Source organism: Vulpes lagopus, chromosome 4 (assembly GCF_018345385.1).
Source record: "Vulpes lagopus strain Blue_001 chromosome 4, ASM1834538v1, whole genome shotgun sequence".
Taxonomy (NCBI): domain Eukaryota; kingdom Metazoa; phylum Chordata; class Mammalia; order Carnivora; family Canidae; genus Vulpes; species Vulpes lagopus.
This window is the reverse complement of record NC_054827.1, coordinates 31,013,229-31,301,586: the sequence shown is the minus strand read 5'-3', so window position 1 is coordinate 31,301,586 and position 288,358 is coordinate 31,013,229. Positions and strand designations below refer to the sequence as shown.

At 38.0% G+C, this 288,358-nt stretch overlaps 1 protein-coding gene and 1 pseudogene across 1 annotated transcript; both read right to left on the bottom strand.

The window, feature by feature from the left end:
- Positions 1-58,761: 58,761 nt before the first annotated feature.
- LOC121488695 lies at positions 58,762-60,868 on the bottom strand (annotated as a pseudogene).
- Positions 60,869-76,924: 16,056 nt separating this feature from the next.
- Positions 76,925-219,079, bottom strand: KCNU1 (potassium calcium-activated channel subfamily U member 1). Its single transcript, XM_041751038.1, is given in 28 exon segments — positions 76,925-77,450; positions 79,844-79,977; positions 81,729-81,920; positions 90,071-90,210; positions 93,103-93,174; positions 99,331-99,517; positions 100,902-101,126; positions 104,534-104,630; positions 146,150-146,264; positions 163,608-163,705; positions 163,831-163,920; positions 167,219-167,231; positions 167,919-167,980; positions 168,336-168,448; positions 172,488-172,640; positions 176,160-176,229; positions 177,351-177,433; positions 178,919-179,024; positions 186,401-186,511; positions 188,339-188,430; positions 189,340-189,510; positions 194,527-194,602; positions 195,777-195,852; positions 196,834-196,945; positions 198,096-198,186; positions 199,272-199,333; positions 216,121-216,240; positions 218,933-219,079. Coding segments are annotated over 28 exon segments (3,222 nt in total). The 3' UTR covers positions 76,925-77,236.
- Between the last annotated feature and the right edge of the window lie 69,279 nt (positions 219,080-288,358).

Genomic DNA, 288,358 nt, shown 5'->3' with positions numbered 1-288,358 from the left:
CTGCCCTGAGGATTGCATGTTGAAGTTTGAAGCTGGCTATTTTAGACATGGCAGCATGATTCCCCTGTCTGGTATGAACAGTTGCTTCATAAACAAAGGGAAGATCAGAGAACTTGTCTTCAATGTCTTAACTTTAAAGTAAATCAACTAATATTGATGGGTCTCAGTTTCTTCATTGGTAACATGGAGATGATCATATTTTCTTTAGAGGGTCATTAAATCACAGATATTATGTGGAAAGTGCCCAGCCTAGCACAGTGCTTAGAGTATAGGGTATTCAAAAAGAGATCTATTATTATGGCCATAGTCTGGCTCTCAGAAAGAGGTCTGCCCAAATGGACTGGGCATTGACCCAAGGAAAGAATCTATATGTAGGATAGATTGTGTCCCCAACCTCAAGTGTCCTTTAGGAAAAACCTACTTAAATAGATTTGCTTCTCCATATTTTTCCTTCAATTGAATATTTAAGTATACTGGAAGTTTTAGCCATTCTTGACAAGGATGATTAGAAGAAGAGGAGACTGAAGGCTGGGCAGAGACAAAGGACATGAGGTAGAAGAAGTAATAGAAAGAATGGGTATAGGGATTTCTACATACTGCTTTAAGAGAGGGAAAGAAAATGTAGATGAACTAAACCTGACCTTTGGAGCATGTTCTTGTCTTCAAGATGGATTTGAAACTCGGAAGAGAGGATGGGCAGAGGTAGGTGGTCAGGATGTCCTTCCATGTTCTTGTGTGACACCCTTTGTGCTCTCCTGTGAAGTTAGCAAGGGTGGAACAACACTGTGTTGGGGAGCAAGGAGGAGGATTGATAAAGCCTCACTTTTTCCAGTGTAGGAGCCCAAGTTCCTCTTCATCTCTAGACCTGTGGTGGGATCTAGGAAGAGAGTCAACAGCTGAGTCATTATAGATGAGACCTTTAACATCTAGATGGAGGAGCAGCCATCCTGTTGGTATCCATATTATCTGTGACTAATTAAAAGACATTGATATGCATCCCGGTGAAACTCAGAGCCTGAAAATATTCCAGCATGCGGGTAAGTGGTAGAGTAACTAACCTGAAATCAACTGTAAAGTAGCCTGTTGTAATAATTAAACATCTGGAAATTTTTTTTGATAGTTTCTTTTTTTTTTTTGATAGTTTCTTTAGTGTATTGTTTTCATTATTTTAGCAAATCTAAAAATACTGTTTAAAAAGGCTTCCATTGTCCTCCTACAGGTATTTTAAGATTTTAAGGCTTGGAGAGGAAAAAACTACAGACATCTGCCCTATTATTTTTCTGGGCGAGGGGTAGATGGTTAACTTTCTGCTGAATAGGTCATGCAACTGCTAATGGAATGGCAGATCTGTCACCAGTCATTCTGAATCTTCTCTGGACTAGTCCTCTGACCTAAATCCAATCATTTAACTCACCATCCCTTCCCCTGCACCCTGCCCAGACCTCAAGCTTTGGTCATGTATTTTAAAATCTTGATATACTGCTTTCATAGACTGTTGAAAAATGCATGCAAATTTCTTAGCACAGTGTCTGGCTCTTCCTAGAAATGCTTTCTATTCTTATTATCACATTCCTATGACAGCAGTCATCAAGCACAAATGGATAAGTGCTCCATTTCCACAAATGGAAAGTCTAGAGCTGATATGTTTTACTTGAGGGAGAGTGAGGGAAGAGCCATGTAGAACTGGACGATGAGGCAAACAATTTCAGGAAGGTCTACTACCATAATTTATTTCCATCCAACAGTTCGCTGGTGCCAGGGATGTAGAGGTGAAAAAATTTAGTCCTTGCCCTCGTGGTCCAGTGGTGGAAATAAACATACAAATGCACAACCTCTATGGATATAGCTACACAAGAATAAAGGGATCTTCAAAGGAGCACTGCCTATAAAGCCTCCGGGGCCTGTTAGCTGGCCCCAGCAGCCTTCTCTTTGCTCTTTGGATGCTAGGAGTGGTATGGTCATTTATTTGCTACCTGGAAAAAGGAGCTCTTTCTTGTTTTCAGCCTAGAAGTTCTAAGTCCTCAGTATCCTCCCAGGACAAATCTCTATTAGGCAGGCAGTTTGCTTCTGGGTCCCTAAAGTTCATTCGGTGGACTCAGCTGTTTGTGAAACCCAAGGGAGTTATTCATTAACGTCAGTAAGAAATGCTTGACTAACATCTGGTTTGTTGGGGGCTGGGCTTGGTTAATTCTACTTGGAACAACACCAATATTAGTTCTGCTTGGATTAACACCAGCACTAATGATGACATAAGACTCTTACTTCATTAGCCTGATGAAGGGAAAATCTTGCATGTTCAGCCTGAGCCAAAGAATAGAGCCCAGGTCCAAGACTGGGGAGCTGAGCCTAATGAGTGAATCAAGTTAACTGGACAGAAGAAATGACCCAAGCATAGAGGGAGGCACAGCAGTGTGTTACAAGGGATACTCTGAGTCCAGACAGATGTGCTGGGAACACCTAAGTGTCTTAGAAGTTATAGGGATTGAAGAAGGCATACTGACCAAGTCTCATTTTTTTAAAGTATAGTTATAGCCAGCCAGAGAGCTGGTATAGTTTTTATATCTCAAATGTTCAAATGCTCACTGATACAGGGACAGTGCTCAGGAAAGAAAAGCATCAGCAATTTGGTTTGGAGTCCTTCTCTTCTCCTCTAGAATCTCTCTCCCCACCATTGGGCTCAAACACCTATCTACTTATACACACAGTTTTCCCACTTTCCACTCAGACTGCAGGTATTTAATAGGCATATGTCATAAGTCTTGTGAAGTGCCAGAGCTTTAGAGACAGATGAGGCAGACATACACCCATTTGTGGAACTCAGACTGGAGCTAGGGGCATCCTGACAAGTAAGCAGAACACTAAGGATATTGAGGTCCTACTAATGGAATTAGCACTTCTCTCAGACCTGGGCAGGGCAAGGAGTGGGTGAAGGGAAGCCCTAAGGCTGGAATGAATAGGAGTTACTCAGAAGGATGTTCTGGCAGAGAAGACAGGTACCAAAGACCCTTCAGAAGAGGGAGCCTGGGAGCTGCAGAGGCAGACACCACTCTAGTGAGTTCTGTACCAGAGCTGGGAGTACTGAGAGCAGAGTGGAGAAACTTGCAGGATCTAATCATAACCTGCCAGTTGTATTGAAGAATTTGTCAACAGCTTCATCTCAGATGACATTTTTGAGACTTTTCAACCTAGAAGCATGGTCAGAAAATCACTTCAGGCAACTGTAAAGTCCTACCAGCCAGCATGTTTCTACTACTGTTTCTCAGATTTCAGATATTTAGGAAGGTCGTGGCTTTGTGGTGTGAGTTCAGATTCTGATATACTTCTTTCTTTGTCCCAACCTGGAAATGATAAATGTTGAAGGCAATGTTTGTGGTCCTGCTGCCACTCTGACCCAGACCAATGGCTGCCAGTCCAAGAAGGCTGCCAGCCTCGAGAGCATTCTTGGGCTAGGAGTTCCCCTTGGGGACAAGAAGCCCCTTCCTTGGGGTTTGGCCTCCTTCACCTGATTCTCAGCTGTCCAGAGTTACTTAATGCTCAGCTCCAACTTAATAAAAAACTTTTAAAAAGATTTTATTTATTTATTTGAGAGAGAGAGAGAGAGAGAGCAGAGGGAGGCACAGAGGGACTGGGAGAGAGAGAATCTCAGGCAGACTCCTGCTCTGCATAGAAGCTACATGAGCTAGATCCTAGGACCTTGAGATCATGACCTGAGCAGAAATCAAGAGTCCAATGATTAACTGAGTCCCCCTGACACCTCCCAATTTAATCAAATTCATTCATCACTGCTTACAGAACACTTACACTCTCCTATTCATGTTTATGCAAAGATAACACGCCATTGTTTTAAGTGATGGAGTCAACAAACTTGCTGTGACCATTTTATCTGCTACCATTAATTGCTTCCAATTCTCAGAAAATATTTCCCCTTTTGTTTGCATACTGAGTTGAGTCACTAGTGGCAGATGAATCCAAAAGCCCCACAGGCTCAGCCTCAGCTCCAGATCCATAGCAGCCAGCAGAATTCATGAGTGTCGTGAGAGGCTGCGGTCTGATTCCAAAACCAAATATCTAGTGATGGCAGGATTTGAAGAATACAGCTTAATCCCCCTGAACAAACAGGAAACAGTTTGCTAGTAAAACTGAGTTGAGTTTATTACAGTTGACAATATTAAAATTAAAAGAAAAAATTGTTTATGCTGGCTTCACTTTTCATTGACCTGACGAAATGCAAATGTACAGTAGGCAAAAGCTGGTGACTTTGTTGTGTTTTTGTCTCTGTGGCAGAGAGCTGAGGTCTGAGGCTTTTGCTGGTTCCCTTGGCTGCCACAGGGCTGGGATAGGGTGAGGCTGGGAGCACACACATGGTGGATTCTGGGTGCTGAGTTCTCTTGCTTTTTTGTCCCTGATTTGCCGATGGTTCCTGAACAGGAGGTTTCCACTGCCCTGTGGCAATCCCTGGTAATAAAAGGAAATGGCTATAAATGATGAGTGGGTTATCTGCAAATGTAAAACTTAATGAAGACATCAAATGAAGAAATAGAAAGTCCAGTTTTAAATGTGAGTTTTCTTGGCAGTAAGAACATCTGTTCCTCATAAGGTCTGGCTTGAGAGGTGAAGGGATCAGTTTAGATTTGGAACAAGGAGCTAGAGCTTTGAAGGAGTTAATCACCATTGATGAAGAAGAGAGAGGTCAATTCTGAGTTCCCCGTTTATAGAAGGCCATCTCCGATATTACTTGGGTCTATGAGATGTTGAAGCTAATATTACTTTCCAGAGGATCTAATGTTGATTGATTATATATGTGAAGTGAATTATATACATTACTTATTTAGTTCTGAAACTGTGTGAAGTAGACACTGGCCCTTCTTACAGAGGAGAAGAGTTGGGTCCAGAGAGATGAAGCCACAGAGTGAAGTATTGGAGCTGGGACTTCATTTGTCTGATTCAATACTTACTCTTTCTTCACTATTCTTCCCAAAGGGTATGGAGAAATGTGATAGATTTTAATAAATACTTTACTTCATGTAGCTTTAATGTTATTTTACTGTAACTGCCCTTTTTGATGGTGTTTTCTAGGGAGAGAAATTGGAAGGACCAACCATATGGAATGTCCCACTGGATTGTCCTTTATGAGTAGGTGCCCCTCCCCCCACTCTATCCCATAGGCTCTGGAGCAGTTAACCCTGTCTCTGTTCCAGATACTGCCTTTGCCACCCCTTTCTGCAAAGGGAATGCATGCATGTACACATGCACAAACACACAGATACACACAACTCTGAGTTACATTTCTTTTTTTTTTTTTGAAGATTTAAAAAAATTTTATCTATTAATGGGAGACAGAGACACAGAGACAGAGAGAGAGAGGTAGAGACACAGGCCGAGGGAGAAGCAGGCTCCATGCAGGTATCCCGACATGGGACTCGATCCCGGGTCCCCAGGATCAGGCCCTGGCCTGAAGGTGGCATTAAACCACTGAGCCACCCCGGCTGCCCTGAATTACATTTCAAAATCATTTGCCACTCATCTGACTTGTCCCTTGTCCCTGGATTTCTCCCCTGGCTGCAGGAAAGAATATCAAAGTGGGTGTGCCTTCAAGGTGGGTTGTAGAGATCATAATCACATGATGTTTATAACCAGTTACTCACTGGTTTATGAACCGTCCCCAGCCTCCAAAGTACCCATATTCTAGTTCCCATGCTCTGCTTTCATTCTAGTATCAAAGTACAAGTCAATTTGGAATTATTTTCTGAGCCAATTAGCTTAAGTATAACATATTTTGGCCTCACGTATTGGATGCTCTCATGAAATCCATGTTCTGGATGCAGTTAAGGGTTAGTCCCCACTTCCCTCTCTGCAGACTTCTGGTACTTGACTCACATACTAATAGAACAGATCCGTATGACTTCCCTAGAGCCACTGAAAAAATTAGTGCAAGCTTGGTGACTTAAAGCCTAAATAGAAATTTATTTTCTTCCAGTTCTGGAGGCCTGAAGTCTGAAACCAAGGTATAGGCAGGGCCATACTTCCACCAGAGGCTATAGGGGAGAAACTATTCCTTGCCTCTTCTGGCTCCTGGTGGTCATTGGCAGTCCTTGAATTGTGCAGCATCTCTCTTTGCTCCATCTTCACCCTCTTCTCTCTGCATCCGTCTTAGAACTTCTTCTACCTCTCACCTATGAGGATATTTGTGATCATATTTAGGGCCTATTCCCTCCAAAACAGGAAACCAAGGCTTTTCTTCTAAAGATCCTTAAATGTAATTGGATCTTTTGCCATGTAAGGAAATATTCTCAGGTTCCAAGGATGAGGAGACTGTGGGAACCACCATTCAGCCCACTACACCCTCTCTGCTTCTTGGATTATCCCCACCATCAATCCTTGTAGTGTGGCATGTCTGCTCCTTCTTGAGCCACAGTGCTGATTGATTTATGGTCTTCTCTTCCAAGGGGCAGTGGAGCACACGTGTGCCTGATAGTGGTGGCCACCCTCGCTCTCATAGTCTGTTTGTTTTTTCTTTCCCATCAATCAGCTGTTGCATTTCACCTTATGGTCCCACACCCAAGGGACTGTGATGTGATGTATCTCCCCTTCACTGATCCAACCCATCCTTTGCCCTGCCAGAGCAATGACTACTTCCCACAGTAACACCATCTAGGCAATATCAAATACTGCAGTACTCAACTCAAATTTCCTTGGCCCTGGATGAGAAACATAAAGAAAGATTAAGAAAAGAAGCAACTAGTATATTAAAGATGATTTTTATCTTCCATAAAACTATTGATTTCCCCTGAACTAAAATGCATTAGATAAAACATGAGGAAAATGTCCAGTTCATGCAGAGCTGTCAGGTCCTAGAAAGTAAAACCCTGGCTGGTGATGAATTCTTATTCTAAGCAAGAAGTTTTCTAAGATCAGAGATTGAAAAGAAACATAATCCAGCAACAGTTAATTTAGACCCAGAGTCAGGAAATGTGGATTTTTTTCATCTTAATTCTCTTACCGACAAATTAGAGACCTGGGAAAGTTACTGCATCTCTCTCTGGACCTTAGGTTATTCATCTGTAAAATGGGATTAATGCTGTCAGCCTTGGGGCACCTGGGTGGCTCAGTTGGTTAAGCACCTACCTCTTGATTTCAGCTCAGGTCATGATCTCAGAGTTGTGAGATTGAGCCCTGAATCTGGGCTGATTCAACCCCTGAGCACTTCATGCTCAGCAAACAGTCTGCCTGAGATTTTTTCTCCCTTTCTCCCTCTGCCCCTCACCCATTGCACGCACCTTTTCTCTCACACATAAATAAATCTTAAAAAAATAGTGTCAGCCTTGTGTGCCCCACAGGGTTATTGTGAGGCTCAAATGACAGCTTTGGAAACACCACATACAATGTGTGTCTTTCTTCCAGCAAGCAGACAAGAAGGAGATTGAGCTTGCGTCATATAGACCAACCTCAACCTTGGCTTTGGGATGCCTGCTGTCTCTTACCTACCTTCTCCTCAGCAAGTCATTGGATTTGGAGTCTGCTGAAATGGATAGGAGTCATTTATTTGCATTTGATGTGTATGTGAGGTTGCAGGTAAATATTACTATATTTGAATCGCAGCTTCCTCTTCAGTAGAATGGGGATTCTCACCCCTATTCAGTGTAATCACATAAAATCATATAGTGAGAAAGGCATTTTTGAAATTACAAAGTACTATACAGATTGAAGTTCATGTTATTAAGATGACCAAATGCCCACTGCCCTTCTCTTTGCATGCTCAAACAATCAGGATAAGCCATGGGATGTAGATCTCTCACCTCCTGTGACCCCAGGAACTCATGGTTGTTTCCATCATCCTCCTTTATACATATGACAGTGGAGATGGCATGGGAGCCAAAGGGCACATTTCAGATTTGCTTTCTTTTGCGTGTTGCAGCAACTAAAGGGTATTTTAGGACAAGGTAACTGCTGTAACAAACAACAAATCTCTATTGGCATAATAGAACAAAGGACTATTTCTTTCTTTTTAAAATTATTTATTTATTTATTTATTTATTTATTTATTTATTTATTGGGCTATTTCTTTCTTGTGTTACAGTCTGAAGTAGGGTGGGGAGCGAGGGCAGGTGGCTGTGACTGCTTCCATCCTATGACTCTGCCATCCCCTTAGGCCTCTGAATCTTCCACTTCATTCAATGCATCCAACCTGTTGATGAGAGAAAGGAGAGAGTCTAGAGGACTATATGGGAGAGTTTAGAGATCAGTCCTAGAGGTGGTGTACATCACTTCTACCTACACTCCACAGGCCAGAACTCAAGCACATGACCTCACCTAACTTTAAGGCAAATGGGAAATGTAGCCCAGTGGTGTACTCAGTAGGAAAGAGAGAAATACATATATTGCTAAACCCTAGCAATCTCTGCCAAAGTGGAATATTTTAGAATGATTTAGAGATATTTAAATATGTATCAATTTTCCTTGGTACATAGCCAGAGACAATAGACTAAATCTACATGATATTAGGCATTTTTTCAAAGCAAGTTTATGTGTGTGTACACATACATGCATGTATTCCATACCTAATGGATGAGTCACGTTCTTCAGATTTATACAATAAGTCAGTTGTTTAAAACTTAAACACATTTTTTTATAAAACCAAAGGAAATTGGAGGGTATATCAGTTAAGGTATAAGACTTGGGGTCTGATAGCCTGGATGCAAATCCCAAATCACCATTAGCTAGCCAAAAAGCCTTGATAAAGTTACTTAATCTAGTGGCTTTCAAACACTTTTTAAAAAAGATTTATTTATTTTAGAGAGGAGGGAAGGACAGAGGGAGAGAGAATCTTAAGCAGATTCTGCACTGAGCATGGAGCCCAATACAGAGTTCAATATCATGACCTGAGATCATGACCTGAGCTGAAACCAAGAGTCATATGCTTAACAGACTTGAGCCACCCAGGTGCCCCTCAAACACTTTTGAATATACATACACACGTACATATATACACATACTGTATATGTAATTAATACACATGTATATGTGCATGTATATGAGTATATATGTGTGTATATATATGTATATTTTTATTATTTATTTATTTATTTATTTATTTATTTATTTATTTACTGGACTATTTCTTGTCTTACAGTCTGAAGTAGGGTGTGGAGCTTATATATATGTATATATGTGTATATATATGTATGTATATGTGTGTGTGTGTATATATATATATATACACACACACACATTTAGGCTGAGAATCAACCTCATTGATTTTGTACCTAGTGGTGGGTCATGACCTTCATTTGAAACTATTGACTTAACCTCTTATTAGTCTCAGTTTCCTCAATTGAAAAATGGGCTTGTTGCATCAAACAAACTAATGCTCATAAAGGATTTCACAAAGTGAGCATTTAATACACGTCAGCAATTGTTGTTGTTATTATTATTGTGTGATATTTATGATAGCTTGCCAAAATTCACACAACTAGTGAGAGGTAAAGACCAAATTCAAGCAAGGGATTGTTGTCCCCTTTCCATGTTAGCACAGTAGGATCATTTAATTCTTCCTTTTCTCCTCTCTTCATTTGGTCAAACATGAAATACTTATTTAGTGCAAAACATGCACCAGACACTGTGATAGCATGGGGAATGGAAGAAGGAAGAAAGCATGGTTGTTGTTCTTATGCAGCTTGGATATCTAGAAGCGTGCTGTGTATGACAGTGGCCACTCACCATATGTGGTTATATTTGTATTTACATTTCAATTAATTAAAATGAAATAAAATTAAAAATCCATCCCCTCAGTCACTCCTAGTCACATTTCAAGTGTTCAACTGCCATATGTGGCTAAATGGCTGCCATACGTGACAGTGGAGGTATGGAACACCTCCACCATCACAGAATGTTCCAAAGTATAAATAAAGTGCCCTGATAGAATGGACATCTATTCTTCAAATTTGGAGGATGAAGAGAAAAAGAACTCACATGAAATGACCTTCATCCTCTGAGGAGACTTCAGGGTTTCCCAACCATTTTAGAATGGCACTCATGGATCTAGCTCTGCTACTCTCAGTTTACCCTGTTACCCTGGGCAGGTACCTTTGCTGCTCATGACTCTTCTGCTCTTTGCTAAGGGTGGTATCCCTCACAATATCTAAGCAGCTGTACCTGGATCAGGAAATAGAACCCTATGCCTGAGGAAACAAAAAGGACATGCCTGATGTGGATGTTGGTCCCAGTTGGAGCCACTACTTGTGCAGCCTTGCCCCTGAGGCTGAATATAATAAATCCCTTTCTTTGAAGCCAGGGAAAGCCAGACCTCATGTCTCCCTGGGAGCATCTTGTCCACTGGAGACATGGTTGAGGGAGTGGTTGCAGGTGAACCTCACCCTGGAGGCCTGATGAACATGGGACTATCACTCTGTGTTGACACAATGACTGAATCCTGGTTCCTGTGGGAAGTGGATCTTGCCTGTTCAGCTAGTGGCCTTGATTGCCATCTGATGACTACCATCCCCCATCTTCAAGCATCAGATCACTGGATATTTACCAGCCAAACCCCACATCATCTTGGAAAATTTTCCCTAAACATGTGATCCTGGCAGCTCCCTGATGCATAAACCTACCAAAGCCCAGAAGCATCTATCCTGATATTCTCTCCCCACCTTAAGAGAATATCCATGCCAGGAACTTCCAGGAAGCAGAAATGAGTCTTATTGGGGCATGATGACTTGGTGTGGATGAGATCCACTGTATTTGATGTAATGGGAAGAGTGAGAACTTTGGAAACAGGGTGGGGTTCGAAATCGTAATTATTTAAGAATTGAAGTTCTTAATAAGTTACCCATTTACTCCCACTGTTAGGCTCTTTGTTCTACAAAGCAAGGATGAAACTGGACATGCAAGCTAAGATTTATTGTCTAGGAGGTAAACAGGTGGAAAGGGACTTACACATAACTGATGGAGCTTTCTTTTCCCCTTCTCTTCCACTTCCTCTCCTAGAGGCTTACCTATCCTGGCTTTGGCTGATTCTCCCCTTGAACCAGTTCTTCTCATGTGCTCTGTTCCCCAGTCCCTAACCTTCAGAGAATAAAGGGGACCCTCCAAAAGTAGAGTGTTGCAAAACCTTATCTAAGTGAGGGCTTGTGTTTCATTCTTTCGTGCAGTGGGGTGAAACTCAGATCTGGACTAGGACCCCCAGTGGGGTGGTTTTTTGTCTTTTATGCTAAAGGGTAAGAGCCTTTCACTTCTGAAGGCAAATTCATGTGGGACCATGGAGCTTATGAATCAGGAAAGCAGATTATGAGAAAGAAACAGTTATTTGCTTATACAAACAGTCTGTTTATTTGGAACTCTGCAGAAAACAGAACTTTCATATGAAACTGAGAAACATAAATGAACTCCCCAATAGGAGGAAATATGAAAGGTTTGACAGATGCATTACTGAGGTCACAATGGTCCTTGTTTAGATCTTTAAACACCCAAGCTCTTTTCTACCATATGATCCTCACATATGCGCTGACTCCTTCTGCCAGGAATGCTCCTCTCTCTCCCAATCGGTTTTTGGCCAAACCCTATTTGACATTCATTTCTCAACTATCAGTGTGACCACTACAGAAACTCCAATAAAAACCATGCCACCTGCCTATCCTACCTCATACCACATGCCTTATTCATAATGCTTATAAAAATATCAAATTACCATATGTGTTCATTTGCATGATTATATAATTTATATCTCTTAAACTGGACTATAAGCTCCATGGGAACATGGAAACCTGCTCCAAGCATGAGATCATGCTAGACCTTTTCCCTTCTGTATATAAAGTAGCATTGTCCTTGGTCTAATGGCATGTGAGTCCTTGATAGTGAGAAGGCTGTGGTCCAGGTGTACACTGGTCTTCTTTATCCACTTTCGTTCTGAACTCTGAGTTTAGATATAAAAAAGGTAGAAGGGGTGAGCTGAGATTGAGGAGTGAGTGGGTGTAGGCATTGGTAGGCAAATTGGGAGAAAGAGGATTTCATGGGATATAGAATTTCATGGATCTTCAAATAATGACTAAGGAGGGAATCCACAATCTCAATTAGCAATTAGGAGGAGCAGTGTAATAGCACATCAGTGAGACTGTGTGGGAAGCAATATGCTAAGGGACCTGCTCAGTTTGCCTGAATTTATTAGTGGGAGAAACACATTCGTCTTGTCCATGTCCTCTTAAACTTATGAATGAGAGTGTGCTTGGCCCAATGGACATCTGTTGAATGAACAGTAGAGTTCAAATGGCTTTGAACTAAACTAAAAATAAATAAAATTATATATATATATATATATATATATATATATATTTATATGTCCCAAGAAAATAAAAATAAAGACAGAATAGGGGGTTCATGCAATTTGATGTAGCTGGGAGCATCTAACCTTGCCCTACCAGCTGGCTTTTGAGGAAGTTTTGGACTGATGCTTTCTGAATTTTTTTCCAGTCAAGTCCTTTCTAACTGTATCTTAATGTCATTATAAACATTGCGTCAGTGAGAAAGGGATTCGGAGTCTCAACTGAGGAAACTAGAGCACATTCCCTTCCTGTAGATTAGAGGAATTGATGGAGGCTTCTTCCAGGAGGAGTAGAGGCTGCATTTGTACATTTCCTGGCCAAGTTATCTCCAGTGTATTTTGAGGGATAAATACTGATTTCTCTGGGGGTTGAGGAAGGGTGTAGGTGGGAGTTAAGGGGGTGGCTCCAAAGATATACTTTGACTTCTTTCTTCAAGAGTCATTTATTTGGTGTCTATACATCTGGGTATGTGTCTCCAAAGAGTGCCATGGAAGTGCTGGCATTTCATATTCTTAACTGACTTGCTGCCCATCAAGCTCCATCTGGGACCCAAGGAAGCAAAATTCTCCATCATCCTTTGAGATCCAGTTCAATTCACTGGGTCTTCTTCCATGATTGCTCATCCCAGCACTTCCCCACACAAGGTGTCCTTTCTCTCCTCTGACATCTGACATCTTAGCATTTGCTCCGACTCTTGTCCTTTCACTATATCTTCATCACATACAATCTTGTGGCAGCATTTGTCTGGTTGAACTATATTGGCCAAGGAGTCTATCCACTGAGGACTCTGCAGTAGACAGAGGGTGGCTGCCTCTAATGTCCTTCTCCTCTTCTCTGGAACTGGTGGGTTTGTTACCTCACATGGCAGAAGGTCTTTGTGGGTATGATTATATTAAAGATATAGAGATGGTGAGATTATCCTGGCTGGCTTATCTGTGTGGGTTCCATGTAGTCACAGAACTCTTTCTAAGAGGGAGCAAAGGCATGAAGTCAGGAGAGAAGATGTGACAAAGAAGGAGAAGTGAAGAGCTGTAAGGATGGAGGAAAAAGGTGGGGACCCAGGGACACAGGTACCTCTGGAAGGTAGGAAAGGCAAAGAATCAGATTTTCTAGACCTCCAGAAGGAATGTTGCTCTGCTGATACTTTAATTTCAGTCCATAAGGTCCATTTTGGACTTCTGACCTCCTAAAGCATAAGATAAAAAATGTGTGTTGTTTTAAGTAATTAAGTGTGTGGCAATTCACTACAGCAGCAATAGGAGACAAATGTATACATTCTCCGCAAACACTTGTCTGCCTGGATTAAAGCCTTATGGGATAACCTGCAGGCTGATATACTTCTGAACTTACTTGGAAAGCAATGAAAAGGATGTAAAATTTTCATGTAACCTATAAGGAAAGGGTGGTTATATATGGGAAGCCCTAGAGGCCTAGCCTGCTCTACACTAAAAAGGCTGCAGGCCTTAGCTCTGCCCCTGGCTCCGGCGGCCCTTCACAGTTTACAAAGAGAGTCTATGTCGCTGCCACAGAACTGGGAAGAGGATATAGTTCATAATTTAGCTCAAAGTGGGCAAAGCCTCTGCCACTGACATCGTGTGGCCTGTCCTGGCCAAATGAGGCAGCCTCTCCTTTCCTGCTGGATGCTCTCCAGGGCTTTGGTGGAGGCAACACTGTTATCCCAGTGGAAGTCAAAAGCCAAACTGCAACAGGGTTGAAGGAATCCAGTTCTATCTGGCTCCCAAGTGAGATGGTGGTAGTTAAGCAGATTTCCTCCAAGCCAGAGAAGCACAACTCTGCCAGGGAAATCAAATTAAAACAGGAAGGTGGAGAAATGATCTTCATTAAAAGCATACCTGCCACACTATTTCTCCAAGCCAATTTGGCACAGAACTTGCCTCTACTGCTTTTAATAGGTGTGAACTGATGTTTTATTTAACTGTCCACCTTCTCTTGGCTCCTGATGCTGCCTAGAAAAATAAAGGTTTTAAAATTTATTTCTGATTTAGCTGGCCATGAGTCCAGGCTATTCCCTGGGCTACAGCCTCAGGAACACATTAGAGAAAATACTCTTTTTTTTTTTTTCAGAATTAGTTATTTCATTCAAAAACTACTGAGCTCCTACGAATCACATTTGGAACCATCTGAGCTCAGTCTTTTTTCTTTTTTTTTTTTTTTTTAAGGATGTGCGTTGTTATTTCTGTTTTTGCAATACTTTTGATTTTCTCCCCCGTGGTTATTAATCAATTTAAATGTTCTTGCTTTTTGGAGCTAATTTGTGTAATTTACATTTTTCAGTAAAATCTTTATTTTTATTCATTTTTCAATTTTACTATTGAATTAAGGGTTTAAAAAATTCTTCTAATTTCCATGAAATCTGTGAATATACACCCTTTATCTTGTCTGCTATTGTATACTTGTGTTTTCGTTTTTATTTCTTGATAGACAAGTTAGTAGATTCAATTACATAGATTTTACAAAACCCTAATTCATTGAGTTTTGGTTTTATCCATGTGAATTTATTTCATATAATTCCTTGAGATTTATTTACTTATTCTTCTAAGGTTTTGAAGAAATACTGATTATTTATATTGGTTTTTGTTAAGTAATGATGTTGTTTCAGGCTATAAATCTTTCTCTGAGTACAATTTTGTGTGTGTTCAGTAAGTTTGAATGTGAAGGTTTCCTTTACTGTTACTTAATGTTTTAATTAAGATGCTGATGTTCCCTTTGACCAGAGGTTTTTTTTAGAGTTAAAATATTTCACTTTGTGAATTATCTGTACTTCTGTTATTTATTTCTCTTCTTGGAGCCTTGTGGTCAAAGAGGGTGCGGAGTTCTTTGATATCTATTTAAAATTTCTTCATATTTTATATGATCAACTTAAAAAAAAGTTGCTAGCATTTGCACATAAAAGATAGATATATTTTTATTTATCAGATATGAAGTTTGATATATAGAATTTGAAATGATATACATCATTACTTTATGGATTATACCATTCAGAATAGGTATGTACTATTGAAAACACTGAAGGCTTTTTGCATTTGACATGAAACAGTATTAAAGTTTCCTACTCCTAGTGAGTTTCAGTAAAATTTTCATTGCATTTTAAACTGATTTTTGTTTTATATAGTTTAAATTTATTCTCCCTGACATACATTCATTGTGTGTTATGTCTTCATCATTAAAACAGGTTTCTCTTTGCCTTGTTTAATCGTTGAATTTTGAATTCCACTTTGCAAGATATTACTCTTAAACTTCTGACTCCTTCTGTTTTAGTTGTACATGTTTTTATTTCACTTTTCACTTACCTGCTATGCATTTGCACACCATTTTAGTTTTGGCCTTAATGAATATCTGCTTTCTAGACATATTTTTTGTGGACTGAAATTATGTTTTTTTAACCCCAATCTGGGATTTTTTTCCCTTGAATAGCTCTTCCTTCCTTCTTTCTTTCCTTTCTTCTTTCCTTCCATCCTTTCTATTTAGAAATATTTTTCCTATTGCCCATGATTTGCATTTGCATATATATCTTTTGCTCTATGTTCATGATCCTTGTTGGGTCAGTTTTTTGAGAACTGTATGTTGTTTCTTCTAGTTGGGGATATTTTTGTATTTAACTAATGTGCCAAAACTTATAATTATCACTTAATGAAATTGAAAAAGTAAATAAAATTGATTTTTTTTCTATTAAAGATATAGAAATTAGGTGATTTAGACTTCACTCTCCGGGTTTTGTTGTTATATCCCTGTGTGATTCTCTTAGCAAAATTATTATTACTACATTAAATTATTAAATTATATTTCAGTCCTTATTTTCTCTATTGCATATCTTGTCTTTGGAGAATTATTTACCCATGATATTTTCCTTCAACAGAGTTAACAAAATGACTTGGGCCCAACTCTGTGTTTCCATATGTTAGATGTCCAACATTAGCTTTTCCCAAATATTCTTTATTCACAACCTCTTGATTTTGATCAATCTCTTAGTTGGTTAGACTCTATCCTCAAGAAGGTTTTTCAGGATGTGCTGTGCTTCAGTCTTTGAGTTTTTCTTTCTGTTGTCAACACACATGAATAGAAATTTGGCTAAGTGTAAACATTCTTGGTTTCCTTTAAAACTCTACAAATATTGTGCCATCTCCTTCTGGAATATTTTGTTTTTGAGGTTTTGCTTTGTGGTCAGTCTGATTGTTTTCCTTTGTAAGTTATTTTTTCCTGGATTTTTGTAGCATTCCTTTATTTATTTTTGAAATATGAAAGATTCTCTAGACTATGTCTTGAAGCTTATTGATAATTTCAATAAATTATGATAAATTCTTTCAGTCTGTAGGTTGAAATCTCCATGAACTCTAGGAATGTTTTCTTCTGCTATGTCTTTGTCTCATTTCTTCTTCAAGCCCATTTATCACCTGCATGATTATTTCCATTTTCCCTATATACTACTGTTTTTTATTGTTTTATGATTTTCCTCTATAGTTTAGGTGCTTGCTTTTTGCTTTTTTTTTTTTTTCAGGCCTACCCTCCATATCCCTGATTCCATTGCTGTTTTATTAATTTTTAGCTTTCCTGGACTTTATGCCATTTAACTGCAATGGCATTATAATATTACATTTTATTATTTCTAGTAATGGTCTCTTTAAAAACTCAGGATACTGATTATTCCTCTCTTTTAGTTTGTTACATTGTTTTCTTTAATTTCCTTGTACATCAATGTTGTCTATATTATTCTTACATCTTATTATTTTATCCTGGAGGATATATTTCATTTAAAGTTTATGACATATTCATTTTCACTTTTGGGATGCTCATTTATCATTGCAGGATTTTTACATGGATCTTACATGTGTTTGGTTGTTTGATTTGTTTTCCTGGTTGTCATTTGTTAACATGAGAAACTCTTTCTGGCCTTGCTATTTGCCCAACTGATGTGAGTTTTTCTTGTTTCCATTTTCAGTTTACTTGTACACCATTTTGATCTTCCCTTTAATTTTTATCTGAAGTCTTCTATGATGGATTGAAATGTTAGGTTCAGCTATTCAGTAATCTGTGGAAGAGGAGATCAAACCATGGGCAGCTAAAGAGGCTGGTGTGCAAATTTAGTCTGTGGCAGCCAAAACAACTGTTTCAGGGCTGTTTCTGCTTCAAACTGTGTGTCTCCATATTAGTAAGGTTTGTCTATGTTGCAAAGTTAGCCTAGGAGTCATGTTAGAGAGAAAAACATGTGGCATGACTGTGCAATCTTCTAACCTAACTGTTGGATTATGGAGTACATTTGACCTCAGTTGGAAAAGAAAAGGAGAGCAGGGTGTTTGCTTTTTTTTTTTTTTTTTTTTTTTTTTGCCTATGGCTAGTTCAAACTTCATTTTAATAAATTGAGGATTAAGTCTTTAAAAAATTATTATATAGAATTTCTTCATCTTCCCACAACACTTCATAGATCTCTTGGGAAGGGGGGTGGGTTGTCAGCCTCTGATGACTCATTTCAATTTGGACCAGATTGTATCTAACAGATTTCTCAGGGCTTCATAATACAAAGTAGGGATCATTTCCTCAGTGTAGCAGTTAATAAAGTATTTTTCTCTACTTTGCTTCTTTTGGGGTTTTTTGGACAGTGTATATAAGGAGGTTTTGTGAACATTCATTTACATTATTGTCTTTGCCAAAAATTCTCCTTGCCATTCTGCTCATGACTTTGCTAAGCAGCTATTAACACGGTACTCTCTAGTGCCTTCTCTCTTCTCTTACCTAATCTCATGCCTTTTCCTTTTCCTGGAATAACAACCACCTCCTTTCTGTCTCTCCAAGTTTCACATAACACACAAGACTCTAATAGGGTCTCACTCACTATGTGAAATCTTTCTTGAACACCACATCTTGTGTTCATTTCCCCGTCCAACATTTTACATTAATGTTGTGTGTGCCTGGAACATACAAAGATACAATATTTTTCTGGGTGTTCTATACCTTCTCCTAGCTATATTTTAATTCCCCAACATAATGCTTTGCATGTCATAGGCAGCAATAAATTCTTGATGCCTCATGACAAATAGCTTTTGAGCAGGTAAAAGAAAAAAATTATCTTTTCAGATCCCTCCCCAATAATGACCCCGGCCCAACCCTTCCTAGTCTGACCACCTGGATTAGTTTAGAGTCTACAAAATAGTCTTCATTACTCTAAAGTTTATTTGGTTTTAAAATTTTCTCTGAAATCTTAATTTAAAGGGTTATCCACAGGTCAACTGTTTAAATATCTCCACCAGCAATGTAAACAGTGAATCAAATTACCTATTCACTCAGGAGCCCTTTAATTTCTTCTATCCCTTCATCACTCCTTTGCTTTTTATTGTTCTCACTCATTTTGTCCCTATGGCAAGAAAAATTAAATGAGACTGAAAAAATGCAGCTGATTAGGGCAGATGAACAGAGCTCAGGGAACTATCTTCCTAGGCCTCATCAAGTCTTTACAACAGATCAATTTTATTTTCCATAGACAGCCTGGCACCTGAGGTATGGATGACTTTAAAACCTCATATGTTTTTGCTTTCTGGCTGAGCTTCAGGTTTCTTATGCCAAATAGAGTAACAGGGAAGAATAAGGAAGAAGCAACTTTTAAGAGGATTAATCCTTTCCTGATTTCTTAAACCTCACTCAAAGACCTCTCAATAAATCATTTCTAGGGATTTTTCAATGTGGTGGCACTGTGAAGGAGCTGATGATTCATAGCAAGATCAGTCACAGAGGGAATCAAGCTGGTGAATCTAATTCTATATTCTATTTGCAACACACACACATATACACACAGAATTACAGTGTAAACCAACTTTTCACGGAATGCTCACTCACCCAATGGATCAGGATCAATCCTTGGATTGCTGCTGCTGCCTTTGGAATACCTTTGGTAGCAGGCAGGCACTTGCTATTTCTCCTGCACAGAAAATCTTTAGGAATTTACATTCTGCCCCTCTTATCTCTGTCTGTCTCTGCCAAAAGCCTGCGTTAGGCTCTGGCACTCTTTCAGAAGTTGCATGTCTAGTATTGTTGTTGTTGTTTTTAAATATTTATTTATTTATTTATTTATTTATTTATTTATTTATTTATTTATATTAAAGAGAGAGATCGAAAGAGCATGAGTAGGAGGGACAGAGGGAAAGAGAGAGAGAATCTCAAGCAGACTCTGCTGAGTGCAAAGCCCGACATGGGGCTCCATCTCATGACTCTAAGATCATGACCTTAGCCAAAACCAAGAGTCAGATGCTAAACTGACTGAGCCATCTAGGTGCCCCCTATGCCCAGTGTTTTGAGCACTACCTTTTCTTAGATGAGGGAGAGAGTGAATGAGACCACAAACTGATGGTGTTCACATGTGGAAGTATGGCCTGGAGCTTCTAACAGGGCAGCCAGCAGAGAATCTAAAAGCCCCATTGACCAATGGCACACAGGAGAACCAGGCTTGGTGTCGACCATTTAACATTTACCAGATTGCCTAGATGTCAGGCACTATGCTGAAGCTTCAGGTGCTCACACTGTCTGGAGGAGAGAGGATATACAAAAACAATTGGTGCATGCAAATAGCACATGCAGAGTAAGGTCTCATCATATGTACGTGTATGTAGTCATGAGTAAAATTATGTTCTGAGAAAGAAAATATACAAGATGGATAGAAAAACAAGTCCCTAATGATGATGTAAGATGCCCCACCTAACCAGAAAATGTTGTCCTTCCTGATGAGTAGCTAGGAGTTTCTGACTTCATATCCCTGGCAGCTCCACAAATGGAAATGGTCACAGCTGGGGGGCTCTGGACAGATGACAGGGAAAGAAGGAACTTCCAGGTGACTGGTTTCCTCTGTGGGAGAGGGGAAGCTGATGACGCTGATGATGGCTGTTTCAATGTTAGCATTCTATCCTTCCAGGGGAGACTTGAGTCAACCATCCCAGGAAGGTCAGAGGTCCCAAATTCCAACAGGGCTGATGATATGTCAGAAGTAAGGAAGAAATCAGATTTCAACAATTGGGGCAATTTATTTGTGGCCTCTGCTAAAATAGGCAGATAAAACAGGTCATGGCATTTACATCCAGGATCTCTGGAGCAACAGTGTAACAGCAAGTTATGTTATATGCTCAAAGGTCCTGGAACACTAGAACCTTTTTGAGGCTCAGTAGGTGGGTTAGAGGTGCTGCCACATGGTATTCTCATCTTCAAAGCTCACTGTTCTTATTATTTATCATTTCTCTGCTCTATTGCTCACTCCATAATTAATAATCATTATTTCTTGCTTTCTCATTTTTTCCGTTTGTTTCTGCTTTGTACATTTGACTAGAGTGGTAATTCTCAAGCATGGTTTCCAGACCAGCAGCATCAGCATCACCTGGGAACTCATTAAAATGCAAATTATCTGGCCCCACTTCAGACTTACTGAATAAGAAACTCTGGGGCTGGGTCACAGCAGTCTGTGTCTTAATAAATCCTCCAGGTGGCTCAGATGCCTGCTAAAGTTTGAAAACCACTGGCTTGAAATTGGGGTTATCCTAGGCAAAAGATGTCAGAAAAGAAAGGCTGCCTGAAGGAGATGTCAATGAATATTTATCAATGGTCTTCTTGATGCTCCCTGTGGTAGAGACTGCTAGTTGCCTTCCAAATATTTGTCTTAATTTCCCCTCTCATTTCCCTAATTTCTCAAAGAAAATTTGACTTTTAGCTAGGGACATTATCTCCTGACTGAAGACTACATTTCCTGGCCTCCCTTGTAGCAAAGAGTGGCCATCTCAGTTTTGACCAATGGGTGGCAAGTGGACTGGTCATGAGGACAAGGGCATGCTTTTCCAACTCTCTTTGTCTACCCTGCTACTTGGAAATGAATGTGATGGCTGGAACCATGACAACTGTCTTAGACAAGTGGACAAAGACTATATTCAGGGTTTTGGAGGAATTATAAGTAGGAGGGATGTTGATTCCATTTAGGCAATTTTGGAACTACTGGATGAGTCTTGGACTTCTTTACCTCCAACTTCTCTTACATGACAGAGAAGTAAACTCCTACCTTATTTGAATTACTCTTTTCTGGGTCCCTGCTACTGACAGACAAATCCAATTTTAAACAATGTGCTTCTTACTTAATCTGCAAGAAAATACTCCCCCCCCCTTTTTAAGATTATTTTTTTATTCATGAGAAACACACAAAGAGAGGCAGAGACATAAGGAGAGGGAGAAGCAGGCTCCCTGTGGGGAGCCCGATGCAGGACTGATCCCAGGACCCCAGGATCATGACCTGAGCCAAAGGTAGACACTCCATCACTGAGCCACCCAGGTGCCCCAACAATACCTACCCCTTCTTGTACTTATACTTCCTCAATCCTTAAAAAAGAGGAAGTGATTTCATATTACTCTGCTAGTCGTCTCACAGGAATGCAGAGCATTTGGCAGAAAATTGCCTAATTCATCCCCATAGTTTAGGTTTAGCTTATTGACTGTTAAATGAAGCAGTGTATAGAAGGTAAAAATAATTTCCTCATAGGTTACTTTTCATTCTGCAATGCAGCACAGGTTGCCTTGACACTGATGGGAATATTTAGTTTCTCAAAAAGGTTGAGGATTGTTCTGTCTGATTAATAGATGGACAAATTGAATGTGAGGACATTTAAGTCACTTTTTTTAGATCATATAATTGTGCTATGAGCTCCTTGAGAAGAATTGTGTCTTCCGCATGCCTATAAAAAATATTTGGGACATAGTAAGTCTTCAATAAATTTTATTAAATAAATTCATCAACTAAGAGAAAACTAGGACCAAATTCCATTGCTTAGTCCCTCAATGGATCTATTTCAGTCAGATAAATCAAGGGGAGATGAGTTGTGGATCTTCTTCAGTCATTTTCCTTTTCTTTTTTTTTTTAAGATTTTATTTATCTATTCATGACACACACACACACACACACACACACAGAGAGAGAGAGAAAGAGAGAGAGAGAGAGAGAGAGAGAGGCAGAGACACAGGCAGAGGGAGAAGTAGGCTCTGTGCAGGAAGCCCAATGTGGCACTGGATCCCGGGACTCCAAGATCACGCCCTGAGCTGACGGCAGACGCTGAACCACTGAGCCACCCAGGCATCCCCAGTCATTTTCTAAATTGAGTTTTAGTCCTAACTTAATCTTAAGTTAAAGTAATGGGGAAGGGAGAAAAGAATAACAGGAAGTGTAGAATTTCCAAGATGGTGGACATGGTAATTTTATTATCATGACAGTGGAGGATCTCTTTATAGTCTTAGTTATGCCTACAGTAAATTCTGGTAATTGAGATGATTCTAGAATAGTTGGTCTAAATTTATTTGTTTAGCCAGACTCTACTCTTTGATCATTTTAATTGTGGATTGTCTCAAGAAGAAGCAGAATTTTGACATTATTAGTCTCAAGCTTAACCCCAAGTCTGCCCTATTGTGGAGCTCTGTCATTAGCCCATTTCTCCCTCCATCCTTCTCTAGGGTAAATTTCCCTTCATTTGAAGACTCCATCATTGACAGGACTCTGTGCCAAGCTTGGGAGCCCAAGTCTTTAGTTCTAACTGGTAGGCTAGTTGAGAGGTATCTGGTTTTAAATGCTGGCTTTATTTATTTAACCTCCCTGGGTCTCATTCTCCTCATCTTTTTTTAAACTTTAATTTATTTTTTATTTTTAAAATATTTTATTTAAATTCAATTTGCCAACACATCATAGAATACCCAGTGTTCATCTCATCATGTGTCCTCCTCAGTGCCTGTCACCCAGTTACCCCCCACCACCCCTCCCCTTCTGCTATCTTTGTTTGTTTCCCAGAGTTAGGAGTCTCCCATGGTTGGTCTTCCTCTCTAATTTTTCCCCACTCCGTTCCCCTCCTTTTCCTTAATAGTCTTTTTTTCACTATTTCTTATATTCCACATATGAGTGAAACCATATGATAATTGCCTTTTTCTGATTGACTTATTTCACTCAGCATAATACCCTCCAGTTCCATCCACTTCAAAATAAATGATAGGTATTCATCCTTTCTAATGACTGAGTAATATTCCATTGTATATAAATAACACATCTTTTTTATCCATTCATTTATTGAGGGACATCTTGGCTCCTTCCAGTTTTATCAAACTCAACTCCCAAGAAACAAACAATCCAGTCATGAAATGGGAAGAAGACATGAACAGACATTTCTCCGAAGAAAACCTATACATGGCCAAGAAGCACATGTGAAGAAATGCTCCACATTACTTGCCATCAGGGAAATACAAATCAAAACACAATGAGATACCACTTTACACCAGTGGGAATGGTTAAAATGAGTAAGACAGGAAACAACAGATGTTGGTGAGGATGTGGAGAAAGGGGAATCCTTGTACACTGTTGATGGGAATGCAAGCTGGTGTAGTCACTCTGGAAAACAGGGTGGAGGTTCCTCAAGAAGTTAAAAACAGAGCTATCCAATGACCCAGCAATTGCACTCCTGGGTATTTACCCCAAAGATACAGATGTGGTGAAACAATATTCATAGCAGCAATGTCCACAATAGTCACTCTCCTCCTCTTTAATGTACAAATGATGATACACATTCACAGGGTTGATGTAAATAGAAACTAAAAACATATTTGAGTTACCCATTAAGGAATTTTTTTCAGCTTTCTTAATGCAAGCAAACCCAGAGACTCCATGTTTGACAACATTTTTGACTCTGGATATTTATTTTCTTCTTGAGGATTCATTACTAATTTCTACTCCTACCACCACTGCTCACTTTTAATTAATGATTAAGCATAAACTCACAGGCCATAATATTTTTAAATAACCACATAAAACAAGAGGAGTGGAGAAGATAGCATAAAGAATGTTGTGCTATTAGCTTGTATGGTCTAGCTCATTTATCTTCATACATATGTCCATACTTGTTCAAGTGTCCACTAGTTGCCAGACACTGTGTAAGCCCTTGGCTGTTGAACCTCATGGAAGTGTAAAACTTTGATCTTATGGAGCTTACACTCTGATTTTTCTCCTTACCTCATTTCCAACCTGTCTTTTGTGGGAGTGATCATCTTTTTCCCTACTTTCTAGAAACACGTTAAAAGTAGACTTAAGAGAATGAGTATCAGGGAAAGGAAGTTGCTTTCTTGGTAGTTTCACACAGGTTCCTGTTTGCTTTCTAAAACCACCTCTTCCACCGATACTTGACATTAAGGAAGTCTATGTGATTCAGGTAGAGATCCCACCCTCAACCGAAGGCTACTCCCTATATTTTATAGTTGTCATGTCAGAACACAGCCAAAAGTAGAACCACAGGTTATTTCCATTATGTCTTGTCCTGAACTCACCACATAACCCATATAATATATTTTAGTTCTATTTCTCATAAGAGATTGGAATCCAAATAACTGTGCTTTGGAGTCCTTGTCTTCCACCATCTGGTCCAACATTATATCTCATTATTTCTCTACTTGAACTCTCTGTGTTAGCCAAACTGGTCTACTTATTGTTCCTAAATAAAACTTTTTTTTTTAATCTTTAATCTTTAAATAAGATTTTATTTATTTATTTGAGAGGCAGAGAGAGACAACAGGAGTGGGGGAAGCAGCAGAGGGAGAGTAAAAAGCAGGTTCCCCACTGAGCAGGGGATCCCAAGACCTTGAGATCATGACCTGAGCTGAAGGCAAATTCTTAACTGACTGAGCCACCCAGGTGCCCTCAAACTGTTATTTTTGTTCACATATTTATTTCCTTACCTCCAATTCTCTCATTTTAGAAATCTATTTCTTTCTTTCTCATTCAAGATCAGCTCAATTTTTACTATCTCTAGGAAGACTTCCTAAATTGTAACCTGTTAAGACCTCTTCCTTCTCAGCATTTATTTTCATATCACTTGGCCAATACTTATTCAAGTTGTTACATGCTGATGCTTATCCGTTATGGTTATAGCTTCTTTGTATAAATGGACTGTGTCCTTCCTGAAGGCAGATGACAAGTTATAGGGCTATAAGAGCAGTATGTTCTAAATGAAATTTACAGATGTTGAAAATAAATTCTTAGAGTTTTGTATGATGACAGTAGCTACACTTGTGGTGAGCACAGCATAGTGTATAGAGCTGTAGAATCATTATGTTGTACACCTGAAACTAATGTTAACACATATCAATTATACTTCAAAAAATTATAATTACCCTCCCCCAGAAAAACGACATAACTAGAGATGGTCCAAATGCCCATCACAATTAATTGACTTATCTTACAATAGATATTATATCCAGAGAAATGAATAAACTAGAACTTCACACAAGACAGTGGATGAATCTTAGAATGAAAAATTAAAATCATAGGTTACCTACAATTTGCAACCATTTTTATGAAGTTCAAAAACAAGCAGAAGCCAACAATATACTGTTTGGAGAACATATATGTAATAAAGATGTACTGAAAATAATGTTAGATAACCTTTTAAGGACAATGGTTGCTTCTAGGGTAGGGACACTAGGAGTATGGGAAAGAAAGGAGCACACAGGTCGAGGCAACAGTCTTAGTAATGTTCTTAACTTGGGTGATTAGTTCATGATGTTCATTTTGTTCGTGTGCATTAGTATGTTAATGTTATTTATGACATATATTCTTTGTATAAAACAAAAGATAATACATATTTTTTAGAAGAAAAAAATCCACTGGTGAGACTTAACAACAAATTGGAGATGGTGTCAGTAAAGTTAAAGATAGAGAAATAGGAAATATCCACCTGAATAAATGAGAAAAACCAAACCAAAACAGGAGTGCGTGGGTGGTTCAGTTGGTTAAGTGTCTGACTTGATTTCGGCTCAGGTCATGATCTCATGGTCATGAGACTGAACCCCGCATCAGGCTCTGTGCTCAGCTTGTAGTCTGCTTGAGATTCCCTCTCTCTGCTTCTGTCTCCACTCATGCTCTCTCTCTCTCAAAATACATAAATAAAGAATCTTAACAAAACAGCAACAAAACAATCTTCCTCCCAAACAGAAACCTGGTGTTGTGAACAAACACAGTATCAAAAGGTCTAACAAAAGTGAGATGCCATAAGAAGTGTAGAGAGATAATGGGGCAGGGAAAAAAAATATTTGAAGAAATAATGGTAAAAATTTGCCGAGTTTGGTGAAAGACCAACTTTATTGATTAGTGAACTCCAAGCTGGATAAACACCAAATCAAACTAAGCAAAAATAGCCACATATTATAGTCAAAATGCTGAAAATTAAAGGAAAAGAGAAACTTCTGTTAAAGAAGTGACATTATTTGTCTGTATCAGCACATTACTTTTTGGAAACTCAGAATTTGGGAATTGGAGTTGAGGAGAGGGAGGGTGAACACAGTTGCTAAGTACATGGGTGCAGCTGTGTCTCTCTTGGTGCTCCCTTGCTTCTATGTTGCTGCTTCTATGTTCTCCAGTTTACAATATGGCTCTGAGACAAAGTTAATTTGCTACAGAGCAGTAGGTATTCTATGTCCTCATCAAGTAACAAAGTAGGGGAAGAAAATATTAGAATTCGGAGACTGAAGTCTCCTCTGTCTGTGATCTCTTTGGTAAGAACAAGGTTAATATCCAGGTGTTTCACAGGATCCCTGGAAATCCTCAATTTATCATGAGGCTTTCATCTGGACCCTAGGAATTCAGGGAGTGTCTGTCAAATTAACCTCTTGTGAAAAGAACCAGGAACTATGTGCTCTGGCCATGCTCAACCTTTCTGCGAATCCTAAACCACAATGACATCATAAATCTTGCTCTGCCTCACCTTGTATTCTTCATCACTCCAGGCCTTTCATTCTCCAAATGCTTTATAATTCTAGCAACTCTTTTCCTTCCCATGTGACTCTAGGATACATAATGGACGATAATGAGTGGGCTGAGAAGGCCCTAAGGGGCAGGATGGGGTCCGGTGGTTGGGAGGACCATGGTGGGGTGTAGCATAGCTGGGGATGGAAACCAGGGGGTGAGAAAGAAACAGAAACCAGCCTCCTCACCAGATGCTCGCAGCACAAGGAGGAATATCTGACTTTGCCTAAGCCTTCGTATCAGCATTGGTATTAGGTCCAAAGCTCTAATTCTCTGAATATGTAAATTTTGAATTCTATCCCTCATTCCTGTAATGACAGATTTGTCAGCTTCTGTGAATGTTGGCAGGCGGGGCATGTAAAGGTGAGGAGAACCTTCATCATGAGGGCACACCCTGGGAAGCTTATACTCACTTCCCCTCACCTAAACCTTCCCAGCAGTAACACTTTCTTCTCTTCTCTACCTTGTCAACCACTCCCCTCCTCTGCCCAATGGCTCACCTCCATTACCCTGAGTGAATGCTTCTTTCAGCAAGGGGATTTTTCCACCTGGTTGACTTGATGAAAGCTTTATGAGTTGACATTATGTGAAAAAAGAACAAAGTGAAGTCTGTGTGTGTATGTGTGTGTGTGTGCAGGGGCAGAGGTTGAAGCAGCTAGAAAGAGCTGCTGAAAACTTTATTACAAACTAAGAGACGTTAGAAGCAATAAATCACTCATGTGTCTGCCATGAGGCAACAGAAAACAGGGCTGGCTTTCAGGAAGAATTGGACATGCATGTACCCTCTCTGCTAACAGTGAGGGGTCCCATTTCCCCTTGAAGCTGGCCTGGGCATTGTTGTGGACCTTTCCCTTTTTCTATTTCTTACACTTTTCTTAACCTAAAGAATACATAAAATCAGCAGAAAAGTGTGGAACAAAAGAAAAAGCCATTAGCTGCCTGGGATGTGGGGCTTTTAGTTTTCCCCTGCCTGCTGTGGGAAGGCTAAGAAATTAGGCATTAGACAAGCTTCCTCAATCGGCTTTATGTTTTTCAATTTGTTTGCATGTGCAAGCACACATGCGTGTGAGCATCTTGTTCTTGAGTCTTCTTCATTTTTTTCTTAATGGGGAAGACAAAAATACTTTGCCTTTAAATCATCGCACGTCCCTTCCAAAGAACACCAGTCTTCCTCATGACCCTCACACACACTGAAGGGAAGAGATGGGGCTATGTTAAGGGATGAGAGGATGAGTAGGAGAATAATACATGCGGCACTCTCTATCACTTCTGTGGATTGTTTCGAAGTCTGGGCCCTGTATGTTAACTAATCCACCTGTTTAATTAAACAAGGAGGCCATTAGACTGAGGTGGCTCTCATGCCTTAGGAGCCCACATGAGAAAACCAAACCCTAAGCCTGAAATGCCTCAAGGTTAAGAAATTGAAACCTAAAGACAACCAATCACAAATAGCCAACCAGACTTTCCAAATAAGGCAAATGCTTAAGTTATAAGGAATCAAATAATTTCCTTGCTTTGTTTCCACATCTTCCTTATAAAATCTTTCCCCTAGTTCCTGTCAGTGGAATATGCCTAACCATTTGCACTTTGGCATTGCCCAATTCAAATTGATTTTTGCTCAAATAAACAATTAAAATGTTTAATATGCCTCAGTTTATCCCCTAATACACCTCCAGCTTTTACTCTTCTCAATCCCTTTAAATCCTTTCCTAGTGTGTTTGTCATAAGGAAACTGGTATATGTTTAGACTCTTCTCTGATTTCTTCAATTTCCTGTTCTAGCTGAAGACTGGCTGCCCACAGGACACTGACCCCTACTATGCTCCTAAGTGGGGGTTGTTTTTTTCTCTCTCAGCAGAGTCTTAGGGTGGACTACTGCCCACCTTTCCCACCTTTGCAGTTTCCAAGGCTTTTGTCTTTAACCCGCCCTTTGAAGCACACACCATCCTCCATTCAGTTATAAACTGTGCTCCTGGGGTTTCCACTTACATTCCTGAAATCTTAGCATGCCCCTCCCCCACTTGCACTACGGGGTCCCCTCCCCCGCTACTCTCGCTACTCTCGTTTTCATTCTTGGTGGCTTCAACATTAAAGTATGAAAATCCATCTAAAACCCTGTCCTCTCAGTTCCCTAACATTCTTCTCGATATGGATACATCTCTACTCCATTTTAGCCACACACCACTCCCTTGGTCATGGCTTAGTCTTTATCATTATTAATGACTTTCAGCATCCCACCCTTTGATCACCACTTCCTACCATTTTCCCTCATTTCTTCAAAGCTCCAACAAATCTTTGGGTTAATGAGGATTGCCAATTTATTGACCCTAGTGCTTTTTTTCTCTATTCTTTATAACCCCACCACCCACAATAACCTCATGTTATTCTTATCAGCTTAAATTCTGTGGTCTATGACTATAGTTACAGTCTTGTATACACCCTCAATACCCTTGCCTTTTCTTCGTTTATAATATTAACCCAGCAAAACTCCAATCCTGAGCCAATTCCACTCTACCTAATTTTGTAGCTGATTTTACTTTGACATAAAATGAACCTCCTACCTTTTGGTTCAGGATCTGTAAAGGGGAAATACAAATCTATTATGGGTTCTGGAAGAAGTGAGTGGCCCTCTCAACTGGCATCTCCCAGATACCTTTAAGGAAGTGGAAGTCTCAGGGAAAGACTCTCCTTTGGATTAAAGGAGCAACAAAGCCTATCAGTTAAACAAGAGATGTAATTGAGAGAAGAGCCTATTCTTGGCCAAGACACTGGCCTATCTCAAGAACTACGGACAATTTTGATCTTGTTTTTTGTAATTCAAAAGAAAAATACATGCTCATTGAAGAAAACTTAGAAAAAAATATGTATAAGGCCAAAATTCTTCCAAAATCCCATTACCTAGGATTCCCATTATGTTTCTACGAAATGTATTTATATAAGACCATAACACTTGCAAATATCATACTTATACCTATGCTACAATTGAAATCATTTTTGTCATGGCCTAATAAAAGACCGATCTATTTGTTTCACCTTATTTCCAATGACCTTTGGAGACATTAAAGAATGGTAAATGAATCCCTTGGTGGTCCAGGGTGAGTGATCCCTCACTGGACAATTTAAAGGCTGTGATGGAGTTGGGTTCAGAACTTCGGCTTCTGAGGATGCCATTTGTAGCTCTTGTGACCAGCACCTTATTGACCCAACTAACTCCATGGAGAGGGAACTTCAAGGAGAAAATTCTTCAGGTCAAGAATAAAGCTGAAGGTGCTGGAGAATGTAGTTCCTTCTCCTTTTGAAAGGAAATTTATTATTATTACCAAATCATTCTGTAATTGTTATCACAATTATAACTTCTATTCTGCTTTAAAGTGAGGGAAATCATGATGGTTAGTTACAAGGTCTCAGTAAGTGCCAAGTGCAAAGCTAAATCTAAGACAGTTCTTTTTGTTTTGCTTTGTTTGTTTTGTTTATAGAGCCAGTGCTTCTTCTGCTATACATCTGCCTCACTGGATTAACATATGACAACTTTCAAATTGCATTTGTCCATTTTGTCTAATTTAATTCATATAGAAGTTCTTTAAATTATGCACTACTTATCCTGGCTTCTGTCTGATAGGATTGTCTGAGCAGACCTGCTACACTAAATCTAAGGGTTAGTGCCCTTCCATTTCATGTCAAGGAAAGCTCCCTTCCTGCATTATAAAACAAAACAAAACAACCCCCCCAAAACAATAAAAAACAAAACAACACACATATGACATATAGATTATCTCCTAAAACTTACTTCGAAGTTTACCCTTGGCTCTCTGCCAGCTTTCCCACTTCTCCAACAGAGCCAAGTTACCCCTGGAACAGTTCTCTTAACCAAAATGTCCATCATCATCTCTTCACTCCCAACTTCCCATGCCCTGTAATTATCAACATAGCCAAATTGCCAAGCAACGCTTTCTACAACACAACACACACCCAAGCCCTCCACAGTTCCCCCACCCAGTCAGGCTGCTGTGCTCCACATTAGCTGCGCCTGCCTTCATCCTGTTCCTGGTCTCTGGGGCGCTACTCTCTGAGATGCATTTTGCAACATAAGCTATTCTCCTGCTCTGTGAAGCAAAGCAAAGAATTAAAGACAAGCCTGAAATTAGAGCTACCACAGCACTGGGATTCAGAGATTCATAAAATCATACAATTTTTCTGGTTGGAAGGGACTACAGAGATCTTTTCAACCTGCTGATTTTACAGAATGGGGAAATGGAAGACTTACAAGAAAGAGATTGTGCAGGGAATCTTAGAACCAGAAATGTTCAAAAAAAAAAAAAAAAAGAACCAGAAATGTTCAGGCCTAGTGATGATGTTAAATTATGGGCCATGAGTGGGTGACCAGTGTGGGAAGGATAAAGGTAAACATGCCAAGTGTAGCAATTGTCTAGCTAAATCTGAGCCCATAGTTGTTCCTGAAAGTTTTGTGATGGAACGTGCTCAACATTTTAGACCTAGAGGCTGGGTCACTCTGGTCCTTGCCCGCCACACCTTACTTCCATTTAAAGTAAGATAGTCAAATGCTTTCATCCCTTAGATATGGGTAGAAAAGGGAATTTTTCCTGAATATCATAGCATATTGTTTGGCTCATTTATTTGTGTTTTTAAGCAAAGCTGGAAAAGTAAGGAGGATTCTCTGAGGGGGTATTCTGATGTCTGCAAAGTTATTTTTAAAAATCCAAGAATTAATTTTTTTCTGCTAAAACAAGGGACTGAAGTTATTTCAGGGAATGTTAGTTAAAGTCAGAGTAGCTTCCTTTCTTCCCAGATTTTAACTCTTCCAAAAACTTATCTCCACAGAAATGTCTCATTACCATCTGAAGATTTTATTCTCTTTCTCTTTCTGCCTCATGAAAAACCAAGTCATCAACCAAGTTTCCATAAGGCTTCAGAACAGTAAGAATCCATAGGTAGGTCATTTTGAGGCCCTAAGTGATTTGTAAACTTCTATGTGTTCACACATTTTCCCAGAGATTCAATTAGCTTCCAGCATCTTCTCAAAGGGGCTAAAAGAACTCTAGCTCAGACCTCCTTGTATTAGTTTGCTAGGGGCTACTATTTTGGATTCTGGATCCAATTCCAATGCGTGGAAGAGGGGTCTCTCCACACATGCAACCAAGCCATGCTTAGGACACCAGCTGTGTGTCCTACAACTAGCTCAGTTCTGGTGCTATCTACCCAGAGACAGCATCAGATGCCCACAAGACTGGCCCTACTTCAGATGCCAGTGGTAAGCCCAGGTTGTAATCTGTGCTTTTGACCAACTGGCTATAAATCAGAAGTTCTCATGACCCCCTCCTTTGGTTCAATTAATTTGCTAGAGCAGTTCACAAAACTCAGGAAACCCATTCCCTCACTACATTACTGGTTTATTACAAAGGATACTAAAGGATACAAATCAACAGCCAGATGAAGAGACAGACACATAGGGTGATGCCCTGAACAAAGGAGCCTCTGTTCCTGTGGAGCTTGGGACCTGGCATGGTGGCTTCCCAACCAGGAAGGTCTCCAAACCACCTCCTTTTGGGTTTTTATGGAAGCTTCATTTCATAGACATACTTGATTAAATCATTGGCCATTGGTGAAGGAACTCAACATCCAGCCTTTCTACTATTCATTGAAATTAGGAGATGGGATTGACATACATGTTTGGTTCCTCTGGCAATCAGCCCCCATCCTAGAGGGCTTTCCCAAAGTCACCTCATTAACATAAACCCAGTTGTGGTAGAAAGGGGCTTGTTATGAATACCAAGATTCCAATTTCACTTTTATGTCTCTGAAGAGTTCAGAACTGAGGACAAGAAACCAAATATTATAACAAAAGGCACTCCCATCACTCTTATTGAGTAGGAAATTCCAAGGGTTTGGGAGCTGTGAGCCAGGAACTGAAGATGAACAATAAATATATATGAGAAAGACATTTTGGTCATTTGACCAAATATATATTTCTTATAAATCACAGTATCTCTGTAGCCATACAACATAAGCCACAGTTTGGGTGGCTTATGCAATAGAAAGTTTTGTTTTGTTTAATTCTGGAGGCTAGAATTCCAAGATCAAGATGTGGTATGGTCTGAATGTTTGTGCCTCCCCAAATTCATGTGTTGAAAATCTAACCCCTAACGTGATTTTGTTAGGAAGTGGGGCCTTTGGAAGGCATTAGGTCAGGAGGGTAGAGTTCTCATGATTAGGATTAATGCCCTCATAAAAGGTTCCAGAGAGATTCCTATCCTTTCTACCAGGTGAAGACACAAGAAGTCTACTACCCAGAAGAAGTCTCTCACCCGACTATGTTGGCACTCTGATCTTAGGTTTCCACCCTCCAGTACTATGCAAAATATATTCCCATTGTTTATAACCCACCTGGTTTATGACTTTTTTTTTTATAGTAGCATGAACAGACTAAGACAAGGTAGTGGCAGGGTTGGATTCCTCTGAAGCCTCTGTCCGTGGCTTGTAGATGGCCCTCTTCTTCTCCCTGTATCTTCACATAAGATTCCTTCTGTGCATGTCAGTGTCTTAATCTCCTCTTATAAGAACATTACATTTAACTTTATAATTAAATGACTTCATTTAATCTTAATTATTTTTTGAAGATCCTACTTCTACATACAGTCACATTCTGAAGTTCTAGGGGTTAGAACTTCAACATATGAATTTTGGGGGAACGCAATTTAGTCCATAACATTACCTAGTTCTTTCCCTCATTGTGTAGGTGGGGACACTGAATCTTGGGAAGGTTCAAGCATTGACCTTGAGCATATGGTAGAACCCAGGACAGAGCCCATGTTCCTTACTGGCCCCCACTTATCCTCAAAGCCCCTGTCTTTAAGGAGGTCAAAGTCTAATAAAGAGCAATTGACACATAGATGAACTACCAGGGCACACTGCAGATGTCATCTTGTGTGTGATGTTGAAATGGGTAAGGCCTTGCTATACAGGGAGGGACCACTTCTACCTAAGAAGGTCACAAGTCCAAAGTGCTCCTAAAAGTCATAGGCACTGGGTCGCCTTGCTCCATGGGAAGGCAGCATGTGTGATGGAAGGAGAATTGGACTGAAAAACTGAATATCCATGTTCTGGATTAAAAAAAAAAAAAACTACGATGGCACTTTCTCGATGTAGGTTGCTAAAAGTGGAAATGGACAAGAGGGCAGAGAGGGACAAACAGGCCTCAGTCACCAGCTGGGGTGGCACATTCATACTCGAAGCTTGCTGACAGGCCCCTGATCCTGTAGCCTGATTCCAGGAACTTGTTCTTGGCTTTCACTGTTCTCAGGGTAATGAGCTTCAGCCTCACACTTGCTAACACTAACAAATGAGGCCAATGGCAGCTCGGCTGTGCATCACCTTTCAATAGTGGGTTGACAAGGAGAACAATGCATTTGTTTGCGGCTGTTGAGTCTTCAGGGAGGATCTGTCATCATTGTGGTGAGTGTCAAAGGGGTTTCAGGCTTCCTGTGACTGTCAGAACAGAGCAGAGGAGAAAGGCAAGTTGGAACCTGCTGACATTTCTCGGGTGAAACTTGCAGCCACCTTTTCCTCTTCTGAGTTTCAACAGGAATAAACTTTGTTCTAGTCAAAGAGGCTTTTAATTATAACAATTTCACACTGCCAATTAGTGTTTTTATTTTTCCTGAAGGGTAGTTACGTATACAACATTTATAGATTCATGGCTACGTGATGGAGGAAGGGTAGCTGCCTTCTATATATAGAAGTATATATTCATGCCTAAATAAAGCAATTGTTCTCACCTTCATGCATCTGTTGATCTTTTCTGGGCTGGAGGTGGTCTTGTGCCTCTTGGAAGATTCAGTCTGGCTATTTGGAAGACAATAAGCAGAACAACATGCCTACTGTCAAGCCTCTGGTGAAGCTGCCCTTCTATTAGCTGGATGACCAGGTGGAAGGGCCAGCAGGGGTCTCAATTATTAGGAAATTTCCCCTGAAGTACTGGACATAACCCACTGACGTGAACAATCCTTGGCATTTGTCAAAGGACAAATGGGAACTTGACAGCATATGCAGAGCTGTACAGAGCTCCTGAGGCAGGAACCTATGCAGGTAACATTTCAACCTCTGCTGGTTTATCTATTGGCAACCCCAGTGGGAGGCATTAGAGCCTCTGCTCATAGGGTCTCTGTTTCCCTGGGATGCTCTGAGGTGACTGGTATTATTCATTAGTTGGGTATTAAGTCACAGTCGGTCCCTGCTTTCAGACCCCATTTCTGCCAGCTTCCTATATGACCCACTTTTCTGCAAACCGTTAACTTGAGTGTCTCACAATTCTATCCAGTTGGATGTGACACTTGCTTATAACTGAGGGATGCATTTAAAAAAGATGGAAATTTAGAGAAAACAGAAAAGACCCTCTAATGTTATATAAATTAACCCTACACTTTCTTTTACATCTACCTTTATGAGGTCAAAATAAGTTTTTTTTCCTCCTTCTAAATTTGATGGAAAGAAACCTCAACACCCATAAGGAAGAGATTCTGCAATCTGGAAAGGCAAAAACAAAACAAAACAAAACAAAAACATCGTGATGATCTATAAGCAAGAACTCCTAAAAGCTGAAGAGGAAGAAAAGTAATTTCAATGATCCAACTCCTGCATTAGGCTCAGGGTTCTCTTGGGTGGCACTTGACCTGCATCCCACAATTCAATCTAGAGATTATTTATCCCACAAGGAGCCTTAACAACTGAAGCTGCCATGATTCCATTCTTCCAGGCATGCAATTATCCAAAATTTCTCTCTTCTGATAGAAGGAGGGGGTTCAAACTCCTTCTCCTTTTCCTCTCTTCATCCCTCCAAAGACAGGTCTACCTCAGAAACATTTTATGTTTTAAAAAATCATAAACTATAAAACTTCCCACCTCAAGCAATGGAGACACTGGGTGAAGATTCTTTGTCTACTCTTAACGTTCTTGAAAGAGTATTCAATTAAGAAGTCTGGAGACTGGCTCTGCCACCAACTCATGATCATGAAGGTATTAAATAATTTTTAAAATCTTCTCAACACAAAAATTCCATCAATTCCCCTCTCTGATCATGGCAATCCAACCCCATTTTTCACTCATGTCCACTTCCACCTCTTCCATTAGGTTGTCCTGGGGGTGTGCCCCCACAAGTCCCCTTTGTTTTGTTTGTCCTTCCTTTTTGACATGTCCCTGTAGTATTTATGAATGTGTAGGTGCATCTGTCCTACTGGATGATCAGCCCACCAGCCACTGACAGCTGACAGCTCTGCTGAACACGTCTTTGACTGAAGGACTTCATGACTGACCCTGTGGAGACATGGTGTCAGAGGCTCTGGGGTGAGTGTTGCTGATACTCTTCACTGTCAATCTTCATCCGTTCTATCCTCCAAACAACAGCAACGTCTTTCTCTGTCTCAAGATCACCATGTTTGCTCTCACTAATAAAAATGGACTGGAAAAGGGCTTTGTAAGCTCTCTGAGATTCTAGGATAACAAGTATCTTGGTAGTACTTATTGAGGGCCACAGCCGTTTTTGAGAGGGGAGAGAAACACCCTTGTGTATAAGTCCAGGCATAGGGATGAGATAGGAATGCATGATGACTCCAAGCTGGATACAAAACTTTTTAGGATTTATGTCTTCTCTGGGGTCCCACTTATCTTTTATGGATGAAGGTAAAAATGAGAGGGCTCCAGCTACCAGGAATTCCTAGTCAACAGCCTGGAGAAGATTTGCCTTCTGGGACTGCTGCCTTCCTCTGTGTCTGAATGGCCACCAAGGGCCTGGTAGACTGCAACTCCAGCAACCTTTAGAAAAGCCTGAAACTTGCTGCTCTCAGAGTTGGGTGATTGTCACTCGGATCAGTGGATAAACTGATTTCCATGTTGTGACTCAAATATGAGTCTATATTCTTCTATAGAAAACCTTGATAGTATTTTGCTAAGTCACGACTCCTTTTCTTTTTGCAAAGTACAGTCATTTGGCTGAGAAGTCCTACAGAACAGGGGTTGGCAAACTCTTTCTGGAAAGGCCTAGACAGTAAATAATTTAGGCTTGTGGGCCACACAGTCTCTGTCACAACTACTCAACTCTGCTGTTGTAGCACAAAAGTAAGCACAGATTATATGTAGACAAATGAGTGTGACTATATTCCAGAAAATCCTTTATTCATGGACACTAGCAGTTGAACTTTGTAAAATTTCCATATGTCATAACATTTTCTTCTTTGGATATTTTTAAGCTATTTTAAAATACAAAAACCATTCCTTGCTCATTGCCTGTACAGAAATTAGGCCGCAGACCAGGTTTAGCCCATGGGCCTTAGTTTGCCCAGCCCTGCTATAAAAGAAAACCATTTACTGTGGAAATCTGTTTCTCCAAGCACTGGGTGCTTACACTAGCCTCATCCTGACAGCCAAATTAGGGTGTCTCTTCAAATCTGTGAAACTAAATAAATGAGGGCAGGCCCCTCTTACCATCTAGAATGCAGTGTGTGTACACTGGTGTTATTTCACATATCAGATTCCTGCACGGAAAACACTGTCATGCCATTAATAATCTTCTAAGGAACACCTTGAAACCTGACTCTCTGAGGACACGTTGCAAATGGGCTCTAATAGCTTTTATTTCTCATTCTTGTCACCTCAGATCTAATCAGCTATTTTGTCATTTTTAATTCCCATTTGGCAGGATTCTCCCAACTTCCCTAGCCTTTTAGATAGAGGCTCAGAGGAGAACTGGGCCCAGCAGCTCTTGGGACTGGAGAATATGTAGGGAGATGAGGGTCTGAGTAGATGGTGACCTTCAACCTCGGCTGAATCAGGAGGACCAGAAAGGAACCTAAATCTCAGAATGGCCCCCCCGTCATGCCCTTCACCTCTCTTCTCAGATTCACCCATGCCCTGAAATTGCTTTTTCTGGGGTGAAAAGATCTCTCACTCCTCAGTTAGGAACAAGGTTCAGAACTTCCATCATTCTGTGTTGGCTCAGAAGTAGATGAAGCTCTGAATCGAAGACCTCTCAAACATGTGTCTCTTTTTTACACAGAACAATTGAACTGTGGTCCAGTTCCCCAAAAGAGGAACATCCACACCCATCTGACCTTGAATAAACACCTTTGACTAGGACTCTACCTTCCTTGGAAGGCAGCGAGGAATTGTGAATAATGAAAAAGAACCCATTTGGTAAAAATAAAATTACAATTAATTATATGACAACTAAAAATAAATAAGTCAGACAGATAAAAGCTAAGTAGTTACTAGTGTTTGCATGATACTGAGCATCTTACCTATATTAGCTCATTTAATCTTTACTGTAACTCAAGAATATAACTCTTTTCATTTTGTAGGTCAGAAAAAGAAGCTCAGAAGGCAAGTAGTTTCTCATGGCCCACAGCTGGTAAGTAGCAAGACAGTTTACAAAGGCAAATATAGCTTGCTTCAGAGTCTATGATTGAAACCACCCAGGGGTGGTTGTGCATCTTTGCCAAATCAAGTCACCTCTGTGAGCCTCAGTCTTCTCGCTCCAAAATGAAGCTTAAGACAAGAAAATCTCTAACCTCACTTCCAAAGCAAAATTCTGATTCTATTCTTTTCAGCCTTTCCCTTTTAGGAGGGGAAAAAAGTTAAAGAAGTTCATGTGGTAACTTAGTTCAAACAAACAAACAAAAAAACAAGAATTAAATCTCCAGGGTATATCGAATCAATGCACTATGTACTAAAGAGTGCAACCTCCTATCCCTTCTTTCTATAAACCGATGAGACAATTAGTACTCAGCCTTTCCTAAGCTTGGTGAAGAGATAGTATAAGGGGCCTGCTCTGATCTTTGCTTGCAAGAAGCTTGTAAAACTATCTTGAAGGTAGGTATAAATCAGAGCAAAGAGCTTTTCACTCAAAAATTCAAGATTCTGAATTATTTAAAAAAGCATTATGCTTATTACACTATATTTATTAACACAGGAAAATAGTTGATAGCAAGATTTTTCAGCAAGGATGGAAGCTCTAGGCACTTTGGAGTTGAGCAGAAACTTGTTTAATCCATCGTTTCAATGAGGAGTATTTCTATTTAATTCAGAAACATAAGTAGGCAATTAACTAAGACCCCTATTTTCTGGGGTGTTCTGATATTGAGTGTCAGAGACAGATGGAAGGATCAGAGCTGCTATGATAAAACTCAAAGCCCTCTCCCGAATACCTACTGAGTAAAAGATGGAAGCAATGTCTTTCTGACCACTAAATCCAGCAATCCGGGATCTATCCCAGCAGGGACATGGGGGATCTGAGGAAAGTGATAGCCCTAAATCCAACCCAGGGATGCCAGCCAATCAGCTCATAGGGAGAAGGCACCAACCCCTCCCCATTGGGCACAAAAAAATAGCCAAGAGCATCTGACAGAAGGCAGATTTTCTCCCCTGTCTTACAGGCCCTAGCAGGGTGACCTGCTCCCGGTTTCATTTATATGCCTCATATTGGTCTTTTAAATATTGATTTTTAAAGTATTCTTCAGGAGAAAGCCCTTTGGGGACCTTTGCGCTGGGGTTCACAAATGACGCATGCCCAGATTCGTTTATTGCAGGGTGGAAATAATAGACTTTTCCCTCTCCTCCTTTCTCTCCACCTAAGTATCTCTTTATTCATTACTTTAATTACCTAATCGTAAATTTCTTTAGGGGGTTACTTAGAAAGAAAATTAGCATCAAAGCTTGGCAGTAAATTCTGGGGCTTTTGGAGACAGTCCAAGCTGTTTCACCTGTGATTAATTAGATGGATTTTTTTTTTCCTTTAAGTGCCAGAAGGCTGTTGAGGTCTTTAAGCAGTTACATGACTGCTGGCAGTGCTGCGATTATGATGGATGCGTGCGTCTGGAGTCTGGAGCTGCAGCCCGGCACTCGTTGGTATGTATGTGAGAGACAGAGACAGAGACAGAGGCAGAGACAGAGACAGACTTGGAAAGCACAGGCTTGGAAAAACTCCAAGGGTTTAAAAAACACAATGAGATGCTTCTTTAATATTCTTGCAAATGCAAATCTACAAGCTCCTGGCCAGGATCTCCTGTCAACATGCTTTGGCAATTTCAGAAATGTTGGTTTAGCAGCACTCTTCCTCACCATTAGCCACTTCGGTCCTCTGTGGCTCTTTGCGTAAGCTCTTTATGGCATGCGCTAAGGAATGCACATTTTCGACAATCCTTTTGCTATATATAAAGCAGAGCAGTCACACCTGTTTTAACATTTCACCCTGGTGAAAATCAAGAGGGGGGAGAACACAGTCTCTTTGGGTAATTCATTAGGTATAAAATTATCCCCAAACACTGGCATAAAGTCAAAGTGACATCTTGGTGTATTTGGAAGAAAGTTAATACTTCCAGTCAGAATGAATATGCTACCAACAACGCAACGGAGACATTTGGTGACTGTCTTATTACAAGCGCCGGATTATCATTTTTTTTCTTTATTCCCTGTGTGAATGAGAGAGTGGAAGGAACCTTCAAACCATTTGCCTCAGTCAAGGTAGCAGAACCTCTAAAGTTTTTGCCAACTTTTGCTGACGTGTCCGTATACACTCAGAAACTCCTAAGCTCCTGGCATTGAGATCATTGTCATCTAACATATATCGCTCCATCTGACCCTAATGTCCATGGCAATATTTAAACAGCAAATTAAATATCTGTTGCTAACCTGCCCCCCCAAGGCTGACAGAAATGTTAGTCAGGTGAGCTGAGTACAGAGACTTCTGCCTAGAGCTGGGGTCTTCCAAGTCTCCCTGTAAAGAGCCAGAGGGTAAATGCTATAGGCTTGCGGGATGTGAGGTCTCCGTTGCAACCACTCAAGCCTATTGTTGTGTGAAAGCGGCATGATCAAGAGGCAAATGAATGGACACACTGTGTTCTAATAAAATGTGTTTGCTGACCCCTGGCCTACGGCACGGCTTCTCAAACTTTAATGGGCGTACAGGACACATGGGGATCTTATTACGATGCAGATTTTAGTTCGGTGGTCAGGAGTGGGCCTGTGATCTGCAACTGTAACACCCTACCGAATGGCGATGATGCTGCCGGTCTGGACCTCACTTTGAGCAGCGCCCCACAGAGTCTCCTTGAACTATATCCAGGGTATTTCCAATAACACTGAGCTGCAGGGAGCAGGGATGGGCATTTAGTTCATTAGGAATACTGCCGTAGGACTAGTATTAGATTTATACCCTTCAAGCCTATGCTCTTCAAAGATTCTTCCAGCATTCCTCCCCTTGGAGGGCCCAGATTTCCCTCTCCTGAATGTTACCTTCCTTTTTTCACCTTTAAGATTGGTTGTTAAGGTCTCGAGTTCCCAAACGGACAGATGGCTCCGGCTGTGGTGCAGCTGCACACACAGCTCATCACAGTCATTTATGCCGTCTCTGCTGCCTAACTGCCAGCACCTTCCCGGCCTCGGCGTGGAGGGCTCTAATGGCCGAGAAAAGGGCCCTCTGGCCCCTGCCTAATTGGCTGCAATGCAAGAGCTAATGTAGGTTGAGAGACCAATTAACTGGGCTTGTTTCTACCAACATTGCATCTGAACATCAATTATGCTAAACACCACGCTATATTAAGACATTTCCCTGCCACTATCATTTGCAGTGGGACACCTCAAAGCAGGGCAGAGAGGAGCTGCCTCTCACTGCTTGCCTGAAGGATATCTCTCTCTCAGCCGTGGAGGGCTGGTGATTGGGAGCTCAGTTTCAGAACTAGAAAAACCACACCTCAGGGACATATCTGACATTAATTGGTTACCTTCTCTGGGCCCCAGTGTCTAGACCATGGCGGTTCAGGCCCAAGATGCCTGAGACATGATGCTAATCCTGCATGACCTACTGATTCCATTAAGAAATGGAAGATGTTAAGCACCGGGATACTCCTATGGTACTTTTCCTTTTTTTTTTTATTATTATTATTATTATTTTTTTATTTATTTTTAAAAAATATTTATTATTTTATTTTTATTTTTTTTAAATTTTTATTGGTGTTCAATTTACCAACATACAGAAAAACACCCAGTGCTCATCCCATCAAGTGTCCACCTCAGTGCCCGTCACCCATTCCCCTCCAACACCCGCCCTCCTCCCCTTCCACCACCCCTAGTTCGTTTCCCCGAGTTAGGAGTCTTTATGTTCTGTCTCCCTTCCTGATATTTCCCACACATTTCTTTTCCCTTCCTTTATATTCCCTTTCACTATTATTTATATTCCCCAAATGAATGAGAGCATACACTGTTTGTCCTCCGATTGATTTATTTCACTCAGCATAATACCCTCCAGTTCCATCCACGTTGAAGCAAATGGTGGGTATTTGTCGTTTCTAATGGCTGAGTAATATTCCATTGTATACATAAACCACATCTTCTTTATCCATTCATCTTTCGATGGACACCGAGGCTCCTTCCACAGTTTGGCTATTGTGGCCATTGCTGATAGAAACATCGGGGTGCAGGTGTCCCGGTGTTTCATTGCATCTGAATCTTTGGGGTAAATCCCAACAGTGCAATTGCTGGGTCGTAGGGCAGGTCTATTTTTAACTCTTTGAGGAACCTCCACACAGTTTTCCAGAGTGGCTGCACCAGTTCACATTCCCACCAACAGTGTAAGAGGGTTCCCTTTTCTCCGCATCCTCTCCAACATTTGTTGTTTCCTGCCTTGTTAATTTTCCCCATTCTCACTGGTGTAAGGTGGTATCTCATTGTGGTTTTGATTTGTATTTCCCTGATGGCAAGTGATGCAGAGCATTTTCTCATGTGCATGTTGGCCATGTCCATGTCTTCCTCTGTGAGATTTCTCTTCATGTCTTTTGCCCATTTCATGATTGGATTGTTTGCTTCTTTGGTGTTGAGTTTAATAAGTTCTTTATAGATTTTGGAAACTAGCCCTTTATCTGATATGTCATTTGCAAATATCTTCTCCCATTCTGTAGGTTGTCTTTTAGTTTTGTTGACTGTATCCTTTGCTGTGCAAAAGCTTCTTATCTTGATGAAGTCCCAATAGTTCATTTTTGCTTTTGTTTCTTTTGCCTTTGTGGATGTATCTTGCAAGAAGTTACTGTGGCCGAGCTCAAAAAGGGTGTTGCCTGTGTTCTCTTCTATGATTTTGATGGACTCTTGTCTCACATTTAGATCTCTCATCCACCTTGAGTTTATCTTTGTGTATGGTGAAAGAGAGTGGTCCAGTTTCATTCTTCTGCATGTGGATGTCCAATTTTCCCAGCACCATTTATTGAAGAGACTGTCTTTCTTCCAATGGATAGTCTTTCCTCCTTTATCGAATATTAGTTGACCATACATTTCAGGGTCCACTTCTGGGTTCTCTATTCTGTTCCATTGATCTATGTGTCTGTTTTTGTGCCAGTACCACACTGTCTTGATGACCACAGCTTTGTAGTACAGCCTGAAATCTGGCATTGTGATGCCCCCAGATATGGTTTTCTTTTTTAAAATTCCCCTGGCTATTCGGGGTCTTTTCTGATTCCACACAAATCTTAAAATAATTTGTTCTAACTCTCTGAAGAAAGTCCATGGTATTTTGATAGGGATTGCATTAAACGTGTAAATTGCCCTGGGTAACATTGACATTTTTACAATATTAATTCTGCCAATCCATGAGCATGGAATATTTTTCCATCTCTTTGTGTCTTCCTCAATTTATTTCAGAAGTGTTCTATAGTTTTTAGGGTATAGATCTTTTACCTCTTTGGTTAGGTTTATTCCTAGGTATCTTATGCTTTTGGGTGCAATTGTAAATGGGATTGACTCCTTAATTTCTCTTTCTTCAGTCTCATTGTTAGTGTATAAAAATGCCATTGATTTCTGGGCATTGATTTTGTATCCTGCCACGCTACCAAATTGCTGTATGAGTTCTAGCAATCTTGGGGTGGAGGCTTTTGGGTTTTCTATGTAGAGTATCATGTCATCGGCGAAGAGGGAGAGTTTGACTTCTTCTTTGCCAATTTGAATGCCTTTAATGTCTTTTTGTTGTCTGATTGCTGAGGCGAGGACTTCCAGAACTATGTTGAACAGCAGTGGTGAGAGTGGACATCCCTGTCTTGTTCCTGATCTTAGGGGAAAGGCTCCCAGTGCTTCCCCATTGAGAATGATATTTGCTGTGGGCTTTTCGTAAATGGCTTTTAAGATGTCGAGGAAAGTTCCCTCTATCCCAACACTCTGAAGGGTTTTGATCAGGAATGGATGCTGTATTTTGTCAAATGCTTTCTCTGCATCTAATGAGAGTATCATATGGTTCTTGGTTTTTCTCTTGCTGATATGATGAATCACATTGATGGTTTTACGAGTGTTGAACCAGCCTTGTGTCCCAGGGATAAATCCTACTTGGTCATGGTGAATAATTTTCTTAATGTGTTGTTGGATCCTATTGGCTAGTATCTTGTTGAGAATTTTTGCATCCATGTTCATCAGGGATATTGGTCTGTAATTCTCCTTTTTGGTGGGGTCTTTGGTTTCGGAATTAAGGTGATGCTGGCCTCATAGAACGAATTTGGAAGTACTCCATCTCTTTCTATCTTTCCAAACAGCTTTAGTAGAATAGGTATGATTTCTTCTTTAAACGTTTGATAGAATTCCCCTGGGAAGCCATCTGGCCCTGGACTCTTGTGTCTTGGGAGGTTTTTGATGACTGCTTCAATTTCCTCCCTGGTTATTGGCCTGTTCAGGTTTTCTATTTCTTCCTGCTTCAGTTTTGGTAGTTTGTGGCTTTCCAGGAATGCGTCCATTTCTTCTAGATTTCCTAATTTACTGGCGTACAGCTGTTCATAATATGTTTTTAAAATCGTTTGTATTTCCTTGGTGTTGGTAGTGATCTCTCCTTTCTCATTCATGATTTTATTAATTTGAGTCTTCTCTCTCTTCTTTTTAATAAGGTTCGCTAATGGTTTATCTATCTTATTAATTCTTTCAAAGAACCAACTCCTGGTTCTGTTGATCTGTTCCACAGTTCTTTTGGTCTCGATATCATTTAGTTCTGCTCGAATTTTAATTAACTGTCTTCTTCTGCTGGGGGTGGGGTCTATTTGTTGCTTTTTCTCTAGTTCCTTTATGTGTAAGGTGAGCTTTTGAATTTGAGTTCTTTCCAGTTTTTGAATGGATGCTTGTATTGCGATGTATTTCCCCCTCAGGACTGCTTTTGCTGCATCCCAAAGATTTTGAACGGTTGTATCTTCATTCTCATTAGTTTCCATGAATCTTTTTAATTCTTCCTTAATTTCCTGGTTGACCTTTTCATCTTTTAGCAGGATGGTCCTTAACCTCCACGTGTTTGTGGTCCTTCCAAACTTCTTGTTGTGATTGAGTTCTAATTTCAAGGCATTATGGTCTGAGAATATACAGGGGACTATCCCGATCTTTTGGTATCGGTTCAGACCCGATTTGTGACCCAGTATGTGGTCTATTCTGGAGAAAGTTCCATGTGCACTTGAGAAGAATGTGTATTCAGTTGAGTTTGGATGTAAAGTTCTGTAGATATCTGTGAAATCCATCTGGTCCAGTGTATCATTTAAAGCTCTCGTTTCTTTGGATATGTTGTGCTTAGAAGACCTATCTAGTATAGAGAGAGCTAGATTGAAGTCACCAAGTATAAGTGTATTATTATCAAAGTATTTCTTCAGTTTGGTTATTAATTGGTTTAAATATTTGGCAGCTCCCACATTCGGGGCATATATATTGAGGATTGTTAATTCCTCTTGTTGGATAGATCCTTTGAGTATGAGATAGTGTCCCTCTTCATCTCTCACTATAGTCTTCAGGGTAAATTTTAATTTATTTGATATAAGGATGGCAACCCCTGCTTTCTTTTGAGGACCATTTGAATGGTAAATGGTTCTCCAACCTTTTATTTTCAGGTTGTAGGTGTCCTTCTGTCTAAAATGAGTCTCTTGTAGACAGCAAATAGATGGGTCCTGCTTTTTTATCCAGTCTGAAACCCTGCGCCTTTTGATGGGGTCATTAAGCCCGTTCACGTTCAGAGTTACTATTGAGATATATGAGTTTAGTGTCATCATGATATCTATTCAGTCCTTGTTTTTGTGGATTGTTCCACTGAACTTCTTCTTAAAGGGGAATTTTAAGAGTCCCCCTTAAAATTTCTTGCAGAGCTGGTTTGGAGGTTACATATTCTTTCAGTTCCTGCCTGTCTTGGAAGCTCTTTATCTCTCTTTCCATTTTGAATGAAAGCCTTGCTGGATAAAGTATTCTTGGTTGCATGTTCTTTTCATTTAGGACCCTGAATATATCCTGCCAGCCCTTTCTGGCCTGCCAGGTCTCTGTGGAGAGGTCTGCTGTTACCCTAATATTCCTCCCCATAAAAGTCAGGGACTTTTTTTCTCTTGCTGCTTTAAGGATCTTCTCCTTATCTTTGGAATTTGCAAGCTTCACTATTAAATGTCGAGGTGTTGAACGGTTTTTGTTGATTTTAGGGGGGGAATCTATTTCCTGGATCTGAATGCCTGTTTCCCTTCCCAGATTCGGAAAGTTTTCAGCTATGATTTGTTCAAATATGTATTTTGGCCCCCTGTCCCTTTCGGCGCCCTCGGGAACCCCAATTAAATGTAGGTTTTTCTTCCTCAGGCTGTCATTTATTTCCCTTAATCTATCCTCATGGTCTTTTAATTGCCTGTCTCTTTTTTCCTCAGTTTCCCTCTTTGCCATCAACTTGTCTTCTATGTCACTCACTCGTTCTTCCACCTCGTTAAGCCTCGTCGTTAGGACTTCTAGCTTGGATTGCATCTCATTTAATTGATTTTTAATTTCTGCCTGATTGGATCTAAATTCTGCAGTCATGAAGTCTCTTGAGTCCTTTATGGTTTTTTCTAGAGCCACCAGTAGCTGTATAATAGTGCTTCTGAATTGGCTTTCTGACATTGAATTGTAATCCAGATTTTGTAACTCTGTGGGAGAGAGGGCTGTTCCTGATTCTTTTTTTTGAGGTGAGGTTTTCCTTCTAGTCATTTTGCTCAGTGCAGAGTGGCCAAAAACAAGTTGTATTGGGAAAAGGAGAAAAAGAGAGAGAAGGAAAGAAAAGAGAAAAAGAAAAAAGAGAAAGAAGAAAAAAAGGGGGGAAAAGAGAAGAAAAAGAAAGAAAAAGAAAGAAAGGAGAAAAAAGAAAAAAAAAGGGGGGGTGGGGGAAGCAATCAGATATCAAGAAGAGAGAAAAAAAAAAGCACAAAATAAAACAAAAAAAAAACAAAAACAAAAACAAACAAACAAACAAACAAAAAAAACACGGGGGAGTATCTTCCGATTCTGTATACTTTAAGTCCCTTGACTTCCCCTGGAACTGGTCCGTGTCGCTGGTCTTCTGGGGGAGGGGCCTGCTGTGCTGATTCTCAGGTGTTAGCACTTGGGGGAGCTGCTCTGCCCCTGCCTGGTGCAGGGCTCGGTGGGGGTTGTTCACCCCGTGAGGCCCCGGGAGGAAGCCACAGTGGCGGGGGCAGCTCTGGGACCCTGGAGTCAGCTCCCGCAGTAGCTCCGGGGCTCTCCGTCTGCAGGGCCTGGAGGCTCTGGGGCCGGGCCGCTGATCTGCTCAGCTCCAGGCAGGAGCGTCCTTGCTGTCCTGGGCCCTCCCGGCCTCTGCCTGTCCCTGGGGGAGGCCGGATCCTGGGCTGTGTCCCGGCGCCCTGTGCTCCGGGGCCTGCGCTGTTGGATTCGCGCTCCCGCCCCGCAGCCCCCTCCGCGGAGCCGCCGCCCGAGCCCCTCCGAGCTGTTCCCGGAGCCGCGCCGCCCCCTCCGCGGAGCTTCTTCCTCCGCCCGAGCCGCTGCCGCCGAGCTGCTCCCGGAGCCCCGCAGCCCCCTCCGCGGAGCCGCTGCCCGAGCCCCTCCGAGCTGCTCCGGGTCCCGCCGAGCGCTGCAGCCCTTAGGGAGCTCGGCGCACTCTCCGGGGCGCAGTTCCTCTGTTACTGTCCCAGGGAGCCCGAGGGCGTCCCCGCCTTTCTGGGGATCCTGCTCCAATTCCCGGGGATCCCCTTTCCCCCGGGAAGGTCGGTGCAGCTCCTGCTCCTCCGGGACGGGGCTCTCCTGTCCTGGGGACACTCGCCCCGGCCTCAGCCCGGCTCCTCGCGGGGCCCCTCCCCCTTGGAGGCCTTTTGTGTCTTTATTTCTTTTTCCCCGTCTTCCTACCTTGATAGAGGCGCGAACTCTTCTCACTGTAGCATTCCAGCTGTTCTCTCTTTAAATCTCAGGCCGAATTCGTAGATTTTCAGGATGATTTGAAGGTTTTCTAGGTAATTTGTTGAGGACAGGTGACTTGGGGACCCTACTCTTCCGCCGTCTTGCCCCCAGCCGGTACTTTTCCTAAAGCTGGAGAAAAATCAGCAACTAGAAGCTGTTAGGAGGAGGAAGGTCTATTTTCTTCTACAGATTTAGCTAGTTTTGAATTCCATCCCTCCATCATTTCATTGTGAGCTTCTCCCTTGGAATGAGCTTCTTTATTTTTACATCCACACTTTGGTCTTGAGGCAGCACAATTCCTTTTCATTTGTCTTGATTGTGCAGCTTTCATATATTGAAAATGCTGAATAATCCAACCAAATCTATGACTCAATGGAGTTTACAGTTTAGTTGGGAAGATTGGACAAATTCTGAAAACTACTCGTTTACTAAATAATTCATCCATTGAACAAATATTTGTCAATCACCCATTATATTTCAGGCACTCTGTTAGGCTAGAAGCACTAGTCCTACTCTATCTAGGTTTATTGTTACATAGGCAGATAATCAAATGAGCAAAAGTAAAGTGATGTGAGATGTGCTATTATGTCTGCCATACATGCTACAAACTGCACAAAAAAACCCTCTCAGAATATAGCTATACCTCTATATTAAAGCATTAACATGGAATGTATGCTTAAAATTCTCCATTACCCACAGCTCTTACTTCAAACTTCTACCACTCTCCTTGGAACTTAATTTTTTAAGTTTCTTTTGAAAGCAGAATATCAGATGTAAGCCCCCTCAATTTCCAGCCATTGGAAAGCTATGTTTGCATTTATTCTCAAACTCATCCTTCCGGTCTTGTGGGAAGAGATATTATTTCTCTTAAGGTCCTTCCCTCCACCTATGCTCTTGACCAGGACCTTCCTGCAGCTGTGACTTCCTTTCTTCTTCCCAAATTGGCAACTTCATCTCGATTGGTCCCTTCTGCATAGTGTGAAATTATGATCAAGTCTGTTGTCTATCTTAAAAATAAAGTCCTCCCTTGATCCTGCATCTCCTTGCCTTTTCTTACCTTCCAACCCTAGAAGTCTTGCTTCTTCACTTGTTTTCTGTTATTTCCACCTTCTGCTCACTTGTCTTTCAAACACATGCCGTCTGGCTTCCTCTGGCCCTGCATGCCCCGACACTGCTTGGGCAAAAGGCCTAAATAATCATCTCCAGCTAAACCTAATGCATTTTTCATTTGCCTTCATCTTTATCTTTGACCCCAAATTTTACATTAATGACTATCTAGTTCTCTCTTTTCCCTCTTTGCCTATGTCTTGGTTCTCCACTACTTCACTGACCAATCCTTCTCCTGTCCTCTGCTGACTCTTATTTATCTGGGTGTACCTTAAATATTGTGTCTGCCATGCATGTTTCATTCTTGGATGTTATCTCATTTCATACGATCCCTGATCATCTGCTGTCACCTGCCACCATCTGTTGACTGTCAAAACGCATTCTGGCAACTCTGTTCCTCTGAGCTTCGGCCCCCAACACCTGCCTCTCAGCCATCTCTGCTGGTTCTAAACATAAGTCGTCAACTTTCCACCAAAATCTGCTATTCTTTCTGCTTTGGTGAATGGTGAGATAATGTGGAACTTGGATGTTGCCATCTATACTTTTCTTTTTCTCACCCTGACACTTGATCAAATGATAAGCCCTATTAACTCCATTTCTCTACCATTTATTTATTTCATCTTTTCTCATCTCCATTTTCACTGCTCTTCTCTTAGTTCAGGGTTCATCATCCTTTACATGGACAAAAGGCAATTAGATTACCACCTGATTTTTTTGCCTCTGATATTATCTCTGATTTTATAGCCTTTGAGTCTACCTAGCCCAAATTGTGGCCAGGGTTTCCTTCCTAAAATACAAATCTGATTAAAAAATAAAAGCACACACAAAACCTTTTTGGCTGGCCATTGCCTACAGTGGTTGTCAAACTATACAGGAGAGGTTCAGCTGTGAAATTTGAGCACCCTCTATGAGAGGGGATAAAGAGGATAATTAAGGACTTTGAAATCCAGGCTCCTTCTTTCTGCTCCTTGCACCTCACTCCATGTTGTGCTGACAAATGTTTACCAGCCAACCCCTTAAAACAAAAGCTGCAAAAACCCTTATAAAGTTTGGTGGTTTCCATGGTACAGATAGTTCCACTATCGCCAATTTCATGTTACGAATATCACTGGAGTTTGGAAGAAATGTTCATAACTGACTCTTACAAGACCATAGCTTTTGTATAGTAGGTATTTCTATCATGGGGGGCAGGCTAAAATCTTTCAGTCAATGTCTGAAAGACACTGCCCATGTCTAGCCCGTTGTCAGGGGAAGCTTCTGACAAGCATCACCTGGAGTCAGCACAGTCCTAGATGGGCCTGGGCCTTCCTGCAGACTGTTCTGGAATCAGGGAGAAGCAATGGCATGTAGGAGCTGAATGCAAATGGATGAGATGTCTGGGCTCTGTAAACAGAAGGTGAGGTAGAGCTGATGCCAACAGCAATGCTATGCAGCTGCTCGTGAGAATGCCCACTTTTCAACCCAGAGGACAGGAAAGCTTAATAAAGGGCTGCCATTGCTCATGGACTGGCCCACCACCATGCTGATGCCCTGCAGCTGGACTGCCTGAAAGTCACCCTCCAGATGGCACTGCCCCTGTTCCCCAAAGCAGCACACATATAACTTTTTCATAACTGTGACCAAATGGATTACTCCTTTTGGTACAAGAATATATGTCATTGTCAACATCAAAAACTTCCCTGCTTTGCTCTGGCAGCACCTGCCTTATTGATTGGGTGCCTTCTGAACAAGTCATTCACATAAAGCATTTAAACCTATCTGACTTCAAACGTAAGGTAAGACAAGCCACGTTGAGTAGTATAGCACACATGTAATATGATTATTTCTCCTTTTCCTGGTGATAATAGAATTATGCAAAAGCCATCTTGACCCAGTAAGGATTTGCTCTTAATAATTAAATCTCTGCTTTCCCCAAACTCATCACTCCTCCCATTAACCCCCATCCCTCTTGCTTTCTTTTGGCATTGCAGCCCATGTTTGTGCTCCATCTTATAAATCTAAGAGTGTGTCTTTTGTTAAGTACAGCAAGCTAATGAAAAATATGGCCAGATTTATTTAGTATGTAAATGATGAAGAAGAGACATCCATCTTCATCTATTAGTTTATTCTGAAATGTTAATTATCTCCAGTGTGACTGCAGTTCGCTCAGCTACATTTAAGAAGTGAGACTTTTTACAACTTTCTCACGATTCCCCCGAGTTATTATCATCTTCGAGTTGTCTGAATCTTGGGAGGAGGTGGGCCCTGCCAGGGGCACTAGTAACAGTTGACTGATAGATGGCTAAATGGAGCCCTTGGAAGGAAGATCCAGAACAAAGCAGCTTTCAAAAACCAACCAGCTCCAGCAGGGGGCCTACACTTTACTCATGGACATGGTCCCAGAAAGAATATGCCTGTTCTTCACAAACACCCTATAAGGAAGTATTATTAGCAATCTTTCATGGGTCAAAAAATGATATTTGGAGAGGTTAGGCCACTTCTCCAAATTCATGCCTGACAAATCAGCAGATCCTGAACCGGAATGTGGTCTCTCTACCTTTAAAACTAGATTCTTTTCTTCATCTTCCATTTTACACATGACTGGTGCTCAGACTTTCTTTCACCTCAGTAGAAAGACAGTGTTTGCCTAATGAGGGTTTATTAGGTTATTTTGTTAGGTGGGTTATTAAGAAGCAAGAATAGAATGAGATTGCAGTGAAAATGGCATTTGGGAGATGTTGGAGTGACTTAAAAAAGAGGCAGGTTCTATTAACTGTGGAACTTTTAATAATCTACTCTAAATGCATGGATTAAGAAAGTACATACTTCCTGAAGAATTATTTTCGAAAAATAATTCTTTCTAGACTTTTTTGAGTACTAACTCTGTACAGCAAGATAGGAAGATTTCCTGAGTCTCAGATCATAACCCCATGTGTGTTATGTCCAGATGTCCAGGCACAGAGTATCTTTTTTTTTAAGATTTATTTATTTATTTGAGAGAGAGAGAGAGAGAGAGAGAGAGAGAGACAGAGACAGAGACAGAGAGTGAGCATGAGAGCAGAGGGTGGGAGAACAGAGGGAGAGAGAGAGAGAGAATCTCAAGCAGACTCCCCATTGAGCACAGAGCCCAACACAGGGCTCAATCTCATGACCCTGAGATCATGATCTGAGCTGAAATCAAGAGTTGGATGCTTAACTGAGTCACTCAGGTGCCCTGACACAGGATATCTTTGATAGCAATAAAACAATGAGCTGACATTCTTCTGAACTGCTTTTGTTAATGTCTTTAGTGGTTCAAACTTCAAGATTCATGTTCTGACAACAAATTATAAATTATTTGTGAATTAAGTAAGATTTTGTAAAACTCTAAAAGTTATTCCTTTGTTATAAAATCTCATGTTAATTCTTAATTTAGTCATCTAATATCCATTCAGCACCTAATGTGTAGGAAGCACTATTCTAAGTGTTGAGAATATAGTAGTGGATGGGGCAATGAGTCTTTTAAAAAAAATCTCACTTAAAGCAAACTGATTTAAAATAAGATCTCTTGGGAGCCCAGGAAACAGTCCCATTGCAAAGTGGTGAACTAGAGGGGAACTAGGTGGTAGCAATAGAGGGGAAATGAGTATATGAAACCAAGATATGTTTTAGAAGTAGAAGTGACAGAAATTGCTAATGGATTGGATATAGACTGGAAGATAGGAGAGGATAGGTCATTCCTCCTTTGGTCTGAACAACTGGATATATGTGGGTGGAGATAACTGAGGTACAGTTCCATGGAGGAGGAAAGGATTTGGGGCCAAGGGAATGGTGGTATCCTTTTGGCCATATTAAATTTCACATGCTATCAAATATACTGGTGTTGAAACTAATATATGCCCAGAACTCAGGGATTATATAAGGGCTGAAAATATGAATTTTAAAGTGATCAGAAGATCTTTAAAGTTATGGATTTGAATGAGGTCAGTAAGGAAGGCAATAAACAAAGGAGATGAAGCCGCTTAGGTCTGAGCTCTGGAACTTTCCAACATTAAGGAGTAGATAACGGGATCTATTCAAAATGCCTGGAAGGAATGATCAGTGAAAAAGGAAGAAAGCCCAGAGACTAAAGTATCATGAAAGTGAAGTGAAGAAGGGGTTTTCAGAAAGAGACAATGATAATCCATGTAAGATCCATGATTTTAAATGCCAGTAGCAGTTAACTAAGAATTGCTAATTTTGTAAAAGGACAAGTCTGTTTCAGTGTAGGTTACTTGTGGATGCTCTCAGTGGAGAGTTTTAAATCAAAGCTCTAACTACACAGCTTCACAAGCTTCATAAGAGTCAGAGATTTTCCTCTTCCCCTGAACAAGTGTCTGGTTCCTTCAGGAAAGTCCAGGATCATTGGGCATATGTTTTCTAGCTTTTCTAAGTAAAAGTTATTTCAAGTCCAGTATCCAAGACAACAAAAATTCAAAATAATGGAACAGTTCCTGTGATGGTAGATAAAGCTAGATATAGGGTGACACATGAGCTTAGCCTCATTCTGATTGCGAAGGTACTAGTTTGCTCTTCCAATACCAAACCCACTCAAATCATGGTAGAGAGACCAACAATGTGGAAGGTCCCAGAGGAGATCCATGTAGTAGGAATAGGAAGTCTGGTTTCTTTTGTTCTGTAATAGATTACCTTTTAAGAAAGACAAAAGAAGGGCACAACAATGTGAGAGTTACATATAGAGAGAGCTATAGATGCAAATAAACAATTTTATGATATAAGCTGTATGTGTTCCCTCTATACAGTCAACATCTAATCTGATTTGTTAAGTCACTATGCCACTATCTTTTCTGCAAAAGCCTTCCATAAGAATGTTCATGTAGATGGCAAGGGTGCTTTCCCAAACTGTCACTCCTCATAATGCCATAAATGTTTGAAATTCAAGAATAATTGAATTCATTGGCCTCTACATGTCATGCTTTCACCTGGCCCCTACACAGCTCTACTTTTGGCCAGAGTTTATCAGAGTTATTCATTAAAACATTCCATTTGCTTTCTAGCCAAAATAAACTAGAACTTTTTCTTTTGTCTTTATAGTTGACAGTCATTCTAGAAGGGCCCCTTCATTGCAAAATAAATACACTTTGCATAGGAAATGTGCTTTGAGGCACTGCTGGCTACATAAGGGGTAGAGGAATTTTCTATAGACCACACCTTAAAACATACAAATAAACAAAAATCTATATGCTATGTTCAGGGATGCAGCAGTTTATTGGGCCCAAGCATGTGACATAGGCATATGGTAGATATAAGGTTACTATCAGGAGGTAGAAAGTTGAGCTTGGAATCACCCATTGAATGTAGGGTGTATATGTGTGTATGTGTGTGTGTATGTGTGTGTGCTGGGAGAATGGCAGTGGTAGTATTGAAGTGATTCCAGTCAGTGGTGCCATCTGAATAGTGGCAACAGTAGAAGCAAATCCTTTCTGGAAGAGTTTCACAATTAGATCCAAATAATTCCATGGACTAAGGTCAATAAGCTTGAATGAAATATCAGCAAACCCAGAGACATCAGATAATGACGAAAGTCAGCAGAAACAACAAAAAAACAAAAATTAGATTTCAAAGGACTGAAATGTTGGGAGTTGTTAAGCATGTCATACATAAAATGTTAACCAAAAATTAAAGGATACAAGCACACATACACACATAAAAAAGATACTGTCAAAATTAAATGCACAGAATTGAAAAAGAATACAAATGAAGTGTTTAGAAATTAAACATTTAATAGCTGGATTTTTAAAAATCTAAGTAGAAGAATTAAACGGGGATTATTAATAGCTGAAGAGACAATCAGTAAAGTGAACAATATAGTCAAAGAATTGCAGTCTGCACAGAATGATAAAAATGGACATTATAAAACATACATTATAATATATAGAAGATATGTCTAAGTATAGCAGTCAGAGTAGCAGAAGTAAGTAAACATGAAGAGGGATAATATCTAAAGAAATAATGGCTCTAAATTTCCTATTACAAACAAAAATCCCATTAGTACAATGTATTCGAGGCAATTCATATCTGGGGCCATAATAGGATAAACAAAGACAAATAAAGGTTTTAAGACAGACATTAAGAGTAGACATTTGGAATTACATCATACTCCTTAAAAATAATAGTGTAAGCCAGAAGACAATGGAATAATAACTTCAAGGTGTTCAGAGAAAATAACTTTTTAAAAAAATGATTTTACTTATTTATTAATGAGAGATACAGACAGAGGGTCAGAGACATAGGCTGAGGGAGAAGCAGGCTCCCTGCAGGAAACCCAATGTGACACATGATCCCAGAACCCCAGGATCACGACCTGAGCTGAAGGCAGACTGAGCCATCCAGGTGTCCTAGAAAATAACTTTCAACAAATAATTTTATACCTAAGAAACTGTTTTTCCATTATGATGAGCTATATCTACAGAGACATAAAAACTGAAAGTTTATCACCATACATGTGCTTAAAGAATTTAAGATGTATATCTAGAACAAGGAAAATTATTGCAGAACATTTTGATATGCAAGATAATGAGGTACAGATAACCTAGAAGAAATGGATAAATTCCTAGAAATATACAACTTACCAAGACCAAGTCATAAAGAAATAGAAAATCTGAACAGACCTAAAACTGGCAGGAAGATTGAATCAGTAATCAAAATGCTCCCAACAAAGAAAAGCCCAGGGCCAGATGGCTTCACTGGTGAATTCTCTCAAACACTTAAAGAATGAATGCCAACAACAAAAACAAAAACAAACAAAGAAAAAACAAAACAAAACAAAACAATCCAAAACCTCCCAAACAACAACAAAAAAGAAGCAAACAAAAAACAAAACAAAACAAAATTAATGCCAATCTTTCTCAATCTCTTCTAAAGAACTGAAGAGGACAGAACTCTTTCCAACTTGTTTTTTTGGGCCAGTATTACCTTGATGTCAAAGTTAGACTTAAAAAACACTATAAGAAAAGAAAACTACAGGCCGATATCTCTGATGAACAAAAAGGATACAAAATCCTCACCAAAATACTAGCAAGCCAAATTCAACAACACATTAAAAGCATCATACACCATGACTAAGTGGATTTATCTTGGGATACAAGGATGGTTTAGCACATACAAATCAATTAATATGATATACTACATTAACGTAATAAAGGATTAAAACCACATGATCATCTCAATAGATGCAGAAAAAGCATCTGACAAAAGTCAATATCCTTTCATGATAAAAATTATCAAAAAATCCCTAAGAATAGAAGAAAATTACCTCACTGTAACAAAAACTATGTATGAAAGGCCCACAACATACATCATAGCTAATGGTGAAAAACTAAAAGTTTTTCCTCTAAGATCAGATAAAGGCAAGGATGCACACTCTCACCATTTCTATTCAACATAGTATGGGAAGTCCTAGCCATATCAGCTAGGCAAATAAAAGAAATAAAAGAAAGGCATTCAAGTAGGAAAAAGAAGTAAAACTGTCTCTTTATGCAGACAACATGACCTGATATGTGAAAATCCCTAGAGACTCCACTTAAAAACTTTTAGAGCTAATAAATTCAGTAAAATTGCAGATTATAAAATCAACATGGAAAAAAATTGGTTGCATTTCTGTATATGAACAATTTAATATCTGAGAGAGAAATGAAGAAAACAATCTCATAAACAATATCATCCAAAAGTGGACTAAAAACTCTGAGACACTGATGAAAGAAATTGTAGAAGACATGAATAAATGAAGAGATAACCTGTTTTCATGGATAGAAAGAATACTGTTAAAATTTCCATACTATCCAAAACCATTTAAAGGTTCAATGCAATCCCTATCATATTTCCAATGGCATTTTTCACAGAAGTATGACAAACAATCCTAACATTTATATGGAACCATAGAAGGATGTAAATTGGTGCAGCCACTATGGAAAACAGTATGGAGGTTCCCAAAAATAGATAAATTCTATTTCAAAATAGAATACTATATGATTCAGCAATACCAATTCTGGATATATAACCAAAGGAAATAAAATCACTATCCTAATAGTGATTAGTGATTAGTAGAGAGATATTTCTACCTCCTCCCTGTTTGTTGCAGCATTATTTATGAGAGCCAAGACATGGAAACAACTTAAGTGCCTATCAACAGATAAGTGAATAAAGAAAATGTACATATAGACAATGGGATATTATTTGGCTATAAAAAAGAGAGGAAATTCTATCATTTGTAACAATGTATATGACACTTGAGGGCATTATCCTAAATGAAATAAGTCGGACAAAGACAAATACTCTATACTCTCACTCTTATGCATAAGACAAGGAGTAAACTGGTGATTGCCAAGGGCTGGGAGGTGGAGGGAAATGGATGATTGTGGTGAAAGGGTACGAAGTATAAGTAAGTTCTGGGCATCTAACGTATAGCACGGTGACTATAGTCAACAATATTGTACACGTGAAAATTGTATGTTAACCTTATCATGGTAATCATTTTTTAAAGATTTTATTTATTTATTCATGGCAGACACACAGAGAGAGGCAGAGATATATAGACAGAGGGAGAAGCAGGCTCCCTGCAGGGAGCTCCATGCAGGACTTGATCCCTTGACTGGAATCATGCTCTGAGCATGCTCTGAGCCTACGGCAGACGCTCAACCACTGAGCCACCCAGGCGTCCCATTATGGTAATCATTTTGTAATACACAAGTAAATGTATATACACTTTAAAGTTACACAATGCTATATATCAAATATATCCCAATAAAGCTGGAAAAGCTGAAAGCTATTATTTTTTAAACATTTTTTAATGGTTCGTCATTTTCTGATAACTTTCTCCATTTTGTCAATTTTTCTCTTTCTTTTCATTTTTATTTCTCTGCAGGACTTCAGCCTTGTTAATTAAGCAGCCTTGTTTAGTAAGCAGCCTTGTTTAGTAAGAGTCTTAGAAATCTTACTGTGGAAATGACCGAAGACCAAGAGGTGAATGAAGATGGGCTCTTCGCCCTCCACACACCTTCTCACTCCTGTGATAAACAATCTACCATGAGGAATTTTACTGAGAATCCTGCCTCAGAAAGGTGTTTACAACAAAAACCAGAGAGTCTGAAGAATCACAGCCAGCAGGGTTCTTGTTCTTCAAGAGGGTGTGAGCCTGGACACCTCACAAACATGCTTAGCCCTTCAAGAGATAGACATGAGGTACTGAAACATCTACTGTGACCCCTTGAGAGTCACTTTTGCTTTAATATATTCCTGAGACTGGGGATGATGAGTGCAAATAATGTACATAAAGTTGAAAACTGACAGGTTACTTGAAAAGCTATGCCATGTTCATACTAGGAACTATGATTTCCTTGAAGATGGGCATGTATTTCAGATTCACCTGCATTGGGGCCTGTTCTAGAGTCTTGATGATGGTCTGCTTTGTATTCTTCTAGGCCAGTGTCCCAGCCAGGAGCACGCCAATGTGGTCATCCCTGAAGTCTTGGTGTTGACTGATCAGAGTTGAGATGTCCAGATAGAGCAGAGGAGGGTCCGTGAGCTTAATAACTTCTGTAGGGGCAATGATAGCATTACGATGTCCACCTATATCTTCACGAAATCCAGAAGCCAGCTTCTGGAATGAGAAGTGGAGTTGCTCAGCTTCCCTGACCACCCTTTCAGCACCATCCCTGTGTTCCTTGGTGCTCCAGAATGAGATATGCTTCTGCATGCTGGCCCATAGGTACTCCACTTGCCATCCTCCTTTTTTTATATGGCTTTTGGATTTTGGCAAAATCATTAAAATATTCTTCCACAGTGAGACAGATGATGTTTACAGTGTTTGAGCCTAACAGCCACTTCTTTGTCATCAGCTCATTGAGATGTTGCTCCAGATCCAGGAAAACCTCCCCCAGCAGGCTGCGACAGCCCTCTTTTGCAATAGTGTCTGAAATCCCATCCGTTTTTGGTTGGCTCAGGGATATGCCCTCTTCCATTTCATTCAAAAAAATATATCCTTTTTAAACCAACGATAAATTCTTCAAAGCTTTGACAGTTGTTGATGGCTATCATATATTGAATATAGTGTAGGTATCATTGACTTCTCAGCTGTTCTTCATACAACCGAACTTCATCTTTGCATCTACTTAATACGAATTCATTTGCTAAAGACAGAGACTAGTTTGTGTCACAAACCTTTGTTTTTGCTTATCTGAGGAGCAACTTCAAGAATTTGTTTAACGTCTAGAAGAAAGTGTTACTTGATATCCACTTTGTTCAGCTTTAGGCTCAGCATCTTTTATCCAGTCTTTCTTGTCTGTTTCTAGTGCTTTCTGCAGCCAGATGATAATGTCTGAAGTGAGAGTTGAAAGGTACCTGTGGAGCAGATCAGGGACTACTTTAGAGAAAGTAAAGGTTGCTATCCACTTCTGGGCCAGCTCCACATCCTCTGTCATCTCTGTGCTTGTGTAGGTGTTTGACACCCATGTCCACAGGCTCATGATTTCATTTGCTTCTAGGTCTTCTAACTCAAGCTCCTGCATCCATGTTCTCAGAGCCTGGTGGTACATGTTCAGGAGGTTTCTGAAAATATCATAATAGGGAGGAAAACACTTAACCATCAGGTTTTTGGCAATGACAGGTCATCCAGGACATACTTACTTATGATTTCCAGGTGGCAGATAAATCTTATCTTGTTGGACTCCTTGGGGTCTGCCTGTGTGGCCTCAGTTCTAGTACTCATGGCTCTGTCCAAGATGGCAAACATTTTCTCCTTGCAATTCTTGGGCCTCTTGGAAGAAAACAAGCTAGTTTACTACTACCCCTACTTCTTAATACTTCTTCTTCTTCTTCTTCTTCTTCTTCTTCTTCTTCTTCTTCTTCTTCTTCTTCTTCTTCTTCTTCTTCTTCTTCTTCTTCTTCTTCGGCCAGATACACATTGGCCAATCTGTCTTTCTTTTTGATGATTTTGACAACTGAGACCAGTAAGTGGGGTCACAGGAGATGACCAGCAAACTCTGCAGCACTATCCACATCTGCTTGGCTAGCTCATCTGAGAGTCCCTGCATGCTCCCAAAGTAGCCATGGATGAGGATCATGTTGTTCACGTTCCCTCTGTCTACATAGGACTGCTTATAGATCAGCCCATCTTGGGAATGAGCACTCCAGCTCCATCAGCTTCCAGTCAACCTGAAGGAATGCCCCTTGTTTAATGAAGTCCTGGGTCCCCCTCATAATCTGGGGTCCTTAATTGTCCTTGAGGGTCTCTGAAGCTGCAGTGAACTGGCTATGCCACATCACAGCATACTTCATATCCTTGACTCTCTCGATGGCACTGATGCTCTGTTTCTAGTCTTTGCTGACATCGGCAAGGGACTTCTAGATATGTCTGATGCCATTCAGTAATGTGTGGAGCTGGCTCAGGCCCATGTGGCTAACCTGTCCAATCACAAATGGATAGTGGCCATCCATCTAGCCTCTGTGGAGTGCTTTTTCCAGCCTGATGCTCTCCTTTGTCCAACTGGCCTCGGTACTGAAGTGGCCCCACTTCCCTTTGGAACACCCTTGCAATCTGTTTTCTTGGTGCCTAAACATTGGGTAAAATCCCTGCACCTGTAACACTAGAGTTACCCTTCTTCAGTAAGAAGAAGTAAGAAGGAAGTAAGGTTTGGGGGCCCATCTAGGTTGCTACAGAAAAACATAAATTAAGGCGAAGATAAAACTGACTCCAATAATTTTTATACAGTGCTGTATACTGTGTAAAAACTCTGAATAGTGCTAACTTCCAGAAGAGAGTGCTTATTTATTTTTTACTTATAGGTAGTTACAGTAGGGAATTGATCACCTTGATACAATCAGAGAATGGGAAGCATGCAAGCTGATTTCAGGCTTTGTGAGAACTATTCTATTTCTAGTTTGAAGTAATCCTAAAGTAGGACCTTTCATGAATATTAACTGAAAGCAAAGGTTGTTTACCTGGCCCATTCCCTTGCTAGGCTTTGGCCAATTTTCCCTTCCCCAGTGCTTGGAGACTGGCAAAGGCTCTGCTTAGCTTTCCAGCTTCTTAGTAAATCCTTTCTTCCTGGCTTCTCAGCCTCTTACACTGAAAATGTTAGGAATAAATAATATCCTCAGGGAAAAAAGAAGCACAGAAAGTCATGCTCACAGTTTTCCCATTCTCTTTTCTCCCAAACCTAAGCCCCTCAATTCCTAGCAGCCTAGATAACCCTCAATTCCATTTTTTTCCTTCTCCTAGCCCTAACAGAGCTCTTAGCTTTAAAATTCAACTTGACCTCCTGGTTGGTGCCAATTACTAGGGGAGAAACAGCAGAGCCTGCTGAGCTTACGTCAATGTTCTTTTCTCTTGGATCTTAGACTTTCAAGTTCTTACTGACTATGTTGCTGTATGATTATTTCAAACAGATGATTTCAAAACTTTTTTTTAAAAGATTTTATTTATTTACTCATGAGAGACACACAGAGAGAGGCAGAGACATACGCAGAGGGAGAAGCAGCCTCCCTGCAGAGAACCTGATGCAGGACTTGATCCCAGGACTCTGGGATCATGGCTTGAGCCAAAGGCAGAAGCTCAACCACTGAGCCACCCAATGCTCCTCAAAACATTTTTATCCACTTTTAAATTTTTTCCCTTAGAGTGTTGGTCTGCTACAACTACCATAACTATATTATCATAACTATAAAAAATATATGGTATTTTTAAAAAAAGATTTTATTTATTTATTCATGAGAGAGACACAGGCAGAGGGAGAAGCAGGCTCCAGGGAGCCCGACGTGGGACTCAATCCCGGGTCTCCAGATCAGGCCCTGGGCTGAAGGCGGCGCTATACCGCTGAGCCACCCTTGCTGCCCTTATAGCATTTTTAATAAAGATTTTATTTATTTGAGAGAGACTGAGCCAAAGAGAAAGCATGAGTGGGGCAAGGGGCAGAGGGAGAAGCAGACTCCCCCATGAACAGAGACCCTGATGCGGGGCTCAATCCCAGGACCCCAGGATCATGACCGGAGCCAAAGGCAGATGCTTAGCCAACTGAGCCTCCCAGGCACCCCAAAAGCATAATATTTTTATGTAAAAAATAAAATTCTCAATTTCTCAAAAAATATTTGGCAAAATGAGGCCCACATTCTTGTATGGAAATAATGGCTTGAGGTAAGTAGCTCCTGTTCTTTTAATTTCAGGTATACGCTTTCCAGTTTTAATTATCTGGATTACTCAGTGATCCTCGAGAGTAAAAAAAGAAGGAGATCCATAATCAAGCTTTGAATAATACCTAATTGTGCTAATACCTAATTGTGTTGTATAAAAGGAGAGCTGAAGGCGACATGAGAATGCATATTCAAAAAAAGGAAAAGGAAAATTAGAAGACTGTTGTATCATGGAAGTCAAGGGAAGACAATGTTTCAGGACGGAAGGCAAGAAGACTGTGCCGATTAACTGTTCTAATTCTATATTGAGTGACTGAAGTGTAATTAGTGATTTTGAAAGAGTATTTTTATAGAATAATGGAGATGACAGCCAGGTTGGGGTGGCTTAAGTAGTCAATAAGATATGTGGAAACAAAGTAGTGAGTGTAGAGGGCTAGTGAAAAAGAGTCTGTCTGTGACAGGAGGGCAAGAGAAAAGATGTTTCAGGGGAAAGATGGGGTTGAGTAATAAATTTCAGACAAGAGTGGCCTTTCTTTACTGTCTTCTTCCCAGTGCCATCAGCCAGCTTTTTCTTGCTTCCTTGCAAGATGAAACGCTGCTAAGATATTTTCTTGAAGGCGAGAGACAGCGAAAGGTGGTCAGCATTTTCATCTCTCAAACAAGAAAGAAACAAGGCTCGCCAGGCCATCTGGAGCCTGATTTAGGTTACAACCGAAAAAAGTAAATTAAGGCAGTGAGAGGCTGACTTCAACCATCCCCCTGACCTGAGGAGCCACCGCATCCTCAGAAGTTACCCCGCTTTCCTGCCTTTACCAGAAATAGTCGAGAGACAGCAGCACAAAAGCTGCCTTTTTTCCTTTGGAAAAGCAAGAGGAGCGCTGAGACATTTCCCCCCTAGCTTCAGGGATCTGTTAATTGGCTCCCCAGTAAAATTACAGAAGCAGCCTGCCTGATAATGATTGTAAATGACAGAGACGATCAGGTTTACCTTGTGATGTCCCCGGGGGACTTGCAGTTAGTTTAGTCTGAACTTAGCATCAGCTGCTCAGGTACCTTGCTTCCCAGCACGCAGTGGCTGGACTCATCCTGTATTCTTTCAAGCCTCATTAGTGTTCCAGCCTTCTCTCCCTCTCCCTCCCATCCCCAGCAGCCTCCTGCCTCTCGCTGTCCCCCTCCTCCTTCTCAATTTCCAGGACTCCCAAAGCATGCCAATGGAGAAACTGAAGTCAGATTCCTTGCAGAGGTTGGGTTCTTTTGTCTTCTGGCCTGGAAGAAACAACCAACTCATGGCTTTGAGCTGCGGGTTATTATCCCTCCAGGAAACTATACACCAACTTCACTGAACTCCAACCTCTATTAACTCCTTTACAGTTCGAAGGTACTCAGCTCGAGGATTTTATAGTTCATTAGAGGTGTTTGGAATGTACCATGGGTCTTAAAGAGAAGTTAATATGCCAAATAGCTAAATGGTGAAGGAGGCAGTTTTCATTAAAACCAAATCTCCAGTCTTTTAATTTTCCAGAAGCCACCGTGTATGTGGATGTAGTTACATATATCTGCGTATGTATGTATGTGTGGGAATATGAGGATGTTTAATAGATGTTACATACATATTACATATACGTATATAATACATGCAATCTATGTGTACATATACAGTATGCGTGTGTATGTATGCATATGTAATATGTATCTGTAATATATCACATATACATACATATTAAAACAAAGTTTAATGCATAGATCACTTATGGACCTTGTTAAAATGCAGAATCTCATCTAGATCTGGGAAGAAGCCCACTCTCAGGTAACATAGATGTTGCTTTTGGGGACCATGTTTTGAACAACATATCTTTTTTTGTTTTGAACAGCAAATCTTAAAGAGGTCTTTGCTTATTCCCCCCAAGCTTTTTCATCCTAACCTATCTGCCCTACTCCTCAATTATCCACTTGACAGAGGGCTTTTTTGTCATTTCTCAAAATAACAAATACTTAGCTACTGAGGAAAGCAGACTCTGGTTTCCTGGTGTTCTGGTTTCCTGTTCCAGAAAGTATACTGGGAAATACCAAAGATAATGTGAAATCTTTTAAGATTTTTATGAGTTTACTATTATTTCTTTAATTTGCTAAGTTGAGCAATTACCTAACGAATTTCTAATTAATCTTATCCGTTTCCACATATGCGTACAAGGTTATAAATTCACATTTTGTTCTTATTTAGATGTATACCACATTTTTTAAATTGTGGCCAAAAACAAAATTTACCATCGTAACCATTTTTAAGTGTACAATAGAGTACATATAGTGTTAACTATAAGCACATTGTTGTACAACAGATTTCTGGAACTTTTTCATCTCGCACAACTGAAACTTTGTCCATTGATCAGCAACTCCCTTTTTTCTCTCCTCCAGCTCCTGGCAATTATTATTCTCCTTTTTGTTTCTAAGAATATGACTACTATAGATAACCTATGTAAATGGAATATTCAGTATCAGTCTTTTTGTGACTAGCCTGTTTCACTTACCATAATGTTCTCAAGGTTCATCCATGTTGTAACATATGACAGAATTTCCTTCTTTTTTAAGGCTAAATAATATTTCATTATACGTATATGCCACATGTTCTTTATCCATTCATTCACTGGTGGGCATTTGGTTTGCTTCCACCTCTTGTCTCTTGTGAGTAATGCTGCAGTGAACATGGGTGTGCAAATATCTCTTCAAGTTCCTGTTTTCAATTTGGAGGGGGGATATACACTCAAAAATGGGACTGTTGGATCTTATGGTAATTCTATTTTTAATTTTTTAAGGAACCTACTTTCCCATAGCAGCTGCACCATTTGATATTCCTAACAACAATGTGCAAATTTCCAACTCCTCTAGATCCTCACTAATGTGTATTTTTTTTTCTTTTTTGATAGTGGCCATCCTAGTGATTGTAAGTTGGTATCTCATTATGGTTTTGATTTGCATTTCCCTGATTAGTGATACTGAGCATCTCTTCATGTGCCTATTGGCTATCTGTAATGTCTTTAGAAAAGTGTCTATTGAGGTCCTTGCTCATTGTTAAATTGGATTGCTTAGGTTTCTTGCTGCTGAGCTGCAGAAGTTCTTTAAATATTTTGGATATTAACCCCTTATGGTAAGCCATATGGTTTGCAAATATTATATCCCATTCCATAGGTTGCCTTTTCATTCTGCTGATTTTTTCCAGTGCTATGCAAAAGTTTTTAGGTTTGATGTAGTACCCTTCTCTATTTTTGTTTTTGTTGTCTGTGCTTTTGGTGTCATTTCCTTTTTTTTTTTTTTTTTTTTTGGTGTCATTTCCATGAAACCATTGCCAAATCCAATGTCATGAAGCTTTTCTCTTATTTTTTATTCTAGAAGTTTTATAGTTTCAGGATTTATGTTTAGGTCTTTAATCTATTTTTTAATAATAAATTTATTTTTTATTGGTGTTCAATTTGCCAACATATAGAATAACACCCAGTGCTCATCCCATCAAGTGCCCCCTCAGTGCCCGTCACCCATTCACCCCCACCCCCCGCCCTCCTCCCCTTCCACCACCCCTAATTCGTTTCCCAGAGTTAGGAGTCTTCATGTTCTGTCTCCCTTTCTGATATTTCCTACCCATTTCTTCTCCCTTCCCTTCTTTTCTTTTTTTTTTTTTTCTCTCCCTTCCCTTCTATTCCCTTTCACTATTTTTTATATTCCCCAAATGAATGAGACCATATAATGTTTGTCCTTCTCCGACTGACTTGCTTCACTCAGCATAATACCCTCCAGTTCCATCCACGTCGAAGCAAATGGTGGGTATTTGTCATTTCTAATGGCTGAGTAATATTCCATTGTATACATAGACCACATCTTCTTTATCCATTCATCTTTCGATGGACACCGAGGCTCCTTCCACAGTTTGGCTATTGTGGACATTGCTGCTACAAACATTGGGGTGCAGGTGTGCCGGCGTTTCATTGCATCTGCATCTTTGGGGCAAATCCCCAGCAGTGCAATTGCTGGGTCAGGGCAGGTCTATTTTTAACTCTTTGAGGAACCTCCACACAGTTTTCCAGAGTGGCTGCACCAGTTCACATTCCCACCAACAGCGCAAGAGGGTTCCCTTTTCTCCGCATCCTCTCTAACATTTGTTGTTTCCCGCCTTGTTAATTTTCCCCATTCTCACTGGTGTGAGGTGGTATCTCATTGTGGTTTTGATTTGTATTTCCTTGATGGCAAGTGATGCAGAGCATTTTCTCATGTGCGTGTTGGCCATGTCTATGTCTTCCTCTGTGAGATTTCTGTTCATGTCCTTTGCCCATTTCATTATTGGATTGTTTGTTTCTATTTATTTATTCATGAGAGACACACACAGAGAGAGGCAGAGACATAGGCAGAGGGAGAAGCAGGTTCCATGCAGGGAGCCTGATGTGAGACTCTGGGATCATGCCCTGAGCTGAAGGCAGACGGTCAACTGCTGAGCCACTCAGGTGTCCCTGAGTTAGTTTTGGTATATGGTGTAAGGTAAAGGTAATGGTCCCACTTCATTCTTTGTAGTTGCATGTGTAATCCTGTTTTCCTATCACCATTTGTTGGAGGAGCATATCACAAATTCTAAAATATAGTCTTTCAATGATCATTTAGATATCAAAAGTTTGTAATATCCATTATGAAATTTTAAATTTGACCCATGGTTGATTTAGATTTTTTTGTTGTTGTCTTATTTCCAAATATGTTGGTAAATTTTATTTGTTGGGGTCTGGGTATTTGTTACGAATTTTGAATTTTATTGCAATGTGGTTGTTATTATCACTGGTTCAGAGAGACTAGCCTTGTGAATGACTCCATAGGAAATTAAAGCATATAATACGTGTGTTGGAAAAGAATGTCCATTTGTTACTCATTAGATTATCTATCATCTATCTATCATCTATCTACCTCCCATTCAATCAAGCTAGTTAACTAGTTTACATTATTCTATGTAAGTACTAATTATTTTTCTGCTTTATCTATCATTTAAGAAAAGTGTGTTAAAATTCTTCCCTATGATTATTGATTTCTCAATTTTCTTTATAATTTTGTCAGTTTTAGTTTTATATATTTTAAGGTCATCTTTATGCATGAATTTCAGAATTGTTATATTATTTGGTGGTTGAAGATTAGTATTATGGTTACAAAATGAAATTTTTTTCTTCAGTAATGCTTTTTGACTTAAGGTATACATTATCTGATACTAATAGTACTTGTTTGGTCCATATTTTTCTAGTATATCCCTTTATTTTTTTTTCAGCTTCATATTTTCCGAATCATTACATTTTATGCTATAAACAACATGTAACTTAAAAATCTAATCTGAAAAGCTTTATCCTTTACATAACAAGATTAGTCCATTTTCATTTATTTATTATCAGATATTTGTATTTATTACTAACCTTTCTTTTTGTTTTTTTTTTCCTACACGCTATTCTTTTAATTTGCTTTTCTAAAAAAAATGCTGGTTTCTCATGAATTGAGAAACAGTCACAATTGATTTGGAAGTCATGTATTCTTCCCTTTGTCTTTAAAGTTAATTCTCCAAATTTTTGACATGCTAAAGATTTAACAAATTCTAAAGTTAATAATTATCTTTGCCCTCCTCCTGAACAATGATATGATGTTACAATAATTTTGCTTAATCACACCTCTTTCATATCCCCTATTATTTCTATTTAGTTATTTTAGTTTCAACTTGTTTTACCCCTTCTAAAACTATTATTAGTAGTACTACAATTGACATGTATTTATATTTACCTTAAAAATTTCTGTTTATTTTCTTATCATTGGTCCTTATATATTTCTCCATCATTTGGAGTTTATTCTTTTCTTTCTGAAGTATATCGTTTACTAGCTCTTTCAATAAAGATTTCTAGGTGTTATGTTGTCTGTCTTTGTTTATCTACAATTGCCTTTATGTTTGCCCTCCCCCTTTGAATGGTAATCTAGATAGTATAAGCATGTACATTTTTACCACTTTTGTTATTTTTGCCTTTGAATGGTAATCTAGATAGTATAAGCATGTACATTTTTTACCACTTTTATTATTTTTGCCCTCAGCATTTTGATGTTATTGGTCGATTACCTTTCCTTTCCTCAATTTCTTAGGGGTAATCGCTTTGTAGGGAATTTGCTTTCCTGTCCAAGTATAGATATGTCTATATGTAGAATCATTTTAATTTTCCCTTTCATGACTCACTGGACTTCTTATATCTCAGGATTCCTATATTTTATCAATTCTAAAAGATTTTTTCTTTCTCTTTCTCTTCTTTCTTTCTTTCTTTCTTTCTTTCTTTCTTTCTTTCTTTCTTCTTTCTTTCTTTTTCTTTCTTTTTTTTTTTTTTGGCATCATCCATGTTATCTCTCTATCCAGAAATTGAATTATTTCTATATTAGACTTCTTCATTCTCTCCTCCATGTCTCCTCACTTCTCTTTCATATTTTCCATTTTTATCTTTTTGTTTTACATTTTATGTAAATTATTCAGATTTATCTGTATCTGACATTGCTTCCATTGACATTGAATTTTATGTAATCGGCTATTTCTAGAAGTTCTAATTTTTTTTTAACTCTCGCTGCTCATTTTTTCACAGTTCCTTTTCTTTATGATTTATAATCATATCTTTTTAACCTTCTTTATCATTTTAAATGTATCAATTATATAGTCTTTTTTCAGATTGTTCTAATCTCCAAAGTCTGGGGTCATGCTAACCCTCTTGTTTGATTTGTTTGCTGACACTGATTTATGAAGACAATTTCCTCATTTCAATTCTAATTTTTTTTTTTTTTAAAATTTTTTTTTTTAATTTTTTTTTATTTATTTATGATAGTCACAGAGAGATAGAGAGAGGCAGAGACACAGGCAGAGGGAGAAGCAGGCTCCATGCACCGGGAGCCCGACGTGGGATTCGATCCCAGGTCTCCAGGATCGCGCCCTGGGCCAAAGGCAGGCGCCAAACCGCTGCGCCACCCAGGGATCCCCTCAATTCTAATTTTTTTATTGCAGGCATATTGTAGGTTTTTAGAAAAATTTGAATTCATTACCACCCCACCCATACCAGTGGAGTCCTGTTTGTTCTGAGTTGTAAAATTCTTTCCTGCAAAGCATTATTAATTTCTTTCTACAGTTATCTCGAGAACATTGCTTGTTTGGAACCAGATTTTATTTTTCCCATTAACTTTCCCAGTTGTAAATTCCTGCCACACAGCGTATAAATTTGGATACTACCCTTACACATAATATGAACTTGAGGCTTCAATTTCTCATGATAGGTGTTTTTCATACCAATATCCCTAAGCAGAGATAAGCTTTCTTGTGCCTTTTTTGGGCCAGAATGAAGAACCTGTTTATTGCCTCTTAACAGATAAGCTGATCTTTCACGGGTGGTGGTTACCTTGGATCTCAGTTCTTATCTGTATTTCCTAGCTCCAGGTGGCATTACAATTCCAGCCACTAACTAAACAGTCCCACATATGAGTCTTATATCTCTCACAGGCATTCTCTCTATGACCTCTTGCTTCTGGCTGAAAGTTTCCACTTGTTTCAAAAACGGCTATATATTTAAAAATTCTGTTGTTATAACTTACTGAACATTTCTGAGTATTTGGAGCAGGAAGAAAATCTATTTGAATTCAATTAGTCATACTGTTGAAAACATAAGAGTCAGAGTGATCTTTCAAAATATAAATAAGAAAGCATCATTCCATTATTTAAAATCGTTAAACAGCTTCTCACTGTACTTAGAATAAAATATAATCTCTTTCTTATGGTCTAAAACTGTTTCTTAATCAGGTCCTGCCTATCTTTTAATATCATCTCATGCAACTCTTCCTGTGGTGTATTCACTATTCTCTAACCATACTGGCTTGTTTTCTTTTCTTTAACATGCCAACTTCCCTTTCCTAAGACAGTGTTTCACAGGATCCTTCCAATCCTTCACTGGTTCCTGAGTAACACATTCTCTACCACATCAATATGTTTAATTCTTTTCTATTATGAATGTGCACATAATTAATGTTCAAAATCTTTTAGTTCAACTTTTTGCTTTTATAGAATAGTAAAATGAGTTGGGAAAGGAGCTGAGAAAGTTTTAAGAACTTGCCCCAAATCCTGTGTTTAATGAGACATTTTAAACAAGTACTCACGTCTTCTGATTCCCCTGCCCTATGTCTTTCTGGTGACTACTCCAATGATTATAGAAAACCCAAATCAAGGATTTGGGAAGAGAGCAGATAGACTGCAAGGTGATCCATAACCTCCATCCATTTATATGATGAATTTTGTGGAATATATAGACACATTAATTTTCTGGGGAGGAAGGTTGTACCTTTTATCCAATTTTCAAAAGGGTCAAAACCTCATGTCTTTTGCCCATTTCATGATTGGATTGCTTGTTTCTTTGCTGATTGAGTTTAATAAGTTCTTTATAGATACTATATACTATAGTATCTATATACTATAGATACTATAGATACTATATACTATAGGGCTAGATACTAGCCCTTTATCTGATATGTCATTTGCAAATATCTTCTCCCATTCTGTAGGTTATCATTTAGTATTGTTGACTATTTCTTCTGCTGTGCAGAAGCTTTTTATCTTGATTAAGTCCCAATAATTCATTTTTGCTTTTGTTTCCCTTGCCTTCATATGTGTCTTGCAAGAAGTTGCTGTAGCCAAGTTCAAGAAGGGCATTGCCTGTGTTCTTTTCTAGGATTTTGATGGATTCTTGTCTCACATTTAGATCTTTCATCCATTTTGAGTTTCTCTTTGTGTCTGGTGTAAGAGAATGGTCTAGTTTCATTCTTCTGCGTGTGGCTGTCCAATGTTCCCAGCACCATTTATTAAAGAGACTGTCCTTTTTCCAGTGGATAGTCTTTCCTACTTTGTCAAATATTAGTTGACCATAGAGTTTAGGGAATAGACATGGCCAACAAACACATAAGAAAATGCTCTGCATCACTTGCCATCAGGGAAATACAAATAAAAACCACAATGAGATACCACCTCACACCAGTGAGAATGGGGAAAATTAACAAGGCAGGAAACAACAAATGTTGGAGAAGATGTGGAGAAAGGGGACCCTCTTGCACTGTTGGTGGGAATGTGAACTGGTGCAGCCACTCTGGAAAACTGTGTGGAGGTTCCTCAAAGAGTTAAAAATAGATCTGCCCTAAGAGTCAGCAATTGCACTGCTGGGATTTACCCCAAAGATATGCATGCAGTGAAACAGCAGACACCTGCACTCCAATGTTTATAGCAGGAATGTCCACAATAGCCAAACTGTGGAAGGAGCCTCAGTGTCCATCGAAAGATGAATGGATAAAGAAGATGTGCTCTATGTATAGAATGTAATATTACTCAGCCATTAGAAATGACGAATACCCACCATTTGCTTCAATGTGGATAGAACTGGAGGGTATTATGCTGAGTGAAGTAAGTAAATCGGAGAAGGACAATCATCATATGGTCTCATTTATTTGGGGAATATAAAAAATAGTGAAAGGGAATAAAGGGGAAAGGAGAGAAAATGAGTGGGAAATATCAGAGAGGGTGACGGAACGAGAGACTCCTAACTCTGGGAAAAGAACAAGGGGTAGTGGAAAGGGAGGTGGGGAGAGGGGTGAGGTGACTGGGTGATGGACACTGAGGGGGGCACTTGATGGGATGAGCACAGGTGTTATGCTATATGTTGGCAAATCGAACTCCAATAAAAAAATATAGAAAAAAAAGGGTCAAAGCCTCAAAAAATTCTTAGAAACTACTGGTCTACACATTGTTTATAAACTATTATGTTCCTTGCATATTTTCTCTTGTCTTCATATCAGTTTTCCTATAAATAGGAACTGAACAATCATTATGGAGGTGAAAGACCTATAGCCCCAAACTATAAAACCTTGATGAAGGAAATTAAAAGATAATACAAACAAATGGAAAGATATTCCATGCTCATGGATTCAAAGAATTAATATTGTTAAATGTCCATACTACCCAAAGCAATCTACAAATTTAATGCAATCCCTATCAAAATACCAATAGCATTTTTCTCAGAATTAGAACAAATAACACTAACATTTGTTTGGAACCACAATAGACCCTGAATAGCCATTCTTGAGAAAGAAGAACAAAGCTGGTGGTATCACAATCCAGGATTTCAAGGTACACAATTCCAGATTTGAAAGCTATAATAATCAAAACAACATGGTACTGGCAGAAAAATAAAGTTAAATCAAAGGAACAAAAGAACCCAGAAATGAACCTACACTTATATGGTCAATCTATGATAAAAAGAGGCAAGAATATACAGTGGAGTCTCTTCCATAAATGGTGCTGGTAAAACCGGACACTTACATGCAAAACAATGAAACTGAAACACCTTATTATGACATACACAAAAATAAACTCAAAATGAATTAAAGACCTATATGTGAGGTCTGGGACCATAAAACCCCTAGAAGAAAACATAGGTAGTAATGTCTCTGACATTGGTCATAGCAATAACTTTCTAGATATGTCTCTTCAGGTAAGGGAAACAAAACAAAAATAAACTATTGGGACTAGATCAAAATAAAAATCTTGGGCACAGTGAAGGAAATCATCAACAAAATGAAAAGGCAACCTACTGAATAGAAGATCTTTGCAAATGACATATCTGATAAGGAGTTAATATTCGAATTACATAAAGTATATAATTCGATATCAAAAATCCCAAATAATCCAACTAAAAAATGGGCAGAGGACCTGAATAGACATTTTTTTCCAAAGAAGACATACAGATGGCCAACACACAAGAAAAGATGCTCAACATCACTAATCATCGGGGAAATGCAAATCAAAACCACAATGATATATCCTCACACCTGTCAGAATTCTTATTATCAAAAAGACAAGAAATAACAAGTGTTAGTGAAGATATGGAGAAAAAGGAGCCCTCTTGCGCTTTTGGTAAGATTTAGTAAATTTAGTAAATCAGTGTAGCTACAGTGGAAAACAGTGTGGAGTTTCCTCAAAAAATTAAAAATAGAAATAGTATATAATCCAGGGATGTCTGGGTGACTCAGTCAGTTAAGCATCTGCCTTTGGCTCAAGTCATGATCCCAAGGTCCTGGGCTTGAGCCCACATGGGGCTCCCTGCTCACTGTGGAGCCTCCTTCTCCCTCTTCCTCTGCCCCTCCCCCCTGCTTGTGCTCGCCCTCTCTTTCTGTCAAATAAATAAATAAATTTGTTTTAAATCCCATAATCCAGTAATTCCACTACTGGATATCTACCCAACGAAAACAAAGACACTAATTCAAAAAGATACATGTATCTCTATGTTTATTGCAGCTTTATTTAAATAGCCAAAATATTTTTAAAAAGTAGGTGTCCATCAATAGTTGAATAAATAAAGAAGATGTGGTGTATGTGTACACACACACACACACACACACACACACACTGGATTATACTCAGTCACAAAAAAATATGAGATCTTGCCATTTGTGAGAAGATGGGCAGACCTAGAGGATATCATGCCATGTGAAATAAGTCAGACAAAGACAAATACCATAGGATTTCACTTATATTGGAATCTGAAAAACAAAACAAATGAAGAAAATAGAAACACACCCATAAATACAGAGAATAAACTTGTGTTTGCCAGAAAGTAGAGAGATGGGGAAAAGGAGTGAAGGGAGTGGGAGATACAGGCTTCCAGTTATGAAACGACTAAGTCATGAGGATAAGAGGTAAGCACAGGGAATATAGACAATGGTATTGTAATAGCACTGTATGGGAACAGACAGTAGCTGCATTTGTGGGTGAACATAGCATACCATATAGAGTTGCTGGATTACTGTGTGGTAGGTACACCTACAATTAATGTAATACTGTGTGTCAACCATACTTCAGTAAAATAAAGGATTGAATAATCATTATGGATTCCTTTATGAATTATGACAATATCCACTATATTGCCAAAGGATTTAGTGTTATGATTTATATTAAAATGTTGCCATTTATGAGCAAAGGATTTGCTTCTGGAGTTATGGAATCACTTTGCACATGAGTCTAAGGGTATTTTGACAATTTTATTTATGAAGACAATATAAATACAATATATATACTCACAAATATAAATACTCAAAAGTTGGCTATAGTGCATATACCTCAATATTTCTTTAGCCATATTTCTGGTCCCAATCCCCTAAAATACTGAAAAATAAAAAATTACTCATTCTGATTTCTCTGCTGTGTTGAAAATGAGATCATTTGTGGGATAAGCTTTCACTCTGGAGAACTGAGTTTGAGATGCTAAACAGCTTGATTGATATGTGTACAGCAGAGATGTGGATTTTAAATAAGCATAGGAATAATCTTTACTTTTCTTTCTCAGGAATATTTTGTTTCTACCAAATTTGCTATGTATATAAAAATGACCTGGTGGAATGATACTGCCTTTGCAGTAGATGTTTGGTAAAATGTCTTCCCAGACTATGAATCAATTTCCCTTCCTTCACTGGGGGCACTCTCCACCTCAGCCATTGATAGCTGGAGTGGAGTGGCTAAAGCTGAACCTACTACATACTTTCTTTCAGAAATTAGGATTTGAGATTCAGAGACAAGCTAGTGAAATCTTTGATGCATCTATAACTACCTATGAATGTGGAACTGCAAGAAAATAAATGTTGCATATGTAATGAAAAACAAAAAAGTCAGTCTGTAGAAAGTGAAGGACGAAGAAGACTCAGGTAAGCTTAAAAAAGAAAAAAAAATTCCTTGATCTCTGACAGCTTTCCTTACAATTACTCCTTTTTTTCCCATATAGGCTGAGTGGATTTTATTACCAACAAAGTTTAACTAATATAAAATTTTATTTCCTGTGGATTAGTGTTTTGTTTTTCTTTTGTGTGCTTAGATACAGAATGTTTGTAAGTGCTAGAGTCAACACAACCATGTTTAAATGTTGATTTGATCACTTGCTAATAAAGTATAATAATTTGGATGCAGGGACACCAGGGTGGCTCAGCGGTTGAGCCTTTGCCTTCAGCCCAGGGCATGATCCTGGGGTCCTGGAATTGAGTCCCACATCGGGCTCCCTGCAGGGAGCCTGCTTCTCCCTCTGCCAGCGTCTGTGCCTATCTCTCTGTGTCTCTCATGAATAAATAAAATCTTTAAAAAAATAATTTGGGTGCACTCATACTAAAAATTTACTTGTTATCTGAAATTCAAATTTAACTGGGTATCCTTTCTTTTATCTAGCAACCCTATTTGTGACATAGTTTTTTCCTTTGTATAATAGAGCTAATAATACTAAATCAGCAAAGATGTTGTTAAAAATGTCAAGGATATCATAAGCATTATTTAAAATAATGTATTAGAAATATGGTTTAGGGATCCCTGGGTGGCGCAGCGGTTTGGCGCCTGCCTTTGGCCCAGGGCGCGATCCTGGAGACCTGGGATCGAATCCCACATCGGGCTCCCAGTGCATGGAGCCTGCTTCTCCCTCTGCCTGTGTCTCTGCCTCTCTGTCTCTCTCTGTGTGACTATCATGAATAAATAAATAAAATCTTAAAAAAAAAATTAAAAAAAAAATAGAAATATGGTTTATTATTTTCTTTCCTCTTCCCTTTACCTGTGTTGTATCTAAAACACAAGATGTTGCTTACAAAGCTCATCATTATAAGATAACCCATTGGGAGTAAATGGTTTATTTTGGAACATAGGGAAAAGTTTTAGACCTTTTATGCAATGAGGTCTTTATCCTCAGATTAGAGAATTTGGAATCTGTCATATATTTCTGTCTACCTGACTTCACCTAGGCACCCCATTCCAGGATACTGTAATAATTCATTCTTGTGCGAGCCATATAGCTAAGTCTTACTTACAAACTGGTTTCCAATTCAAATCAACATCTCCTCATCTGATCTTTCTTACCTCCTATAGAAGAAGATGAAGAAAGAAAGAGCATGAGGAATAATGAGAAGGAGATAATATACTAGCTTACTATTTGCCTGCTTAAGGATAAAGAATGTAAGATTCTTCATTTGAGGGCTCTTTATGTCTCGTCTTCTTGGGTTCATCCCTACTGGATTCTTCATTTGAGGGCTCTTTATGTCTCGTCTTCTTGGGTTCATCCCTACTGGATGAACCCAAGAAGTACTGAAGAATCTCTTTTACATAACTCAATCTAACATGTTTTCTGCTCAAGGGACACAGAGCAATGAACTTTCCTTACAGAACATTCATCATCCATTTCTTTATTTATCACTCCAGATCCAGTGGGATTGGATCAGACTTTGGTCTCTCCCCAGTATGGGCTTGCTGATCCACCACTAGGCACTGGGCACAAAAGTGGCATGCTTCTGTTTTTATTTTCCTGTTCAAAGTCACCATCTCTGGATTTGCTTTACAAGTAGCAAGCGAGGGGCTTGTGGAGAACATCCACGGGTCTAGTTTGGTTTTGAAGAAGCAGGGGCATTCTCCTCTGGGCTTTCCTTCTTTTTTCCTCTCCCATTTTCTTTCACAGTTTCAGTTTTACCTAAATGTGTCTGGGATGATATTTTACTCCTCTGAGTCAATACAGCTTGCTTAGAATCACTAACAGAGATAGTTGCTGGCTGCAAACAATGAACGGTTGTAGTCAAAGGTTGTGTTGTAGTTGCTCAACTGGGTCAGTTGTAGGAGAATTATGTATTTTTGTACGTTTCTCTGATGTTGGCACTGTATTTGTCATTTCATATAAAGCTTTAGATGAAGTATCCATTTTGTAACAAGAAGTGCTGAAAGGGATGGCACAAAACACAAGATCCGAGGGCAGTAGCTTAAAGTCATTGTCTGGCCGGGTAATCACAAACCTGTAAGAAAAGCCAAAGATGACTCCCAAGCTTTTGCAGGCAGGACAGTGTGGCTACAGACAATGGCCCAAACAAGGAAGTCTTTCTGCTGGGCCAGAGGAGGAAATGTTTTTTTGTTGTACTTTGCTTCATTGGTTTCTGATTAAGAGTAAATATCTCTAGCAACGGAAGTCCTTGGCTAGGAATCAGAAGACTAACATTCGCTTCTGCCTCAACCCTAGTTAGGCATGGCATCTCCCTTCCCTGGGCCTTCCTTTAGTCATTATTTTAATGGGAGAGGGTTAGGGTGGAGGTATTGACTGATTGATCTCTAACAGTCTTTTTAATATCCACTACAGTAATGCATTTAGTCAGCACAATATTGAACACTTGGCCAAGCTTTATCAAAATCAGAAGATCACATATATTCAGCTATTTCTATTCTAGCTTAGGCCTACTCTAATACTTATGCCACCAACTATCACAAAAAAATGTAGTGTGGCCAGTGGGGGAAAAATATTAAACCGAAATTTTATTTGAAATTTTGACTAGTAAGCAAATAGCAAATGTCAATGAGTCTTAAAGAACTCCCAGAGCCTGGACTTGCATAAAAAGTCTTCGCAGGGAAGCAGGATACCTTAGTACTGTATCAGGCATATAGCAAATCCTCAGTAAATGTGAGTTAATTAATTAACCACCAGCATTCATGTCAACACACTGAGGCAGAATAACCTTTCATATCTTTCAACCTGTATTTCTTCATTGCTACCCCAAGTGGTCACCTCTTCTTTCCTGAACATCCAACTCAGGGCACCTCAGACCTCCTTTTACTGAATTTACCCCCCCTTTATCTTTCCTACTGAGTCCCCTACAATGTCTATAATTGTTTAAGCAAAACCTACTATAGTCACACATTCTCTTTGAAATAGAAATATCATTTCCTTCCTGGAGGTCCTCTCAAATATGGGATGCATGTTGTCCCAAATACTGAGCTCAATAGGTTTTCCAGAAGTGTTGGAGCAAAGGCATTGAGTTCAGGAAGAGAGAGAGACAGAGAAACGAGCATCATTTATGCTTCCTAGTACTGCTTCCAGAATATCACTGCTCCCCCAACGTCTTTGTGATTAATGCTCTATAGCTGCATCACCCTCCCTCTCGATTCACCGGTGTCATCTACAGATCTCCAAGCTTATTTGCTTCTGGCATTTGGGACACTTTTTCTTTCAAATTCCAGTGCCACTATCAGCTTATGTGCATGCAGTGTTTATGTGGGTTACAATTCCAACAGCCAGCGCATTTCCACTTCCCATTGATCTTACCTCCAAACCACTTTCCTAGTCATATACTAGGTGTTATCATTTCTTGATATGCCCTGCCACTAAAATTCTATGCTTCCATAAATCATTCTCTGGCTGCAACTTCCCATCATTCTTTCCCCTTTGATTCCTGAACTCTGAGTACATCTACTCTTTAACTGCATCAGGATTTTCAACACTTTTTCCTTTAAAGTCTGGTGTTGCTTCCATAAACCCTTCTTCCATTTCCTCTCAGGAGCTAATACACTTTGATTTCTTTTTCAATTCCCTGTGATACTTCCTCCATCTTTTCTCCCAGCAATGGCTATGCCTATACTTCACAGAGAAATCCTGGTATTACATACAAATTCCTATTAGCACAGCCCTCACCTATGGCTATGTTTGCCTTGGCACCCATTCTTTTCCTTCTGATGAGTAGAAAAGTCTTTCCATTTAAGACTTACCCCACTTTGAGTAACTTGGTTTCTTTCCCCTTAGAAAGGAGAACTCGTTTCCTTCAATCTTCTTCGTCTCTACTATTTTTAATTTCTCCTTCTTATACTGAATCTTGTCCATTCCCATTGTGAGGATCTTACTTTGGACCTACATTATTGTGTTGTCTGTAGACTGCACCCTTTTCTTCCCCCTCCTACCCCCCCATACATTTTCTTTATGTTCTCCTACATTGTGGTCAGATTGCTCTGACTTTCAACGGAAATCTGAACATGTCGCACCCGTAACTTATATAGAGAGATCACAGTGGGCTAGAGATGAGGCAGTCAATAAACATTTACCCAATGACTCTAGCAGAAATAAGTAAATCTTTCCAATGTGGACAGTGGCTTTCAACTTTAAAAAGTTACATAGAAATAGATGAGGGGTAATCTGAGTTTACATTTCATTTTTCACTGGGTACATGGACGTCATTCTCCTTATATGGTCAATATTAATTGGATCACCAATTCATTCATGTTAAGTTACACACATGCTTCCTTCTTCCTACACAACTGTCTACTTCCCCCGGACCCTTTTTTGTAACTACAGACCTTGAGCTCTGTACTTCTCTTTCACATTGAATAAAGCAGCTTTGGCTCTTATGCTTGGATAGATGGGTAGCACTTTCCAAGCTAGCATACTCCCCTTTTTTGTTCTGGCTTGTTCTCCTCTTCATCTATCATGCGGTATAAGCCAAGGCAGAGGATTCCAAAATTATCTAATGAGCCACAGAACACTTGCCCAAATGTCTTTCTTGGCTGGGGAGGAAAGAGAAAAACATGTGTCTGTTGGTACTTCAATTTAAGCAATAACAAGTATTTACTGGAAAGCTATTGTCGTTCCTTGAAGCAAAAATTTGGAAGACCCAAAAGCCGTTTCCTGTTATCTTTTATAGTGGCAGTGTCAAGTAGGAAATTAGGTTTATGATACGTTTTGAGCATCTAATCCCAGTGATTATTTTTATCACTGTGGTCTTTCAAGAGTATCTTGTGGGCATGGTATAGGATGTTGTTGTGCTAGTTTTTATTACTACTGCTATTTGGTAACCATTAAAGAAGTAATGATGAGTAACAGGTTGGGAAATTCAGTTTTCCAGCTATACAATGGGTTGAGATGTTAAATGACCTCCAGAGAGTAATCTTTTTATCCTACTCTACAACAGCTTACAATCCCAAACATTCCTCTTGACACTGCTCTCTGGCTATAGTCAACAAAAGCAGCATGAGTAGCAGACAACAGGGTCAAAGCAGCAGCAAATGAAGTCACATGAGAGCAGTTTGTTTCATTATGATTCCTTAGGGTAAAGAATAACGTGGGGACAGAAAATAAGTGGAGAAAGGAAAGAGAAGAGTATTGACCAGTCCACTGTCACTTCTGATACTGACAAGAAGCTGCCAGTGGCAGTTGTCCTGGACTTATAATCACTCATAAGGTAATCGTGGGTGAAGAGCCCAGGACCACAGATACGCAAAGGACCAGACTATGCTACAGGAACTTTGCACCTGGAATTCAGATGCACAGAGGTTCTCCCTTTTTGGCAGTATCTATTAAGACATACCAGGTGCAAGAAACGGAAGGGGCTGCTCCATGTGAAGGGAGCTCTGCTGATATCCTCTCAACAAACAAAAAATATTTCCTTACAATGCCCTGCCCCTGACAACTGGTAGAGCGCTAAATGTAATTTTAATCAAAGCTAAACTAAAAGACACCAATCAGTACATTACTCATCCCCAGGCTGGACTTCACTGTGATTCCCAAACACTCAGATGCCCCATTGGTTATGCCATAATTATGGCACATCTTTTCCCCTTGCCATAATCTACTGCTCACCAGCTCAGTGGGCTAAGAAAATTCAAGCATTTTCCACTGGCCAGCCCGATCAGAATCTTAGACCCAAACACAGAACTCTTCTGCCTGATTTCAGCTGACATCATCAGATTTCTTTATCAGCTCAGGTGTATAGGAAGAGTGAGCCGAACCTGGGTCAGACTGCCTTGGAGGGTCCTCTGTTTTTCCAGTGGGACACAAAGTGGTTTCAGGTAAATCCTTGTTTCTCTGAGTCTTGGTTTCTTGATCTGTTCAAGCAATTAATAAAGAATGCCCTACCAAGTAAATCTTTAGACAGATTAACTAAACAACAACTAAGCAGACAGGCACAGGGAAAGTGCTCCAGTAAATATTAGCTATTACAATTATTATTAATATCCTCACTAAGGTGCAAAGTTGTTAGACCTCTCAGATGCTTCCTGCAGACTTCGATTTTTTTTTATTTAGAAGATAAGGATAATAATAGCTGCCTTATCTACCTCTTGGAATTATTGTAAAAAATAAATAGAACATGTGAAAATGCACTTTAAATTATAAAATACTCTGTGAATACAAGATTGTATTAGTTTTTGCTATTATTTCCATGCTATGGACCATTTGGAACCCAAACAGCCTGAATCCTTTTCAGAAACCCAAAGTGGTAAGGAAGTGGGAACCCCTATTATGATAGGAGTAGACTCACTTTAATGTCTGACAAAATTGTTTGGTCCAAGGACAGAAGTCCCAGCTTACAACGCATTCTTCCAGACAAAACTGAACTGTAGCTCTGGACCATCCCACAGAAACTCTTATCCAAATGTTGTTCCAGCTGAGAACTTATCCCTCCTGTCACCAGCATCTGAAGTAATTCCAGGACATGATAATTGTAGAAGGCCTGGAAGGCAAGGGCAAACATGTGAAAAGTCAGAGGAACCAGCACAGAAACTGTGGAGGTATATTGTCTTAGGCACTTGGGGAGCATTGCTCTTTGAAATGGATCCAGTGAGGCAAAACAGGGTCTCTCATTATTATTAAAATCAGCTAAAATGTCTCCATTCAGGTAGGGCACTGGGTTAGGCAAAGTACAGAGAAAATAACACTTACTCGTTTCTTGCTCCCTCAGAGCTTACACTGTGGCAGAAGAAGAAAATGGGTAATGATGCTAACACCAAGGATGTCTTCTCTTCCAAAAATAACCAAAGGAGTATGTTTGGCCACAGATACCTTAATAATCATCACCATATATTGAAAACTGTGTATTTAATGAGACTTCTATTAATGTTTCCTTAGGGCGCTTTGACATTATTACTGTCATCAATAACTGAATCTTCTGAATGCAAATCTACTTATATTCTTTTTAAAATGACTTACTTGGGGACAGGTATTTACTTGGGTCTTATTAATATTTAGATCTCCCATAGCTCTTGTATACTACACAAATGGTAGATGTTGAATAAATTAATGGAATTTTGGAATCTCTGGCATCAAAACAATTTCTTATTTTGAAACTACTTGGAGTCTGAATAACCCTAGCTATGTTCTTGAACTACTTTCCTAAAGGATTCCTACCACATATAGTGTAAAATAGATATCGGCATACATGTAAATAGCACTGTAATATGTTACCCATTAGATTTTCCCAAAACTATTGAATACACAGTGTTTTAAATGTTCTACCTTTTTAAATCTAAATTAGATTTTTACTCTGGTTGACATGAAAATTTATATGTTTATATATTACCTATACAAAAATCAATACTTTTGTTTTTATTAAAAATAATAGGAAGGACCTTAATTGTTACTGTCATAGAAATTTTGCTATTTACTTTCTCTAAAATTCCGGGACTTGTCTTATGCAGACCGAATTATGATAGGGTCCTGTTTACTAGTCTTCCTGTCTTATTTTTCTTCTTACTAACAATCCTTGTTCAAAATGTTTCCAGAGAGATTCTCTAGGACACAAATCAAATCATGCCGTCCAGCTCCTCAAACCTGCAATGTCATACCCCGATGTACCCCAGGCTCATATCCTCCATGAATGGTGCCCTCCAGTGCACACTATGGTCTATCTATTGCTCAAGCTACATATTTATTCCTTTATGCCTTGCTTTGGAACATCTGACTGATCATTCATCAAACTCTCTGGCTGGCAAACTTTAAGCTGGTCTCCTCATCAGAAAGAAGTTTCCCTGTCTTTGTGATCCCACAAAAGCCACTGGCTTTTGTTCCATTTCATCCTTCTATATTTTATAGTTAGTAGTTTGTCTGAAACACACCTGACTTTGAATCTTGGACTGGCATGTCTTAGCTGAACACCTTTGGACAATTCATGTGTTCTTTCTCAGAAACAGTTGTATAACTTTTAACATTGATGTGATAATAACATTTTTGAGCCTTGTTTGTAGGAGGTGATGAGATATACCACATACATTACTGAACTCTGTTCCCTTCAACAGTGGTTCTTATGTATCGGGATCACCTGGAAGGATATTTGTGAGTGTAGATTTCTGGGATCCAGGATCTACGGGATCAGAATGTATGGACAGGAGCGGGAATCAGAAATTTAAAGGCCACCTCTAGTGGTTCTGTCACTGGTTGGTGCTCAGATCACTATCTGGGAAACACTTCTGTAAATGAAATGTTCTTTTGGAGGACACACTTTATCTACTCAGCATTCATGTCCTCAAAGTGCATGAAACAAGACAGGTATTCAAAAGCTATAAGAATATTGACAGCAACTGGCAGTTGATTTTTAAGAAATAAATAATGTTAATAAAATGTAAAAGCCACTGGGATAAGAGGGTGTAGGAAATTAAATATGAGCTATATGAATTAAGAGAGAATAAAAGTAAAATGTTTTAAAATAGCTTTTAGATTAAAAGATGACTTCAAATGCCTTCTCCTCCCTAATGTCCTGACTGAAGGGTTCCCCTGACTGATGGTCTCCTTCTCACATTTCTTCTTTGTTCCATTTTGCTACCACCCAGAAGGGTGCTTACAGAATCAGCTCCCTGAAATCCAGGCATGAACAGGGGATATAAATCCAGGTTGAGCCACAATCCGTTTAAGAACAAGTGGCCATCGTGTAGAGTGATCAAACATAATGCTGTTAGAATAATTCTCCACTGATTAAAGAAAAGGTACAAATTTTCAGGTTATCCTGGTGTCAAAGGCTCTAGGGAAACATGTACTTTACATATTTAACTTAGCCTTTGAATATATCATTTTTTCAGTTTTGACATCAAAAGGATTGCAATTCTATATTGGGAAAAATAAAGGGATTTATGTTACCCTTATTCCATGAGCTCATCTAGTATTCTTATAATTCAGGGTTCTATGGTATTGGTATCTTTCTTTTTTCATACCTCCTTCCCTCTTTCCTTCCCTTCCTCCTCCTATCTTTCCTCCTTTCCTTCTTTCTTTTTTCTTTTTCATGAAAATACAAAGGTTGAAATGTGCTTCAAATAGTTTAAGACCTTTAAACTTGGATAGTGTTTCTTTTTTTAATATTTTATGTATTTATTCATGAGAGACAGAGTGAGAGAGAGAGGCAGAGACACAGGCAGAGGGAGAAGCAGGCTCCATGCAGGGAGCCAAATGTGGGACTCGATCCCAGGAATCCAAGATCATGCCCTGGGCCAAAGGCAGACACTAAACCGCTGAGCCACCCAGGATCCCCTTGGATAGTGTTTCTAATATAATCATATTTACTAGAATTTGGACTTCCAGTGTTAGAAAATGTTGCAGCCCGTGGTGTTATAACTTTTAGCTACAATGAAGACAGAGGTCTCTCTTACAACTTACAATATTACTTAATAATGTAGATACTAACATCCTAGCTACTTGCTGCTCTTTATTCTGAAATCTAATCTCAAAAGACCCTAAGACCAAACATTCATTAAGAAATGCTTCTAACTGAGAATGAGTCTACATGATAGGAAAACTGCAACTAACCAGCTGAGTGACCTTAAGGGAGTCATGTAACTTCTGCGAGCCTCAATTTCCCTACAAGTAAGGAAACTTCCCTAAGTTCATGTCTGGTTCTGAAGTTCTATTGTTATAAAGCTGTACAGGAATCCTGCTTATGGACCTGAGTGTCTCTCCCTATTTTTTTATAACATTAAGCTGATAGAAGATTAAAAGTGAATCTGAATTATACTTTATAGGTATGTTTTCCCATCTGGGGCAGGAGTTCACAGCAGTGTACCAGAGGCTATTTGGAGCCCTGGTGTCAGCTGTATCAGATTTGGAGGGAAACAGTATTATTTTATCTTGAAAAAAAATTACAGGTGTATCAGGGCATAGAATGAAAAACTACATGAAATCCAAAGCAAATTTTCAGTAAAAGCAGTGATGGGTTAATAGTGTAATATTCAGGCTTTGTTCTATCCTAGGGACTTGCACATTCAATTCTTTATATTTTTTTAATTTTTATTTATTTATGATAGTTACAGAGAGAGAGAGAGAGAGAGAGAGAGAGAGAGAGAGAGAGAAAGGCAGAGACATAGGCAGAGGGAGAAGCAGGCTCCATGCACCGGAAGCCGGACGTGGGATTCGATCCCGGGTCTCCAGGATCGCGCCCTGGGCCAAAGGCAGGCGCCCAACCGCTACGCCACCCAGGGATGCCTAATTCTTTATATTTTTTTAATATAAATTTATTTTTTATTGTTGTTCAATTTGCCAACATATAGAGTAACATCCAGTGCTCATTCCGTCAAGTGCCCCCTCAGTGCCCGTCACCCAGTCACCCCTTCCACCCCCTCGCACCACCCCTAGTTTGTTTCCCAGAGTTAGGAGTCTCTCATGTTCTGTCTCCCTTTATGATATTTATTAAGGGGGAATGGAGAAAAAGGTGAAGAAGTCGGAGTCAAGACTGGTGATCTCATCTTGTTTCTGACCCAGCTGAGGTGTTAGCCTCCTTTTTTTCTGAGGGGGGTCTGTTCCGAATGCAACTATATTCCTCCTTGCACTTCTGTGTGGTATGGGTATCAGGGAAAAATAACTAGAATTCTAACCTCTGACCATGCAGCAATGGGGAACAGATCTCTTGGTGCATTGAGCTTGGCAGCAAATTGGAAGAACCATCTAGAAGGTGTTCTTTGGAGAGGAGAATTATGGGACAAAAGGCACATGCAAAATGGGGAGGGATGGTGGACTCCTGTCATTTAGGACTCTTGACTGGGAACTGGAAATCTGTCTCAAAAGAGAGGACAGGATTCTGGTCTTCTTATTTTATGCCTCCCTCTCTGTTGGCCACGTATTCTAACTTACAGGGAGTGGTTTTCCAAATCTCCTTAACAGGAATATTCCTTTACATCAAATCCTAGGCAGAAGCCACACATAGTTCTGACTGGGGGGAAGAGTGCAGGTGGTGGTGGGGGCATGATGGGGTGGGTGAGTCCCTCCTCCCTGTTTGTCTGCTCAGCAGCTCCTGAACACCCTGGGAGGCAGACTCCTTTAAGCAAAACTTGAAAATCAGTGCACTGGAAGGACACACATAATCACAGAAAGAGATGTCTGGAAAGACAAAGGACTATAACAACGAGGTCTGACTCTGTAATCATAGAAAGTGGGGTTCAAAGACTAGCTCATCATCTGTAAGTGCTGTGACATTGGCACTTGATTTGTCCCCCTTAGCTTCAGATTCTGGATCTTTAAAGTGAGGCTTATAATTGTATTCTCCTAATTGGGCTGGAAGAAGAATTAAACAAGGTTTTGCAGCAAAGATCTTGGCCCAGAGTAAGTGCTTCAGAGGTCTTATTACTATTCCTGCCACAGCTATTGTTCTGATTATTAATATTATTCCAACAGCAAAACTTATTGGAAGAAGTTACCTTGAGGTCTGTGTTGGGAAAGATCCGTAGGTGTCATCTGGAGGCAGAAAACTGTGATCATTAGTGGCCTCTGTCTTGGGAATGTGTTAGAGGGAGTGATAACCATGGAGGCCAGAACGGCCATCCTAACTTTAAGGGGAGACTGAGTTCTTTGCCTTTCTCCCCCACTTCTCAGCAAGAAGATGCTCCCACATGTATGGAGAATAAACTGGAGTGTTAATGAACATATTCTGCAGCCACCACCACAGTGTTGGCTCCCAGATGTTTTTAGTGCCAGAGGATAAATGGTCTCTTCTTCTCTGAGGCTACTGCTATCATTTCCATGAGACCAGGCACAAGATCAGAAGGCCAGCCAAGATCAGATGGTACTAGAAGACTGTAGAGGATAGAATTGGAAGCCCAGACTTGACCCGTGGGCTCCTTCTTTCTATGTGGCTGGACAATGGGAAGTCACCCCCACCCTTAGAAAGCCAAGTGGACCGAGTAGCAGCAGACAGAGATGCAAGGGAAACAAAAGTGAGTAGTATGACCTGATTATTTGCAAAGGTCTAGTTCAGCTCATCATGGCTAGAGATTTGGGGCTGGAGCTCTAAATAGTAGAAAAGTGTGTTCATTTTGTTGTGCCATGCATCATTAAGGATTCAAGAGCTTAGGCAGAAGGCCACTAGGTAGATATGCAGAAGGTTAAGACCTAAGCCAGCCCCCTTGACAGAAAGGCTTGCCCTGAAGCTCCATTGCTCTTCTCACCCTGTGTTCTGTTCACCAAGCGCTAGTCCTAAACTTGGCATTTACCAGGAGCCCTTATAAGCAAACTGGTGGTCCAGTGTGGCTTGTGACCTCATGTGACTCTCCCTTGTGTCAGACATAGTGTGTGGATTTTCTGTCTCTCACAGTCTTCAGAAAAGACTCCTGAGTTTTTTACCCAGCTTATTTCCTTCTCCAGGAGGACTAGGCTGTACTCTCCCACTGAGAAGCCCACCATCACAATATCTGAAGGCAGCCTGGCAGGCAGAGGTACTCCTCAGTGTGGTCACAGGACTGACGGCAAGTGGAGGGAGGCTGCTGGATCTCAAGTTTGAGCTTCCTATGCGGGCTGATGTTATGTGTTCATCTGTTTTTATTTCTACTCTCTTTGCCCTTCTCTGCCCATCTAGCTCTTCCCACTAGTTGTAAATGGAGTTCATGGCTTTGTTCTACCTCTGTGGACCAGAAGAGTTTAATTAAGGCTCCAGTTCAAAAAAAAAAAAAAAAAAAGGCTCCAGTTCAATTTAAGGCACAAAGCTGCCTGCCATCTAGGGATCTCTGAAGAGAACTGGGACCTTAACCCCATTTAAAATGTATCCTGCAGACAGGTCCAGTTCATCCAAAATCACCTCCTGCCTGATGCTTTAGTCATTAATTATTGGAAAGTAACTGACATATCAATGACAGACAGTGATAAAACCCTTTCCTTGTTAGAGCCACCTTACCAGAAAAGTCACCTGACTTGACTCCCAGCTCAGTCAAGGCCAAATGCTGCCTCACCCTTTAGGAAATTCATCATCTACCAACTTGTTTAATGTTGAACTATCACTGACATAGTTTTATCTCTCTGAGAGCTTGATAGGATTTATGAGATCTCCCCCTGCCCCCCAAAGCTTAGGAAAACAGAACCCAAGGTGACACAATCCCCTCAGGATCAGTGGCACTGATGCCATGAGGACAGTGCATGTGCCCCAACCATGCTCCCCTAAAAGTGCAAACTGTGCCTTTGAGGTGACCACACAGTTCAGGAATGATGCCCCTTCCCCATAGAATTACAGAAGACTGCAAGGTAATCAAACTGTGTTCAGAGCCCTGTGCGTCTGTAGGCTGATATTCAGCCCCTCTGCAGCCCTTCCCTTGGAAAATCTGGGGAAAAGGAGTCTGGGAGGTGGTAGGTAACAAGGATTTCCTTTGAAGGAGTTCTTGCACCCACGTACAAATGGCTACATACAGATTTTGTGTTTTGATTCAACTCCTTGAACATACCAAGGGCTCTTGCACCTCACTGCCTTTTCCCTTCTTCCCTGTGCCTGGAGTGTTTCTTCCTCAAAGATCAAAATGGTGGGCAGCCCCGGTGGCCCAGTGATTTAGTGCCACCTTCAGCCCCGGGTGTGATCCTGGAGACCCGGGATCGAGTCCCATGTCGGGCTCCCTGGATGGAGCCTGCTTCTCCCTCTGCCTGTGTCTCTGCTTCTCTCTCTCTCTCTCTCTCTCTCTCTCTCTCTCTCTCTCTCTCTCATAAATAAAATCTTTATAAAAAAAAAGAGAGAGAGAGATCAAAATGGTGTGTGCTTTCTTTTCCTCCAAAGCTGGACTCACATGTCACCACATCAGTGCTGCCTTCCTTCTCCAGCCACGCTATTGAAACTTCCAGCTCCTTTCCTAACCCCTATATTTCTCATCTCATATTGCCTTAGCCTTATAGCTATCTGACACACCACATGTGTTCCTTATTTATTGTGTTTCTGTTAATCTCCTCCATGAGCCCGAGCTCCACATGGGCACAGACTTTGGTCTGCTTCATCACTGCTGTGCTCCCAGCAGTTAGAACAGTGTGCCCTGCACGGAGTATGTGATCACATGGTGAATTAATTCCACTTACAGAAATACTGTAGTCGAAGCAAGGGATCCACTGAGAGGCTAAAGAGGAGCTGAGAGCTGAAATGCAACCACGAAGTCGAAAACACATCCCAGGAGCGGGGCAACTTGGAGGGAGAGCTGACCTAGCTCTGAATAAAGCTCATACTACCAAGGCTTCTCCTTGGTCCCTGTGTCCCCTTATGTCTGATTTCTGCATAAGCTGATGGGGATATTTTAGAGAGAAGAGAAAGCAGTGTCTCCTAAGCTCTGAACCAGAGCTTGATCTGCCTAGATGCACTTGAAGCTGAAAGGTAGGCATCCTGCTTTTTATGCGCTCATTCCTCCTGGTACCAAGTGTTCTGGTCCTAAGGGCCAGACATGTTTTTAATCTTGAAAATGTGAAAATTTGGCTTCCCTTGCCAAGTAGTTATATAAAGAAAGAGAGAGAGAGAGAGAGAGAGAGAGAGAGAGAGAGATGGAATAATGTATGTGAATAAGTTTTTTCAGAAAAATCAAAAAGAACTCCAAATTGTGAGGCATTCTCATCATTTTCCTAAGACTGAACCATCCTTTCTCCCTTCTGCAAGCTTCACTTAGCTGCACTTACTGTGGCCAGGAGGGAATCCAAGAAGCTGCCAGAAAAGACAGTGCCTGTGGAAAAGGACGTGCTAAGATGCAGGCTTGTTCCTGCGAAGGATTCATCCAGTCCACTCAGCTGTTCAATATAGTGGATATTGGAAGGATTTTCTGTAAGGCAAAAATGGAAAAAAAAGAAAGGCAGGCAGACAAGCTTAATACAGGAGTGCCATACATGGCAGGCCAAGGGGTGATCACTGATCAAAGAATTTGATGTCTATTCTGGGGTCAATGTGGGATCTGCCCGTACTTCAGTATGTCTATCTATCTATCTATCTATCTATCATCTATCTTTTTTATTTCCAAGTATCTTCCTCCCCTAAAGACATGTATCCTTCTTGGGTACTTTCATAATCAAGGGTATACCTTGGTACTTCAAGCCCAGCTCCTCCAAATAAGTGTCCCCAATGTCACCTTTGTATAATTTATCTCTCAAACCAGAGCACTTTTGGAAGTAAAAGGGTGTACTCTCAATAACTGCACTGACAGGGAGGCCTGGGTGGCTCAGTAGTTGAGCGTCTGCCTTCGGCTCAGGGTATGATCCTGGTCCAGGGATCGAGTCCTGCATCAGGCTCCCTGCAGGGAGCCTGCTTCTCCCTCTGCCTATGTCTCTGCCTCTCTCTGTGTCTCCTATGAAAAAATAAAAAAATCTTTTAAAAAAATAACTGCACTGCCGAAACAGGCATAAATAGGAACGTATGATCACCCCGGTTACAGACATTTTTCATAATACCATGCCATAGATACCTCGGTATTTACTTGGGTTTTTAGAGTTGTCTGGGTCCAGAATGAGTTAAAGCAGTACCTCTCAAAAGCTTAATGTGTATACGAATCGCCCAGGGATCTTGTTATAACACAGATTTTGATTAACTGGGTCTAGGGGTAAGAATGGGATTCTAGGTACCCAAGAAGCTTCCAGATGCTATTGATGCTACTGACTCTTCGACTACACTCTAAGTAGCAGGGCTTAGAGAATCCTCTGAACTGGGGCCCATGTAGCAGTAGTCAAATTAACCATTAGCACATCTTTACTTATCCCAGATTTCAACTCAGATCCCTGGAAGAAGCCTCTGAAGGGAATGGAATTGGTCATTGTTGCAAATACAAATAGAAGCACTGATTGCCTTTGTTCCAAGATTATTGTTTCAAAAATGTTTAAATTAAAAATAGTATTGGAAGATAGAGATAATATCTCTCACCAGAGCAAAGGGAATCATGCTTACTGCCCATTATAAAAGCTTCTGGTTCCTGAAGCCTGGGGTTCCTCTCCTATAAAGCAATCCATGGTGGGTACAGGTATCATTTGGCCTTTTTCATGTCATCCTGTGGGAACTGGCCTTGAGCAAGCAGCACAAAATTGATGATACTCTGGCTATGGCCATTGCTTTGAGTAATAAACTGCTTTTTAAATCTCTGGTGGAGTGGTTTTGTGTCTTCTGCCAATATCCACGAAACTGTGGCAGGTTAACTTACTGGTTTACAAGTAGCATAAGATCTTACTCACATCCTTCACAGTTCTTGACAGTCCTATTACAGATCAAACCAAATCTACTGAGCGTGATGCAGAATACATTCCTAAGACTGGATTTTTCCTAATTCTTTAAGTCACTCCATGTTTTTATAAAAGATGAGCAATAATACATGACCATATCAACCCACATTTTTTATGCACATATATTTTTTTTCTCCTTGCATTGCCAACCCTCAGCACGCACACATACCCCAAGAGCCCTTGTCCAAATCTTACTGTGTCATCTTAAAATATTGGCATCCACTTTCCTAGACATTTTCCTGCAGGCCACTGTACATTCTGTACTAAAGTGCTAGAGTTCAGACTTGCAGCTCTCATGTCATTGTGACCCTTTCCAGCCAGCCAAAGAACAAAAGCTGCATGAGCTGGCAGGTGATTTGTTAGACTAATTTGACAAGGGTTGCCTGGTGCCAGCAAGTCGTTACTTGAACAAAGCTCTAAGTCCCTGGAGAGTGACCAGATGTACTTTGGAGCTAGTGAGAAGCTGGCTGTTCCCCTCCTAAGCACTCCAACTTACATCATAGTCTTCTAATCAATGTCCTTAGTGTATATACACCTTGGCTTAAACATGATTAAAAGGACAGAAAAAAAGAAGATACAAGTAAAAATGGCTGTCTCAGGTTCTAATATGTGTTAAAGATTCCCCTTTTTCTTATCTTCCTCTTTTCTTAACAATTATTGTTAGTATTAAATCCTGGTGTCCCCTATTGCCTCCCAAACATATCCCCAAATGCACACAGACACCTTCCCTGCCTTCCGCAGCCTTTCTTCTACTCCCAGAGCTCCTCACATCTAGGAAAGTCTCATACATGTGCATTTTCCATACGGTGTTGGTGAGAGATAACAGCTTATTCTGGTATTTCTGCATGGAGTATTTCCATTTTAGAAGAGCACCACTCAGAGCCAGGATTACGATGACACAAGGGAGATATCTGGAACATAAAGTTTAAGGACCCCAGAGGTGGGTGCCTCCTTAACATCTGCATCCTGAGTGCCTCATTTGTGTCTCCCTAATCCCAGTCTTGGTATCAGTACAGGAAAGGACCTGCTTGGTTTAGAGACCCATGACTGGTAGATAAATGAGTATAGGGAGATCCTTCCTAGCAGTCCTCAAACCCAGGGCCCGTTCCATAGAAGATTTCCTCCAAACAAGGCTGAGCCAGTTGCTGGTCTCCCTCTCCTGGGTGTCAGGGTGCAGGAATAGTATCTGCCTTCTCCTCCTGATAACTGAACAGGAGGAGAAGGCAGATACTATTCCTGCACCCTGACACCCAGATATAACAGGCTCTGTTTGATGATGTCACCAGTTAGATAAAAGCCCAATGTGATGTCCAGTCAAATACTTAATGCTTCTCTTGTTCCCTCTCTAGTTCCTCAGTTCTTTGACTGTAGATTCTAAAAGGAAATCTGGGACATCGATTATGGATAACAACAATTTCTCCTTTGCATTTTGTCCTTGAAACACAACTTACTCAGTTCAGTGAGGATGGGGATTCTTCGGTATTTGGATCTCCCAGGAAATCTGAAGGTCTCTGAAGTCCCTTCTGTGGACACAGACAACAGAGATGAAAAGAGATTGATAAATGCAAACAAAGTATCTTAAAAAACTTGGCAATGACATAGAAGCACACCGTGTAACCTGGAGCTTTATCTTAACAAAGTTACTCTTATGTCCAAACCCGTTTCTTTCCTTATATTTAGGGGAAACAATTGGGGCCTCCTTAGCATCTCCTTTTGCAAAGTGATTTGTGTGTTTTAAATGGCACTTCAAGTGAATTACAAAAAAGGCAAAGCTCACCCAGTGGTTGCTTATTGACCACATAAGCAAAATATGATTCTTCTCTGTGGAGTGGTAGTGTTGGGTGATGGCTCAGGCAAGCTGTGCCTAAATCCACATCCATTTGCTTGTAGAACTTTCAGGAAACCATGAATAAATAGGTGGTGCTCCTCAACCAGTGCTTTTGGAGACACTGCAGCTGGTTTTTGGCCCCTAGTGCTTTAGGGTTCTTTGAGATGCTCTCTGGGTACTGTTCACGTCTTCTTTCTTCTTCGTTAGACCTGGCTGCCTCCCATCCCTAGTTGGCTTGCATCAATCCCCAATGCTTTGGGAGTTCCTTAAAGATGGGCAGGGTGTCACTTGGAACCTCTGAGCTTTGCTTTCAGTTTACAGACAGATTTCACTCCTGCTTGAGAATGTGAGGCCCTTCACTTTCCTCTGTGAGTCTCAACTCCACCAGACAATGATGCACAGCTCCAGCCTGACACACAGTTTTACCATGTAGGGAATTATGGACAAATTCAAAACTGGGTGAAACACCAGAGTTTTGGTCTCTAAGCCAAAAAATGTAAAGAATGAAAAGGGAAGAGAGAAATGGGGAACTAGCATCTACTTAAAAAAGAAACACACATACAATGTTCTCATCAGATGTGATGCTTTAAAACTGTTGGTTGCCTTTCTTGAACCTTCCTGAGAATGCTATATAACAGGGACACACTACTGTGAAAGGTAAAAATTCTATTTATAATTAAAATTCCCTGCTGCCTTTGAAGAGGGTCTGCTGTTTACGGCGCCAGGCACACAGGAGGGGTGGGAATGAGATGGGGAGTGAATGGAGATGAGCATGGTGGTAAGACAGGCTGATAGGCAACAGGAAGGCCACTGAGACAGGGGCAGGAGAAGAGAAACAACCCAGAGGGAAATTTTTTTCAGAGGGAATACTGCATACTACAATATTTACCAGCTCCTCCATCTCCCTGAGACTTTCAGTAAAAGAGGCACTTCTTGTTAATGCAGAGTAGAGCTGAATATATTTCTGAGAACTGCTAAAATTCTGAGTCATGCTCCAAGGTAGATTGAGGGTGAAACTCCACAGGAAGTTCCCAACCTATCTGGTTTATAGCTAGAACTGGCAAGGGCCTTAGGAATTTAGCAAACCCTCCAGCTTCAGGTGGGAAAGTGGAAGATCAGAGGGCTAACTTTGCTCACACAGCTATTTAAGAGGAAGGCTTACATCATGGTTAGAGATCAGATATTCTAACCCATTGGTAAATCTTATTTGTAATGAGATCTGAATACATTCAAACTTTTTCCCTTAAAAAAAGTCTCTGGGATTTCCATAATGCAGAAAGATTGGCGGAACTAAGATTTCCTTTATTCTCAGAACTGTGTAAGATGCTTTCTCTGCTCTCTGTACCTTTCCTTCCTTCTTCCTCTGCTAATATTTTAAAGAGAGTCTATTCCATGCTAGGACTGTGAAGAGTCCCTGCTCCAATGACATTCTATGTGCTACGAATATAAAATATTTCCAGATAGTGACGAGTAGTGTGGAAAACTAACTTTTAGGGACCAGTGATTGGTGAGGAAGGGTGACTTTAGATAAAGTCTGAAAAGAGGCCTCTCTGATGTTGGAATGGAGTCCTGAGGATTGAAAAGCCACCCAGGCAGAGGGGATGGGATAAGAAATCCAAAGAAGGAAAAAGCCAGTATAAACAGGACTAAGTAGGAGAAAATTCAAACACCCTACTGGCCTGAAAGATGCTATGTGATGTTCCTATAACTGTCACAGGTCACATAGAATTTAAAGTAGGGAAATGACATTACAAAACATTTTTAAAAGATCCCTCTGACTGCTGTGACAGTGGAAACTATAGAGATATCAGAATTTTACCACAGTCATATCAAATCTGTGAATTCAGTATATAGAGGCAGATACTTTGATATCACATGTTCTTCTTGGGTGCAAAAATATGCATATCAGCTGAAATAAATGCTTTGGACATCAGCTGAAGGACAACAATGGAATTTCTGCCTTAATTCTATCTTGTATTGTAGAGCAATAGTTAATTTGAATATATGTCAGATCATAGCCTGGGTATATTTTACTAGTGTCAATATTTTTGCTGCCTAGTAGTACACAGTATTATACCTGAAATATTCCAGTCTGGCAGGGTGCTATTACAAAAGATTGCTTAATTGTAGATTACTACTGTACATTTAAATTTCAGTAGCATATTAAGTTGTCAGACTTAATTACCGTTATATGTTTAGATTATGCCACAGATTATTTAGTTCAGTACCTAGGTTTGCCAACCTGTTCTCCTTGTGATGCGACAGGGCAGCAATTAGAGCGTCACTGGAAACCCTAAAGTTTCCCATGGAAATGTCCAGAGGGATGGCATTCTTGCTGATCTTTCAGAGAGTCCTCACTCTGCTGTCTCCAACCCCTAACATCCCATGATGCCTTGGTGGTCCATGATGGCCTTTGTACGTAAGTTTATCATGACTGTGAAATGTGGGAAAGCCCACTGATCCCACAAAAGTCTTACCAGATATTCTAGGGCAATGTTTCTGATCTTGATACTATTGACATTTTTGGCCAAAAGGTTTGTTTGTTTGTTTGTTTGTTTGTTTCTTTGTTTCTTTGTTTTAAACCTGTGGGACTGTCCTGTGCATTGTAGGATGTCTACCAGCATCTCTGGCCTCTACTCATTAGCTGTCAATAGTATGCCCTCAAGTTGTGACAACCAAAACTGTCTCCAGACTTTGTCAGATGGCCTCTGGGGGCAAAACTGCCCCTGGTTGATAACCAGTGTCCTAGGGGAAGGGAAAGTAAACTGCCCATTGGCTAGTCTGATGTCGGTGCCCAGAATGCAAGATGTTCTCTGGCTCCTAGCAGAATTTCCCAGTCCTTTATACTGACAATTCTTGGATATGTGTATTCCCATTTCCACATTTTAAGGATGGTGCAAGAGCAGTATTAACATGAAATGGGAAGAATGGTTAAGAGAACCAAACAGGCCTCTCTGAGGATTTGGAATTTCTCTATATAAACTCCAGGTAGATTCCTATAATGCCAGAGTGATTGATAAAATTCCTGAGTAATGATACTTTGCTCTTCATAAATGCTCATCTTGTAACTTTACTGAGGCTATGGCACCAGATAAGTAGACACAATGACCTTCATTAGGTGGCACAGTAGAGCTTGACTGGATCTACATTTCCTGGTTACACAAATGGGTATGATGACATCCATAAAAGAAATGGTACCAAACCTGCACAATACATTTTTCTTTAAACTTTCCCTTTTATCTTTGGGGAAAGCACCTACTCATACTTCATAATGATTGAAATACTTTGATAGTCCTTCATTTTCTTCTGCCTCCTTTCAAAACCTTTCTCCCCCTCTCCTTTACCTCCTTCTACCAATTCGTCTTTCTCCTTTGAGGGCAACCTTCCAGCCTGTAACAGGTTACATGGTGCATCATACAAAATCAATATCATTTTGTTGAATTAATGAATAAGTGAAAGGATGAAAATCACTAGATATAAAGAAAATCAGAATTATATTCACAGGTTTCTATCTTTCTAGCCTATATAATATGTGAGACTTAAATAAAGCTAATAATAGGAAGGACAAGTCACCCAGATGATTAACTAGATGGTCAGTCAGTGTCAGTTCATCCCAGACTTAGGTTACATGGGCATTTTCATTTTTTTAATAATAACATATAATTATTGAACAGCTACTTGTTGCTAGTACAATGCCTGGTGCTATGTATCATATAGAATTTTTTATTACATTTTTATTTAAATTCAATTTGCCAACATATAGTATAATATCCAGTGCTTATCCCATCAAGTGCCCTCCTCAGTGCCTGTCACCCAGTTACCCCATCCTCCCACCCACCTCCCCTTCTGCAACACTTTGTTTCCCAGAGTTAGGAATCTCTCATGGTTTGTCTCCCTCTCTAATTTTTCTTACTCAGTTCCCCTCCTTTCCCTTATTATCCCTTTCACTATTTCTTTTTTTTTAAAGATTTTATTTATCTATTCATGAGAGACACAGAGAGAAGAGGCAGAGGCATAGGCAGAAGGAGAAGCAGGTTCCTTGCAGGGAACTTGGTGTGGGATTTGATCCTGGACCCCAGGATCATGCCCTGAACTGAAGGCAGACGCTCAACCACTGAGCAACCTAGGTGTCCCACCCTTCACTATTTCTTATATTCCACATATGAGTGAAACCATATGGTGATTGTCCTTTTCCGATTGACTTATTTCACTTGTATATTGATGATATCGCCTATGAAGTGAATACTTCCTCTCTGTCTAATCACAGAGAGTTGTAAACATGGTGTACACACACACACACACACACACACACACACACAATTACTCTCACATGTACCACACACAGATCTTATGTAAATTTGAGTGATTCTAATTGCAAAGCTGAAGATTTATGTGCACAATACAACAGCATTTTTAGATTTGCTTAGCAGTGATATGGCTTACACCTCCTTAGTCTGGAATACTTTGATATTCATAAAGTGCTTGGTTACTAGTCTGCTTTGCAAAACATCCTGAAACTCTGAATGCCGAGTCAGCTTTTAATGCTTAGTGAGGGTGTCTCAAATAGGCGGTTCAGTTCACCTACCAAAGATTAGGTTAGATTATTCATTTAGTCCTTTGGCATAAGAATCTTCTATTTTTCCACCTAGCAATAGTGCTCTAGGAGTCAGAGAGCATTCTTTTAGTTTCCTAATTTGATTCTGAACATTTTTATCCACAACCATAATCACAAAAGCCTTGCCATGCCTGTAATGTCTGACTGCTCCAAGTTCCATGCACAGTAGAATAGCTGTGCTCAGCAGATGCATGGCCAGAAGACTGAGTTCTTGATACTGATACAAGAATTAACATCCTTGAGGGAAATGGCTGGGTCAAGGGGACTCCAACCATGATCTACTTTTATTTTTTGACTTGAAAATCTGTTTTAGATACAGAAAATTCTTCAGTAATAGTACTTTCATGTTAGGTTGGGTGTCTAGTAGTCAATTTTAGAAACAGATTAATAGATAAGCCTTTCCCTATTTGGGGGAGAAAGGAAACTACAGTTTTTATTGATCATTTACCTCAAATACTTGGATATGGTGAAATATATGGGAACTCTTCAAATGTATGGGAATTTACCTCAAGCACTTGGTATAATGAAATGAACTTGGACATGGTGAAATGTATGGGAAGTCCAGGTACTGACTCATTTGCTTCAATTCATTAAGTATGTGGTAAACATCTAAGTGACCATAACTGCCCTAGGCACTAAGAGGACTACAAAGGAGGAAAAGACTTGATTCCCATCCTGAGTAGCTCCTGCTTCTCATAATCTCTTTCCAATCTGAAGCTTCAATATGACATTTTTAGAATATAGAAGTTGGAAGAGAATTTAGAGATAATCTAAAATTCATAATTTGAAAACATCGTAACGGAATAAAAGAGAATTATACCTCATTCTCTCAAACATAAAACTATGAATAGTAATGGGACATCTCTAAGATCTAATGAAGACTGATAGTACTACTACTAAATATTGTTAATTATAATAATATGCCAATTTCTCTCGTAACTAATAATTAATCAATAACAAAAACATCCTTAAAATTCAGTGATTTTTCTTAAGATGGGTAAACAGTGTTACATGCATTCCACTTAGAAGGTAGAAATAGCTTTCATTTGACTTAGGATTCCCAAGGACTTAACTGTCTGTTACTTCTATTACAGAATTCTCAGAGTTGGGAGGGGCCTTCAAGGATATCTGACCCAATTTTCCTTCTCCTCATGATCAGAGTACTTCAGAGAGGAGTTAATTCTCTTTCCTTATTCCATTCTCTCTAGCCTCCTCCTATCAGGGAATTGTTCTTACGTGATTCTTCATGTGTCTGGGAAGAGCAGCTAATCCTCAATGATCCAATGTTGAGGGTAGCCATGATGGTCTCTGTGTCTACCAAAGCTGGGTTGCTTGATGCCTTGGATGAGGAGGATAAAACAGCACACATGGAACATTCCTCTATGTTGGCTGCATGGAGGTCTTCAGGAAAGAGTGCAGATCCCTAATGAGAGAAAACCCAGTAGAGGAGGGACTTCTCAGATGGAGGGATTTTTGAGTCAAAGCCTCTCCAGCCCCCACTGACTTGGTTTTAAGACTAAGTACCTGATATCTGAACATACTTAGCTTCACTGATCATTGATCATTAATCATTAATATCTTACTGTGGGTAAATTTCATAGACTCTTTCCTAACAGCAAGTCTGGATGAGCCAAAGGAGGGTAAAGAGGGAGAAGCGTACATCCATTCAGATGATTTAAGTGGAGGAAGCAAAATAGGGATAATAGTAGGGATAATAAAAAACATTCAGAGAATGAGGAAGTTATGGATCTAACTTGGACAAATGGATCAAGTTGTACAAATTTTGCATCCTCACAATTTCGCTTGCAGCTAGTCTTTCCTATACTCTCTGAATTAGCTAACATAGTGGTGGTTTCTTCTTTTCCAATTTGGTGGAGAAATAGGATTAGATCTGGTCCTGCCTTCAGGTAGTTTAGACTTGAATACTGGTAATTCCTAACACTAGCCTGATCTAGAGATTTCTGCTCCTTTTCCCAGCTTCCTTTCTATGGTCTAAAGTAAGGGTCTAGTGCAGAGTACTTTATGATGGCTTTTTAAAAAGCAAATGAAATTTGTTCCTTCAGAGAACCATTTTTGAAATTTGAACTATGTTACATATTGCAGCCATTATTTCATGAAAGAAATTATATGCTTTGGGGGCATTTCATACTGCAGATACTTTTTTTTTTAATACAGGGAAAGAGTGGCACACAATGGCACACGGGCTTATAAAGGTTCAGAGCAAATACAATTACAACCAAAATGCCACATATTCATAATGGATCCATTTCTCAGAAGTGGAAACCTAATTCCTCCTTCTTATACATCTATCGAGGACCATGTGACATTATGTTTTCCATAAATGATGTATTTTCAGAAAAGACAAGATAGAGCACAAAGGCTTGCTAGTTTAACTACAGACATTAAGTCAGAATAAGACTCAGAAAGGTGGAGAAACTCTTATTTATATATTTATTTATATAAAGACCATAAAATATGATTATAAACATAAAATGTATAAGCTCCTGGGCATGAACTCAGGACCTGCAATGGCTAGGTTTAGATATTAGTTCTGCTACTTATCTTCATGTCATTTGGACAGGTTACCTACTCTCTCCATGTCCAAAGGTCAACACCTTTAAAATCTACCCCATCAGATTCTTGTGAGGATTAAATGAGTTAAAGTTAATACATATAAAATGCATAGAAACGTTTTTGATACTAGTAAGCACTATATAGGTACAAGCCACTGTTTTATTATTATTAATGCTAGTGCCATTAGTTTTATCATCATAATAAATAATCACTATCTCGTATGTGATACTTACAGATAGAATGTATATTTGGGGAAAATTTCGGAGAAATAGCCATTCTCTCTTCAGGTATTCGAGGGACCCAATGAACACAATATCCTTCAGCTCCTGCCGCATATAGCTGCTAGCTCTCAAGGGCATTACAAAATTCCGAAGCCCTATCAGTGTTGAATGGGCATCTCCAAAGATGCATGCTATGACGTGGTTCCGAAACTCATGTTTTGACTTGTCCATTCGTTTCTAAGCATAAACATGCAGAATCTGGTCAGTTTTAGAAACAAGCTGAGAGTGTCTCAAACAGGACTCATCCTTCCCCTCATCCCAACTCTCTTCCAGGTACATCGATAGGAGGACTTTCATAAGGATAAGGAAATTCTGCAAACTGCTCATAAAGTGGAATTTATCTACCACAGGGCAATTATACTTTTTATCCTTCAGTGGAGTTCCTCCTTATTCCACTTTTAAAAGTCTTTTATCAGCCTGGAGTGCATCAATTAAAACTCAGATCAATATCATTTCTCAAGGTGTGAAACCATACAACCAAATGGGGAGCACATCTTTTATTTTATCTTGTGGTTTTGACCTTGTATGTGCTATAGTTAAGATTCAATGAAAAATTAAACATTACAAATTCCATTGCTAAATTTATGTCTTCTAGTGAGCCCTGAAAATCACATCAAGTTGTACAATATGTTGTAGTTTTTGGTGGATTTTCAAACATATGAAGATATCTATTAGTTTGGAACATATGAAGTTTTCTTTTTATTGGCCCCAAATGGTTGAATATTGGCAATTTCCTATGGTTCAAACTGACATACGAAACTCATTCAATAGATGCTTTCCAGAGTTGAGGAAGTTTGTTATACAAAGTACAGAAAAGAAATGAAAGGGTCACAAAAATTCCATTTGAACCCAAACATTCAAACATGTTGTGTACTACTATCAGCATCACCGACTATTAACATTTCCTCTCTATCTCCAAGTTGAAAATAATCATATACATGAAAAATATTTAGTTTAGCTTTCCCCCACATTCACAGAGACTCTTAAGAATGATGAATGTAACTTAAAAAAAGAGGTGATGGGATGCCTGGGTGGCTCAGTGGTTTAGCACCTTCCTTTGGCCCAGAGTGTGATCCTGGAGTCCCGGGATCGAGTCCCACATCAGGTTCCCTGCATGGAGCCTGCTTCTCTCTCTGCCTATGTCTCTGCTTCTCTCTGTGTGTCTCTCATGAATTAATAAATAAAATCTTTTTTTAAAAAAAGAGGTGATAATACTATAGGAAACTCATTTCAAGCCTTGGTCTGATTTTTTCAAGGGAATGAGTCAGTGTCTTCTGGGGTGGCTCTGGGATGGGCTAGAAAAAGCACTGGATCTGGAGGAAGACCTGATTCTGGATTGTGTTGTATGACTGTGAACAAGCTAGCTTACTCTGTGACACTCAGTTTCTTTAAGTTTAAATGATTTAAAAAATAAAAGTTAATTCTGTGGTGGAAATGAAATAATATATTGAAAGTACAGTGTTCAACTCATTAGCTGTTGTTCAATACCTATTAACCAACTCTGAATCTTATTGAATTCCTAGAGTTTCAGAGGAGGAACTCTTGGAAGCTGGTAGAGAACAAGTTAAATGCATTTAAAAGCACCTCATGTATAAGTGTGTTCTACATTCCTCGGCATATGAAGACTCAGAATACTTCAAATGGATGTATCATCCTCTCTTATGCCCATCTTTAGCTGGGTTAAATGACAAGCTTCTGTGAAACAGGGGGTGATAAAATCTAATAGAATAAATAAGTAACATCTGACTTCTCCAAAATTAGTTTGTCAAATTAGCATATACTAGGAAATACTCTCTTTTCAAAGGGAATTGCCCTGTGAGGGGAAATAAAGCTACTTGTCTGAAGAGCCTTCCTAAAGAGTGATGTGAATCGTAACCAAATCTATTAAATAATTGTCTCTAGCTAATCCGATTAGTTTTAACTTGAATAATGAAGCCTCTAACGGTATTTAATGTAACATGCCTGAAGTCCAACGATTGCTCTTCTGAGTAGAACTAAACAATTAGAAACAAGATACATGGCAAAGTGCATTAATGGGCACAGCTAGAGAGGCAATTTCTCCAAGAAAGTGTGGCACAAAACTGTCTCCCAATTGAGAAAGATGGAGGCTTTTGGAGGAAGGGGAGGATGCACTATTTGTTCAAAGTAACTTAAATCGACCACTTTCACTTGACCCTTCTGCAAACTAAACCAAATTCAAAGCCTCTCTGAATTCCACAATATGGACATTTCTCCTCTAGGGTCACAACTTTCAAAAGCCTTAGAATTTCTTAAACTAAAAGCCCTTCTAAACTTATCAAAAGACTCACTTGGTGTTCTGAACTATATTCCATATCAAGTATCATAAAGGAGATATCTATCATAGTAACCTGTCTGTGTGCTTAAGAAATATGGTATAATAAAACATCTGCTATGTCTATTTCTTGGTCTTTTGGATGCCTCCATCTGCAACCAACTTCTCAACCTTTCTAACGACTTCCCTCCCACTGAAATGTTTAGCTTCCTGCTCAATGGAGTTTATTTTGCTTAGAAGAAGACATAATTGCTAAAATGGTGAATTTCAGCAGCAACCCTAGTAGTTTTCTAGTTATTATGACAGCTCTGACAATTTTATGCTTCTGATCAAATGATTGATCATGTTTTTATAAAAACTTATATATTGTCAGGACACAAGAACCAAGCCACAAAGAGTGAGTGAGTGTGTGTGTGTATGTGCGTGTTTAGCAGAAAAAGTGAGCTGAATTACTTTTGGAAAGCAAGAAAAGACATTATTATCAATTAGTTATAGTTGAAAAAATTATGTGGGGTTCATACAACAAATTATCACTTTTATTATATTACCAACTACTGTTTGCAAGGTAAATCCTGAGATTATGCTTGAGTTGCTAACTCTGGAAAATGAGAATAGATGGGGACCCAGAAATAGGTATCAGAGTCTGGATGAGGATACAGAATTTTTACATCTTAGTTGCTGGCATTTCAGGAAATTGAGTTAGTTCATTTCCTTGAGATAACAGAGGCAGAAGCAGGATTCTCCTAATATTTATTAGGATTCATCCATGTGGTGCATCTAGGAGACACATTCTTGACTAATGTGTTAAGTATAAATATAGCCAACTTTAAGAGAAACCACTATAGAAAATCCAAACAAAACCAATAATTAGGAAAATGTTTATTTACTCAAAAAAAAAAAAAAGAGAGAGAGAGAGAGAGGAAGGTTTCAGAATTCTTGTAAATGGCTTCCCTAGTGCATTTAAATTAATTAGGTTTACTAGAAAAACGGCAAAGTGTCAAGAGAACATTATTCTAAATAACTGACTCAGCTAAACTGTTTAGGTGGGGGGGGTATAGTTGAACAATCTGATCTACTTGTTTCAAATCTCAGCATATTATCTACATAATCTTTGTCAAATGCCACATCTGTTATCCTGCATACCATTCATATGGCTGGTGAGGAAATGTGTTTTTCCTTTGAAACTCACAGTTTACAAAGAGAAATGGCAGATGCTTATAACTAGTGTAAGGATGTTATTTACCATAGCTATAGCTTTATTTCATTTGAGATTTGGTGCAACATCACCTACCAGAATCACATTGTCCAAAGGGGTTGCTCTGCACCAGTGAAACATGCCGCTGCTATCAAGCTGGTCAGAATCTTGTTCTGTTTCATACAGAAAAACCCTAAGTAGGGAGAATGGAGAGTTAGCTGAGAACATTTGTGGCACTGGTGTAACAAAACCAAGATGTCAAACTTAGAACCTTGAGCTCAAAGCTCAGAATAACACAAGGAGAATAACCTTGGGCCTACAGAATAAAGATTCATGTCTGAGGGACACCAAGAGCTCAATGTCCAGAATGTATCACAATTGAAGATATACTGAACACTTTGTGTGTGTGTGTGTGTGTGTGTGTGCACCTGCACATGTACATGTGCTTGTGTGAGCATTTAACAGACCTATCAATCTCTCCTTTTACCTTACATTATATGTGCCTTCAATGTATTTATTTTTGTTTTTTTTTTTATTTTTTTTTTTATTTTTGTTTTTAATTTTGCTACTTTGGCGATGCTACTATTGCTTGGGAGAAATCACAAAGGTGTTTTGGGCCCCTGAATATAGAATTTAAAAGTCTATGAGATTGAGTCATGAATGTATCTCTCTCCTTGGGTTGTTTTCCACCCCTCTCATTTCCATATCTTTTTGTATGAGTCCCTGTTGTAACATTCTTACTTATTACATGCATTTTGTATTCTTTGCAATTTCTATCACTGGCCTGCATTTGACTTTACTATAATCTTGGGTTAGGTCTTGGTAAAGCCCTCGACCTGAACACTGAGGTTGGGCACAATGCTTGTCACATACTATATTCAAAGCATATTCAATCACCCAAAGGATTAGATGATCTTTGGAAAAAAATCCCATCACATCTGAAGGAATGCAAATTTGCAAGATAAAGAGAAGAGAAGAAACCCTTCTAGAAGTGCAGAAAGTTTATAGTCTGAACCTATTTGGGTCAGGAGAATTAAAGCTTACTCTATAGAAACAACCTCAAAATTCCAGGGGCTGAACAGAACACAGGTTCTCTCACTCACACTACATATTTTCATCAGATGAACAGAGCCTTAGGAGTGCAGAGTCTGTACCATCTTAGAGTCACACACCTAGAACACACATCCTCCTTAGTCATTAAAGCAAGGGAAGAGCAAAGCCTGGGCTTTTAGCTGCCATGGCCAAAAGTGACACACATCATTTTTGCTCATATTTCATTGGCCAGATCTAGTCACATGGGTCCTCTTAATCTATGGGGTTGAGGAACATGGGAAGCAACTGAAATACTTAATGACCATTTCAGTCTCTGCCAGACTTTAAAGACCACTCCTTATTTTGTGGGTAAAAGTCAAAGAGCTAACAAATGGTAAAGCTGGCATTTGAATAGAATGCTAAGTTTGAGAATATTGATGCTCAGAGGATCCAATTTTCCTTTCTTTCTTTGGTAAATGGGCAGGTCAGATGGGGCCCAAGACTAGTTCTGACCAATGAAATGTGAGAAGGGATAGCTGATGAAGGGACAAGCTCCTGTGTGATTCTTCAAACACTCTCCTGACCTTCTGTAGTGATGACCAGCCTAAGAACATGAGTGCCTTCGTGTCACAGAGTGCCCTGGTCTCATTGACCTGTGTCAGACATGTAATATGAAAAAGAAATACACCTTTGTTGTGCTAAGCCACTGAGATTTCATGGTTGTTACTACAGCATAAATCCATCCTATTCTGAAAGAAATGCCTACTCTAAAACAAACATAACACATGGAATATTAGTAACTGTAGAAGTCATGAGGAAATGCTTTCTGCAGTCAAATGAAGTTTGAGAAAGATGTCCCCTCTTTGAGATTCACACTGCACTTCAGTGTTTGAAAGGTTCAGGAAAGTCTTACAAAAAAGAAATCCTTTAAAGTTTGTATAATGCAGTATTTCACACATTTACTTCACCACACAAGTTTACCAATTTACTTATTCATTTACTCACTTAAAAATATCTGTTACTATCTCTTGAAACATTCTATACAGTATCACACTGTAGGTTCAGCCCTGCTGATCAGTACATTCTGACAGCACTCTCGTGAAATTTTGCTATACATTCTGGGAAAAATACAACATATTGTGCTTTGTGCTGCAGGGTGATTTTTTAAAATTTTATATATCTTTTAATTAATACCACTTGTTATTCAACACCTGGCCCAAAGACTCAGACTCTAATATAGTATCAAGCAATTCTGATCTCTTTAAACCAAGTCAGTTTCTAAATTGCTATCTTAAGTCATAATTTTTCAGACAAAGGAATTTCAGATTGTTAGCTTAGAAGTATCAGACTTAAAGTAATGGGATAGAGAGAGGACCCAGAGAAGCTGACATGGGAGAAGGGTTTGGAAAGTTAAGAGCTTATTGCTAATGAGATTGGCTAATGCTGAAGTACAGCCCTTCATCTTCCTCCCCATTGAAGACCTGTCTGTAACCGTGGTGGATTCTAGTCATTTACCTGGCCAGAAGATGTTGTAATGTAAGCCTTAAGGTCAGTTTGACCAAAATGGGTTACGTTATTCTTTCAAATTAACATGCCTTTTGGTGGTTTAAATATCCTTAACTCATGAGCTCCCACCCCCAAATTCTAAGAGCCACAGAGGCTCTCTTAATGGTACTACATAGGACCGTGGGGATGGCTTTATACCAACCTGGTTAAATAAACTCACCAGGGAACACACCTGAGACCCAAGTCTGTTTTTTATTTTTATCAGGATCTGGAGAACTGGCTATGTTACTCATTCATAGAACCCATTTTTTCACACCATCTCTTAGATGTTCATTTAATACACCCAAGTTACCTTCAGAGAGGAAGCTTCCTGCTCTCTGCCCTCAGCACCCAAGTCTACATGACAACTGCTACTACTTTTCTTCTGGTCACTTTCTTCAGACTTTTCACTTTTACTCTCCTTCTCCCTCTTTTGCCCCTTCCTCATCCTCATAACGTATGAAGACTCTTGGTCTCTAAATTAAATGCCCTTTTGGCAAATGGAAAACAATCTTCTCCCAAGCACATTTTAGCTTGACTTGGAATACCAAATCAATCACTGTACACTTTTCTATCATAATAAAAGCATGATCTATGTACACAAGCTGTCACAGACAATGTCTTTCTTCATTCTGATGTTATGGAAAACAGATATGCCTTAGAGGAAACACCTGTTGGAGACCTGCATAAAAGAAAAGGCTGGAGGAGCCCCACTTCATCATAAAGGCATCCATCTGGTGTCCTTGCCAAGCAAAACCTGATGCAACTTATTTCACCATCCCTTAACTATAGCTCCCTTCTGCCATATGCCTTGCAAATGACATGATTCTTGCAGAAATATACCTTCCTAAAGAGAATAATAAATCATCTATGGGAATGTGCAGCACTAGCAGTCTTATTAACTAGGAAATGAGGATTCAAACATAAAGGCTGATGCTATTGGAGGAAAAAGGAGCCACAGAACACCATCCGTGTCATTCAAGGCAAAAAAAAAAGAAAAGCTATATCCCAGCCACAGGCAGAAGCCTCTTTCTTGAGTGAAGGGTCTTTCTGTGTAAGAGAGGCTGACAAGAAATATGGTAGGAGTTAGCTGAGAAGGCCCTCAGAAGGACATGCTTGGGCTGAGGGTGGGGGAGTTCACTAGTCACAAGATTGGCTTCTCCTTGCCCAAGCAAAATAGGGTACTTCCATCTGGGAGCATCCAAGAGGCATCAAACCCTGAAATGTCCCCAGAATCAGGTCTCTGATTGCCATATTTAGAGGCTGACAGGCCTAGTGTGCTGGGTGAGAATAGCTTTTGTAGCCAGTCCACTTGCAGATGTGCAGAGCAGCATGCGAATGAAGGTTCCAGCTTTCTTTGTTGATGACTGCCTTTCTCTGTGCCACTTTCATATGCATGAAGCCAACTGTCTTGTGATCTTGTGAGCACAAGCTCAAATGTGTCCCCACTAAGGAAGGCAGACTCTTTTCTCACTGATTTCTGGAACTCTGCTAAAGAGTACTTTAGCAATGACTCTTCCTTGTCCATAGCAACTTATCCTGTATGAATCCTAGTACTTAAAGGAAAATGTAAGTGAAGGACCATGTGCTTTTAGTTTCCAATGGTGGCGTCTGATGAAAGAGAGGCTCAAACCATGTAGGAAACCTTCTGTTAAGGTGGGGTGGGTTTTAGTGTCAGGTCAGGAAGCACAGTATCCAAGAGTATAAGTTTGCTGACACTATTTCCTTCAGTTTACGAACTTGACTCAGATTATTCTTGAAGATGATCTACCAATGGATGAGATTCTCCACTATTCACAATATCTATTATAAAGCTTAAAAGCAATTGACAGTTCCTTTTTCCCCCTCTCTTTTGCAGTCCTCATTTTTGGAAACTCTGGCATGTAACTATTCTATTTGAAGCCTTTTTAAAACTCCATAGGTGGCTTATAAATTCTTAGGACAGAGGTTTCTGGCCTGGATGTAGAACAATATATTTTTTTGCTCAAGACCTGAGTTAACTAAAAATAACAAGTTTCAAAGTCTTAGCATAGAAAAGACAAGTCCCTTGACCAAGTGTTGAAAAGGAGGGGGAGGCATGTGTCAGTGTGTCCAGGAGTTTCATTGCCCTTCTTTGTTCAGTTTTTGGAAAAATCCAGTGAAACTGTATCTTGAAGGTAGTGATCAAATTCCCACCGAAAATGGAGGGGAAAATCCTCTGTTCCATGATGGTGCTGCTAAAGATTTTGTATCTTGCAGGCTACAACTGCCCTCTCTCTAATGACTTCATATATAATGATGGGATTATTCAGCTTATACTTAATCTGAAACTACTAATTGATTGTCAATTCTGTCTACCACTTTTTGTGTTCTGGGAAGAAGGCAATCACCTAAAATCTGTGAATGTGAGAGCAAATTGCATAATCAGAGCTTCCCACTTTATCCTGTGCTTGTCTCTTTCTCTTTCTGTCTTGCATACATTCACACATACCCTTACATACTAAATGTGTGCTATAGTCAAATTTCAGAATATGAGTCTTTAAGGCCACATTATGATTTCATTTTTGGGAATTTTACCTGGTTGCCACATATTCATAACAAGGCATTATTTTTGCTGGGAGGAAAACTTAAGGTTTAAAAATATGGATAATTTTTTATAGTCCATTCCCCTGGGAACTTGTGTATGAACAAATGGAAAAGGATTCCTGTGAGGTCTGAGAGGTTTTCAGGATCAAGAAACCATGTAAGAATCTCAGGAAGGAGAAAAGCACAGTCCACCTTACCCATTAGAAGGATCTCTGTGATCACTTCCTTCTCCATGAGAAAGGGAAAGTGTGCACCAGGCTTTGTGCCCTGACCAGATATCATTGCTGAGACTCCTTTACCACCAGGTAAAATGCAAAAAAACTTGCCATGAAATCTCATGGGATATTCCACATGTTAACAACAGGCTGGTTATCTCTAAAGCATCATGCCCTCTTGGTTACGTGTGGGAAGCCTTTTGAAGGGAGGGGAATGGCTGCCACTCTGTGCTCAGACTGAGGGTGTCCTAAGATCAAAGACTTTCAGCCCTAAAACTGGGCACTGCACTACCAGAATGGGGAAAGGCTCCTTGGGAGGGAAGAAACAGGAAGAAAGAATAAAACACTTGAAACCCTATGCCCAGACAACCTTCCACACCTTTATGTCTGTAGGTGGGTTTGGTTGATGTTCAGTGGAAGAAAAGACAGTTGGGTGGTCAAAGGCCTGTATGTTTTAAGACATATAGGGAATTAGATCTTCCAACACCCCTCTGGTTCCTGTCTCTTGATTCTTTGAATAAGAAATCATTGTAATATTACAAACTTTAATAGTGTAGTTTGTGGGCTTGATTTTTAAAAAATCTGTAAGTGGTATTTTAAAAAGGAGACATATTAAAATTCAGGATATCACTGTATTCAGTATAATCTTATTTCAATCTACATAGGAGAATATATAAACTGTGTGCTAATGTAAACCAAATCAGCTGTGAATAGAGTGTTCTGTTTGCCTTTAAATGCTGCTTTACAGATGGAGTCCATCAAATCCATGGCCTCTGTTTTCAATGTTTACAATTTAAAATCTCAAAAGAGACATTTTTTCCAACCTTTTGCTTAGAAGTGAGAAACAAGGTCAGAGTGGTCCCAGACCAGGTGAAAGCAAGAATAGGATGGTGTTCCTTTCAGATAAACCCACATCTGAAGGCACATTTAAGCATCTCTCTGTTAAGCTTTGCTTTATTTCTGATGACTATAAACTGACAGCTTTCTGAACAGCATTTTCTATCAAAACATACATGTAGGCATCTAAGAATTTAAATGGTTACCAGACAGGAGATCAAGGAGAAAGATAAAAAAGATAGTTTCCCTCTTCCTCGCCCATTCCCTAGACAGATCCTCATTTAAATTCCTTTATATTTTATGGATATTGCATTTGGGATTTCCTACAATGTGAGGACAAATGAGGCATTACCTGAAGCAGCAGGTACCTTTAATAAGGGCTAGAGTTTGTGCCCTGGGTAGAAGAGCCTGGGGCTTGGGGCAAGGTACACATCTCAGAATAAACCTCATAGCCAATCTTTTCAGCATGAGGCTATATTTTTTAGGTGTTCTTTCCCATACCACCTAACACTTTCTACATATCAAGTGACATACCAAACAGAGAGGTTGACCTAAATGAAAAATATTTTCCATGGAGTTTGGGATATAGTTTTCTTTGTTCAGTGGACTAGGAACTGAACAATCAAGTCAGATACTGATACTTCTGATCTTAACAAATGTGAATTTCAGCCCAAAGACTTTTATTTTTTTGGTGGGATATGGAGTTGAGAAATAGGAATTTGAAATATATGAAAACTAGCTAATTTTTCATTGTACTGATACCCTTTCTAAGGTATTATGGGATTGAGCTTGAGTCAGAGATTAGTATGACAGAAACGATTTCCTTAGGCACTGGGTGAGAAGCCTGATCTGGGAAATTACCAATAATCATAACCCCTCAGAAGAAATTAGGACAGGAAAAAAGTAGCATCTGCCACACTGTTACTGGTTTGAGTGTTGTGCATGTGCTTGTATGCATGTGCTTGTGTACGTGTGTGTGTTTGTGTGAGAGAGAGAGGGAATGGGTATTAGATTGAAAGGTACACGTTGTGCAGAGGAAACAAATAATTCCAGGGTACATGAATACTACTAGGTTTTCTTTTTAAATAGGAGGTTCTTCGTGAAGCTTCCTTATCTGTATTCCTTAGTTTCTCTGACATTCCTGTTGCTAGATGTCAACATGGAGAGAGTTTATCAGTGTGCTGGGGACTACAGATTTTTGGAAGCACTGAAAGGACGTAATGATGTGTTGAGGACCACAGACTTTTAAAAATTTCCTCCCATCTGGAAACCATCACCAGGGGGTAGGCTGTTGAATAAAGGCACCCTGAGTGTTATAACATTTTACTTAGCACCAGTGACCCGTCAAGAAGCAATGGGCATAATGGAGGGGGAGGCCACTTGGGATCATTCATGACATGGGGCCCTCCTTCTGCTCAATGGCCACATGAAGGCTCTTTTTTAAAAGAAGAATGCCTTGATTAAAGGTGAAAAGTTAGAAGTAGGAGCCTCTGGTGGGAAGGAAAAGGTTGTGGCTAGTGTTCTTTAATGAGAAGAAGAAGAGATTAAAGCCATGCTGTTATTAGGGATGAAAGGTAAGAGTCAGGATTTTTTTCATGTGTGGAGGACATAGAAGAGGATCTGCAGGATGAGGTTAAGGTCACAGGCAGGAAGTTCATAAGCACTCTAACTTAGAGGTTCCCTGTGTTTTAGCTTTTTAAGTGAAAGATGAATAAGAACGAAGGAGGAAAGAAGTAGAATGTTCATCTTGTTCTGTTCACCTCTAACTTGAAATTAAGTTTCTGCAGCACATCAAGTCTTTCACTCTTCTTAGTGTGATTATGAAGATGACATTCACATCGGGATTTCCTGAAGCTGAGCGTGTTGTATCAAGAAACAATCTGGATGCTCTACCTCTTACCACTACTACTTAAGCTCCAGAAGGAACTTTCCAATGTTGTTTACTAGTTGCAGCCACTTAGAGGCAGGAGGGAAGGAGGGGAAGAGGGCGGGTGGGAAAAAAGAGAATGGTTCTACAAATTTTCTAGGAACTTTGTTATAGTATAAAAATCACCACCAAATAAAATTCCTTTGTATATCTCCCTTAAATGTGTCCTGTGCCATGGAACCACTGTGCAGGCTGATAAGTGAGTTTTGACTCGAATCTTTCTTGCCCTATTTCACAGCAAGGACAAGATAATCCCATGGTCCATCACTAGTCACCCAGCAGGCAGAGAAGTGCATGCATATCCCTCTTAGCTGCCCATGTAGACTAAATGGAAGACTAAAAATAGTGCATTGTCAAAGGTTTCAGCTAAACACTCTGCCGTTTGTACATTAGAATAAATTGGCATTTGTATAGAATTATACAGACACTTAATGCAAATAAAAATGGTATCTATCTTCCTGATGAATAGTTTCTTGACTATTTTGCAGGAATGCAAATGCTTTCCTATCATCTCTTTCTTCTCCATATCAAGATCTCCATGGGAATAGATTCCAAGTTATGTCTAAGCTCTCATCACTCTATGAAAGAATAAACAAATTACATGCTCTGCAAAATCTTCCAACCTCTTCCATTAGAGCATTTGAAAGAAATCCATCTTGTTTTAGGATGTTAGGGCAAAAGTACAACAATAGCCACACTAGATTTCAGGTATCTTAATGGTTATTTGATTCCACCTTTTGATTCTTTAATCGTCTACGTTATTTTTTTTTTTTTGTCTCAGTGGAAAGTTGAGATTATATAATTGAAGAGTCACTTTTTTTGTGGGCACTCTTTATTCACCTCTACTTTTCTAAGTTCTTCAACACACTTAATTTAAATTCAAAACTTTTGGTAATAGTTTGGGATAAAAATTAACCTCTTTGTGAAATTGTCCTAAAATTAATCTTTATCTATTCCAGACATCTGATGAGATACTAGAAAACTTCTCTATCTAGAACAGGATCAACAAGTTATTTTCTGTGAAGGGACTGAACAGATAGTAAGTATGCTAAATTTTGCAGGCCAAGAGGCAAAAGTGATTTTATGCAGTAGTTGTATAAAAAGAGAAATTAAATTTTCACAATCTCTCATTGATGATATTCAAAATACAATAATAATAGTGAGGAAGAAGAAGAAGAAATAGAAGAAGGAGGAGAAAGGGAGGAGAGAAGAGGAGGAAGGGGAGGGTGAAGGCAGAAGGGAAGAGGAGGAAGGAAGGGGGAGGAAAAGAAGGAGGAAGAGGAGAGGGAGAAGAAGGAGGAAGAGAGAAGGAAGGGGGAGTTTTTTTTAAAATTATAGGATATACTAATAAAAAGAAAGATATTTTTTAAAGGATTTTCCTTAATTGACATGCAGAGTTAGTGTTCTCTGTATTCAAAATTAATTGCAAATGTTCATATATTAATGCTGACCCTAATCAATTTTAACACATATAATCTTTGAAAATGTCTGTTTACACATATAGGTACTGCCAAATACTGATAGTACTCCAAGGGCATATGATTCTAATTGAGCATATCACTTAGAAGGCATTTATGGAATTATGTTAAACTTTTCTCTCAATATTTGTCTTTTAGTAGGTCATCATATGGCAGATTAACCACTTGCAATGGAAGATTAGGTGGGAATTCCTCAATTACAGTTAAATGAACTTAAAAATATAAATTACCTTTGCACTTGTATCGAGGTCCAAAAAATAAACAAATAAACAACATTCCTGGAACTGAGATCAGAAAATCTGTCAACTGCAAACTTGTGTGGAGTTAGTGATCTTACTTCTTGTTTTAACTTCGGACATTATAGGAAGTATATAAAGAAGTATGGCATTATTTGTGATCCAAAGAATGATAGTTGACATTGTAATGACTTTATCATAGAATAAGTTTCACATACAAGCTCTGTTTTGTTTTTTCAATTTTATGCTGATTTCTTTAAGAAACATTTTAAAACCTACAGTAAATGCTAAGTTTTGAAGCTACTTAATGTTCTATAATAGTGATCAATTGCAGTTTTCCAGAAAATTTTCAGTCTTGACCTAGAGCTCAATAAATAAATAAATAATAAATAAATATATAGATGAACAAACAAAGAAATAAATCAAAACAAAACAAAACAAGATAAAACAAATCAAAACAAAAAAACCCAAACCACTGCTAGGCTCTTGTGGTAGGGTAAGTAAAAATACTCAGTTTATATTTCTGAAAAAAATTCATAGAACTAACAAGATTAAAGTCCTTGAGAAAAAATGAAATTTACCATTGACAATATTGGCCAAATAAATATGATAAATTCAAATATTTTCCACCACAACCCTGCTGATGAATAATACAATGAATAGCTGTAGTATTTACACACCTTGAATTTCACAAATTTTGTAAATGTGTCTAAGTAAGATTTTTTTTTATCTGCTACTTGTATTTTTTTTTATCACTAGCAGTTGTAATACATCTTAGCAGGTTCCACTTCAGATTGTACTGGATTAGTGTTTTCTCAACTTATTTGAAGATATTTGTGCCACACAGACTATTCAGGTAGTTGTGCCACACAGACTATTCACAGAGGCTAATTTTTTCAGTTACTTCAAATTCAGCGTTGGCTCCCTTAATGAACAACAACTAGACACTATCAGTAAAATTTGTTGGCTCACAAGAAGCCCAGGAAAATGACTCAAAATCATTTGCCTTAATTTTTAACTAACTATTGATATTTACCCCAATGTCAACTCTTCAAGCAACTGTTTTTGCTGAAAGGCTAGTAGTATTAAATCATTTTATTTTCTCTGGACACCCTTGTGGGCTGCTGTGAAAACAATTTAATTGACTTACCATCAGTAAATGACTTTCCTTGCTTGGTTATTCATAAACTTTGGTTGCAAATTCTGCTGGGATTAAATTGTCTTTTTAAAATTTTCTAATTTTTTTAAATCAGTGCTTTAGCATAACAAGGACTACTGCTATAAGTGCCTAATTTGATAATATCAACCTATATTGCATTCTTTTAGCACAGCTATACTGCCACTGAGAATTAAGTACAATGTTTTACCATTGAAATGGCATACAAAAACAAGTGGTGGGTTGGATTTGGCCTTTAGGTCATAATTTTCTGACCCTGGATCTAAAAAACACCCTGACATAATTTTTAAAATAACATCTTCACAGACCAAAGATATCACAAAGTCCCCATGGCATTTGTTAATGGTAAAATTTGGGAGCCAAAAGTCCTTGAGAATGGGAAGTCCATGGGAGCTTTGAAAGCTTTTTTATTCATTCTAGGAATCTAGAAGGAACCACATGTGGGTACAGGGCTGTGCACACGATGCCCAAGAGACCTGAGACATCCCTAATTTCTTACTTCTGGCTGCCCTTGAGAATCTGCACTAGCAAGAAGTGAAGGCTAACACAGAGATGTAAGCTGCTAGGGTGTTGAAGGCATTCTCCAACATGCACACAGAGCTGCTGGCAAAGGCGAAGAGATGTACTGATTCAAGGCATTTAAGGAAATCTCAGTGTAATCATTAGCTAACCACAAAACTGAGTGTGTAGAGACTTGGTATCAAAACACTATGAAGAAAATGGACTTTAAAGATTGATTTCAGGACAGTTATGAAAGAAACAACAGGAACACCATCAACAGTAAACTCCGGGGTTAGCGAGGGAAATAATTTCTAGTTGCCATTTCGTATTGTTAAAAACATGTGGTTTAAACAAGACAATGAGACACAAATATCAAGGAAGTATGGCTCATACATAGCAAAAAAGTAGTCAAGAGAAACTTCCTGAGGAAGCCCAGGCCCTGGACTTACTAGGCAAAGATTTTTAAAGCAGCTGTTACAAATACAGTAAAAAACGAGGAAATCATGTCTAAAGAAATAAAGAAAATTATGAGAACAATGTTTCATCACATACAGAATATCAATGAAGAGAGAAAATAAGAACCAAATGGACATTCTGGAGTTGAAAAGTATAATGATTGAAAATACATTTTTTAAGTTTTTAAATTCCAGTTAGTTAATAGTGTTATAATAGTTTCAAGCATACAATATAGTAATCTAACACTTCTATATCACCTGGTGCTCATCATGACAGGCACACTCCTTAATCCCCATCACATATTCCACCCATCCTTTCAAAAATCTCCCCTCTGGTAACCATTAGTTTGTTCTATAGTTAAGAGTCTGTTTCTCGGTTTTGTCTCTATCTGGTTTTTCCGTTGTTTATTTGTTTTGTTTCTTAAATTCCACACATGAATGAAATTGTATGGTATTTGTCTTTCTCTGACTGGTTTCTCTTAACATTTTACTTTCTAGGTCCAACCATGCTGTTGCAAATGGCAAGATTTTTATCATTTTTATGGCTGAATAATATTCCTTCATATATATATTGCAGTAATATTTACAGTAGCCAAACACCCCACATCTTCTTCCTCCATTCATCTATTGATGGATGCTTGGGCTTCTTCCATAGTTTGGCTACTGTAAATAATACGGCAATAAACAGGGGTGCATATTTCCTTTTAAATAAATGTTTTCATATTATTTGGGTAAGTACCCCATAGTGTGATCACCAGATCATAGGATAGTTCTAGTTTTAATTTTTTGGGGAGCTTCCATACTGTTTTCCACAGTGGCTGCACCAGTTTGCATTCCTACCAACAATGTATGAGGATTCTTTTTTCTCCACATCTTCACCAACACTTGTTGTTCCTTGTGTTTTTAATTTTCACAGTTCTGACAGGTGTTAGGTGATATCTCATTATGGTTTTGATTTGCATTTTCATGGTGATGAGTAATATAGAGCATCTTTTAACGTGTCTGTTGGCCATCTGCATGTCTTCATTGGAGAAATGTCTATTCATGTCTTTTGCCCATTTTCAATTGAATTATTTGTTTTCTTGGAGTGGAAAATATTTTTACTAGAGATTTTAATTGGAAGAAAAAATCAATAAACTTGACTGTAGGTCAATGGAGTTTATCTAATATAAAAAATAGGGGGAAATGAATAAATATGAACAGAGCTTCAGAAAATTAAGACATCAAGTGTATCATCTTACCTGTAATGAGAATCTCAGAAAGAGAATAGAGCAGAAAGAATATTTGGTGGAATAATGACCAAATACTTGCCAAATTTGGTGAAAACCTTAATCTATGTGTCTAAAATGCTCAACATACTCCAAGGAGGATAATCACAAGGAGATTCAAACCTAGGTACATTATAATCAACTCTGAAGGTCAAAGACAAAGAAACAATCTTGAATGCCAGAAAAAAAAAATACTATGATTAGACACAAGACAAAAGATGTCAACTCTCACTGTTTTTATTCAGCATTATACTGAAGGTTCTAGTCAGGGCAATCAGGGAAAGAAGTAAAGAAAGAAAGAGAGAAGGGAAGAAAGGAAGGAAGAAATAAAAAGGCATCCAATTAAGACAAAGAGAAGTAAAAAGTAACAACACTGTCTGCATATGACACAATCCTATATATACATGCAAAATCCTAATGAATGAACACATAAAATCTATTAAAACTAATAAACAATGTTAGCAAGTTTGCAGGATACAGATTGATGAACAAAATATATTGTATGTTTGTATACTAGCAATGAACAATCTGATAGTAAATTGGAAAAAAAACAATTCCATTTACAACAGCATAAAAAATTAAAATACTCAGGAATAAATTTAACAAAAGACAAGCAGGAGTTTTACAGTGATCACTGCAGAATTTTGTAAAAGAAATTAAAGAAGATCCAAACAAATGGAAAGACATGCCATGTTCATGGATTGAAAAACCAAGTACTGTTAAAATAACAATACTTTCCAAATTCATCTGAAGTTTTAACTCGCTCTTTATCAAAATTCTAGCTGTATTTTTTAGGATAACCTGACAAATTGATCCTAAAATTTATATGGAAATTGAAGGAAACTCGAATAACCAAATCTAGACAAAGAAGAAAGTTGAAGAATTGCAGTTCCTGAATTAAAAATTACATTAATAAAGATATTATGTTACTGTCATAAGAATAGAATTAGCAATCCAGATATGGACGTTTTCACTAGTGGCCAATTTACTTCCAATAAGGAAACCAGCATAATTCAATGGGGGAAAGAATAGCATTTTCAAGAAATACTGCTGGGACTACTGGATATCCACAGGCAGAAGAATGAAGGTGGGCCCTTCCCCTATACTTTAGACAAAAATTAACTCAAACTGGATCAAAGACTTAAATATAAGAGCTAAAACCATAAACTCTTAGAAGAACAAAGGTGTAAATCTTCAAAGCCTTGGATTAGGCAATAGTTTCTTAGACATAACACCAAAGTGCACAGGTAATAAAAAAATATATAGACAATTTGGATGAATTAAATTAGAAATATTTGTTCGTTCAAAGGACTCCATGGAGAAAGTGAAAAGACAACCCATGAACTGTGAGATAATATATGCAAATAATAGATCTGACAAAGGACTTTATCAGGAACATATAAATAACTTTTACAATTAAACAACAAAAAACCAACCCAGTTAAAAAATGGATTAAAGGGCTTGAACAGCCATGTCTCCAAAGAAAACCTACAAATGACCATCAAGCAGATGAAAAGATTCTCAAAATTATTAGCCATCAAGGATATTCAAAATCACAATGAGATGCTTCACATGTACCAGAATGGCTATAATTAAAAAGACACATAATAACAAGTGTTAGGATGGGGAGAAATTGGAACTTTCATACACTGCTATAACCTATACTTTTAAGTGTATAATACCCAATGGAACTGAAAACATGTTTATACAAAACCCAGACACAAAGGTTTATTGCAGCACTACTCATAATAGCCAAGGAAAGAAACAACCAAATAATTATCAACTGACAAATGGATAAATGCAATATAATGTGTTGATACACTGGAATATTGTTCAGTGCTAAAAAAGAATGAAGGGTTGTTGTGCTATAAACCTTGAAAACATTATGCTGTAAACAGTAAAAGAAGCCAGATACAAAAGGCTATATATTGTATCATTCAATTTTCATGAAATGTTTATAATAGGAAAATCTATAAATGTAGAAAGTACATTAGTGATTACCAGAGGGTATGAGGAGGGGTGAATGGGAAGTGATTGCTAATGGCTGTGAAGTTTCCTTTGGGAGTGATGCCTCCATTCTGAACTTAGATACTAATGATAGTTGACAACTCTGTGACTATACTAAAAAACCACTTTAAAGGGTGAAGATTAAAGAATGTGAATTATATATCAATTAAGTTTTCAATAAAAACACAAAGTAGCCACAAGAAGAGACAAAGTATAACATTCTACAATTTATTTTGTACTATTCATTATTTTTTTAAGATTTTATTTATTTATTCATGAGAGACACACAGAGAGGCAGAGACATAGGCAGAGGTTCTCCCTCTGAGGAGCTGATATGGGACTTGATCCCAGGATCCCAGGATCACGACCTGAGCCACAGGCAGATGCTCAACCACTGAGTCACCCAGGTGTCCCTATTCATTATTTTTTAAATATATTACAGCACTACTATAGTATTCTATTTATTTTCTAGTAGAGTCAAATTCTCCTCCAATTCAATGAACTGTTACTGTGCTGTGTACCATAATACATATGATCAGTGACAGCCATAATGATAATTGAATAGCCTAGAAGTTCAATTATAGTAAATGCGTTCTTTCATAAAGAATCAGGAAAGTGCCTATGTTTCTAGGATTATTTCCAACTAAAGTTGTTAAATGATAATACTTAGATAAGTAAGTTCTAGGCAAAGCTATCCAGAATGATTCATTCCAAGAGTTCTGATTCATTGAGGTTGAAAAATCTTGTAATGAATATTTCATAACATTGAGATTTATAGAAGATGAGGTACTATTCAAATTTCCTCTCTAAGTCTTACGGAGAACCTTTTAATGTGCTATTAAGTTCCATGAGAACAGAGTTCACATGTGTGACCTGGGATCTAGCAGTGTCTTCTACAATGAAATTATTGGGGGCATTTATTAAATTTCCAATAAGTATTGGTTGGCTTAGTGTCTGGAGACTGAATTAACTAATGAAAGCCATGGACTCTATCTCCAAACTTCACCAGTTGTGTTGCCATATTTTATTGGTTTAAGAGTTATAAGTCCAGCATCCCTCCTACTACTAAGAGAGTCAAACTCAAAAATAAAACTCAACTTCCTTATAGTTTTCCTTTCCATCACGTTCCATGATGTTAGAGAAATTCATATCTATTTGTAGATACATGGTGATTACAGTGAGATGTGCCCCCCCAAAACTGTAAAATGACAGGGAAACTTTAAGTAATAAAATCTACATGGTGAATAGTATTGGATGTATTAGAGAACAAACCAAGAGATTATCTAATACCCCCAGATTCACAAGGAAAATGTTCAGGATAGCAGGTTGAATATGATAGTGATTTAGGAAATGGATCTAATAAACACCATTTTAAAAGAAATATTCTCTGAATAAACTCCCTTCAACCAAGGAAATGAAGAGCTGCTGGAACCAACATCACTGATCTAAACTTTTCCCATAGGAAACATTTCCATCACTCGTGGACTCAAACTCATTTGGCAACAGGTTGGAGAGGAAGCTCTACTTCTGACATGTAGGTGCAACAGGCTGTGATTAGCATAAGAATCATTCAATTAATTAATTAATTCTGCTCTAATTTCATTTTCTTCAAACAAATTTCAGATTATAATCTGTTTTATAATAGGTACCATGTATTGAATGAGCACACACATTTGGAAGGCACTGTGTGAGGCACTTCACGTTTATTATTGCTAATCCTGCAATGGCCTATTTCCAAAGGAGGAATTTTAGAAAGTTAGATAACTTGATTGAGATCAATGAATAAAGAGAGATCTACCGGCCAAACCAGCTTGAGTATTTACATAGTTTTATCATAAAGTAACATATGACCATTTGCTTGGTATATCCTTTCCATGAAGGCCACATCAAAGCTGATCAAACTGAAAAGCAGACTCCAATGAGTGGCAAATAACCAATATGATAAAATATCAACCTATGAGAGGGCTTGAAAGCAAGCACGTATTGCTAGGCTCTCCCACTTCAACAGCATTTACAAAGGCAAAAAGTACTGGAAATTCTTTGGGGGAAAAATGCATTTCTGCAGTGTAATGAATTCTTGGGAGAACAAATAGTACAATATGCTATGTTTCAAAACATACACAAATTTTATCTTGTTTATAGGCAACATTAGCCTGAGTTTAACCAGGTAGGTAATGGCTTTTGTTTTTATTATCATTATAGTTTTGCCTTTTCTTCCCGAATTTCATGTAATTTGAATCATAACATGTAGTCTTTTCAGACTGACTCCTTTTTTCTTAGCAATAAGCATTTAAGATTCATCCACATCTTTTTGTGACTTGATATTTTATTTTTTTTAAATTACAGAATAAAATTCCATTCTTTGAACAGCACAGTTTGTTATCTACTCGCCTAGTGAAAGACATCTTCATTGCTTGCCCTTTTTGGTGTTTATAAATAAGAGGCTATAACAGGAAGGGAGACAGAATAAAGACTCCTAACTCTGGGAAATGAACTAGGGGTGGTGGAAGGGGAGGAAGGTGGGGGGTGGGGGGGAATGGGTGATGGGCACTGAGGGGGACACTTGACGGGATGAGCACTGGGTGTTTTTCTGTATGTTGGTAAATTGAACACCAATAAAAATTAATTTATTAAAAAAAAAGAGGCTATAACATTCACATGCATAGGTTTTTGTGTGGATGTAAGTTTTCAAAGAAGTTGGGTAAATACCTAAAAGCACAATTGCTGGAATGAATAGTAAGACTGTGTTTAGTTCTGTAAGAAACTGCCAAACTGCCTTCCAAAGTGACTGCCATCTTTCATTCCCACAATAAATGAATGAGAATTTCTGTTGCTATGCCCTGTTGGGAGCAACTGGAATTTTCAGTTTTGTTGAATTTTGGCCAAATTAAAAGTTAGGTAATGGTACTTCATTGATGCTTTATTCTGTAATGACAAAATGAGTTGAGGATCTTTTCATATGTTTATTTTCCATCTTTGTATCTGTTGTTGCTGTTGTTGAGGTGTCCTTTTAGCTATTTGCCCATTTTCAATTAGATTGTTTTTCTTATTGAATTTTAGGTGTTCTTTCTTTATTTTGGATATAATAAGTCTTTTATGGGATATGTGCTTTGCAAATATTTGCTGTGGCTTATTTTTTCATTTTCTTAACAGTGTCTTTCAAAGAACAGAAGCTTTTGAGTTTAATCAATTCTAATTTATTGATCCTACAATATTTACCTTCCTAGATTATACTTTTGGTGCTCTATCTAAAAACTCATCCACAAATCCAATTCCACCTGAAAATTCTCCTATGTTTTGTTCTATAAGTTTTATAGTTTTGCATTTTACATTTAGATATACAATCCATTTTGATCCAATTTTTGTTATAGGTATAGTAGTATGCCTCTAGGTTTTGTTTGGTTTTGGTTTTGGTTTTTGCATATGGACATTGAGTGGTTCCATTACCATTGTTGAGAATACTATCCTTTTTCCATTGAATTGCCTTTGCTCCTTTGTCAAACATCAATTTATCACATTTGCATGGTCCTGGGTTTTAGTTTATTATGTTTTATATTGATTATGTGTATATTCTTTTATCAACATTATGATGTCCCAATTAATGTAGCTTCCTAGTAAGCCCTGCAATTGGGAAGCATGAGGAAGCATGGGAAGAAGAACTTTGTTCTTCTTCAATATTGTATTGGCTATTCCAGACCTTTTCCTTTCCAAATAAACTTTGCAATCAGTTTATAAATATCTACAAAATAACTCACAGGAATTTTGATTGGGATTGTGTTGCAGCTATATATCAAGTTCGGAAGAACTGATATCTTAAGAATACTAAGTCTACCAATTTATGAATATGGAATCATTTTGCATTTTTAGATCTTTAATTTCTTTTGTCAATTTTGTTTTTTTGTATATAAATCCTATACATATTTTGTGAGGTATATGTAATTTTCTTTTGATGCCATTGTAAATAGCATTTTTAAAATTTCAAATTCTAATTGTTTGTGGCTGGGATACCAGAAAACAGTTGATTTTTGTATATTAACCTTATAAGATTGCTATTCTCACATAATAGTTGCAAGTATATTTTTGTGGAATCTCTGGGATGTTTATAGACACAGTCATGTCATCTGTAAAGAAAGATACATTTACTTCTTCCTTTCCAATTTGTGTTTTATTTTCCCTTTCTTGCCTTATTTCACCTACTAGAGCATCCAATATATTGTTAAGTAGGAGTGATGAGAGGGCATATCCTTGCCTTGTATCTGATGTTAAGGGGAAAGCATCCAGTTTCTGATGATTAAGTATGATATTACCTATATGTTTTTCTTTTTTTTTTAATTAACTTTTATTGGTGTTCAATTTACCAACATACAGAAAAACACCCAGTGCTCATCCCGTCAAGTGTCCACCTCAGTGCCCGTCACCTCTGTATGTTTTTCATAGGTATTCTTTACCAAGTTGAAGTTAGCCTCTCTTTACCTAGTTGGCTGAAGTGTTTTGTTTTGTTTTCTTTTTAAATCATGAATGAATGCTGTATTTTGTCAAATGCTCTTAATGCATTGATTGAAACAGTCATATGATTTTTCTTCTTTAGTCTTCTCTAATCAGTAGGTCTTTGATTGATTTTTCAATGTTCAACCAGCCTCATATAGCTGTAATAAATCTTGCATGGTCATAATAAAAATTATTTTTATATATTATTGCATTTGAATTGCCTTTATTTTGTTGAGAATTTTTGCTTTATGTTTATGTGAGATACTGGCCTATAGTTTTCCTTTATCAAAATATCTGTTTAGTTTTGGTATTAGGATGATGCTGGCCTTGAGTTAGGTAGTATACACTCCTATTTTGTGAAAGAGATTGTGGAGAATTGGTGTCATTTTTTACAGGCTTGGTAGAATTCAACCAGTAAAAAAACTTTCGGGGGGGGGGGGGTGCAGAGGATGGGTATTAATCATTGGATATATTTATTTAATACATATAGGCCTATTCAAAGAGTTTTGTGTAAGTTTTGGTACTTTGTGGCTTTCAAGGAATTGTTCCATATCATCTATTATCAAATTCTTTGCATAGAGTTAATAGCATTCCTGAATTATCCTTTCAATGTCCATGGAATCAGTGGTCATGACTCCTCTTTTATTTGGTCTGGCTAGAAGTTTAAAAATCGTATTGATATTTCCAAAGAACTACTTTTGGGTTTTGATTTTCTCTTTTGTTTGTTTTCACTATAATTGATTTATTCTCTAATTTCATTATTACTTTTCTTCTGATTAGTCTAATTAGGCTTAAATTTTTTTTAAGATAGAAAGTTGGATTGTTAAATTCTTCTTTCCTTTCTAATTATATTCATTTATTGTAGGCACTGCTTTTTTATCCCACTAATTTTGATAATTTGTATTTTCACTTTTTTTAGCTCAAAACATTTTAAATTTCCTTTAGACTTCATCTTTCACCTATGTGATATTTAGAATTTGTTTATTTCCACGTATTTAGGAGATTTTCCAGCTCTTTCTGTAGTTGATTTCTATCTTAATTCCCATTAAGTTCCCGAGAACAGATTTTGTATGATTTTGATTCTTTTAAATTTGTTACTGTATTGGCCCAGAATACAGTCTATTTTGTGTATTTAAGAATGTGCATTTTGCTATTGTTGAAGTATTCTACAAATGTCAATTAGATCAAGTTGATTGATAATCCTGTTTAGAGCAACTATATCCTTACTGATTTTCTGCTAACTTGATCAATTACCGAAAAGGGGTCATTAAATCTCCAACTTTAAGAGTGGATTTGTTTATTTCCTCTTTCAGTTCTATCAATTTTTTATTCCATGTATTTTGATGCTCTGTTTTTAAGTACATATACATTTAGGATCATTATATCTTCTTGAAGGCTTAACCTCTTTATGTTATGTCCCTCTTTATCCATTGTTCTTGTTTTGAATATTCTTTGACTAAAATTCAAGCTTTCTTTTTCATTAGTATTAGCACAGTTTATTTTTCTCCACCTTTTCATTTTTAATATATCTGTTTTTTTGTTTTTTTATTTTAAAAAACATTTTATTTATTTATTCATGAGAGAAACAGAGGGGGGGGGGCGAGACGAGGCAGAGGGAGAAGCAGGCTTCATGCAGGAAGCCCAATGTGGGACTCGATCCTGGGACTGCAGTATCACACCCTGAGCCAAAGGCAGATGCTCAACCACTGAGCCACCCAGGCATCCCTTATTTTTAATCTATCTGAATACTTATATTTATTTAAACTGGGTTTCTTAAGATAATTATTTTTATACTTTATATAAATATTTTTATTTAAAATGGGTTTCATATTAGGTTCTGTTTCCTTATTCACTCTGACAATATGTCTTTTGGCTTCTTTTATGTATACCATTTTTATTAAAAGCAATTATTGGTAGAGTTGGATTATCTATCATGTTTATAATTTGCTATTATTGGTAGAGTTGTATTATCTATCATATTTATAATTGCTATTTGTTGCATTTGTTCTCCTTCCACGGTTTTCTTCATGCCTTCTCTGCTTTTAATTCAGTATTTTATAGTATTCCATTTTATCTCCTCTCAGCATATTTCTTGTTCTTCTTTTTTGTTTTTTAATTAGGAGTTGCCTTTTAATTTGCAACATACATTTTTGACTAATCTAAGTCCATTTTCAAAAACACTCTAATGCTTCATGTGTAGTGCTGATAGCTTATGACAGAGTATTCCCAATATCTCCATCTCCTCTCTCATGACACTGCTACTATTCACTTCATGTATATATATGTTATCATCACCAACACAATTTTACTATCATTGCTTCAAATGAGTATATTTTAGATCAACGAAGAGTAGGAAAAATATTTTACCTTCACTTATTACTTCTGTAATTCTTTTTTTAAAACATATATGTGTATTTTTATTGGAGTTTGATTTGCCAACATATAGTGTAACACCCTGTGCTCATCCCGTCAAGTGCCCCCCTCAGTGCCCATCACCAAGTCACCCCAATCCCCCGCCCACCTCTCCTTCCACTACCCCTTATTCGTTTCCAGAGTTAAGAGTCTCTCAGGTTCTGTCATCCTCTGATATTTCCCACTCATTTTCTCTCCTTTCCCCTTTAATCCGTTTCATTATTTTTTATATTCTTCGTATGAGTGAAACCATATGATGATTGTCCTTCTCTGATTAACTTACTTCACTCAGCATAATACCCTCCAGTTCCAGGGGGGGGGGGGAATACCCTCCAGTTCCATCCACGTTGAAGCAAATGGTAGGTATTCGTCATTTCTAATGGCTGAGTAATATTCAATTGTATAAAGAAGAACACATCTTCTTTATCCATTCATCTGTCGATGGACACCGAGGCTCCTTCCACTGTTTGGCTATTGTGGACATTGCTGCTATAAACATTGAGGTGCAGGTGTCTCAGCTTTTCACTGCATCTGTATCTTTGGGGTAAATCCCCAGTAGTGCAATTTCTGGGTCATACGGTATCTCTATTTTTAACTCTTTGAGGAACCTCCACAGTTTTCCAGAGTGGCTGTACCAATTCACATTCCCACCAACAGTGCAAGAGGAAAATTCCTCATTGGGTATAAAGCCTGATGCCACTGAGGTGCCCCTTTCCTTCACTTCTGAAGGAAAATTTCACTGCATATAAAATTTTAGGTTGATGGGTTCTTTTTATATCAATAGTTTAAATTTTTCATTTCACTCTCTTATTTTTAAAAATTTATTTAAATTCAATTAATTAACATAATGTATCTTTAATTTCAGAGGTAGAGTTGTTATTCATCAGTTTCATATAATACCAGTGTTCATTACATCACACACCCTCTTTAATGTCTATCACCCAATTACCCCAATACCCACCCCTCCAGCGACACTTTGATTCCTATATTTAAGAATCTTTTATGGTTTGTCTCTTTCTCTGATTTCATCTTGTTTTATTTTTTCCTCTTCCCCTATGATCCTCTGTTTTATTTCTTAAATTCCCCGTATGAATGAAATCATATAATTATCTTTCTCTGATTGACTTATTTTGCTCAGCCACATCTAGTTCTGTCCACATCATTGCAAATGATAAGATTTCTTTTCTTTTTTCTTTCTTTCTTTCTTTCTTTCTTTCTTTCTTTCTTTCTTTCTTTCTTCTTTTCTTTCTTTCTTCTTCTTCTTCTTCTTCTTCTTCTTCTTCTTCTTCTTCTTCTTCTTCTTCTTCTCTTCTTCTTCTTCTTTTTGATGGCTGAGACCCTCAACCTTATGGTCAACTAATCGATAAAAAAGACAATCTCTTCAATAAATGGAGTTGGGAAAATTGGACAGCCACATATAGAAGAATGAAACTGGACCATTTTCTTACATCATACACAAAGCACTTCATTCTCTTCTATACTACAGTCTCTGAAAATAGGAACACTGTGATTATTATTCTTGTTCCTCCATAGGTAAGCTAGCTTTTCTCCTCTGGTCTCCTTCACAAATTTCTCTGTTTTTGTTTTTAGCAGTTTGATATGGTACATATAGTTGTAAATATTTTCATATACATCATACTTTGTATTCTCTGAACTTTCTGGATCTGTGATTTGGTGTCATTAGTTTTGGAAAGTTCTCAGCCAGTGTTACTTCAAATATTTCTTCTGATCCATTCTCTCTTGTCTTCATATTCCAATAATGCATGTGCTACACAATTTGAAATTGTCCCACATTTCTTCAGTATTTTTCTAATTTTTCATTTTTTTAAATTTCATATCAGTTTGGGAAATTTCTGATGATATATCTTCAAGCTCTCTCATTTTCTCTTCTGCTTCAACCAATCTACTGGGGAGCCTATCAAGGCATTTTTTTTTTAAATTCCATTGTTATTTTTTTTATTTTTAGCAAATCCTTTTGATTCTTAGAGTTTCCATTCCTCTGTTTACATTACTCATTTGTTCTTCCATGCTACCTACTTATTTCATCAGAGCCCTTAACATATGGCTAATACTCATTTTAAATCCACTGTCTGATAATTCCAATTTGGTGAGATATCTGAGTCTTGTTCTAATACTTTGTCTTTTCAAATAGTCTTCTTTCTTGCCTTTTTATCATGTCATTTTGCTTTGTTTTGTTTTACAATGAGATATGAAGTACTAAATAATAGGCACTAAAATAGATGCGAGGGTGAAGTTTTAAGTTAATCTGGCTCGCGGTTGCACTGTGTTTAATGTTCAGTGTTGCTGAAGTTCCCAGAGGCTTCAGATTCCTCTAGTGTGCTTGCTTTTGTCTCATCTGTTTGGTTTTTTTTTTTTTTAAACTGCTTCTTGCATACTCTTCACCTTGTAGCAATTTCAAATATAATTTCACTGCCATTATATTAGAACTCTGTTGATATGGTGGTAATATATGGAAAAGGGGAAGATTACTTAATTTTGTGATTAAATCTGTTTTCAGTGGCCCTGTACATTGGAACTGTGATCTTCACAAGTGTATCTTAGCTCCATCCTGTTCCCCTCAGGTGAGAAAGAAGGCTCAAGGGGCTAAAGTGGGAGAAATGCCATTCCCTCACTTGAGATAAGCATGGTAAAATCTTTTTCCCTATGGAAAAAAGGCCTGTGTTATGGTGAATCCACAGTTGTATTTCACCATTGTTCCCATTTTGTTTCCAGAGTTACTGAGAATATTTTTCTGGCTCTTTACTGTGAGAATTTGGTAGAGTTTCTAGAGGTAAAACCTCCAAAAGTATGGAGGTCCCTGAAAGCCTGCAGCCTCAAGGAGTTTCTCACTCTTCACTCAATCCACATTTGATCTCCAGTAATTAATTAAATTTAGCATTTAAGTGTTCATACCAGTTTACAATTCCATTGGCACTCTCCTCAAGTGCGTGATCTCTGCTGTGACTTTCCAGATTTCAGGGTGATGGTTTGCTCTGCAAACCTCAGTTCTCTTATGGTTGAAGACAAATCTTTAATTTTCAGTTTTTTTCAGGTTTGTTTGTTTGTTTGTTTTTCCTTTTGTGAGAACAGGAGTGATGACTTTAAAGTTCTTTACATATTGGAGCTAAAATTGGAAATTTGGCAATGGATTTCCTTATTCTCTATAATGGAAGTTTCAGAGGCTGGTTCTTCCATGTCACAGAATCAGGCAGCTCAGTTCTCAAATATGGTTCATCCCAGCTACCTGTTTAATCTGAGAACTCCCCTATCAGTAATTAAATATACTTTCTTTATGGGTCATTATAATGTGATTTATGACATGTGTGTAATTGTCAGAATTACTGTCGGTAATTAAAATATGAAGTGAATGCTGCCAGAGGCTTCAGTCACTCTCAGTGCCCTCATTAAAAATCAGGAGCTGACCAAATTATAAATAGACTGGTTTGTACAAGTTCCCGGCAAAACCTAATTATGAAACTTATCCTTATTCTATCAGAACTCACTCCATTAGTCATGCAAATTCTGAAAATGATTAAGTTATTTTATGTGCTGGAATTGTGGAATTAATAATAAAGAGGTGAGTAGCCATAATTAGACATTACTATGAAACTTTATTATGTCAGGTCATTCTGGGTCATACTGCTTCTCTTCCTGATCCAACATCCAACACAACACAGACACAGACACAGACACACAGACACACACACACTTTTAAGATAGTTTAATGGTTTTAGTGGATTTATAAAATTATTAATGGGCTTAATGGTTTTAGTGGATTTATAAAAACTTTTTAAACGAGAGTTAAAACAAAAGAAGGATTGTTTTTCTCTGCATGAGGTATTATCTTGGAACTGGTCAGAGAAAGAGATTTGGTAATTATTATCAGAGAAATCCTTTCTACAAAAGGCAAACGATCACAGGGAGAGATCAGTTACTATGAGGATGTTTCAAGATATGGAAGCTGAACCAGGAACAAATGATAAATTAAAGTTTAAAGGAACTTTAGATGACCATGTCTAATTTACAGATGGGCGATTTAGCCTAGAGAAAATATGTGGCTGCCAGTGAATAAGAGAGTCAGGCTTTGAGCTTGGTGCCATGCTTCTCTTCCCTAACCTGCAGGAGGATGTGGACTGATGGGGAAATTGGTGAATATCAAAGTTTTCTCATAATGGGACTGAGTAAGAGTATACTGAGAGCAGGTCCACATCAGAGTATGGAAAAGGTAATTCATTGGTGCTTTAGTTTTGTGAATAATATTCTCATCTGAAATGAGAAAGTTACTATATGGGAACAGAGCCATCAAGATGCTTACTCAGAAGAGCCTGAGTACTTTGATGACTGAATCAACAGGGAAGCAAAAGTAAATAAAGTTTAAGAGGCAACAGAAAAAGAAAAGGAGGGAGGAATAAGAAAAGGAAAGAAGAGGAGGAGGAAGAAGAGAAAAAAGAAGAGCACACCTTATACACAGGTGAAAGATATAAGAGTTACATATTTATCAGTTAGATTGTAGGGGCTTCAGCATTGCCAATTCAGCGAGGCTGGGGTGGGGTTTGTGTGAATATTCCTTTGTGGGGAACAAGGAGGAAGACACAGTGTGGGTGAGGAAGAAAGAGGGGTAGTGGGAGGGAGGGAGAGGGGTACATTTCTAACAGGCGTACAGATATTTAACTCTGCATAACTAACTAACTGACTTTATAAACTCAGTAGATATTTGAAATTTATCCTTTGGAGCTCTCTCCTTGGGTTAGGGGCAGAAAACTTTCAGAGCTCTCAGATAAAAAAGGCAGGAAAGCTGTGCCCAGAATGAAGAGGTTCTTCCCTCAGCCCTATGGGTTTCAGGTATGCAAGGTGAATGTCAACAATTACACAGATATACCCAATTACACAGATGTATCCAGATGGCATCTTCATGCAAATGTGACAAATAAGCAAACATGAAAGGGCCTTGGGAAGATGACATGGAGGGAGAGATGAGGGACAAGAGAGTCAGAGGTATTGAATGAGAGAATGGGTCTGGTCTTGGGGAGGGGGCTGCTAAAGCTCACATTATGGGTCTACAAGTCACTCCTAGTAAGGTAACAGTTTTAGGAGACAGTGGAAGGAGGGTCTGACATTAAGGTGTCTTGGGATAAGGAGATGAGTGAGAGACACTGATAAACTCTAGATAATACAGAACTTTATTGGAGAGAAGGCAAGGATCCGTTAACAGCTGCAGGACCCAGTCACTTTTAATGGTGGTGTTTGTGTGTGTGTGTCTGTGTGTGTGTCTGTGTCTGTACATGCACATTGTATGATTTGACTTTTCATAGCAACACCATGAGGTAAACAGGAAAAATACTACTATCCACTTTTTATGATGATGAGAAATTGGGTGACTCACTCTAAGTCCTAAGCAACGACTTTGGATTCCCATTACTTAGACTCTATGTCTACTATGTATTCCTGTACAATATGCTGGCACTTTATAGAAATGCTCTGAATGGATGTAGTAGTAAATAGTGAAGGTAAGTGAGAAAAATTCATGTGTGCTTCCCCCTACCTTTTAAAAAGTTGGTTGACTTGGGGATCCCTGGGTGGCTCAGCAGTTTAGCTCCTGACTTTGGCCCAGGGCATGATCCTGGAGACCCGGGATCGAGTCCCACATCTGGCTCCCTGCATGGAGCCTGCTTCTCCCTCTGCCTGTGTCTCTGCCTCTCTCTCTCTCTTTCTCTCTCTCTCTGTAGTGGGTTTGTTTTCTCTCCTCTCCAATGGTGGCAGGGCCTCAGGTCTCCAAAGAGGGGTTCATGGGACAATTAGGCAGCTGTCCAGTCCCATTAGAGAAGGACAGCTAAAGACCACCAAAGTCACACCTTGCCCTCAGTGTACAAGGCCTTGCAGACCTCTATCCCTGGATCTTCCAAAAAGGGCAGAAAATCTCCCTGGGGTGACTTTCATTTCTTTTATATTGATTTTAAGGGCTCTGCTGAACAATTCAGATTGCACAGACTCCTTTGTGCACCCCTACAGGATGCACTTATATTTGTCACTTGCTCAAAGAATAGTAAATCCTTCCAATGTGTCTTTCTTCTTATTCTGTGTGTTTGTGTGTGTGTGTTTCAAATTTCTCAGCTTTTTTAGGATAAGAGTATGACACATTCACCTCCGAACGTGGAAGTGTCTCAGCAAGAGGCACTAGGAGAAAATGCATTTGAAAATGGCATTTGTTGGCTCCCTGGAGCCAAATAGAGCCACCTCATCTCTTGCTTGAAACCCAAACAGGGTGGCTGCCAGTCAGAGATTCCAACCAGCTGGTGGAATTGGCCTACAGAATTTCACAAAAGGGATCCCTTTTCCTTAACAGCAGCTTCTACACCTCTTTCTCTCTCCTTTTTTGCTTGAGAATGCACAGTTTTGCACTTGTCCTTCATACAAATAACTGGAGGGTGGGAATTATTCAAAAAGCTCATGTTCGACACCCCATCTGTTCATTTCTGACGGCAATATATAATGTAAGGCTATAAAAACTTGAAAAATAATGCAACATAAAAAGGGATTGACTCAGCTCCAAGAGGCCATAAATGGTAACAAATACCACTGGATGATTTATTTCATGCTGTAATCTTTACAGTAAGTCATCTTTCAGACATTTCCTTGTGACAGGTTTTAATAATATTAATGCCCAGAGCAATCCAAATCATCGCCAATAGACGTATTTATCAAGCTGCCAATCCGAGTAAATGAAATTCTATAAGCAATAATGTAACATGTTTAAAGGAAGCTAATAAAACAAGTCAGCAGAGAAATATTACTTCAAAGTATTCTCTCCCTGTAATCCAGTCCTGTATGTTATACAGCCAAAATGCAAATCTTTCCATACTTGATTTATTGCTCCAAAAATACCAATGACCTTTTCCCCAAGCTTCTGTATATTCACTCTCACACATTCATAAAGCCTGCAGTGCATCCTGCCAGAGTTGCTGAACACTGGAGTGCTTAGCATTTATTGTTATGTTTGTCTTGCTTTTTACCCAGGTACTTGATTGGCAGCTGCAGTGAATAACATCTAAGTTTCCAAGCCTTATTAAAATGTAACAAATATCTGAGCCATAAACCAATCTTTGCAGTACCCATTCTAGGCAGGCCTTCCAGAATATCTGAGAAAGCAACTTGAGCAAAGTCCTGATGGTTCACTAGTTGCCAGGTAAATTTCACAGGAGGGAAAACCAACTGCATTTTCCTTCGATCAGGTTTGCTTTGCTTTGCATCAATTATTTTTTATTCATGTAGCTCACACAATCCCAGCTGTTAAAGCATTTGGCATTTCAAATGCAGCTCAAGATCTGCCTCCTGCAGGAAGCCTTCCTTATTAATTTCACTAATTTTCTGATCTCTAGCACAATGACTTCTAATTAATGAATCCATAAAAGCACAATGCACCTCAAAAGCACTCACCAAATATTAGATGGAAATACAAAGATTTATTTGATCCATTCTATGATGAATGGATGCCTGCTTTTTTCTTGCATATCACTCATATGTTCCTTGAAGATAGATTTACTGTTTGATGGGCACCACAAATGCTCACTATGCCAATGTGTACCCTGCAGGGGCATGAAATTATATGTATTTTTATATATATTTATATATTAATTACATATATTCTATATTATTACACACATTAGATATATGTCCTCTGATTGAGATATTATTTAAATGTGTTTATTTATTATGATTATAGTTCCTGTGTTTATTTGGAGTAGATCCTTTGGAGTGTCTACCAAGCCCATTATCTGCACTTCTTTACTTCTTTGGGAACTGCTTCATCCCCCACTATTGGCCAAGTTTGTTCCTGATGACTCCACTTCCTGGATATGATAGGACAAGTCAGGGAACCTAATTTGAGCTGAGCCAATCAGCCACTCCTTTTCTATAATGAGGAACTGGGATATTGGGAATCTTGTCCCCTGGTTTATGGTGCCAAAGCTGGGATGTGGCTTGAGGACAGGAGTAGCCAGATTCTGCAAAGCAGAGTTACAGAAACTTCTGTGAAAAGGATGAAGCCCATGACCCAGTGGGGGTGCAACTGGTGAGCACTGCTTCAAGGCACACAGATTTCCACTTCTTGGCTCCTGTCTCACCAGAAAACATACAACACTTTCTCCCTTGTGGTTGTCCTGTTCTGTGATTCCTTATTAGGAGTTCTGTTATTTTTCTTTAGTTTAAAAGAGTTTCTGTTTCTCACAAGTGATTGGACACTAATTATAATGTTTATATTTCATTGATAAATCAGCTTTATATAAGACCACATGAGACACACTTTTGTTTGAAAGGAGTTCATTACTTACAATGAGAAGCCAGATTTTTATCGGTTGTGAATCAAATACAAAGCCCTTTGTATCTTGGTAATCCAGGATATTTTGAGTTGGGTTTTGGAGTACCCTTGGAAGAGAGTGAGATTTTATTAGGCAAGTATGAGAAAGGAAGCACATTCTTGGAATATGCACAGACCCACACCAGGAAAAGGAATATGGCACATATTTGGACAAGTAAGAATATACACCAGAGGACTTTTCTGAAAGGCAGGGACCACATGATGAAGGGCATCGTTAAGGATTCTGATCTCATTCCTACATGTACTGAAAACCACTGAAGGGAAACAATACTGTCAAATCTTCATTTTTGATACTTATCCTAAGTGTAATAGACAAATAGGTAATAAGGGACAAAAGGGGATGTGAGGAGACCAGGTAAACCACCATTTCACCAGTGGTCCAGGAAGAAAAAAGATGGTGGCCTGGACTGGAAATAGACTTGGGAGAAGGAAAGGGTAGAGAGATTCATACTATTTTTTAGGAGTAAAATAGAGAGAATAGGACAACTGATTGAATCCGAGAGAAACCTATCTCACAACTTCCTCACTTGCTACTCTTACCTCTCACCAGGACTACTAGCCCAGGCATTGGCTGCTGATAGACCTGGCTAGGTTCACCATTGGCTTTATTGTTCATGCTGCCTTTGTTTCTGCCTACCCTAGAGTTTGTTTCTAAATACAATAAACAGGCAGATTAGAAATCAGGCACTTGGGGAAAGTATTAATTTGGGGATTTTTTTGCCCATTTGGTATAGTGAAAGTGGTTCTAGAATCGTTATTTTTCCTACTTCTCCATTTCTTCTCACTTCAACTTCAGTGCTCCCATCAATGATGTCTCACCTTATACCCTGTGATTCTCAGTGTGAAAACAAGCTAGCCAGCGGTGATATTAGGATATACTTTGAAAAGGCCTCTCATTCCCTGAAAATTTTATTCTAGGCCCACACACACACATACTCATACTCCTAGGAATTACTGTTTTATTCCTTCTCTATTTTTCTGTTAGTTCCTGGCTTAGAAAAATAATATGATGAGATCTGGTGGCTGAAACAGTAAAATGAGGGAGAATAAATAAGGAGTACAGGAAGGAGAGAGAATGGGAGGCAGCTGCACAGCTTTGGAGGTGGAGCTGAGAGTATCTGCCTAAAGAGTGAGAGAGTGATGGGTTAGGAATGACGTTCCATTACTCCCACTGCCCTAAAGAAGGAAAAAGGTTCCAAGTGGGCAGGTAGACCAGGAAAGTCTCTCTGGATGGAGGAATATAATCAGAGTTGGCAGAGATAATCTGCTTATGCAGATTGCAAAATCATGTTTCTCCTGTGCTCTTCTTCCTGGTCCCAAATAACCCTTAAGATTTAGTCAGTCACCTGACATAGGCCAGTGACTTTGAAAAACAGATGAATGTAAACTCACCCAGGATGGTTTCTGGCTTTTATTCTTTAATATGTTCACCTTTCCCCTCCTACAACTAAGCTGTTAAAAAAAAAAGACACATAGAATCCATATAAAGAGGTCAGAGCCTTATGCCAGTGGGTTCATTGATTTTTTTTTCACCTTGTTCCTGGGTGAGCTTAAGGGATGCAGATGGAAATCAATTATTTGGGGTGGGGTGTGGGTGCTGAGAACTATTCCTGGAATACTGAGCTCAGGCCAAGCAGATACTTGACCTGGCCCTACAAATCCTTCCCAGTTATCTTCTCTCCTAAGCCATCTCTAAGTCTCTTAAAACTGGTTTCTGGTGTTGATCCACAAAAAGGACTTCCCAAGGATTAAAACAGAAATAAAGCAAGAAAAAAGGAAACATTACCATGGTCCTGACAGTTGAATACCTGTGTGTGAGCAAAAATTGAAACCAGGGACATTTAGAAAGGCTCAAGAATATTCAGATCAATCTCCAAAGAGTGCCAAGCCAGACACAAGGTTTGACTGACTGCAAAATCTAACAATATTTCAGGGGAAGAAAATCTAGCTAATCAGTATGAAAATGCTTTCCATAAAATGTTATTTTAAGAGCTAGAAATATTAGTGTCCTTACTTGTGCTAAAATGCAAATATAAGGTTCTTAATCCTAATAATCACATGAGTCAGGAAATAAAGATTGTGATCATTTTCATGTTGGAAGGTTATTCACATTGTTCTCAGTTACTAAGTCATACCAATGGATGAAGATGCTACTTGGAATCAAAGCCTATAAAGTTTGCTACTCCCCATTTCAGGCTCCTCTACATCTTTCTGTAAATATGTATATATGTAATGTATGTATATACATGTATGTATATATAAGTGTGTGCAAAACTAAATGGATAAAGTAAATCAAATATATGTATATATATATATATATATATGCCTAGATATATGTGATTTACTTTATTGATTGATTCTTATATAGCAACACCAGAATTTTTCCCCAAAGAGTAATTTATCCACAATATATGCACTAGTGATTCTAAAAAATATGTATTAAAAATTTCTTCCATTATCTAAACTGAACATTTTACTGGAAGTTTAAGTCTGAAAATGGCAGCTTCTTTCACAATTGTAAATTGTTTTATGATTTTTTAACTAGCTTTTCCCCACTGGTACTTTAAACACAGATGAGATATAATAATACTTACATTTTATTATAAGGAAACCAGAAAGCATAGAGGCAGTAACCTGTCTGGGTTAAAACTGGAACTGGGATTAGAATTGCAGCCTCCTGAAGAGGGGTCAGCCTTGCCTGATAGACAGAGAGGCTCCTGCAGCAGAGAAAGCCCAGCCTAGCAAAGGAAAGTAGTGGGGCTGATGCCATCCTGTCTGGGGGAAGAGCTATCTTCCCAATATGACCCTGGGAGTACAGGAAACTCTGAGTTTTAAAACAAAAATAAAGGGTTGCTTCTTGCCTTTACATAAGGGTTCTCCATAGAAACACATATAATGACCCACTCACTTAGAACATAAAATAGAATAGCATTTAGAAAAAGAAATCTGATTTCTACATATTTTAAGGAACATGATTATTGCTTAAAGACAGTTGGACTTAAATAAATAAATAAATAAATAAATAAATAAATAAATAAATAATAAATAAATAAATAAATAAAACAGTGACTACTCAGCTTGTCTTGGGGCTTTGGGGAGTTTAGAGCAGGTTTTCAAGGAGTCAGGTTATTTAGTTTACTTTTTAGCACTATCTACATTAATATTTCAGAGTGAAATAAGTAAAATATCTGTTCCTTTTCATTTGGCAGCAGCAAAGATCTTGGGGAAAAAAAATAAATAAGAAATATGTAATCCCCATGGTATAATCCCAGGGTATGGAAACTCACTTCTCTTAAATACCTCCCTCTGGCATAATTGACTTTTCATATGCATTTTAATAATGGTATTTCAGCAGGTTGCAAGGGAATTTTTTTCTTCTGTTGTTGTTGTAAATTATAGTTTGGAAAAATGTGTTATAAATCTAATTACATTTTCACTTATATTAACAAGTCAGCACAATCTTCCAACATGTTTACCAAGCAATTCCAATATTTACAGCTGACCTAATTGGTTGTGGGGTAGAAGCAATGAACAATATTTTATTGTCCTCATAGTTGCGCATGTGCTAAAGACAGCTGCAGAGGTGTGGAGACCCTGAGTTTTGCCTGACCTGTGTTTGCCTCGGTCCACCAGCTGACCAGAACAGGATGCAGGGAGGGAAAGGGAAGAAGGTCCTAGAGTGGAGAGGAGAGGAGTTTGTTAAAAATGCCTTTTCTCAATCCTCTCCTGACAAGAAAGATTGTCTCAATTATTCGGGGACTGTTGTAGACTCAGAATGAAGTTGTTCTTGGTAAGTTTGGGTGAAAAATCATAAATAATTGCATAAAAGCCAACAAGGTATTGGGTGAACATCCTTGATATTTGATGCTGAGTTGAGGACAATTATGGTCCTGTCCTTGGCTTTCACTGTCAAAGCCATCATGGTCTTTAGGAGCCCAGCATGGGGCTGACTAACATTGGCTGAATTCTAATATTTTTACGTCTTTGGGGAAAGAGCTAAAAAAGCAATCATTCCTACCAGGCAGAAATCATATTGCCCCATGGGGATTCATAAACTGGGTCTCCCTTTCCTATTACTAAAGGTGAGTACTGTGGCAGCTTTGCTGTCCCTCAGATTTAAACTGAGATGATATTTCCTCTGTCTTTCCTACTCAAACTATTGGTGGCAACGCAGATGTTGAGTGCTAATACAATTTTAGCAGAAAGTTGCATTGAGTGAATCTCCAGACCAGAGATTCAATTATGTCATACTTCCTGTGTCATGATAATTTGCTAACATTTATTGCGTGCTTACTCTTCACTAGGAAGCTGGCCCAGAGTCCCACACTTGGTCTTCTCAGCAGCCTCCTGAGATCGGTGCCACTTGTTTTACAGAAGAGGGATCTGAACCACCGTTCAGGAAGTGCTTTGCTCATGATCACATAAAATGAAGTCACAGAGCTGAGGTCTTATTCTCAACAGTGCACTTCTGGCATGTCCACCTTGCCCATAGGACTGGACAGCTTCCTTCCTTATCACTCTTGCTGCAACTTAAAAACCAGAAGGCCATAGCACACAATAGGCTTTGATTTGTGATTTTAGATGTACCCAAAAGGCCCTTATCAAATGTCTCCTAAAAAATATCTCCCCTTCTATTTGATGCCTGAAATCCTATAGTTAGGGGGATTCCATCAGCTGAAACCCTTGATCACCAATAAGAGAGAGAGGCTACCCCTGGAAAGGATAATATTTTAAACCTCTGTTTTGGTAAATAATGGTTCAAATAGTAGATGTTGATGGGGATAGTAAGTAGCTGGGAAGTATGAGTCTTGGAGGAGGGTGATGATGGGTCTCAAACAGAGCAGAGGACACAGAATGAAGTCTATGACAATTTTCCCTAGAAACACTATGAGCCACATCCTAGTCCTTGAATAGAATTTTACACAGAAACAGTGACTAAGCTTCCCATAATCTTCACCTTGTCTTGTTGAGTTAGTCTTTTATATATGACCTTAAACAAACAAGGCCTCATCCCTGCCTTTTAAGACATTATAAATGACAAGAATGAAAACACGCAAAAATGAACTACTTAATGCAAATAAATATATGCACTCAGTAAATGATCAGTTGTCCCACTGTAATTTTTATTTCCATATTAGGAGAGCTGCTTCCTCATCTTCCCATCCAGCTAAATCAATGGAAATTTCCATACCCGCAAGTCCTAGAATTTGACTTCATTTTTCTTAAGACCTGTCCACAGATTAACAAAGAGGTTTAAAAAAGGTCTTTGTTCCTCTTTAATATAGCCTTTCAAGCTAGTCAAACAGGGCAAAGAAGGAAGGATGGAAAGAATAAGTTGAATTTTCCATGGAATTCCTCTGACATTTTTCTGAAGCCTGAAGCTATTTTGTCTTCTTTTTAAATTAGTAGTAATAAAATATTATTTATTAATCTGAGTAATCCATTTATTTAATAAATATGTGATAAATCATTTTTCTCTATGTAGTACTTTGCTAGCATTGTACTTTGCTTCTCAGAAATCCAATTTTTGCTGCTAGGTACAAGACAGGAACTAGTTCTTTCCAAATTTGTATTCTTCTGCTCTTAGCCCTAACTCTTAAACCTGTTTTTGGAACTCAGGCTCATTGTGCTTAAAAATATCATTTCTACCTGTGTACATGCATGTCTATCTTGATCCTTACCCCCATACCTATCTGTACCTGTAACTATACATGATACATTTGTATTACTGTTTTCTTTGGACTTCCTATTGAGACTTGATAAGGATGCTTATCACACTTCATGGCCAACCTACACCCTTGGTAGGGATTCCTACTTATCCAAATACCATTAATTTCAACAAGGAGGACATCTTTAGAGGTTCTGTAATCTCCAAGACTACAAACATAAGTGCTGTCTGGACTCTTAGAAAAAGGTAACTCTGGAAGATCAAATGCTGTCTATCCTGTATTAAGTACATATGGGTTTCTAGAACATGATTTGAAATCCTATAGTAAGGGCAAACTCAGTATGCATGTATGAATGAAAGAATCAAAGTTTGATTTAATAGTTATGGACTATATTTTATTCAAATAAAAAAGTCTATGCATGTCCAGAGGGAAAGTCATTTTAAAAGCTTAATATGAAAAAAAAAAAAAAAAAGGAAAAGTACCCGCTCAGAAAATCTTGTATGCTCAGCTTCTGTAGGAAGCTCAGATACGATATGGAAAGAGAAGAATCACGTGTAATGATTTATACCTGACATTCTGACCCTGGGAGGGTACTGAAAACTGGTCCTCAGTAGGAGTTCAGACATTACTGAGGCTAAAAGATGGTGTTTCTCTTGCTTGGATCATCTGGGGCACAGAGTTCAGTAAGGTATGTACAACTGAGAATAAAAAGAAAGGGTGATCTGGCTTTCTTTCTCAGCTGTGTGAGTAGGGGGAGGTGTGAGGGTGCATAGCCTCTGAAAATGGGTGGTCCTTGGGGCAGATGTCTCAGGAGTCCTCCTTGAGAATAAATTATATAGGGCTGGGAGTGGGTGTGTCAGAAAAGAACCAATTCCTCCCAGTTAGATGGGTTTCCCCATGTCCTTATGGATGGCATACCTCTGATACTAACAAGCTTCTGATCTGGAAGAAGATATAAGAGTAGTCCTTCTGGATGAACTATAATTTGTTCAGAAACTGAAGACTGCCATGAAATGAGCTGTGCTGGAAGACACTGGGAAATATCCAAAGAGAAGCTGCAATTACCATGGAAAAGAGTGTTCCTGAGGGGAAACAGCAAACTATAGGCAGATGTGGGCATGGAGAAGCGATTGCACCAGTGGGAGGTTCTGATTTACAGATTTTCACTGAAAACCCTGATGGTATACTCTGTTGAGCCAATGGTCTATGGATGGATGGTGTGGGTGGCAGACAGCAAAAGAAATTTTGGAAGGTCTGAAACTTCACACCCTCTCCCTCTGAATCTGAAAGAAATTGGTTGCAAAAGCATGAAAGTCTAAGAGCCAGGAAAATAGTGGCAGAGGAGGATGGGGGAGCAGAACAACAATAGCAAGGAAGCATTTCACACTTGCTCGATTTTGACTGTGAGGTAGGCTATATACATAAGAACTTAATCTGCTTTATCTCAATTATTTGGGTTCTCATATTATGTCACAACTTACAATATTTCAATTATTTAGGTTCTAATATTATCTATATTTTGCAGAAAAGGAAACTGAAGCATAAGGGCTAAAGAGGATGGTGATTCAGGGTTCATACCTGCTATAGGAACAATGCTCATGACAGATATCTGTGGGATGCTTGACCTTCAAAGAGCTATGCTTGGGTTGGACTTTAAGAATAAGAGAAGTAATGACATTTATGGTCTCTGGTGTCTCTAAAAGAACATGGCAAGTATGAAGATGAAGTTGATATATTTACATAGGTTTCACAAAGATATATAGTGGGAAGGGCAATTATGCAGGAAAGTACAGTATTTAGATTTCAATATAGTCTGTAACAGTTGAATTAAGCAGACCCAGAGGGAGGTATTCCAGGGAAGGGCTCATATGCCCCAAGAAGACAAATCTTTCTGTTGGAAATGGTTTCCTCTCCTGGCCCAGATCTATCATAAACTGCTTGGAAATTTCTGCCTCCTCTGGTTCACTTGATTAAACATCTGTCAATATGTACTCGAGTTTATAAACACCTAATTTTAAAAAACACTGAATGGCTTAGTGTGATTATTGTGTTACTGGTCAGTCGCAACATAAAATGAACTAGTTGTGTCTAAATCTTTTCTTTGTAATATCTAATTAAAACTCAGTTTTACTGAAGAAGTAAATAACAGTGGGCAGAATTCTCTCAAGCTCACCCAAAGTCAAGTGACCATAATAAAGAAATTGGAAGTGAGGGCAGAGGGGCTCCAGGAGCAGTTGAAATGAATTTTTTATTTATCATAAAATTTTGCATATGTCTAACTGGATCATTGTGGAAAGAAGATATTCATCTTCTTTCACTTATGTTACATGATATCTTGATTTAAGGACACAGAACTCAAGTGAATAGAGCTAGTGTTTGTTTATTTATTTAATAAATACGCGTTTAACTACCATCTATTAAATAGACTTTCATGTGCTGGTCTGAGAATTTAACTGCTATTTATAACATTGCTTATTCTATGTGAGGAGAAAGAACCCAGGGATGCAATGAAATATTGGACTATAACTTTTGTATAAGTTAGGGCTGTCTGTATTGCTTCAAGTACTAAGAATAGAAGATAGTCATTTCTGAACTTACTGGAAAACCCACTGGTGGCCTGAAGATTACATCTTTAAAAGCACCAAACCCTTGTCAGCAAAACTATAAATAATATGCTGTGTTGGGTATGTGAATGTAATACTCTTAACACACCAAAAATGGATCACAAATAGCACATACCACACATTCTACATTTTTCCCTTGATAGTGCTTACTTATTAACTCTATTAAGCCATCAAGTTTATTTTACCACTCATTGTTATTACTCAGGATATATGTTTGTCTATTTGCTACCTGGAGTTATCTTAGCCCTATTGCTAAGAAAACTTTTTTTTTATGAAAAAAAAATGAAAAGCAAAAACAAAACAAACAAAAATACACCCTATTCTAATACGAAGTGGGAGCAGGATCTGTCATTGATCCTATTAACACTGAACTTAAATCAACTAAGCTAACCAACTCCGTTGATGAAATACCACAGAAATGAGCCCACAAATGGTATTAATACATACAGAAGTGTATAACATGATCACTAATCACTAGTATGACTAATTTATTTTTTAAAAACCTGTAGCTCATGTGAACACACCTTGCTTTTTAATTAAGAACTACAGATGACTTCAGCATCATCTTTAGAGATGTTCTGGATGGCTAACTTGACCTTCTGATGACCTGTGACCTTCTTTAGGGGCCTTTAAAACATATTCAGGAATTCCACAGCCATATACAGAGCTGACAGGCCCAGTTTATGGATGGACCATGCCATCTAAATCAATCCTCCTTTTAGATGCCTGTGTTGGACCATTTCCTTATTTATCATAGACATGGGGGGATTAAAGACAATGGGAAGCATACCAGTAAGTTATTGCATTTTTATAGCTGTGCTAAAGAATAGTGAGATTAAGTTTATGAAACTGAACAGCTACATGTACATTTAAGGATTTTCCATGGCTTTTGGTATCCATTACTTGCCAATCCTCTATTATCACAGAGAAGACATGGGAAAGAATAAATGAAAACACAAGCATGGTTGGAGCACTTCATGTGCTACCCCATATGCTGTCTTTATATTTTCAAAAACAATTTTTAAATGTGAACTATGCTTTTGTAACAATTTCACACTAAAATAAACCTAGCATATTCACAAATACACACAGGCACAATATCAATAGCCAATAGTGTATTCTTAAGAAATTTGAGATGTTATATCTTACAACACTTGAATGCATATTCTCGCCTCCAGTCAGACCAGCCAGTACATGGAAGGGTATGCCTTGGTCATGCCACAGCCTTCACAGAAGTTGAGATGCACACTCTATCTTACCTTTCCAAATCCTATCTACCACAGGAAACTTTCTGGAGCAACCCATCCATCCCTCATTGACCTCTTCTTCCATTGACCTCCTGCCAGAATCATTGATGTAGTACTGAAGGTGTGTTGTTTTATTTGACCTCTAATTTATTTTATATGAATTCATCTTGTTTACCAAACTAGATTGCATGGGGGTGGAAACATCATTTCTATATCTATAAACACATCAAGCAGAGTGCCTACTTAGCACATGGAGGTACACAATAAATACCTTTTATCAATCATTTGAAGAGGAAAAAAAATGCAAAATCCCAATTATAGCAAGTAGCTGTTTTTTATCACTAAGAGTGAGAAAAAAATGTGAATTCCTGAAATACCAAAGCACTTCCCCTACACAGTTCTTAACCCCTTCCCACAGATTATCTGTTTGATAAAATGTTGAAAAGAAGGCACAGAAGGGCCAAAGCTATAATTCCTAGAACTTTTATATTCCTCTTAGAATGTGTACACATGAAGAGGTGGTCAGCCTCAGCTGTGGGAGTGGTACAATAAAACTTCTGTTAACCAGACCCATCTATCCAGAATCTCCAGTTAAACAGAAACATGATCCTTATATATTAAAAGAAAGAGGTCAGTTATTAAAACAACCAAACAAACAAACAGGATCAAGGACTTATTTCAAAATTTACCTCCTTGGAAGTCTCTGTACTTGCTATATATTCAGATCAATTTTGCACACCTTCCCAGATATAACAATCGATAATTTTAATAAGGAACACCTGTGAGGACTTATTGCTGGGTAACAATTAAGCAAAGTATTTTAAATACCTAATGTCATTCAATCATTACAAAAAACCTACAAAGTATTCATGACTATTAATATAGCAAAACAGAGACACTAGAAGTAAAGCAACTTGCCCAAGATTATACAGCTCAAAGACAGCATTTGAACTTAACCCTAACCCTAAACCACACCACATTATATAATGTCAATGCACAGTGACCATGCTTTGCTGGTAATACAATATTTACCTGTAGATAAACACAATCATTAAAAATTTTCCTGGTAGTGTATACGTACTAAGCTGAAATGTTACCAACATACTATAAAGCTATTTACAATAAACTTTGAAGTGATAGAACTCTTAGATCGACTCTCTATTTAAAATCAACTGAACAGATCACCCTCTACCTTCAACTCTGCATTCAGGTTAATCAAGATTTTAATGTACTGTAGGGAAAGAGAATGAGGGAGGAAGCAATTGTTGACCTTGTTCCGCATATTCAAAAACAAAAGCAATCTCATCATCAGTTTTTTGGAAATAAAGAGATGGATTAATAATAGAAATTGGGAATAATTGAAATTTTACTCCAATCCACATATCTAGAGTGCCTGAAAGGTGATCTGAGAGAAAACTGGGTACATGACTATTGGTTATCACAGGTATAAAGTTATTTTGAGCCACGTTGCAGGGAGGTATATTAGTTTAGCTTAATGACATTGGGAAAAGCAAAGATGAATTCACATTGGTAAGGAACAATTCCACTGGTCACTATAAGGGCTGATAAAGCCAATATTCTTGTTTACATCACATTTTTATTGCCCAATGATCCTTAGACACCCTCAGGGAACCAGGGTTTTCTGACGCTTTTACCTGGTGCTGAAGCTCAAATTGCTTATCGGTGGCGGCTGTCCCCAGAGCATACGATCAGGCACAGTAGAATCAGAGAACACCCTCATGCTACTTTTCTTTACCATCACTGTTGCTCCTGCAAGAACACAGCAATCTTAATGAGTCGGCCTATCTTTCTAGAAGGTATTTTTGAACCACTCCTACTGACTGAGCCATTTCTAGGCCCTTGGCTAGGGAGAGGGTAGAGATCCTTAGCCACAGACTAAAATAAGAGGATGGATTATAGAAATCTCTTACATTTCCATCTGCAGAGTTAGAGAGTGGGTGGAAAGTGATTGTGAGGATTTCAATACCGTATGGATGCTTAAAACAAGCACCTACTGAGTTACTACTGTACCTTTCTAAGTCATTACTCCTCTGTCTTACCCCAGTGTAGCATCCACAGAGCCTTCCTGCCATGGGAAGAGTCCATAGTCACTTTTGGACTCTAAGAAAAAATCACTATACAAGTCTTCTTCTCCCTTCTGCAGATACTACTCAGGCTGCAACTTATTCTCTGTGGATACTGCCTTTTACTTTATTTTTTCTTTCAAAATATTTCTTTATTATTAATTTTAACTCTTGAAGAATCTTGATCTTACATGGGCTGGGTCTCAAAACATTTGTGAATTTCCAAGCCTGGAAATAACACAAAGGCAAATAATCTTCTCATCTACAAAATGGGGATAATATTGGGACTTCAAAGGGTAACTGTCAAGATAAATGGAAGACTGTTTGAAATTTAATAATTAAATGAGCAAAATAAAGCTGAGATGAAAAAAAAATGACATAGGAGCCATTACTTCATCCTGCCACCCATATGTTGGTATTAAATCATGCCATTGTTATTCCAGAACCCAGATTCAACCTAGGAATCCTTTCAACCCACTGGGCTAGGATGTCATTATTGGATGATAAGGATTGGCACTTAGTATTGTGTTAAGAAATTATCATTCTAAAAGATGCTGGGAAGGTAAATACTTCTCTTTCACTCTTCAAGGACCCTGCACTATGGGTTTCCCTGAACCAGATTCCTGGGTGATCAGAGATCACCAGGAACTGTCAGAGAAGAAGTTATCAAGGAGATGGACAAAGTCAAAGAGAAGCCATTACTATTATTCTTCTTCCTTGCCCGTCCAAATGGAGAGAAGAAACATGGCCTTTTCCTCCTGTCTCAATTTAAGGATCATCTGTTGACTACTCTTTTTTCATGTGGAATAAATCTTTAAACCCACATATGTAAGTGATATGTTTAGAGGTTTTAGACAATGGCCAGCAAGAAGAGCCACACAAACATCATGGTTTCCCTCTTCTTTTGATTAATGCTTTCTGACCTATTCTAATCTGTGGAAAATATCAATTGAGTGAAAACACACTTCTGGAAGAAGAGAGACCTCCTTTGGATATGTGATTTGTCAACTTTAATCAGCAGTAACTGCATCACACAGGTGTTCTAAGAGCCAGGTTTGGAATAAGACTGCTCCCTACCTGTAATCCTCAGAAGCCTTCACTTACATTTGGAGGCTTGATGGGGGTTTTCAGGTTGACTGGTGTTTCCTTATTTCCTGGTTACCTTTTGCCCTGGGGAAAATGGCTCAGGGACAGAACATCTGAAGAAAATTCTGAGTGAGAACTGGTGTATCAACTGTCAGTCTTTAAAGGCTAGCCTCTGAATACATTTGATAGAAGCTGAGCTATGGAATGCAAAAGGCAACATGCCCAAACTGGCTTAGGAACAATGGAACTTTCGGGAAGTCTCTGCTTTCTCAAAGCCTAACCCAGCAGCCGACATTTGCACGGTATTAAAAAATGGGTGGGAGGGGATAAGTGGGTAGGTGAATGCTATGTATGAATCTCTCAAAATTTTTGCTAAAGCTTTGAATCTTCCCTTGTACTATTCTTAAGAAAATCTCTTCTGAAAACACATTAAAGATCTGTAAAATTTTGGAAGCTTTCATAGTTATGGAAGTATGTACATGTGGGGGTCAGAAAGAGGAGCCTGTAGGGGCTGGGGACTCCTCTGGCCATGGGTTGACTGCCTAAAGGTGAAAGGTTAACTGGTCCTGTGACCACTCTTGATCCCTTCTAACTAATTCTATGATCTGAATGACCTTCACAAAGGGTCTAAAAGTGTTCTTTCCAGCAGGTTGCAGACAGGGCAGTTAAGAGCATCCAACAATCTCATTGCTTTGGCCCCCAGCTTCTATGCCACTTCAAGCAATTGAAGAAAATGTAAAGAATACCATAAAAATCAGAAGTCCTCAAAGCAGTCGAAAAACAACTAAATTTGTCTGATTATGTTCTAAGACACTTTGATCATTTTATTTAGTTATATTTTTATCTATCTGCAGCCAACAGCATCCATGTACTTCTTCATGCTTTAGGCAAGAAAAGAATGAAATGGAATTTTGCCTTACACTCTAGCAACACTGTTAACATCTTGTCATGGCTTTCTATGACCTCCCTATAGATATTCTGAAGGTTTCTGGATAAACCATTAGACACCAAAAAGGACATCTAAGATCTGTGAATAACTGAAAGAAAAAAGCCCCTATAAAAGGCCAACATTTTGATTATGTTTCTCTCTTCTTCAAGAAGTGATATCCTTGAAAGGTACAGGTAAGCATTTTCTTCTTTGGCATATGTGATAGGACTGCATGTGAAGACATGCTTCATATATAATTTCCATACAGATAACAGTAATTCTAACCCTTTCTTGCCTCATCAAGAATTCTTATCATAGTCCAAATAAGCCAACATGATTCCTATATTGTTTGGGTAATTCTGAATTTGCCACAATTTACTAAAAATGCAAATCATTACAATTATTTACAAAATTTAATATTTGGCAACCATTGTGACACATCTAAAAGGTGACAGTATGTATTCTGTATAAGAACCATTACCACTACTCTGGGAGATGAAGAAGAAGCAGGACAACAGATCAAGCCAATGCCTTAGTCTTACAAAAATGAAGGATAGCATTCATCTATCTTCTTATTTTCATTTATATATCCATTAGTGGTCAGAAATTTTTTTCAAGAAGTTATTATAGCCATGAAAGATGGCATGGATTGGCATAAGTGGCAGCTAGATCCAAAGAAACCAGCTTAGAAGCTATTGTAATCACTGGGATGAGATATACCGAGGACCACAGCTGAGGTGGAGATGGACACCAAGGACAGGAGAAAATGGAGCCCACTGTCAACTATAGGATTAGAATAACAACTTTCATGAATATAGGAATACAAGATAGTTGTGTATGGTCTTTGTAGTTATCAAGTTGCTTTCCTTTTTACTGAAATTTTGTGGACATGTAGTCCCTGACTCTGCTCTAGATAAGAAGAGTCACATAAGAACCCTTTCTATTCTCTGTCTTACTGAAGGCCAGTACGGGAGGAGAGCTCTGACTGGGCTTCAGAGCAGCTTGGTTAAGCCAACCCAGAGAGACCAGCTGGTAGATTGATCAGGGAAATTCTATCTCAGCTTTCTGGGTTTGGAATTCTCCTCCCTGAAAAGTAGTGGCTGAGGTGACTTTTGTCTTAAAGAGGTCAATTATTCTTGGGTATTTATGAAAAAAGTGACCCAGGGTTCAAGCTTAAAGAGAACCATGAAATGGGGTAAATTTAAGTTTGAATCATCGATCCAAACCATTTCGTATCTTGCCCCCTGGACTTGATTCGTTTCACATCCTCTGTCCATCTTCCTTTTCAAAATTCTCCTCCTTTATGTGTGACTCCACTGCAAAAACTAACATTTTAATGATGACTCTAAAACAGTGCTCAGGGGGGTGGAGATTAGGGAAATCTAGACACAACTTTCCTTGGGGCTTTTTTCTTTTTTTGTTTTGTTTTGTTTTTATTGAAGTTTGATTTGCCAACATATAGTATAATATCTGGTGTTCCCCATCAAGTGCCCTCCTCAGTGCCCTTCACCCAGTTACCCCAACCCTGTCCACCTCCCCTTTTGCAACCCTTTGTTTCCCAGAGTTAAGAGTCTCTTGTGGTTTGCCTCCCTCTCTAATTTTTCCCACTCAGTTCCCCTCCTTTTCCTTATAGTCCCTTTCACTATTTCTTATATTCCCCATAAGAGTGAAACCATATGATGATTGTCCTTCTCCAATTGACTTACTACACTCAGCATAATATCCTCCAGTTCCATCCACGTCGAAGCAAATGGTGGATATTCATCCTTTCTGACGGCTGAGTAATATTCCATTGTATATCTACACCACATAGTCTTTAGTCATTCTTATTGCCTGCTTGCTCCATCCCACTGCTCACAAGATTTGTGTAAGCTCCTCCACGCCCTGGTTAAGGACTACTACTCTGCCACCTGAGGCGTCAGAGGTTTCAGAGTGAAATAGCAGGCAGTGAACTGTATAGTTAGGGCTGAGGAACTTTCTGTCCAATAATTTATCTAACTATAGTAAACAAAAAACCAGACAACTACTCCTCCTCATCTCAAGGTTAGCCCAACTCGTCTTCCTGCTCTGAGCCCCCAAAACATCAGGAAATGGGTTAAAATGAGTATAATCCACTAGGACTTCTCTGGCAACTCTTATTTCATCTGCATTTCATTGATGAGAAAAGAAATAATGACATTCATTTTGAGCTTATGGTCCCACGGGTAATATGATAATTAACACACATATACTTACTATTTTCCAGCTACTGATCTTAATGCTTTTTATATTAATATACTCAATTTGTATACTCCTTATGTACTAATATTTTCATTTAATCTTTTGATATATGTGATATATTATCAGCATTTTATAGTAATCTGAAGCACAGTGAGAGTTTGAATAATTTGCTTAAAGTCACACAGCTAAGAGGTGACCAATGCAGAATTCATATACTTCACCACTGCACTATGCTGCCTCTTCAGATGCTAAGATTATGAATATAAGTAGAGAACCTCTGGTATGGTTTCAGTTAAGAAAAGTAGAAGTAATAAAAGGCAAGAGGGGTTATAAATCTTCGAACATCAGAATTGATAATGGCCGTCAAGATGATAAGAACTGCCCAGTTTGGAAATAACAACATTGAGACCCCAAAGAGTAGCATGTCTTCACTTAACCATAGTGAATCCGTGGCACAGTTATCCATAGCATTCAAGTCTTCTGAACTCTCAATTAGCATAGTAGGAGGAAAAAATTGGTGGGAATGAGCAAACTCAATTAGCTCAAGAAAGAAAAGGCTATCAAAGAAGAGTGGACTGGGGATACCCCACATCAGGCTCTGAAACATGAAATCTTCAGCCTGAAATTTGTAGTAATCCAAAGTCAGAAAAATTTTCTATTTTGCTACCTATTGCTAGGTTCTTAAGTTCTCTTTGAAAGTTAATTCATTGGGAGAACTTCCAGATATTATCACGACTTTTAAATCTACAAGGCCAAACAGCCCCCTTCTAGAGTGATGTGCTCTCCAGCACATTTTGACTAGAGCTCTCTCCAGATTCAAATTCCCACACAAGCATGCCAGACCCATAAGCATTTCATGGTACTCTGCTGCCATCGTCTGGCGAAATGAAGTCAAGAACAGCTGACATTACCCACTATTTCAGCATCTGGATACCAAATTAGTTGATAAGAGTTCTCCCTGACTTAAGGGACAGGCATGGCAGGAGTGGTGACTGAGGATCAGGGCCCAGCAGGAAGAAATGATTCTATTATGAGAAGAATAAAAGATTCTGAGAATTGTGATAAATATAGCGAAGCTCAAACATTAGATTATAAGTTGAAAGTTTTACTAATTTATTCTCTAGATACTATTAAATTCATATTACAGAGGTGGGTAACATTTGGCATATCTATACATATGATGGCAGAGCCTTTCTATTAATGCAAAGAATCTTTCCCTCTTTATACTAGAGCAACTTTCTACTTTAAAAAATATATATAGTAAGGGTGCCTGGGTGGCTCAGTTGATTAAATGTCTGACTTGATTTCAGCTCAGGGTTGTGAGATCAAGCTCTGTCCAGGAGGGAGCCCTCTCCCTCTTCCCCTTCTCCCATTCCCCCTCCCCACTTGTGTGCTCTCTCACTCTCAAAAAATAAAAATAAATAAGATAAAATAAGTAAAATAAAATAGTAAAAATACACTTAAAAGCTTGCTAGAAGGGGATTATTAATTTTTATAAAACATTTTTGTTTTGCAAAATGACTAACAGAATTATATGCATATAAGAGTGTATACCGAACTTGCAAAAGTTTGATTTACATTGTGTTTACAGGAATACATCTACTGTGTGAAACCATGTTAAATTTTCATTTATTATAAAGATACATGTAGTGAGATGACACTTTTAAAGGATTGATTTTTCTTTCTTCTTTTTTTTAAATGAAATATTTCTCCTATATATTTGGTCTCATCCCTTGCCTCAGGGAAGATTTATAGATTAAAGAACACAAAAAGAGTCAATGTTTAGCTTCTGAATTCCAAATAAGGTCTTAAAGCCCATTTAATTAACAATCTTCAGACTTAAGCATTCAGTGTCAATCTTATGCACAATAGATATTTCAGGTTCCCCTCATCCCAACTCACATCTAAGGCAGAGATTCTACAGTGAGAGAATCAAACCAAGAAGACCAGAGGCTACCACCACTGCCCTGTGCCCTGCTCAAAAAGCATATGTGTCATTTCAAGAGAAGTAGATCACTGTCCCGATTCTCAGCTCTGGAGCAGTGGCTCATTCTGCCCAAAGGGAGAGGCAGGTCATAGAAACAAGAGCTGAAGGTCTTCCCAAGGGAGTTGGCTTTATCTAAAAAAGTGTGGAAAAGTTCAAGCTGCTCTTGAAAACAATGGTGGTTTTGGTGGCAAACAATTAGTTGCTCCGTGAGAGCAACAAGGTAAACCATAGTAAACCAGAGTTTACTACAGTGAAATGGGAAAAGAGACAGCTAATAAGTGTTTTCTTTGGGCCTGGAAGGACCTCAAAGATTGGTCTCAAAAACTACTCCTGCAATGGAGTCCACAATTAATTGGATAATACCTTAGAACAATATATGCCTGAGGGATTGTCAAGAATAATAGAGTCTGCAGCAGACAGTTTGTCTACCCCAAGAGCTGGGTGTGATACCAACAGAGGCAGAGAGATGAACAGAAAGATCAGCAAAAGAGATAAATTTGCAAATGGAACTAAACGTGTTAAACATCTCACCTTGAAAAATTTTCCTGGATTAACCAGGTGGGCCCAATGTAATCACCGGAGTTCTTTCAATATGGAACAGGGAGGCAAAAGATCCAGAGTTAGATAAGGAAACATGATGATGGAAGCAGAGTCTGAGTGATGAGACCTGACCTGAGTGAGAAAGACCTGACCAGAAATTTCTGGCTTTGAAGACAGAGGGGGCCATGAGCCAGGAAGTACAGGCAGCCTCTGCAATCTGAGTAAGAAAGGGTATGGATTCTTGCTTGGAACTTCCATAAAGCTCCCTGCTAGGTAGGGGCAGGAATACATCTTTAGACTTTTAGACTCCTGAATGATAAAGTAATGTTAATTTATCAGTAAGCCACTAACTGAATGGTAATTTGTTATGGTAGCAGTTGCAAACTAGTGCAGTGCCCAACGACAAATTTGAACTGCCAGAAGAAAAAGATCAGCAAATGTAAGGACAGATTGATAGAGACTGCAATTAAAAAGAGCAAGAGCAAAAGAAAGAGAGAGGCATACAATGAAGAGAGAGACAAAGAGACAGAGAGAGAGGGAGAAGAAAAACAGTTCGAGAAAAATGTGGATCCCCATTAAGTGTATCATTTACATGTAAAGATAGGACCAATTAAAGGAAGAAAGATGAAGGAGAAGAAAAAATACTTAAATAAATAATGAAATAAATCTTCCCAAATTTGATGAAAAATATTCATCTACAATTATTGGCACACTTCAGAGGCATTGTGAGTTTGGTTCCAGACCACTTCAATAAAGCAGATATCAGAGTAAAGCAAGTCAATAGTATTTTTTTGATTTCCTAGTGCATATATAAGTTATGTCTATGCTATACTATAGTCTAAGTGTACAATAGCATCATGTCTAAAAAAGTACATATTTAATTTAAAAAATACTTTATTGATAAATAATGCCAATCTTTATCTGAGCTTACAGTGAATCACAATGTTTTTGCTGGTGAAGAGGCTTGCGTCAGTGCTGGTGGCTGCTGACTGATCAGAGTGGTGGCTGCTGATGGTAGGGGTGTCTGTGGCAATTTCTTAAAAATAAAACAATGAAATTTCCTGTATCAACTGACTCTTCCTTTCACTTGAACACATTGAAGCATTGTAGGGTTCTTAACTTGCCTAATTTCAATATTGTGTCTCAGGAAATAAGGAGGCCTAAGGAGAAGGAGTGGAGTAGCTGGTCAGAAGAACATACAATACACATGCAATAGTTATCAATTAAGTTATATGTATTGTATGGGCATGGTCCATGGCATCCAAAACAATTACAATAGTAACATCAAAGATCACTGATCACAGGGTCACCTGGATGGCTCAGTGGTTGAGAATCTGCCTTTGGTTCTAGTCATGATCCCAGGGTCCTGGGATCAAGTTCAGTATTGGGCTCCCTATGGGGAGCCTGCTTCTCCCTCTGACTATGTTTGTGCCTCTCTCTCCGTGTCTCTCATAAGTAAATAAATAAAATATTTTTAAAAAATCACTGATCACAGATCATAACAATTATAATAATACTAAAGTTTGAAATATCACTAGAACTACCAAAATGTTACTCAGAAACGAAGTGAGCAAATGCTGTTAGAAAAATGGTGCCAACAGACTTGCAGCTGTAGAGTTGCCAAAAACTTTAATTTGTAAAAAATGCAATACCTACAAAGCACAATAAAGTGAAGCACAATAAAATGAGGTATGTCTGTATTATTTTCCTATGAATGCTATAACATATAATTACCCAAAATGTTGGCTTAAAACAATATTCTTTTATTTTCTTCCAGTTCTGGAGTTAGGAAGTCTGAAGTAATTTTCCCTGGGCTAAAATCAAGGCATTAAATTCCCTTTAGGGATTCTAGGGGGTAATCGATTTCCTTGCCTTTTCCAGCTACCAGAGAAGCTCCCTGTATTCCTTGCCCAGTGGCCCTGTCCTCCATCTTCAAAGACAGTGACATAACATTTTGTCACTCTGAATCAGCTTCCATTTTTTTTCACCATAGCCCCTTTCTTTTGTGTACATAGATCTTCTTTTGACTCTCTTTCATAAGGATCCTTATGATTACACTTAGATTCCACATAGATAATCCAGGATAATCTGCCGATCTCAAGATCCTTCATTTAATCACATCTGAAAAGTTCTTTTGTCATATGAAAATAACATTCACAGGGTTCCAGAGGTAGGATATGGATATCTTTGGGAGCCATTACTTAGCCTATTACATTACACATACAAAGATCTCAGTGAACTTGAAATAGGATGAAAAAAAAGATATCCAGATACAGACGTATCATAGTAATAATGCAAAAAGTCAAAGACAAGAAAATCTTGAAAGCAACAGGAGACAGACAAACAAATAAAACTTGATTTACACGTAAAACCCAGTGAGATTAACAGATGACTTTTCATCAAAAAGAATGAAAGCTAGAAGGCAGTAGGATGATGTAACCAAAGTGCTGAAATAAACTGTCAAACAGAAATTTTATATCCAGTAAAACTCTCTTTCAATATTGGTACTGAGGCACACCCCAAAAAAATGATAAAGACTTCAGAAAGTTTGGCCCTCCATAAAAACAAAGAATAAACTTAAAAAAGTGGTCAGAATGATGTTTTTTCAGAATTCTGAAAACTAACTGGCAGTAACCCAAGAACAATTAGTTCAGAAAAACAAATATATCTCAATAAAAATAGCAATATTTGTGGTGTTTTAACTTATATTAGTCCTATCTCCAACTCTATAGCTAATCAATATCCTTGAAAAATAATGCCCCATATTCCTGGTGCCAGAGGGAGTAGAACAGAACTACATTTCTCTCATAGCCTTATTTCCAAAGAAGAGTCATTATTTGACTTGTGTAGTAGTTTCCTGGATGATCCTACTTGAATGGATTGTCTTTTTAAACCTTATTTGAATTTAGCTAGTTCTAAAATCCTCTACCCAGTAAGCTATACCAAATGTTTTAGCTTCACAGGTGTATTAAACAATGGATAAAAGATAGGGCAAACAATAGACTAAATAAAGTTTAAAGGGGAAACTGATAAATGACTTGTCAATAAACATTTTAAAAACCTCTGGAATACTACCGAGAACAACAACACACATCCCAGGACCCCAAGACTATGTATAGATGTGCATGCTGCAAAGGCCTTAGCTCTCACCAATTGCCTTTGGTATTCTATGCAAGCAGGAAGTGATGGCTAAAGCAGAGTTGTCAACTGCCTACCTGAATATTGAAGGCATACCTCAACAAAAACACAGAATCCCTTGACAAATACTGGGAGATTTACTGGTTGCAGGTATTTAACAAGATCTCTGTCCAATTATTAGATGGCCACTAAGCTAACACAATAGAGAATTCAGTGGCTAACAATAACAAAGATGCAGACATTATGTAGTTCATAAAAGTCACTAACATAATGGCAACTACAACAAACAGTAACAACAAAAAACACTGGGGAAGAAGGTGGGTGAAATCTAATTTCCATAATTACCACACTTACAATATTTTCAATGTCTAATTTACAACAAAAATTTATGAGACATGGAAAGAAACATGAAAATATTGTCTATACACAGGATGAAAACCTATCAATAAATACTGTCCCTGAGAGTGCCCAGACATTGCATTTACTAATCAGACTTTAAATCTATTAAAAGGTATTTTAAGTATGTTCAGAGAACTAAGGGAAATTATAGCTAAAGAACTAAGGAATATGAGAGGGGCAGCCCCAGTGGCACAGTGGTTTGGCGCTGCCTGCAGCCTGGGGTGTGATCCTGGAGACCTGGGGTTGAGTCCTTCGTTGGGCTCCCTGCATGGAACCTGCTTCTCCCTCTGCCTGTGTCTCTGCCTCTCTCTGTGTCTATGAATAAATAAATAAAATCTTAAAAAAAAAAAGAATATGAGAATGATGTCTCATAAAACAGAATAGCAATAAAGTGTTACAGTTATTAGGGGTGCCTGGCTCAGTCAGTTAAGCATCTGCCTTTGGCTCAGTCATGATCTTAGGGTCCTGGGATTGAGCCCCACATCAGGCTTCCTGCTCACTGGGAGCCTTTGCTCTCTTTCTCTTTCTCTTTCTGTGTCTCTCATGAATAAATAAAATCTTAAAAAAAAAAAACCTTTTATTTTATTTATTTATTTATTTATTTATTTATTTATTCATTCATTCATTCATTCTTTCATTCATTCATTCATGAGACACACACACACACAGAGAGAGAGAGAGAGAGAGAGGGGCAGAGACAGAGGGAGAAGCAGGCTCCACACAGGGGTCCGATGTGGGACTTGATTCCAGGACCCCAGGATCATGCCCTGGGCCAAAGGCAGGTGCTAAACTTCTGAGCCACCCAGGGATCCCCAAAACCATTTTTTTCTATCTGATTTAAAAGATGAATGTAAAAAGAAATAATTGCAAATCTATGCTGATGGCCACATATACATAAAGAATTTGTGATGATAACCTAAAGGGAGGAAATGGAACTATATAAGAACATAGTTTTTGTATACTATAGAAATTAACTTGGCATTAATCTAAACAAAACTATTATACATTGTATGTTAACATTAAATCCCAGGCCAACTACCGAGAAAATAACTAAAAAATATATATGACAATAAATGGCAACGGAATTAAAATGGTACACTAAGAAATATCTAACACAAAAGAAGTCTGTAATAAATGACTTAAGAAACAAAAAAGATATGACATATAAGAAACAGTAAAACAGCAGTTGTAAATACTAAGTTATCAGTTAATGCATTAAATGTGAATGAATTAAACTCTGTAATAAAAAAGCAAGGATTGGCAGATTGGAGAAAAAACATGATCCAACCCTATCATGCACACAAAACACATACTTTTGATTCAAAAGCACTAATAGATTGAAAGAAAAAGGATGAAAAAGATATTTCATGTAAATGGTAACCAAAAGAGGGCTGGGGTTATGCTAATTTCATGCAAAATAGAATTTAAGACAAATATATTACTAAAGACAGAGACATTTTAGAATGATAAAATGGTTAATCTAAGATATAACAGATCATAGGCACATAACAGTATAAACCCAAAGCATATAAGTCATAAAGCTAACATATTTAAATGGGGAAATAGATAATTCAACAATAATAGCCGGAACTTTAATACCCCACTTCCAATAACAGATAGAACTACCCATTGTTCTATCAGCAAAACTCAGTCAGGAAATATAAGACTTAAAAAAAAGACCTTATAAACCAACTAGACCTAACAAGCATCTATAGAACATTCCAGTCAATGACAGAAGAATAGTCTTCTCAACTATGCATTGAATATTTTCTAGGATAGATCATATAATTGTCCATAAAATAAATATGGATAAACTTAAAGGAATTTATATCATACAAAGTATGCTCTTCAACTACAACGAAATGAAATGAAAAATCAGTAAAAAGGAATTAAGGAAATTCATAAATATGTGGAAATAAAAAGAACACATGTCTAAATAACCAATGGGTCCTCCTCTTAAAAATCAGAAGTGAAATTATAAAATACTTTTAGATGAATGTGAAAATTAAAACACTACTCATCAAATACATGGCATATCCCTAAAGAGTGCTTAGAAAAACTTTTTGATTTTACACTTCTATTTATTAAAAAACTTATAAAATCACATGACCTAATGTAATATTTCATGTTAAGATATTGAGAAGAGAAAATTAACCCATGTCAAGCTTAAAGAAGGAAATACTAAAAATTAGAGTATACATAATTTAAAGATTGAACAATAGTAGATAAAAATAAATTAAAATTGGTTCTTTGAAAAACCCAGCAAAATTGACAAGCATTTTTGGCAATATTGGCCACCAAAATGAAGAAACATTCATATTACTAAAATCATAAATGAATGGGTGGATATTACTACTGATGTGACATAGATGAAAAGGATTATAAGGAATATTTATGTATACAATACTTTGTATGTCAACAAATTTGATAACAGAGATTAGATGAACAAATTTCTAGAAAGAGAAAACCATCAAAACTGTTTCAAGAAGAAACAGAAAACCTGAATAGGTCTATAAGTAAAGAGATTTAATTATATATATATATATATATATATATATATATATATATATATATATATATTTTTTTTTTTTTTTTTAATTAGGCCCATGGCTTTACTGGTAAAAATTTATCAAGTGTTTAAAGAAGAATTAACAATAATCCTTCACAAATTCCTCCAAAATCCAAAAGAAAAGAAATTCTTCTCAATTGATCCTTTGGGGCCAAATTTACCATGATGGGGAAAGCAAAGACATCACCCCCCAAAAAGGAAACTACTATCCAACATCTCTTTTGAAAATAGATGTAAAATTCCTCAACAAAATGCTAGCAAACCAATTCCAGCAGATATAAAAAGGATTTTACACTACAACTAAATAGGATGTTGGCTTAATATCTGAAAATCAATTAATGTAATATTAATAGAATAAAGGACAAAAACCACATGTTTAAAAAAAAGAAAAAAAAAACATTTGACAAAGATCAAAACCATTCATTATAAAACTAGAAAAAATAACTCAAGAATTTAGGAATAGAAGAGAATATCCTCAACCAGATAATGAGCATCTATGAAAAACTCACAGTTAACCTCATACTTAATGCTTTCTCCTTAAGGTCAGGAACAAAGCTCTTACCGCTTCTATTCAATATTGTACTGGAGGTTATTCCAGGGTAATTTTGCAAGAAAGTGAAATAAAAAGCTATAAATAAAGAATTAGAGCTAATAAAACAAGTTCAGTAAGGTTGCAGAATACAAGATCAATACACAAAAATCAACTTTATTTCTATACCTTAACCATGAATCATCTGCAAACAGAAGCAAGAAAACAATTTAAGAGGCTCTTGAATGGGTCAATCAGGTAAGCATCCCACTCTTGGTTTCAGCTCTGGTCATGATCTCAGGGTTGTGAGACTGAGCCGCATGTAGGGCTCTGTGCTCAGTGTGGAGTCTGCTTGAGATTCTCTTCCTCTCCCTCTACCTCTTCCTCTACCTTCACTCACAGTCTTGCTCTCACTCTCTGATTTAAAGGATTAAATAAAATCTTTTAAAAAAATTCATTAACAATAGTACTAAAAAGAACAAAGCACATAGGAATCAACTGAACAAAAGTAGTATAAAACCAATTATCTGAAAATTATAAAACACTGTTGAAGGAAATTAGAGATATAAATAGATATAAAGACATCGCATGTTCAAGGGTTGGAAAACTTACTATCTTCATGGCAATACTTCCAAAATTGACCTACAGATTCAACACAATGCCAATCAAAATCCCAGGTGGCTACTTTGTAGAAATTGACCTGTTTATCCTAAAATTCATAAGGAAATGAGGGACTAATCAAAAAAATCTTGAAAAAGATAACAAACTTTGAGAACTCGTATTTCCCATTTTCAAAACTTAATACAAAACTGCAGCAGTCAAGTCAATGTGGTACTGACACAATGCTACACATACAGATCAAAGAAATAAAACTGAGCCTCACAAATGTACCCACACCTTTGCAATCTATGGTTTTTTGATAAGGATACCACAAACAGTTAAACAGGGGACAATTTTTTAAAAAATGCTGCTGGGACAACTGAATAGCCACAAGGAAAAGAATGAAATTGGATCCTTTCCTTGCACCAAACATAAAAATCAACTCAAAATAGTTCACTGACCACAAGTAACAGCTGAACACATTAAATTCCTAGAAGACAATATTGGAGTAAATCTTTATGACCTCAGGTTAGCTATTCCACATACATACCATAAGCAACAAAAGATAAAATACAACACTGGACTTCATCAAAATTTAAATTTTTGTACCTCAAATTATATGAAGAAAGGAAGGAGACAAACTCCAAAATGGGAGAAAATATTGGCAGAACATACATCTGATAAAAGAAATGTATATATTCTAAGTACATAGAATATATAAAGACCATATACAACTCAATATCAGAAAGATAATAACCCAGTTTAAAAAAATGGGTAAAGGAAAAAAATTAAACAAACAAATAAATAAATAAAAATGGGTAAAGGATCTGAAAAGACATACAAATGGCCAATAAGATCCTCATAAAAATATGCTCAACTTCATTAGCCATCAGAGCAATTCAAGTTAAAACCACAATAAGATCCCAGTATACCCATTAGGATGGCTATTATTTTTTTTTTTAAGGATGTGGAGACATTGGAACTCCTGTGCATTGCTGGTGGAAATGTAAAATAATGTAACCACTGTGGAAAATTGTATAGTAGTTCCTCAAAAAATTAAACAAAGAATTAATATCTGATCCAGCAATCCTACTTATGAGCATATACACAGAAAATTGCAAGCAGGAACTCAGAATATCTGAGTGCCAATATTCATAGCAACATTATCCACAATATCAACAAGGTGAAAACAATTCAAGTGTCCATCAATAGATGAAGGAATAAACAAAATGAAGTATATCCATAGAATAAATAATGTTCAGCCATAAAAAGAAATGAGTAACTGATACATGCTACACCATGGCTAAGTGAAGGGTGCCAGACACAAGAGATCACATGCTGTCTGATTCTTATTTCTTGAAATGGCCCAAACAGGCCAATCTATATACCGAGACCGAGTAGGAGTAGCCAGGAGTGTGGACAGAAGAGAATGGGGAACAACTGCTACTGAGCATGTAGTTCCTTTCTGAGTTATGGAAATGTTCTAAAATTGTAGTGATGGTTGCACAAATCTGTTCACACACTATGACCCACTGAATTGTATGTTTTAAATGTATTTATTTCATGGTATTTAAATTATATCTTAATAAAGCTATTGAGATATAAAAATGTTAGAGCCAGGATGCCTCAAAAAGGACCCAGTCGGCTTCCCCGACACCCAATATACACAATTTGTGTTTCAGGTTGGTGAAGGGTGGCTGGAGAAGGAAAATAGGATAGCTCTGCAGTGTGCAAGGGGGAAAAATGAGAGATATGTTTCCACTTTCATATGGATTTTCACTGGTGGAGTGTGCTTAGAAGACTGGTAACACTGCAAGATGACTAGAGAGGAGACGAGGCAGTAAGTGGGCTTAAGCAGAGAGAAGGCCCACCTCCTGACACACATATATACACTCCAGGAGACTGAAAAATCCCAAACAGCCGAGGGGCCAAAATAATATATGGAATGAATTGACCAGGAATACTAGAAAAGGGGCTTTGCAGAAGTTTCTCTCTCTCCCTCTCCCTGTGCCCCTCTCCCCCATCTGTTCTCTCTCTCACAAACAAAACAAAACAAAAACCAATTATGATGTTAAGCACACTCCTGCATTTAAATAGAATACTGGAGAGAAGGAAAGGATAAGAACCTTAGAGATGAGAATAGTCCTAGTAGGAAATTCAAATTTCAAATTACGTTTAAATGGTGAAACACTGGGATTTTACCCATAGAATCTTAAAGAACCTTGAAAAGACTGTTTTAAATCTTCCCTTTAAAAAGGAAGAAGTTATTATGGATGCTTGAGATTAATTTCTCTTCTGCAGCTATTAAGTAGGAAAGGTTGTTGGTAAGCGATTGAGTTCAATTAGAGATGAGGAAAAAATTACATATCCTCATCACTGTGTCAGAATGAGTAAATTTTTAACCCCATACAATCCATTCAGGAAACAGAGTACTCACAGAATAGGTATTGTTCCCAACACTGGGAAAAATGATAATTATGTGACACAATAGAGGTGTTAACTAACACTATAATGGCAATGATACTGCAATATAAATATATCAAATCAATACTTTGCACACCTTAAATTTACACAATGTTGTTTGTCAAATAAACGTAACTCAATAAATTTTTTTTTTTTTTTTTAAAGAGTAGTCATGAGGTGGCCTGGTAGCCAAGCCAGTAGTCAGATACAGGCTGAACTTTGGGACTGAAAATGGGAAAACCACTGTGATGGAGTGAAAAGCAATGGGCTGAAAGTCAGCTGGTCCGGAATTGAGTTGGGAGGTGCCTCCAATTGGGTCTTTAACTTTGAACGTTACTGAATCTCCTTCGATACCCATTTTTCTGGCCTGTGAAGGAGTCTAACTAGACATCTAGCAAGATTTCTTCCAGCTCCGAAAGATTGATTCTCAGGCCTTGTATTCCCAGTGGGAAAATCTCTGCCACTTCTTGGCCAAATTCAAATGGGTATTTTCTTTTAAGAGACAGAACTTCCTGCCTTTCTCATCCCCAGAAGCTGGGCTGAGGGCAACCAGATATAAAGTGCAGTTACCTGGGAACTGTTCATGGATCTTGGTTTTGCAGCTACATTTTCCAATCAGCTCAGGAATAAAGATATCACTGTGACAGGAGGCACAGTAAAGGGAGGCTCTAGACAAAGAAAGCAAATCAAGAATGACTTATGTGAGGCTTAACACTTACGGAAACTCAGTCTGTCTTCCATTAACTTGCATTTGCTTTAGGACTTTCTCCCCACAAAGTAATTAAAAAATTACCTTACGACTTCCTTTGTAGATTCAGCAATAAAGAATCCTAATGTGTTCTTACGCAGCCTTACTTGTGCAGATGGATTTAGTAGCAGACCACTGGAAACAGAAAATAAAAATACAGTAATTTTCCCCTTTAATTTCTGTGGCAATGTTTGGTGTTTCATTCTGTCATTACCAATGGATTCCCTAAATCCATTAATCCAGTTAATAAGACCATCCCCTTTTACTGCCAAACACAATAGAAAAAATGCATTTGACTATATTTCTTTGATTGCTGCTAAATATCCAGAAGGGAGCCAGGTCACAACATGATTGCTGAGTTGCACACAATTGATGTAAGAGTGAGCTCCTTCCTGGACTGTGTCTTCAATCTGAAATGGTTACACCAAATCAGATGCAATGAAGCCTAGCTAATTTAGGCTATCCAATGTTGTGGCCACAGCCACATGGTTGCAAGTCTTATAGCCCTAGTAATAGTGTTTAACCAAGGCTACTTGCCTCATAAAATTAAATTATGTCTAGTTACCCAGCTGGATTCAAAAGTTCCTTTTATTTGCCTATGCAATTTTTGAACTTGCATATTTCTTTTGACTTCATTTTTTTTTCTATCCCGATTGCCAGATTTTTAAGAGCAGGAGCCACTTGAATTGTTACTACTGCTACATGAACACTTTGATTCTCTCTTTTCTTATGGTTTACATATTTGAAAATGACATCTTACAAATTTCACCCATGGTATTCATATTCCTTGGTACAGTACTACATTATGACTATTTGAATTCCTCACATATCCCCCTATGTTTATTGGGATATTCCATCCTTATTTCTTTTAATTCAGACTTCCAACACAATGAGGTCTTATAACCTTAAAACTCCCATCACTTCATTTGCACATGGTAAGAGTACTTTTTTCCTCCCTTAAAACACTCCTTTTACATTAATATTGGAAAGAAGTCAAGTCTTAATTCTGGAAAAGCTTATTTTGTTGTTAGTGTACTCCAACATAACTTTTGAGTGTAAGAGGCTTACAAAAATAAAAGGGTTGCACCACAAAAGCTCTGCCAGACTATACCAAGAGTAGAAAGATGCTGGATAGCTGTGTTGAGGCTATGTTGAGATAGTTTATTACCTGAGACATTGAACAGAATTTTCCAAATATTTACTGACTGATATTAATGAGCAGAATAAATACTTTTAACTTTGAAAAGAAAAGAACATGAAACTATGCCTCCACCCCAATAGCATCAACTGATGTTCACTAGCTAGCAAGCATAAACTTAGTTGTATCTTCATATCTCTTCTTTTTAAGGGAGCCTCCTCTGAACTCATATTAAATATTTAGTTATGAAGATACTATCACAATATCTGTGTTTGCATTTGAAATAAGAGGTGAACTCTTTTTGAAGATTTTTCCAAACTGGCTTAATATCCTCTACATGGATCATGTCCAGTTGCTCTCTTAGAGAATGTTCACTACTGGAACAAGCTTATAACATTATCTGACTGGGGTCAGATCCAGATTTACTCTTAGCAGATGACAAATTAGTCCCTAAAACAAATCCTTATGACTGTCAAAGGCTTTTCCAGGTTGTGGAGTTTTTTGTTTTTTGTTTTTTTAAGATTGATTGATTGATTTATGAGAGAGATGCAAACATGCAAGCAGGGGAAGGGGCAGAGGGAGAGGGAAAGAAGGAGAGAATCTCAGGCAGACTCCCCACTGAGCATGGAGCCTGATGCAGGGCTCCATTTCACAAGTCTGAGGTCATGACCTAAGCTGAAATCAAGAGTCAGATGCTTAACCAACTGAGCCACCCAGACATCCTAGGATTTTTCAAGTTGTCAAGTATATTCAAGTGTATGAATTAGAAGAGAAAATAAAAGGTGAGAAAAGATAGGTTTCCTCTCCAGTTTTTCCATACTCAAGTCTAAACTCTAGCTCAATTGAGATGCCCTATTTTCCTTCCACTTATGGCTGTGGTGGATTTAGTACAGCATAGTGATCAGAATCACTGCCACCAAAAAAAAAAAAAAGAATCACTGCCACCAGAGCCATGCTGAATTCAGATTCTGGCTCTGCCATTTGGAGTTGATGTGAGTTTAGGAAAATTATAACTTTTCTGGGGCTCATCTTCCTGCCCTATAAAATGGGACTAAGAATGGTACCCATTGTTGTAAAGATTCAAGAGTTTATATAAGTATCTGTAGCACTGTTGGTCATGAACTAGCAATAGTGTAAAAGACTGCTATTATCCAAATGAGGATTTAATCCCATTGATTTACCTTACTCTTTGGTGAGAAACCAAAGTTAAATCTAAGTTGGAGCAGATTCCTCTTTCATTAGGGGTACATTATGTGCTAAGTAATAAACAACACCAGGACATCTTGAACATATGTGGAAATTAGCTGCCTAATAAATGTTTGTGTTTCTGGTCTGTGATGTCCCACAGTCATTCTAATAAAGTTTAAAGAAATCTAGGATGCTAAAATTTGGTTCAGTAGTTTACAAATACCAGTGAAAAATTTGACTATATCATGGGAACTTTAAAAAAATCTGTGGCCCCACCCTTGAAGATTTTGATTTTATAAAGTTCAGAGTGGGATTTTGGAATCTATATGCCTTTAAAACTTTGCAAATAATTCCAACTCATAGCCCATGTTGCTGAAGGCCAAGTTCTGGGCCACTCTAAAACCTCAACTGCCTAGCAAATGGGTTCTAAGACTGGAGTCTTTTTACCATGACCTATTTTTTTAAGATTTTATTTATTTATTCATGAGAGGCAGAGACACAGGCAGAGGTAGAAGCAGGCTCCATGCAAGGAGCCTGACGCGGGACTTGATCCCAGGACTCCAGGATCATGCCCTGGGCCCAAGGCAGGTGCCAAACCATTGAACCACCCAGGGATCCCCTCCATGACTTATTTTTGGCAGAGAGGACATCTGTGCACAAGTTTAGATTTTGAGATTTTCTTGAGCATGGCAGGATTGTTAAATAGAATTTAGTCAGCCTGACAATATTATTTGTTATTCTCTCCATAGTAGTATTCTCTCCTTTGTACAGTATTCCACTGACTTCTTTTGACCAGAAACATTTTGCAACATCTCTAGTTAGGTTTTTCTTCTTTCCAGCTTTTCATAGAAAATTGTCCCTTTGTAGTACATCTGACATCATTCAAGCTTCTTGAATTTTGACTATTTCACTATAATTTTAAGGCTCCTGATAATGTAAGTTTTATAGCTGGAAAGGGTCTCAGGTATTAAGGCAAACTCCTCATTTTATAGAGAATGGGCACTTCTCCAGCACCACAGGACTAGCTAGTCATAATCAGGATCAGAAGTTGGTCTGTTGATTACAATTTAACTCAACTTAGTTTTCCACTAAAAAACATACATAAGCCAATATCCAATGTCTTTCTTATCCCCCATCCCATTTAGACACTCAGTTTTTCTTATTTTTTCAGCATTTTTATCTCTATGTATAACATTGTAGCTGATCTGCTGTTTTTCCTGGATTTTCTTTTTTATTACACAATAAATTATCTTACTCCTCATATTATCTATCCATTATGGGTTCTTAAGAAATTCCAATGGTCTAATAATATTATTTATTTCTTTTATCTGCCCTAACAATGGCAGACTTTGTCCAGTAACCAAAATTTCCATTTTGCCATATTTTGTAGCTTAGTTTCTAAGGCTACATTTGTGGGAGCATGTTTTGGTCATAAATAATTCTCCTAATGCTATTTTATGGTTAAGACTTACAAGATTTGATAATAAATTAAAAGGAATAGATCTGAGAAGGAGACAATTTCTTCTCTCCTCAGCTCATGAAACAGGATTTGGGGAGGGCCATAAGAACAAAGGTAAAGAACAATGGCTACCCCACTAGCATAACCATTCTAACCTCAATCACTAGATTCTAACCCCAATGATTAGAGACAGTACTAAGTGTACCACAGCAGACTGGGTGCCCAATAAATTGGCTCTCAACAAATGGCAAAAGCTTAGTTATGGCTGTGTTTTTGGAAAAGTCTTAATCATAAAGAATCTCCTTTTAAAAAAGTGAAGAGATTCAAAGTCTTATTGGTACCTTTGACCATGAAACGTGGATTTGTGTTCAATGGCTATCAGCATGAGTCCCATCTTCACAAAGCAGAGCCTAGGAAGGAAGACAAGTAATTGTGAGGAAAGAGGATAGCCGGGTGCTAATTCATAAGAATATGACCAACACTTTGTGCTCCATCCATGCCTAGGAAGACACTAGCACCTCAGCAGAGGAAGAGTCTCCCAAATGTAAGGGAAATCATTCTAAAGTAAGTCATAGCCATGTCGAGGGTACAAATAGGGAACTGTCCCACACAGATTGCAAACTTCTAAACTGCAGAGATTCACACTTGCTTATTCTTACATCTTCAGGGTTTATCATGGAGCCTGGCCTATAGTGGGCCCCCAGTGAACATTGTTGAAAGAATGCCATTGCATGAAGAATGAGGAAAGCATTTATCTTAACTTACCGGGAAACTTCAGGAAAACTCATTCCAGTGAAGTCATCAGAGAGACGTTGAGTCAGGATTTTGTTCTTTAGGCCATTAAGGAAATATTTTTGCCATGGCTGTTTAGGAAAAACCTGGAATACACAATCATGCCACATGCAGCATACTGACATGGGATATAGGATGTTATAATTCAAATTGTATATCCTGCTAAGCAGCAAACCAGCACCCGTTGCACTTAGGTCACAGAAAAGAGATTTGTCCTAGTGGTTAACTGAAGACATGTCCAAGGAAGAACTAAAACTCTTACATCTCAACTATTTATACTAGAGAGCTCAGAATGAAATGAAAGCATCATAACTTGGTTTCTTCATACATGGCATTCAATGGCATTCAAGACTCCTTGCTGGAAACTGGAATTCTTTTAATAATTTCAGCACAGTAGACTGGTTTTTAAGTCAGTAACAGTAAGATGAGAAGGATAACATGGAATCGAAGTTGTCTCTTCACAGAAATGGCTGTTCAAGATTGTTTTCTAAAAATATTAGTTTTCTACTGACTAGCCACATACCACAAAGAAAAAAGTTCGTGGCTTCTGTCCTGTATTGGAACTCTTCATAGCTTTAAATGAACTTAAAGAGCCATCCTGATCAATGGAACTGAGAATATAAAACCAAGGATAGCAGTGGGTTTGCAGAGAAAAAAGCAATGGGAAGGGAGAAGGATATTTCTCAAAAATGCTAATGCAGTTTGCAGGGTGTGTGGCTGTTGGGTAACTCGTCTCTGATATTTGTATAAGAATTTTATTATGCTCCATACATCCTCATCATCCTCTCCCATCTACTGCCTAAGAATCCCCACCACACTGCTCTGACAGGGCAGGACAGGTCCCTTTTAAAGCCCAGAGTCTCAGGTGAATGTCTCTAATTTCTATAATCTCTGAAACACTGTGGCTATGAAGAGTTAAGACCAGTTCAGAAATACTCCTCATGGCCATCCTGTGGTTTAGGAAAAACAACACACACACACACATACACACACATATAAAGAAAACAAATCCTGTTTTACAAATAAGGACTGCTTGTATCAGGCAATCCAAGGACTCCCCCTCTAATCCCCTTTCCAAGATTTAGTGAATCTCCTGCCTTCTCTCAATCTCTTAAATTTCTCTTTTGAGGAGTGCTCACTTCACTGGGAGTCCCTATTTAAGTTCCATTAACTGAAAAAAAATGGCTTAATGTTTCTTACATAAATGTTTCAGTAAAAAAAATGATAGAGATGGAGATGATTTCCTGTGCTTACTTTTTAAAGATCAGAAAAGGAAAGATAAGATGGATTTTGGATTTAGATAGTAGTCAGGGAGCTCAAGTATTTTAGTTGGAATAGATCTAATCTAAGTTTAAGTCTAAGGCAATGCTGTGTGATTTGAAGCAACTGGAAATGCTCTTTGGACTATAATTTCTCACCCTGAAATTAATATAGGTAAAACATATATCATTGATCTAAGTTCTTTGAATCTGAGTACTGGGAAGTTTTACAGATATTAATGTAATACTTAGAAAAATCAGGTTACGAGATTAATAACTTATTTTATTGATACAGAAATTGACAGGGAAATTAAATGTCGAATCCAAGAAAAATGGGATATATGACACTATGGAGTCCTGGCTGTTAAACCCAAGTTAATAGTTTATTAGAGAATTTAAAATACCAGAGCAGAGTGTAGCATTAAAAACCATCTTATCCTAACTGCCCAGTTTAAGACTTCTGAAAGTATATTTTAGACTTAATTTCAAAAGAAAAATTACCATGACCACAAATCTCTCAATTCCTATATACCAAAAAGCTCTCATATGATGAATATTTACAGATGATCATCTTCAGTGAGGAGGTTACAACTTTAGATTACACAGAGAGAACAACAATATGATATAGGGTTAGTTTTATATCTCCTTCCTCTATTTCCATAAAACAGATGAAATCTTTGGAGAGGGCACTTATTCCATTTACCTTCCCAGCCATGGAAATTAAAATCAGAGTCATTACTACACATGTTATCTTGTTACTATGTAGACTATGTCTACTATGATACTACTAATGTCTTTCACACTCCTTAATGTTCTCAAGTATTTACAGTCTCCCCAGACCAGCAGCCTGGACACCTTTGGGAGCTTTTTCAGAAATGAAGCCCCATTCAGACTTTTGGAATCAGAATATGCATTTTTTTAAAGACTTTATTTATTTATTCATGAGAGACCAGAGAGAAAGAGAGAGACAGAGACAGAGACAAAGACAGAGGGAGAAGCAGGCTCCATGCAAGGGAGCCTGTCGTGGGACTCGATCCCGGGTGTCTGGGATCCGGACCTGGGCTGAAGGCGGAGCTAAACCCGTTGAGCCACCCAGGCTGCCCAAGAAGCTGCATTTTAACCAGCTCCCTGGGGGATATGCACGCATATTAAAGTTTTGGAAGCACCCTCTCAAACATCCTTGTCCTTGAGAGTTGTGAAAAAGGATGGATTCAAAGCCTGCTGAGTGGCTACAGTTTACAAATTCCAATGTCTTGGTTGGAGACTCTGTGGAGAGCCCAAGCGAATCACTATGGCATGTGTACATAACAATCATGCAGAGCAGTTATCTTGCACTAAGTGTACAGTACAAGCAGACAATTTCCTCACAAGTGATTTTCTAGGCTGTACATAGTGAGCAGGAAGAGAAGGCAAAGGCAGGTTCATTATAGCAGCATCAGGGCTCATTTCCTACTGCCTGATGGTCATTTCTATTTATCTATATATGACATTTCCTCACATTCATAGAAAGAATTACAGAATTCCGTCTGTGTTCTCAAGTTAGCATTTTGCTGGCCAGAGCAACTTTCATGTTTTGTTTTGTTTTGTTTTGTTTGTTTTTTGGTTTGGTGGATTTTGTTTTGTTTTGTTTCTTTAAAATAGTACCAGGATGAAACCAAAAAAGATGTAAACAGGGCAGCCCGGGTGGCTCAGTGGTTTAGCACCTGCCTTCAGTCCAGGGTGTGATCCTGGAGACCCGGGATCGAGTCCCACATGGGGCTCCCTGCATGGAGCCTGCTTCTCCCCCTGCCTGTGTCTCTGCCTCTCTCTCTCTCTCTGTGTGTGTGTGTGTGTGTGTGTGTGTGTGTGTCTTGCATGAATAAATAAACAAGATATTTAAAAGAAAAAAAGATGTAAACATTTTTTGGATTTATTAACAAAGGAAATAAAATGCAAAGAAAGGCCAAGAGGGAAATTGAGTAAAAAGGCAGGCATATGGAGAGGAAAGGTCACTCTCTGTAGAGCCTTTGGACAATGGGATACCGGGTCCACCTGAGGGGTAGAAACTTCCCAGGAACATTTCATGGGGGTAGCATTTCAAAAGTCATACTTTGTGCTATAGCAGTCATCCCAATACTCCCCTAAGCCACCTATTTTGTCTCAAAGGTAACAAAAGACCTGATGTGGGAGATTGTGAGTAGATACCCAACAGCCACAGGCATCAAACCTAGTGGTAAGACATGAAGTCAGACAATTCTCCTCCTGCTTAACTTACTATATGATCAAGCTAGTTAGCTTCACTGACTCATTACTGGAATTCTACTTTGAAATGTCAAGGGGAAACAAAATGCATTTAAAATGAATGACATAGTAGGTACTCAATGTATGGTGACTATTGTTATTACTTATGGAATGTTCCCAAAATAATCTGAAAAATTAGATTTCAACTGTTATTTGCATCATCATTTGTTCAACGAATATGTTTATTATTATCCATTTTATGCATTTAACTTATATTTAAATATATGATTTTGCCACTAACAATATAACATTTATTTTTATTTATATTTTTGCTCCACTTATTCAAAGTACTCCTACATTTATATTCATCACATTGCAGACTGCAGGTAGGAAGCAAAGACGTGATTTCTATTTTGCAGATAAATATTCTTAGACAAGAATAAGATCAATAACTTCTTCAAGGTCAGTGCAGTACCTGGGACTTTGATCTAGACTTCTCAATCCTTTTCGTAGTTCAAGTGGAAGTCAAATCTCATTTCTTGGGACATTCTTGCCTTCCTCAATTTTTTTTTTTCTATTTCTGATCCTGACATGTGAGGATATGGGGGGAAAAAAACCAAGATTCAACAGCAATTTACAAGATTACCTTTTTGTTTTGTTCAACAAATAGAGATGTTAGAAAGGTACACAAGCCTGGTACCAGACAGCCTTGGGCGATGAATCCAAGCTTCAACTCGGCAAAGCAGATGATGTTGTCGCCAGCAGTCCAGCTCCAGCTGGGGATCTTTGGCAGAAAAACCTGTTTTGGGGTAGAACAAATAAAATTCAAGGAAGTTGTTTTCTGAATGGACATCTTTCCTGCATTTATTTTAAAGCAGTTCCCTGAAAGCATTTATTGTGCCCATGTCAGTGGAAGTGATGAGAATAAATTTAGCCTTTAGAAATTGTTAGTGATCCACTTTTTAAAACAAAAATAGTGAGAGTTTTAAAATTGGGTCAGATGACATAGACCTCTGACTCTAACCTGAATGTACAATATTTGTTTTTGTCCTTGTTTTTACTGAAATATAATTGACATATGACACTGTATTAGCTTCAGGTATACAAGCAAATAATTCAGTGTTAGTATATGTTTGAAATGACCACTGCAATAATTCTAGTTACCATCCATCATCCCAATGTTTACAATTATTTTTTTCTTGTGGTAAGAACTCTTAAGATCTACCCTCTTAGCAACTCTTAAATATATAATAAAGTATCATCAACTATGGTCATGATGTTGTACATTATATTCCCATGATATATTTATTTTATTTTATTTTATTTTATTATTATTTTTTTTCTTTAAAGGGATTATTTTTTTTTAAAGATTTTATTTATTTATTCTTGAGAGATAGAAGGAGAGACGGAGCCAGAGACACAGGCAGAGACATAGCCAGAGACATAGGCAGAGGGAGAAGCAGGCTCCATGCACCGGGAGCCCGACGTGGGACTCGATCCCAGGTCTCCAGGATCGCGCCCTGGGCCAAAGGCAGGCGCCAAACCGCTGCGCCACCCAGGGATCCCTGATATATTTATTTTATAAACAGAAGTTTGTTCTTTTTGATCCCCTTTACTCTTCCACCTACTCCATCCCCATCACCCTCCACCTCTGGCAAACACTGATCTGTACTATCTAGGAGTATTTTTTTGTTGTTGTTGTTTTTTAATTTTTAAGGTACCATATATGAGTGAAATCATATGGTATTTGTCTTTTTCTGACTTATTACATTTAGCATAATTCCCTCAAAGCCCATCAACACTGTAGCAAATGCAGAATTTCCTTCTTTAATATGGCTGAGCAAAATTTCATTATATTTACATATTTTGTTATATATTTCTTTAAATATAAGTGGAGAATTTAGTCCATCTATATTTAAAGTGGAGAATTTAGTCCATATCCTTCCTTTCTTCTCTTAATCTCTTCCTTTGTGATTTGGTGGTTTTCTATAGATCTTAGAGTCCTTTTTCTTTGTTGTGTATCTACTATAGGTTTTCCCTTTGTGGTTACTCTGAGGCTTATATAATTCATTTTAATAACAACCTATACTTAAGCTTGATCACGTTCTAAAACTATGTTTTTACTCCTCCTCCCACATTTTGTGTTTGATATATCACAGCATACAGCTTTTGGTCTTGTGTAGCCCTTACTAAGGATCACAGCTATAGTTATTTTTACTACTTTTGTCTTTTAAACTTCATACTAGCTTCATGATTAATCCACCTTTACATGATTCGATTATTCTGAATTTTACAGCACATTTTCCTTTGACATTGAGATGTATATTTTTGTATCTTTTCCTGTTAGTAATTAATGCCCTCTCCTTTCAGTTTTAAGATGTTTCTCTAACATTTCTTATAAAGTAGTCCTAGTCATGATGAACTCCTGTAGATTTTGCTTGTATGGAAAACTTTCTTCTTTAATTTTGAATGACAACACTGCTAGGTAGAACATCCAGGGTTGGCAGTCTTTTTTATTTCTTTAAGTACTTTGAAAAGATTAGGTCACTCCCTTCTGGTCTGTGAAGATTTTTGCTAAAAAATCTGCTGGTAGTCTTATGTTGGCTACCCCTGCCTTTCTTTTCTGTTTTTAAGATTTTACTTATTTGACAGAGAGGGAGAGAGCAAAAGCAGGGGGAACAGCAGGCAGAGGAAGAGGGAGAAGCAGACTCCCCACTGAGCAGAGAGCCTGCTCGGTGGTCAATCTCAGGACCCTGGGATCATAACCTGAGCCAAAGGCAAACAACCAACCGTAGCCCAGGTGCCCTACAGTAGTTTCCTTATATATTACACCTTACTCTTCTCTTGCTGACTTTAAGATTCTTTCCTTGTCTTTAGCTTTTGACACTTTAATTATGAGTTTTAGACTAGGTCTCTTGAGTACATCTTATTTGGAATTCTCTGAGTTTCTTGGATGTGGATGTCTGTTTTCTTCCTCAGGTTAGGGAAGTTTTCAGTCACCATTTCTTCAAATACATTTTCTGCCCCCTTGCTTTTCTTTTCTCCTTCTGAGACCCTTATAATGTGGAGGTCGGCCCAATTGACATTGTCCCTTAAGCTATTCCCACTCATTTCACTTTTTTTATTTTTTGCTACTCTGATTAGGTGTGTTCCACTACCCTGTCTTCAAGTTTGCAGATTCTTCTGCTGCATCTAGTCTGCTGTTAAAACTCCTCTATTGCATTTTTTGGTTCAGTTATTAAATTCCTCAGCTCTGTGACTTCTATTTAGTACTTTCTTATATATCCCATCCTTTTGTTGAAGTTCTCACTTTCTTCATCCATTCTTTATGACTGTTTTGAACTTTCTGTTAGGTAAATAATTCATTTCAGTTTCACTAAGGTCTTTTTCTGAGGTCTTATCTTATTCTTTCATTTAGAAAATATTCCTCTGTTTTGTCATTTACCCTGAAATTCTGTATTAGATAAAATAGCCACCTTTCCCTGTTTTGAAGAAATGGCCTTGTGTAGAAGTTGAGCCTTATCATTCAACCCTGCCATAGCTTCTCATTGTCTCTCAAACCTTTGTGACTGTCTAATTAGCGTAATTAATTTTTAGGGGCTCCCAATAGTTGAGATAATGCCCAGAGCTGTCAGTGTCCCAAAGAAAAGGATCTCAGCACCTAGATTCAGGTGGATTGGAAGTTAGACTCTCAGGCAGCAACTGTTGAAGTATGAAACTATATTTCTTTATGAATTTACATGTTTTTAATATTTTATTTATTTATTCATGAAAGACACACACACACAGAGGCAGAGACACAGGCAGAGGGAGAAGGAGGCTCCACTCGAAAGGCCTGACGTGGGACTCAATCCCGGGTCTCCAGGATCACACCCTGGTGCTAAACCACTGAGCCACCTGTGTTGCCCATGAATTTACATTTTTAAGTGATCTTTTTTTTTAAAAAAAGATTTATTTATTTAGAGAGAGAGCAAGCACAAGAGTGGGAAGAGGGGTAAGGAGAGAGGGAGAGAACCTTCAAGCAGACTCCCTGCTGAGAGCAGAGTCTGATGTGGGGCTTGATTCCAGGACCCTGAACTCATGACCTGAGCCAAAACCAAGGGTCGGATGCTTGAATGACTGAGCCACCCAGATGCCCCATTGTGATTAACAATCTTAATAAGACTCCAAATTTCATCCATAATTGGAAACAACTTTTTGAGTGCAGATCTATAGGTCTATTAATTATAGAAATTAATAAGTTAATTTACTTAGATAGAGTAAGTCATTTAACTCCATAGACTGAAAGAGGAGGAAAATAAATAGGCCGGAATTATACCTTGTTATGGGATTGAAGTATCTGTATGATGACTCTGGTACTAGGGTAATAGTTCTTGATAGAGAGAACCCTACATGAATAACAAATATGCTCATCAGTGATGTGCCATATCCAATAGCTTTGCAATAAAATTAAATTCAGAATTAAATTGATGTGTGGGTAAGCATAATAAAACAACACATAAAATTCACTGCTATGTTGTTTTCTAAAAATGTTCTGTTTAATAGCATACACAGGAAACAGTGCTATTGTTTTAGTGATTTAATAAATGAAATCTATGATATAGTCAGCTCTTGGTACTAGGAGACTCTAGTCTTCTGAAACCAGTTCTTGAGGAGGAAATAAACTGTTTCATGTATTTAAGCCTTCAAACTCAAACACATTAATTACAGGAAAAACAGATTGAATTTCTGTCTATAACTTGAAGTAGCTCATGGACTGTCTTGTTGAACTTTCTCATTATACATATTAAGAAACTAAGGTCTGGTTCATATATATTGTATTATTAACAGCATATGTTCTCAATAGCTTATTGCTATTTGTAGAATCACCTTCAGTTACTTATGTTTATTTTGTTTTGGGGACCAAGAATTCATCTGGGTTAGGCACAATTCCATTGCCATCACAATGATAGTTTGAAGCAATTAATACAAGAAGATCCCACTCACAGATAGCTCATAGTTAAAGATGGTCAACACCAATTCTAGCCATCTTGATGACATTTGCCAATAATCACAAGCATGTTATACCAAATGATATACAATATTTCACCAGAAGTACTGGAGGAAAACCCCAATAAGTCAAGTCTACTAACAGAGCTCACCAATTACAAATGGCATCTTTATTTTTGGTGGGTTAAAGATGTTATTTATGATGGTGTTACCTGAACAATTAGTTATCAGTTATTTGTATGCTTGCTTTTTTTCAACTTAGTTATTATCCATATGAAACTTTAGGCAAGTGGGGGTGGAGAAACACAAAGATACTCAGAATACTCTATTTTTACTTCCTTATTCATACATCTCCACAGACTTTGGGAGAAAAAAAAGGCATAAACCTGGACTATAGTGAACCTAGTCCTATAAGAGATGACATCTTTTCCTATTTAGTCCAATACACTAGGCTTTATTTTAAAAGAGGAAAAAATAAAATCAGCATTGAAGAATATAAAACAAAGTGTCAGCTTCTTACCTCATAATGTTTGAAGTGTCTTCGGCATGTGAATCACTGCACAAAGGGTTAGCTATAATCAGGCATGCTTCTGCAGATTCCACCTATTCTTCAAGATTAAACAGCAACCATCTTGTTAATTACAGGGGAAATACTCTACTGTTCCCCCTTTGGGTTTTCCGATGGTTTTTTTTTAATAAATTTATTTTTTATTGGTGTTCAATTTGCCAACATATAGAATACACCCAGTGCTCATCCCGTCAAGCCCCTCCTCAGTGCCAGTCACCCAGTCACCCCCACCCCCCGCCCACCTCCCCTTCCACTATCCCTAGTTCATTTCCCAGAGTTAGGAGTCTCTCATGTTCTGTCACCCTCTCTGATATTTCCCACTCATTTTTTCTCCTTTTCTCTTTATTTCCTTTCACTATTTTTTATATTCCCCAAATGAATGAGACCATATAATGTTTGTCCTCCAACTGACTTATTTCACTCAGCATAATACCCTCCAGTTCCATCCACATCAAAGCAAATGGTGGGTATTTGCCGTTTCTAATGGTTGAGTAATATTCCATTGTATAAATGGATAAAGAAGATGTGGTTTATTCCTATGGTTTTGTCATAAAATTTCCCCTAAGAAAGAGAACACTCTTGAGAAAGAGTTGTATAAAGGATGTCTTTACATCAGGATGAGTCCTGTAGATGCTGTAAGGGTTGGAAGTGCTCTGACAAAGATGCAAGACTGCCTTAAAATGGGTAAAGTGGATACTTATGTTTTTCCTGTTGTCCAAAACCAAGTTTTTAAGCAACTACCTGTATATTTATTTGCCTTTCGGGACAGCAAAGAATAGAGGAACTGGAAGTATGTTTGGTCCAAAGTAAGCAGTCATTCAATATCTCTGAATTCTGAATCTTAAGGGTCTAGCAAATTATTGAAGTGGCTCTTGTAATACTGAGTTGTGGGAAAAAGAAAGATTATTCTGAGTCTATCACTTTCTATTTCAATTCTCTATGTTGACTATAGATTTCTGATCTTAAAAACTGTAGCCTTTGTTTATATGAGTCTATGAAACCTAAAACATGGAAGGAAACTGGCTTTGATCTTAATTGAAAGCTGTCTAGATGGTTGGACTTTGCTCATTATTTTTCATTCCAATCTTAATGGGATTTCTGCTATTTTCCTTCATGTTTCTCCTATCAGAAGGCACATCAGTGTGTTTAGAAAAAGTTGGGAAATCTGTCATCTGATAATGATCCTACTTGGTTGGGAAGATTAAACACACTTTTGCTATCCATAACTTTTCAGATTTCTTAGACTTATAAAATAAAACTGCACTAGACAGAATTTAGTGAAGTAAATAAATGTAAGCATAGGCAAACAGTGAGTTCTGTTTGATATCTGTCAAGGAGGAATTAGAAAGCAATTACTACATTTCCTTTATGATCAGTTTTTAAAATTGAGGAAGTCTTATTTTCTTCCAATTTAAGCATCTGGAGTAATACTTTTAAAAGAGCAATATACCTTATCATCTTAATTGTTGCATCTTAGGGAAACTAAAAGAAGAAGAAGAAGAAAAAATACTAGTTCTTACCGCAACTCGTCTCAGATCATCCCACTTAAGTGCAGATCCAGAAATAAAAGTTGTATAGGCCATGTTGCACTTAAATACAGTTTCTAATTCCAAAGAAGGAGGGACCCTGGGCAAAGAATATAGTACCAAAGATGTAAAAAGATGCCTGAATTTGTTTTAGAGATTGTTATATCTTTAACAGAACTCCTAATCTCCTCTAGGAAAACATCCATCCTCCTTTACTAGTCCATACTGGTCTTATTTCAGGCATGGGCTTGAAGCTCAAGCCTAGTCAATCACAGTGATAAGAAAAAATACAAATCAGGTTGATGCCCAAAAATTAAAAAAAAATAAAAGGAATTACTAAGGCTGAAGTTCAGTATAAAATAAAAACATTTTGATTATTCAAAAAGATATGGCTTTTTAAAACAACGATGAATTTAATGAAATAGCTTCTAAATATATAAAGAAAAAATTAACAAAACTAGAGAGATTTAAATTGATGACTGACTTGTCATTGTCATGAGAGATTTCAACACATCTCTTAATTACTGATTAAGCTGGAAAAAACCATCAAGCTTGATGTTCCTAAGTCCTTTTTTCCCTTCATTAAGGTATAACTGACAAATAAAATTGTGAGATACATAAAATGTATCATGTGATAATTTGGTATGTGTATATATTGTGAAAGGCTTCTTCCCATTAACTTAATTTTCACATCCATCACTTTACATAGTTTTGTCTTTTTTCAGGGTAAGAACATTTAAGTTCTACTCACTTAGTAAATTTTAATTACACAATATACTGTTTTAAGTTTTAATCACCATGTTATACATTAGATCCTCAGAAATTATTCATCTTAAGACTGGAAGTTTGTACCTTTTTACCAGCCCCTGTCTTGTCCTCTCCCCACATCCCAGCCTAGGGCAACCGGTTAACTTTCCACTTTCTGCTCAATGAGTTTTTTTTTTTTTTTTTTGTCTGGCTTATTTCAGCATAATGCCCTCCAGATTCATCCATGTTGTTGTAAATAACAGGATTTCCTTTTTAAGGCTGAAAAGTACTCTACTATGTATGTATGCATATATGTTTGTATGTGTATGTATGCATGTATATGGAAGTATATCTATACACAGTATGCATATACACACATGTGTTATATATATGTATTTATATATATATTCATTCATCAATAGACACTTAAGTTAGGTTGTTTCTATACCTTGGCTATTGTGAATACTTTTAATTTTTTTTGAGAAAACAAATATTTATCAAATTACTTGACAAATAAGGAAAGGCTCAACATACTACAAAAATTAATTGTTATGATCTCTAATCACAATATATTTTAAGTTAGAGGTTGATAACAAAAGAATAGACTGTTAAAAGTCACATGGGTTAGGAGGCAATTATAACAAAAGTTATAAAATTCTTAGAAATAAATCATGTTGCAAACACTAAACATCTAAGCTTTTGGATACAACAAATGCAATGCTTTAAAGGAAATTTATAAACCCAAAGAAATAAGAAGAAAATAAAAATAGGAGTGCAAAGAATGAAACAAAGAAGATCAACAAAACCAAAAGCTATATCTTTGGGAAAAAAACAACCAATAAAAAACTAATACAATAGGCAAAGCTGTAGTAAACTCAATGGGGAGAGAGAGAATACAAAATTTCAGGGAATCGAATTCTATATATTGAATGAAGAAGATAAAATACCTACAGAAAAGTCAAGATAAAAATAAGAGTGAGAGAATACAGCAGATAACCAAATGCAACAGCTTTGAAGATTCAGACAAAACAAATTACTGAAAATATATCTTATCAGAACTCACTCTAGAGGAGACAAAGCCCATATAGTCCTAGTACCATTAAAGAAATTGAAGCCATAATTTAAAATCTTTTAAAACAAACTAAAAGCAGAACACACACATACACCAAAAATTTAAATCCACCAGTTCTAAATGGTATTACAGTATCTTCTACCATACTTTCAAACATCAAATTATTCCATTTTCATACGGTGTCTTTTGAAGATATTAAAAAGAGGGAATAGTCTCCAGCTAATACTACAAAGCCAAAATACCCATAACTTTAAAACTATCAATGTAATTTACCACATTAACAAATTAAAAGTGTGTGTGTATATGTATATATATATATATATATATATATATATATATAGAGAGAGAGAGAGAGAGAGAGAGAGAGAGACACCTCAGATGCAAAGAAAATGTTGATAAAAATATCTTTACCCAATTAAGAAACACAGTTCATAGTGTATGAGGAATAGAATATCCTTAAGACCACAAAGAATATCTTTAAAATAAAAAGGATGTCCATAATAACAAAATATTAGAAGAGTTTTCTTTGTGAGAAAGAAAAGATATAATTGCCATTTTTTTGCTAATGTTATATTTGATATCTCATCAAGTATAATAATAAACTAAAATAAATTGTACACAGGATTGGAAAAGAGAAATAACTGTCTTTATTTCAAAATACTATTTACATAGAAACCCCTAACACCACTATAAAAAATGATTTAAATAATGGAAATCGAATAATATGGATAGATAGAAGTTTAATATACAAAAGTCAATTTTGTGTTTTATACCAAAAGCAAACAACTAGAAAAAGTAATTAATAAGACAGAATTTCCAATAACATCTGAAAATACCAAGTACCTAGAAATATAAACAAATATAAAATATCACATTATTATTGTTTTATGTTGTATATTCTCTAAGCCTAGTTATCTGGCTCTTCTGGAAGTTTTGAGAGCTATATAATTACTATTTATACATTTTTTTTCTGCTTAATTTAGTCATAAATAATTTTGTTGCACGCCACTAGGTATCCTGACTTACAGGAATATAAATTAATATTTTACCCTTATGACAATTTATATCATATCTTTGATTTTTTTCTCAAATAACAGGTAACCAAAGAAATAAAAGTAACAAATTCTCATTTTTGCTTAAAATTTTGCAAGATTTTTGTGGCCTGAAATAGCAAATTGTTATTTCTTGAAATTCCTTGGCTTCATTTGCTCAGTTGGGTTTCTTTTTGGCTCCATGCAATTTTGTTGGAGTGACTCATATGACTGCATTTACCCGGAAGAGCTGGCACATGGATGGGCTTCCCCTCCATCAGACTAGGTGAACTTCTATAATGGTTTAGGGCTCCAACAGACTGGATGCTGAAGCTGCCAGGCCTCTTAAAGTCTGGGCCTATAACCAGTATATATATCACTTGTGTATATTTTAATAAGTCAAATTTTAAAATTATTAATATTATTAATATTTTAATAAGTCAAAATGCTGGTCCAGTTTCAACAGAAGGGTGAACAGACTCTACTTTTGTTGGAGGAGTAGAATATGTTAACAATTGGGAGGAATATTGGCAGACATCTTCTAAAACACTCTTCGACAAGAATTCACATCCCTCCCCTGGACAAAATATCCTCATTTTGTCTCCCCAAAGTTTTATTTCTTTAAAGCATCAGCTTAAAGTTCTGGGTCTTGTCATCTACATCGGGTCTAGAATGGGGCTCCTCAGGCACAGCTCCTCCTCATCTGATGACTATGACCTAGGTAGACAAGTCATCATCAACTCAATGCCCAGCATACCATGATGAGCAAAGATAGGAAAACTAGAGCAGACACTCCAAACCAAAAGATGTGAGGGGTTACCAGATGGCATGTAGGAATGGTCCACCAAAACTGTGAAATTATCTGTGCACATATTATCATTACCCCCTGATTCAGATGTTTTTGATTAGGGGCCAATTATGCTCTCATGAGTCGATCCATTGTTTTTCTCAGTTCTTGTCTTTGCCCTCTGACCCTATGATCCCCTTTTGTTTCCCTAAAAAATGGCCCATGTTTGTCCCTGAATGACTCTCTCAGCCTAATTTCTGCCATGTGCTGAGTTGGGAGCCCAGACGCATTTGTTTCCATTGTGAAGTCTCTTTGTCCCATTTACTCCAAGCTGGCAATTAATTTAGCAGTAAAATCTTCTTTAAACCTTTGATGACTTTCTATAAATATTATTCAGGTACATGCCCCCAAACTCATACCCTTTGGATTCCTTTGGAGACAGATCTCTATTTTGAGATTGTGAGAACTCTGGGGAGAATGTCCTTCAGCTTCATAGAAGCCCTTTTTATACCCAAGAAGAGCATCTATAGGTCACCACCTTAACTTTCCCTGGGGTCTTAACAAAGGATCTTACAGCTGCACCCTTGATTGGATACTGTCCATTTACATTAAGGTAATATCTTATAGCACCTTGGATTTGATATTTTTACCCCCTGAGGTCATTTACCTCTGATATTCTTTGGCCAGCTGGAGAGACTGTTCTGAGGGTTCTATATTTCGTTTAGGTTCTGCTTGAAAACTAAAAACTTTCTTTTTTACCTCTATTTTCCTACAATATCTCATCATACATGATTATACTGAAGCAAAATGACACTTATCATTCTTCCAGGAAATTTTCTCAGCCACCTTCACTATCATGTTATTTTTTGGTGACATTGTTACCAAAATTGTGCTCTTCTTCTTGCACCCAATAGCAATTGTCCCCACTGTTTTTCTATCTTCTGCCTACCACCTGTTCCAAGGAGAAAGCCACATTTTGACTTTTGTTATGATGGCAGCCCACTTCCAGGACCACATTTATATCAATTATCTCTTTCCACAAAACAAGCCACTCTGGAACTTACTGATCTAAAACAAAAACAATCTACTATTGTCTCTCTTATGTGATCGGAGCAGCCGACAGCTGTATGAGCCTTCTCCCCAACAAGTTACTCTGACTCATCACAGGATGGCAAAGGGCTTCAAGACAGTGAAAGTTGAGACTGTCAACCCTCTTAAAAAGGCTAGGCCTGAAACCAACAAAGGGTCATCTCTGTGGCATCCAATTTATCAACTCAATCAGAGGCTAGCCCAGATTCAAAGAGAAGAGGAAGAGACACCATCTTTTATTGAGAGGAGCAGTATGAATATACAGTAAGAGAAGGAAATGTTAATAGCTTTGTTAAAGAAGGACACCTAGGTGGCTCAGCGGTTGAGCATCTGCCTTTGGGCTGACTGCATGAAGCCTGCTTCTCCCTCCGCCTGCGTCTCTTCCTCTCTCCATATGTCTTTTATGAATAAATAAATAAATAAATAAACAAATAAATATTTTAAAAATAGCTATGTTAAAGAAAAATCTACCACAATTGCAGATTGTGAGGAAATATAATGGAGTAGTGAGAAAGAAGGATTAGAAGACTCTAATTTAGGGGTATCTGGGTGGTTTAGTGGTTAAGCATCTACCTTTGGCTTGGGTCGTGATCCCAGGGTCCTGGGATTGAGTCCCACATTGGGGTCCCTGCAAGGAGCTTGCTTCTCCCTCTGCCTATGTCTCTGTCTCTCTCTGTGTCTTTCATGTATAAATAAAATAAAATCTTTTAAAATATTAAAAAAAAGAAGACATTAATTTGGATTGCTTGAATTAGGGGTGGGGAGTACTCTCTGAGTGCTGAAGAATAAGAATAAACTGGTCATATAACAGTAGGAAAAGAGCTTCTGAGGAAAAAAAAGCACAAATCATTAAAGTAGCCTTTCCAGAAACTGAGAAGAGACAAAATATTAACTTTGAATGGGGTTGTGATAGTGGAGATGAAGGGGTAGAAATAGAATTAGTATTTATTAAGGAGACAAAATTGATGATCTTGATGAAAGTGGACACAGGGTTTGAGGAAGAGAGTTAGCAAAAACAATGCTTCAGTCTCTGTTTTAAGGGACTGCACTAATAATGTCCTATTTGCTGAGATAGAAAGTGCCAGTTTCTTTCCTTTATATATATATTTTTATTTGTCTTATTAGCTGAAGAGAGGAGTTTACTTTTGAAAATGTTAAGTCTAAGGGCTTTTTGAAAGGAGATGGGAAAAAAATAAAAAATAATAATTTAAAAAAATGAAAGGAGATGGAAATGAAGTCTGAGGTGGAAATATCCAATAAGCAATTAGTTGTGTGAATACGGATCCACAGAGAATGTCTGGCAAAGGATATAAATTTTAGAGTCATCCAGAATTATATGTAATTGGAAAAATTCTAGATGAATTTTGCATCATTTAAAAAATTTCATTCTCTTGATAAGTACCTATAATAACCTACATTAGTCCATGAAAATACAGAAGTAAAAACCTTTTCTGTCTCAACTGGATTATAATTATTAGCCCTTTATTACTAATTTTAGCACTTTAACTATTTTTAAAAATAAGGATTCAAGTAATATACAAATTACTGAGAAGACAGGCAGGCAATGATACTTTAACAGAACTGTTGCTGTCCCTAAATAGCACCATGAAAGAGTCCAAAACACTTATTGGTTATCCCATATACAAGAGCCCAAAGTTATAGTGGACTGGGGATTACCTAATGTAAAAAGTACAAAATGTTAAGTATAAAATGTGTGAAGGTTGAAGTGACTCCATATACAATGTTGTATAAGATCAAAATGTCATTTCAAATCTGTCTGACTTATTTAGTGATGTGTGCATAACTGATGAGCCACTTGGAGAAAATAAGGAAGTTGGTTCACAACAATTTATACAAAATCAATTCCAGAGAGCTTAAGGACATTGCTTGAGGGTATTGCTTAATTCTAGAACAGAGAGGCCAAAGAATGCCAGATGTCAATATGAAAGAGCCAATGGATTTTAGTGCATGTAAATCCAACACTCTGTACTAAAAAAAAAAAAAAAAAAAAAAAATGCATGCACACACACACACACAAAGGCAGAGAGAGAAAAATATTTACAACATACAACACAAAAAGTTTAATATCAAAATACATAAGACTGCTTAGAAGTCAGCAAAGCAACAGATAGCCATCCTTGTAGAAAAGAAGATATGAGAAATGAAAAGACAAATTCCTTCATTCATCAAAAAAGAAAACAGTCAAAACCTAAAAATTTTTCAGTCTCAGTAGGAACCAAAATTGAAAAAATAAAACAATGAGAAACCATTTTGCCTACTGAAAAATCTTTTTGCTTGAAGTATGCATTTTCCAGTGTTTCACAAAATAGTTGACCTGGATTCTACTTGTGGAAATGTAAGCTTCATAGAACAAAAACATCATCAAAAACAATACTTTCTGCACCTACGTGAACTCACATTTCCAATTCTAAGAATTAACAGCATAATAATTATAAAGTACACTAGACTTGTGCACATTTCATGGCCATATGTAATAATTATAAATACAGAATACTTTCCTAAATGATAAGAAATCTCTTAGACAATGTTAGGACATACACAGAAAAACATGAGGCAAGATATATTCCAAAAGATATCCCTGGTCATAAGATTGCCTTTTCTTTTCTTTTTGCTTATTGTTATTTCCTAATTTTCTATGAATATTGCAAGGGCAATTCTCTTCCATTAAAAAAATGCACCCATATTTCAATTGTTAATTTAGTGCTCATGAACTGTACAGATACACTTACTCTCCCAGAAAAACAATCTCGATGTTGATTTCCCCAGGCTTATACCGGAGAAAATTTCTCAGGAAAGCAGTCACACTGTCAACTGTAATGTTTCCACAGACCACGATGAACCTAGGGAGCAAGACTATGTGAGGTGGATCATTGGAGGAACAGAAGTATCTTGCTGTCAAGACTTAGATATGGACAATTTGCTTAAACACAGTTATAAATCCATCTGGTATTTGAATTACTCAGATTTTAAAAATAGAAACACTGAAGAATTCATCTCCAATAGAGAAAAGAAATGTCAAATTTCTGTAGTCCCAGTTCACCCCATGTTGGGGTATGAATCCAAACATTTGAATTACACATACCTTTTTAGGAATACAATAATAACTACCATAATTGCTATATTTTTCATAGTTGTTATAACTTGTAATTGACTGGCACATGTGTTACTTCACTTAATTTTTTTCACTTGATTCCTGATTAGCTGATATAATCTTTTTTCAAAGGAACAACAGAGTCTCAGCATGGTTCACTGATTCTCTCATAGTCAAACAAATGGCAGAGGTGGCAATACACTCTAGATCATTTTGGTTTATCTTCCACATTGAAAACTATCTAGTCCATACAAAAAAAGTGAGCCCAGTGGAGAGATATCTAGGGCAGGTGCAAAAATCTATGCATGTAACTTTTACAGTGAAACATTGCTGTCAATTTCCTTAGGTTTCCTTCATTTAAAGAAGCTATTTTTCCCTGTATTATTCATTTAAGGAAACGGAAAGTGTACATTTAGCCTAACTTAATTTTAAATTTTTCAGACTTCTTGGGCTACTTTGGCATATGTTCCACATCCCTGTCCTGCAATAAATTGGGTCAGACTTTGGCTTATGTAGTTCATTTCATTGTTTTCAACTCATTTTTATTAGTAGTAGTAGTCCCAGTTCACCCCATGTTGGGGTATGAATCCAAACATTTGAATTACACATACCTTTTCAGGAATACAATAATAACTATCATAATTGCTATATTTTTCATAGTTGTTATAACTTGTAATTGACTGGCACATGTGTTACTTCACTTAATTTTTTTCACTTGATTCCTGATTAGCTAATATAATCTTTTTTCAAAGGAACAACAGAGTCTTCAGACTCCTGGGTCAATCTTGGTTTTCATCCAATTATGCTAAAAGACCACTCCAAGAAAGTTTTTCACTGTACTTCCTCCTTCACTGTATTTCACTTCTCTTCCTCTATAGCCAATCAAGGCAAAATAAAAAAGATTGGCTTCAAATTTAAGATCTCCAATTCATTCTCTCCTTCTTAGATGTGAAAACCATAATGGAAACTGAAGTAACACATTACAGAGAAATAGGGTAAGAAATAGCACCAACTCTGTTTCCCTTTTGGAACAGGTGGTTGTGACACAGACAAAACAGGTGATCTATGAAGTGTTGTAGAAGATGTGGCAATTGTTATTCCGCCTAGGAAACCTCTGCCCATGAACGAGCCCCCATGTGGTATAGGGGGGTTTGGGCCAAGATAACAGAACTGAAGTAATTATTTTAAATTTGAACTGTGACTTTAATTTGATCCATTATGTGAAGTTAGCCATAAGTTAATCACATGATTAAAATGAATAGGACAGTTAGTAAAAGATGTATCAGAATAGTTGGTGATAAGAAACGTAGAAATATTGCCACAATCAACACTTGACAGGGAATGACAACATTCTCTTGTCATTTTAGTTTATTTACTACATGCTAGGCATCTATATAGCAGTGTTTATCAAATAGCAAATATCTTCTTATGGTATTTATTTTAGCCCAACTCTGTTAACTGAATGAAGGACCTTGCCAATATATTCACCTAGGCCAGACAATAGGTGTTTAGAAAGGGATATGTGACTAGTAGGAATTCTCAAACTGTAGAAATTATACTTGAAAGCTATACTTACTTCTTCCCTTTGACTACTTCATAGGAACTGGTGTATTTCCTCTTGTTAGCAAAAAGTTCTACCATTTCAGGTATATAATTCGCAAATAGGATCTAAAATGATCAGCAAATAAAATCTTAGGTGTCGTTATTTTCTGACATAGGGGGAAAAGAAGATGCACAAAACTTTCTCTTATCTAGGAGGGATGTGACTGTGAACTCTCTTTAAAAGGCAGACCATTTTTTTTTCTTCCTTACTTCAACCTTTGGATTTGGTTTAAATTGAATAAAGTGCTTTGCAGCATTCAAAATGATGAAAGCAAAGACAAGCAGGAAGGCAACCTTTTTTCCTGCCCATTTTGCTCCCTACTCACATCTAACTGCCTTTCTGACTCCTGGAGCTGGTACTACTTGAAGCCTTCGAAAAAATAAAGCATGTGGGACACAGCCTCTCTCTCCAAGGAAAAATGACTGAAATGAGGGAATGTAACAATGGACAGAGGAATATCACCATAGTGGAATGGAGAATTCTGTTAATGGTTTTTAAGGAATTGAAATTCAAGTCACTAAAAGAAAAGGAGGTTTCCTTTGCCCATGACAAGTGCAGATACTCACATATCTGAGGTAAAATGCTCCTTCAGAGAGAGCTTATGCATTTGGTCTGGAAATAACAGAATTTTCTTCAAATCTAATCTCAAATGCCCTTCTTCCTCTTTGGAAAAAAAGACTGATGGGCAAAAGATAAAGGAATATAGGGTTGCCCAATTCAGTGTAGAGGCTAATAAGGAAAGTCTGTTCTCCTTTGTCTGTCATCCTCATGTTTGGCAATCAAGCGATTACATCATGCTCTCCAGGGGATGTGGTTTGGGAAATATGGGCTCTTAATATCTTCCATTTGCATTTGACATCTGCTCTGAATAATGCAACATTCACTCTCAAACCTATATTGCTTTATTTCTCACCATTAACTACATGTTTTTGGTTTATGTAGCTATATTCAAAGATATTAAAAATATTCTTCACCAAACTCCCCAGAGTGAAAAACATGATGAAGGTCCGTCCTAGGGATGTCTTGGCTACCACATCTCCAAAGCCAACAGTTGACGTTGTTGCCATGACCAGGTAAATAGACTCAAAATATGATATATTCTGTGAATTTCTACCTTTGAGCCAGGGATCACCAGAATTTTCCACCTGTCCAAAGAGAGGAGATTCAGGAAAGATCTCTGAATGGAATCTAAGGGAAAGTTTATAAAGAATAGGCAAAATACTGCATTAGTTTCAGTTAATTCAATCCAAATGAAGTATTAAGTGATTCCCAGGACACACTAAACAGTTTGCAAAGTTTGGGTAGTTATTGTGAGTCTTGTTTTCCTTTATTGTGCTGAACTCTGAGAGGACATGGTAGCTTGAACTCACATTTGGAGGGCTCCATGGGACTGGCTGCCCATATCTTTTTCTCTTCATCTGGGCAAGTGATCACATCCAAGAGTCATGAGACCCCAAAGGCTCTCAAATGGATTAATTATTGTTTATTCTTATTTTTCACTAGCTCAGGGTTATCATTAAAGAAGAAGCACTTAAAAAAAAAGAAGCACTTACATGAGCACTTCATTTCAATGAGCTTAAGCACATGAAGGCTAGTGTCTAAGGAAGAACAAACAAACAAGTTGTCCAGATTATTCTGCCCCCAAAACAAAAAATCTTTTCAGTGATCAAGAAAAACCTGAAGAATTTTTCCTCTGATTTCTCCCAAATAATAATTATATAATGTATAAAATTTTGTTTTTCCATTTTTAGACTTTTCCAAATAGCTTACATATTTCCTTGCTATTCTATTTTTATTTATTGCAAAAAATGATAAAATGTTAGATATGACTGAGAAAAGTAGATTTGTTTCAGTGTTCAGAACTAAAACAGAAATTAGAAATAATATAGTTCACTCAAGTATTTGATCACTTTTTTAAAGTGACCTTTTCTTTTTTTTTTTTTTAAGATTTTATTTGTTTATTCATGAGAGATACAGAGACAGTTGGAGAGGCAGACACACAGAGGGAGAAGCAGGTTCCACGCAGGGAGCCCGATGCAGGACTCGATCCCGGGACTCCAGGATCATGACCTAGGCCGAAGGCAGTGCTAAACCACTGAGCCATCCAGGGATCCCCTAAAAGTGACCTTTTCTTAAGTCTATCTTTCAAAAAATATTTTATTTATTTATTTATTGAGAGAGAGAGAGAGAGAGCAGGAGTGGGTAGAGTGGCAGAGGGAGAAGCAGACTCCCCAGTGAGCAAGGAGCCCAATGTGGGCTTAATCCCAGGACCTTGAGATCATGACCTGGGCCAAAGGCAGACATTTAACTGACTGAGCCACCCAGGTACCCCTAAGAATGAATTTTTCTTAAGTTTGATGAGTAGGTTAAGAGTATAGAATCTTATAATACCCTATTCCAAAATAAGAAAGGGATCATATGTCTTTATTTAACTCCCATGGCTGGCAGTGGATTTTGTTGCAAAGTCTACTAATCTGCTTCCACTAACTTCTGAAATCTTCACTGTTTTCTAAGACTAGTGCATTACAATAAAACCAGTCTAAAGCACACAGATTAAGTCATATATATGTATTTAGTCATATATATATATATGACTATATATATGTATATTCCCACAGGATTAAAATTGTTGCTTGAGACAGTTTCAAGATAAAACCCCATAGAGTCTTTTACAGCATCATCTCAGGACAGGGGTTCGATCCTATTCTGGCACAACATTTTGTATAAATTAAAAATAAATTTATTTCAACCTGGAAATCTCCTTCACAAGTTAAGTCACCCTTTAAGGTTTAGCTCACTCTCTTTGGGAGTGTTTAGTGTTTCAACCACCTTCCCTCCTTCCCTCCCAGCACCTTTCTAAGATCTGACAGCCTCCTGCTGGTCTACTTGTCCACTTTGCTCTTCCTCCTAACCATGTGAGCATAGACCCATCAGTCCCAGATGGAAAATAAGCTAAAGTTAAGGTAAAGGATTATGGGCAAATGTCAAGATATCACTTTTAACTCCATATTGCAAAATTAAAATTCCATGTTTTAAAACTTCATGTTGTTTAACTTTGGATGAGAAGTGCTATAGAGGAGGACACAAGGATGCTCTTCAATTTCCTCTTACCTCCCGACCATTTGCACAAGTTATGTCATCTTTATATTGTACACATACGTGTAGTCCAACCATAATTCCCTCGGTTATGCCTTAGTCTACTTTTAATTCATTCAATAATGATCACCACTACTTTATTTTTATTTTTTTTTTAATTTTTATTTATTTATGATAGTTACACAGAGAGAGAGAGAGAGAGAGAGGCAGAGACACAGGCAGAGGGAGAAGCAGGCTCCATGCACCGGGAGCCCGACGTGGGATTCGATCCCGGGTCTCCAGGATCGCGCCCTGGGCCAAAGGCAGGCGCCAAACCGCTGCGCCACCCAGGGGTCCCACCACTACTTTATATCATGGTTTCCTCATTCCTGAGTTCCTAGTGTTGATTCATCTCCTATGTGGTTGGATTTTATCATCAAGATATATTTTTAGAAGGGACTCATGGGTGTTATTTTCTCTTGCATACTTAAAATGACAGGATAGGCTATAGTTCCACACAACTTTGCAGCCCCTACTCTATCACCATCTGGTATTGCTTGATGTTGATGAGAAATCTGAGGCTAGGTTCATGTCTCCCCCTTATATAGACATTGCTTTCTTCTGCTTGGCTTCTCTCCTTATCTTTGAAGGTCAGTAAACTGCTCCAAAGTATGATTGAAATAAATAATTTCAGGTCATTTTTCCCAGGACATAGTATACCTTTTAACCCATAGATTCAAGACTTTATTTTAAAGCATTTTTCTGGTGCCATTTGTCATGTCCTTTTCTTCAGAAACATTAATCTTATGTTCAGTTGACATTGCTGGAGGAATTTATTCTTTTTCACATCAGTGTTTTTGCTGCAGTCCTGTCTACCATGCTCCTAAGCATGTCTTTGTCACATTTGTTAATTTCGGATCCTTCTAATGTAGTTTTCAGCTCTGGTAATATTTTTCCCTCTTTTCTCTGATATCATTCAGCCCATTTTTCCAATTCCTGCTACTGTTTAATAATCCTTTATTTAAAACCTTATGTATGGGATGCCTGGGTGGCTCAGTGGTTGAGCATCTGTCTTTAGCTCAGGGCATGATCCCAGGGTCCTGGGATCGAGTCCCACATTGGGGTCCCTGATTCTCCTTCTGCTTACGTCTCTGCCTCTCTCTGTGTGTCTCATGAATAAATAAATAAAATAGTTAAATAAAATAAAACATATGTATTTTCTTTAAATTAGGATTTTTAAAGTTTTTCTAGCCTTTTATTTGTATTTTTCTCAAATATAGATTTATTTTTCTTAACTTCTCCTTTGTTTCCTTGGACAAGTTATCTTATAATTGTTCTTAAAACTGTTATATTAAATAACTGTTATTATACTTATGTCTCTGTGTCCTCCACCATAGCTCCTTGTTATTTTTGACAGAATTTACGCATGGGCATCATCCTGATTTCTTTCTGGTTAATACTCACCTTTTAATGATGCTAATTTTTAACCAAAGGCCAATAAGTATATGTAAAGATGGTGAGTTCGGACAATAAATAGCTTTCATTTGGCTTTGTCATTTCAAATATCCTCCCAAGAAAATCTGCCATTTTCTTTGCTCTTGGATGTAACTCTTCTAGGTTTTCAACATTCCAGATGTTGGAATGCCTTACAGTGGATATCCTTAAGTCATAAGCCATTTGGTTGCTTCTCTGTGTTGCTCTGCATGCATCCTTCACTGGAGGTCTCCTCACCTGGGTGACTAGATGCCCAACAAGGGCACATATTCACATGCTTAGAAGGGTCAAGAAAGAGACTTTGATTCAAGTGAGCCTGGTGGAAACTGTGTCCAACCCAAGAGCATGTGCTATTAACAGGGAGTAACTAGTCTTCAACTAGGACTGTTGGTGGCCTCGGGAGAGTGGATTGCCAGAATTTTGTATTTTCCCAAAGAATACAGAAACTTGAGTTTTTATGTGAGCTCTTTATAAAAGCAAGAAAAAAAATATAACAGAAAGTACAAACTAATTAGGTCAAATAAAATAGGTCGATGGGCCACATTCAGCCTAAAAGCCCTACATTGGAACTGCTACTGAAGACAAAAACATCCTGGTACCATGGTTTCTCCTATAACACTCTGTTGCCTACCATTCTGTGATGACCAGCAGGTCTTCAGAAGGACACTGATGATTGCTGCTCTCATGGTGAGCCCATGCACCCCACCGCAATCCTCTAGACTCAGAATCTGCTTGTCCTACTGTGATTTTCTCTCTGGGCAATTTCTCTCCTGCTTAAGGATTGAGGAGGGATGCGGCTGGTTTCAGATTTCTTGAAGGTTCATACCATAGTTTGCATTTGGTGTTTGACATTTTGCTTGTCAGCTGAAGATGGTAACTATTTTTTTCTTTTTTTATCATTAGTGCTTTAATTAATTTTGAAAGAAGGACTCAAGTGAAAAGACTCCTGCTGTATTTTTTTGTTTTGTTTTGCTTTTCTCAAAGACCTCTGCTCTTAAGATCCTACTTCAATATGTGCATTTTTAATGACTTTTCCTCAACTGTCCTCAAGCAATAGAGTTAGCTCCTTCTTGTTGAAACCTATTTATTATAATGCCCATTATGTGAGCTAAGAATGAGCCCTTCCTGCAGGCAAAGGAGGCAGCCATGTATGCAGATTGATTTTAGGAGATCTAAGAAAGCCCCAAAGCTCCCCTTTGCAACTCACCAATTCCTCTCCCACAACTCTTCAGCTTTATTAGTGTGAAAATCTCTCACTGCCTTCATTTCTTTGACTTTTTATTCTTTAGTAAAATGCTGAGACCCCTATAAAGATATAGCAATAAGTTTCACCTATTGCTTATACATTGGAAAGGTAAGCTTGTTAGATCCTTTCCTGAGAGTAAGTTTTGAAAGTTGGAAGACAGAACATAGATGCCTTGAGTGCAGGAAACATGTATTTGTGAAAAATATGGGGGTGCAGAAGAACCAGAAAGGGGAAGTAAAATGATAAACCTCACAGAGTGAGACAGGAATTCAGGTTTGCCTGCATTTTTTAAAGAAAAGAAGTTTATGCTGACCAGCAACATTAGAGAGCTTAATGAGTTGCTTACCAGGTGAATGAATCCTGCAGCAGTGAACCAGGTACTGAGGATTATTGATAATAGTTTGGAAAACTTCACTGAATTGCTAGAGGAAGAAAGACAAAAAGCTGATGGGTTCTGACAGGTTCCAGAAAAACACAATACCCCATCCTCTAAACTCTGGCTACACTAGTGTGGTTCATGGGGTAGAAGCAATGGTACGTTTACCTGGAACATTATTAAAAATTTGGGATCCCAGACACAACCTCTGATCTATAGATCTGCATCCTCTGCTTGATTCATATAAACATTAGAGTCTCAGATGTCCAGCTCTAAACATACTGGGTCATACACACTTGCCCAAAAACTTTACACTTTGTTATGATACCCACTAGCCTGATATTATACTGCTTTTAAAGATATGTGTGTATCATCATAAGATAGATTTGCTAGATTGCTACACTGTCTAAAGTAAAAATAGGAAGTGCAGTGCCCTAGGAATACAGAGCATGGGTTCATAAAAAGGAATTTTGAGTGGATCACAGAAATGTCTCATATTGCTAACCTCATACCAGGATCTTTGAGTGAAAGAGATCAGACAAGCTTCTGTTTCCCAAGTAAAGCTCTAAAATTTAGCTGAAATCTCTGTGGTTTTAAGGTAGGGCCACCTGTTACACCAGAAAAGCCCAGTCCCCACTGTTCCATAACGCATGAACACTTAGCAATGAAATCCACCTGGCCTATAAAATTTGATGCTTCTAGGGAGGATGTAGAGGCATGGAGATTTTCAGTGGGTAACATTAAACCGAACTGCTTAAAACTTTAGAAGTATTGCTGCTCAAAGGTAGTTTGGAATTTTTTTTTTTTTTTGAGGCATTTAGGTGGCTCTATTTTTGTAAGCAATTTCACTGCTGCTACTGGGCACCTCGTGCTCAGAAATTGTCTTAACATTCCTAGACAGAAGAGATGTGATTCATGATAGCAAGTATGTAGAACCAAAGCCTCTGGATTACTTTTAAAATGTTTTTTGAGGAGAGAGACAGAATTAAAGTCTAAATGGCCTTGTTCATTGCAACCCTGCAAAACAAAGTAGAAACAAATTTTCAAGTGATTGCAAACTTCTCAGCCAGCATATGATGTTAATACAGTGGGAGGGAAGGAGTTAATAGTATCTTGGGAGCTAAAATTCTGATGGGAAATGAGATGAAGGTTCAGTTTACATTTTAATTCCTAATCCAAACCAGCAAGTTAGCAGGATTTAAGGCAGGGCTCACTTTTACCTGGTTCTGATGGCTCGGAGAATTTGCAGGATTTGAGGGAGTTCTAGCAACCGCAAAGCTCTCAAGAACCTTAAACCTACAAAGCAATCAAAAGGAAAAATCTGCCAAAAGAAGAGGGTCACTTCTGGGAGTGGTCTGGGTTATAACACAATTGTGACTGTTCATACTCTTCCTCTCTGGGAGATGCTGAAATACAACAGAACACTGCAGATTTAAGAGCGTGGCCTCTAGTTCAAATCCTGGCCCTGGCACTTAACAGCTGGTACAATCTAAAGCAGTTCCCTTAACTTCTCTAGTTCCTCATCTGCAAAATGGGAATTATAAGTACCTACCTCATGGGGCTGTTGAGCTAATAACATAAAACATGTGGAAGCATGACTCAAGTATCATAAGCACCACTCAACACTTCACTCAATTTAACTGCTCTTCAGAATAGACAGTAAATTACTCATAAACCACTTAAACTCCTGACTATAGAATCTCTCAGATCTGCTCCTCAGCCTTCTTCAACATGATGTTTTGCTTTACAAAGTTGGATAATTCTAACAGTAAGGAATATTGGTAGGTAATAGGTAATAATAAAGAATTCCATAAAAAGTGATAAAAGCCACATGCTCATGTGCTGTTCATACATCCACATTAAAGACAAAAAAATAATTAAATAAATCTCTAACATGTCACAGCCTGTCTGGATATGATGATTTACAGCTTTTAAAGACCAAGGGAAGCTTTTCATTTCTTCCAGTCCATGTGGAATCCCAGCATAAAGGTGCTGCAGCGGGATGGGATGTTTGGGCTTTGCCTTTGAGGGTGTGGATGAGCCAGTCCATAAACAATAAACAAACACTGTCACGTACTGTGCATCAGCTATATCACCAGGCACTGAGGTTAAAAAATTAATAAGTTCTGAAATTATATTACAAAACCGTATAATCATATGATAAATATTTTTAAATAGCATTTAGACTTTAAAGGAAAATGAAGGATACTTGTGAGTGAACATAGAGGATTTTTTTTTTTTTTTAGAGATTGTTCCTGAGTCCCACAACACACTTACCCAGCCAGTTACTCCTCAAATAATAAGAAATAAAGGTTGGTGGAATGGTAAATATATCCACAATTGAATTCATCTCCAACCAGAACTTGATCTTGTCATCCGCTGCCACAAACTATAATGTAAGAAACACAAAACTCCAAATTCTGTTACCCTCAACATTTTTCAAATGAACATAAGAGTAGCTTCTTTCAGCTATATTTCACTCATCCACAAAAGCTTTGATCTCATTCCATTATACATGTGTATTTATAATATATATATCTACCTACACATATGTACACTTAGCTATATAGATGAATATATATTAGTATAGATCCATTTCTACTGTCCTTATATCTATAAGTGGGTATTCAATAAATGAACCCATTTTACTCACCAGATCTCAACTCCCACACTTCAGAATGAATACTTTGACCTTCCCTACTGCTCCCGGAGCTTTCTGATATATGTTATTACATAGATAAAGCCTCCTATTTGTGAGCAATGAAGATTTAGGGAAAAGCACAACTGTCTGGAGGCTTGGCTGGCCAACCCTGCTGTCTGAGCTTCCCTATTTAGATTGAGAAAGTAAGCATTTCCAGAGGAAGATTACTGTAAAAAGAGGTTGATGGTCTGTGTGGTGAGAGTTAAGTTTTGAAGGAAGGTCACAAAAATACAAGTTATATATATGCACACACAGAGGCACTGTACACACATGTATATATACACATAATGTATATATACACCTGGATATATACACATATACAGTCTTTGATAAGCATCAGATGGACAAATACAATGAAATCCAGATCTAGGATGGATCTTCAACAAGTGCCTGTGGAATGAGAGAATTATTTAATAAATGAATGTAACAAAAATGAAACAAAGATATGTACTTTATACAGTTACATGGCATATTTGCCATCAGTGGAATCAGTGGAGCCAATGGCAGTTTCAGAGGCTATTACTCAGGTTTGCTAGCTTGTGGTTATTAGCAAAGCCTTTTCAGTTGTAGGTGGGAAGCCCATACGGAGGACAGTGTGACAGAGTGATGATATTTAAAAGGAATCATTTCATTTTCATTGAGATTTTTGGCCTAGATACAGTTTCAAGTGCAAGAGAGAGTTTTCATGTCTCTTTATACATTGGACAATTTGGGCACAGACTGTCTAGTTTTAGAGCCTGAAAACATAGGCAGATTGTACAACTAAGGCACATACAGATCTCTCTGGGTTGCACCTGTTGTGTTCATCTGTTTACACCCACTCTCCATAGATACTTACTCTCAACCCAAAATAGAAACTAAAGAACACATTGAAAGTCAAATCAATAGGGATGGTTTTGTCTTCGTAGGAAGAACAGCTTCCAACAGGGCTGGAAAAGGAACAAGAGCAATTTATAAAGATGTACATTTTAAGAGCTCTGACTATATAAGACCAAATAAAGAGAAAGAATAGACAATGTTCTAATTATTTACCATGAATGGTTAATCCAAGACACTTAAGTTCACATCTTAAGGAAATTACTTTTCTCGTGGGAAGAGGTATATACAAACAAAACCATGGACTGCACATGTTGTTTAAAATAACAGGACAATTACCTGTTTTTCCTTTCATAGAGTTTATTGGTTCTATTTCTGTTTTATCAATGAGGAATCAGAGGCATTGAGAGTATGTGGCTCTTCTTGGTTGCAAGACCATCTACCCAGGCAGGACATTTTGGATTCTATACCCCTCTGATACAGAGCTACTCTAAGCCAAATGGATTGATCTGAACCCAAATTTAAAGAAATTTCCTAAAAAAATCAGTAAGGAGTTCACAAAAGAATGACTGCTAGTTTCCCTAGGATTTCTAAAGTTACCTGATTTCTGTGGCCCTTAATCCCAATTTTACTGCAGCTGGAAATCCAATGTAATTCCCAGCTGATCAATGTGGAGTTCATATTAGATTGGGTTGTCTCCAAGAAACCATTCTAACTTGGACATAGAAGAGAAAAGCTTTAGAGAAGAGCAAACAATAACATGCTCCTTTATCCCAGGTGAGCTCTAGCATTTTCCTTTTTCAAAACCATCCAAAGTTGTTTGAAATCTATGAGAAACCCTGAAACAGCTATAGAACTGCTGTTTCAACACTTGAGGACTCCAAAGGCATAGAACACCCTCCTAAGTGGTCCAAGGTTGGATACCATAGCTGGAGGCTTCTAGTCTCAGAGAATCTAGAATAGACCTGTGTACAGCACCCCAGCCCCTAGCAATGCATGATGATAGGATACAGGGGAAACCCGTGCATTTTTCTGTGGAAATGTGTATAGTGCTTCTTGGGGAGAACACTTATCTTTTTTATGAGCTTGTGTGTGTGTATGTCTAGAGGCATGTTAAGCATTACTCTTAACAGACAACTCCAAATTAGCTGGCAACATACGGACATAGCAGTCAAGGGTTACTGGTGATTTTACTTACTCAGAAGAGTTGATGAAATAGATTATAAGAGACCCAATGCTTAATACAAACACAAGGATCACCTGGAAAGAAAAAAAGAAAAAGAAAAACAAGGACCAATGTACAAATCATTTTATTGACATATAAATAAACCAACAAAATTGTGTTTTCTATTTTAATCTTGCCTATATATACATAGCCGTTTTTTCATGCATTCATTTTTCACGCATTCTTTCATTCATTTATTCATCTGCTCAAGAAAAACTGTTTGGACTTTTACTGGGTATTCAAAAAATGACATGCACCCACTCATTTAACTTATATAATTTTAATTCCCATACACTTTAGAATAAACACTTTGGCCCTCCTACTGCTCATAAAGCCTTCTGATCCCAAGAAGTCCTATCATTTATTCATTCCTGCACTCATCAAACCTTTATGGAGTGCTTAATATGTGTTATACACTGTATTGTGTGCTGGAAATGAAAGCTGTTGTATATAGGCTCTGGACTTGAATTGCCTATGATACTGAAACAGAAACAGTCCCAATAGAACCATCTAAAGGACAGTCAAGATTTCGACAGAAGGGAGTGTGCTGTAAATGAGGAATAGAGAAGGAGTGCATTTAACATGCCAGTGTGTCTGGTTTGTGAAAGAAGCAGAGCTGGTGAAATGTAATCAGAAGTTTACCCCTTCAAGATCCTCAAGGCATTTGGATGAAACTTTTGAAGCCTCCATGAATTTGCAGGTAAACTTAAGGTAAACAAACATTCCTCCAGTAATTTCTAATTTCTGAGCCATTTGTTTCTTTATGTTCAGTCCAGTGTATTGGTAATACTAATAATAAAACTGAATTTTAGTTACAATTAAAGCTTTACTCCCTTCCAGCTCAGGTGTTCCTTGAGGTGTTTCCCTGTACTGGGAAAAGGATCAGTTTCCTCCCTATTAACCATCTTTGAGTTTTTATTTCTAGTTGCCCACTGACTAGGTTAACTCTGGCCTCTCCAGAATGGTAGGTCAATGTTGGAGAATGAATAGAAGAGGGTGGTCAGAAGAGGAAATGCTGGACTTGACTGCAATTAGATAACCAGGCTTTCACCCTGGAGCTCTGGGAATGAGAGGTATTTAATGTTTACTTGTATGGGCCATCTCACTGCTCTTTGGAAATACCAATTCAATTAATATTCAAATTTAACAGAGTATTTTTTTAGTACCCATCATGACCCAAATATTATTCTGGTGATTGGGATCAGTGAACAACATATATGAAGATCCCTGTCATACATCTAGACAATAAATAAAGACAACTAATATGTAACTTGCATGGTATGTTAGAAGTTACATGCTAGGAAAATAAAGTTAAGCAAAGTAAAGGGGATCAGAAATACAAGGGCACTGGGGAGAAGGGTTGCAGGGGGGGAAAATATGTAATCACTAATGTCTCATTTGCAATTCCTTTGAATTGGGTGGAAACATGTTTTTGAACTCATTGGTCATGACTCTTTTCTCAGTACACCTCACATGCCTTCTTCTGCTGGAACCCATACCCCTCCAGATGCTTACTTGAGGAGGTAAGAGAAGACTCACATGTGACCCAAATCTGGCCCCTGGAACAGTTCAAGCTTTCTTTGCCCCCAAAATAGCAGAAGTACGGATTATCTTCAGTGTGACAACTTCTGCATAGAGTGGCTAGCCCAACAGCCCCTCATCAGAAATGAGCCAGGTGTCAGTCCTCTTGTATCCCCAGTGTTCCAAGAGATGCAAACTGAAAATTCTGAGCAGTACCCTGTAAGCCTCTTTCCTTAGGCTTGATGTAAGAAGAAAGCACTCCCACACCTCTGACACAATAGAACTTATTCCAAAACTCCTCTTTTATTTCTGACTTCTATTTTTTTTTAAGTTTTTATTTAAATTCCAGTTAGCATACAGTGTAACATTAGTTTCAGGTGTACAATGTAGTGATTCATCACTCACATACAACACTTGGTGCTCATCACAAGCACACTCCTTAATCCTGATCACCTGTTTCACTCCCTTCTCACCCCCACATCTCCCTTCTGGTAACCATCAGTTTGTTCTGTATAGTTAGGAGTCTGTTTCTGGATTTGCTTCCTTCTCTTTTTTTTCCCTTTGCTCATTTGTTTTGCTTCTTAAATTCCACATATGAGTGAAATCATATGTTGTCTTCCTCTGACTTATTTCACTTAGCATAATATGTTTTAGCTCCATGCCATTTTGCAAATGGCAAAATTTCATTCTTCTTTATGGCTGAGTAATATCTTATCCATTTTGTGTGTAAATATCTACACACACACACACACATACACTATATATGTATATGTATATATATATATATCACTATATATATATAGGTGATATATATATAGGAGATATATATATATAGGTGTCCTATATATATATATATAGGACATCTTCTTTACCCCTTCATCAGTTGTTGGGCACTTGTACTGTTTCCTTAATTTGACTACTATAGATAATGCTGCTATAAATACTGGGGAGCATGTATGCCTTTGAATTAGTATTTTTGTATTTTGGGGATAAATACCTATTAGTGCAATTGCTGGGTCATAGAGTAGTTCTATTTTTAACTTTTTGAAGAACCTCCACACTGTTTTTCAGAGTGGCTACCCCAGTTTGCATTCCTACCGAAAGTTCAGGAGGTGTCCCTTTCTCTACATCCTTCTCAGCATCTGTTGTTTCTTGTTAGTTTTAGCCATTCTGACAGGTATGAGGTGATATTTCATTGATTTTATTTCCCTGATGATCAGTGATGTTGAACATCTTTTCATGGGTCTATTGGCCATCTGTATACTTTCTTTGAAAAAAATGCCTACTCATGTCTTCTGCCTATTTTTAATTGGATTATTCATTTTGGGGGTGTTGAGTTTTGTAAGTTTTTAAATCCCGTACCATGATCAAGTGGGATTTATTTCTGGGTTATAAGGGTGGTTCAATGTTCACAATTCAATCAACGTGATACACCACATTAATAAAAGAAAGGATAAGAACAATATGATTGTTTTAACAGATGAAGTAAAAGTATTTCACAAAGTACAACATCCATTCATGATACATATCCTCAACAATGAAGGTTTAGAGGAAACATACTTCAACATAATAAAGGTCATACATGAAAAACCCACAGCTGTTATCATCCTTAATAGGGAAAAACTGAGGATTTTTCCACTATGGAAACAAAACAAGACAGGGATGTCTGCTCTCAACACTGTGATTTAACAGAGTACCAGAAGTCTTAGCCACAGCAATCAGACAGGAAATAAAGGCATCCAAATTGGCTAGAAGAAATAAAATTTTCACTATTTGTAGATGGCATGATACTCTACATTGAAAACCAAAAGGTGCCACCAAAAAACTAGAACTTGTTAAATGAATTCAGTAAAGTTGAAGGAATACAAAATTACTGTACAGAAATCCATGGCATTTCTATACGCCAATAAAGAAGCAGCAGAAAGAGAAATTCAGGAATCAATCCCATTTACAATTTCTTCAAAAACAGTAAGATACCTAGGAATAAACCTAACCAAGAGGTAAAAGATCTGTACTCTGAAAACTATAAGACACTGATGAAACAAATTGTGGACGACACAAAGAAATGGAAAAACACTCCATGACTATGGATTGGAAGAAAAACTATTGTCAAAATGTCTAGTCAATACTATCCTAAGGAATCTACACATTTAAATGAAATCCCTGTCAAAATACCAATAGTATTTTTCACAGAAATAAACAGTCCAAAAATTTATATGGAACCACAAAAGACCCCACATAGCCAAAACAACTTTGAAAAAGAAGAGCAAATCTGGGGGCATCACAATGCCTGACTTCAAGCTGTATTACAAAGCCGTGATCATCAAGACAGTATGATACTGGCACAAAAACAGACACATGGATCAAAGGAACAGAAGAGAGAACCCAGAAATGGACCCTCAACTCTATGGTCAAGTCATCTTCGACAAAGCAGGAAAGACTATTTACTGGAAAAAGGACAGTTTCATCAACAAATGATGTTGGGAAAACTGGAGAGCAACATGCAGAAAAATGAAACTGGACCCTTTTCTTACACAATACACAAAAATAAATTTAAAATGGATTAAAGACCTAAATGTGAGACTTGAAACTATAAAATTCCTAAGAACACAAGCAGTAACTTTTTTGACATGGGCCGTAGCAACTTCTTTCTAGATACGGCTCTGGAGGCAAGGGAAACAAAAACAAAAATAAACAACTGGGACTTCACCAAAATAAAAAGCTTTTGCACAGCAAAGGAAAGAGTCAAACAAACTAAGGGCAACTGGCAGAATGGGAGAAGATATTTGCAAGTGATATATCTGATAAGAGGTTATTATCCAAAACATATCAAGGACTAACTTACCCTAGTTTACATGTGACTGGGTAAGAAGCTGAGAGCTTCAATTAGTTTTCTTCCAACTGCTTTGTAAGTGGCAATGTTGCACCTTAGTTAATACCTGAGAGTTACTGTCATCTATTTCTTTGGGGTCTCAACTCTCACCATAAGCTCCATTGTAACATCTACATTCGGTGTTGATGGAGGTATTACTAAATTTGTGGGTCTAACGGCAGTTACAAATATATTCTTCAGCTCACGAGATTGGGAGGTGGATATTTGGAGATTATATGCACATGTCTCAAAGTATTGATAACAAAAAATAGTTTCAATGAAATCTTTTTTTGCTCTTTACACATGATTTTTTTTTCTCCAAGTGATTCTTCAAGTATAAATCATATATTGACAGGCTTCCAGAAAGACGATGGCAAGCCATATGTTTACAATCCTCCAAACCACAGAAATTAATCCACCTGAAAAAGAAAATTTTACTTTCATTGAAACTAAGAACAGGGCAGCCCTGGTGGCTCAGCGGTTTAGCGCCGCCTTCAGTCCAGGGCATGATCCTGGAGACCCGGGATCCAGTCCCACTTCTGGTTCCCTGCATGGAGCCTGCTTCTCCCTCTGCCCGTGTCTCTACCACTCTCTCCCTCTCTCTCTGTGTCTCTCATGAATAAATAAATAAAGAATCTTAAAAAAAAAGAAACTAAGAATACCAATCTTATGCCACAAACCGAAATAATATTATCCAGAGATAATGTATAACAAATAGAAAAACACATACCCAAACAAAAGCAGGCACTGGGGGCTAACAGCTTATGAACACTGCTCAGTGAGTCAGGCAAAAATAGGAGGGAATTCCCAGAGGATGTGTTAATTTCTCTTGGGTTGAAAAGGCAAAATCCAGAAGCATTGGCTATTTGGGAGTGCGAGGGGTGTAAAAAGCTCTCCATCTGAGCCCATGTACTGAAGATGAAGCCACAAAGCCAGAGGGTCCTGGAGGAGACTGCAGCCACACCATTGCTGATAGGTGGGGGGGACCTCTTGACTAGCAGCAGCAACACTACTTTTCCCAGAAAAGCCTGAGAAAGCAGTCAGAAAGAAAGAAACTGAAAAATATGAGACCTCGTCCAAAGGAAACATTGTTTGTGAAGCCGCTGGCCACAGCATTATCTCCTGTTTTTGTGTGGAAAAACACACAGTAAAATGAGATAGATTTCCTCAGTGGGATGTAAAACTGCCCATTTACTTGGTGGATAGTTATGCATATCTATGGAACACAAACAGCAGCCAACACTGGAAACAAGGGACACTGAATGCTCTAAACCTTCATTTATGATTATTAGCAGATGACAGAAAATGCTGTTTACATGGGAAATGTAAAAAAAATAGGAGGATTAGGTAGAGGAAAGAGATAAAATGACCTCCAGTGAAAGCATTAATAGAGAAGACATAATTAAACTTTGTCAAATCACAATCAGTGTTCCTTGTGAGATTCTAAAAATCTGTTAAACAGCATTGGAGGTTTGGACAGGTAAAAAGAGAAGATGGTAATATAGAGGCATACATGAAAGAAAGGGCACCCCAAGGTCCGGCTGGGAGATTTAAAAAAATGGGTAAGGGGGATCCCTGGGTGGCGCAGTGGTTTGGCGCCTGCCTTTGGCCCAGGGCGCGATCCTGGAGACCCGGGATCGAATCCCACATCGGGCTCCCGGTGCATGGAGCCTGCTTCTCCCTCTGCCTGTGTCTCTGCCTCTCTCTCTCTCTCTCTCTCTCTCTGTGACTATCATAAGTAAATTAAAAAATTAAAAAAAAAAAATAAAAAAATAAAAAAATAAAAAAATGGGTAGGGATCTTAAAAGAGATGGCCTTTGGACTTGAATTTCAGACCTCAGAAGAGGGGGCCTTAGTGACCTGACTGGTGGTGGTACCTCTGAGAAGATGATGTGAGCCTGGTTATGGCAGGTGTTGGAAAAACTGGAAACCAGAACCAAGAACTGCTAATAGAGTGAAAAGCCATTGCCTGGGCAAGGTTGTTAAAAAACTGATGCAAAACTTCTAATGCTAAGCTTTCCCTTTCCTCTGGTCCCCTCGCTGGCAGAGCCCATCTATGAGCACAGGCAAGCGGACAGAGGACATGTGTAATTGCTGAGGCCTGACCTCATGTCACAAAGAGGAGAGAGAGACAGGATTTAGAGGAGGAGAGAAAGAGTGGATTTAGAGCTGAGAAAAAAGAGCTTCAGATCTAGTAGGTAGTCTTAAGTGCTAGAAGATATTGGAACCACATTTACAAAAATTTTAAGAAAAAGGACTGAAAGCTATTCATGAGAGAGAGTAAGGAAAAAAATGTTTTTGAATATTCAAGGTACAAAAGCAAACCACCCACACTTTCCCTTGCAAATGAATATGGGGAGTCTCAGGAAAACATTCAGAAACAGAGAGCATGTTATATAAGAAAAACTGGTGCCTAATGAAACTGATAAAATTAATTTTTGACTCTAAAGCAAATATCAAGAAAAAAATCTTACCAGATGTATAATGCCAAAAACAAACAAACAAAAAACACAATAGCAATCTGGAACTGAATGTTCAGATTTGTTCAACAATTTCTGGAAGGATGGAGAGGTGACATGGTGTAAAAACATGCCAAAGATCTCATGCAAGGAAATGATATAGAAATAAAACATGCAGAGATACATAGAGAAGATACAGGATGGGAAGTTTGTTCTGAACTTGATTTACATAGTTTGTCTATGATGTCTCTCAAAATTCACAGTCACCATGTAATTCTGGAAACTCCAGTAAGATAAGGAACTAAGGCTGTGACAGAGCTCTTAGCTGTCTCATGTCCATTTTCCTTTTCTTTACTAACTTATCTCCCATTTATTTTTTAAGTTCCAGATATTTAGATATTCTATTATGCAACAAACTCAATCTCTAAGTATTATGAAGACCAGTAAAACAAATCACTGTAAAGAAGAATAAATTCCCCTGGTAAATTAGCAAATAAATGTATTCTTAATTCTTAAAGCCTGCACTTACATAGGATGAGCAACAAAGGACAACAAACAAATACCACTAATAAGTAATAAGAGAACAAAAATCCAGCTCCATGATATCTACAGGAGAGACACTTAATAGGAAATTATACAAAAAGATTGACATATAGCTGGGCAAAGACATCCCAATCAAGCATGAATAAAAGGAAAGCAAAGTTACATGTTAATATTTTATTCAAAAATATTTAAGCAAAAAAGAAAAAAAACATTAAGTGTGACAATAACATTTCTTATAGATAAAAGGTACAATCAAGTAATAAGATTTAATAGGTAATTTTATGCAGCAATTGATATTAGGTAAAATATATAATTTGAAATGTGTTAGAAATGCAAGATATTCAATAAAACTACAAAATCATAAATGAAAAATTTTGACATGTCATTTCAATCGGTCAGCAAATAATTAAGGATACGGAAAATACATAACATAATAGTGCTTATATATCAAACAATACATATTCTTTCACAAGTCAATGGAGTAATAAAAATTGAACATGCACTAGGTGACAATGAATTTCCCCATAAATTTCATAAACCAGAAGTCATAAAGGTAGTGATATTCTTGGACCATAAATTTTACTGAAGTGAAGATACCCACTCTATCCCAAGGAAACAAAAGCCTATGGCTTTCCTCTAAATAGACCACGAATCAAACAAGAAATCAAAACTAAAATTCCAAACTATAAGACAAATTAGACATTCATAAAAATAATGATAATACTTGCTAAAGTCTGTGAGACAGGGTTAAGGAAGTACTTGGAGGGCAAGTTTTTGTAAAACAGATTCCACTTAAGAAGCTGGAAATGAGGCACAGAGCAGGTGCTGCAGGGAGTGCAGAGCGAGAGTGTGGTGGGAGCCAGGGCTGTGGGGCATGCGCAGTGCTGTCCTGTGCCTTCCAGGCTAAGCCAGGTGAGGTGCTGGCTGTGCAGCCGATACAGGCATCCCCAGACTGATGGTGAATATTACCGCCAACCTTTGGCGGTGCAAAAATAAACTTCGTGCTTGGAGACCCAGTGATGAGTAAATTGACGAACACGAGGAAACAAAATATGACAGAGACACGGGAAACTGTGCAAAGGGAGCAGACTGAGCAGGGCTGTGCTGCTTTTGCAGAAGGACAGCCAACCATCTGCCATAACTCCGAGACTAGCCCTCCATCGGGCCCTGAACATCCCGGAGCCGGTGAGGGCTGGTGCCCATTCTCAGGGGTGGTGGTTTTTACCTGATCCCTGCCCCCGCTAGCTGACCATTGTGCCCTCTTCCTGAGCTGGTGTGCCAGGAGGAAGCAGCCCCCCCCGGGGGGGGGGCGGTGTGCTGAGAAGCCTTCACACCAGTGGCTGGTGGCTCTCCACAACCTTGGCAGGTGATCAGGAGCCCAGGATGGCAGAGGTCGGGTGCATGGTCAGGTGTACCCTGGCCTCCGCCACTAATGGAAGGAGGGTAGAGGCCACAGCAGAAGCCCACAGCCCTCTGCTGTGAGAAACCATGTGACCCTGGCCCCATTGAAGAATAACCTGCGTGTTAAGGATGGTCCTTTTAGGGGCAAGCTTCACACGGTGGAGCAGCATGTTTATTGCTCATTAAGCCTTCTTCGGGGGGCTTGAACTTATCTTGTCGCAAAGGGGAAACATACCGATTTGGGGATTTCTCCCAATAAACTAAGAGTCCATCCAGTCAACTATTCCCCAAGCTCCAGGTGGACTTTTGGGTGATAGGAAAAGAAGCAGGTTTGGTGACAGAAAATATTTATTAAAAAGTTCTCACCCTGAACTGGTGGAGTAGCATGTTAGGTAGTATTATTCATTAAAATTGACTGGAGGGAGGGAAATTAAATAAATGGGAAAAAAACGGGATATTGAAATGAAGGATACAAAAGACATTAATTACATATACATATGTGTGTATCATTGAAACTAATGAAATACAGAAATGTCTAGCATGGCTAAATGAAACCAGAAGAGAGGGACGTGGCCCATCATGAGAGAAGAATGGTGTGAATTACGTGTAGAGAGAAGAGAAGAGTGATCTTCAAAATTGCACTCCTTCTGGTGGCTCTTTTCCTTGAAAAATGACCTCTGGCTTCAAAAAACAAATCTTTTCATTTAAAACTAAGAAGGCTATACTATTTATTGTGCAAATATATATATATATACACACAATATATATATATATTATAAGTATATATAATAATATATATTATATATACAGTATATATATTTGCACACATATATATACTATTTATATAAGTAAAAAACTAGGAAGGCTATACTATTTATTGTGCAAATATATATATATACACATACAATGTATATTATTATAAACATATTAATACAGTATATATATTTGCACATATATATGCACACATATACATATATATATGTGTGTGTGTGTAAATATATATACTTCTAAGAACAGAATTAGCTCTATGTAAACAGACCAGGACAACTGGCAGAAACCTGAGCTTATGATCATCACACTTATAATGTATATTATTGTATCGATACAGAAATAACTGCTTAACTTGTATAAAAAACACCTGGGAGAATGGGTTTTTAGTCTCAAAATAGGTGCAAGAAACTAAAAGGACATCTAAATTTTGACACCAGTCTCTATTTTTTTTTTAATTTCTTCTAGATTGAATCATCATTAACTTGTTAACATATCTGATTAAAGCAACAGAATTCTACTACATATTCTAACAATTTTCAAATACAAAAAGTAAAACTATAGGAAATTCATCCAAAAGAGGTAGATTTTTTTCAACTAATTATATAAGTATATTACTTGTTGCTAGAATGAGATAGGCTTTATCATCAATTTTAATCATGTTTTTTTTGTTTATAGAAGCAGGCACTAAATACTGTTTATAAAAATATTAAGAATAGTTATATCTGTATATGTATTATATGCTAGACATACGTATATATTTACTTATTAACTAGTAACTCATGTAATTATTATGTTAATTAATTCCATATATTAACTTATTTATTCACTGAAATAAACTACAGATAGTATTTTTTATTCCCATTTTATAATTTTTGCATTTTATTTCTCTGTGCATCAGATTCCTCATTTATCAAAGAGGTAATGATAATACCTCTGTTTTGTGAAATGGATTTTAAAAGGGTGATGAGAGAGGAAAACTGGTGTGAGGAGTCTCAGGTAAATCCATTTTAGGAAATAACACCCATGAAACTTGGAGAACTGATATAAAACAAAGTGTTGAAACATCCACCCTACCCTGCTTTCCCAGGATATATTCCAACTTAAGATCAGTTAACCTGAATTCAGATCTAATTTTGCCTTCACTAGCTGCATTAGCCATTCACTTTACTAGTCTCCACAAAGAACTGCCACAAATAACACATTTTATTATTTCAAAATTTAAATTTTATAGATACAACATGGGGAAGAAAGGTTGTCTTAAGTGACCCAAACACCCAGAGAAAATATATCTGAGAATGATGCTGAGCATCTTGAGGTTTGAAAGAAGCTCAAAGCAGTGGATGGAGATAGGGATAAGGAAGAAATTAAGTTTTTACTGTGTATTTTTTAATATTTTTTGAATATTGTGCCATGTGCAAAAAAGACAAATAATATAACCATGCACAAATAATCAGTGGGAGTATTGTCCAGTATCTCCTGCCAGTCTTTTCCTTATTCATGTCCTAAATTAAGGCATAGTCTCATAGAAATTAAATTCCTGATGCTTGATGGTACATTAAATATAAAATATGAAATAATGGAAGGAAATGGAAAATAAACCATAAAGATACAACTCATCTCAAGGTGGTAGAAGAGGTTTTTAACTTTTTTTTTGCATAAACAATGGATGTAAGGTATGAAGTAAGAGACTGATTTTTATGTCCCCCCCCAAGAAGTATCACTGCTTTATGAAAATGAGCAAACCCTAGTGAAATAAATTTTTATTTAGTCAATTTTTCAAGTATCATTTTTGAAATATTTTTTCTCATCTTCAAACAAATTATGATGCTCATTTAGTTGTGCTGTATACTAAAACTGACAACTGTTACTCTAGCTAAGGGCTTATTTGCAAATTTACAGAAAGGATTACACTTTCACAGAAAAGATTACACATTTATGGAAAGGAGTTAAAACAGAATACAAGGTCACATAAAGTGATGTATTACCTGAGAAAATAGAAGCAAGGGAAGATGGGGAAAACAGAATGTGGACTTAAAATGGTGCCTCGAATGATGCCAAAAATAGATACATTTATTAAAGAGAAGTCATAATTTTAGTTCTGAATTTTCTAGCCATTAAAACAACAGAGAAACATAGTCAGTTATACAATTTGCCACAACCTCTCTGCCCCTGAAAAAAAGGAAAGATTGTTTAGGGAAAGGACTATTTGGAACTTAATGCAAAAGAAAATCTCCCAAAGGTAGTCATAAAAACATAATTTGTGTCGACAAAAACAGTAAGACCACACAGATACTGCAGAGTTGATCAATACTTTGTCATGTTTTAATCTATAGAGAGATTTCTAGAAGGTATCCTGTTTTGAAAATAATATATTTTCCCTTTTGACTATTAGAATTTTCCTCCTTATTTTCTGTCTTTTTCTTTTCCTCTTTTTTTCACCTTCTTCTCTTTTTCCTCCTCCATCTTTTTGTTCTTCTTTCACTGAGGTTGGCTATGTCCTCTCCCTAAGTATTAAGGATATTAGTCTGTATATATATTTTTTGCTATATTTGGGAGTTTTTATATAGATACTATGCCTTCATTAAAAAGGAAAATTGAATGTTTTCTTTTTTTCCATGCCCTGTTTAATTAACATTAGGGATATCCACTTGTTGACGATTTGATTGACTAGACCTTGGAATCATCTAGGACTCTCACAGATGGAGAAGGAAGAGGGGTGACGGTGGTGGTGGTGATATAGGTCTTTGAAAAATCTGTATTCTTCCAGATATTTGTCTAAGTTTCTTTAATAATCAGTTTTGGTAACTTATATTGTCCTAAGGAATCATCTAGTTTTCAAATGTTTTTATTTGTACTTATATCCTCATTTTAATGTTTAATTTCTTATATATTTGTGCTTTTTCCCTTTTTTCCATGTGTAGACTATAAATTTCTCTATGTTATTGTTTCAAATAGTCAGCTGTTTTATAACCCATTAATTTCTGACTCTTTTTATATTCTGCATAGATTTAATGTATTTTCTTTCTCTAACTTTTTGAGATTGATAATTCATTTTAATTATTTCCATTTATCAAAATAAGTTTTTACTGTTAGGCATTTAACTCAAAAGCACTTCCATCTTGTACTCTAGGTGCAAGGGTTATATGGTTTTTTCATTATCTTTATGTTTTAAATATCCTGCAAGTATTAATTTGATCTTTCTGAGTTAAGGGTCTTTTGAGAGGGGGAAATGTAACAATTTGTAGCTGTAAGGTCTTCTTTTTCTTTTCTTTTCTTTTTTTCTGGGCTTATTTAGTTTTCTTAGTTACTTATTGTGCTGTGTTCAGTTAATTTCTGTTTGTATTTTGTAAGTTTCATAACTGGGACTGTTTTTGTGTGTGTGTGTGTGTGTGTGTGTGGCCCAATATATGTTAAATTTTTACAAATAGTCCACAGACACTTTTAAGTTTAATATCTGTTTTCAGCATATGGAGTTTCATCATTTAAATCAACTTTCTCTTATTAATTAAGTTACTTTGGGAATCCCTGGGTGGCTCAGCAGTTTAGCATCTGCCTTCAGCCTAGGGCGGGATCCTGAAGTCCCGGGTAAAGTCCCACATTGGGCTCCCTGCATGGAGCTTGCTTCTCCCTCTGCCTGTGTCTCTGCCTCTCTCTGTGTGTCTTTCATGAATAAATAAATAAAATCTTTAATAATAATAATAATAATAATAATAATATTACTTTGATCTTCTTTATGCTTATTATTAAAAAGAAATAGGCCCCAAATGGAGTTGCTAATGTTAAGCCCCACAAAAGACATAATACCTAACCTAATTGCTGTTTTAGCCTTTCCCAGGAGTGTACATTTAAACCAATCAGTCTGGAATTTCCTGACCAGCATTATGAGGTAATCTGCATGATATGACCGCCCACTGTGTCCCCTAAGGGAAGGTGACCTTGCCTGAAACAATTTTTTTTGTTTCGTCTGCTAATAGCTTTCTTGCCCCATTCTCTTTCTATAAAAATGTTCCATTTTGTACAACTCCTCAGAGTATCTCTCTGTTAGATGAGATGCTACCTGATTCATCAATTGCTAAATAAAGCCAAGTATATATTCAAGTTGACTTGGTTGAATTTTGTTTTTTTAGCATTATTTTTTTTCTATTTGTTATGTCCTGATATGAGATAGGTGAACTAAAAGCTCTTACAACCAATGTGTTTTTAATATTTCTTTTTTGTATCTTGTAATTTTTTTTTATTTATTATCTTGAAGTGTTATTTTTGGTGTAGTGATATTCATGATGTTATATCTTGGTTGAGATTGATTACATTCACCACTACAAATATTGTGTGTTGAATTGTGTCCCCTGCAAAAAAATATGTTGAGGTCCTAACCCCCAGTACTGCCAGAAATGACGTTGTTTGGAAATAGTCTCAGCAGATATATTCAAGTTAAGATAAGGTCGTGAAGACGGGCTCTAATTCAGTATGACTGGTGTCTTTGGGAAGGAAAATTTGGATGTATACACAAAAACAGAGGAGACACTGTGTGAATGACATGGAAAAAAAGGCAAAGATCTGGATGCATGTATGAGCCAAGGCACACCAAAGATTGCTAACCAACCAGCAGAAGCTAGGAGAGAAGTATGGGACCAGTTCTCTCTCACAGTCCCCAGAAGGAACCAACCCTTGACCTTTGACTTCTAGCCACCAGAACCACAAGACAAAATATTTCTGTTGTTTTCTGTTGGTGTGTGGAAATTTGTTACAGTGATCCTAGGAAACTAATGCAAGTTACTTGGCTTAATTTTTTGTTTTCTGCTCTGAATTCAAACTTACCTGATATTAAAATGTGCACTCCCGATTTCTATTGTCACTTGCCCGGTATATTTCTGACAGTTCCTTTATTTTCAAACTTTAGTGCTTTTTGAATTTTATTTTTTTTTTTGCTTTTTGAATTTTTAAAACATAATTAGACTATGTTAACTCCATGCTCAAAAAAACCCTCAATGACTTCCCTTTGCCTTAGAGTAAAATTACTCCATTTGAATAGCCTACTTCCTTGATACGAAGTGCAAAGCACTGCATAGTTCTCCTGTCTCTTCTCAGACCTCATTCTGCTCTGCCCTCTGAGATCTCTAGCATAGGAGTCTCCCTGTTGTACTTTCAATAAGCTAAGCTCCTTACCTCCACAAATCTGTTCAGTCAGTAACCTTTCTTCCTCCATTCGTCAATGGTTTTATACTTCTAGTTCTTCATGTCTCAGCTCAAATCTTACCTTTTGGAGATTTCTTCTCTAATCACTACATTTGATGTGATCTAACTCCATTTCCACCAAAACTCTCAAACACAACACTCATAATTCCCTGATAGCACTGATCATAATATGAATTTATCTTATTTGTTTATGTACATATTTGTCATGTCTACCCCACTAGAATATAAGTCCCATAGGACTTAAGACTCATGCCTGCATTTTTACCATGTCTAGAGCATTGGCCTTGCACGTAGTTGGTAAACAATAAGTATCTGTTGAAAAAAGTAAGAGGATTACAAAGAAAGGAAGGATGGATGGGGGCAGCCCCGGTGGCTCAGCGGTTTAGTGCCAACTTCCGCCCAGGGTGGGATCCTGGAGACCCAGGTTTGAGTCCCATGTTGGACTCCCTGCATGGAGCCTTCTTCTCCCTGTGCCTGTGTCTCTGCTTCTCTCTCTCTATGTCTCTCATACATAAATAAATAATATTTTAAAAAAAGGAAGGATTGATGGATGGATGGATGGATGGATGGAAAGGAAATCTATAAGCCATTTTGTTCTCTTCTCAATCTTTCAAAAAATACCTGCTCCGGACTCCTACTGAGGGGTGCCTTTAAATGTTAGAGTGTCTATTCTAATCTAACTTTTGCTCTACGCTTCCTGTTGTTCCAACTACTTAATCAGCAGCAGCAACAGACTGAAAAAAATAATTTTTTCCATTTTCAAAGAAGTAATTTTTACTGATATGCAACCAATGATCATTCCTTCTTCACCCATTCTCCATATGCAATGCTCATACATGGTGGATAGCGTAAGTTCTCTTCTTCTTCACCCCAGAGACCTTTAATATGTTATTACTAATATTATCCTCATACAGTTACACATGATTTGAACATTTGAAGAGATCTTAGCCAAGAAATCGCTGATATAATCAGAAAGAATCACTAAATTCTTCTCTAACAGGTCATACTGACAGGGATTTCAGAAAAAGGACCAAAACTAGAAGAAAGAAAAAGGAGAGGCACATTCCAGATGATTCAACATCCCCTCTAGATTTTATCAAGAACAGTTATATTTATGTACTTCCAAATAAGTTTTAAAAAGTAATTTTTATTTTAAACAACATTAACCAGAAAAGAGCTATGTTTTTACTGATTACTAAAAAAGCAGAGGATAATCTCTAGCTTGCATACATCACTTCCACCATACCACCATCTGATGGCAGCATTCCCTCAAAATATAGATTTTTAGCTTTTAATGTTTCAGATCAATTCTATCCTTTACAAGGCATCTGCTATTTCCAGACAATGTGATATAAATATTTCTATGGCATAGTCTGTTCTTTCAAGGAGCTCACAGTACACTGGATGAGACAGACTTATACACAGATCATTTTAAATAACAGTGTGCAATGAATATTATAGAAGCTTAGAGATGGGCTCTTAGCCTAATATGAAGATAGGATTTTCCCCTATGAGATTATGCCTGAATTGAGTCTTAAAATGTACAAGTTACTTAGATTAAAACAGATAGTAAACAGATAGTAACAGATAGTTAAAACAGATAGTAAAATGATAAATAGCATCTTAGAGAGGAAAAAAAAACTGGTTTGTGTATAATGAAGAAAAGAGGTTATTGGAATCAAAGGAGGGAAAGATAGCTGTACATTTCAGGCTAAATTATCCACTAAAAATCACATTTTTGGGAAATATTTACTATATGCCAGACATCCATCTACATACAAGGAGAACAAAATGAACACAGTCTTTGCTCTAATAAAGCTTTTCTTCTAGCACATACGATGATGATTAATTGAAACTATAAGCCAAGTAATTATATTCAAATTAAAAATACACAGAATAATGGATAGGGTAGACACAGGGAGATGGCAGTAGGGAGGCAGTGACATTTTAGATAAGCCACCGGGGAACACCAGATGTTTACCTAGGTGATAAAATTATATATACGGACTATAATCACACTCATGACTGAAGTACATTAGCAAACTAACAATCCACTTACCAACACTTGCCCCACAAGCGTCTGTGCTGAAAGCAGCATTTCTACACGATTACGAAATATTCCTTGGAAGTGGAGACTTTTTAAATGTTTATTACCGATGCTCTTTGTCAAGAGTAGTTCCTAAAAGCAAGAGAAAGAAGTGAGAGTGAGCTGGATCCCAGGGAAAGTAATCTGTTTTATGTATGTTGGTGGAGCCTCCTACTGTGTTATCAGCCTGCAATCACTCCCCCCTTATCCAACTCAGAGAAACCTGAAGTCGTTTATTCAGCATATTATGAAATGAATTTTACTGGGTATGCATTTTACTGATCTTTTGCACAGCTTTTTAGTTAGGAATTCTGCAGTTTTCACCATGCCTTCCTCACAGTCCTAGACGATTCAAACTGACATTATTGCAGTGATCAGGACTGGGAGTAACAAGCTTCTTCCTACCCTGGGAACATATCCTTTTTTTTATCAAGATACATGGACAAGGAAAAAATATCACGAGTTGATCTTTAGTGATTACTTAAGTATCTGCTCTTTTTTTTTTTTTTTTGAGAAAGAAGGAAAGTTTCAACAATTTTATGTTGTTTTTAGTTCCTTACCTGGTGTCATATCCTGCTGCTTTAATCCCTCATATTTATAAAATGCCTTTTCTTATTATATTTAAAATTTATAGTAATCCTATAAAGCAGACAAAATCAGTGTGATTAAATCCACTGTCTACTGATAAGAACACTGAGGTATACAGAATTTACGTGACTGGCCCATGAGCAGGGGATGAGGAGAGGCTGGAGTCTGAAATAGCCCCCATATCTGTTGGTAAGCTATCACCAAAAAAGATACAAGTGAGCTAGGACTGACCACACCTTGCTGACTGAGACCATCCAACTTTTAGAAAAACTCATTATATTTGAAGCCAAGGTTTTAAAACGATTTAATTTTTCTACTCTTAATTTCTGAATGGTAGGAAGAGAAGTCTCATTAAATAACTATTTGATAGAATTCTTACCTTGATCAATAATTTGCCCTCTAATACTCATCATGTGCATTCCTAAGGCATGATCTGAGAATTGATTTTTAAAAATATTCAATATACCATTAATATGGAATATTCCTTTGAATTTCATTATGAAATTAAAGGTGCCTTCTAGAGGAAAACAAATTGACCCTAAGATGTAATAAAACCATACTTATGAATGTAGTAAACATTTTAAAAATGCACATTTAAGGAAAAAAACTATGATTCCAAATTTTTAAAACAACTTTGACAGTTATGACATTCTTTTTTTGCATTAGGCCACTTTCTCAAAGGCTTAGAGAAAAAAAATGCAGCACTCTCAACTTAATTAAATATAACAAGTTACTACTGAGAAATCACTCTACTTATCTCAAATCCTCTCCTCAAGATTCAAAACCAGAAAACTACAGTATTCTGGTGGCTTGGACCATACTTCTTAACATTTTGTAATAGTTGCTTCCTATTAGAAATTAAAAGACACCTCTGGACAGAAGGGTGGATATGAATTGCATCCAAAATAAGGGAAAGATACAGCAAATGTTTATGGACAAATGGGTTCTCACGTTTTTGTAGCCACACAAAAATAGATATAATGGGACTAGAAGATATATTTTCTGGAGCAGAAGTTCAAGCTGATTAAACAATTCTACCAATTCAATTGTGCATTGGGAAAAAAGAAAAAAAAGGTAGAAACAGACTCTCCATACTCATTACTGTATCGATTTTGTGAAGAAGTAAGTGCACTTCAGTATTCTTTCATGGATCTTAAGCCACTGCCTAAAGTCTTTACAAACAATAATTAAGAATAGAGGGAATGTGTTTAGCAACAAAATCTGTGAACTGGGTACATATTGAATGTAGAAACCTGAATTCCGTTTTATGATATTGCCAATGACCTCAAAAAACTACCACAAAGGTTATTATAGATTCTGTTATTTTTATGTCAGTGTTTAACCATTAGAGAAATGTCTTTTTTTTAAAGAGAAATGTCTTGTGTGTTCTGTTATAGAAATTACTATATCAGAAAAACAAAATTTGGGAAATGAAAATTGGAAACAAGTCACACAGGGCATAATAAAGCTCTTTGCCTTCGACCACTGGTAGTAGAGCAGCCATTATATAGCATTTGAGAGTTTTATTTCAAGCTCGTATTCAAAATCTTACCTGGGTAAGATGCCATTAATCTTGTCATCATCATTTGCCAGCTATTATTCAACAGCTCCTACCTTTGCAAAGTTTGGTTGGTTTTGAGAAGTATTTCTACTTGGTGGCTGGATAGCACATGGATGTATGCATGGGTTTCTGGGTGAATGTATGTATGGCTAGGTGTGTTGTGCGAACATAGTATATAAGAGGCAATGGACATGTGTAAGTATATAAGCATCCTGCACACATGATTCATGAAAATAAGGTTGACCTGATGGTCATTTCTGTATGTCTTATAGTACCAAGCACAAGTATCATTTTAAAATTCAAATAGAGGCATAGACAGAATGTTTGTGGACATTTTTTTCAGAATAGTGATCCTTTGTTTCCAGAGCTACCATTCATTATTGGCCACACCAGACATTGCTTCTCTGAGTGGTGGGAGTGGAGGCCTGGCTCTCTGTACCTGCTGCCTTTGGAATGGCAGCCTGTGGTCCTGTTTTCCACCCCAGGAGAGGATCAGCCCCTTTCAAGGGCATCTGATCAGAGCTGGGTCTGTTAGTTCCTGACAAGGGCGTGAAGCTTAAATTATTTACTAAACCCAATCACTTGCCAAACCTGTCTCCATCTTCATACAGTGGGATCCAAAATAAGGAAACTGACCAAGAGAATTCCTGTTCCCTTGATGTTTTGCCATTTTTTAATGGTTCTCCAGATTAGCCTGAAAATGAATAAGAAGAGGAGTCCAAGGAAGAAGGTCACAAAGGAGGAGAAAATAAACGCGGCTTGGATCTCAGTTGAGCAGGCCATTTTCCCAGATCTTCCCCACTATCACTCTGGCTCATTTGAAAGATCAGCAGACGGAACTGTTGGGCTTCTGTGATGTCATGATCACATGGTAATGATTCCAGAAATTAGAGTTTAGTGTATTACTGAGTCCTGGTCTTAGAAGGACAGATGAGAAGAGCAGTTCAGGATTTTTGCTTAGCACATTAGTAAGAAAGGTATGATAGTGCACGTATTATGGAAGGCAATTTTACCAATGCGAATATTGGTCAACTGATAAATATTTGAGCCCAGTAATCCGTTCCCCTTATCTCTTCTTTATGGGACTCTCCTCTTTCTTGCTTTTATCCCTTCCCTGTGAGCAAACACTTTGGTCCGGCAGAGGTAAAGTTCAGAATGCGAGTAATTTCTTTTATTTTCTCTGATGTTTTCAAAGGCGTAAGAAATGTCATGCTTTTCAGTGTGCACAAGTGGCAGGCAAAATGTCAGAGCCTGATGGGGGAGGGTAGTCTCCTGAGTTATTGTGAAGATGGCCTGACACAAGGTGATGAGACCCGGGAGAAATGTTGTTGTCCTTTCGAGCCCACCATGATTCTGCTCTGTGTGGCAGACTATTTTGAGAAGAGAATTACAACATTTCCTGGGACGGCTGCCACAGTTAACTCTCCTTCTTCTAAGCTGAGCTGTAATTTCCACAAAATCTAGTCATTACATTAGCATAGGGCAAAATTAGGAAGGACTCTGGTCCAGAGTTGGGAGCCCTGAATTCCAGTCCCAGTCTTTCAATTAAGTTGCTGTGCGATGTCTATTACTTTTCACAGTCGTATTTTATGTTGTAAGTAACATAATAATATACTTGATGGAATTATGGTGGGGATTCAATCAGATAGTGTGATCATATTTTGAAAAGCATAAAACCCAAAACAAGAAAAGATAACCGTTAGTATTTCAGTTCCTTTTCTGAATGGCACTGATTATAAAGCAAAGAAGAAGGAAGGAAAGAAGAGGGGAGGAAAGAAAGAAAGAAGGAAGAAAGTATGTACTTAGATGACATGCACACATGAGCACAAGCCCCTATAGCTAGATATTTGGAAAATAAGATCATAGTTTCCAAGTTAAAGCTCATTTACTTAGTCTGATTAATCTTAAGTAATGATGAAGCCATCATCATCAATTAAACTTTCTTATTCTCCTAATTTTTGCTATTTAATATTGTCAAAGTAACACCAATTTTTTTGAGGATGCTATCTAGGCATCTTTCCCTTTTCCCCAGAAATTGTCCTAAGAAAACAAAAAGATTCAATTGCAATTAAACAGTCAGGTCATTTGACCCTCTAATATTATGTTATGGTGATGGTAATATTAGTTACTATGGCTGAGTCAAAAATGTATGGGTGATTTCAAAGTCAGACTTTTTCAAATTTGTCCTGAACCTGGGGTGTCCAGGTCGTCCGATTTCCCTGGAACTATCTCAGCTTTGGTACTGAATGTCCAACATCCTGAGAAGACCCTTGGTCCTGGGCAGGTTAGGGTAGTTGGTCCTCCTTCCACTCACCACTTCCACTTCCTCATCTACACAGTGCTGGAGCCACACTGCGCCATCCTACCTACTAGATCATGCAAAGCTATTTCTCTCTCCAGACCTTTCCAACACACTGTTCTTTCTTCTGAGAATACACACTCATGTCTCTGGCAGCTGCTTTTTCCAGGTCTATTTTTAATGTCCCATCACACTTTCCTGACCATCCAACAGAAAGAGAGGGTCAAGCACATGCTCCAGAGTTCTATGATGGCCCTTTCCTTCACAGCACTTCCTAGCACTTCTTGGAATTACCTTATTTCCTGTGTCTCATTTATCTTCTATCTTCCTTTTTTTTAAAAAAAATATTTATTTATGATAGTCACACACAGAGAGAGAGAGAGACAGAGGGAGAGAGAGAGAGAGAGGCAGAGGGAGAGGGAGAAGCAGGCTCCATGCACCGGGAGCCCGATGTGGGATTCGATCCCAGGTCTCCAGGATCGCGCCCTGGGCCAAAGGCAGGCGCCAAACTGCTGCACCACCCAGGGATCTCTATCTTCTATCTTCCCTCACAAGAATGTAAGCCTCACAAGCTTCGGGATCATACCTGTTTGATTCATGAGTGAGTAGCCTGTGTCAAGTAATATTATCTGCCACATGCTTGGCAAGTCACATGAACTTCAGAAATATCTGGTGATTGGATGAATAAATCCTAGATCCTTAAAAATATTTGCTTCATGAATGAAATACTGACTCTACATGGACTTTAATCCCAGTTAGCCACGCTTCTCTACTCCATTATTTCCCACCTCTCACTACAAACTATTTCATCAAGTGTGCCATCTGTGCTTATGCACAGTGCATAGTATGTGGTGTGTGTGTGTGTGTGTGCTTAGAATGTGTATATACAATGTGTGTGTAAGTTTTGTGGTGTGTGTATGCATGTGGTGTGTGCATGTGATGGTGGTAGTATGGGTGTGCAGGTACATGTGACATGTCTGTGCTTATCCAAGCGTGTGTATGTGTTGAGTGGTATGGTGTGTGTGTGTGTGTGTGTGTGTGTGTGTGTGTGTGTGTGTAGTGGAAAGGGCTGTGATCTGGATCAACTGCCATTCAAAAAGTTAATATCTTTGCTAATAGATACAAATTTGACAACTTTCTCAGAGTTACTGATATACTTTATCATGGCAGAAGTGTGTGATGAAGGAAAAGGTGCCACTTATAGCTTGGTAGCAATTCAGTATTTACAACTAGCGAGACAGACAACTTTGAAACATTACATTTTACAATAACCGAGAAAGGACTCTCTTTGTACTAGATAGTTTAAAGAAGAAAAAAATGACTATTCTGTTGGCTACCTACTATCAGCCAGGATCTGTTCTGTGTGTGTATGTTGAGTAAGTATTATGTGCCAGGCACAATGGAAGCACAATGGTCAACAAAAGAAACCTAGTTCATACCCTCAAAGGGGATATAGTTAACTGAGGAAGATATTTACAATTAGAAGTCAGGAAAAGTGGGGGGGAAATAGGTGATGGAAGAAGGGACTCTAATAGAGGTAAGGAGGCCAGAAGCTGCCTCGAGCATGTTGTGTGTGAAACTGAGGGTGGAAGCATGACATGCTATCTTGGCCAGATCCCCCAGTGGTGTGGAGAGGCAGAGAACAAGCATTGCACCCACTGTTTGGCTGAGACACCATCTTGGGCAAGGATGGGAAGGAGGATGATACTTCTGGAGAGGGTGGTTGGATGGACAGTAATGACCCAAGAGAAAACTGGCTGCATATGAAGGAGACCAGATCATGCAAGACCTTGTATTCCAGCTTAAGATAAACAAAATACAAACAAATAAAATTCAACCCAAGAGCAAGAGAAAACATGAGAAAGGTTTCAGAGAAAGGCATTAAGTGATTAAATCCCTGTTGTAAAGGTATTGCTCTGATATATGGAGAAAACACTGCTGCAGGCAGGATATGCTGGCTGGTGGAGACAAGTGAGTGGATGGGAGTGAAATCTAGGAGGTAATATCTGCTCCCCTGCATGTGGGAAATGAAGGAGAAGATTGGTTAAGGCTACCCTGCATTTCCAGCTGGTACTTTTGGGTGGTTCTTGGGACCATTCACTGCTATGCCTTTAAAACTCCATCTAAGAAATGAAGACTATAATATAAAGAACTTTTCCCCCACTCAGATGAATTTTTTATTTTTAATTTTTTATAATGATTTTATTTGAGAGAGGGAGTGCAAGAGAAAGCATGAGCAAGGGAGAGGGACAGAGGGAAAAGCAAACTCCTCGCTGAGCAGGGAGCCTTATGTGGGGCTCAATCCCATGACCCTCGGATCATGACCTGAGCTGAAGGCAGATGTTTAGCTGACTGAGCCACCCAGGTGCCCTCAGATGATTTTTTTTTCAACATGTCAGTGATTTGATTAGAAAAATAGCTTCACTTTGTACACACCTCTGTAATTTCCTCTGGGCATTCAAATATTCTGGAAAATTTTTTCTTTATAATGAGACTGAAAAAATGTTTTATTTTAAAACTTTAGTTTTCAACAAATGTGCCCTCTTCGACAAAAGTAAGTATGAACTTCATTTTTAATGTGTATATAGCAGTACTTATGAGTGTGTATGTGCATGTGTTTGTGTATAATGCTTCTGAGAATAATCATATTATAATATAATCTTTTAAGGGCCCAAATCCATCCATCACACTGAATGGTATAACCCTACCTTCTTCTGTTTCTATAAGTTGAGGTTCTTTTCGTACTCCCAATGAACATCCTTACCATCTGTCAAATACTGGTCAAAAAATACATATCCTCAGTTCATGAAGCTAGTCGATGTTAGAAACAAGCCTAAAGTCAGGGATGAAGGTGGCTTCACCTCTACAGAACACCCACGTGCTAATGAGAGAAACTTAGCTTTCTGGGGTAAACATCTTCTGGTGGATCTCACGCATCTGTAGCTTGGAAAATGTTACTGACAGATTGTAGCTTCAGTGTCTCAAGGCATTTGCATGAAGCTATTTTAGTCACCAATTCTTTACCTTTCACTTTCTGTAGGCTCCATTTCTATTTTTCGTTTAACATCTCAAGTGTCAGGAAATAGGAGAGAGAGTAACTTTACTACATTTTGAGAAAGCTTAGTTTTGAGGGAATACGATTTAATCTATATTCTCTTTAGAGGCATGATCCCACTTTTAAAAAATTCACTGTTCTTTTTAACACCATATGTATCCTAAGTGGACAAACCACAGAAAAATGTTCCACCATAGGTGGCACTTCAACTCAATTGGATGTCTTTACCTTTTGGGGAGACTATGGGTTTGTGTTTAGAAACTATCAGTTCTGAAGAGGCTGATATCATAAACAATGTAGTTGTAGTTAAAATCCATAAAGAAACTCAATTTTGTTTTTCTCTTTTCATCAAATTTGTTGGTTTACTTCTGAAGCATAAGCCTTCAAGCAAGCTTCTTATGCTTCCCCATCTTCATTTCTCATTAGTAAAATGAGAAGCCTGCTACTGGTATTTGGGATTCTTACCAGCTTCAAAACATGAGTCTTTGATTCTATAATCCTAGATTATGACTCTACTGGATTGTAAACTCTATACCATATACCAGTGTCTAACTTCAACCACCAGATGAGTTCATTAAAAAAATAAACAAAAAGGAAGAAGCATGATTTCTGAGTGGCTTTTCACCAAAGGGGTCTCCCCTTTGATAAGCTAACTTGGAACCCAATTTGGTTTCTTTTCTTAAAAATATTTTATTTATTTATTCATGAGAGACACACACAAAGAGAGAGAAAGAGAGAGAGAGAGAAAGAGAGAGGCAGAGACACAGGCAGAGGGAGGAGCAGGCTCCATGCAGGGAGCCTGACAAGGGACTCCATCCCGGGTCTTCAGGATCACACCCTGGGCTGAATGCAGTGCTAAACCACTGAGCCATCCAGGCTGCCCAACCCAATTTGGTTTCCTCTTGGATCTCATGGAATTTTCTTCATAGAGGGAATATGGTTATGTTGGTCACAGTCTCTGATTCCAATTGTGCATCTCGAGCCTCTTTCCCTATGTGATCTGATTAGAAATGTGCTAACTGGGATCCCTGGGTGGCGCAGTGGTTTAGCCCCTGTCTTTGGCCCAGGGCGCGATCCTGGAGACCCGGGATCGAATCCCACGTCGGGCTCCCGGTGCATGGAGCCTGCTTCTCCCTCTGCCTTTGTCTCTGCCTCTCTCTCTTTCTCTGTGACTATCATAAATAAATAAAAATTTTAAAAAAAGGAAATGTGCTAACTAGTTTGCCAGAAACATCATCTCTTCTGTTGTCTGCCCAATCTCCTGCTCCTCCTCTGACTAATTTGTTTTCTGTGGTCTCTACAGAGTTATGCTTCACTTTGGGTATTTGCAAACAGCATATTTAAGTTCATATGTATATCAGATATATGGGTGGATTGATAAGTGCAAAGTGAAGGATTTCCTCAGTCTTTTAAATTTTCTCATGTATTATTCCTAATTGCACTGTTGGGAAGGTGGTCTTAAATCGTAGTAGATAACCATAATAAAGGTTAAGATGTGAGCCTTTTCCATTTGGCCAGCAGATGGGAGTATTTCACAGGGAATTAGCAAGCTAAGGGTTTTTTTTTTTTTGGTTTTTTTTTTTGTTGTTTTTGTTTTTGTTTTGTTTTTGTTTTTGTTTTTTTTTTTGAGAAGATGGAGGACCTTTCTGGAAGAAAAGTAAGAACAAAGGGAGGGGCACCCAATCATATAAAATACAGTGCTTCCAAGCAATCTCACCAAAAACCCATTTTCTGTGCAGGTTTTCTGTTTATCCTCTGACTCTGCCCATTTTGAAAGAATAGAAGAATGAATTAAACTGTTGATAACTCTGGAGTTTTTGTGTTTTTTTTTTCTTTTTTCTTTCTTTCTTTTTCTTTTTCTTTTTTTTTTTTTAAGTATAATCTCTATGGATTGTCAAGAGTCCTAAAAAATCTTTTCATGAGAATGAATAATGCAATCAGTCTCTCTAGCAATCAGGCCAACTGAACATGAAGCTGGTGATTTCATCAGAATGCTTAATGCCAACCAGCAAAAGTGGTGTGAGAGCAACACAGAGGAGGCTTACTGTTGGCAACTCCAACCAGCCATTCTGGCCAGGGTCTCAATGCAGTTATTGTTATATCATCCCTTTGCCCATCTTCTCTACCGCTCCTGTTTGGATTTATTGGTCTACCATTGAAAAGATTAAGGCAAATCACCAAGGATTACCCCAGCAGCTGGTTGCTGTGTGACTGTGTTACCACAGTCACAATTTCAATGAACTGTGTTTGTTTGAGTCTCTGGGCAGTTGTATTCAACCTGAAGATTAGATTGAAAAAAGGAGTTGTCACCAACAGCATAGGAGATGAAAGCCATCTCTTCTGAATCAACTTCCTTTGAATTGGCTGTTCTTCAGATTCTCCTCTCCAAACCCTCACAGTCTCCTTGCAAGCTTTGGCAGGAGACGAAAGAATGGACTGGCTTCCTGCTCCATCTTTGGTTTGAGGATAGGCCAGCAGTTTTCCAATTATTCTCAGGAGAGAAACTAAAACCCTATAGATACAAAATAATACAATACAATACAATAATAATTTTAAGATACAGCTTTGCATATTCACTAGCTGTATTATTTCTCCCACCAAAGGATAAAGTTGCCCTCTTTACTGGCATTTCTGACTTTCTTCATCAGTATTGTGATTTTAATTGCATTTATCCAAAACTGCCTCTGTAAGCAGTGCCCTTGATACAGTGTGTGAAAGTAACTGTTGCATTAATACATTTATTTTCTTTTTCAAGATGTCCTTGAAGTAAGGGTCTTTTGGAATATAATATGCAAATACTATGTAGATAAGCACTGAGGCACAAGAATTACTGAGTATTAAATCTGTTTATCCCTAAGTCCTACTAATTTATTTTGAAAACGAGGAAACCAAGACCGGGACAGAGGAATTTATTCTTCAGTTTGTGAAAACAGAGCTACATTAACCTGTCCAAACGCATAGCATCTTGTAGAAAAAAAGATAAGCCTATGATGTTGCATAGTAATCAAAGTCCAATGGTAAGCTTGTTTGGGAAAATCTTTGGGCCTCCTGAATATTTAAAGATGTCTTTTAATCTCACTTCTAACAAGCATTGAACTGATAATGCGAAAAGTAAAAGTGCTATAAAAGACATAAGGATCAAATCCTTCCTGACCAGGAGAGATAGTGAAAGGAGAGAGTGTAGCAATTTAGCTGTACGAATTTATTTGCTAGTTGAGAAAGTCAAACTCCATGGAATGGCCATCACTGAGCAAGTAAGAGCATCCCTTTCCTCATTTACACTCATTTGTAATCAGTAGTGCCAAGGGCCAGGTCCTTGTATTGCAAGTCCTTGTAGTTATTCACCAAAGGCTGCGGTTTGGAAATCTTGCCACTAGGGAGCAACATTGACTAAGTTTTGCCCTATAGGGTTTTTTGTTTGTCTAGGTTTGGGGACGGGGCGGGGAGCTGTTTGCTTTGTTTTTTTAAGGGCTAGTTAGGAATACATCCAAATAAACCCTTCAAAAATTATACTTTTGCAGTTCCTGTTCACAGGAAGGGGAAGGATGGAGTCCTGTAAGACCAGAAGATCAAGGAGAACATTTGACCACCCTTTGTTTGCAAATACTTTGGCTCACCTCAATGAGGCTGGAAGAAGAGATGTACAGATCTATGCATATGAATCTCATTAGACTGGGAAAGGTTATTCAGGATTCCTTTCCTCTCTGGATTTTCATATGTCAGAAAACTGTAACTTGTATTTTCAAAAGTTAATCCTTGTCCTGAAACATCATCCTTGGGTTTCTTGGCTTAATGAAAGAATGAAAATAATGCATTTTTTTTTACATCTCCGCTCAAAATATCTTCTTTAGCACAGACTTTTCTTGTTGCAAAGACCACCTTACAAGAGTGATCTCAATCATAGACAGTCAAGGCTCATCGCAGGGATCAAGAAATTGGCAAGAGAATCTTAGAAATGTTTCCCACTTAATGCGATGAAGCAAAACAAAGCACAGAAAGATAGGAAAAATTCAACTAGTTTCCTCCAAAAAGGCAATGGTGCCATAGAAAAGAAGGTCCAGGATTTTCTTCTTTGGCATCCTGAGTTATTCCTGATCCCTTGCAGCTGGAAAATAAGCTTCTGCGAGCTCTTTGGATTTCTAGACTCTTCTTTCTAACCCTGTCACACACTGGTTTCCAGTCTACTGTTGCATATGCTTCTCACTTCTGGAGTGAAGCAACAGAGAGTAGTAGAGGTGTGCAGAGCCTAGTACGCCACCTGGCCCAACAACACCCTGATAATCACATCACTAACCTTTCCTTTGGATGTGGAGTGGGGATGAGCCAGCTCTGCTTCACTGTTTGCTGGGACTTCCTAGTTTGAAAAACAGACATTTCTGCCTAATGCGCAATCTGTCACTTGCACTCTAATAGAAATCACCTGCACCTAGAATAATCATTAAACAAACTGACAGCACATAATAGCTGGACTTCTTAGCTGTAATAGTACCTGGCTGAATCAAGTAGATGTAATAAAAACAACCAAAACACACCACCACACATTATTTAGAAACATTATTCACAGGGGAATCATGGTCTCTGCAGATGCCTGGAGATTCAAGAGGTCCTTTCTGGCCAGGGGCAAGTGCCCTGGACCCTCAAGGAATGGCTTTCAGTCTCAATTTTACTTACCAAATCTGGGGAAAAAAGCAACCAAAAACAAACCAAAAAATCTCACTACTCTCCTGGGAGATAAAAATACCCTGTCTCCTTCATAGATTGTATGAGGGTCAAGATTTCTATGGGGAAAGCAGTTTGTAAATTAAAGTATTAAGCCCTCAGTGGGATAACTCTTTGAACACTCAATAATAATAGCTGTCATTTACTGAGCATAGGGCTCCGTGTTAAACACCTTGTGTAGATTGTCTCACTAAATCTTCACAACTATAGAGATTAAAAATTTGAGGTACAGAGAAATTCAGCAATTCGTTAATTTTCTCTGAGTTAAGAAGTGATGATTTTGATTCAAAGCCCAGTCTGCAGTCTAGTAGACTCCAGAATCAGTGTTCTCACTAATGAGGTTCAGGACATGCTGCCTCAAAATACTAAAGATCTTAAGGGATCTTTTAGAAGACAAAAGCAAGAAGTTCACTCTGATTTCCCCTGCCCCTTGCTCTTCCACCCTGAAACAGTTCATAAAATTCCCATGTAGGGGTATCTTCCCATACCTGAAGGAAAGAAAACATTCTTATCACCAGACAGGGAATTTATGATTTATTTTAGTACTTATTGCCCCTAGCCCAAATTCTTAAATCTTGTCAATTCTCTACAAATGTATTTTTTTGTTGTCCAAAAGGTATAAAAGATTTCTGCTCTAGTCACTTCTTTGGATCTTGATTCTCTTGTGAAGGCTCCCTTGTACATGTAAAAATTCAATTTTTATTGTATATGCTTTTCTCTTGTTTGTCTGTTTTTGCCAGTTTAATTATCAGACCCAGCCAGAGACTCCACAAGTATGGAGGAAAATTTTTTCTTCCTCTACCTCACCATTAAGCAACACTGCTCTACAGACTGGCTTGTTGCAACCTGTCACCTATATCTTGGGCAGAGAAATCTGCAGTATCTGAACCTCTTCCCTGCAGAGAGGTTAAACCTCCTTCCTCTTCTAGGGCCACAAGGTTCATTACAAAGAGGCACTGGACACTAATGAAGGATCTTTTAGGGGGGGTGCTTAACAAACAGATTTATTATTATTATTATTATTTAAATTCAATTTGCCAACATTATAGTATAACATCCAGTGCTCATCCCATCAAGTGCCCTCCATAGTGCCTGTTACCCAGTCACCCCATCCTCCGCCTTCCTCCCCTTCTTCAACCCTTTGTTTGTTTCCCAGAATTAGGAGTCTCTCATGGTTTGACTTCCTTTCTAATTTTCCCCCATTCAGTGTCTCTCCTTTCCCTTATAGTCCCTTTCACTATTTCTTATATTGCACATATCATTAAACCTCAAACTTAACACCCAAGAAACAAACAATCTAGTCATGAAACGGGCAGAAGACATGAACAGACATTTCTCCAAAGAAGACCTACACTTGGCTACAAGGACATGAGAAAATGCTCTACGTCACTTGCCATCAGGGAAATACCACAATGCTAACAAAATCAAAAACACAATGCTAAAGAAAGATCTTTAATGGTCTTATATAATTATCCCCATTGCCTCCACCACTCAAATTTGGAAGTCACACTGTGATGTAAGGGAAAATCTTCATACTGAGAAGGAAAGAACAGAGCTGGAAATGGAGAGAAAGGAAGGCAGAGCCATGGGATGAGGCCAGTCACCATACCTAATTAGCAGCATTTTTCATCCTTCAAAGAGGAGAGCTCTCCTTACTGTCACATTAGGAGGTTATGGTGTTGGAAGACCCCAATGTCCCCTAGGTGACAGGAAGTAGAGTGTGAGTAGTAGGCCCAGGTCATCTGGAAGGTCTCAACTCCAGAGAAAGTGGGCAGAAGAGGGTAATAGCCTCATAGGTCCAAGGTGTATCAGGAAGATCTAACCTATAATATATCATTTACCATCCAGTGTTTGGTGTTTGTAGGTGAAATTAGATTAACCACTCCATATATGCATATTTCTTTAAGACTCAAGTTCCTTTGTTAGAGTAGGGTCAGCAGTAAGGATTAATTTCTTCTATACTAATTCTATTTTGATAAATCAAAAAATAATCAGCCAGCTGAAATTTGTAGATCTTTTGCTTCCTCCATAGCATCTGGCAAAATCTGTTCATTTTTTAAAAGATGAATTAAGTGGAGCAGGTAGTTGTTCAGAGAAGGCACACATACAACAAACAGTGAGAAAATATGAAGAGATTGGTAGGAGACCAGAACAGAAAACGACAATCAAAGTCCACATCAGAGAAGATGGCAGTGTGATAATGAATAATGCTGGTAGAAACAGAGAAGAGTAGATGGATGTGTATTTAGAAGATAAAAATGTGAGAACATAATTATAAATACACATAGGAATAGTGGTAAAGTGCGCTAGTGTTTATCATGTAAATCTAATTGAAGTTTGTTTACTAGACTGGAAGAGTTAACAGTCTGAGTTTTATGATAATCATTCAAAAAAGCCTTTAAATATTCCTTTAGCCAAGCAAATTTAAACCAGAAAAATATTCAAGGGTAAGCCCAAATCAAAGTAACTAATTCCAAATTACATAAGTAGCAGTGGAGAGATCCCATCTCTATATCACCAGTTAGGAGTCTGGGTTTCTGGCTCATTGGACCACAAGTTAAATCTTTCTATAGTCTTTCTGTGACAAAGCCAGACAGTGTTTTGACATACCTGTCTAATAGTTCTGAGGTGAACTGGTATTTGATGGGGAAAACAGGAAGAACATAACTATTAGAGTGTTCATCTATACTGTATTTCACGCAAGGGACTTTGGAATTTGATGCTTCCACTATACATTAACAATGCAATTTCCCCTTCCATTCATGGTGTTAAATACAATACATCTCATTCTGTTTTCATTGGTGAAAAAGACCTAATAGATCATGGTGTATTTTGATCGCTTGGCAAAGAGCAGAGCATTCACTTTGGGATAATGCAGGAAATAGAAGGTTTGCTTTCCTATGACCTAGGGGTGTGCCAAGAACATGGATTATAGTCTTTCTTGTCCCATTAACAATCCAAGCCAGCTTTGTTTGCCGAGCTCATGTCACACAGCCAAATGGGTAAGTGAGAGCAACTGTTTCATGCTAGGGATGGGGTTACAAACAGCAAAGTATCTACCTACACTAATTGAAAAGGGGGGGTAAGCTAGGCATTGGGATAATAAAAATAGACTATTAAGTGTATTACTGGGAATCAAAAACCATCAAAAATAAAACAGTAGAATAGATTCTTAGCATTCAACGGTAACATTTTAAATTTTAATTATTTAGGAACATGTAGTAGTAATTAGTAACTTAATAGGACTGATGAATTTGAACTTAATGTTCTAAAATGGGCTAAGATGGCAAGTCTCTTAGGGAGTAAACTTAGTGGCTTGCCTGTATCTGAATCTTGACTTAACTCTGCTCTCTACTTATCAGTGTCTATTCACTACTGGTTGTGATTGGGTTTAAAAAACAAAATTAAACTAAAACCACACATTCATGTATTATGAAAAATGACCTTGAAGAAGTCAACAACTAAGTTTGAGATGAAAATGGAGAGGCTACAAAGGTTATGTTTCTCAGACAGATTAAGAAGTCTAATGGTGAAATCAACTTAGAACCATGATGTACTCTACAGAGAAACAAGAGTAAGCAATCTGTGAAACTACTTCAGCAATTGCTTCCACCAGAATTTATTTTAATAGCTATATAAAAGACTTTAGGACTAAATTTATGGAATCATTAATTGTCTAAGGGGGTCACTTAAAATTTTAAGTTACGCTTTATAGCATTTTATGGAGGAAATGATATGTAATAGCGGTATTTTCAAACTTGTGAATTTGAGAAGACTTAGGGGCATTTCCCTCAGCAATGCATTTTTCCCAAAGCCTATGGCACAGATAAGAAAAATGGAATACTTCAGAGAAGAAATGATGCAAAGTAGTTAAAAAAAAAAAAAAAGGATTCACTTTTTCCAGGCAGATGTGGATTTGGGAATCAAGGCAGTTTGAGCCATAACTGCTGATAACAGAAATGCCAATAAAAGATGTGGTGATGCAGGTGGGAGATTTGAAACCCCTAAAGCCATGTGCCAACAGGAACTTCATGTGAGCAAATTCCACAAACTATGAATTAGGAGTGGAGGGCCTAGAAATCTGGTCCCAGTCTTCTCTGAACTATCACTGTGACATTGGGTGGAAAATCTTTTATCCTTTCCCATTCTTTTCTTCTTCTTCTTCTTCTTTTTTTTAACCTCAATTTTTTCATCTATAACATGATTGCAGCGACCTGGATGATATCTGAGATACAATTCAGTGATTTTATGGCCTGTAGCTAATCATACTATATAGTTTTGCATCCTTTTGTTCCTATTGTACATGAGATATTAAATATTTTTCACATAACTAAAATTACCTTAAAACATTGTTTTGATGATTGCATAATACATATTAACTTAATTATTTAGCCATTTCCTATTTAGGTTTTCAATGTTCTTATTATAAAAGTGCTGCGATAAGTATCTTTGTAAATATTTCTTCTCTCTCTAGTGATTTCCTTAGATTGAGTCCTAAAAGTGAAATTACTATGTAAAAGAACATGAGCAGTTTTAAGTGCTGGATATTTATGGTCAAATCTCTTCTTGGACAGCTTGTGTTGTTTTATTTTTACTAGAATGTCTAGGTCCTCTGTCTTCTACCCACACTGTTGTGTTTCCCGTGTTTCAAATATTGGGTCAGTTGATAATGCTTCATGTAGGGCAAGAAAAAGTTTTCCTCCACCTCTTCATGTCGCTAGCTGGATATGGAAATGAAACTGGCAGAGATAGATATACAGGAGAAAAGTATATGGATTTTAGTGAACTTTTTGCATGTACTTAGGAACCTTCACACATACAAAAAAATGAAGATCCTGGGCAGCCCAGGTGGCTCAGCGATTTAGCGCCACCTTTGCCCCAGGTGTGATCCTGGAGACCTGGGATAGAGTCCCACATTGAGCTCCCTGCATGGAGCCTGCTTCTCCCTATACCTGTGTCTCTGCCTTTCTCTCTCTGTGTCTCTCATGAATAAATAAATAAAAATCTTTTAAAAAATGACGATCCAAAGAAGTGACCAGAACAAGATTTTTTTTTTTTTTTTTATAAACAATACATCTGTAAAGAATTAACAAGGCAAAGGGTTTTGTACTGGGGGAAGTAAATGGTGAAGAAATAACTGGAAGATAGAGGTTGGTTTAATCAAAGTTTGTTTGTGGTTGCTTCTGGTGCCCTTTCTGGGCTAATAAGAGTTTTTTTTTTAAATAAAAGAAGAATTTATATTCTGCCTTTAGGCAGAAAAGGGGGAAATTTTTCTGCATTTACTGTTTCTTAATTGCCTTCAGCTCAAAATAATTTTTATGTCAAAGAGGCATGTATTGGGGTGACATATCCTAGTTTCCTTCATTCATTAGAAAATTATGTGTTGCTCTCCATTGACATATTTTTTTTCTATTGGAAAGGCAGTCCTTTCTTTGCTTCAGTATTAAGAATATCTTTTATATTAAAGACAATATTAACCCTTTGGCTCTTTGTAACCCATAGATGTCCTGGCCTCACCTACCAGTAATTATAAATTTCTGCCATTCACAAATCTTAATGTTCAGAGCTTTACCTTTGCTGATAAAGCACTTCTGGGATTTCTCTTGCTACTTTATTCTTAGGAACTTGGGTAGGGAAGGGGAGGAATTCACATAAAGATCAGATATTTGTATCTTCTCATGATGGCTGCTCCTTCTGCCTCAGAGTTTGATGACAAAAAACCCAATGCTGTTCCTGGCATTCCCTAAGCAACATGAGGGCTCTTCTTTCTGATTGACCAGCAGGTAGGTTTCTTTAGGGTTTTTTTAACCTGTTCTTTGGAAAGAGCCTTCCAAAGTAGGATAGTTAGGGTTTCTCAATTATATGACAGGCTTGGCCTCTCTTCCTCAGATAGCATAGGTGATCCAAGGATGGAGGTGTTTCTATAGCAGGCAGTGGACAGGCCAGCTTCACACACTTCTTGGCACCGGTCTTCACACTGATGGTTAAGCTCTGATACTTTCTTTCTGACATACCCCTCAATGTTCTCCTGTCTGTCCAGTTTACCAGTCAGATCTGCAAATACATTTGAACATGCTCAAGATTCCTGCTATCTCTTTCAGACTGACTTACATATTTCCAAGTCAGAGGTTGGTTTGAATAACCATTCCCTTTCTTGACCATTTCATCGCAGTTGGGCAGCCAGCAGGTAGGGGTGAGGAGACTTCAGGGGGTGGTACAACCGGAAGTTTTGAGGATCATAGCACCTGCCTGACTCCTACCCAAATACTGCTACATATTGTGCAAATAATTCTTCCAGGTTTGTTTCTGTTGTTTTCCCATGTACAGAAGTTTATGTTTTTATGTAATCAAATTCAGGGGTTTTTTTCCTTTATTTTATTTATTTATTTTTTTTTATTTATTTATGAGAGTCACAGAGAAAGAGAGAGAGAGAGAGAGAGAGGCAGAGGGAGAAGCAGGCTCCATGCACCAGGAGCCCGATGTGGGATTCGATCCCGGGTCTCCAGGATTGTGCCCTGGGCCAAAGGCAGGCGCCGAACCGCTGCGCCACCCAGGGATCCCCGTTTTTTTCCTTTAGAATTTGTTCCACTTTTATTCTATAACAAAAGTACCCTTGTAGTCTGAACTCTGATGTTCATCTGGAAAAGACTTCCTATGAAGAGCTAAAGAGGGGAAAATAATATTTTGCTGTATCAGTTACTACAAAGTTTATCAAGTCACAATGATTAAAAATAGATTGGCTTTGCAAAACAGGCATTTATATATATCGCCATGACAGAGTGGAAAATCATAATGTAGATCTTATATAAACATGTAATATGTAATTGAGAAAACATTGCATGTTAGCAAACAGGAAGCCTATTATTTCATGAATAGTGTCTGAAATATTGGCTATTATAGGTGAAATATCAAGATAGAATTTCATGTAACTGTGAGGTACATGTATGGCTATTTAACCCAATTTCAGACAAGCAGTTTTACTTAAAGTGTTAGATGCTGTTCTAGGTACTGAAGATACAACTGTGAAATAGACAAGGACTCTCCCTTATTTTAGCAGGAGGAACATGCATTAAATGAATGAAAGAAATAATAAATTAATAAAACATCTCACAATACAAGTTATTTGTAGGAAATAAACACGATGATGAGTTACAAAAGAAATAGGTAGGAGGTAGAGTGACTTCTTTTTTTTTTTTTTAAGATTTTATTTATTTATTCATGAGAGAGAGAGAGAGAGAGGCAGAGACACAGGCAGAGGGAGAAGCAGGCTCCATGCAGGGAGCCCGATGTGGTACTCGATCCCGTGTCTCCAGGACCAAGCCCTGGGCCAAAGGCAGGCACCAAACCTCTGAGCCACCCGGCACCCAGTAGAGTGACTTCTGAGAAAGGTGGTCATAGAAAGCTCTACTAAGAAGGTGGAATGTGAGCAGAGGCTGCCAGAATCACCTCTTCAGGAAAAGAATGAGAAAGAGTAGATGACAGCAAAGAGGAGAATGGCATCTCTGGGATATCTTGATGGCCTGAGCACGTGAGGTGCTGGGGTATTGCAGGAGGGAAGATTGGTGGCAGGGCACAGGCCCTAAGGAGTGAGGAGAACATTCCAGAATGAATGCTTGTTAATAGCTGTTTGATCCTGTGCCTGATGTGCTAATTGCAAGGAGATCTTAGAAAGGGAATACTTGAGCTTTTATAATGGGAGGTAGGCTCTACCTCTTTTTTTAGCTCCTAATTTGAGGAAATTCCCAAATATTGAAAGGTGATTAAAATAATGGTCAGGAAAAAAAAAAGTGTTGTTACTGCTATATATAACTCTTTTTGTTGCCCAATACCAAGATACACCCTAGACTCCTACAGTTTCAAGATTTTAGTATTTCAGGAGGATAGCATTTCCACTAAAAGGCTAAACAGTAAGTTTATTAAATCTGAAGCTGTAACATACACCCAACTATTTTGGGCTTCTATAGCAACAGATTAAAGAGAAAGACAAGAGATTTGTTGCCTTCGGCCCAGGATGTGATCCTGGAGTCCTGGGATCAAGTCCCATATTGGGCTCTTTGCATGGAGCCTGCTTCTCCCTCTGCCTATGTCTCTTCCTCTCTCTCTTTCTCTCTCTCTCTCACTCTGTGTGTGTGTGTGTGTGTCTCATGAATAAATGGATAAAATCTTAAAAAAAGAAAAAAGGAGGTTTGTGATATTAGAATATTGGTCAAGAAAATTGATTTGATTATCAAGAGAAGATAGGTTAGCTGCTACATGAGGTGAAATTTTGTGTGAGGGTCATTATGTGTACAAAACTAAGAGAGGATCTTTTCACTTTGACCTCTTGAATCCTGTACTTGTGACTTTAGGAGGAAAGAGCTCCATTGTTGGTTGGTGGCGTAGAATGAATACCAAACCTATGTACAACACTCCTATCTTGTTTGGTGCTTTCTCCCAGATAACATTATGTCTACTTTTTATAGCACTGGAAAACATTGAATCTTACTGAGCCATTCTACAGTTTTACAGAGCTAGCTGCTACCAGATGATGGATTGGATGTTAAGATCAGTAAATCCCATGGCCTTGTATTCTTTCATTGTAAAGTGAGTTCACTGAAAAGTGAGTTCCTTGGCTAAAAAACAGTGTGCTGCGTAATATTACTCTATTTTCTAAAATATTATTGGAAATATTTCAGTTTGAAGTGTGAGGTGTATATGCATGTCTAAGTTAACATTAATCTCTATACTTCAGGGGTGGTTACATAATATGTGAAGTGTGCTACTCAGTAATTTACACTTCAGAATATTTCACAGGTGATTGGTTAGTATGTGAAACCTTATTCCACAGTTCATACTGTCCTCAGAGGGGACTCCAGAAAACTGTTTCACATATCATAGTTTGATTTGGCACCAGAGAGTTTATTAATTAACATAAATAATATTAAATTATGTCACCAGAGAAATGGATAGTGTCAATATATGTCAAACAGAAAGATTTGCATAGAAAAATCTACCATTACATGATTAATAGTCTGAAAATCCCTGTAGGCTAATATTTTTTGAGCAGTTGCTTAGGTCTAGAACTCTTAAGTAGAGTTTCTGAGTTCCCAGTTTTATATATAATTCTTTGCTCTTATCAAACCAGACACATTGCCATCCAAATATTTGTTGTGACAAGATGAATCTTTCCTGCATGGGCTTGTGGGGTGCCTAAAGAAGAAGAGTGGAAAGGAGGGGAGCGAGGACTTCACCAAATTTGCAAGATTGATTATCTGCATGTTTTGATGCTGTTTGCTTATAACTATTGGTACCTGTGGCAAAATTTGGTACGGTGTTTGCTTTTAAAAAGAAAAATATAAACATATTATCTAATAATGACATTGCAGAGGAAATTATTATCTCCAACCATTACTAATCACTGGAGGCAACCAATGTGTGCCCAAAAGACTCTGAATGGGTATATTGTCTTCATTCAGCGTTAACAGATTCTTTAGGGTGAATAGTGCTTTCAGTAGGGTCGCAGATGGCCATGGTGGCAGGTATATGATGGTCAGGGATCAATTTTCTGGTTGTTCCCTGACTGGTTTCACTGGTATACAGAAATGAATTGCTTTATGTTAACTCTGGCCTTCTTATAGATGGTGGCTACTGCCAAGTAGCTCAACATAGGACATTCGTCAATGCACTACTGCCTTCCATAAAGTACTGAATCCCAGACCCCAACCCACTAAGATTCACAACATCTTAGAGGGGCCAAATGAAGCTGTACTTTCTCTGAGTCTTCTGGGTGCTGGAACCATATGGTAATCTGAAGAGAAATACAGAGAATACCTTCATCCCTGGTTCTGTGATGACTTTCTACTTGGAAGCTCTTTGGGTTCAGAGCCTTACATGCTTTATCAAGGAAACAATTGGTTTATCCTGTGGTTTTAGCATCATTGTCCACAAGAACCACTGCAGTTCAAGAGACCCTGAGAGTGGTAGCCAATGTTCCATTACCTTATTACACCCAGTATCCCTATATAGCCAGAAACAAAATACCATGTATATAAACTCACACAAATAGACACTTCAAAGAGAAATAAGTCTGTGTGTTTGGGTGTATGTGTGGGGAGAAAAGTGTTACTGAGACTCCCTGCCAGGCTGTCTTTAGGATAAGGTCTTACTATACTAATGTATAACACAGCAAAAAAATATATTTGGCAAAAATTAGCCATTTTTCAATCTGGGACAATTTCTTTGTTGTGCTTAAAGTCTCTTGATACTTAGAATACTTCAGAATGTTTATGACAGAATGAAATTTTACAAAAGCAACGTAGCATCTGCAGATACTCCAAGGTAGTGTATGGGACAGTTGCATTCAAGCCCAGAGAAACATATCATTGGGCCCAAGGATGGTGTTTTAAGTTTTTAAAAATGAGCTGTTAACATTTTAAAATCAAGAAGCTTCATTTTGAAGTATCTGAATTTCTGAATGTGTTTGAAAAGTCATACTGAATCCTCATTCCCAGATGGCAGTAATACACTCTTAGAGATAGCACTCTTCCCTAGTTTTTTGCACTTCCCACCTGCCCATTTCATTCTGTTGGCACTTATATTGTGTTCTCTGCTTTGGAACCTCATTCAAAGGTGTATTTAGGGGTGCTTGGGTGGTTCGGTGGTTGAGTGTCTGACTTCGGCCCAGATTGAAATCCCAGAGTCCTGGTATCGAGTCCTGCATCAGACTCCCTGCCTATGTCTCTGCCTCTCTCTGTGTGTCTCTCATGAATAAATAAGTAAAATCTTAAAAAAAAAAGTGGGAAAGTTTAAAAATAAAACAAAACAAAACAAATGGTGGAGGTCCCCAAACTAATTCTACAGAAATTAACTTAATCTACCAAAAGCCCTACAAATACATTTTTATGGACTCTTGATTTTAACTACATCTTGTCCAGTGGTTTCCAAAAATCTGGTCCTGAACTAGTGTCTGGATGGCTGCAAGAAAATTAACTGGGGGAGTTTTCTGAATTCAGATTATCAGAGACCTTCATCCTCAAAGATGTCTACTATCTTTATGACCATATCTAGAGAAATTCTCTTGTACAAGTGTATTGAGAACCATTGGTCTCCTCCAGTCCTTCTAACTCTTAGGAGTGAGGGCATTGTGGGAAGGCCATGGAAGTCAGGTAATCAATCACTGACTACCAAAGCTTGACTACTTGATGGGTCCAGAAATACTGATAAATAGAATAAAATTTCTTGGCATTAATAATTTTGTTTTGACCAGAGCAGTCCACTGAATACAAAAATCAAAATCTAAGAGAAATATAGCTGAAGCCAGAATTAGCAGAAGCAAAATCAGGTCAGAGATACCTCTCTATCTCGTGTTTCTTCTATTTTTCTCCGATCTGTTCTCTGATAACATAAGCGTTTCTGCCCTTCACATCCTCTTAGTTCCCAGGCTTCTTCCAGTTTTTCAAAATGCTTACCAGAAATGTAAGCAGTTGAGTGATTCTTGGGTTTGATATCTCTCTCATTTTTCTCTTCTACTTTTTCTTAATCTCCTCTGTCCACAGATATTCTTGTCTGTGAGATAGAACACTGATATTCCAATAGTGGGTCACATAAATATCTCTTATCTAAGTTATGACATTGATCAGTTTTTTTCCTGGCCTTTGTCACTGAATAATGTTCATCATTTATTTCATGACTTTATGTACATATTCCCCCCCACACACACACACACATACACATATACACACAGAGGAGGTTATACTCAAAGGAAGTGAACTATATGGTGGGGTTAGAGGAAGAAATTAGTAGCTTCAGATTGGAGTCCAGAATCATTTAGCTTCAGGAATCTGATTATTGTCTTTCTGAAAAAAAATTACCTCAATCAATACTCTGTCCACAGCCTTAAAAAAGTAAAGCACCAATATCCTAATGGGCACAAGAAAGCAAGATGTTCTGGTATGGGCTTAATCCAAGAGAAAAGTAGCAGTGAGTAGACTAAGTAGCTGCTCACTGCTGGAAGATTGGTGCATCTGTGCATATGAACTAATGGCAAAAGAAGAAATTTCTCCTGAAATATAATTAGTTCTTTTATCTCTATGAATAGTTCAAACCTCAAGTTTGATAAAATAGAGAAAACACCACATAAGTTCCATGACTTTGCTGAATGCCACCAGTGCAACAGCAGCCCTGATTAAATAAAATACAACATTCAGGACATCCATGAAAAATGTCATTCACATGCTTAGGGCTTCTCTTTTTTCCTTTCTGACTCCTTCTTCCTCTTTTTTCCCTCAATCTTCCCCTTTTGTCCCTTTCATTAATTATCTTTCTCTGTGCAAAACACCATCCCAAACAGAGTGGCTTAAAACTACAAACATTTATCTCACATTTCTGTGAGATAGCAATTCTGCTTTCAGCTTGGTTCAGTAATGCATCTGGGTCAGTTTCTGGTCAGCCAGGAGGCTCTGCTTCTAAGGGTTGGCTGCTTATCAGCAAGATATTGAAGGTAATAGAGCAAGTATCTTTCCATACACAGCCAGCTTGCTTATAACAGACAAATATATATATACACTAGGAAAATATAAATGAAAGGTTATTGGTAGCGAGGAATATTTGAACCACAATGAACTTTGTTTAGCTACCTCAGCTCCCTGTTTATTTCTAACACAAATCTAAGCCCTTCTGATGATCTTTGATCTTGTTCCATACAACTTAGATAATCTCTTGCATTTTCTTGTTCCATACAACTTAGATCTTGTTCCATACAACTTAGATAATCTTTGATCTTGTTCCATACAACTTAGATAATCTCTTGCATTTTCAGCATTTTATTTCCAATGATTTTAAACATATTTAAAATCAGGAAAAAATAGTACAATTACTCCCCTATATACCTACCACCTAAATCAAACAAATGACAACATTTTGCTATATTTGTATCATATATACATATATGCATACATAAGCATGTATTTATAGGTATACGTATCATATATTAAACACTGATGGTACTAGAAATACTGTCATATAGATTATTTCCCAATTATAAGGGGAAAAATAAACATTTACGATGGGGAAATCTGATTAATGATCATCACAAATAATGAAGCAACTAGTTATTTTGTGTCTCCAGATATGATGCAACATGACGTACTGACCACCACCAATGAATTATTTTGTTAAATTGTGATCAAATACACATAACATAAAACGTGTTGTTTTAACCATTTTTAAGTATGAAGTTCAGTGACATTAAGTATATTCACATTATGAATCATCACTATCCACCACTAGAACTCATTTTCATCCTGCCAAATGGAAACTCCCTACCTTTATTTATTACTTTTTAAAAAATTTTTATTATTATTTTTTTTAACTTCCTACCTTTAAACATTAACTCTCTCTTTCCCCTTTCCCCAAGCCCCTGGCAACCACTGTGTTACTATTTGTTTTTAAGAATTTGAAAAAGAAAAAAAAAAAAAAAAAAAAAAAAAAAAGAATTTGAAAAAGAATTTGACTACTCTAGGAATCTCACATATGTGAAATCACGATATTTGTCCTTTTGTGACTGGTTTGTTTTCACTTAGTATAATGTCATAAGACTCACCCAAATTATAGAATGTTTCAGAATTTCTTCCTTCTTAGGATTGAATAGTATCCCATTGCATGTACATACCATGCTTTGTCTATCCATTCATCCACTGATAGGCATTTGCTTTGCTTTCAGCTTTTGGCTATTGAGAATAATGCTGCTATGAATGTGGATACATATCTGTTTGAGTCACTGCTTTTGGTTCTTTTGGATAGTCTTGAAAATGTTTTCTTAATTTTCTTTTTTAGATCATTCATTGTTAGTGTATAGAAATGCAATTAATTTCTACATGTTGACTTTGCATCCTGCAACTTTGCTGAGTTAATTAGTTCTAACAGTGGTTTGTTTATTTTAATCTTAGTGTTTCCTACATATAGCATCATGGCATCTGTGAACTGAGATAATTTTATTTCTTCCTTTCCAATTTGGGTGCCTTTTCTTTCTTTTTCTTGCCTAATTTCTCTGGCTAAGACTTCCAGTTCTGTGTTAAATAAAAGTGGCCAAAGTAGGCATTTTTTGTCTTGTTCCCAGTCTTTCACCATTGAGTATGTTAACTATTGGGTTTTTTTATATAAGATTTTTATTATGTTAAGATAGTTTCCCTCTATTCCTCATTTAGTGTTTTATCATTTGGTGTTTTTATCTGTTAATGAAGTGTTTTACATTGATTTTTGTATGTTGAACCAACTACGCACTCCAGGTATAGAACTCTTTTAACATGCTAGTAATTTTGTTGAGGGTTTTTGGGTTAATATTCATAAACAATATCGGTATATAGTTTTCTTTTCTTGTAGTATCTTTGGCTTTGAAATCAGGATAATGCTGGCTTCACAGAGAGATTTAGGAAGTTTTACCTCCTCTTCAATTTTTTATGAGTTTGAGGTTGTGCTACTTCTTCTTTAAATGTTTGGTAGAATTCACCAGTGAAGCCATCTGGTCCTGAGCCTTTCTGTGTTGGGAGGTTTTTGACTATTGGTTCAATTTTCTTGTTCTTTACTGGTCTGCTCAGATTTTCCATTTCTTAATGATTCAGGCTTAGTAGATTGTAAGTTTACAGGAATTTGTGCATTTCTTTTAGATTATAATCCTTTTAATTACTGTCAAGTCAGAAATAATGAAAGCCACTTTCAATTCTGATTTTATTTACTTGAGTCTTTTTTTCTTAGTTACTCTACTTAAAGATTATTGTATTGTTATCATTTTGGAGGAAAAAAAAAAAACAAGGATCTTGCTTTCACTGATATTCTCCATTATTCTATTCTCTATTTTATGGACCTCTACACTAATGTTTATTACGCTGTTCTTTCCACAAGCTCTGAGTTTAGTTTTTTCTTCTTTTTCTAGTTCTTTAGGCTAAATTCTTCATTTGTGACCCTTGTTCTTTTTAAAGATAAGCATTTACAGTTATAAATTTCCCTCTTTGTATTGCTTTTGCTGCATTTCATATCTTTTCATGAATACACTATTTTCTAAAAAATCATGAGTTTTTGTAATATTCATTTCAACACAGAATAAAATTTACTTAATGTTTGAACTTTGTATTTGTGTGTCTTTTTTCCATACAGTGCAATCATGACACAGAATAATGTTAAAATGATTATTTATTTGTAGCATAATACAAGATTCACAAGAGCCAAACTAACAAAATAAATATTAACACTGAAATTAAATTACTGAACAAAGCTAAAGACTGCTTTTTTACTTCTTTTTAAAATAGGCCTATCAGTTGTTGCTTTTTTTAAAAAATTGTGATAACACATTAAGGGTTTTTGAACTTCAAATCTACCCTTTCAACAAAATTTTAAGTGTACAATGCCATATTATTAATTATAGGCACACTGTTGTAAAGCAGTGCTCCAAAATTTATTCATCTTATACCAAAATTTAATATTCATTGAAGAGTAACTTCCCATTTTTACCTCCCTGTAGCCCCTGAGAAACCATTTTCCTTTGTGTTTCTATTTTAGATAACTCATATGAGTAAAATCATGCTGTGTTTTTCCTTCTGTGTCTAGCTTAATTTCACTTAGCAAAATGTCTTCAAGGTTTACCATGTTTTTGCATATAGAAAAATTGACTTCTTTTTAAGGCTGAATATTCTATTTTATGTATATGCTCCATTTTCTTTATTCATCTGTCCATGGACACAAATTATTTCTGTATCTTCATTATTGTGAATAATACTGCAACAAACATGAGAGTGCTAATATCTCTTTATAATTCTGATTTCAGTTATTTTGGGTATATATGCAGAGGTAGGATTGGGGGTCATATGGTAATTCTTTTTTTTCATATGGTAATTCTATTAATTTTTTGAGGAGCTTCCATGTTTTCCTTAGAGGTTGAACAATGTTACATTCTTTTTTTTCTTTTAAAGATTTTATTTATTTATTCATGAGAGACACACACAGAGAGACAGACAGAGAGAGAGAGGCAGAGACACAGGCAGAGGGAGAAGCAGTCTCCATGCAGGGAGCCAGACGTGGGTCTTGATTCCCAGTCTCCAGGATCACAGCCTGGGTGGAAGGCGGTGCTAAACCGCTGGCCACCAGGGCTGCCCAACAATGTTACATTCTGGTCAACAGTATATAAGGATTCTAATTCTCCACATCTTTGCCAGCTGTTGTTATTTTACATATAATAGCCATCCTAACAGGTATGAGGTCATATCTCTTTTTTTAATTTTTTTTATTGGAGTTCAATTTGCCAACATATAGCATAACACCCAGTGCTCATCCCATCAAGTGCCCACCTCAGTGCCCGTCACCCAGTCATCCCCACCCTCTCCCCCCTCCCTTTCCACCACCCCTTGTTCATTTCCCAGAGTTAGGAGTCTCTCATGTTCTGTCTCCCTCTCTGATATTTCCCACGTATTTTCTCTCCTTTCCCCTTTATTCCCTTTCACTATTTTTTTATATTCCCCAAATGAATGAGACCATATAATGATTGTCCTTCTCCGATTGACTTATTTCACTCAGCATAATACCCTCCAGTTCCATCCACATTGAAGCAAATGGTGGGTATTTGTCATTTTTAATAGCTGAGTATTATTCCATTGTATACATAAACCACATCTTCTTTATCCATTCATCTTTCGATGGACACCGAGGCTCCTTCCACAGTTTGGCTATTGTGGACATTGCTGCTATAAACATTGGGGTGCAGGTGTCCTGCCGTTTCACTGCATCTGTATCTTTGGGGTAAATCCCCAGCAGTGCAATTGCTGGGTCATAGGGCAGATCTATTTTTAACTCTTTGAGGAACCTCCACACAGTTTTCCAGAGTGGCTGTACCAGTTACATTCCCACCAACAGTGCAGGAAGGTTCCCTTTTCTCCACATCCTCTCCAACATTTGTGGTTTCCTGTCCTGTTAATTCTCCCCATTCTCACTGGTCTGAGGTGGTATCTCATTGTGGTTTGGATTTGTATTTCCCTGATGGCAAGTGATGCGGAGCATTTTCTCATGTGCTTGTTGGCCATGTCTATGTCCTCCTCTGTGAGATCTCTGTTCATGTCTTTTGCCCATTTCATGGTTGGATTGTTTCTTTGCTGTTGAGTTTAGTAAGTTCTTTATAGGTCTTGGATACTAGGTCTTTATCTGATAGGTCATTTGCAAATATCTTCTCCCATTCTGTAGGTTGTCTTTTAGTTTTGTTGACTGTTTCTTTTGTTGTGCAAAAGCTTCTTATCTTGATGAAGTCCCAATAATTCATTTTCGCTTTTGTTTCTCTTGCCTTCATGGATGTATCTTGCAAGAAGTTGCTGAGGCCAAGTTCAAAAAGGGTGTTGCCTGTGATCTTCTCTAGGATTTTGATGGAAACTTGTCTCACATTTAGATCTTTCATCCATTTTGAGTTTATCTTTGTGTATGGTGAAAGAGTGGTCTAGTTTCATTCTTCTGCATGTGGATGTCCAATTTTCCCAGCACCATTTATTGAAGAGACTGTCTTTCTTCCAGTGGATAGTCTTTCCTCCTTTATCGAATATTAGTTGACCATAAAGTTGAGGGTCCACTTCTGGGTTCTCTATTCTGTTCCATGGATCTATGTGTCTGTGTTTGTGCCAGAACCACATTGTTTTGATGATCACAGCTTTGTAGTACAACCTGAAATCTGGCATTGTGATGCCCCCAGCTATGGCTTTATTTTTTAAAATTCCCCTGGCTATTCGGGGTCTTTTATGATTCCACACAAATCTTAAGGTGATTTGTTCCAACTCTCTGAAGAAAGTCCATGGTATTTTGATAGGGATTGCATTAAACGTTTAAATTGCCCTGGGTAGCATTGACATTTTCACAATATCAATTCTTCCAATCCATGAGCATGGAATATTTTTCCATCTTTTGTATCTTCCTCAATTTCTTTCAGAAGTGTTCTGTAGTTTTTAGGGTATAGATCCTGTACCTCTTTGGTTAGGTTTATTCCTAAGTATCTTATGCTTTGGGCGCAATTGTAAATGGGATTGACTCCTTAATTTCTCATTCTTCAGTCTCATTGTTAGTGTATAGAAATGCCACTGACTTCTGGGCATTGATTTTGTATCCTGCCACACTGCCGAATTGCTGTATGAGTTCTAGCAATCTTCAGGTGGAGTCTTTTGGGTTTTCTATGTACAGTGTCATGCCATCTGCAAAGAGGGAGTGTTTGACTTCTTCTTTGCCAATTTGAATGCCTTTTACTTCTTTTTGTTGCCTGATTGCTGAGGCTAGGACTTCTAGTAGTATGTTGAATAGCAGTGGTGAGTGGACATCCCTGTTGTGTTCCTGATCTTAGGAGAAAGGCTCTTAGTGTTTCCCCATCGAGAATGATATTTGCTGTGGGCTTTTCGTAGATGGCTTTTAAGATGCTGAGGAATGTTCCCTCTATCCCTACACTCCAAAGAGTTTTGATCAGGAATGGATGCTGTATTTTGTCAAATGCTTTCCCTGCATCTATTGAGAGGATCATATGGTTCTTGTTTTCTCTCTTGCTGATCTGATCAATCACATTGTTTGCTTTACGAGTGTTGAACCAGCCTTGCATCCCGGGTATAAATCCCACTTGGTCATGGTGAATAATCTTCTTAATGTATTGTTGGATCCTATTGGCTAGTATCTTGTTGAGAACTTTTGCATCTATGTTAATCAGGGATATTGGTCTATAATTCTCCTTTTTGGTGGGGTCTTTGTCTGGTTTTGGAATTAAGGTGATGCTGGCTTCATAGAACGAGTTTGGTAGTATTCCATTTCTTTCTATCTTTCAGAACAGCTTTAGTAGAATAGGTATGGTTTCTTCTTTAGTCGTTTGATAGAATTTCCCTGGGAAGCCATCTGGCTCTGCACTTTTATGTCTTGGGAGGTTTTTGATGACTGCTTCAATTTCCTCCCTGGTATCAGCCTGTTCAGGTTTTCTATTTCTTCCAGTTCCAGTTTTGGTAGTTTGTGGTTTTCCAGAAATGTGTCCATTTCTCCTAGATTGCCTAATTTATTTTCTTACAGCTGCTCATAATATGTTTTTAAAATCATTTGTGCTTCCTTGGTGTTTGTGGTGATATCTGTTTTCTCATTTATTTTATTAATTTGAGTCTTTTCTCTCTTCTTTTTAATAAAGCTGGCTAATGGTTTGTCTATCTTATTAATTCTTTCAAAGAACCAACTCCTGGTTTTGTTGATCTGTTCCACAGTTCTTCTGGTCTCCATTTCATTGAGTTCTGCTCGAATCTTTATTAATTCTCTTCTTCTGCTGGGTGTAGGATCTATTTGCTGTTTTGTCTCCAGCTCTTTTAGGTGCAAGGTTAGCTTTTGTATTTGGGTTCTTTCCAGTTTTTGGAAGGATGCTTGTATTGTGATGTATTTTCCCCTCAGGACTGCTTTTGCTGTATCCCAAAGATTTTGAATGTTTGCATCTTCATTCTCATTAGTTTCCATGAATCTTTTTAATTATTCTCTGATATCCTTGTTGACACTTTCATCTTTTAGCAGGATGGTCATTAACCTCCATGTGTTTTAAATCCTTCCAAACTTCTTCTTGTGATTTAGTTCTAGTTTCAAAGCATTATGGTCTGAAAACATGCAGGGTACGATCCCAATCTTTTGGTATCGGTTAAGAACTGATTTGTGACCCAGTATGTGGTCTATTCTAGAGAAAGCTCCATGTGCACTTGAGAAGAATGTGTATTCAGTTGCGTTTGGACATAAAGTTCTGTAACTATCTGTGAAATCCATCTGGTCCAGTATATCATTTAAAGTTCTTGTTTCTTTGGAGATGTTGTTCTTAGAAGACCTGTCGATTGTAGAAAGCACTATATTCAAGTCACCAAGTATAAGTGTATTATTATTTAAGTATGTCTTAACTTTGGTTATTAATTGATTGATATACTTGGTGGCTCCCGCATTCAGGGCATAAATATTCATGATTGTTAGGTCCTCTAGTTGGATAGATCCTTTAAGTATGATATAGTGTCCCTCTTCATCTCTTACTACAGCCTTTGGGACACACTTTAATTTATCTGATATAAGGATGGCTATCCCTGCTTTCTTTTCAGGACCATTTGAATGGTACATGGTTCTCCAACCTTTTATTTTCAGGCTGTAAGGTGTCCTTACATGAGTCTCTTGTAGACAGCAAATAGATGAGTCCTGCTTTCTTATCCCGTCTGAAACCCTGTGCCTTTTGATGGGGTCATTAATCCCATTCACTTTCAGAATTATTATTGAGATATATGAATTTAGTGTCATCATGATACCTATTCAGTCCCTGTTTTTGTGGATTGTTCCCTTGGATCTCCCCTTTCTATTACAGGGTCCCCCTTAGTATTTCTTGCAGAGCTGGCTTGGTGGTCACATATTCTTTCAGTTTCTGCCTATCTGGAAGCTCTTTATCTCTCCTTCTATTCTGAATGGGAGCCTTGCTGGATAAAGTATTCTTGGCTGCAAGTTCTTCTCATTTAGGACCCTGAATATATCCTGCCAGCCCTTTCTGGCCTGCCAGGTCTCTGTGGAGAGGTCTGCTGTTAATCTACTATTTCTCCCCATAAAAGTTAGAGACTTCTTGTCTCTTGCTGCTTTAAAGATCTTCTCTTTATCTTTGGAATTTGCAAGTTTCACTATCAAATGTCGAGGTGTTGAGTGGTTTTTATTGATTTTAGGGGGGGGATCTCTCTATCTCCTGGATCTGAATGCCTGTCTCCCTTCCCAGGTTAGGAAAGTTCTCAGCTATGATTTGTTCAAATACATATTCTGGACCTCTGTCCCTTTCGGCGCCCTTGGGAACCCCAATTAAACGTAGATTTTTCCTTCTGAGGCTGTCATTTATTTCCCTTAACCTATCCTCATGATCTTTTAATTGTTTCTTTCTTTTTTCCTCAGTTTCCCTCCTTGCCATCAACTTGTCTTCTATGTCACTCACTCGTTCTTCGACCTCGTTAACCCTCGTTGTTAGGACCTCTAGTTTGGATTGCATCTCATTTAATTGATTTTTAATTTCGGCCTGATTAGATCTAAATTCTGTAGTCAGGAAGCCTCTTTAATCTTTTATGCTTTTTTCTAGAGCCACTAGTAGCTTTATCATTGTGCTTCTGAATTGGCTTTCGGACATTGAGCTGTAATCCAAATTTTGTAACTCTTTGGAAGAGAGGACTGTTTCTGATTCCTTCTTTTAAGGTGAGTTTTTCCTTCTAGTCATTTTGCTCAGTGCAGAGTGGCCAAAAACAAGTTGTACTTGATAGAAGTGCAAACCTTCTCACAGCATTCCAGGCTGTTCTCTCTTTAAATCTCAGGCCGAATTCATAGGTTTTCAGGATTATTTGATAGTTATCTAGGTAATTTTGTGGGGACAGGTGACTCGGGGACCCTACTCTTCTTCCATCTTGCCCCCTCCTGATAATATCTCATTGTAGGTTTTGATTTATAATATCCTGATGATTAGTGATATTGAGCATCCACATTTAAATAGTGAAAAAGTAAATTATAAACTCAAAGAAATTTAGTTTCTTTGTCCTTTCACCCCATAGCCTTTTACCACTTCTATATAACCATTTCTATTAATTTTAGTTATTTCTTCTGATGAATATCTATGTGTATATATTTCTATTTTTATAAAAATAAAATAATATATATGTATTATTATTTCCTCTCCTTCCTCACATAAATACTAGCATGCTATATACAGTGTTCTGTACCTTATTTTTGATTAATGATTTTTTCTAGAGATTTTTCCATATAAGTATATAGTTATCTTTTTCATTCTTTTTATGTGATTGCCTATTAATTCAATGTGCAAATGCATCATATCTTACCCAATCACTCCCTTACCAGAAGACATTTTGTGTTTTTTCCAGACATTTACTATTACAAATAATGCAGTATTAAATAACTCTGTGAATGATATTTTGGACTTCCATGGGTAGGTGTTTAAAGCAAATTACTCTGAGCAGAATTATAGGTAAAAGCATGAGTGCATCTATAATTTGCCTAACTTAATTTTACCATCTATCCAATGCCTGTTGCTTTTTCCACATAAGTACTGCAGTACAGTGAGAATACTTAGGCTTAGAGTCTCACTGGTCTGGGTTTGAATCCTGATGTTATAACTTACTATTAAATTTTGTGGCCTTGAAGGTTAATAATCCTTACTTCAAGGGCTATTAAAAATAAAAGAAATAATGTTTAATGCATCTAGTATCTTATCTTATATCAGAGATGCTCCCCAAATATTCATTCCCTTTTTAGTTGCTTGAGTCAGTAACAGCTTAATGACTTTGGTTGTAATATATTTTCAGAATTCTAGATTCCCTACTTTTGATTCTTTTGTGGCATCTCTTATTAACCTTCACACAGATTTAGTTTACCGCAGAATATTCTGAGTTTTTTTCCAAAAATCTCCAACTATTTTGTTGTTGTTGTTGTTGTGGTTGTCGTTGTTAGCTTAGAGTGCCTATTGCTGAATGCAACTTATCTGTGGACTGTAGGACATCATTCTTCTCTGTGTCAGAGTTGTTCCTCCCTTTTCAATAAGCTACTTTGCTGTGTAACCTATGGAAAGAAGGGCTTATCAGTCCATACTTGACATTCTCTCCAGCATCTGTTCTAAGAATCTAGAAATGAAATATATATGATTGATTTCTATCTTAAAACACCTCACCATTTGAAAATCATAAAAATTTTCTGAGCTTTAGGTTATCAGACTTTCTCTGTTCTACTTTTAATTGTCAGAACAATTCTCATGGATCCTAAGTGAGCACACATAGCCTAGGTCTGAGAATATAAGAGGTTTTTAAAGTGCTTGGATTATACTGGCTCAGCAGTACTCATGCATATAGGCATGAGTCTCCACCAAATATTGAATCAAACAGAGACCATCTTACTAAAACAGTGTTTCTAACTTAAGAAAGTAATTGCTTTTGGATTATTCCAGTGACTTATGTGATTCAATAGTCAATATATGACTTATATGATTCAATATTCAATACCATTCTTGGATTTTTAAAATCTATTTCATATTGTAGGGCACGTGAATTTTATTTTTTTAAATATTTAATGCTTTTCTTCATTTTAAGTTAAGAATATCTTTTAACAAATATTCACTTTTTCTGGGCAAATATATGTATTTTTCGCTAAGAGGTTGTGTTGCCTATGAATAGGGTTCCTAACTCTTAATATCAACTGGATGATTTCACTTATATGTGGAATTTAATAACAATAAGCTCATAAAAACCAATAGTAGAGTGGTGGTTGCCAGAGGCTGGGGATGGGGAAATGGGGAAATGTTGGTCAAGGGGTACAAACTTTTAGTTATAAGTAATTTTCCAGGATCTAAGGTATATTATAGTAGTTGTAATCATTATTGTGCTGTATACTTGAATGTTGACATGAGAGTAGACCTTTAACATTTTCACTATAACAACAAGAAAATGGTAATTATGTGAGGTGAACAATGTGTTAACTAACCTTATTGTAAATATTTAATAATATATACATGTATCAAATCATCATATTGTATACCTTAAACTTACACAAAGTTATGTGTCAATTATATCTCAATAAAGTTAGAAAAAATTCAGGAAATTTAAGTAAGTCATAAAAATAATTGTTAATATTGTCAACATTAAGGGACATTGCATTATAAAAGCTTTTATAATTCAACTAGAGATAGTGCAATCTCAAAGTCTTGAGTACCACTTCCTAATAAAGAGGAAATAATTCAATTCAGTTCCCACCCCCCCACTTCTGCCAAAAAATTATGACAATCAACTTTTAGTAGGGGCTGCCCATATTGTGAGGAACAGAAAATTACCTACACTAGGTTTATTAATCCTGCCTTCTTGGTAATTCTTCACATTTGATTAAAATTCAAATGAATCCTGAGCCTGGAAAAAAGAGAAGTTGAAAAAATATCAATTGATAGGACAGCCCAGAACTGGTTCCTAATTTGACAACTGTTCTAGGATTATGATATCTTCTAGATTAGGGTAACATCTTGAATAAGCCCCAAATCCCATTTTATATAAGAACCTAAGCTCCTAACTTGCTCTTTAGTATCTTTTGTTCTGCAGCTAAGAGTCAGTAGACAAATGAGGAGGATTACACCCAATCAAAGCATTAGAAGACAAGAGATCATTTTCTCCTGGTGAATTATTTTAAAGACGATAAGTCACTTTGAAAGAGATTTATATTCTGTCAGTTTATTTGAAAGAATGATATAACATTTCAACCTACTTTTATTAACATTTCTGAAGAGAAATAACTTTTCCCTCTTTAACATAGTGAACTAATCTTGGTTTCAAAACTTGTGACCACACCACAGATATCTGATGGCAGCTTAGAGTAAAGGAAACAAAGAAAATAACCATTTCTTAAATGGGATTATGAACATTGTTGTAACTGAATATATTACTTTTCTGTTTTAAACTTTACTCCAAGCTTCTGATATGCCACATAAATTTTCTTGCTTACTTATGCCATCTTGAATTGCAATATGGAACACAAAAGAGATCTCCTGGAATCCAGGAGGCTAAGATTGCAGCTATGGACACTTCTTCCAAATGCAAAGCACCTCCTTTTTCATCTTTAGTCCCTGGGTCTCTGGGATATCTAGAGGATCCATTGGACTTTGAAGAAAGAGAATGGCCATGTTTCAAGTGTTTCCTTCAAGTTGTAAGGGCAGCCAGTGAGCTGTTGGCAGCTAGGTATCTCCTGATTTTGCCCTCGTGTGTAGGTTCACCCTTGCAGAAATCCTTGGGGAGCCACTTGAAGTCCCTATAGCTCTACCTGTTTTCTCCACAATATTTTGTTTACCAGCAGGTGTTAACTTTGGATTAAGAGACTCTCTTTCCCAGGTTCTCCAGTTAAATTTAACATCTCTCATAAGAATACTCACTGCTAACAAATTGCTAATGAATTACAAAACTATTTTGGGAATTATAGAAGAGAGATAAAAGAAAACTTAGAACAATGTATTCTGAGTGGAGAGTGCCCTGGTACACTCCATATACTGTGAGCACTTGGTAAATCGAGGTAAACAGGTTAGAGAGGGAGAGATGGAAACTTTCCAAAGACAAAGTGGGCAATTGTTGACACCTCCAAGTGTTTATATATTCCAGTCATTTTATGGATAGGGTTGGGAACAGAATGGCTTTTTCTTCTTTTAAATTTTTAAATTTATTTATGATAGTCACACACAGAGAGAGAGAGAGAGAGAGAGAGGCAGAGGCATAGGCAGAGGGAGAAGCAGGCTCCATGCACCGGGAGCCCGACGTGGGATTTGATCCCGGTTCTCCAGGATCGCGCCCTGAGCCAAAGGCAGGCGCCAAACCGCTGCGCCACCCAGGGATCCCCAGAATGGCTTTTTACCACCTCCCCATAAATTAAAGCATAAACCATCAGCCTTGAAGAGGAAAGGGGCCCTAATTTCATTGAACTTTTTCCCGTGGGTTAAACAAATAAGGTCTTTTTTTTTTTTTTAATTTTGTGGACAGTTTTCTCCTAATTCACCATTTTGGGGCACTTTATGTGGCTTAAGAGTAGAACGGAATTGAAGAATTATGAACAGTAATTGCATAGGAATATCACATTTCAAAAAAGATAAGGGGTGAAACAAAGTTTGAGATCCTTAGTGGATAGCAGAGTGTGGCATCAGTAATTGACGAACACTGGGCGACCCTTGGGCTATTCCCACACCTGCTTCTCTGCTAGTCTCTAGCACTGACCCAGCTGTAGCTTTTCCTTTACTTCTCTTCATGCCTGCTATGTTCTCATACCTGGGGAGCAGCTTGTTTCTCTGTAGTAAAAAGGTTTAGATCTGTTTAAGCCCTGGCTCTGACATATTTCAAATGTACAACCTTAGGGAAATAACTTCATCTCCTTGAGAGATGGTACTGCATGCTTAGCACTTGCATTATGGAGCCACCAGGATCTTATTCCTAACAGCTGGATAGTGTTTTCCAATTGACAAGGTCTCTTCAACTGTTACTTTCTTTTCTTTTTTTTTTTTTTTTCTGCTGTTGCTCTCCCAAATTGAAGTATACTAAAATATTTTCTGATTTATCTTTAGTAAAGCTTTGTTACATCATATCTATAAATTAGATATATTATGAGCAAGGAAAAATAAAATTATATGTTTTACTCCATATGGGCTTTTTAGTTTTAATGTGCATTTATTTATTTATTTTTGAATTTTTGGCTTTGAAACAAAAAATTCTCCATTGCAGATTCATGGCTTCTGAGTTTCCTCTTAAAGATTTAATAAAATCCTTCCTTTCATCCCTTGGTTTGGAGCTCTCTCTTGTACTGATATTACACTGGTTTCGCTGATGCAAAAAACAAAACAAAATGAAACTATTGACCTTGTTCAAAATTCTTACAATATGATGCTGCTCCAGGACTGATGAGCAACCTAGAAAACTTTATAGTCACCTCTATACAGCTGTTGCCTGTGAGAATAGAGGGAATTTAAGCTCAGGAAGCATGATTATATTGATATCAACTATAGTAGCCTGAATGCTAATGAGAACTTGCCTCTCAGATATCCAGAGCAATGACCCTGACATGAGGGCAAATAAAGCCTATGCACTTTGCATCAGTGAATTAGATCTAAAACAGCATCCATTCATATTGACCAAGATGATAAGTGAGAACTTGAACATTGGCCTTACGAAGAGGATCGGAAGAAAGGAACTGTAAGTGTTGATATTTTTCCAACAGTTCTCAATATGCAAGTACCTTAAAATTCTTGTACACATATTTGGTGTGTTGACTTTGCATTTTCTTCCAAATAAAATTATTACTATTTATTATGATTTGTTACTATTGCTACTCTAATATTTATGGAATCATGAAATAAATAGGGATTGGGTCAACGTTCTTCAGACTTTGGAATCTTTTTATTTTTCCATAAAGATTTTGTTTATTCATGAGGGACACAGAAAGAGAGGCAAAGACATAGGCAGAGTGAGAAGCAGGGAGCCCGATGTGGGACTCGATCCCAGTACCCCAGGATCATGACCTGAGCTACCCAGGTATCCCCAGACTTTGGGATCTAATAAGATATTGAATGTGTGGTAGAGACTGCTAATCCTTTCCCTAACATCTGGTGTCCTTTTCATTAGATGGAGAGCCCTGATTTGTAGCTGAGCACATTGCAACCCAGAATAAAAGAATATATTCCCAACCTTCTTGGCCAACTAAAAATGCAAAGGGATGAATCTTTACCAGGGAGATTCTGTGCTTTTCTGTCATTCCTCCTCCTTCTTCCTCAATAGAGTTAGGCATAACCACATAACCCTTGTGACCTGGACAAGGGAGCCATAGGCTGAAGACAGGGAAATAAACCAGGAAGAGCCAAAATTCCCAATAATGCCATGGAGTTCTCACCCAGCCTAAAGATGTTGGTTCAAGACTTCCTCTATGCAAGAAATAAGTTAATTTATCTCTTGTTTAAACCACTGGTTGTTATTTTATTTGTTATTTGAAAATAAATCCTAAGTTTTTAAATATTGACAGAATTAATAACAGTGCTAAAAAAAAGAATTAATAACAGTGCTATAAAGGGGTTGTACTGGAGCCTGAGATAAGGGAAATACAGTACTACTAATCACATCGTTATTTAAAAGTTCTGATATTTTGTTTACGTAGATTTTTTGCATAAATTTTGATGTTTTAAAAATATTGCTTTGGGATTCCCACTTCTGGTAAGATAAATTAGACATACTTTTCCCTATTTCTTCTAAGTATAACTGAGTGTTTAATATTATATGTAGTTATATGTAAGCTATGGACTTTAAGCTATTAAATGTAAATGCAATTTCACTGACTATAAAAAAAAAACATACTGCTCTGGGAGGGGATGTTGATAAATGAGGAAAGCTGTACATGTGTTGGGGCAGGAGATAGATGGGAAATCTCTGTACATTTACTCAATTTTGCTGTGAACCTAAAACTGCTCCAAAAAATAAAGTCTGTTTTTAAAAAACTGATAGAACTGAAAAGATAAAAAGATAAAACTACAATTATATTTGAAGAAGTCAACATCCTTCTCTTAATGATTAATAGAACAATTAGAAAATGAGCATGAATATAGAAGAATCCAATACCATCAATGAATGGGATGTAATCTACTTTCATAGAAAATAGCCACACTTGGGCCATAAATCCAACTTCAACAAATTTAAAGAAAAACAAACTCAGATTGAATGTTTTCTAACCACAACTGAATTAAAGTAGAAACCAATAACAAGAAGATAACAGAAAAATCTATAAACATTTAGAAACTAAACAACACAATTCCAAATAATCTATGGGCTAAATATAAGGTTAATGAAAACATGTGTTGAACTGCATGAAAATGAAGATGCATATCAAAAATGTGTGAAACAGAAAAAGCGGTGCAGAGAGGGAGAGTAATAGCACTAAATGAATACTTCTTGAAAGAAGAAAAGTCTCAAATTGTTAATTGGAAAGTCTAGAAAATGAAGATCAAAATAAACAAAGCCAGCAAAAGGAAAGAAATAATAGTGGTAAGAACAGAAATAAATGAAACTGAAACAAAAGAGCAATAGACAAAACCAATGAAACAAAGATCCAGCTCTTTGAAAATATCAATAAAAGTGACAAACCTCTGGCAAAACAAATCTCCAATGTCAAGAATGAAACAGGTTGTCATTAGAGACCTTGCAGACATTAAAATGATAATAAGGAACTATTAGAAATAATTCTACATGCATGCATTTAACAAGTTAGATGAAAAGGACTAACTCTACAGAAAACATAAGTTACAACTCACTAAATATGAAATAATTTTAATAGCCCTATAACTATTAACACAATGAGCTCATCATTTAATAATTTCCCCCTAAAATGAGCTCTAGGTCTAGATGGTTTCATTGGAGAGTTCTGCCAAACTGTTAAAGAGCTTTAGCTTTTTAAGAGCAATTCTAAACAACTGTTTCCATAAAATAGAAGAGAAAGAAACACTTCCCACTTTATTTTATGAAACTGGAATTAATCTGACCAAAATAAACTGGACCACAAGTATAAAAAATGAAAACTACAGAGCAAACTATCTCATAAATACACATAGTAAAATCTGTAACTGAAAATTAACAAATAGATATCAGCAGTTTATAACAGGAATTATATGCATGACCAAGTTGGATTTATTCCAGGGATACAGTTAGTTCAATATTCAAAAATAAATCAATGCAATCTACTATAAAAGAGGGTAAAAGCAAAATGCACACAATCATATCAATCAGTGCAGAAAAATAATTTGGCCAAATTGGCCTGGTATTCATGGTAAAAACTCTATGTAAAATGAGAATAGAGGGTAATTTCACCACCTCACAAAAAACATCTACCAAAACCTACAGGTAACACTACTGTTAATGATGAAAGATTGAATGCTTTCCCTCTAAGATTAGGAACAAGGCAAGGATGTCCACTCTTATTAAATATGGTGTTGGGAGTTCCAGCCAATGCAATAAAGAAGAGAAAGTAAAAACAAGTAAATTAGAAAGGAAGAAATCAACTGCTTTTTATGTGTGGATAACAAGATATCTACATATGGTAAGTTGAGAAAGGTCCCCAGGATATATATATATATATATAACTTCTCTCTATATAATTTCTATATGCTAGTAGCAAACACATGGATACTGGAATTAAAAATAGAATACCATTTACAGTCACCTAAAAAACTAAATGTGTGGATCTAAGAGAACACGTATAGGACTTGTATTTTGAAAACAACATAATACTAATAAGATTTTAAGGCATCCTTTGTATGTGTTTCATATATCAAGATACAGAACTGAAAACCAAAAGTCCTGTTTTCTGATCTAGGCAGTCTTGATTTCCTTGCACTTTAGTTTCGTCATCCTTGCAATGAAAGAGTTGTGCCAGATAGTTCATAGGTTCTCATTAATTTTAAAAGCAATTCATAGCTTATGGAATATCAAATTGTCTAATTCATTTCCCACTCATTTTCCCTCCTTTCCCTTATAATCCTTTTCACTATTTCTTATATTCCCCATATGAGTGAAACCATATGATGGGAAAAATTAGAGAGGGTGACAGAACTTGAGAGACTCCAAACTCTGGGAAAAGAAAAAGGGGTAGTGGGGGGGGAGGGGCAAGATGGCGGAGGAGTAGGGTCTCCAGGTCACCTGTCCTCAGCAAATTACCTAGAAAACCATCCAATCATCCTGAAAACCTACGAATTCGGCCTGAGATTTAAAGAGAGACCAGCTGGAACGCTACAGTGAGAAGAGTTCGCGCTTCTATCAAGGTAGGAAGACGGGGAAAAAGAAATAAAGGAACAAAAGGCCTCCAAGGGGGAGGGGCCCCGCGAGGAGCCGGGCTGAGGCCGGGGCGAGTGTCCCCAGGACAGGAGAGCCCCGTCCCGGAGGAGCAGGAGCTGCACCGACCTTCCCCGCGGAAAGGGGCTCCCCGGGAATTGGAGCAGGATCCCCAGAAAGGCGGGGATGCCCTCGGGCTCCCGGGGACAGTAACAGGCACCTGCACCCAGGAGAGTGCGCTGAGCTCCCTAAGGGCTGCAGTGTGCATGGCAGGACCCGGAGCAGCTTGGAGGGGCTCGGGCAGAGGAAGAGGCTCCGCGGAGGGGGCTGCGCGGCGGGAGCGAGAATCCAACAGCGCAGGCCCCGGAGCACAGGGCGCCGGGACACAGCCCAGGATCCGGCCTCCCCCGGGACAGGCAGAGGCCGGGAGGGCCCAGGACAGCAAGGACGCTCCTGCCTGGAACTGAGCAGATCAGCGGCCCCGCCCCGGAGCCCCCAGGCCCTGCAGAAGGAGAGCCCCGGAGCTACTGCGGGAGCTGACTCGAGGGTCCCAGAGCTGCCCCCGCCACTGGGGCTTCCTCCCGGGGCCTCACGGGGTGAACAACCCCCACTGAGCCCTGCACCAGGCAGGGGCAGAGCAGCTCCCCCAAGTGCTAACACCTGAGAATCAGCACAGCAGGCCCCTCCCCCAGAAGACCAGCGACACGGACCAGTTCCAAGGGAAGTCAAGGGACTTAAACTACACAGAATCGGAAGATACTCCCCCGTGGTTTTTTTTTTTGTTTTTTGTTTTTTTTGTTTTTGTTTTAGTTTTTGTTTTTGTTTTGTTTTGTGCTTTTTTTTTTCTCTCTTTCATCTTGATTTATGATTGCTTCCCCCACCCCCCCTTTTTTCTTTTTTCTCCTTTCTTTCTTTTTCTTTCTTTTTCTTCTCTTTTTCCCCTATTTTTTTCTTCTTTCTCTTTTTTCTTTTTCTCTTTTCTTTCCTTCTCTCTCTTTTTCTCCTTTTCCCAATACAACTTGTTTTTGGCCACTCTGCACTGAGCAAAATGACCAGAAGGAAAACCCCTCAAAAAAAAGAATCAGAAACAGCCCTCTCTCCCACAGAGTTACAAAATATGGATTACAATTCAATGTCAGAAAGCCAATTCAGAAGCACTATTTTACAGCTACTGGTGGCTCTAGAAAAAACCATAAAGGACTCAAGAGACTTCATGACTGCAGAATTTAGATCTAATCAGGCAGAAATTAAAAATCAATTAAATGAGATGCAATCCAAGCTAGAAGTCCTAACCACGAGGCTTGACGAGGTGGAAGAACGAGTGAGTGACATAGAAGACAAGTTGATGGCGAAGAGGGAAACTGAGGAAAAAAGAGACAGGCAATTAAAAGACCATGAGGATAGATTAAGGGAAATAAATGACAGCCTGAGGAAGAAAAACCTACGTTTAATTGGGGTTCCTGAGGGCGCGGAAAGGGACAGAGGGCCAGAATATGTATTTGAACAAATCCTAGCTGAAAACTTTCCGAATCTGGGAAGGGAAACAGGCATTCAGATCCAGGAAATAGAGAGATCCCCCCCTAAAATCAACAAAAACCGTTCAACACCTCGACATTTAATAGTGAAGCTTGCAAATTCCAAAGATAAGGAGAAGATCCTTAAAGCAGCAAGAGAAAAAAAGTCCCTGACTTTTATGGGGAGGAATATTAGGGTAACAGCAGACCTCTCCACAGAGACCTGGCAGGCCAGAAAGGGCTGGCAGGATATATTCAGGGTCCTAAATGAAAAGAACATGCAACCAAGAATACTTTACCCCGCAAGGCTTTCATTCAAAATGGAAGGAGAGATAAGGAGCTTCCAAGACAGGCAGGAACTGAAAGAATATGTAACCTCCAAACCAGCTCTGCAAGAAATTTTAAGGGGGACTCTTAAAATTCCCCTTTAAGAAGAAGTTCAGTGGAACAATCCACAAAAACAAGGACTGAATAGATATGATGACACTAAACTCATATCTATCAATAGTAACTCTGAATGTGAACGGGCTTAATGACCCCATCAAAAGGCGCAGGGTCTCAGACTGGATAAAAAAGCAGGACCCATCTATTTGCTGTCTACAAGAGACTCATTTTAGACAGAAGGACACCTACAACCTGAAAATAAAAGGTTGGAGAACCATTTACCATTCAAATGGTCCTCAAAAGAAAGCAGGGGTTGCCATCCTTATATCAGATAAATTAAAATTTACCCCGAAGACTATAGTGAGAGATGAAGAAGGACACTATCTCATACTCAAAGGATCTATCCAACAAGAGGACTTAACACTCCTCAATATATATGCCCCGAATGTGGGAGCTGCCAAATATTTAAACCAATTAATAACCAAACTCAAGAAATACCTTGATAATAATACACTTATACTTGGTGACTTCAATCTAGCTCTTTCTACCCTGGATAGGTCTTCTAAGCACAACATCTCCAAAGAAACGAGAGCTTTAAATGATACACTGGACCAGATGGATTTCACAGATATCTACAGAACTTTACATCCAAACTCAACTGAATACACATTCTTCTCAAGTGCACATGGAACTTTCTCCAGAATAGACCACATACTGGGTCACAAATTGGGTCTGAACCGATACCAAAAGATCGGGATAGTCCCCTGTATATTCTCAGACCATAATGCCTTGAAATTAGAACTTAATCACAACAAGAAATATGGAAGGACCACAAACACGTGGAGGTTAAGGACCATCCTGCTAAAAGATGAAAAGGTCAACCAGGAAATTAAGGAAGAATTAAAAAGATTCATGGAAACTAATGAAAATGAAGATACAACCGTTCAAAATCTTTGGGATGCAGCAAAAGCAGTCCTGAGGGGGAAATACATCGCAATACAAGCATACATTCAAAAACTGGAAAGATCTCAAATTCAAAAGCTCACCTTACACATAAAGGAACTAGAGAAAAAGCAACAAATAGACCCCACCCCCAGCAGAAGAAGAGAGTTAATTAAAATTCGAGCAGAACTCAATGATATCGAGACCAAAAGAACTGTGGAACAGATCAACAGAACCAGGAGTTGGTTCTTTGAAAGAATTAATAAGATAGATAAACCATTAGCCAACCTTATTAAAAAGAAGAGAGAGAAGACTCAAATTAATAAAATCATGAATGAGAAAGGGGACATCACTACCAACACCAAGGAAATACAAACGATTTTAAAAACATATTATGAACAGCTGTACGCCAATAAATTAGGAAATCTAGAAGAAATGGACGCATTCCTGGAAAGCCACAAACTACCAAAACTGGAGCAGGAAGAAATAGAAAACCTGAACAGGCCAATAACCAGGGAGGAAATTGAAGCAGTCATCAAAAACCTCCCAAGACACAAGAGTCCAGGGCCAGATGGCTTCCCAGGGGAATTCTATCAAACGTTTAAAGAAGAAATCATACCTATTCTACTAAAGCTGTTTGGAAAGATAGAAAGAGATGGAGTACTTCCAAATTCGTTCTATGAGGCCAGCATCACCTTAATTCCGAAACCAGACAAAGACCCCACCAAAAAGGAGAATTACAGACCAATATCCCTGATGAACATGGATGCAAAAATTCTCAACAAGATACTAGCCAATAGGATCCAACAACACATTAAGAAAATTATTCACCATGACCAAGTAGGATTTATCCCTGGGACACAAGGCTGGTTCAACACTCGTAAAACCATCAATGTGATTCATCATATCAGCAAGAGAAAAACCAAGAACCATATGATACTCTCATTAGATGCAGAGAAAGCATTTGACAAAATACAGCATCCATTCCTGATCAAAACCCTTTGGAGTGTTGGGATAGAGGGAACTTTCCTCAACATCTTAAAAGCCATCTACGAAAAGCCCACAGCAAATATCATTCTCAATGGGGAAGCACTGGGAGCCTTTCCCCTAAGATCAGGAACAAGACAGGGATGTCCACTCTCACCACTGCTGTTCAACATAGTTCTGGAAGTCCTCGCCTCAGCAATCAGACAACAAAAAGACATTAAAGGCATTCAAATTGGCAAAGAAGAAGTCAAACTCTCCCTCTTCGCCGATGACATGATACTCTACATAGAAAACCCAAAAGCCTCCACCCCCAGATTGCTAGAACTCATACAGCAATTTGGTAGCGTGGCAGGATACAAAATCAATGCCCAGAAATCAATGGCATTTCTATACACTAACAATGAGACTGAAGAAAGAGAAATTAAGGAGTCAATCCCATTTACAATTGCACCCAAAAGCATAAGATACCTAGGAATAAACCTAACCAAAGAGGTAAAAGATCTATACCCTAAAAACTATAGAACACTTCTGAAAGAAATTGAGGAAGACACAAAGAGATGGAAAAATATTCCATGCTCATGGATTGGCAGAATTAATATTGTAAAAATGTCAATGTTACCCAGGGCAATTTATACGTTTAATGCAATCCCTATCAAAATACCATGGACTTTCTTCAGAGAGTTAGAACAAATTATTTTAAGATTTGTGTGGAATCAGAAAAGACCCCGAATAGCCAGGGGAATTTTAAAAAAGAAAACCTTAGCTGGGGGCATCACAATGCCAGATTTCAGGTTGTATTACAAAGCTGTGGTCATCAAGACAGTGTGGTACTGGCACAAAAACAGACACATAGATCAATGGAACAGAATAGAGAACCCAGAAGTGGACCCTGAAATGTACGGCCATCTAATATTCGATAAAGGAGGAAAGACTATCCATTGGAAGAAAGACAGTCTCTTCAATAAATGGTGCTGGGAAAATTGGACATCCACATGCAGAAGAATGAAACTGGACCACTCTCTTTCACCATACACAAAGATAAACTCAAAATGGATGAGAGATCTAAATGTGAGACAAGATTCCATCAAAATCCTAGAGGAGAACACAGGCAACACCCTTTTTGAACTTGGCCACAGTAACTTCTTGCAAGATACATCCACGAAGGCAAAAGAAACAAAAGCAAAAATGAACTATTGGGACTTCATCAAGATAAGAAGCTTTTGCACAGCAAAGGATACAGTCAACAAAACTAAAAGACAACCTACAGAATGGGAGAAGATATTTGCAAATGACATATCAGATAAAGGGCTAGTTTCCAAAATCTATAAAGAACTTATTAAACTCAACACCAAAGAAACAAACAATCCAATCATGAAATGGGCAAAAGACATGAAGAGAAATCTCACAGAGGAAGACATGGACATGGCCAACAAGCACATGAGAAAATGCTCTGCATCACTTGCCATCAGGGAAATACAAATCAAAACCACAATGAGATACCACCTCACCCCAGTGAGAATGGGGAAAATTAACAAGGCAGGAAACAACAAATGTTGGAGAGGATGCGGAGAAAAGGGAACCCTCTTACACTGTTGGTGGGAATGTGAACTGGTGCAGCCACTCTGGAAAACTGTGTGGAGGTTCCTCAAAGAGTTAAAAATAGACCTGCCCTACGACCCAGCAATTGCACTGTTGGGGATTTACCCCAAAGATTCAGATGCAATGAAACGTCGGGACACCTGCACCCCGATGTTTCTATCAGCAATGGCCACAATAGCCAAACTGTGGAAGGAGCCTCGGTGTCCATCGAAAGATGAATGGATAAAGAAGATGTGGTTTATGTATACAATGGAATATTACTCAGCAATTAGAAACGACAAATACCCACCATTTGCTTCAACGTGGATGGAACTGGAGGGTATTATGCTGAGTGAAATAAGTCAATCGGAGAAGGACAAACAGTGTATGTTCTCATTCATTTGGGGAATATGAATAATAGTGAAAGGGAATATAAAGGAAGGGAAAAGAAATGTTGGGAAATATCAGGAAGGGAGACAGAACATAAAGACTCCTAACTCGGGGAAACGAACTAGGGGTGGTGGAAGGGGAGGAGGGCGGGCGTTGGAGGGGAATGGGTGACGGGCACTGAGGTGGACACTTGACGGGATGAGCACTGGGTGTTTTTCTGTATGTTGGTAAATTAAACACCAATAAAAGTTAATTAAAAAAAAAAAAAAAAAAAAGAAAAAGGGGTAGTGGAAGGGGAGGTAGGCGGGGGGGACAGGGTGACTGGGTCACGGGCACTGAGGGGGGCACTTGATAGGATGAGCACTGGGTGTTATATGTTGGCAAATCGAACATCTATAAAAAAAAGGATATCAAATTGTCAACTATTCTACTAGGGTGGTAAGAAGACATGCAACTTCATGCTTGTAAACTATTCATATACTAAATGCACATTGTCTTTGTGAATGCATATCTTTGTAGACTTGAACATTCCATAAAGTACAGAAAATCAAGAAATGTGCTGATCTGCCAACCTCTCAGTGAGCATTAGTCACCTAATGGATGTCTACCAAATGTCAGGAAATTCACATCTGGGATGGTATATGTTCATGTCCACCTCACTTTCTGGTCATTTATTGTTAGCTCTGATAACATTAATATATGCTTCATTCCTGCTGATAGGGTTTGACAATCAGCATTGATTTACCCTTCATTACTCTAAAAAGATGAGCGTTAGGTGAAGTGAAACTAATTTCAGAAAACCAAATTATTTACTCTATTTGAACAAATCTTTATTCTGGAATAGAAAATTTCTAGTTGGGGAATGATATTCTATAGCACTTGTTGAGCACCTTTTATGTGCCTTGCATTGTACTTTATTTGTAATTCATATGTACAATTTTATACTCATTAACATGACTGTAGTTTTATCTTACATTTACCTTTAAGTTTTATTTATTTTATTATATTTTAAATTTATTTTAAAATTTTATAATAAAAATGTTTAATCATCTAGAAAAGTAGACAGCATAGTGTAATGAGCATCCATATACCCATTACCCAGACTTAATAATTTTTTTTTCAGACTTAATAATTTAAAGTTAACATTTTGCTATACTTTATCTCATTTTGAGTTTTTACCAGTAAGTTGCAGATATCATGACAGTTTACCCTAAATTCTTTAATATGCATTAAAATAATCATAATTTCTGAAATATCCATTAATGATACCAGTAGAGTGTCAAAATATAGCAATATTTCCTTAATATCATCTAACATCAAGTTCATACTAAATGTTACCATTTGTACCCAAAACGCGTGCTATTAAAAATACATATTGTCTAAACAAGGATCCAATAAAGTAACACAATATTTATTTGATAGTATTTATGTTAATGATCTTTTCCTTGAGAATAGGCTTCCTTCCATCTTTTTTGTATGATACTAACTTTTAAAAGAGACTGAGAGACTTCCAGTTTCAGCTCTGAACGTAAAGGCTAGAAATCATCATTCCCAACCTCATGGCAACAAAATACTAAACAAAACTATTGACTTTTTCTTGGACCTGTCATAGAGATGAGGTCTCAGGAAAAATCTCCACAGCAACATTTGGAGACATAGGAAAACCCAGAGAGTCAGTCAAGACCTTCTCATGTGGGATAGAGGTCACTTGAGAAATAAAATGATAGTAATACTTAAATGGTAATTTTGACAGATTGGTGGAGGCTGAGAATGGACTAGTACGAAAATTAGAAACTGCTGGTGGCCACAGTCTTAGGGGGACCATCACAATGTTTGTCTACAAGAATCCCAGCAGATTCACACATTGGAGAACCAAGAAAGATCCTCTTGTGACTCTGGCAGAGGGAGCAGAAAAGTACCCATTTAGAAACATATTTTGGCTATTTTCCCAAAGACCTACTTTCTAGGATAAAAACTACCGTAGGAGTATGGACCACACTGACTCCATCTTGCCCTCTGTCTTGCTCATATCCAAGCAATGACCTCCCCGGGGGCTGTGGAGGTTAATTTATGCCCTGACCAGAATGCAGGAAGGCTTGATGTGATATTCCCTAAAGTGCTGCACCTGTCATTAATATGTTAAAGCATAATGGAAAAAATAGACAATGTGTGAAAATAGATGGGTAATATAAGTGGATAAAGGGGAACTCTTAAGAACACTCAAAAGGAAATGCTGCAACTCAAAAATTCAGTAATGGAAATGAAGAAATGAGGAATGCCTTTTCTGGACACCTCAGTAAATTAGACACATTTAAGAAGAGAATCAATGAGCCTGATTACATCAACAGAAATTTATCAAACTGAAATGCAAAGAGAAAAGAAATGAAAAAAAAAAGTAGAGAAACATCCACAAGCTGGGATAAAAATCAAAGAAATAATTTCCACATTATTGGAATATAAGAATAAAGTGAGAACAGAACAGAAGAAATATTTTAAATAATAATAGAATTTTCAAAATTAATGACAAATATCAAACCTCAGATCCCTAAAGCTCAGAGAATATCTTATACCAAGAATAAATAGCAAAAATTCTATACCTAGACAGAGAATAAACAAAAAATAATGAAAAAAGTCAGAGGAAAAAATTATCTATTGAGCAAGAATAAAAATCATAGTAAACTCAGAAATGATGTAAATGAGAATGAAGTCAACTATTTCAAGTGATGAAAGAAATACCATAAATCTAGAATTTTATATTCATCAAGATTACTCTTGAAAGTGAAGGAAAAAATAAAGACTTTTTCAGATAATTAAAAACTAAAGGAGGGATGTCTGGGTGGCTTAGTGATTGAGTGTCTGCCTTTTGCTCAGGGTGTGATCCCAGGGTTCTGGGATCCCCACAGAGAGCCTACTTCTCCCTCTGCCTATGTCTCTGTCTCTCTTTCTGTGTCTCTTATAAATAAATAAATAAATCTTAAAGGAAAAAAAAAAGTCTGAAGGAATTCATTGCCAGCAGAGTGGTCTTACAAGAAATGTTACAAGAAATTCCAATAGAAGAGAAATAAGTCATATGTCAGAACTCAGAATCCATATAATGAAAGTAGGAGCATCAGAGAAGGATTAAATAGTGAAATAAACAGCAAGATAATAACTGATGAGAGGGAAGAACTGGGAATACTTTGTTTTAGGGTACTTTGTACAATGTCTTCAAAAATGAACACAGTTTATTTGTAAATATATATTGCAAACACAAGAGAAACCACTAATGATTTTTAAAAAGAACTATAATTGATATGCTCAGAGAAGGTAAAATAGAATCACACAAAATGCTCAACTAAAGTCAGAGAAGGGAGAAAATGAAGGGAGAAAAGAAAACAAGTACAACAGATAGAAAAGTTACAACTGTGACATATAATAATACAATTATAGCAACAATCAATTTATATGTGAATGATCTAAATGCACCAATTAAAGGATAAAGATTTTCAGAGTGGTAAAAAAAAAAAGACCCAAACGTATGTTATCTGCAAGAATCCCATTTTAAACATAAAGACTCAGTTTAAAAGTAAATGGAAAATCCCCCAAATATGTAGCAATTTAACAATACACTTCTAAATAACACATAAGTCAAAGAAGAAATATAGAGAAATTTCAAAACATTTTGAATTCTAAAAATGGAGCACAATTTTTCAAAATTTTTGGAATGCAGCAAAAGCAGTATTTAGAAGAAAACTTGTGCCCTTTTTTCTTCAGAAAAGAAAGAAATCTAAAATCAAGAACTTAAATTTTCACCTGAGGAAATTACAAAAGAAAAAACAATATGAATCCAAAGTAAACAGAAGAAAAGAAATAATGAGAATTAAAGCAGAAATCAATGAAATTGAAAACAAGAAATCAATAGGAAAAAAAATCAACAAAACCAAAAGCTGGTCCTTTGAAAAGATCTATGAAGTTGACATGCCTGTGGCCAGGCTAATTAAAAAAGAAAGAACAGGATGCCTGGTGGCTCAGTTAGTAGAGGTTGTGACTTTTGATCTCAAGGTTGTGACTTTGAGCCCCACATTGGGTGCAGAGCTTACTTTACAAAAGGAAAAGAAAAAAAAAAGAGGGAGGACAGAAATTACTACTGTTGGAAATGAAAAAGTAGACATCATGACAAATCTCATGGATACTAAAAATATAATAAAGGAATACTGCGGATAACTCAATGCCCACAAATATGAAAACTTAGTTGAAATGTATCAATTCCTTGACAGATACAATCTGCCAACTCTCACACAAGAAACAGTCTGAATAGGCTTATACCTATTAAATTAAAAAAAATGAATCAACAACTAATAATCTTCCAAAAAAGAAACCAATGGGGCTAGATGAGTTACTGGTACCAAACATTTAAAGAAGAAATTTTACCAATTTTTTATGATCTCTTTAAGAGAGAGGATAGAAATAGAGGGAATATTTGCTAACTCATTCTGTAAGGCCAGCATTACCCTGATACCAAAACCAGACAGACATTAAAAGAAAACTATAGGTTAATATCTCTCATAAGCACAGATGCAGAAATCCTCAACAAAATATTAGCAATAAAAATCTGACAATGTATAAAAAGAACTATACACCAGTATAGTCTTTTTAACAAGTAAAATTATGGAGACATTGTCTAAAAAGGAATTTAAACACAGACATTTACAACTGTCACAAAATTAAATGGATCAGAGGCTTAAATTTAAAATGAAAGCCTATAAAACTTTCTTAAAGATAACATTAGAGAAGATCTAGATGATCTTGGGTTTGGTGATGAGTTTTTAAATAAACACTCAATGCATAATCCATGTATGAAAAAAAACTGTAAGATTGATAAATTGGGCTTTATTAAAATTAAAAACCTCTATACTATAAGAGACAAAAAGTCTTTCCTTCTTTTTTTTTTTTTTTTTGTTGTTGTTTCTGAAAAGATTTTATCTTATTTGAGAGAGAGAGAGAAAGAGCATGAGCTTGGGGGAAGGACAAGGGAGAGGGAGAAGTAGACTCCCTGCTGAGAACAGAGCCTGAAATGGAATTTGATCCCAGGACCCTGAGATCATGACATAAGCTGAAGGCAGGTGCTTAACCAAGTGAGCCACCCAGGTTCCTCTTTTTTTTTTCTTCTTCTTCTTTTACTTTGAAGAGGATATCCTAGTACACCCTAACTACCAAACCCATATTACCATTAGTAATACGGTAGGGCTTCAGAGTTTTCAGAGAATCTACCTTCCTTCTTCTGAAGCACATACTTACCAAGGGCTCCAAAATAACTGCCATTTTTTGCTTACTCTGCTCAAGAGTGTTTTATTCATAAGATGGACCAATGTAATATTCAGTTAAAAGACCAGATAGTCTGGAGCCACTAGGAGGGTGGAAGAGATAACAAGTGTGATGTAGATGCATTCTGTTGTCAGTCCCAGGTGAGCAAGAACTGCTTGGGAGCCTCTTTTCTGATAGAGAAGGAAAAGAACACATTTACTGGATTAGTGATATGAATGCTCTTTGGAGGTGGCCACAGGCTCATCCTGCAAGGAGGCAGAAATCTTAGGTGTGGTAGTTCCCTGAGACCAAGCACAATTCCTTTAGAAGAACGCAGGTGAGAGGAGTCAGAACTAACATTCCTCTGGCAGCTGCCTAATGGGTAATGAGTCCTGGCAAGGAGATGTTAGTGGAGACCATGGGAGCCATTACAATAAATAATTCCCATAATCTTATAGAGAGTTAAGTTATGTAAGGTATGTGCAAACCAGAAAGCATTAGTAAGATTTTAGTATTGCATTTAGTTACTGGAGTCGAAGGGGAAGGAAATCTAAATTAATTAAGTGATAAGTGTTTTGGAAAGTTCTGGCATTATTATCAGTGGTTTTTTCCTTAGTGAAGTGGATCAGGAACTCAGAGGGTTTAGCAGGATCTTCATGTGATGTGGTTTTTTTTTTTTTTTCTTTTCTTCTCTCTCAGTTACTATACTCTTTCAATGTGTGTGTTTTAAGTTAATTTGACTTTGTCACTTTAAGAGGGTTCTCACTTGGCTCCTAGAATCAATTTATAGATGTGGATAGCCTTGTTCATACACGGAATACTGACACTTTCCAGCAGGGGGGAAGACTATTACCAATAAGAATTCAACACAAGGGACCTGGCCGACTTTTGCAGTTACAAGGAGCAGAAACCAGAATTAAGGCTTGTCTGTGATAGTGTTCCAGCCAGGACTAAATGCAATAACACACATATTGATTGACCTTGCTCCTTCAGCCTTGCAGTTTGTGTCATGGTATAGGTTAGAAACAATTTGATTTCTTTGTTTCTGCCTTCCATAATGCAGACAAGTTCACCTGGCCCTTGGATAGCATTCCTGAGGGGAAAAACAGCTCATCTTAAAGACTTATCCCAGACTTTGCTGTGGTGAGAGAGTGAAATCATTCTGCCCCTCTTTCCCACATGCTTGGGGTCTAAATCTTGGAATCGCTGGGTTTCAATTCTATTGTTTTAAAATAAAGAGATTGGAATTAGTGATATCTGTGGACACCTCCACTCTGAAATTCTTTTCTATCTCCTGATACCACCTTTTTGTAGTTAGGTTATCCAAAAATTGACTTTTACTACCATTGGTAAATGCATCCCATACTCAATTGTGTTTAAAACATTCATATTATCATTATATTATTATTTTATGTAAAAATAATCCATGCTTTTCAGAAATAAGCTTCTCTGTGAATCCAAATGCTTAAAAGTGATGGGTAAAACATTACAAAGGGGAAACCAAGCACCAGGGGGAGAGATGTTCCTTTTCTCCAACTCATTTGCGAAAGGAAGTTGAAAAATGCCACTGCTGGCAGTTGCTGGAATCTGTGGCTTCTGTTGGGGTGCTGCATCTCCAGGGAAGTGATGAGGGGACACAGATACAGACATCAGACCAAATCTAAGCCAATGTACCCACGGGATCAACTAGATCTATGCTATCTTCACCAGTAATCAGATTCAGTTCTGGCTCGGAAGCCTGAGAGAGATGAAGTAAAAACAAATGCTGCAACTAAAGAGTAGGTATTCATGACGAGAAAAAAGGAGAAATTCTCCTCTCCATATGGCTGCAAGCCAAAACAAGTAGGCAACTTAATACTGAGAAAGATTATAAAATGTCAATAACTAGAACATGAATTTTCTCTAGATGATATTAAATTAATAAAACATTCTGAAAACTTCCATAAAGTGTTCATATAATCAAGAGATAAATGTGTAGGAAAAATTAATAGAAAAAATACAGAAACAAGAACTGATGGAAAAAATGTCTTTAAAAAATTAGAAATCTTGGAGATGCCTGGGTGAGTCAGTTGGTTAAATGTCCAACTCTTGATCTCAGCTGAAGTCATGATCTCAGAGTTGTGAGTTCAGATCCTATGTGGGGCTCTGTACTGAGTGTAGTGCCTACTTAAAAAAAATTAGACATCTTGGAAATAAGGGCCTGCTAAGTGTCTGCCTTCTACTCAAGCCATGATCTGAGGGTCCTGAGATCAAGCACCTCATTGGGCTCCCTGCTCAGCAGGGAGCCTGCTTCTCCCTCTCCCTCTGCTGCTCCTTCTGCTCATTCTCTCTCTCTCTCTCTCTCTCTCCCACTCTCCCAAATAAATAAATAAAAATCTTTAGGGAAAAAAAGAAATCTTGGAAATAAGAAATGTAATTACTGAAATAAATATATTTTTAAAAAACATTTTAAACTCTAGGCTGACACAGGTATGGAACTAATACATTGAAAAGCAGTACCAAACATTAAATTACACAGAATGACGTGAAGAGACAGATTTTAAAAAAATGAATGTGTAATTAAGAGTCATGTGACACCAATTTTGAGATACCAACATTCATATGGAATGATTTTAATAATAAGAGGATAGAGGGGCTTTCCAAGGAACATATTTAAAGACTTAATGGGTAAGCACTTTCTGTATTAAAATAAGACATGAGTTTCAGATTGAAATTGCACTCCATGTGCAATTTGGATAAATTAAAATAACATGTAGGACATTGCAGTGAAACTGCAGACCACCAAGGTAAGAAGACATTTTAAAGAGCTGCCAAAAATTGAGTGAAAGGAGAGGAAATTGGCTCTCTACTTAGTGGAGATCAAAGGGGTCTCCTTCTGTTTTGGAGCACTTAATCATATTTTTCATTAATAGGCAAAATCGTGATATAGTGTTGAGAGGTGCATATAGGGATAAAACTCCTTTTAATTAAGAAACAAACAATACGACTGTCCTAAATGTAAAGAGATTGGTTACTTGTATGGGAAAGAGAAGAGACTGATTGTGAAGGGGCATACCATAAGCTTTCAGGATGCTAGTGATATTTTATGGTGTGGCCCAGACTGTGATGATATGGTTATTTACCTTAAACAGTATATAAACAATGCACTTTTCAGTATGTGTGATATATCTGATTTTTTTAAAAATGTGGAAATAAAAAAACTGCTTTCAGAAATGACAGATTTCTAGCTAAAAACATAAAAGCAGCCCAACCATAGATTTCCCATCAGTGATAGTAGCAGAAAAAAAATGAAGTAGTATTTTCTAGCTTGAAGGGAACATACTTAATGCAGAATTCTATACCCACCTAACTTATCATTTCAAAATAGGGGACAGGGACACCTGGATGATTCATTCAGTTAAGCAGTTGACTCTTGATTTCACTTAGGTCATGATCTTAGAGTCTGGAGATCTAGCTCTGCATTGGGTTCCCTGCTCAGCAGGAAGTCTGCTTGTCCCTCTCCCTCTGCCCCTCTCCACCATTCTCTCACTCTCTCTATATATACATATTAAATAAATACATTTTTAAAAAATAGAGGGGCAAAATAAAGGCATTTGCAGATAAAGATTAAGAAAATTATTCACAAACTTTCACTGAAAGATTTTTTTTCAAGATTTTATTTATTTATTCATGAGAGACACAGAGACAGAGGGAGAGACATAGGCAGAGGGAGAAGCAGGTCCCATGCATGGAGCCTGACTTGGGACTCAATCCCATGTCTCTAGGACCATGCCCTGGGCTGAAGGTGGCACTAAACCACTAAGCCACCTGGGCTGCCCTGAAAGATATTTTAAAAGTAATACTTAAAAAAAAAAAATAAAAAAAAATAAAAGTAATACTTAAGCATGAGGAAATGTGAATGCTGAGGTAAAAAGCAGGATGTAAGAAATAACAGGAGTAGAGGCATTAATAAAATTGGATCACAAATTTAACTAGTAAAAATTACTACTTTTATTAGAAACTACCAACATAATCTCTGAGCAACTAAAAAGATGCAGGTGAAAGTGTTATTTGATTTAAAGGTAAGTGAGGTATGTTCAAGTTCTCACCCTTACAGAGGTTGTTGGCTACAGATGCTCAGTAATCATAGACTTTGTTAGGGAAATTATAGTTAATATGTGTATTAAAAATAATATTCATTATAGAAAATTGGGAAAATAAAAAATAGATGAAGGTAGAAATGAAAATTTCATATAGCATCATCCTCAGAGAGACAACCATTATTTGTATTTGATAGAATTCCTTCACATATGTAATTTCTTTATGTATATATGTAAATGCCCTCAAAATATAAAGTCACACATATGTGTATGTATATATTCACATATATGTATGTATTTATATATACATACACACAATTGTACAGTTTTGTTGTCAGCTGCACTCCTATCCTGTCACCACTCACAGATTTGTGACATTGGGTCCAAATTCCCAAAGTAGGGCTGATCATCCTTTAAAGACCACTCACTGTTTCTGTGCTTTTTCCAAGTTTTCTATGTCCTTCTATTTCTCTCTCTCACTCTGTCTCTATCTCTCTGCTTCTTAACTCTAACATTTTTGCTTTTAGTTTGTAAAATTTAGCAACTCCTTGATTGCAAAATTCCTTGAATGCAAAATTACCTGATCTTATTAAAAAAAACCTCTTTCAAATTTTGTGATCTTATATTTTAAAGATCTACCTATCTATCTATCTAAGAGAGAGAGAACAAGAGAGCACATGCAGGGGCAGAGGGAGAGAGCGAGAGTGTGGGAATAGCAAAATCCCCAATGCAGGGCTCTATCTCATGACCTTGAGATCACAATCTGAGCCAAAATCAAGAGTCGGATGCTCAACCATCTGAGTTACTCAGGCACCCTAAATTTTGTGATCTTTTATTGAAGATTAATGTAGAAGGTGATGGTGACAAGACAGTGTAATGATGTGGAATATCAGGCCTTCTCTCGTTTGCTGGCTTGCTTATGGTTTACTCTCTCTTAACTCTTCTTTCCCTTCCCTGACTTACAGTGTTACTCCCTCCCTATGTCTCCTACAGCATGGTGCCACCATCACTCCAATTTCCTCACCATGGATCTTCTTAATGCCAAGACTTAAAACTATATTTTCCAGCAAATGCATCAAATTTTCTAATACATAGTATTTTTTCATTTTGCTACATTTTTTTTGGTATCTCTCCCAGCACCATTTTTTTTAACTTAATATATTACAAAGAATAAAAAAAAAAAGAAAGAATATTACTTGAGATTGTGATTTTAGTTATTGGCCATATGATAACTGAATAAATATGCCACATTTGATTTCATCCCTCATTAGCATACATGGCTCTTCCTATAGTTCCTTAGGATATGTGACTTCTGTTGTCTTCCTAGAAGAAACGTCAAGTATGTTCATGTTCTCTCATCCAGTGACCTCACTTCTAAAGCTTCTGGCACGTATCTGATGCTTTCCTTTTTCTTTTTTTTTTAATAATAAATTTATTTTTTATTGGTGTTCAATTTACCAACATACAGAATAACACCCAGTACTCATCCCATCAAGTGCCCCCCTCAGTGCCCATAACCCATTCACCCCCACCCCCCGCCCTCCTCCCCTTCCACCACCCTTAGTTCATTTCCCAGAGTTAGGAGTCTTTATGTTCTGTCTCCCTTTCTGATATTTCCCACACATTTATTCTCCCTTCCCTTAAATTCCCTTTCACTATTATTTCTATTCCCCAAATGAATGAGAACATATAATGTTTGTCCTTCTCCGATTGACTTACTTCACTCAGCATAATACCCTCCAGTTCTATCCACGTTGAAGCAAATGGTGGGTATTTGTCGTTCCTAATGGCTGAGTAATATTCCATTGTATACATAAACCACATCTTCTTTATCCATTCATCTTTCGATGGACACCGAGGCTCCTTCCACAGTTTGGCTATTGTGGACATTGCTGCTAGAAACATCGGGGTGCAGGTGTCCCGGCGTTTCATTGCATCTGTGTCTTTGGGGTAAATCCCCAACAGTGCAATTGCTGGGTCGTAGGGCAGGTCTATTTTAAACTCTTTGAGGAACCTCCACACAGTTTTCCAGAGTGGCTGCACCAGTTCACATTCCCACCAACAGTGTAAGAGGGTTCCCTTTTCTCCGCATCCTCTCCAACATTTGTTGTTTCCTGCCTTGTTAATTTTCCCCATTCTCACTGGTGTGAGGTGGTATCTCATTGTGGTTTGGATTTGTATTTCCCTCATGGCAAGCGATGCAGAGCATTTTCTCATGTGCATGTTGGCCATGTCCATGTCTTCCTCTGTGAGATTTCTCTTCATGTCTTTTGCCCATTTCATGATTGGATTGTTTGTTTCTTTGCTGTTGAGTTTAGTAAGTTCTTTATAGATCTTGGAAACTAGCCCCTTATCTGATAGGTCATTTGCAAATATCTTCTCCCATTCTGTAGGTTGTCTTTTAGTTTTGTTGACTGTATCCTTTGCTGTGTGAAAGCTTCTTATCTTGATGAAGTCCCAATAGTTCATTTTTGCTTTTGTTACTTTGGCCTTCGTGGATGTATCTTGCAAGAAGTTACTGTGGCTGAGTTCAAAAAGGGTGTTGCCTGTGTTCTTCTCTAGGATTTGATGGAATCTTGTCTCACATTTAGATCTTTCATCCATTTTGAGTTTATCTTTGTGTATGGTGAAAGAGTGGTCTAGTTTCATTCTTCTGCATGTGGATGTCCAATTTTCCCAGCACCATTTATTGAAGAGACTGTCTTTCTTCCAGTGGATAGTCTTTCCTCCTTTATCGAATATTAGATAACCATACATTTCAGGGTCCACTCCTGGATTCTCTATTCTGTTCCATTGATCTATGTGTCTGTTTTTGTGCCAGTACCACACTGTCTTGATGACCACAGCTTTGTAGTACAACCTGAAATCTGGCATTGTGATGCCCCCAGCTATGGTTTTCTTTTTTAAAATTCCCCTGGCTATTCGGGGTCTTTTCTGATTCCACACAAATCTTAAAATAATTTGTTCTAACTCTCTGAAGAAAGTCCATGGTATTTTGATAGGGATTGCATTAAACGTGTAAATTGCCCTGGGTAACATTGACATTTTCACAATATTAAGTCTGCCAATCCATGAGCATGGAATATTTTCCATCTCTTTGTGTCTTCCTCAATTCTTTTGGAAGTGTTCTATAGTTTTTAGGGTATAATCCTTTACCTCTTTGGTTAGGTTTATTCCTAGGTATCTTATGCTTTTGGGTGCAATTGTAAATGGGATTGACTCCTTAATTTCTCTTTCTTCAGTCTCATTGTTAGTGTATAGAAATGCCATTGATTTCTGGGCATTGATTTTGTATCCTGCCATGCTACAAAATTGCTGTATGAGTTCTAGCAATCTTGGGGTGGAGGCTTTTGGGTTTTCTATGTAGAGTATCATGTCATCAGGGAAGAGGGAGAGTTTGACTTCTTCTTTGCCAATTTGAATGCCTTTAATGTCTTTTTGTTGTCTGATTGCTGAGGCGAGGACTTCCAGTACTATGTTGAATAGCAGTGGTGAGAGTGGACATTCCTGTCTTGTTCCTGATCTTAGGGGAAAGGCTCCCAGTACTTCCCCATTGAGATGATATTTGCTATGGGCTTTTCATAGATGGCTTTTAAGATGTTGAGTAATATTCCCTCTATCCCTACACTCTGAAGAGTTTTGATCAGGAATGGATGCTGTATTTTGTCAAATGCCTTCTCTGCATCTAATGAGAGGATCATATGGTTCCTTTTTTTCTCTTGCTGATATGATGAATCACATTGATTGTTTTATGAGTGTTGAACCAGCCTTGTGTCCTGGGGATAAATCCTACTTGGTCATGGCGAATAATTTTCTTAATGTACTATTGGATCCTATTGGCTAGTAACTTGTTGAGAATTTTTGCATCCATGTTCATCAGGGATATTGGTCTATAATTCTCCTTTTTGGTGGAGTCTTAGTCTGGTTTGGATGGTGGCCTCATAGAATGAATTTGGAAGTGCTCCATCTCTTTCTATCTTTCAGAACAGCTTTAGTAGAATAGGTATGGTTTCTTCTTTAAATGTTTGATAGAATTCCCCTGGGAAGCCATCTGTCCCTGGACTTTTGTGTCTTGGGAGGTTTTTGATGACTGCTTCAATTTCCTCCCTGGTTATTGGCCTGTTCAGGTTTCTATTTCTTCCTGTTCCAGTTTTGGTAGTTTGTGGCTTTCCAGGAATGCATCCAGTTTTTCTAGATTGCCTAATTTATTGGCGTATGGCTGCTCATAATATGTTTTTAAAATCGTTTGTATTTCCTTGGTGTTGGTAGTGATCTCTCCTTTCTCATTCATGATTTTATTAATTTGAGTCTTCTCTCTCTTCTTTTTAATAAGGCTGGCTAATGGTTTATCTGTCTTATTAATTCTTTCAAAGAACCAACTCCTGGTTTTGTTGATCTGTTCCACAGTTCTTCTGGTCTCAATTTCGTTGAGTTCTGCTCGAATCTTTATTAACTCTCTTCGTCTGCTGGATGTAAGATCTATTTGCTGTTTTTTCTCTAGCTCCTTTATGTGTAAGGTTAGCTTTTGTATTTGAGTCCTTCCCAGTTTTTGAATGGATGCTTGTATTGCGATGTATGTCCCCCTCAGGACTGCTTTTGCTGCATCCCAAAGATTTTGAATGGTTGCATCTTCATTCTCATTAGTTTCCATGAATCTTTTTAATTCTTCCTTATTTTCTTGGTTGACCCTTTCATCTTTTAGCAGGATGGTCCTTAACCTCCACGTGTTTGAGGTCCTTCCAAACTTCTTGTTGTGATTTAGTTCTAATTTCAAGGCATTATGGTCTGAGAATATGCAGGGGACGATCCCAATCTTTTGGTATTGGTTCAGACCCGATTTGTGACCCAGTGTGTGGTCTATTCTGGAGAAAGTTCCATGTGCACTTGAGAAGAATGTGTATTCAGTTGAGTTTGGACGTAAAGTTCTGTATATATCTGTGAAATCCATCTGGTCCAGTGTATCATTTAAAGCTCTCGTTTCTTTGGAGATATTGTGCTTAGAAGACCTATCTAATATAGAAAGAGCTAGATTGATGTCACCAAGTATATGTGTATTATTATCTAAGTATTTCTTCACTTTGGTTCTTAATTGATTTATATATTTGGCAGCTCCCACATGCGGGGCATATATATTGAGGATTGTTAAGTCCTCTTGTTGGATAGATCCTTTAACTATGAGATAGTGTCCCTCTTCATCTCTCACTACAGTCTTTGGGGTAAATTTTAGTTTATCTGATATAAGGATGGCTACCCCTGCTTTCTTTTTTTTTTTAATATTTTATTTATTTATTCATGATAGTCACACACAGAGAGAGAGAGAGAGAGGCAGAGACACAGGCAGAGGGAGAAGCAGGCTCTATACAGGGAGCCTGACGTGGGATTCGATCCCGGGTCTCCAGGATCGCGCCCTGGGCCAAAGGCAGGCGCCAAACCACTGCACCACCCAGGGATCCCTACCCCTGCTTTCTTTTGAGGACCATTTGAATGGTACATGGTTCTCCAACATTTTATTTCCAGGCTGTAGGTGTCCTTCTGTCTAAAATGAGTCTCTTGTAGACAGCAAATAGATGGGTCCTGCTTTTTTATCCAGTCTGAAACCCTGCGCCTTTTGATGGGGTCATTAAGCCATTCACGTTCAGAGTTACTATTGACAGATATGAATTTTGTGTCATCATGATATCTATTCAGTCCTTGTTTTTGTGGATTGTTCCACTGAACTTCTTCTTAAAGGGGAATTTTAAGAGTCCCCCTTAAAATTTCTTGCAGAGCTGGTTTGGAGGTCTGCCAGGTCTCTGTGGAGAGGTCTGCTGTTACCCTAATACTCCTCCCCATAAAAGTCAGGGATTTCTTGTCTCTTGCTGCTTTAAGGATTTTCTCTTTATCTTTGGAATTTGCAAGCTTCATTATTAAATGTCGAGGTGTTGAACAGTTTTTATTGATTTTAGGGGGGGGATCTCTCTATTTCCTGGATCTGAATGCCTGTTTCCCTTCCCAGATTAGGAAAGTTTTCAGCTATGATTTGTTCAAATACATATTCAGGCCCTCTGTCCCTTTCGGCGCCCTCAGGAACCCCAATTAAACGTAGGTTTTTCTTCCTCAGAGAGTCTTTTAATTGTTTGTCTCTTTTTTCTTCAGTTTCCCTCTTTGCCATCAACTTGTCTTCTATGTCACTCACTCGTTCTTCCACCTCGTTAACCCTCGTCCTTAGGACTTCTAGTTTAGATTGCATCTCATTCAATTGATTTTTAATTTCTGCCTGATTAGATCTAAATTCTGCAGTCATGAAGTCTCTTGAGTTTTTTATGCTTTTTTCTAGAGCCACCAGTAGCTGTATAATAGTGCTTCTGAATTGGCTTTCTGACATTGAATTGTAATCCAGATTTTGTAACTCTGTGGGATAGAGGACTGTTTCTGATTCTTTCTTTTGAGATGAGCTTTTCCTTCTAGTCATTTCGCTTAGTGCAGAGTGGCCAAAAACAAGTTGTATTGGGAAAAGGAGAAAAAGAGAGGAGAGAAAGAAGGAAAGAAAAGAGAAAAAGAAAAAAGAAAAAAGAGAAAGAAAAAGAAAGAAAGGGGAAAATGGGGTGGGGGAAGCAAACAAAAATCAAAGAGCAAAACAAAACAAAACAAAAAAACAAATAACACGGGGGAGTATCTTCCGATTCTGTGTACTTTAAGTCCCTTGACTTCCCCTGGAACTGGTCCGTCTCGCTGGTCTTCTGGGGGAGGGGCCTGCTGTGCTGATTCTCAGGTGTTAGCACTTGGGGGAGCTGCTCTGCCCCTGCCTGGTGCAGGGCTCAGTGGGGGGTGTTCACCCCGTGAGGCCCCAGGAGGAACGGCCACAGCGGTCGGCAGCTCTGGGACCCTGGAGTCAGCTCCCGCAGTAGCTCCGGGGCTCTCTGTCTGCAGGGCCTGGGGGCTCCCGGGCGGGGCCGCTGATCTGCTCAGCTCGGGGCAGGTGCGTCCTTGCTGTCCTGGGCCCTCCCGGCCTCTGCCTGTCCCGGGGGAGGCCGGATCCTGGGCTGTGTCCTGGCGCCCTGTGCTCCGGGGCCTGCGCTGTTGGATTCGCGCTCCCGCCCCGCAGCCCCCTCCGCGGAGCCGCCGCCCGAGCCCCTCCGAGCTGTTCGGGGTCCCGCTTTGCGCGCTGCAGCCCTCCAGGGAGCTCGGCGCACTCTCCTGGGCGCGCAGGTGCCTGTTAGTGTCCCCGGGAGCCCGAGGGCATCCCCGCCCTCCTGGGTCCTGCTCTAACTCCCTGCGGGCCCCTTTCCGCCCGGGAAGGTCGGTGCAGCTCCTGCTCCTCCGGGACGGGGCTCTCCTGTCCTGGGGACACTCGCCCCGGCCTCAGCCCGGCTCCTCGCGGGGCCCCTCCCCCTTGGAGGCCTTTTGTGTCTTTATCTCTTTTCCCCCGTCTTCCTACCTTGATAGAAGCGCGAACTCTTCTCACTGTAGCATTCCAGCTGGTGTCTCTTTAAATCTCAGGCCCAATTCGTAGATTTTCAGGATGATTTTAAGGTTATCTAGGTCATTTGGTGGGGACAGGTGACTTGGGGACCCTACTCTTCCGCCATCCTGCCCCTCCCTCCTGCTTTCCTTTTTCAAACAAGAATTCATAAGCAACTAATTTAGCAGTGAGTAAATAAATATCTCCATTCCTGAAAAGCAGTTAGCCCTATGGTAGAAATAAGCAGCTCTCTTAACATCAGGCCATATCCCTGAGGAAACCATGGTAAAGAATAAAAATATAATTAACGAAATCTCCTATGTCCACTTGAAATGCTAGAGTTACTTTAAGTAGGAGTTGTGTTATCGTCCCATATGTTTTAGAAATCCCCAGTTCTTGTCAATGTACACTTTCAAACACCCCTAACTCATGTACTTATAACTCAAGTTTATAAGAAATATGGGTCCTGTCTCTGAGCAGCTTAATACATAAAGGATAAATATGAAGTAGATTTATCTGGAACCTCACTACTAGAATGTCTACTTCTAGTGGGAACAAAAAGGCACAAGATAGTTTTATGAGCCTGTGGCCAAAATTTCATTTTATGATTCATCCAAAAGGAATGATAAACAATCATGTCAACAAGTTAGTACAAACCACTTCAGGAACTTTATGTAAACCTCGATTATATGACATTAAGAAAGCCTTAAAAAATTATTCATTCCAAAAAGCATTTGGCTTATTATTAATAAACAGATTGGCTTTCCAACATAGGTAATAAATACTAGAGTTGACTAACTGTTGTCTGCTTTTGTTCACTCCTAAACAACCCCCCCTCCCCCGCCCAGATTACCATGGAAGTTGTAATAAAATTTGTATCTGGTGCTTCATTCACATTTCAATATTATTTTGTCACTATTAAAACCAGTGAATTGAAAACAAATTTACATCATGATAAGAGTACAGGCAGATGCTATCCATAATGTTAACTACTTGTCATACGTGGAGATGTATTTCCCTCCCTTGGGAATAGGATTTCTCATTTCTCCTTACGGTAGAGCAATAACATTTATTGTCTCTCGGCAAAAGCTACAAGGCATTCATTGGATGATGTGTTTTCTCAGAATAGAGTTTTACAGTTTATAGTTTCTCTCACTGGCCTCATCTCTGCCTAAAGCCTAAGTGACAGAGATTCTCTCTGGCAAGGAGTATGGAGAGGGAAGAGAGGTTAAATCATGCAGCTACAAACTCCTCTTTCCTGTGACAGCCCACAGGGACCCCATATGAAAGCTTTGGGTACCCTTAATAGAATTCCCCAGTGGGCAGTGGAATAAGCTGCTGAAAGTGCCAGAGGCCAAGAGATGGAAAACACTGGCAAGTGGAGTTTTATCAGTCAAGCCTAATTGAATCCAGTACCTGAACTCTCTTCCCTGAAGTTAAGTTTAAACCCAGATAACAGTTTTTGGCATTGCCTGGAAATGCTCTTGCTGACAGCTTGAGAACTCTCATCCTCTACTTTCCATATTAACTCCCCTCAGTGACTACCAAGAAAATTTTTGTAGAATCTATTAAAATATTGTTAAGGAACTAATAGGGGATAATATCCATGTTCTGTACTCTTTTATAGTAATACTGACAAAATAACGTCTTAAGGTTTGCAATCAGGTTAAGTGAGTGGTTATGTAAGCATTGTTGACAGAGTGGCACTCTGCTTATTCCTGGCAGGTGGACTGTGAAGCAATTTAGAAAGGCAGGAATTTCATTGTCCTGGACAAAAGGGCACCTTAGATTTGGTTCTGGCTCAACCATTCAGTAGCAAAATGGCCTTGGATGAGCCACACAGCTTCTCTGGAATCTATAGGTTTCTTACCCGCAGAATGTTAAGAGTCTAAGATGTTTTGCTCATTCTAACTATGATTCTTCGATTCTGTTCCTCCAATTGCATGGTGTGTGGGCAACATAGACTTTAGAGCTAGAGAAGTTTATCTTGTTTATTTTCACATTCTAGTTCTACTACATAGAGTAGATATAATACCTTCATTTCTTTGTTCATGTTTCTTTACTTATAGAGAGGAGATTATAACGAACACCTCCCAAGGTTGCTGGAAATATTAAGTATAAAAACCCAAATAAAAAAAGAAAAAGCTTAACCATTTACTGGCACAAAATATGCAAACTGAAAATGACAATTTTGTTCACTTTTATGTCTGAATATTTTCACATAGAAGTTTGAATACTACTTATATAGAGATAACAAAAAATAAAGAATAGTATACTTTATACTTTTTGAAAGAATTCTGGATTAGAATAAAAAATTCTGGATTTAAATTCTGCTGTGTGGATGAAAAGGAAAATACAACATACCAACACTTGAGGAATAAAAGCTGCTGATAGGGTGTAATTCATGGGATATATGTCTTTTAAAAGAAAGACTAAATATCAATTTTCTGAGAATTAAAATCAAGATGTTAGGAAGGGGGACCTCTGGGTGGTGCAGCGGTTTAGCGCCTGCCTTTGGCCCAGGGCGCAATCCTGGAGACCCGGGATCAAATCCCACGTCGGGCTCCCGGTGCATGGAGCCTGCTTCTCCCTCTGCCTGTGTCTCTGCCTCTCTCTCTCTCTCTCTCTCTCTCTCTCTGTGTGACTATCATTAAAAAAAAAAAAAAGATGTTAGGAAGAGGCCAGTGTAATAAATACAAAGAGAGTATAAAAAATGAAAGAAAGTAAAAGTAGGAATTAATGAAATAGAAAAATATACAAAAGAGAAAAATCAACAAACAAGATATTGGTTCTTTAAATAGACTAATAGGATTGAAAACAGATCAAGAAGAAAGAGAAGAGCACATATCACCAATATCAGCAGTGAAAAGAGGAATATCACTACAGAATCTTCAGATACTAAAAAATAATAGGACATTGTATGTTAACTATACTGGAATGAAAAGTAGAAACTTAATTAAAAAAGGTGTCTTTTTAAGAACGTAATGCTGACAAGTTAAAAAATTTAGATGAAGTGGACAAAAAGCTTATAACACCAAACTCATACTGACTCTTTCAGAGAGTAGAATAAAAAGGGAACATCCATATGAAACTTGCATAATGATGTCACCAAAATCCTTGTACAAAAATATTGTACCAAGGGAAATACAGAATCATGAGATAGATGCAAAATCTTAAATATTGGCCAACTGTATTTAACTTTATATAAGAATGTTTTTTTAATTTCTAATTTGTTCATTTTAAAGATTTTATTTATTTGAGAGACAGAAGGAGAGAGAGCACGAGTGGGGGTTGGGTGGGGAAGAGGGAGAAGGCTCCTCTCAGTAGAGAGCCTGATGAGGGGCTTTATCTCAGGACCCAGAGATCATGACCTGAGCCTAAAGGAGACTCTTAACTTACTGAGCCACCAGGCACCACAGGAATGTTCTTTTATAACACAACCAAATTGGATTTATTTTATGAATGTATGTTTGATTTTACATCAAAAAGTCAGTCAATGGAACTAGCTACATAAATAGAACAAAAGAAAAAAATAATGTACTCATTTCAAAATACACAAAAGAAGTATTTGATAAAGTCTAATAGCCATTTATAATAAAAACTATTCACAAATTAGTAATAGAAGCAAACTTTCTTAATCTGTTAAGATCAGTGTTTATTAAAAAATGATATAAACAAATAATACACTTAGGTGTCTTACTAATAGCTGAAAATGGGAATGGGATAGGATTTATGCTACCTCCACCTCAACTCAATATTTAATAAAATTACAGACAATGCACAAAGACCAGAAAATGAGATGAAATTGTAAGGATTTGCAAGATTAATTAAATTGTTATTATCTATACAAGGCCTTAGAGTGTGAATAGGGTAAACAAAGAAATCTTCAGAAAACTAAAAGAAGTAATAATTTAGTGAGGTTATTGGATTCAAGGTAAACATATGAAAATAATTGGTATTTCTATATATTATCTAAAACAAGTTTTTTGAAATTTATTAAAAATACTATTAATAGTTGTAAAAATAATATCAGTTGTTTAGGAGTAAATATAATGAAATATGGACAGGATTTCTATACTGAATTCAACTTGCTGATATAAATTAAAAAAATAAACTAATGGAAAGAATTATTATTTTATCCATGAATTGATACACCCAGTATTTCAAGGTATCAATTCTCTCACAAATTCATTATTTTAATTCATAACTTCTCAGTCAAAATCTCAGAAATATTCTTGTTTTATTTTGTTTTCTTTTGGAAACTGACAATTTATTTTATAATTATTTTCTATATTTTTTATTGGAGTTTGGTTTGCCAACATATAGCATAACACCCAGTGCTCATTCCATCAAGTGCCCCCCTCAGTGCCCATCACCCAGGCACCCCAACCCCCTGCTCACCTCCCCTTCTACTATCCCTTGTTCAATTCCCAGAGTTAGATGTCTTTCATCTTCTGTCACCCTCTCTGATATTTCCCACTCATTTTCTCTCCTTTCTCTTTTATCCCTTTCACTATTTTCATATATTCCCCAAATGAATGAGACCGTATAATGTTTGTCCTTCTCCGGTTGACTTATTTCACTCAGCGTAATACCCTCCAGTTCCATCCACGTCGAAGCAAATGGTGGGTATTTGTCGTTTCTAATGACTGAGTAACATTCCATTGTATACATAAACCACATCTTCTTTATCCATTCATCTTTTGATAAACACTGAGGTGTCTTCCACAGTTTGGCTATTGTGGACATTGCTGCTATAAACATCGGGGTGCAGGTGTCCCAGGATTTCACTGCATCTGTATCTTTGGGGTAAATCCCCAGCAGTGTAGTTGCTGGGTCGTAGGGCAGGTCTATTTTTAACTCTCTGAGGCACCTCCACACAGTTTTCCAGAGTGGCTGCACCAGTTCACATTCCCACCAACAGTGCAGGAGGGTTCCCTTTTCTCCGCATCCTCTCCAACATTTGTTGTTTCCTGCCTTGTTAATTTTCCCCATTCTCACTGGTGTGAGGTGGTATCTCATTGTAGTTTTGATTTGTATTTCCCTGATGGCAAGTGATGTGGAGCATTTTCTCATGTGCTTGTTGGCCATGTCTATGTCTTCCTCTGTGAGATTTCTGTTCATGTCTTTTGCCCATTTCATGATTGGATTGTTTGTTTCTTTGGTGTTGAGTTTAATAAGTTCTTTATAGATCTTGGATACTAGCCCTTTATCTGATACGTCATTTGCAAATATCTTCTCCCATTCTGTAGGTTGTCTTTTAGTTTTATTGACTGTTTCTTTTGCTGTGCAGAAGCTTTTTATCTTGATGAAGTCCCACTAGTTCATTTTTGCTTTTGTTTCTTTTGCCTTTGTGGATGTATCTTGCAAGAAGTTGCTATGGCCGAGTTCAAAAAGGGTGTTGCCTGTGTTGTCCTCTAGGATTTTGAAGGATTCTTGTCTCACATTTAGATCTTTCATCCATTTTGAGATTCTCTTTGTGTATGGTGGAAGAGAGTGATCTAGTTTCATTCTTCTGCACATGGCTGTCCAATTTTCCCAGCACTATTTATTGAAGAGACTGTCCTTTTTCCAGTGGATAGTCTTTCCTGCTTTGTTGAATATTAGTTGACCATAGAGTTGGGGGCCCATTTCTGGGTTCCGAATTCAGTTTCATTGATCTATGTGTCTATTTTTGTGCCAGTACCACACTGACTTGATGATCACACCTTTGTAGTACAATGTGAAATCCGGCATTGTGATGCTTCTGGCTTTCGTTTTCTTTTTCAATATTCCCCTGGTTATTCAGGGTCTTTTCTGATTCCACAGAAATCTTAAGATTATTTGCGCCAACTCTCTCAAGAAAGTCCATGGTATTTTGATAGGGATTGCATTGGATGTGTACATTGCCCTGGCTAGCATAGACATTATCACAATAACAATTCTGCCAATCCATGAGCATGGAATATTTTTCCATCTCTTTGTGTCTTCCTCGATTTCTTTCGGAAGTGTTTGGTAGTTTCTGGGTATAGATCCTTTCCTTCTTTGGTTAGGTTTATTTCTAGGTATCTTATGCTTTTCAGGGCAATTGTAAATGGGATTGATTCTTTAATTTCTCTTTCTTCAGTCTCGTTGTTAGTGTATAGAAATGCCACTGACTTCTGGGCACTGATTTTGTATCCTGCCACAGTGCCGAATTGCTGTATGAGTTCTAGCAATCTTCAGGTGGAGTCTTTTGGGTTTTCCACATACAGTATTATGTCATATGTAAAGAGGGAGAGTTTGACTTGTTCTTTGCCAACTTGAATGCCTTTTACTTCTTTTTGTTGCCTGATTCCTGAAGCTAGGACTTCTAGTACTATGTTGAAGAGCAGTGGTGAGACTAGACACCCCTGTCATGTTCCTGATCTTAGGGGAGAGGTTCTCAGCGTTTCCCCATTGGGATGATATTTGCTGTGGGGTTTTCGTAGATGGCTTTTAAGATGCTGAGGAATGTCTACACTCCAAAGAATTTTGATGAGGAATGGATGATGTATTTTCTTGAATGCTTTCTCTGCATCTATTGAGAAGGTCATATGGTTCTTGTTTTTTCTCTTGTTGATATGATCTATCATGTTGATTATTTTACGAATGTTTAACTACCCTTGCATCTGGGGATAAATCTCACTTGTTCATGATGAATAATCTTCTTATTTACTATGGGTTCCTATCGGCTAGTATCTTGTTGAGAATTTTTGCATCTGTGTTCATAGGGATATTGGTCTATAATTCCTTTGGTGGGGTCTTTTGTATCTGGTTTTGGAATTAAGGTGATACTGGCCTCATGAAATGAGTTTGGAAGTATTCCATCCCTTTCTATCTTTTGGAACAGCGTTAGTAGAATAGATATGGTTTCTTCTTTAAACATTTGATAGAATTCCCGTGGGAAGCCATCTGGCCCTGGACTTTCGTGTCTTGGGAGGTTTTTGATGACTGCTTCAATTTCCTCCCTGGTGATTGGTCTGTTCAGGTTTTCTATTTCTTCCAGTTCCAGTTTTGGCAGTTTGTGGTTTTCCAGAAATGCATCCCTTTCTTCCAGAT